The sequence below is a fragment of the Budorcas taxicolor genome, chromosome 6, assembly GCF_023091745.1.
Source record: "Budorcas taxicolor isolate Tak-1 chromosome 6, Takin1.1, whole genome shotgun sequence".
NCBI lineage: Eukaryota > Metazoa > Chordata > Mammalia > Artiodactyla > Bovidae > Budorcas > Budorcas taxicolor.
Genome location: NC_068915.1, coordinates 101826958 through 102115315, shown reverse-complemented (window position 1 = coordinate 102115315; position 288358 = coordinate 101826958). Strand labels below are relative to the sequence as shown.

General features: G+C 41.5%; 2 protein-coding genes and 2 non-coding genes across 7 annotated transcripts; 3 read left to right on the top strand and 1 right to left on the bottom strand.

Moving 5' to 3' along the window:
* Positions 1 to 3684: 3684 nt before the first annotated feature.
* Positions 3685 to 3791, top strand: LOC128050147 (U6 spliceosomal RNA). The gene has a single exon (XR_008199656.1). It is a non-coding gene; the product is annotated as a U6 spliceosomal RNA (small nuclear RNA).
* A 5717-nt stretch (positions 3792 to 9508) lies between these two features.
* On the top strand, positions 9509 to 9611 carry LOC128050155 (U6 spliceosomal RNA). The gene has a single exon (XR_008199662.1). It is a non-coding gene; the product is annotated as a U6 spliceosomal RNA (small nuclear RNA).
* Positions 9612 to 78806: 69195 nt separating this feature from the next.
* KLHL8 (kelch like family member 8) lies at positions 78807 to 109580 on the top strand. The gene is made up of 9 exons (XM_052642113.1): positions 78807 to 79102; positions 87237 to 87785; positions 88983 to 89169; positions 93380 to 93523; positions 94418 to 94529; positions 98410 to 98578; positions 98796 to 98955; positions 101668 to 101869; positions 108517 to 109580. Exons 1-9 carry the CDS (start codon positions 78896 to 78898, stop codon positions 108638 to 108640), a joined length of 1854 nt encoding a protein of 617 aa, XP_052498073.1. The 5' UTR covers positions 78807 to 78895; the 3' UTR covers positions 108641 to 109580.
* A 15768-nt stretch (positions 109581 to 125348) lies between these two features.
* AFF1 (ALF transcription elongation factor 1) lies at positions 125349 to 267364 on the bottom strand. Of its 4 annotated transcripts, none has more exons than XM_052641631.1 (20): positions 267239 to 267364; positions 226082 to 226202; positions 224766 to 225686; positions 184255 to 184299; positions 178963 to 179049; positions 178004 to 178040; positions 174595 to 174646; positions 162017 to 162074; positions 161861 to 161898; positions 158917 to 159073; positions 152920 to 153864; positions 143381 to 143484; positions 142501 to 142738; positions 140490 to 140581; positions 140271 to 140331; positions 137084 to 137220; positions 136414 to 136485; positions 135545 to 135685; positions 132907 to 133130; positions 125349 to 130697 (listed from the first exon to the last, which is right to left on the bottom strand). In XM_052641631.1, the coding sequence occupies exons 1-20, from the start codon at positions 267253 to 267255 to the stop codon at positions 130576 to 130578; spliced, it is 3669 nt and encodes a 1222-aa protein (XP_052497591.1). In that variant the 5' UTR covers positions 267256 to 267364; the 3' UTR covers positions 125349 to 130575. The 4 variants fall into 4 exon arrangements, with proteins under 4 accessions (XP_052497591.1, XP_052497592.1, XP_052497593.1 ...); XM_052641632.1 differs by having other exon boundaries at positions 184255 to 184296; XM_052641633.1 differs by lacking the exon at positions 178963 to 179049.
* Between the last annotated feature and the right edge of the window lie 20994 nt (positions 267365 to 288358).

Here is a 288358-nt window from a genome sequence, read left to right as displayed (position 1 = left end):
TGTTTCCCCGTCTATTTCCCATAAAGTGATGGGACTGGATGCCATGATCTTAGTTTTCTAAATGTTAAGCTTTAAGCCAACTTTTTCACTCTCCTCTTTCACTTTCATCAAGAGGCTCTTTAGTTCTTCTTCGCTTTCTGCCATGAGGGTGGTGTCATCTGCGTATCTGAGGTTATTGATATTTCTCCCGGCAATCTTGTTAGTATTAGAAACACTACATTTATTGTCATTTTCACAGTGTTCTCAAGGACAACAGATGTTCAAACATGAAAACCTAAGGTAAATTGTTTATGGTAAAATGCATTCATAACAGAATTAGAATAAATTTAAAGGAATTTAAAGGCAAATAAAATTATAAAATTAATTTTTAATACTTATGGAAGCTATCAGATTCACACGTTTTCTTTCCAGTAACCCTCTGGTCATATTTTGTGGGGTGTTCTTATTGGCTGTGTGCTTCTCTTCCCAACTCTTCATTCAGTGATATCACACCAATAGCATGAAATACATTGTGGGAGTATTTACAGAAGACAGGTATTTACAGTATGTACAGGATAAGGTGAAAATCAAAAAATCAGATTTTGGAATCCTCCCATTCTGGGAGAGCTAGCTGTTAAACATTTACCATCTCATGGCTGAGCTTAGCATTTGCTAAGTTTACTATGTGGAAATATATAGTAAGAGGTATTTTACAAACCTGTTAGGAATTGTGAGAAACTTGAGCCATAAGTTCAATAACTAAGCAAGTAGGAAAAAATGAAGCAATTGTTATCTCTGCTTCTGTTTAGTCTCTAAGTCATGTCTGACTCTTTTGCGACGCCATGGACTGTAGCCCACCAGGCTCTCTCTGTCCATGGGATTTCCCAGGCAGGAATACTAGAGTGGGTTGCCACTTTCTTCTCCAGGGGATATTCCCGACCCAGGGATCAAATCCAAGTCTCCTGCATTAGCAGGTGGATTCTTTACCACTGAGCCATGAGGGAGGCCTAATTATTATTTCTAGGAAAAGCAAAACATATAAATATACTATAACTATAATGCATTATCTGACTCAGCTAGGGGCAAAATCATATGTAATCATTATAATGAAAGCACTGAGGACTTCCCTGCTGGTCCAGTGACTAAGACTCTGTCTTCCCAATGCAGGGGGCCTGCATTCCATCCCTGGTCAGGGAACTAGATCCCACATGACACAACCAGGAGTTCAAATGCCGCTACTAAAGATCCCTCATGCCACAATAAAGACCCAGTGCAGCCAAATAAATAAATAAATATTTTTTAAAAAATGAAAGCCCTGTGTGCATGCTAAGTCACTTCAGTCACGTCCAACTCTGGGCACCCTATGAACTGCAGCCTACCAGGTTCCTCTGTCTATGGGATTTCCCAGGCAAGAATACTGAAGTGGGTTGCCCTGCCCTCCTCCAGGCGATCTTCCCATCCCAGGGATGGAACCCTCATCTGCCTGAGTCTCTTGCATTGCATTATTTACAACTAGCGCCACCTGGGAAGCTCCAGGTCTGCATTGCAGGCAGATTCTTTACCATCTAAGGCACCAGGGAAGCTAAAAGCGCTGAATATGGATTTAATCATAACTGGAATATAAATTTATTGGAGGGAAGAAAAGAGGGAAGGAGCTCTGTGTAAGGGAGCTAAGATCTTCACCTTTTGCATTGGAAGTGGTTGACAGGCATGGGACTGTCCCCCTCTCAGACCTCTAGATGAAGGGAGCATGTCTACCCAGTGGGTCTAGTCGCTGCACTTTGAAATTGACCACTATAGCTATGTGGAGGTCACTCTTCCCATGGGCTGCTCCCAGCCAATGACTGGGAGATAGGGCATCCCTCCAAAGGGTGACTGTGACTCGAGGACTCCTCATTGGGCTTGCTGGCCTTTCCTTAGGGCTGCTCTGTGATCTAAGGTGACTCTACCCCATCTTCTCCCCTTCCCTGTCTCTTGACTCAGTAAGATTTGCAGGCAGTCTAACAGCATTTCCCAAGCTTCTCCCAGGTCCCTTTGCATTTTTCCTCACAGGCATGTCCTGGAATAAAGTTTTCTCTTTTGTGTCTGCCTCTTGGAGAGTCTGGACTAACACAGAAGTCAATTAATAATACCTAAAAAGAATGAATCTAATGATTATATATATATATATTTCTTGAAATACACATGTAAATATCAGAAGAAGTAGCTAAGAACGGTATAAGTGCTGAAGGGCATATATTTTTAACTATTTAGCACTACTTGACTTTTTAATATGTGCTTATATTAACTAGTTTTTAACTTTATTTTATATTATAGTTGATTAACAATGTTGTGATAGTTTCAGGTGTGTAGCAGTGATTCAGTTATGGGTATATATGTATCTATTCTTTTTTCAAATTCTTTCCCCATTTAGGTTTATATTAATGATTTTTTGGCTCCCCTCGTGGCTCACATGATAAAGAATCTATCTGCAATGTAGGAGACCCAGATTCAATCCTTGGGTCAGGAAGATCCCCTGGAGAAGGAAATGGCAACCCACTCCAATATTCTGGCCTGGAGAATTCCATGGACAGAGGGGCCTGGCAGGCTGCAGTCCATAGGCTTGCAAAGCATCAGACACAACTGGGTAACAAAGCACACATAACTATTTTTAAGTAAGCTGTCTAAAAAGGTAAAGGCCACTGCTCTAGATATTGGTTGCTGTTGATTGTTAAGGGGAAACAAAATTTCATCTACACTTTATCATCTGTTTTTCTAGCCATGACTCCTTTCACTTTCTTTTTGAATTCAACAAACTCCTAGCAAACAGCTCCTCCCAGAAGGAGCAAAATGATCTGCCATCTGAGTGCCCACTCTGGGATGAACGTGCTAGTGACCATGCCCTTGAGTCATTTTTTCTACATTTAATATATATGAAAGGATAATTTTTAGAGATGTTTTGCTTTTCTTGGCTTCTCCTCACTTCAGGTAGACAAGCCCTCATTATGAGTTTGGCTTGGGGATTTTTTGCAAATGCCATCAAATTCCTATAAACCTACTAGAACTAGAATACCTTTTCACATAAAAAGGACAGTTTACTGAAACATTGTATTTTATTATCCCAACACAACAATAAGACCATTCACCATCTTCATGATTGGTTCAGTTATGTCTGACTCTTTTCGACCCTATGGACTGCAGTGCACCAGGCTGTCCCTCACCAGTTCCTGGAGTTTACTCAAACCCATGTCCATTGAGTTGGTGATGCCATCTAACCATCTCATCCTCTGTCATCCCCTTCTCCTCCTGCTGTATAGCAAAGTGAATCTGCCACATGTATACATATCTTCATGATCATTAAAGAGGATTTTCCCATGTTGTGCTCATCTTTATGAAAATGTCACCTAATCCTAAATCCTTTTCATTTTTCACTGAAAAATGTAGTGGGAAATTCTAGTTAAACTGATAAATTAAAACATAAATTTACCACCATTCCCTCTCATAACTCCTCTAAAATGGCAATGAAGGAAACTTTAAAAGATGTAAAGTCACAGGGTAAAAAAAGATTGCAACAGAGAAGAGAATACCCAAAGCAGGTGGGTGAGTGATAAGTAACAGCAGAACAGAGAATCCTGAAACCTAACCCTCAGAGGGCCAAACCTGAAAGAAACAAGCTGACATTTGCATCTAACTTTTGAGGAAATTAAAGTAAAACAAGCCAGCACAGGGCTCGCTTCACTAGCACATATACTAAAATTGGAATGATACAGAAAAAAATTGTATGGCCCCCGCACAAGGACGACACTCAAATTCGTGAAGCATTCCATATTTTTTGGATTGGAAGATTGGGACTGACCTATATACATTCAGTTCAATTCAATTGCTCAGTGGTGTCCGACTATTTGTGATCCCATGAACCGCAGCTACTATGTAAAAAGCAGACAACCTATAAGAACCGACTGTATAGCACAGGGAACTCTCCTCAATGCTCTGGGTGGCCTTCCTTCCTAAATGGGAAGGCAATCAAGGAAGAGGGGATGTATTCATGTGGCTGATTCACTTTGCTATACAGCAGAAACTAACACAACATTGTAAGAAAATTTTACTCCAATTTAAAAATTGTTTAAAATAAATCCTCTGTTAAATGCCTGATTTGCATATGCCACAAATTCTGTGGAATATTCTGATATGTGTTTGAACTGTCTTCATTAAAGTAATCTTTATGCAATCTGATTAAACCATTTTTAAGATCCCCTGGTGGTTCAGAGGGTGAAGTGTCTGACTGCAGTAAGGGAGACCTGGGTTCCATCCCTGGGTTGGGACGATCCCCTGGAGAAGGAAATGGCAACCCACTCCAGTACTCTTGCCTGGAAAATTCCATGGACTGAGGAGCCTGGTAGGCTACAGTCCATGGGGTCACAAAGAGTTGGACATGACTGAGCGACTTCACTTTCACAAGATCCCCTGGAGAAAGAAATGGCAACCCACTCTAGTAATCTTGCTTAGAAAAACCCATGGACAGAGGAGCCTAGTGGGCTACAGTCCATGGGGTCAGAAAGAATCTGACACCACTTAGTGATGAAACCACGGCTCATGAGCACTTAAAAAATGCAAATATAATGATATCCTCAAAGATTTAAGACATTGTGTAAGATTTAAGATATCCTTAGAACAAGAAAAATGTGCTAATGAACTTTTAGAAAACAAAAAGAGAAATCTTGGAAGTTAAGTGTAATATTACAGGTATTAGAAATGCAATAAAAGGTTTAGAAGATAAAGCCATCGAAATTACACAGAAATTAGAACAAAGAGTGAAAGTGAAGTGGCTCAGTTGTGTCCAACTCTTTGCGACCCCATGGACTGTAGCCTACCAGGCTCCTCCATCGGTCCATGGGATTTTCCTGACCCAGGAATGGAACTCGGGTCTCCTGAATTGTAGACAGACGCTTTTACCATCTGAGACACCAGGGAAGTCCAGAACAAAGAGACAAAGAGTTAAAATAGAAGGAGAGAAAAATTAGAAAACAGGAGAACCAGAGGAGTTCCAGAAGACAGAGCAGAAACAAAGAAGTATAACTTAAAAATCTCCTATTTATTAGTCATGAGTTCATTTGTTCTCTTTTCAGTGAGTGTCTTCTCTATACCAGACATTGTGACAGGTGTGAGAATTTGGCAGTGAACAAGAAAGCAGCAGAATTCCTTATCTCATGGAGCTTACTCACAAATGAAGGTTGTGACTTCTTAGCTAGAAAGAGCCCAGTGAATATTGTGAAATAAATAGAAAATGTTGACAGTAAGACACACCATCATGAAATTTAATAACACTAGAGATGATTCAAAGAAAAAAAAAAAAAACCTCCTAAAATCTCCCAGAAAGAGGAAATCTTTTATATACAAAAGATTATGAATGAAAAAAATAGGCTTCTCAACATTCACACTAGAAGCTAGAAGACAATAAAACAATGTCTTTAGGATCCCAGGGGAAATTTCCTACCTAGAATTAAATTCCCAACCTAACTATTAATCAATGTGAGGGTGGAATATAGTTATTTTCAGATATTCCCAATTTTCAAAGTGGCTCAGTGGTTAAAAAAAAAAAAAAAATCCACCTGCCAAAGCAGGAGACTCAGATGTGGGTTCAATTTCCGGGTCAGAAACATCCCCTGGGGTAGGAAATGGCAACCCCTTCCAGTATTCTTAACTGGAAAATTCCATAGACAGAAGAGCCAGGCTACAGTCCATGGGGCTGAAGAGCTGGACACAACTGAGCACACACAGGCAAACTTTCAAAACCTCTACCAATCACATGTCCTTTCTTGGAGAGCTACTAGAAGAGGTTCTTCACACAATGGAAAGTGAACCAAAAGAGACATACGATCTAGAAAATAGAAGCTTCAACACAGGAAGGCAAAGAAAATTCCAGGAGAGGAGTGTGTGTTAGACCTGATGATGGTGATGCATGTGTGCGCAGTCATGTCCGACTCTGGTGACTGACCCCATGGACTCTAGCCCACTATCCTCTGTCCATGGTTTCTAGGCAAGAACACTAAAGCTGTTTGCCATTTCCTACTCCAAGGGATCTTCCTGGATCAAACCTGCATCTCCTGTGTCTCCTGCGTGGGCAGGCAGATTCTTTACCACTGCGCCACCTGGGAAGTCCCTAGAGGGCAAGCAATCTCCATTAGAACAGAAGGTCAGAAAGCTCCATGGGACAGCTGTTGGCAGAAAGAGGAAGGGGAGGGGATGGTGGTGGGGGATGGGTAGGCAGAAAGAAAAGCAACCTGGTGCACACCAGGCCTCCCTGTCCATCACCATCTCCCGGAGTTCACTCAGACTCACATCCATCGAGTCCGTGATGCCATCCAGCCATCTCATCCTCCCCACTCCCTCCAAACATCAGAGTCTTTTCCAATGAGTCAACTCTTCGCATGAGGCGGCCAAAGTACTGATATATATGTATAACTGATATATATGTATAACTTAAGAGGAGATTTACCCTGCTCTCAAGAGTTATGAATGAATAAAGGGTGAATGGATAAATAAAAAGTATCAATTGACTTCATTGTTTTTTTTTTTTTTAAGAAAAGAATACGCTTTCTTTAAAAGGCAATTATTAACTCTTGTGGTGGGGTGACTGTACAGAAAAGGAAATGTACCACAGGCTCATTTGTGAATAATGCTTACACGCTCATAATAATGTAAACTCGGAATATTAATTTGACTAAAAGGATCAAGAAACCAACACAATATTGTAAAGCAATTACCCTCCAATTAAAAATAAATTTAAATTAAAACAAGAATCATATAACTATATTGAGAGGTTAGATGGTAGAAGATTGCTCAAGTTTAGAGAAGCTGTTGGAGGTGTAAGATAGTGACTTTGTAGAAAGCAGCTGGGAATGTGTAAAATGAGAAGGAAAAAAAACCTCAAGAAATAGTAGAGTGAGCATATTATATAGAAATGGAAATAAATTCCATGAATAGCTCAACATTTGTTTCTTCTGATGAAAAGAATGGTGGTGGGGTCCAGTTCAGTTCAGTTCAGTCGCTCAGTCATGTCGAACTCTTTGCGACCCCATGAATTGCAGCACACCAGGCCTCCCTGTCCATCACCATCTCCCGGAGTTCACTCAGACTCACATCCATCGAGTCCGTGATGCCATCCAGCCATCTCATCCTCCCCAATCCCTCCAAGCATCAGAGTCTTTTCCAATGAGTCAACTCTTCGCATGAGGCGGCCAAAGTACTGGAGCTTCAGCTTTAGCATCATTCCTTCCAAAGAAATCCCAGGGTTGATCTCCTTCAGAATGGACTGGTTGGATCTCCTTGCAGTCCAAGGGACTCTCAAGAGTCTTCTCCAACACCACACTTCAAAAGCATCAATTCTTCGGCGCTCAGCCTTCTTCACAGTCCAACTCTCACATCCATACATGACCACAGGAAAAACCATAGCCTCGACTAGACGGACCTTAATCGGCAAAGTAATGTCTCTACTTTTGAATATGCTATCTAGGTTGGTCATAACTTTTCTTCCAAGGAGTAAGCGTCTTTTAATTTCATGGCTGCAGTCACCATCTGCAGTGATTTTGGAGCCCAAAAACTAAAGTCTGACACTGTTTCCACTGTTTCCCCATCTATTTCCCATGAAGTGATGGGACTGGATGCCATGATCTCCGTTTTCTGAATGCTGAGCTTTAAGCCAACTTTTTCGCTCTCCTCTTTCACTTTCATCAGAGGCTTTTTAGCTCCTCTTCACTTTCTGCCATAAGGGTGGTGTCATCTGCATATCTGAGGTTATTGATATTTCTCCCGGCAATCTTGATTCCAGCTTGTGTTTCTTCCAGGCCAGCGTTTCTCATGATGTACTCTGTATAGAAGTTAAATAAGCAGGGTGACAATATACAGCCTTGATGTACTCCTTTTCCTATTTGGAACCAGTCTGTTGTTCCATGTCCAATTTTAACTGTTGCTTCCTGACCTGCATACAGATTTCTCAAGAGGCAGGTTAGGTGGTCTGGTATTCCCATCTCTTTCAGAATTTTCCACAGTTTATTGTGATCCACACCATCGAAGGCTTTGGCATAGTCAATAAAGCAGAAATAGATGTGTTTCTGGAACTCTCTTGCTTTTTCCATGATCCAGCAGATGTTGGCAATTTGATCTCTGGTTCCTCTGCCTTTTCTAAAACCAGCTTGAACATCAGGGAGTTCATGGTTCACGTATTGCTGAAGCCTGGCTTGAAGAATTTTGAGCATTAATTTACTAGCATGTGAGATGAGTGCAATTGTGCGGTAGTCTGAGCATTCTTTGGCATTGCCTTTCTTTGGGATTGGAATGAAAACTGACCTTTTGCAGTCCTGTGGCCACTGCTGAGTTTTCCAAATTTGCTGGCATATTGAGTGCAGCACTTTCACAGCATCATCTTTCAGGATTTGAAACAGCTCCACTGGAATTCCATCACCTCCACTAGCTTTGTTCGTAGTGATGCTTTCTAAGGCACGTGACTTCACATTCCAAGATGTCTGGCTCTAGATTAGTGATCACATCATCATGATTATCTGGGTCATGAAGACCTTTTTCGTACAGTTCTTCTGTGTATTCTTGCCACCTCTTCTTAATATCTTCTGCTTCTGTTAGGTCCAGACCATTTCTGTCCTCTATCAAGCCCATCTTTGCATGAAATGTTCCCTTGGTATCTCTAATTTTCTTAAAGAGATCTCTAGTCTTTCCCATTCTATTGTTTTCCTCTATTTCTTTGCATTGATCGCTGAAGAAGGCTTTCTTATCTCTTCTTGCTATTCTTTGGAACTCTGCATTCAGATGCTTATATCTTTCCTTTTCTCCGTTTCTTTTCACCTCTCTTCTTTTCACAGCAAGCCATGTTAAAATCTGAGTATATGTGTTTCTCTGATAAAAAATTTAAATTATAAAAAGGGAAATGGTTAAAAATTGATGCTGCGTAGAGCAGTTGTTAAAAAGTATGCAGTGAAATATAAAAATAATTGCTCAATAAAGTTATTTTAGTTAACAGCAAAAAAGCAGACTTCTCCAGTTAGTTCTGTCGGGGAGTGTGTGACTTCCTCGGTTCTGTCTTGCTGCAGCAAGAATCTGAAGCAGTGGACGGACTAGTGTTATAGCTTGGTTTTATTTAGAAAGTGAAGGAAAATACATCCTCCAGGTGTGAGGGCAGGCTGAACCAAAAGGCGCAGAAAGAAGAGAAGCCTCCGGCTCAATTTTGGCTTCTCTTTTTATACGTTTTTTTCTCCTCCCCTTGAGCCTGACCTATGTAAATTGGGCTAACCAGGAGGGCGGTTTGTTTTACCTGAGGTCCTCATTCCGGTCCTCGGACCTTCCTTTGTTCTACTTTTGAGGGCTTTTCCCCTTCTTTGTCTTTTAGCCACCGCCATTTTGGACTCTTTTTTCCTATTCTAACTACCTAACAGTTGAAACACTCATCTTTTGAATCTGAAGGCAGAGCAAAGGAGTAAGTCATCTAAGAAAATAAGTACTGGTCCATGACTGTGGATCAAAAACAAATCAGGAAGGATCCTCGCTTTGGCAGCTCATAAATTAAAATCGGAATGACACGGAGAAGATTAACATGGCTCCTGCACAAGGCTGACACAAAAATCTGTGAAGCATTTCATACCTGGGGGGAGTTTGGGTTTAGCAGAAGCAAACTGTTACATAGAGGATGGATACACAACAAGGTTCTACTGTAAAGCATGTATATCTGAGTCACTGCTGTACAAAAAAAGTTAGTACAACATTGTAAATCAATTATACTTCAGTGAAAAATTTTTTTAAAGAATGAAATCAGAAAAGGCCTCAAGCAATTTGGGCAGTGGGTCTACAGTATATCATTAAATAGGCATGAGGTTCTGATCTGCCTTCTCTTCACCATTTCTGTCATGGAAATCTTGTTTGCAAGGGAACTCAGAGTTATTTGGCAGAATTTGTACTCGTCATCTCTTGCTTCCTAAAAGGAAAGTGGTGTAAACTTGGTGGTGTCCAAAAAAGGGAGCAGAAACAATGTTAAATATCTCTAGAGCATTAAAAACAGAGAGAGATGGGAGTCGAGAGAGAAAGAGATAGAGCGAGAGAGAAAACATGTGCGTTAAACAGAATCTTCTGACTTAGCAATTTTTGTTTTATTATTATATAAACCTTGAGCAAAAAAAAAAAACAAAAAAACACCTCTTTAAAGCTCCATCTGGAATGAATCTACTACTGGGCCAGAAAAATGACTCAGTAAATTCTCAAAGTATTTGAAGTAAAAGAATATTATCTTTTAAATTCCTTCATCTAAATTTTGACAAAATAAGTAAAACACAAAGATTCCCCAAGAAAGAGAGATAATGGAATAAACAAAAAGGAGGAAACCTCCTTTCCTCCCACCAGGGATTAATGATACAAATGAAGGAAAAGACCGGATTTCCTTACAATCCATTCTTAGCCACATATCTCATTAATAGTTTGTCTTCCCTCTCACTTACCCAGTAGCATTGTGTTAGTCACTCAGTCATGTCCTACTCTTTGCGACCCCATGGACTGTAACCTACCAGGCTCCTCTGTCCATGGGATTCTCCAGGCAAGAATACTGGAGTGGGTTTCCTTCTCCAGGAGGAGAAGCTATTTCCTTCTCCAGGGGGATTTTCCCAATCTGGAGATCGAACCCAGATCGCCTGCATTGCAGGCAGATTCTTTACTGTCTGAGCTACAGGGAACTCAAACTTAATAATGTGCATCAAGTGGAGATTTTCTTTCAGAGACTATGTAACATCCTCTCCCAGAAGAGAAGAGCCTCGGGGCTTCAAATGGCCTTTTTAGCAAGAAGCAAATAACAACAATGATTAAGTAACCCTTCTGTTCCTGTTCTCTCTTCTTGTATTGAAGTATAATTGCTTTACAATGTTGTGTTAGTTTCTGCAGTACAATGACCAAGTGAATCAGCTTTATCTATTCATATATCCCGTCCCTCCTGGGCCTCCCTCCCCCTCACCCCTATCCCACCTCTCAAGGTCATCACAGGGCACTGAGCTGAGCTCGCGCAGGTTTCCACTAGCTATCTGTTTTACACATGGTAGGGTACATCCCTGCCTAATCTAATCCTAATCTTCCAGCTGGTCCTACCCTCCCTTTCCCCCGCTGTGTCCACAAGTCCGTTCTACACATCTGCATCTATATTCCTGCCCTGTAAATATTTTCATCTGTACCATTTTTCTAGATTCCACCTAGCTATCTGAAGCCAGTAGCATGTTTTCACATCCTGATCTCCCTATCCTCAGGGCTCACCTTAGGGAATGGCTGCAGTCTGATGGCTGCCAGATGGCACCTTTCTTTCCCTCCTGAGCTCATGGGGTGCTGCAGTTCATGGGGTCGCAAAGAGTCAGACATGACTGAGCAACTGAACAACAACAAATGGCCTTAGAGGCTCAAACAGCAACATTAAATAAACATAAGCAAGATGTGAGGTAAAACAAGTCGTTCTCCAAGGATAAAAATCCACCTAAAACAAGAATTGCAATACTTTTGGCCACCTGATGCAAAGAACTGACACATTGGAAAAGACCCTGAGGCTGGGAAAGATTGAAGGCAGGAGGAGAAGGGAACAACAGAGGATGAAATGGTTGGATGGCATCACTGACTTGATGGACATGAGCTTGAGCAAGCTCTTGGAGTTAGTGATGGACAGGGAAGCCTGGTGTGCTGCAGTCCACGGGGTCGCAAAGAGTCGGACACGACTGAGTGACTGAACTGAGCTGAAAATAAGAACACTGGATAAAAAGAATTCTAGAATAGTCTCAACTTCTGCCTAACAAATGTAATTATTCATGCTTGAACTCTAGCCTTATCTAGTCCTGTGGCCACTGCTAAGTTTCCCAAATTTGCTGACTGATGCTGAAGCTGAAGCTCAAATACTTTGGCCACCTGATGTGAAGTGCCAGCTCATTGGAAAAGACCCTGATGCTGGGAAAGATTGAATGCAAAAGAAGAAGAGGGTGGCAGAGGATGAGATGGGTAGACAGCATCACCGACTCAATGGACATGAATTTGAGCAAACTCTGGGAGATAGGATGTGCGTCCTAAGTCACTTCAGTTGTGTCTGACTCTTTGCGACCTCATGGACTCTAGCCTGCCAGGCTCTGCCCATGGCATTCTCCAGGCAAGAACACTGGAGTGGGTTGCTGTGCCCTCTTCCGGGAAATCTTCCCAACTCAGGGATTGAACCTGCGTGTCTTATGTCTCCTGCATTGGCAGGCGGGTTCTTTACCACTAGTGAAGCCTGGGAAGCAGGACAGGTGTCTGGCTGTGCTACTGTCCATGGGGTTGCCAAGAGACAGACATGACTTGGCAACTGAACAAAAGCAACCTCTTCTAACTTTTTTCTGTCCTCAAAACAGTTTCAGGATTATTTCTAGAGTCTCTGCTCTCACAGACGAGATGGAGAAAAAGAAAGGGTGCTGCTTTCATAGTGCAGTTTATAAAACTGCTGTATTTGAATCAGCTGAAAAGCAGTGATCCAAAAATTTTCAGACTTTGCTCAACAGTAGCATCATGTAAAGGAGGTGACTAGGGGAATTGCTACTCTGAGACAAACTCTAACCGATGGGGAGGAATAACTTGGTGAAATAGAAAAGACAAGAATCTTGGGAGAAAATTACATGTCAGTATTAGAAATAGAATGAAGAGGCAAGGACTCATGAGGCACACAATTGCTATCTTTACATATTTGAAGAGCATCCATGTGGAAGAGAGATTTAGACTGTTTTATGTATCCCTAAGAAGCAAAATTGGGTCCAATGAATAGAAACTGGAGGGTAATAGATTTCAGTTATTGTAAAGAAATAACTTTCAAAAACAGTGCTAATCAGTAAGATGTACCTACAATAAGTTGTATAGAACGACCACATAAATTACATTATCAGTAGTATAGACTGTCATAATTAGACCAGGAACATTATTTTGAATCTGATTAGGTTGATTTTTATAGTTTAATCAAAGAATAATCTCAAAGTCAGGCCCACAGCTCCATGTAGTGGAAATGTCTTGAATTTATTTTAAAATCACATTAACCCTAATATTAATATGGGGGTTATGCAACCCACCTATAATATGGCAAGAAAATGTTAATATAAATTAAATAATGGAGTATACCTTTTCTGCTTCAGCAAGTCTTATTTGAATATAAGACTGAATTGCTTGTTTTACAAATTTTTCTCTTGTTTCTTTTTGTTCACAAAGCTTAAGTGAAGGAAAGATATTTTAAAAAGAAAAAAATACTCAGCAATTATCAGCACCAACTATTTTTGGTTTGTTTTTATTTTCATCTCATATTACACAAAAGTAGAGAGAGTTACTATTACAGGTGGGAAATTCTGTTTGCTAGGGTTGTCCAAGTCATGACTGGGAGGCCTTGTGGTTAGAACTGATCCTATAAGCAAGGGGATATTTAGCTATGTATCTGTATGTAACAAACTACTCCAAAGCTTAATGACTTAAAAAAGAGATATAGCAAGTCCCCTATATGCAAACCTTCAAGCTGCAAACTTTCAAAGATCCGAATGTCCTTCCACATGTCCAATCATGTGAGTTAGTTCACCTGTCTGGCAGACATTGTCACATGCGTGAATCCTCTACAATGGCCTTGCTTTTGTGTACTTTACTGCACAGTACTATTATTTCAAGCTCAGGATGTCCGGAAGCAAGAGTCAAAGACCAGTGATGTAGCTGGTACTGCTAAGAAGCGCCAAGAAGTGACCATAGAAACAAAAGTGAAAATATTTGAGGCTGGAGCTTGCCCTCCATCTCTTTTGCTGACGATCCTTCAGCTCTGCCATCTCCCACCTCCTCTCCCTCCTCCAGTCAGTAAATCTTCTTGCCTGTTCGCTTGATGCCAGTTCTTGTATGCCAACTGTTGTACTGCACTACTGTAACTTTCAAAGTACTGTACTGTAAGATTAAAAACATTTTCTTTATTTTTATTCACTTTTTATGTTTTATTTATGTGAAAAGTATTATAAACCTATTGCAATGTAGTACTATATAGCCGATTGTACTACTTGGGTACCTAAGCTAATTTTGTTAGACTTACAAACGAATTGGACTAACTAATGAATGTGCTCTCAGAACAGAACTTGTTCATACATAGGGTAATTACTGTGTTTACTTAGCTCATAATTCTGTGTATGAGCACTTTGGTGTAAATTTAGTTGGACAGTCCTTTCCTGATTATGTTTGCCCATGTGTGTACACAGTAGAGAGGAGGATCTCAAGAGAGTGAGAGGAAATGTACAAATTACTAGCAGAACATTGCTGCAACTTATTGGCCAAAGCAAGTCACACGGTCACACAAGATTCAAGGAGAGGGGAAACAGATTTCACATCTTAATGGGAGGAGTTGAAAAGTCATACTGTAAAGGGCCTGGCTACAAGGAAGATGAAGGATTGTGGTCATTTTCACAATCTTGTACAAAAATCTCCCAGATGGCACTAGTGGTAAAGAACTCACCTACCAATGCAGGAGATGCAGGTTCAGTCCCTGGATCGGGAAGATCCCTGGAGAAGGAGGTGGCAACCCACTCCAGTATTCTTATCTGGGAAAACCCACGGACAGAGAAGCTTGGCAGGCTAAAGTCCATAGGGTCATGAAGAGTCAGACATGACTGAAGTAACTTAGCATGCACCCACATACAAAAAAGTCACTCAAGGATCTTCAGCAGTGGAATGTTGCAGTCAAATAAGTGTTCTAGAATTATCACTCGGGCAATATATTAAGAGCCATTTCTTTAATATCCCTCAACTTATACTACAGAAAACACACAAATTATACACAAGACAAGTTAGTCTTGTCTTTGCATGATTCTGATACTCACAAAATTCAGTTACCACAGGATAGCTAAATAACACCATCATCCAACAACATGGGTTCAAACTCTGTTACCCTCTACAGTTTGTTGTTGTTCAGTCACTAGTTGTGTCCAACTCTTTGTGATCCCATGGACAGTAGCATGCTCTTCTGTCCTCCTCTATGTCCAGAGTTTGTTCAAATTCATGTCCATTGAGTTAGTGATGGCTATCTTACCATCTCATCCTCTGCCACCCCCCCCCCTTCTCCTTTTGCCTTCAGTCTTTCCCAGCATCAGTATCTATCCCAATGAGTTGGCTTTTCGCAACAGGTGGCCAAAGTATTGGAGCTTAGGCTTCAGCAACAGTCCTTCCAATGAATATTCAGGGTTGATTTCCTTTAGAGCTGACTGCTTTAATCTCCTTGCAGTCCAAGGGAGTCTCAAGAGTCTTCTCCAGCAACCTGGTACAGTAATTGAGTATAATTACATAGAGTACCAACTTTACTGCTTGCTTTTTAATCGACAAATCACTGTTTAAGTAATTAATGTACACATGATCAGTAACCAATCACATCACTTCTTTTGAAGGTTGTCATTGCATACCTGCAATTTAGTTCACACTTATACAGCAAAAATGCAGCTATGTGGTCCTCTCATCTCCTAGTAATAAACCCCTGTGACATCTTTCAAAAATGAATCTTTGAAAGAAGGAATTGGCTAAGAAAGATGGTGGTGGTTTAGTCACTAAGTTGTGTCTGACTCTTGTGATCCCATGGATGGTAGCCTGCCGGGCTTCTCTGTCCATGGGATTCTCCGGGCAAGAATACTGAAGTGGGGAGCCATTTCCTTCTCCAGAGGATCTTCCCGACCCAGGAATCGAACCTGGGTCTCCTGCATTGCAGGCATATTCTTTACTGACTGAGCTATGAGGGAAGAAGAAAGATGAAAGTACAACAAATAAACAAAAAGTAATATTGCTAGATATAAAATTCAAATCGAACATAAATGGAGTTATAAAGAAAGTGCGGGCCATGGGAATGTTGACATTATATGTGCAGCCAGAAAGGAAATTTAGTGAAGGCAAACTTATTGACATAAATGAAGAAAGCAATTGTAATAAAAAGGATAAAGATGTTCCAAGGGAAAAGACAATAGCAAAAGAACCTTTATATTAACACAACTCTCAAAGATATTTGATAACACTGAAAGCACAAAGAATAAAATTTTGGAAGCTGATCCAAACTTACAAAAAAATATGAGAATAAGCCAAAGCACAGAAAAGTTGCTCATTCCATATTGTAAGTTCTACAATAAAAAAACAAGCACTATTCAAATGATTTGTGATGTTTTTTACAAACACTTAAATTCTCAATATGCTTAATGTTTTAAATCGTAATACACTAAATAAATATTAGTTTTACTATTTTTCAATTTTCTTAAACATTCATAACCAACAGTTAAACTTTTTAATGTTTTGACAGAAAGTCACAGAATATTTGCAGTTCTTCCTATTGAAGATTGCTGTGCATGGTTTCAGCCAATTTACTCATTTTATGGTCCCATAGTACTGGGCAGAGAGGATTCCCTGGTACAAGAAAGTTCCTTCTTAGTTCACAAGATTGTTCTTCATTTATAATTACCAGATTTGAAATTGTTTTGATCAGTAAACAAAAAATTAGATATTAGGGAAAACAAATTGAGTTTTAGTAAATAAAAGTATTTTTAATTAAAATTTATCCCACTGTTGCTGTTCAGTTTCTCAGTCGTGTCCAGCTCTTTGCAACCCCAGGGACTGCAGCATGCCAGGCTCCTCTGTCCTCCACTATCTCTAGAGTTTTCTCAAACTCATGCCCATTGATTCGGTGATGCCACCCAACCAGCTCATCCTCTGTCGTCCCCCAATCCTCTTGCCCCCAATCTTTTCCAGCACCAGGGTCTTTTCCATACTAGTCCCACAGCTTCAAAAAAATAAAAGATCAAACCACTATCCAATAAAATGTTCCCAGAAAAAGAACTGCTTTTCCCCAAACATGACTTCATAGCCTATGATAATGATGCATAAAGAGCAGCAAGCAGATCTTTATCAAGAATCAAAGCTTCCTGCTAAAAAGTAGAGATCAGTTATGGCCTCATCTAAAATGAAATGCTTCCAAGCTTAAAAGCAGGCCAGCTTTCGGTGGTAGAGGCTCGCTGACAATCTTGGTCCTAGCATACTCTGTTTGTATTGGTCCCTCTGGTCATCTGAGCTGGAGGAATAAATAAAAGCCCCTGAAAGACCACTTCTTCAATAACATTTCCATGCCCTTATTGTTCAGTCCAAAAGTACTGGTGAAAGCATTAAGGCTGAACAGCAAATTATGTATCCAGCAAAACAAGTTCATACACCAAAAAAAAAAAAAAAAAATGTGGAAGATAAATGGCTTAGCTTTCCTCTCCCACAACTAAATGGATCAAAATAAATATCCATTTAAAAAGAAAAAGAAAATAGGAGAAGTAGTGAAAATGCAAAAGTGAGCTTTGTTAATATTACAGGTATCTTCTGAGATTCTCTTCATACTGAAACTGAAGTCACTCAGTCATATCTGACTCTTTGTGGCCCCATGGACCTGCCAGGGTCCTCCATCCATGGGATTTCCCAGGCAAGATTACTGGAGTGGGTTGCCATTTCCTTCTCCAGAGGATCTTCCCAACCCAGGGATCGAACTCTGGTCTCCCATATTGCAGGCAGACGCTTTACCATCTGAACCACCAGGGAAGTCCCTCTCTTCATATGAAGTTACCCTTATAATCTAAATATGGAGTTGGGTTTTTTTCAATTTGTTTATTTTTTTCTCACTCTGGGTCGTTGCTGCTTTCTCTAGTTGCAATGCATGGGTTTCGCATTGCGGTGGCTTCTCTTGTTGCAGACCACAGGCTCTAGGCCCAAGTTCTTCAGTCGTTGCAGCACGCAGGCCTCAGTACTCATGGCATGCAGGCTCCAGAGGGTAGGCTCAATAGTTGTGGCTCACTGGTTTTAGTTGCTCCGAAGTATGTGGAATCTTCCCAGACTAGAGATCAAACTCAAGTCCTCTCTATTGGCAGGTAAATTCCTATCCACTGTACCACCGGGAAAGTCCATGGAGTTGTTTTAATGTAATAAGAAAACTATCACATTTATGTATTGAACAAACATCTACATAGATTTTACTATATGCCAGGCACCGTGCTGAGCATTTAATGGATATTCATTCTGGGAGTCATCTCAACAGCTCTTTTAGTTATTTTTATGTATCTCATCTTAGAAGAAACTGAGGACTGCAAGGAGATCTAACCAGTCCCTTCTGAAGATCAGTCCTGGGTGTTCATTGGAAGGACTGGTGCTAAAGCTGAAACTCCAATAATTTGGCCACTCCATGCGAAGAGTTGCCTCATTGGAAAAGACTCTGATGCTGGGAGGAATTGGGGGCTGGAGGAGAAGAGGACGACAGAGGATGAGATGTCTGGATGGCATCACCATCTCGATGGACATGAGTTTGGGTAAACTCCGGGAGTTGGTGATGGACAAGGAAACCTGGCGTGTTGCGATTCATGGGGTCACAGAGTCGGACACGACTGAGTGACTGAACTGAACTGAACTGAGGCACGGAGAGGTTAAGTAATTTGCCCCATATCACATTACTAATGTAGTAAAGCTGGAATTTGAACCCAAGTAGACTAGCAACAGAGGCTGTGCTCTTTTTTCACTGTGCTGTGAACTGTTATTTTTTCCATCCTATAGTCTAGTTTGGTATGTTTTTGTGTCTCTTTTCAGATCCCTCCCACTGAACTCTGTTCTGCTGAAACTTGGAAAGCATTATCTTCTTTACCCATCTGTAGTATCTTGAGTCTGATTTCTAATCTATGATTTTCACTCAGCCTAACAGTCTATGAACTTTCAATGAGATCACATTGTATATAAGAAAGAGATGTGTCTTTGTTTCCTAAAACGACAGAGATCTATCTTTATAAAGTGACAGTCTTTGAAGAAATAATTATAGTCATCCAATTCTAGTATCACTATGTACTAGGCAATGTGCTAAGCACTTTTATGTGCAGTTTTTCCTGTCTCCCATACAACAAGCCTAAGATGTAGGTATTATTATAATTCCCATTTTATAGATTGGAAAATTGAGGTTAAAAGAGGTTAAGTAACTTGTTCAAAACAAGACAGCCAGTATGTTATGGAGCCTAAATTCAAGGCTTTGTTTTATCTGGCTTTGAAGATCATTTGTTTTTGTCCATATTTCTATGCCATTTTACACCATTTTATTTCCTTACAAGGATATTCAAAGGAGTTTGAGGGACTATTGTGTGACAGAAACTGCTGTCACTTTCTAGATAAAATTCTTCCTCTATAAGATGATAAGCCACACAGATACCCAGTGGCTTCCAGTAGTAGTAGTAGAGAATCTGCCTGCCAAAGCAGGATACTTGCAGGAGACGCAGGTTTGATCCCTGGGTAGGGAATATCCTCTGAGCAGGAAATGGCAACCCACTCCAGTATCCTTACCTGGAAAAGTCCCACGAAAGCCCAGCAGGCTCCTCTGTCCATGGGTCACAAAAGAGTTGTGCACTACTGAGGGACAAAACAACAACAACCTTATAATAGTCAACAAGTCACTAATCTCTAACCAACCGTAATAAATACTGCATAATAAAATTAAAGGGAAGTTAAACTATAATGGAAACATACCTTCTAAGAAAAAGTGTCATTACTATTTCTTACCTAGTCTAGATCATGTCTCATAAAAACAAAAAATTCAGACACAGTACAAACATCTTACATAAGTCTTCCACAAAACACTGAACACTATGACATTTCCAAAATAATTACACTTTTCAGAACCTAGACATTCTTCAAAGTGCTCAAAAATCTCAGTCACAGTTTTCAAAACCACACATTTCTCATTATCAGTGAAGGAACACTTCAAAAAATGTGACATGTACCCTTTCAAGCATCACTTCCTTAGAAAAACAAATAAAAAGAGAATGCAAAAAGAAGCTGTTGAATCAATTTTAGATACTGTGTCTAATGTTTTTTCATAACAGAACTTGGAGTCTATACTATGTGTTTATTTATAATTTGACTATTTTATATTAAATGATTTAAGTAATAACTCTTCATATTCAGATCTTTTTTTCCTAAAGAATGTATTTATTTACTTATTTAAGGGTCCCAGTGGTTGCCAAGCATCTGCCATGGTCTCATGGTTGGGAAAGGAGGATAAGATTGCCATTGCATTTTACTGCCTACTCAGCAGTTACAAATGGATTCCCTTAGAAGAGTAGTAATTTTAAATATTTATTTATATATCTGGCTGCACTGGATCTTAGTTGTGGCCTGCAGGATCTTTAACTGCAGCATGTTAACTCTTAGTTGCAGCATGTGGAATCTAGTTCCCCGACCAGGGATGGAACCCAGGCCACCTTCGTTGGGAGCACAGAGTCTTAGCCACTAGGCCTCCAAGGAAATCCCATGAGTAATAGTTTTTGCAAAGTAAAAATTACATTAATTTTGGAAGAACTTTGGTTATGGTTTTTTTGCATGAATTTACCTATCCCACTGGGAATTTAACAAAGAAGGCTGAGTGCCAAAGCATTGATGTGTGGGAATTGTGATGCTGGAAAAGACACTTGAGAGTCCCTTGGACTGCAAGGAGATCAAGCCAGTCAGTGCTAAAGGAAATCAACTCTGAATATTTATTGGAAGGACTGATGATGAACCTGAATTTGGCCACCTGATGCAAAGAGCTGACTCATTGGAAAAGACTATGATAGTAGGAAAGATTGATGGCAAAAGAAGTGGGTGGCAGAAGATGAGATGGTTAGATATGAATAGCATCATTGACTCAATAGACACGAATTTGAGCAAACCCTGGGAGCTAGTGAAGGACAGAGAAGCCTGGAATACTACAGTCCATGTGGTTGCAGAGTAGGACACGACTTAGGAACTGAACAACAACAATATTTAAGAAAACACAAAAGAAACCTGTTTTTAAATGAGATGTTTCATTAACACTGCTGAATTAATCACTACTTCATCACGTCTTGATTCTCAAAATTTCCTGGCAAGAACTCCTTAGCATTTCTGTCCCACACCAAGGCCCCATATTTTATTTTTAAGTTTGAATTTTCAAGCACAAATATTTTTGTGTTGAAATTTTTTTCCCAAACTTTAAACTTTTTATTTTGTATTGGAGTATAGCCAATTAACAATGTTGTGGTGGTTTCAAGTGAACAGCGAAAGGACTCAGACATATACATATACACGTATCCATTCTCCCCCAAACCCCACTTCCAAATATTTTTAATAAACAATTTCTTCCATTTTTATAGGTGTTGGACAGAGGGGTGCAAGAGCTGGCCTTGTCGTTTTCCCTGCAAAGCCATGGATCCAGCCTGCCCTGGGAGAAAGAAAGGAGATTCATATAGAATTTGAGAATGAGGCATGAAATTAAGATGGGTCTGGTGAGAATGAGATACAGTAACAGAAGGATAATCTTTGCCCTCAAACAGTGGTGAGAAGATTAGCAGTTCATTCTCAACATTGTTGTTAAAGCAACTCTCAACATTCAATTACACAAATCCGCAAATAAAACATTCCGGGCTGATGCTTTTCCCTCAGTCTCTTCCCCAATGCAGGATGTCTAAATCAAGTGCTTTTTATTTGCATCATCTAAAACTTGAATAAAAGATTGATGAATTTTTCTATACTTCCCTGAAAAGCACATACAATGTGGTGACGTCTCTCTCAGAGCTCATTCCTGTAGTTAAATACTTAGGTGCCTAAAGTAACCATAGCTGCTGCACCGCCACCATCCATCTTTCCACATCACTTCCCCAAGCTCTAGCATTACAGAGAGTTACTAAGGCTAGATTGAAGGGTTTAATGAGTGGAAAGATTAAACAAAACAAAAACAAAAGAACCATCACAAACTGCAAATTAAGGGATCAGCAAACCCCCCGCTGGTTTAAAAATCCCATTCTACCTTGCCAAGGCACTAATTAATATAATAAAAAGCACAAAGATCTTACTTAAAATTAAACGAGCAGGCTGCCCACGCAGGGCTCGCTGCCCACTCCCTAAGCAAGCATCTGCTTAGAATGTAACCGATTGTCTCCTTGGGAGGTTAAAGGAAGGGAGGAAAAATTGCTTTGGCAGAGAGTCTAACAGTTAACTATGCCCCCTTTGAAAAGAGAATTCTTATCCTGTTTTTAATGCCAAGCACATACAATGTCAAGTAACTTGGTCTTAATACCAAACATGACAGAACTGCAGCAAAGGGATAAAACTGCTACTATTTGTAGTAACAAAAATAATGGAAGTATGGATATCATTTATCACAGTGTTAACCAGTAATTGAAATTTTTCTTCTTTCCAACTTTCACTCCTCTCTTGTACCTAGCACAGCACTTGGCACATATTGGGCACTCAATAAATATGTGTTTAATAATTATTCTAATTTAAAAGGACTTCCTTAGTGGCTCAGTTGGCAATGCAGGAGACCAAGGTTCAGTCCCTGGGTAGGGAAGATTCCCTGGAGAAGGAAATGACAAACCACTCCGGTAGTCTTGCCCGGAGAATTCCATGGAAAGAGGAGCCAGGCAGGCTACTGTCCCTGGAATTGCAAAGAGTTGGACACAACTGTGCAAGTAACTTTCACTTTTGCTAATTTAAAAACTATATATTCGTTGATGTCCCACAGACACTGTTAATGCTAGCAGTTCAATATTAGTTCTTTTTTTAAAATTTTATTTTATTGAAGTATAGTTGACAATACAATGTTGCATTAATTTCTGCTGTACAGCAAGGTGATTCAGCTATACATACATGTATGTTTTCATATTTTTTCATTATGATTTATCACAGGATATTGAATATAGTTCGGTGTGCTATGTAGCAGGACCTTGTGATAAATTCTAATGCCCAAACTCAGAGGCCAAGCATCTTGTTTTGCTTTATTCAATCAATAATGATTTATTATGTCCATCGCTGTTTTAGGCACAATAAATAATATAAAAAAATTAAAGCTTCCTTGAGCAGCAGGTCCTCAAGAGAAAAAAAATGCCCAGATAGGAAAATAGTACAGAGAAACAAGAACTCGTAGCAGGAATAAACTGCTCTCCTTCTATTACTATTTCTTAACAAATAGTAAAAGATGCCATTTATTAAGCATCTTCTATGTGCTAGACACTGAAGAAGCTGGTTTATGTACATGATTTCATTTAATTCTCACAACTTTGCTTCAGACTAGATTTTACAATCCCTGGGAATAAAGAAAAGAAAACAGATACTCAGAGTCACTCAAGATGATGCCAGTAAAGGACCAAGTCAAGGATTCCAGGGATCTCACTTCAGAGATTACATTCTTTCCAAGATGTCATTCTGTCTCCTGCTCTAAAACTTACGCCGTATTTCTGTGCCTCTCCTCAGAGTCACTGAGATGTGTAGGAGACGTAGCTTGGATACCGAAATCCTGGAATTTAGGACATTTTGAGAAGTTTGGGAAGAAAAATGGTCTAAGAATTTGAAAGCTGGATTATCTAGGAAAATTTGTGCTCTGTGTTCACTGTACATATATAAAGAGTGATAGATTACTTAAAGATCGTGACATGTCAGTCAGAGACATTTCAAGAAAGAGATGAGATCTGAGCTCTGCCTTCTTCTTGTTGTTTAATCGCTCAGTCATATAAAACTCTTTTACAACCCCATAGACTGTAGCCTGCCAGGCCCGTCTGTCCATGGGATTTCCCAGCTAAGAGTACTGGAATGGGTTACCATTTCCTTCTCCAGGAGATCTTCCTGATCGAGGGATCGAACTCACATCTCCCGCCTTTGGTAGGCGGACACTGAGCCACCTGGGAATCTCAAGCTATGTCTAGAGGAATTTAAAGTTGAGATTCACTCTGGCACTGAAGGAGTGAATGGTCAAAGGAGAAAGACATAAATCCATGGACATTTATACAGGATGAAGACACTTAGGAGTAAACTAACTTTTCCTCTACACAGTTAAAGCATGGGCTCTGCAGCTAATCATGTTTACTCTTGGGCAAGGTTCTTGCTGATGGCCATGACTCATGTAGAACACATCCTTCATTTTCCTATGATGTGAAAATTAGAGTTCTAGCTAGAAGGACCAATGATACTCTACTTTTCAAAACTAAGTACAGAATTTGTAATTCAGTTAAACATCATTTTAAATATATCTTAAAGGTAAAATATTTGTATAATCATAAAATATTCTAGCAATAAAAAATGTATAAAGCATAAAGTGCCCACAGTCCCCCTTTTCCTACTCCCCTGGAATCCTTCCTTTCATTGACTACTCAACAAATATTTATTGAGTGCCCCAGGGTTCCAGGGTGGCACTAGTGTTAAAGAAGCCGCCTGCCAACGCCGGAGACATAAGAGTCGTGGGTTCAATCCCTGGGTCAGGAAGATCCCCTGGAGAAGGGCATGGCAACCCATTCCGAGTACTCTTGCCTGGAGAATCCCATGGGCCAGAGGAGCCTGGCAGGATACTGTCCATGGGGTTGCAAAGAGTTGGACACAACTAAAGCAATTTAGCACGTACATGTGCCAGGCAATGCCCTAGCTAGATTCTTGGACATCCATGAGCAAAATAAACAAATACTTTTGTTCTCATAGATGTTACATTCCAGAGGGAGAAAGGCAACAAATATTTAAGTTATATGGTACATTAGAAGATGGTAAGGGCTAAGGAGGAAAAAAAAAGCAAGCAAAACAGGGCAAAGAAGGTTAGGAAGGCAAGATGGGTGGGTGCAATTTTAAAGAGGGAGCTCAGGTTAGGCTTTCCTGAGAAGCACCATTCTCCGTGCAAATCCTATTAAACACTGACTCATTATTATTTTCACAACATGAAGTCATATTTTGACATTGCCTTTTTCCATTCGAAAATAGATCGTGGGTACAATTCTGTGTCATTATGTATGGATCTCTTTCATTGTTTTTAATCGTGGCATGGTATTCCATCACATTTACGAGTGTGTGTGCTCTGTGCTTAGTCACTGTGTGTACCGTTACTCATTTAACCAACTTTATCTTGAAAGTTACTGAATCTGTTTTGAATTTTTCCTACTACCACAGATAATGCTGCAATGAACATCTTTTTATGTATATCTGTGTATTTATAGAATTATAATATTTGGGACTATTCATAAACTAGTTATTGATTTAAAGGGATTCAACCACATTAAAGACTAACGGGAAGAGATATACTTGCTTTTTATTTTATCTCTTCTTGCCACCTCTGGCATTTCTTTCACCCCTGACTTAAGTGTTAGATATGGTTAAGCATCCTGATCTCCCTCTCTAGGTCTCAGGTTCATCCTGAGATAAATATGATCATGTGAAATCAGAATGGGGTACAGATAAGTAAGGACGGTGCCTGAGTACTGGAGACAGCAAGAACGCTGACTGTTTCCACTCTTGTCCACTTACAACCCACGGTCTGCACAGTGGTAAGAATGAGAGTAAGGCTAGAAAAAAAAATCAGACCATAATATTTTGCTTTTCTGATGGCTTTCCATTGCTCTTCAAACATCATGTCCTTACAATGACCTATAAAGCCTCACAAGATTTGACCTCTGGTTACATATCTGACCCCCCTCTCCTACTTCTCTCCCAAAGTGTTGCCACATTCCAGACAAACTTCCTTGTTTCTGTTTCCCAGAACACCAAGTTTCTTCATATCTTCATGTATGCATATCCCTCCAGCTCCAGCTCTCAGTTGGTTAGACAGCATTGCCATCTCAATGGAGAAAACTCTGGGAGATAGTGGAGAACAGAGGTGCCAGGCGAGATGCAGTCCATGGGGTCACAAAGAGTTGGACATGACTTATTGACTGAAACACAACAACGAGCTCTTTCCCTGGGTGATCATGTGATAAGATCTTTCATAGCACATGGAAGGCTACTGATAAATATTAGTTAAATGAATAAAGAGAAAAGGTAAATATGTAAGCTGATCATATATTAATTAATTCAGCTAATACATTTTGATCATCTATGTGCTAAGCATGGGTGATACAAAGATGAACATAAGACAAGTTACAACCTTACTTTCTTTTCAGGAGGAAAAGGATTGTTTGTTTTAGATGCTTATAGAAATCTTAAAGTACCATCTCAAAAATACCAACCTTGAACCATGATTTCTTTTTAACAAAAGTGTTTATTTATTTATTGGCCTCTCTGCATAGTATGTAGGGCCCTAGTTCCCCAATCAGCAATTGAACCTCCATCCCCTGCACTGGAAACATGGCGTCTCAACCATCAAGGAAGTCCTGAAACATGATTTCTAAATCAAGAGGCAAATTAATATTGGAACCATATTAACAAAAAAGCTTAAATTCAAAGATCCTTCCCCCTTGTGCCAACTGGTTTTGTTCTCTTATTGAGGTTTTCCAGATGCAATTACCCAAATGTATTCACCTTTGGGGATTGTCTTGTGACCATCTCCACATCTGCTATAGAAGAGAAAGTTTTAAGACCTTTGATAAAAGTCTGCATATATGAGTATGAAGAGAGATTTTTGTAATGATATACACTTTCTATCACTGAATTCTGGATTTTGATCCCATCTGAATTATGTTTGAAATGGACAAATAGTACACATAGTAGATCAGTCAAATAATAACGATCCAGCATAAAATTTATCCAGGAATGAAGCATGGTAAATGTCAAGAAAATTCAGTGAAAGAAAGGCTTTCAGAAGGCAGAGAAAGTGAGAGATCTCACGCTGGGTGGCCTCGGTCTTCAAAGGTGAAATGGAAGACTGGTCTTCAGTTAGAGTAGAGAAGTCATAAGATCTAAGGGCCTGAGAATTCACCCACATAAATTTTGGAGAACCTCAGGGAAAAAGTTAAAGGATCAGGTAGAAATTTGCAGCAATCTCAATCAACAGGTTTGGGTGGTTTTTTTTTTTTAATTTTATTTATTTACTTCTTTGGCCACACTGGGCTTAGCCACAGCACATGGGATCTTTCATTGCAGCAGTGCGGACTCTCTAGCCGTGGCTCTCAGGCTCAGTAGTTGAGGTGCATGGGTTTAGTTGCTCCACAGCATATGGGATCTCAGTTTCAAACCCGAGTCCCTTGCATTGAGAGGCAGATTCTTAACCACCAGACCACCAGGGGAAGTCTCAACAGGGTTCCTTAGTTTCAGAATCAGTAAAGAGAACAATGATAGTGCCCTGGGTTTGGAGATAACTAATAGAAATGGCAAGTGGAGGGGCCTCTGCACTTTCATTGCAGGGGGCACGAAGCAAGGGTTCTACCTTTGGTGAGAGAACTAAGATCCTACAAGCCACATGGCAGAAAAAAAAAAAGGCAAGTGGACCGGAAAATCAAGGACTGTAGGAAAAGTAGAAAGAAATAGCTTAAAAATCCCATGTACTCAACATCCAACTTCAGCAATTATCTCCTCATAGAAATCTTGTTTTATTTTTATTGCCACACTCCTCAACTCATTAGATTATTTTGAAGACAATCACAGATATAGTAGTAAAGAGCTCTTTTAAAAAAAAACCCATAATCACAATACCATTATTGTAGTTGAAAAATGAACAATTCTTGATACAAGTATCCTATCCATGTTCAAGTCACTCCAACTGCCTCATAATTTGTTATAGTTTTATTCAATTCAGAGTCCAACCAGAATGCACACATTGCATGCGCTTTATAGGTTTCTTAAGTTTCTTCAAACTTAAGAGTTCTCCCTCCCACTCTTTCTTTGTAATTTATTGTTGAAGAATCTAGATGTAGGAGATGGACTCAGATATGCATCTAAGGCTAGACTTTGTAGGAATTTACAGGCCATTGTGAAAGCCACTAAGAAAGTAAAATATTTTTTATCTCAATTTTAGAAAGAAATTTATTTATTTGGCTGTGTTGAGTCTTAGTTGCAGCATGGAGGATCTAGTTCCCAACCAGGGATCGAACCCAGGCATTGGGAGCGTGGCGTCTTAGCCACTGGACCACCAGGAACTCCCTGATATCAATTTTTTTCCTAGCCTCATTCTCATTCTGGCTGCCGTGTGGACAATGGATGACAGTGGGCAAGAGTGGAAACAGTCACTCCATCTCCAGCACTTATGCACTGTCCTTATTCTGTGTCCTTCCGTTATGGCTTCACATAACGATTTTCCTGTTTTCAAGATAAACAATGACTACACTGGGTATTTGTGAATGCTTTCAATCAAATAGCTCTCTTTAGGACAAAAGACAACCTTCTTTTCAAGATTCTTGATCATGAACATGAGCGAATACACAGCAGATTAATCTTGGATGGCAGAGAATAAGCCCTCATTTGCTCTGAAGTGCTCCCCTCTGTGCAGAGACAAAATGGACGTTGGCCAGACTCGCCAGTATGAGCTGAATCCCACTGTTAACAGCAGCTTGCAGCACAAGCCTCACTGAGTCTGCTTGAGTTGGCAGCATTAAAAGAAACTTGGCCCTTGTTAACTATCAGAGGCAAATGCCCCATCCTGGTTTTTTTTTTTTTTTTCTCCAGCTGCCACTTCAAAATAAAGTGAATATTTCAAAGTCTGTTGAGTGCTACAAATAGAACTCAAAGATTTAATAAAAACACACATTTCAAGGAGAATTCATACGGAAGCTTTTGAGTGTGCCTGCTACCAATAACATCTGAAGTCTAAGTTCCAGGAAAGGGCGTTCCCTAACCCAGGATACTTAATAATCAAGAAAAACTGTTGTATTCCTCTGTTTAAAAAGATTAAAATTTCCAATAACCTCTAGAAGGTACAATAATATTTGTCACCATGAATTATTTTTTATGAAAGTATTTCCTGTTTACCAGTTCCTTTGGAACTTTGTTGCATAGTGACAATGACAAGTCGAATAATGTAAGCTGAGTGGATTCCATGACTACTGCTTGGGTTTGAACCCTAGCTCTGTCCCTTTCTTAACTGTGAAAACTTAGGCAAGTTACTTAACCTCTCTAAGTTCAGGTTTCCTCCTAGTAACAGGACAGGCATAGGCTTGTAATAAGGACTGAATGATTTAATAGCTACAGTGAACTTTGAACGTTAACAATAGTGTTAGAAAATGTTAGGTATTATTAGCTACCTTCAAAGTTTTAAAATGTTGTTGAGGCTGATTCTTATTTTAAATTTTTTAAGTGAACAATTTAGTGGGTTTTAGTATTTTCACATAGTTGTGCAATCGTCACGAAAAAATACTGCCCAGTCATTTTCCACTTCCTGATAATCACTAACCCTACTTATGGGCTCTATAGATTTGCCTGTTCTGGCCACCACATTTAAATAGAATCATAGGTTCAGTTCAGTCGCTCAGTCATGTCTGATTCTTTGCGACCCCATGGACTGCAGCACGCCAGGCTTCCCTGTCCATCACCAACTCCCAAAGGTTGCTCAAACTCATGTCCATTGAGTCGGTGATGCCATCCAACCATCTCATCCTCTGTCGTCCCCTTCTCCTCCTACCTTCAGTCTTTCCCAGCATCAGGGTCTTTTCCAATGAGTCAGTTCTTCGCATCACATAGTCAAAGTAAAGTGAAAGCGTTAGATGCTCAATTGTGTCCAACCCTTTGCAACTGCATGGTCTGTTCATGGGATTCTCCAAGCAAGAATACTGGAGTGGGTTGCCATTCCCTTCTCCAGGAAATCTCCCCTACCCAGGGATCGAACCTGGGTCTCCTGCATTGCAGGCAGATTCTTTACTGTCTGAGCTACCCGGGAAAGCTACATTTCTTTTTGTGGCTGCATAATATCAGTTGTATGTACATATTATATTGTGTTTATCTACTAATCAGTTGATGGACATTTGGGCTGTTGCCAGTTTGAGGCTGTTACAAATAATCCTTCTATGAATATTCATATACAAGTTTTTGTATGGACATACATTTTCAATTCTCTTCGGTAAACACCTGGAGAGGAATTCCTGTGTTATGTGATGAAGTGAAAGTCATTCAGTCGTGTCCAACTCTTTGAGACCTCATGAATTATACCGTCCTGGGAATTCTCAAGGCCAGAATACTGGAGTGGGTATAGCCTTTTCCTTCTCCAGGGGATCTTCCCAACCCAGGGATCAAACTGAGGTCTCCCACATTGCAGGCAGATTCTTTACCAGCTGAGCCACAAGGGAGGCCCTTGTTATGTGATAATCCTACTTTTAAAATTTTGAGGAAATGCCAAACTATTTTCCAAGGTGGTTGCAATATTTTAATATTCTCACTAGCAATGAATGAAGATTCCAGTTTCTCTATATTCTTGTTGACACTTATTATTCCTTGTTTGTTTTTATTATAGCCATTCTAAAGTTATGACCAACCTAGATAGCATATGAAAAAGCAGAGACATTACTTTGTCAACAAAGGTCCGTCGAGTCAAGGCTATGGTTTTTCCAGTGGTCATGTATGGATGTGAGAGTTGGACTGTGAAGAAAGCTGAGCACCGAAGAATTGATGCTTTTGAAGTGTGGTGTTGGAGAAGACTCTTGAGAGTCCCTTGGACTGCAAGGAGATCCAACTAGTCCATTCTAAAGGAAATCAGTCCTGGGTGTTCATTGGAAGGACTGATGCTGAAGCTGAAACTCCAGTACTTTGGCCACCTCATGCGAAGAGTTGACTCATTGGAAAAGACTCTGATGCTGGGAGGGATTGAGGGCAGGAGGAGAAGGGGACGACCGAGGATGAGACGGCTGGATAGCATCACTGACTTGATGGACTTGAGTCTGAGTGAACTCTGGGAGTTGGTGATGGACAGGGAGGCCTGGCATGCTGCGATTCATGGGGTCACAAAGAGTTGGACATGACTGAGCAACTGAGCTGAGCTGCGCTGAGTGGGTATGAAGTGGTATCTCACTGTGATTTTGATTTGCAACTTTGCTAATGACTAATAATAGTAAGCATTTCTCATATGCTAATTAGTTACTTATATATCTTTGTTAGAGAAATGTTTATTCAAGTCCTTTGCTAATTTTAAAATGAGATTGTCTTTTTAATTGTTGCATATACACATTTTTAATACATTCTGGATACAGATTCCTAATCAAATATATTATCTGCAAATATTTTCTCCCATTCTGTGAGTTTTCTTTTCACTTTCTTGATAGTGTCCTCCTTGAAGTACAAAGGTTTTTAGAGTTGAGGAAACCCAATTTAAAAAATTTTGTCTTTTATTGCTTGTGTTTTTGGTGTTATATGTTGCATCTAAAAACCATTGCCTAATCAAAAGCCACAAAGATTTATGTCTAAGTTTTCCTCTAAAAAAACTTTAGTTTTTACATTTAGATCTTCTATCCATTTTAAGTTAATTTTTGCATGTAGTACAATATAGGTATCCAAGTTCATTCTTCTACATGTGAATACCCAATATGTCTCTTCTTCCACCAGTACCACACTGTCTTGATTACCATAGCTTTGTAGTAAGGTTTAAAATTGGGAAATGTGAATTCTCCAACTTTGCTCTTTTTTAAAATATTCTTTGAGCCATTTTGTGTGCCCTGCATTTCCATATGAATTTTAGAATCAGCTTGTCACTTTTGCAAAAATGTAGCTGGGATTATGTTGAATTTCTAAATCAATTTGGAAAGTATTATCATCTTAATGATATTAAATCTTCCAACAGGAGATGTTTTTCCATTCATTTAGGTCTTCTTTCATTTCTTTCCACAAGGTTTTATAGTTTTCAATATACAAGTCTTGTATGTCTTTTGATGCTATTGTAAATGGAATTTTCTTAATTTCTTTTTTGGATTGTCTATTCTGGTCTATAGAAATACAGCTGACTTTTGTGTATTGGTTTTGTATCCTGCAAACTTGCTGAACTCATTTATTAGTGTAATAGTTTGTGTGTGCAGGTGTACTCCTTAAGATTTTTCTATATAGAAGATCATGTCATCTGTGCATGACATTTTACTTTTTTCTTTCCAGTTTGGATGTCTTTTATTCCTCTTTCTCAGCTAATTGTCCTAGGTAAACCTCCAGTACAATGTTGAACAAAAGTGACAAGAGGGAACATCCCTCTTCCTAACATTAGGGGAAATCTTTGTCTTTCACCATTAAGTACGATCTAAGCTGTGATTTTTCATAACTCTTTAGAATGAGGGAATTCTCTTTGGCTTCTAGTTGGCTGTACATTGTATAATGAAATGGTGTTGGCTCTTGTCAAGTACTTTTTTTGCAACCACGGAGGTGATCATGTAGTTTTGTTTCCCCTTTATTCTTTAATATGTTATATAAAAATGATTTACATTCATATATTGAATTATCCCTGCATTTCTGAGATAAAATCCCATTTGCTCAAGCTGTACAATGTTTTAATTATAATACTGGCTTTGGTTCACTAGTATTTTGTTGAGGATTTTTGCATCTATATCCATAAGGGATATTGGTCTAAAGACTTTTTTTTTTCTTATAATGTCTTTGTTGGTATTGGAGTAATACAAGCTTTATAGAATGAGTTGGGAAGTTGGGGCAAATCTAGAAATCTTCCCATTACACAGAGGTTATCTAGAGCTATAATTGGCATACAATTTTCACAGTATTACCTCATAATCTTTTTTAAAATTTCTGTAAGGTTCTTAATAATGTCTATGCTTTCACTTGTGATTTTAGAAATCTGAGTCTTTTCCTGGTCAGCCTTGCTAAAGTTTTGTCATTTTGTTTATCCTTTTCAAAAAGACAACTTTATTTTACTTTTATCCATCAATTTTTCTTTTTGTTGTACCACATGGCTTGTGAGATGTTAGTTCCTCAACCAAGGATTGAACCTGTGTCCCTTGTAGTAGAAGCATGGAGTCTTAACCACTGGACCACCAAGGAAGCCCAATCAAAAAGACAACTTAAGATTTCTTGGATTTTTTTTTCCCTTCATTCTTATATTCCCTATTTTATATAATTCCAATCAGTTATTTCCTTCCTTCTGCTTGTTTTCAGTTTAATTTTCTCTTCATTTTCTAGTTCCTTAATGTATACAAGTATGTTATTGATTTAAGACCTTTCTTCTTTTCTAATTTAGGCAGTTCAGTTCAGTTGCTCAGTCGTGTCCAACGCTTTGCACCCCCACGGACTGCAGCACGCCAGGCTTCTCTGTCCATCAACAATTCCAAGAGCTTACTCAAACCCATGTCCATCGAGTCAGTGATGCTATTCAATCATCTCATCCTCTATCATCCCCTTCTCCTCCCACCGTCAATCTTTCCCAACATCAGGGTCTTTTCCAAGGAGTCAGTTCTTCACATCAGGTGGCCAAAGTATTGGAGTTTCAGCTTCAGCATCAGTCCTTTCAATGAATATTCAGGACTGATTTCCTTTAGAATGGACTGGTTGTATCTCCTTGCAGTCCAAGGGACTCTCAAGAGTCTTCTCCACAGTTCAAAAGCATCAGTTCTTCAGGGTTCAGTTTTCTTTTCGGTCCAACTCTCACATCCATACATGACCGCTGGAAAAACCATAGCCTTGACTAAATGGACGTTTGTTGACAAAGTAATGTTTCTGCTTTTTAATATGCTGCCTAGGTTGGTCATAACTTTTCTTCCAAGGAGTAAGCGTCTTTTAATTTTATGGCTGCAGTCACCATCTGCAGTGATTTTAGAGCCCCCCCAAATAAAGTCAGCCACTGTTTCTATTGTTTTCCCATCTATTTACCATGAAGTGATGGGACCAGATGCCATGATCTTAGTTTTCTGAATGTGGAGCTTTAAGCCAACTTTTTCACTCTCCTCTTTCAAGGCTCTTTAGTTCTTCTTCACTTTCTGCCATAAAGGTGGTGTCATCTGGCATAAGGGTGGTGTCATCAGCCATAAGGGTTATTGATATTTCTCCAAGCAATCTTGATTCCAGCTTGTGCTTCATCCAGTCTGGCATTTCGCAAAAGCAGCTATAAAACTTTTGTTCCTGCTCTAAGACTATGCCTATCAAGAAATCATTAAAGGCTAAATGTATGAAATATAAAACATAGTGCTTAGCATCCAAGGATCTAAATGCATTAACGGTACACAAACATTTTTTTTGAAGGAAGAGCAAAAAGAGAATTTATCACTACTAATGTTAAATTTGTATTATTATATTTAAAATATGAACTGCTGCTGCTGCAAAGTCGCGTCAGTAGTGTCCAACTCTGTGCGATCCCACAGACGGCAGCCCACCAGGCTCCCTCATCCCTGGGATTCTCCAGGCAAGAACACTGGAGTGGGTTGCCATTTCCTTCTCCAATGCATGAAAGTGAAAAGTGAAAGTGAATTCACTCAGTCGTGTCCGACTCTTATCAAATCTAACATTATTTTCAGAAGTAGGTTATAAATGAAAAATATATGACTTACCATCTATCACTCTATTAATTTCTCCCTCTACATCAGCCAATATTTTCCTTATTCCCATGCTATTATATTTATCTCAGTCTAGTGATTTATTTATTTAATCAATGATTGTATCAGTATGTTGTTTATTAAGTCTTCCAATGAAATTAACTAGAACTAGGCTAACTTTGTGTTTCCCTAACCATCATGTTTTTAAATAACATTTCTGGATGAGAGCTCCTACTGAGAACAGCTAAATAAACAAAAATTTTAAGAAAAAAAAAAATGTACTGGCAAGTACCTCATCCATCAAGTCCCAACTCAAATATAACTTTTCTTTGAAATTTTTTCTGATCCTCTAGGAAACTATGTGTCCCTACCAACTTCCAATACATTCTTCTTTTATAGAATTTGCCATGTTTTGTTGTTACTGCTTGTGTTATTATAGAGTTTTCTTCAGTAGGCTGTTAAACTGTGAATTCTAGGATGATGAGGAGAATGTTTTAGTCATCACCATGTCACCAGGCCTTTACACAGTGCCAGGGACTTGATGCTAATCATCTGGGAGTATGGCTACTAACCAGTCATGGGATTTTAGCCACAGGGACATGTGACACCTTGGAAGTTTGTGTCACTTCTCTTGGCTTCTCATTTACTCTCCATTGTCAAAGAGTTTGGGGTTGTTATCGTCATCTTCACTTTAAAATTAGAGAGACACAGTACAGAGATAAGTGACTTTCCAGAAGTTACATAATGAGTAAAAGTCTACTCTATAGATATATTTTCAATCGTCAATGTTCTAAAATGATATTATGCTGTTCCCTGAAGCTGCTCCCCTAACGTGTCAGTTAATGAATCAAGTTGGGAAGCAACTTCCCTGGGGACTCAGTGGCTTCCCTGGTGTCTCAGAAGGTAAACTGCCTGTCTGCAACGCAGGAGACCTGGGGGAGCTCGGTGGTAAAAAATCTGCCTGCCAGTGCAGGAGATGCAGGTTCGATCCCTGGGTCAGGAAGATCCCCTGGAGAAGGAAACGGCAACCCACTCTGGTATTCTTGCCTGGAGAATCCCATGGACAAAGAAGCCTGGTGGGCTGCAGTCCATGGGTCACAAAGAGTTGGACACAACGGGGCGACTAAACAGCAACAACAATGAATCAAGTTAATGCTTTTTGTACCATAAGGCGAATATTCCTAACATATAAGGAAGAAGTGACAAATTTTACAAAATCAAAACCTTAGAAGAAAGTCTACTGTTGTTTTTAACTTTCCTTTTAACCTGGTGTCAATGCTAACTTTGAGATTGTTTCCTTTGTTTCCTGCCAGGGTCCAGCCCCGGTGGATCCAGGGTGTTTCGAAGGTGGGGGGACGGAGTCAGCGTCTTTGGAAAAATACATATTTAATCACAGATATAGAGAGATTAGAAATGGATAGTGTAGTAGGAAGATTAGTGGAGAAAAAGAGGCTGAATAACTTGGATTACGTGGAATAGCATCCATGCTCCAGATGGGAATTCAGCCAGAAAAACGGGAGCAAGAAAGAAGCGACATGGGGGAATCAGTCTTTCCGGAAACTGATCCGATTTCTTTATTTTTGGGTTTGCTTATATACCTTTTGTTACACATAGGGATGAATACAGAGTCACATGGGGGTCAGCAGTCCTGACCTTTATCAAAATCAGGTGCTTCACATAAATGTATAAAAAAAGGTCTTAGGGATATTACATCATCTTCTGGCCATGAGTGAGTCCTGCTGACATTTTATGATCCTTTCTTTCTGATAACCAAAAAACTTATTTTTCCCAAGTGTGTTTTTTCTTAAACCAGGCACCACCCTCCAAATAAAGTTACATTCCTATAGGGTGAGGGTGTAGTGAGTTACAATCAAGAAAGGAATTTATTTAACCCAAGGTTAACATGATTAATCTTAAAGGTTAATACTTATTTCTCCTATATGCTTAAAGGTTAATACTTATTTCTTCCTATATGCTAGTTATATTCATTATAAGTGTAGGGAACATGGAGATTTAGCAGCAAACATCAGCCCAACAAATGAAAATCCTTTCACCAATGCTCCCCTTAAGATCTATTTAGTCTTAAGATATGATAAAGTTACATTTTTACATAGCAAGGACACAGTGATTTATAACAAAGCACAGTGATCTATTACAAAAGAGAAAATCCATTAACTCAAAAAGTCTAGTATTGCTAACATCAAAAACTACTATATTTCCTTTGCTATATTCCAAATACATTGATTAATATATTCCCAAGTGCCTAAGGATATGGAGGCCTGGCGGCAATCATTGACTCAACAAGAAGAAAAAGCCCTATGCTAATTAAGACTCTCCAAATACTCCAAAACTCTGTGCTGTTTATGGTTGAGAGGTAGTAAACAATCATGTGGTAGTGGCAGCAGTATGGATAATCCTGTCACACAAGCTAGTCTGTCAGCAGAGAGGTTTGACCTGGGGCATCCTTGTCCCACCCAGAGCAGGGAATTAGCAGCAATTATTGACACAACAAATGAAAAAAACCCTTCACCAATATAATTCCTAACCAACACACTATACTAACAATTTCTAACTCCCCAAAAGATTTTGCCTTTAGTAAGTCTAAAACATCTCGTGCCTCTCAGGTTGGGAGGCTGTAAACAATCACATGTGGCCAGATGAACTTATACAGGTGGGCTAGATAACCTTCAGAGGAGTCCGTAAGCTGAAACACTCTTGTCACGCCCAAGAATTTTTATTGCCTTGGAGCTGCACGTTTACTCCTTCTCTGAGAGAAACAGCTATGGGGGAGAGCCCCCTGTAAAGTCAGAGGTGTAGGTGAGAGCATAAAACAGACTCTGGTTTTGGGGTTAGATGCTTGGGAACAGGGGGTTTCCTGAGGCTTGATCACGCCTTTGCGTATGCCAAGCCTCCTTCCTCATGACCTTTGCCATGGGCGGAGTTCCTCACGCTGGCCCCCGGCAGTTTCCATTTCTTCCACTTTGGAGGTAGAGCTCTTCCCTCACTATTGCTCCTTAACCAATCTATTCCAGCAGAGGGAGCTCCAAGTATTTTACAATTACTATTATGGCTTCTCACTTCCCTCCGTGCCTATCCCAAAGACAGTGAAGTCGCTCAGTCGTGTCTGACTCTTAGTGACCCCATGGACTGTGGCCTACCAGGCTCCTCTGTCCATGGGATTTTCCAGGCAATAGTACTGGAGTTGATTGCTATTTCCTTTTCCAGGGGATCTTCCCAATCCAGGGATCGAACCTGGGTCTCCTGCATTGTAGACAGACACTTTACCGTCTGAGCCACCAGTTTTAGCTTAATTCTGGTGCCAAGTTATTGAATGGGTCTGGCTTTCCCCTGAGGATGCATTACAAGCTGGTAGGGTTTGAAAAACCTGAAGAGAGAGACTCTGTGTTTTATAATACCTCTCCATATTCCATGAAGGAGGTCATATTTAAATATACAACGTGACATATAGAGCATAATTTTTAATGCTTGATTTGCTATAGTATAGAATCCATCTGCAATGCAGGAGACCTGGGTTTGATCCCTGGGTCAGGAAGATCCCCTGGAGAAGGGAACGGCTACCCACTCCAGTATCTTCTCTAGGAAATCCCATGCAGAGACAAGCCTGATGGGCTATGGTATGTGGGGTCGCAAAAGAGTTGGACACGACTGAGCAACTAAGATCTTCACTTTCATTTAGCAGATCAGATACTTTAAAATACCTCTATATCTACAATATGGACCCAGAACTCATTCCACTCTAAATCTAGTGATACATCCAAGAATCAAAAGCTGATTATAGTACATTGCTGGCTTGCCTGTATTTTCGTAGTTTATGCAATATCTAAACAATAACAAAGAGTACTTTGTGGGGTATTTCTAAAAGATTCATGTAGCTTGAAATAAGCACTCTAAAAAAACATTTATTTAAAATAATAAACTGAAGAATAAAAAAAGAAGTGGAAAAATATTGAGTATTCGGTAAGTTGTCCATAATGTAGGCATAAGTGGTAAATTAAAATTTAACTTACCAAAATCCATTTAAGAAGTCTAACAAATTAAATTTAACATGTAAAACTCAAAAGTTGTAAAAGAAAATTTTTTGTGTGTCAGGAACAGAAACAAGAAAATTTTTATGTGTCAGAAATTTTTATGTTTCTTAAAGAAGATATAAAAAGCTCAAGCCATTAGGGTAAATAAAGATTGATGAATTTACTTACATTCTAATTAAAAACTGGTAATCAAAAGATAACCATTAAAAAGTAAGAAGCCAAGCCACAAACTGGAAGGAGATGTTTAATACTCAGATAATAAACAGAAGATTAATATTAGTATTTAGAATATTAAAGGTTACTTCTAAAAACTAATCAGTAAAAAGAACAAAAATCCACAAGAAAAGGAAAAATTTGAGCAAGAATTTTACAGAAAAGAAAATCTGCATTGGCAATAAACATATGTTCATTAAAATCTCATTCATAGCTATATTAATTCTAATTAAAATCAGGAGGGACTACCCTGGTGGTCCAGTGGTTAAGACTTCGCCTTTCAAAGCAGAGGGTGAAGGTTCCATCCCTGGTGGGGTAGCTAAGATCCCACATGCCTCAAGGCCAAAAAACCAAAACATAAAACAGAAGCAATATTGTAATAAATTCAATAAAGATTTTTCAAATGGTCCACATCTAAAACAAAAGTCTAAAAAATAAAAAGCAACAAATTAAAACCAGGAGACACTATTTTATATTTAACAGACTGGCAGACGTTAAGAAATCTGGCAAAACTAAATGTGGACCAGAATGTGGGACAACTGAAATCCTCAGAAACTTTTCTTAAAAGTGTAAATTGATATGATTGTATTGGAATACAATTTGGCGTTACCTAGAAACATCAAGGGGCTTCCCAGGTGGCTCAGTGGTAATGAATCCACCTGCCAGTGCAGAAGACACAGGAGACTCGAGTTCAGTCCCTGGGTCGGGACCTCTGGAAGAGGAAATGGCAACCACTCCAGTGTTCTTGCCTGGGAAATCCCATGAACAGAGGAAGCTGGCAGGCTACAGTCCATAGGGTTGCAAAGAGTTGGAAAGCACTTAGTGACTGAGTACGTAGGCACAGTGACATCAAAGCCATGAACACTGTGAAATCAGCAATCCCACCTAACTCTTGCCTTTGCTACATAAGCTTGTACATACCACAAGTGTCATAGTCTGTAATAGGAAAAAAAAAACAAAACAGAAATAACTCAAAAGATATCAACAGAGGAGCCGAGTAAATTATGATACTCATAATTATGGTACACGTCCAATGCAGTATTACACAGTAGTAAAAAATGAATAAACCATCAATAAGAAAAAATCTTACATACAGTGTTGAGCAAGAAAAGCAAGTTTCAAAAAAAATATGTATAATATGATATTGCATATTTAAAGGTCAAAAGCATGCAAGCTAAATGCAAGGGTAAAACTGCAAAGCAATATATGGAAATGAAAAACATACATTTAAGATAGTATTTACCTCTGTGAGAGAGAGAAAGGAATGTGTTTTGAAAGGATCCCTCAGAGTAAGACTTTAATTATTCTTTATATCTCATGTATACACATATACTGTTATGTATAAGATAAATTTAATTATTTTAAAATTATGAAAATTGTGTGTGTAAAACTCTTTTACACACACAAGCCCTAAAGGGAGAAGTCCTCCTGACAGAATGCTGCTGCTAAGTCGCTTCAGTTGTTCCCAACTCTTTGCGACCCCATGGTCCATAGGATTCTCCAGGCGAGAATAGTGGAGTGGGTTGCCATTTCCTTCTCCACTTGACAGAATGTGGTGGGTCTAAATTAGAATCACGATTGTAGAAATAAAGTTTTAGGAGAAAACCTGTGAAATATTGCGAACAAAGAAACTGCATAGTCATGTTTGGTTGCATCTGAATACAAAAAAGAAAAAAGGTTAAAATGAAGTTCTGCTATTTCAAATTTTGGAGTCCAAGAGAGTTTAGATAGAACTGAGAAAGTTGGCAATGGTAACAGATTGGAAGTCAGGACTCAACATGCTGAAACTGAATATTGATAGGAAAGCCAATGGAGAGATGCAGAAAGACTGATGTGGAAAGGCACCGATACAGGGGTCGAGGTTAAACTTAAGTGTAAATTAGACACCTGAAGCAAGGAGTGGTCAGAGGCCGTTCTTAGACAGGTCTGTTCTTGAAGGTAGAATAACCAACCAATTAACAAAAAGCAGTGAGACCATAACCTCAGCTAGTATTAAGCAGGACTGTCTTCCTATAATTGTCTTTGTATACAGAAACAAGCCAGGTCATCAAAAAAAAGAATGACCAATGGGAATAGTAAAAAGTTCATCCTTGATATTAGGAGAGAAATAAAATTAATTATTGGCAAAGGCTTAAGGAAGAAAATAGAGATGATAGAACTGTCAGGAAGTAGTCTCATACTTTGCAGATAGGAGCCACTTATGTAAGATGTCAGAAATTTTTTGAATCTATGTGATCTCTGATGTAGCAGTTCCACTTTGGGAAAGTATCTTAATGATTTAGTTACATGTGTTATGACTTCCCTGGTGGCTCAGAGGTTAAAGCGTCTGCCTGGAATGCAGCAGACCAGGGTTCGATCCCTGGGTCAGGGAAGATCCCCTGGAGAAGGAAATGGCAACCACTCCACTACTCTTGCCTGGAGAATCCCATGGAGGGAGGAGCCTGGTAGGCTACAGTCCATGAGGTTGCAAAGAGTCGGACACGATTGAGCGACTTTACTTATACAACCTATAAACAATTTTTTTTGAAAGCTGGAAAACCCAAAATAATTAAAACTGAAAGCTTGATTAGAGGAATAGTAGTTACTAAGTCCATACAGTGAAACATCCTGAAATCATTTTTATTTTTTTGCAGGAAATTAGTTCCCTGACCAGGGATTGAACCTGTGCACCTTGTTAGTGGAAGGAAGTCTTAACCACTGCACTGGCAGGAAGTCCTGGCAGTCATTTTGAATGCTATTAAACATGAGTATATATTTTTTTTTGACTTGTCAAGTTATTCAACATATATTCTTCAGTGGGAAAAAAAAGCAATTAAAAAGACCGATATTAATTCATGTAAAGAAAATGTTCCAAAAGAGCACACAGCAAGATATTAACAGTCACTATTTTAGAACAGTGGTATCATTTTCCATAATAAAAGTATGCTGCTGTTATAAAAAGGTAAGACAACACTAACTTTATTTTTAGTATTTAAAAAATCTGTAATTTTCCTCAGGTGGATCAATAATAATATGTTTGCTGCTGCTGCTGCTAAGTCACTTCAGTCGTGTCAACTCTGTGTGACCCCATGGATGGCAGCCCACCAGGCTACCTCGTCCCTGGGATTCTGCAGGCAAGAACACTGGAGTGGGTTGCCATAATATGTTTAGATACCATGAAAGCCAAGAGGAAAATATCAGGACAGAGAAGCTGTATCAAGAAAAGTTCATCCTTGCATCTTCCTACCACAAGGGGGTTGAATATCATTGGTGATATCACATCATTCTATCTTAGAAGTAAACTTGAATTTAAGTGTTTCATATGGGAGGTGTTTCTAGGAAGCATTGGCAGCAGCAGAAAGAAGAAGAAAGGGAAGGAAGCTAATAAGGGTGAATTGTTATGCAGATCATCCTTGTGGGTCCCAGAGGATTCTGGGGAACCTTTCAGGAGCTACTTCAGAGTTGCCCCCATCTCCATCATTTCCATGAGGTTGTTTGATTTTTTAGTCACCAGCTCCCTTCAATCACTATTTGAGATCACTTGGGAGGAGACGAGGAGAAGGCAATGGCGACCCACTCCGGTACTCTTGCCTGGAAAATCCCATGGATGGAGGAGCCTGGTAGGCTGCAGTCCATGGGGTCGTGAAGAGTCGGACACGATTGCGCAACTTCACTTTCACTTTTCACTTTCGTGCACTGGAGAAGGAAATGGCAACCCAGTGTTCTTGCCTGGAGAATCCCAGGGATGGCGGAGCCCTGTAGGCTGCTGTCTATGGGGTTGCACAGAGTCGGACACGACTGAAGTGACTTAGCAGCTGCAGCAGGGAGGAGAGTGAGATAGCAAGCTTCCCCCACACTTTTAGCCTCCCCTGCCTTTGGACTAATGAGGCAGACAGAAAAAAAGGTAAAGAGTTGCAGGTGTCTGCTGATGGAAGCCTACCTTTGACCTGCATGCTCCACTATCCAACTTCAGAAACACCTCTAGGACACGTCCCCACTTCTTGTACTTTCTAATGCTGATTTTAAAAAATTTATTTTTTACTCCTTAGAGTGCCCACAAAATAATGTGACGGGATAAGCAGCTACTGGGGCAGGTTTCTGCTCAGTCCTTCAGTTGTGTCCAATTCTTTATCAACCCCATGGATACAGTCCGCCAGGCTTCTCTGTACACGGGACTTCCCAGGCGAGAATGTTGGAGTAGGTTGCCATTTTCTCCTCCAGGGAATCTTCCTGACCCAGGGATTGAACTCTCATCTCCTGCACTGGCAGGCAGATTTTTTTTTTTCCCCAACCACTGCACCCCTTGGGAAGCCCCTCTGGGGCAGGTAGGGAGTGGGGATAAAAAAAGGGAGAGAATTAAGAAAATTACAATGTTTCAACTGGTCTGTGCTGAACACTGTTAGGTGCTATGGAGATTGAAGAGGAGCATAACATAAATTGAGCTTACAATTTAATGGGATACTTACATATCTTTGAAACATTTAGTGGCAATAAAGGCTGTATATACTTGGCCTGGCGTGCTGTGATTCATGGGGCCACAAAGACTCGGACACGACTGAGTGACTGAACTGAACTGAACTGATACTTAAGTGTCAGTGGGAAAGATACAGTTGAAAATGCTAACCAGGAGAGAGGGATGTCTGTATTTAAAAGTAGGTCATATACTTGAATCCCAAACCATAGGAGAGGATTATATGACAATTGAGAATGAGGGTGTTCTAGGTGATAAGCCCAGCCTGAGCAAAAAATGTCAGAGCAGGTAGCTGAATATCTTCCAGTTGTTTCTCTAGATCCCTCTTTGCTCTTCTCTATCCAGCTTTGTGCCAGACAAGCTGTTGATGAACAAAATTAACAGATTTTCTTGTCCTCTGGCTTCCAGAAGCTGCCTTTGGCAGGCAGTGCCACTAGTAAATCAAAGAGAAGGAGAATGGGACTTCTTTGGTGGCCCAGTGGCTAAGACTCTGTATTTCCAATGCAGGAGACGCAGGTTTGATTCCTGGTTGAGGAACTGAGAGGGACCAAAAAGAAAGGAGAGGGAGATTAGGGTATTTCTATCCTAGCATCCTTCCTGCAGGGAGGGACTCATCAAGGCTTTATTATAGTCAGCAGGTCTCCACACACAGCTTTCTCTCCTCTCTGGGTTCTGGTAGTTTCTTTCTTATTAGCTCAGGAATACTGCATGGGTCCTTTTAGCTTTTCTTAGAACCTGTTCACAGCTTTATGGAATTTGCCTCAAATGGCTCATTAAATGTACTGGGAGTTCTCTGCCAGCAGCCTTCCTGAGAGGGTGAAAGCGGGCTGCTTGGGAGGAGAGAAAAGCTAAACTTTTGGCAGAACTCGAGGGAGATGGCTCATGTTGAGAAGTAGAGGCAGGTAAGCTGGACATTTCTTTTAAAATATGGTACTCCAGATTTAAGGATAATAATCTGGGTGAAGTCTTAAAATTCTTGACTAACAAGTAAATGACTGCTTGCCAATGCACCGCACAGCAAAGGTGATCACGTATCTTCTGTCCTGAGCCCTCTTTGGCCTCATTTGTTTTCTTCTCAACAGCTGTGAGCATACAGAAGCAACAGTCTTTTTTGTGGTACCCCCCTCCAGCCAGGTAAGCACAAATCCTGTGACCCTCTGTGCTTCTGCCTCAGGGCTCAGCTGAGATCAAGTAGCAACTGAAACTTCCCAGAGAGGCTGAACCACAGACTATTCAAATCTAATAATCCAGTTTGGCCTCTGAGGAAATTGGCTGAAAGGTTTTCTTTTGGTTCTGCTTCCTTGAAAAAGAAGTGCCATTATAACAATTTCCCTCTTTCAACTTTGGCTGATAAACTCCCAAAGAGACTCACTTAACAAAGAGGGTCTAAAAATGTGATTTTCATCTGAGCAAGAATTATGAGTGCATGAGTGTGGTAACAGGAGAGCCAGCAACCATTTAGGGGAAATAATTACATCATTGTTACAAGATTGCAACATGATAACCTCCACGTGTTTTCTTAAGGGTTCTATGCAAAATGGTCAAGGCCTGGTGAAGTAAATTCACGTGCCCTGTCAGGTTACTCAATCCTAGTTTACCTCTTCAGTCAGTGATTTTCATCTGCTCATCTCTTCGTGGCTCTTGACAGATGTACTTCCTTCTCCACTGGCCCAGTGAAAGAACAGTCCTAAATTGCTAATTCATATAGAAAGAAAAACTCTAAGCCTAGGCAGGCCACGGTGCCAGTTCTAACATTTAGAAGGAGCCATATTTTGTTTATCATATACAAATATTATCTTTTTCACAACTGGAACTTCCAACCCCAAAAGGCTTGGGGCAGGACTGACTGTTTTGGTGGCTCACTGGTCATTAAAGACCTAGGCTCTTTCTGTCATTTTCCACCATCCTGTACATGATTTTTCCTCAAATAACCTCATAGGCTAAAGTGGCTGCTAAAACTCCAGCCATTACTTCCAGTAAGAAGGAAAGAAGCATAAGAGAGGTATCTTCCAGCTGAATCAATTCCCTTTAAGCAGTCAACCCCCTCAAAGTCCCAAGAAACGCTTGTACTTACACTTTATGAATAGAACTTAGTCTGTCAAGGAGCCTGACAAATAATCTGTTAGCTAGGTACCTAATCATTCCTTAAAAACAACAACAGGCCTTTATTAATGAAGAAGGCAACAAGATACTGTTTAAGCAGCTAGCAGGATCTGTCATTCTGCAACATAATTTAAAAAAAAATAATAATAATAAAACCTTCCATAGATTTCTGTGGGAATGTGAAGATGATACCAGAAAGCTAATGTAATATAGATCTATAGCAGTTTTCATAGAGATCAGGCACTTGGAATAGTATTGGAACTGAAACACAATTATTACATTTGTAATATGTGCCACTTTCTACAATACATATGGATATAACTTGGCCCAGAGGCGTGTTCAGTTCAGTTCAGTCGCTCAGTCGTGTCCGACTCTTTGCGACCCCATGAATTGCAGCATGCCACGCCTCCCTGTCCATCACCAACTCCCAGAGTTCACTCAGATTCACGTCCATCAAGTCTGTGATGCCATCCAGGCATCTCATCCTCTGTTGGCCCCTTCTCCTCCTGCCCCCAATCCCTCTCAGCATCAGAGTCTTTTCCAATGAGTCAACTCTTCGCATGAGGTGGCCAAAGTCCTGGAGTTTCAGCTTTAGCATGATTCCTTCCAAAGAAATCCCAGGGCTGATCTCCTTCAGAATGGACTGGTTGGATCTCCTTGCAGTCCAAGGGACCCTGAAGAGTCTTCTCCAACACCACAGTTCAAAAGCATCATTTCTTCGGTACTCGGCTTTCTTCACAGTCCAACTCTCACATCCATACACGACCACTGGAAAAACCATAGCCTTGACTAGACGGACCTTTGTTGGCAAAGGAATGTCTCTGCTTTTTAAGTTTCTCTATATGTGTTTTTCTGATAAAGTCAGGAGGCTTTTGGAGTGTGGCAGTGTGTGCGCGCTTAGTTGCTCAGCCATGTCCCACTCTTTGTGACCCTTTGGGCTGTAGCCCACCAGGCTTCTCTGTCCATGAGATTTTACAGGCAAGAATACTGGAGTGGGTTGCCATTTCCTTCTCCAGGGAACCTTCCTGACTCAAGAGATTGAACCCACATCTTCTTTGTCTCCTGTATTGCAGGCAGATTCTTTACACGCTGAGCCATCAGGGAAGCTGGAGTGTGATAGGATGGAGGCGAACTGCTCTCATCCTATCATATTAAAGAAGATTCCACAGCTCCCCCCAAAGGCAGCTTGAAAGCTTGACCAGGTCTAGGCAGGTTTACGGGAAATAGAAAGTGATCTGACTTCAGCAGAATGGCACAGCCAGAGTGAAATGTTAAAAGTGTGTGTGTGGTGGGGGGCAGGAGGCAAACCCAAGTTTAAAAACTCACCAACACAGATAATTTTCAAAAGAAATTATTTCATTCGCAAACAAAACTGGCAGTGGCTTAGCAACAAAATGATGCTTTTTGTTTTAGCTCCATCTGTTGACCCATCCACAAACGACCCCAAAATAATCACTCTAAACAAGAACAAAGTAGCTGCTATGTAAACATATCCTCAAGTGATGCCCTCTAGCCGAAGCTGCACCCACTCCCTCACCCCAACTCCTTCCATTCAAATCATTCAAGGAACTCAGATTCCTTATTACATAGATATTATGGAACCACCAGTGAGGATTAGCCATCATGCTTTAAGAAGCAGAGTTGAGAAGTTGCAATGGAGACCTTAAGGTCCACAAGCTAAAATACTTGCTTTACAGAAAATACTTGCAGGATCCTTCTTTTAGCTCACCTGATAAAGAATCTGCCTATAATGCAGGAGACCCTGGTTTGATTCTTGGGTCAGGAAGATCCTCTGGAGAAGGAATAGACTACCCAACTCCAGTATTCTTGGGCTTCCCGGCTGGCTTCAGACGGTAAAGAATCTGCCTGCAATGCGGGATATCTGGGTTTGATTCCTGGATTGGGAAGATCCTCTGGAGGAGGGGATGGCAACCCACTGCACTATTCTGGCCTTGAGAATTCCATGGACAGAGGAGCCTGGTTAGGCTACAGTCCATGGGGTTGCAAAGAGATGGACCCAGCTGAGCGCGTTTCACTTCCACACTTTCTTTACTGCCCAAAGTTGATATGCATTCATTTATTTCCTAAGTATTTGTTAATCAGCCATCTTATACCCAGTACCATGTTCCTAATTTCTATTTAGGAAGCTATCAGACAAATGAAAGGATACCTAATTAAAATGCTCACTGAAAAGAGAGCTATTTGAGAAGCAAAAATAGGTTGTAATGTGAGCATATACAGAAAGCATTAACAGAACAAAGAGAAGGGGAACTGTAACCAGGATATGCTTCCTGATGAAAACAATATCTGGGTTGATACTGAAAGGCAAGCAGGAGTTTACCAGGCAAAGAGGGAGACAGAAGGCACAGAAATTTCAAAGGCCCAGAGAGAAATTAGGGAAACTTAAATATCTCAGAGATGAGGGTGGAAAAGATCAGCAAAGGCTTAGAGATACCTATGTCAGATTAATGGCAACGGTAATGGTTGAAAGGACTGTCATAAAGTAGTTAAAATAGGTTAAGTTAGGCCACTAGACTGAGGCCAGAAAATACAACCGTTGTGGGGCAGAATGCAGGATGTGATTGTTGTTAAGCAGAGCTGAAACCCCGGTCAAGATTGGATGAGGAATGGGTGAGAAAATATTAATAGGAGTGGAAGAGTAGGAAAAAAGGTCACTGTAAGCCAGTGACTGTGACCTGGACAGGAGGGTGTTGTCTTGCTTGTTCAGGATATTCAGGGAAGTTTTCATAGTCAGACAGTTGTCCAGGGAACTGCCCAGTGACTGAAAGCTTTGCCTCCACTGCAAATGAAAATTAAATGGTCCCCTTCATTAATCTTTCCAAATCGCTTGGCAGGCCACATTTGAAATTCTTTTGGATATTATAAAGCCTTTCATTCCAGATTAGAAATAAAGACTTAAAATGCAAATGTCAATTGAGGTCAAAACATTGTAATTTATTTGGACAAAAGTACAACAGACAGTGAATCAACAGAGGTCAGATCTTTTCCAGTTTTAATTCATGGAATCTTAGAAAAGGAAGGCGTCTCTAATGAATAAGCCTCTTATTAATTAGGTTATTAAGTAGTTTTGTTAATTCTGAAATGGAGCTAGGGAGGAATGAATAAAAGCTAAGAAGATATCTTGGTCACATTTAGGAAATGTGTGATCTTTTCATTCATTGAGGTTGTAGCAGAGGAAAAAGTTTTTCTTGACTCTCCTAGGGTCTCTGAAAATTAAGCAAATGAAGACAGATTAACAGGACAAAAACATAAAAATTTTATTGAATTTTTACATGTATATGGGAGGGCTTCCCTGTGACTCAGAGGTAAAGAATCTGCCTGCCAATGCAGGAGATGCAGGTTCCATCTTTGGATCTAGAAGATCCCCTGGAGAAGGAAATGGCAACCCACTTCAATAATTTTGCCTGGGAAGTCCCAGGCAAAACCTGGGGGGCTACAGTTCATGAGGCCTCAAAGAGTCAGATATGATTGAAGGACTAACACTTTCACTTTTCAGACAAAGAAATGATAAATTTGTGAAGAATTGACAAGACAGTGGGGTTTGGTCTAGAGTTAGCAAATGGTGAAGGAATTACTAGGAAGAAAAGGATTAGCTTAAGTATATTTATACAGATTTCTCAGCCCTAAATTCAATCTCTGGCAATATGAATGCCTATAATTTTCTCCTGGTTTAGGGAGGGTACCTTTCATATGGGAGTTTGAAGACCAGGGGAAGAAGGTTGGGGGTTGGAGAGACCTTCCCGCTTTTGCTGTTTTCTCAGATTCCTTCAGTTGAAGATATTCAGTATGTCAAGGTGCTATGTTTTGGGGTACCATGTTCTGAATCCCATCAAGATGTACCTTGTTTAGTAAGATATTTTTAAAAATAATTATTTGAGAGCATTGTTATGGATATATCACATTTAAGGGGAGGACTTTTCCCCGTTTATTGTTATTTGATTTGAAAATTTCATTGAATTTTTGCCTGACCTACCCTCTCCCAGTACAAAGTTCTAGATTAGTATACCTCGTATGCTCCCCACGCCCCTTGCCACCTTCTGCATGCGCATGCATATGTGCTAAGTTGCTTTAGTTGTGTCTGAGTCTTTGTGACCCTGTGGACCACAGCCCTCCAGGCTCCTCCATGGGATTCTCCAGGCAAGAATACTGGAGTAGGTTGTCATGCCTTCCTCCAGGGGATCTTCCCTACCCAGGGAGCCAACCCGGGCCTCTTAAATGTCTCCTGCATTGGCAAGCTGGTTCTTTACCACTAGTGCCATCTGGAAAGCCCAACCCTCGGCATACCTTTTTTTTTTTTTTTAAATTTTTGTTTGGCTGTGTGGGGGTTTTAGTTGCAGTATGCAGAATCTTTCAGTTGCAAGATGTGGGATCTAGTTTACTGACCAGGAATCGAACCTGGGCGCTCTGCATTGTGAATGCAGAGTCTTAGCCACTGGACCACCCGGGAAGTCCTTGTATACCTTTTTATTTCTCATTAGGTGTTTAGTTCTGTCTCTTCCACTAGCTCTTAAGTCTCCACAAGGGTAGGAACTACTAAGTTTTGTTCACTATTTCCCAGTTCTTAACTCAATGTATGCCATATACTAAGTGCTCACTAAATATTCTTGAAAAAATAAATGGAAACTATATTGAAATACTGTATGGATTTCTTTGATGTAGTTAGTAAGTACAAGCAGTTTTTTATGTCTATTAGTAGAGAAAAAAGAGCAGTTCTATAAGCATTTTTTAGGTGACACTGAACATGCAATTTAAAAGTTCAAATTATAAATAAATTCTATTAGAATATGGCCTTATTAAATACACAGTATTACATCATACTTCCAGACAAATTTTGCAATTTTTGTGTGTATGTGCACACTAAAACTGGTCTTGGTCCACTTTTCTTAGTTCGTTCATATTAAATTTTTGAAACATGATGTCCTGAAGAGAAATATTCTGAAGTACTAAGATTTATTACTATTTCTGCTATTTTAAAATGGAAAAGTGATTTTTTCCCCCCTAGAATTGAAATTTCACATAGTTGGACTTACCTTGGGGTTTTTACATAAGATGCAATTTTTTTTCCTAAAGGCTCTCTTCTAGCTAAATCAATCGAAACCTATGTATTAATATTTATAAATGTACCAGGATTGAATTTATTCTGAAATAGATTCCTAGGGTTGTGAAAGCTAGAGCTTGCTCTAACAAAAGATTTTAGCCTTCAAATTTTCTTTCTTTGCTCGCTCATCTATCCCCTCCAACATTTCATTGACTTTATAGAAAAATTAGTTGATTTCAACATCATTTTCACTTGCAATGGTTTTTAGCAGTGAGTGCTCAGGTCGACCAACTGCTTCCTTGATCTTACAAGCTATGGGTAAGTAGTTATATAAACACCAGATGTTTTGTATCAATATACCTCTTTTCAAGAGCCTGTGGAGAAATTGCCAAGAACAAAAGTAGACCCTTTTTTCCTTCTTTAAAGGACAGTAAACCCTAAGAACCTTCACCATTAGCGAGACGAGACTTATGGTACAGCCACAAAAGAGAAGAAACGGATAACTTCGGAGGTTAATCATGCGGTGGCCTATCTGAACCTGCGTTTTGAGGACGCCAGTCAGGTCCCGCCAGCTGTCCCCAGCATCAGGAAGGACAATACTCCTCAGCTGGGTGAAAACTCCCGCAGTCCGCGCCCGAGCGGGGCTCGGAGAGCACGCGGGGTGGGGGCGGTCCCCCGGGAGGAGGTAATTGGAAACCACACTACCCAGAGTGCTGTGCGCAGGCGCGGACGAGAGGACGCCCGGCGCCGGCTGGGCTCGGCGAGGCCGCGCACAGGGGCGCGCGTCCGTCGGGTGCTCGCGCGGGGCCGGAGCGGCGCCGTCCCGGGCTGCAGGAACCTGGCAGCGCGGCTGCATCCTTGGCGAGGCCGGGGACCGGGAAGGGGGCGGGGGCGGGGAACCGAGCGGAGGGAACCAGCCGAGGACTGAGGTAACCGGGCTCTCGCCCCCCCGCCCCCACTCCCTCTTTTCCTTGTGCGGTGCTGTCCGCTCGTGCGAAGTCCTCCGTCACCTCAGCCCCGAGCCCAAATCATAGCGCCGCCCGGGCTCGCGCATGTGGCGGAGAAACTCCCCGAGTCCTGCACGCAGGAACCAAACTCCCCTGCCCGGAGGGTTTGGGCCCCTTCAGCCGCGCGGTTTCTGTCGCCCCTTCCCCCGTTTGTGGCGAGAGGCAAGGCGCGGTGTGGGGGGTAGTCGCGTTCCTCGAAGGGAACCCCGGTCTCCGGCTCCCTCAGCCTGGCTCGTTCCTCAGGCTTTTTCGAAGAAGAGGGAGGCGGGCAGGTGCTTCGCGGGGTCCGGGCGAGGGCGGCATGTGGGGGCGGGGCGGGCCGGCGGTGGGGCCCTGGGCTGAGGGACGCGCCGCCCGCGAGGGTCGGGGAGGCGGGCGCGGGTATCGGGGTCAGCCGCCGTCCGGGATGCTGGCCCTGGGGACGTGCTGGCCGTGCGTCCGGAGGGTTAGTCTACCCTCCGGGACTGGCCTGCCGGCGAGATGTATGGCCCCGGGGGTCTGGCTGGCGGGTGCTGGGGACTTGCAGCTCGCCTTCGGCGGAGACTCTGCGGGGGGCCGGGGGTGGGTCGAAGAGTGCCTCTGAGTTTGAGAGCAGAAACTGCAGCCTCTTTCAAAACACGCCTCTGCTCAGTGGAGTTGTTTTACAGCCCGGGATGCCTGCTCTTTCCTCCTTTTCACGCACTTCTGGGCTTCGTTAGCCTGCTGGTTTCCCTGCGAGAGGCGATTTATCTACATCGTTCGCGCTTTCTAGCCCGGGGTTGGTCCTTGACTGGATTTGACAGTTCTAGCGTTTGGGGTTTTTTTTTTTTTTTTTTTTTTTTATGTTTTCCCGCCTGGCAGTGTTGGATCGGGTGATTTTAAGTAGGCTATAGAACTTTTTTGTCAGGATTCTTTTCCATCTGTATTAATACCGTAACTATGCTTGGCCCTTTTAGCTTATGCTTATGTTATACTGTTTCGGGAGGATTCTTTGGGAAAATGTTCTTGCAAGAAGCTAGGTTGACACAGGTGTTTTATCTGCTGGTTGAGCTTTTTCTTTCTTTGCATTCCCCCTCTCCCCCCATCCCGGTGAGGTTAATTAATTGTTGGACTGTTGGTGTTCTTCATTCTCGTAGACGGAGGAGATTCTTTTCCTCCGTCTCCCTCCAGTTTTGATCCTGTCAGAGGGTAGTCTTGGGTAAGCAGAGGACCTCAGCTAAGCGGTGGGTTATTTCATTGGCTGCAGCTTTTCCTCCTCCTCCCTACGAGCACCCATTCTTTTGACACTCATCCTGTGACCTACTTCAGACTTTTAGTCACTGTATATATCTCCTTTAAGATACAGAGCGTATGAACATAAATATCAAAAGAAATTTTAGGATACCATACTCAGCTATTGCATTTAACTTCATATCAACATTTCAAGCTGCCAATACTTTAAAAATCTTTTTAAAAACATTTATTTTTAATTGGAGTATAATTGCTTTGGGGCCTTCCTGGTGTCTCATTGGTAAAGAATCTGCCTGCAATGCAGGAGGCGTGGGTTCCATCCCTGAGTGGGGAAGATCTCTCGAGAAGGAAGTGGCAACCCACTTCAGTATTCTTCCCTGGGAAATCCCATGGACAAAGGAGCCTGGTGGGCTTCCTGGGGTCACAAAAGAGTCTGACACGACTTACTGACTAAAAAACAACAATAATTGCTTTACAGTGTTATGCTGGTTTCTGCTGTACAACAGTGTGAAATCAGCTGTAAGTAGCATATATCACCTGCCTCCCACTCCTGTAGGTCATCACAGAGCATTTAGCTGAGTTTCCTGTGCTATAAAGCAGCTTCCCACTAGCTAGCTATTTACACATGATAGTGTGTATTTTAATTCTTCCCGCCCCATTCTTCCCCCACCTTTGTCCACAAGTCTTTTCTCTATGTCTGTGTCTCTATTCCTGCCCTATAAATAGGATCATCAGTATCATTTTTCTAGATTCTTTATAAAGCTGCTAATTCTTTTAACATTTGATAAGATTAGTATTGTTTTCTAAGATGGTAATATATTCTGTAATAATTGCACATTCTGTTTCCTGGCAGGAAATTTAATTCGCAGCCACTGAGGATAATTTTTAAAAACACTATTTCCTCACTTGTTAAGAAGAAAGTGAGGTAGATATATTAAACCCCGTATCCTTTATCAAAGTAGTTTATATTTAGAGCAATTTTAGGTTCATAGCAAATTTAAGTGGGAGGAACAGAGATTTCTCATATACCCTCTGCCCTCAGGCTCCTGCCTTGCCCCGTGTAAGCACAGTCTCCCTCACTCTCAAAATCCCTACAACAAAAAGATAAATTTGTTACAGTCAGTAACCTGCATTGATATACCATTACCCAAAGTCCAGAGTTTACATTAAGGTTCACTCTTGCTGTCTATTGTATATTCCGTGGATTTAGACAAATGACCTTTTTTCAAAAAATCAAGAACTCTTAACAAATGTAGAGAACTGAAAATGGGTTTTGTCATTTTGAAAAGATTAAAGGGGCTATTTTGAATGTCCTAAAAATTAATTTCAAGAATTTTATGTTTTAAAACATTGGATATCTAAACTGGTTTTTTATATTTGAATTTTCAACAAAGGTTAATTATTTTTATATATTAAGAACTAAAGCGATGAGGAAAAAAATACTTTATAGAATTAACAAAATGTCATGTCTTTCAGTCCTAAAACTCATTAGCTTGACCATTTCTTCACTGTTCTGAAAAACATGTTTTATGTTAATCGATGAAGGAAGAAGAGATGGAACATTTAGAATAGACATCTGGGGATTTCCCTGGTAGTCCAATGGCCAGGACTCTGTGCTCCCAAGGCAGGGAGCCCAGGATTGATCCCTGGTCAGGGAATTAGATCCCACATGCTGCAACTGAGAGTTCCAGTGTTGCCTTTAAAGATACCACATATTGCAATTGAGACCCAGCATAGTTAAAGTATACTTTTTTTAAAAAAAAAAAGATGTCAGTATTCAGGATATAACTACACTGAAATGTGACCCATTAGGCTTTTTTGTTTTTTTTGATCTGTTTTCTTTGTTTGAAAGCCTTTTGTGGAAGCATCAAATAATAATGAGCTGGAACTAGACAGTTCTAGGTTAGAATACCAGCTCTTAATTTGTTGGCTGTGTGCCCACGGCAGGTTATTTTCTGAGCCTATTTCCTTAAATGTAAAAGGGGGTAAAATATTAATTTTTATAATAGGTGAAGTCATTTTAGAAACTGTAAGGCACTATCATTTATTGATATCATTAGTCACATGCTATATTTCAGAATGCTGTCAGTTTATTTTTTTGTTGAAAACTGCTTATGTAAGTACTATGAAACTTTTTTTAAAGGCTATACAAATAATTTAGTTGATTCTTGTGAGTTAGAGGTAAAATTATGGAAGAGGGTCAAAGGGAAGAGAAAATTTCTACTTTGTCTCTGGTTCTTAACCTGGGTCTATGGATGTACTCATAAATGGCCTTCCAAGATTCTGTGAATTCTGTTATATTTCTGTTTTTCTGGAGAGAAGACCCACAGCGTTCAACATATGTTTAAAAGGAGTTCACTACCCCTTTTAAAAATAAATGGCATTAAAACATGTATACTATCATGTAAGAAAGGAGTCGCCAGTCTAGGTTTGATACAGGGTACAGGATGCTTGGGGCTGGTGCACTGGGATGACCCAGAGAGATGATATGGGGAGGGAGGTGGGAAAGGAGTTCAGGATTGGGAACTCAGTGTACACCTGTGGCGAATTCATGTCAATTTGTGGCAAAACCAATACAGTATTGTAAAGTAAAATTTAAAAAAATTTTTTTGAATTAAAGAATGGACTAAGGTTAACATCCATGTATCAGTATTGGCTCACTAGTTATGACAAATGTACTATAGTAATATAAGATCTTAACATTAGGGGAAATGGGGTGAGGGAGATATTGGAAGTCTTTGTAGTATCTTTGCAGCTTTTTCATAAACCTAAAACTATTCTAAAATAAAAATAAAATAATGGGAGTGTAATAGCTTTACAATGTTGTGTTAGTTTCTGTTGTACAACAAAGTGAATCAGATATGTGTATACATATATCTCCTCCCTCTTAGACCTCCCATCCATCTAGATCATTGCTGAGCTTTCTGTGCTGTATAATAGCGTCCCACTAGCTATTGATACCTGTAGTGTGTGTGTATATATCCACTATATATATATATGTGTGTGTATATATATATATATATGCTACTCTTTCAATTCATCCCACCCTCCTCTTCCCCTCTGTGTGTCCATATGTCTGTTTCCTATGTTCTGTGTCTCTATTCCTGCCAGGCTAATAAGTTCATCTGTATCATTTTTTTGGATTCCACATACATGTGTTAATATACAATATTTGTTTTCTTTCTGAGTTGTCAGAATGAGAACACTGTATGACAGACTCTAGGTTCATCTACATCTTTACAAATGACCCAACTTTGTTCATTTATATGACTAATATTCCATTGTATATATGTATCACATCTTCTTTATCCGTTCATATGTCAGTGGACATTTAGGTTGCTTCCATGTCCTGGCTGTTGTAAATAGTGCTGCAGTGAGCATTGGGGTACATGTGTCTTTTTGAATGTTGGTTTTGTAATCTATTCTGTAATAATTGCACATTCTGTATCCTGGCAGGAAATTTAATTCATAGCCACTGAGGGTAATTTTTAAAAACACTATTTCCTCATTTCTTAAGAAGAAAGTGAAGTAGATATATTAGACCCCACACCCTTTATCAAAATACTTTGTTTAGAGCAGTTTTAGGTTTATAGCTAATTAAGTAGGGGAACAGATTTCATATACCCTTTGCCCCGTGTATGCAGTCTCCCCACTATCAAAATCCCCACACCAACCCACATTGTGGGTTACAGTCAGTGAACCCACAATGATATACCATTATCCAAAGTCTAGAGTTTTACGTTAAGGTTCACTCTTGGTGTCTGTTATATATTCTGTGGATTTAGACAAATGACCCTTTTTCAAAAGAACTCTTAAAAAGAGTTATAAAGAATTGAAAATGGGTTTGTCATTTTGAAAAGGTTAAAGGGACTATTTTGAATGTTGGGATTCTCCAGGAAGAATACTGGCGTGGGTTGCCATTTCCTTCTGCAGAGGATCTTACCAACCTAGGGATCGAACCTGAGTCTCCCGCACCGCAGGCAAACTCTTTACTGTCTGAGCCACTGTGGAAGCCCAAAAATTAATTTCAAATGGCTTTTGCGTATTAAAACATCAGATATTTAAACTGGTTTCTTATATTTGAATTTTCAACAAAGGTTAATTATTTTTATATATTGAGAACTAAAGAGATGAGGGAGAAGAAATGCCTCTTAGAATAACAAAATGCCCTATTTTTCAGTCCTAAAACTCCTTAGCTTGACCATTTCTGCACTTTTCTGAGAAATATGTTTTGTGTTAACCAGTGAAAGAATAAATGGAACATTTAAAATATACATTTTTTAAATAATGTCAATATACAAGATATAAGCATATAAAATGTGACCCATTAGGCTTTTTTTTTTAAAAAATTATTTGTCTGAAGGACTTTTGTGGAAGCATCAGGATATAATAATGTATTGAACTCAGTTCTGAAACTAGACAACTCTGGTTTAGAATATCAGCTTTTCACTTTGGACTGTGTGAACCAAAAATGGTCTTCCAAGAATCTGAATTCTGTGTGTGTTTGTGTTTTTTTTCTGGGGAGAAGACGCACAGTTTTCAACATAAGTTTAAAAGGAGTTCACAACCTTTTTTAACTGAACCACTTAGATAACAACCATTAGCTTTAGTTATCTGAGGAGGTTTCTGTACTAGATTTTTTGCATATTATTTTCAAAATTAGTGTTTTTGAGAAAAAGTGAACAGAATTTTGTGTGTATGTGTATACAGATGCTTTTTGAAGCACTGCAAATGCCTGTTTTTCTTCTAGAACTGGAGGTTGATATTTTTGATGTAGTATGTTGATAGCAGTAAAAGTGCTGCTGCTTACACCTGGAGTACACACCACTGATTGATCCGTCACTGTTACTGCGTTAATTTCCACAACCCCCACCCCCCCCACTCCTCTAGTGTTGATGGGCAGTAGACTGCGGGGCGAAGAATGCACCCTAGTACCATCCAGCACATTGGAATAGTATTTTGAAATGTTAAAAGATAACTTGGTTTGTTTATCCTAAAATCTGGATTTTTTTCCTTTTCTCAACAAAATACTAAAATGCTAATAAAAATTAAGTATTTTTTCTTCCAAGCTAGGTGATGATACTTCCATTGTATATTTATGGTGTGATATTTCATCCTATATAACACAGAGTATGAAGTTATATTGCATCCTAATTGATGATCATTTTAAGGTTCAGCACTGCTAGTTTGGAAAGAATATGAAATTTATAATCAGCTTATGTAGATTAGATGGTGATTTGTGATTTTAATTATGACGTTTAAAATTGATCTTATTTGCATTTTGTGAATTTTAGAAGTATGTTAGAATTCTAAGATTGAGTTCATTCTTGTAATAGAGTTTGGAAGTAAGATACATCAGACTGCGCTGTTTTCTTTGTTAGTGATAGGCTGCTGAAATATAGGGCTTCACAGTGTGAAGCCAACTTCTGTTTCTGGGTCAATTACCGGTAGCAGTCACAAGGTCTAAAGACTATGAGATGGATCAAGTGGTGGTATACCAACTTACGAATGAATCTATTCAGTGAAGTAATGGGTTTTTGTCTTTTTGAATTTCTTCCTTTTTCTTTGATATTGGTATTTTCATTTGATATCTGAATGCATTTTGCAGTTCAAGGTTTTAAATAAATAGCTGGGGATAAAAGGTTGCGAACTCCTTTTAAATTAAAATTAGTAGAGTAATTAGTCTATAAGTTAGTAGCAGAATTGTGTTCAACTCTCTAGACTTGCACTTTTTACAAAATCTGAGGTCTATATAGATCTCAAAGATCAGTTAGAGATGAATGTCAGCATTTGCGTAGTCCCACATATATCTATTTGTCACTATGCTGCATCTTTTGTTATTTTATTGCAGAGGATTGCTTATTTAATAATGAAAATGTGAGTTTAATTAGTTAGAAATGGAGAACAGAAGAATCATTTTAGCAAAAATTTTACCTGTGGAAATACTGTCACATTAAAAAGATCAGTGTTTTTATAAGGGAAAAGAATCTGAAAAAGAAAACGTGTAACTGAGTCACTACACAACATTATAAATTCACTATACTTCAAATGAAAAAGGTCAGTGATTTTATGTGTGTTTTCTTACTCTTAAAGTTTAAAAAAATGAAAAAACATTTTCTGTCTGGGGAGACTATTATATCCATATTGTGGTTCCATAATCTAAACATACCATGCAAAGATGTAGTTACACTCCTGGTGCAAAGACAGAATTAATGCCGTCTTCAGCCTCCTGTTAAGAGTTTGGGCTGTACAGTCATGCATGCCTGTGTTGAGACCTAGGCATTGCCACTTAATAGCTGTGTGATCTTGGGTAGGTTTCTTAACTTCTCCGAGCCTTATTATCAACAGCTATAAATATAGTAATAATACTGCTTTGAATTATCCTGAGGAACAGAATGAATAAATGTGAAATATCTAACTCAAATAATAGCGCTTGCTTATATAGCTTATGTGCCAGACAGTTTATTAACTCATTTAGTCCTTATAACAGTCTTAAGAAGTTTGTATTGCTACTTTCCTCATTTTTACAGGTGAAGAAATGGAGGCTAATAAAAGATTATGTAACTTAACGAGAGTCATACAGTCATACATGCAAAGCAGATAGTAAGTACTCAACTAATGCTGACTACTGTATCCAGGGGTCCCCAACCTCCAGGCCTCGGACCAGTACCTCCTGTCAGATCAGTGCCGGAATTAAATTAGAAATAAAGTGTACAATAAATGTAATGCAGTTGAGTCATCCTGAAACCACCGTTTCCAGTTCATGGAAAAATTGTCTTCCATGAAACTGGTTCCTGGTGCCAAAAATGGTTGGGGACCACTGGTTGTATCTATAGTTTTGTTTTTTTTTTTAAAGAAAGGCTTAGAGCAATATAACCAGTTCTCATCTTTTGCTATAGTGAAAAATGCTTCTGAATGTAGATCACTATATAGCCTATTGTATTTCTTTGCTGGGGAAAATGTTGATTGGAGGGTTGTGTTCTTCACCGAGGACTGAGGATCACATAATTTATAAAAGCAATAGTGTCAGTTTATTGAATGCTTACTGTGAACTAGATACAGGGCTAGGTATTAATACATTACATATATTACTTCATTTATTATTCACAGCAGTCTTAACAGTATGCTCAGAGTGGTTTTAAGTAACTTGCCTAAGGTTATACAGCTAATGGGACTCTCAAAACTGGCTCTTAAGTCTATTAACTGCTAGTTTTTGTGCCTTGTGTTAAATACGACTATAATTTTCTCTAAAAAGAAAGGCAACGAGTTAGTTTTAAATAGAAAAAAGTACTCTCATAGTTTAGAACCAGTAGTACACAGGGCTCTCTGTATCCGCAGATTCCATATATGTAAATTCGAGGAAACTCAGATGAAAACATTCAGGGAAAAAACAATCCAGAAAATTCCAAAAAGCAAAACTTGGATTAGCTGCACACTGGTGACTTATTTACATAGTATTTACATGGTATTGTTGTTTATTGTTCGGTTGCTAAATTGTGTTTGACTGTTTGTAATCCCAGAGAGGATTTAAAGTAAATGAGAGGAGGTTGTACAAGGTTATATGCAAATACCATGCATGCCATTTTATGTAAGGGACTTGAGCATCCTTGGATTTTGATATGATGGGCTGTGTCCTGGAACTAATCCACCAGGATACTAAGGGAAGGCTGTAAACAGTGATTACCCAAATCTGTGGTCTCTTGGGCCAAGCCTAACTTGCTGCTGGTTTTGTAAAGTTTTATCGGAACACGGCTACTCTCATTACTTTATGTTTATCTGTGGGTGCTTTCCTGCTGCACTGGCATAGTTGAGTAGTTGTGACAGAGTCTGGACGGTGCATAAAGCCTGAAATATTTACTGTCTGGCCCTTTACAGGAAAAGATGCTGACCCCTGACCTGGATCAACACTGTTCTTTCATAAATGAAGAAACTGAGATGTGAGAGATTAGGTAACTTCCCAGTAATGCAGCTAGTTAAAATCCAGTTCCCTTAATACCTACCTCACTGTTTTTCTCCTATACCATGCTACTTCTTAAGCCTTATAAAATCAATAAGTGTATCATATGATCATTATATAAGGGACTGTAAAGTACTCTGAAGTATTATTATATATAAGAATATTTAACCTAGTTAAAACAGACATGCTAGCTATAGTAAGAGGAAATATTCGGTCATGTTTTTTAGAATTTGAAGAGCTTTGGGAATATACTTTGTATGGCCCGTGCCTTAAAGGTCTGTGGCTAGTTTTAAACTTACGTTTTCTTATTTTCCTCCATAAATTTTTCTGTAACCGAAAAAAAGAGGCTGTAGAATTTATTCGTTAATTGGTTTGAAAATAACAGTTCAAGTTAGAAGCATATCACATATACATTTTTAAAAAGATCATATAATTTGTACCTAGTTTTTTCTGCTTATTATTACTTTATCCATGAGCATTTTTAAGCATTGAGGTGGGGTGATCAGATTTGAATTTGGGGATGATAACTTGCAGCAGTAACAAGGATGTGAGAGAAGAGGCTGTGGGGAGGCTGTGAGATGATGGGGCCTGTGAGTAAAGTGCTGTGGCTGGAGAAGCAAGGCCAACAGTATGAGGAGAAGTTAGGGAGTAGAGTGTATGAAACTAGGTTATAGTTGGATAAGTGGAATGGGAACTTTGAGTACATATAAGCTATTGCATTTTTAATGGGGAGCCCTCTTGATCACCAAGGCTAGTTTAGATTCTCCCATGTTACCCAGTATATCTCCCTACTGTTGCCTTAACCACAGTATTATGACCACTTGTTTGGGTCCCAAATGGATGACTCAAGCTCCTTAATAGTAGAAATTCTGTCTTATTCATCTTTTTTGGGGGGGGGGTGGTGGAGGGGACTTATTTTAGATAACTTAAAAAATTAGATTATGCTTGTGCATAAATTTTTTTTTCCCTCTGGAGGAGGGCATGGCAGCCCACTCCAGTATTCTTGCCTGGAGAATGCCATGGACAGAGGAGCCCGGGGGTCTACAGTCCATAGGGTCGCAGAGAGTCAGACATGACTGAAGTGACTTAGCAGGCATACATTTTTTTTTTTTTTTTTTTTTTTAAGGAAAATACAAGAGATAGACCGGATAAGGTATTCCTGAATTTCTTCACATTTAGGTCTGGCTCTTACAGCATTTTAAGGAGTCTTTTGTTTTTTCCATACATTATAACCTCCTAGTCCATCTGCAACATAGATGGTGCAGCCTTCCATTAGTGTGCTGTATCATCTGCTGAGGGATTTTCTTTTAGGCCACTAGCACCATCCTTCTGATTTTGGAGCAAGTACTTCTTGGTGTGTAATGCATGTTATTTTTGCATGTATCTTGGTAGCAAGCGTAATACAACCTCACCTACTCTGGCTGCTTTTCTTGAGCCCCTTTAAGTAATTTTCTTCAGATACTGTAGTGAAAACTAGTTTGTGAATCAGTACCTTGGTAAAGACAACAGCAATGAATGACTAGAAAAATGAAATTTAAAAAGATACACAAAATGCAAACTTCAATTTTTATGTAATTCAACAGACATAAAATTATTGTCAAATACAACTTTGTTCTAAGAGTTTCTAGGCACTCGATTTTTGTACCTACCTCATTGCAGTGTGTTTAAAAAAAAAAGTGGACCAGACCCACTTTGAATAGCACTGCTCTAAAGCCCTTTGTTGTTGCTTTGCATGTTCACCTGTGAATTTCCAGAACCTGCAATATAACATCTGATGACTGATTGAATGATTAAATATAAGGCAAGTGTTATTTATCCTTAACACTGACAGTATTTGGGTTTTTTTGTGAAATGTTATAAAACCACATGACCAGTATATATCATATCCTTTAGTGTATATATTTATGTGTGTGTTGGCTTATGTGTTTATCTTGTAAAGATAAAAGGAGTTCCCAAACTCCTAAGAGAAGACTGATTCTCATATAGCCATGGTAACAATTAGTCATCAGAACCAGTTTGAAATCGGCTTACTTAATAACTGACAGTTCTTTAGCCTTGGTTTTAAGTCTGTTTAATGAATCAGTAATAACGTAGTGAATAAGATTTTGCAAGCCTCTGGAAGTTCACCAGCCACTAAGCACCACACTCCCTTCCAAACTGAGATTAGCAGTGTGTTCTACTCAGAGAGTGTATGCCTGACCAGCAGGGCTCTCACTGGAGTATATAATAATTCTCAGCTTTGTGTTTTGTTTCATATATTGAATGGGAAATATCCCAATTTTGGACACTTGGAAACAAATTATTGGTAAATTAATTTTTTATTAGACTTTATGTTTTTATTCAGATAATTATTTGTTATTTGAGTACAACCCTGTGACTTCTCTGACATTAAGTAATAATAATAGAGACTCTTTAAGAGTTCACAAATGTGGTCATGAATTAGGTAAAATTCAAGTCCTTTTTAAAGCAAGTTATTTTATATTGGACTTTTAAACTATTATGATTGTAATAAATTCAGTGGTCTAATTCAAACAGGCAGTGATTATGGGTAGTGGAACTGGAGTAGAATGCCTTTTTAATAAAACAGACCCTAAAATAGAAACATCTTACAAATATTCAGTGTAGTGAAAATGTTTAGGGATCCTGGAAATGACAGATTGATAACAAATAACAATTGTATCTAATATATGCTAAGAAAAACATTTTTTGTAAGTCATAGTAGTAAAGTCTTGGAAGTTACGTGTATCTTTAATGAGTAGGAACTACTGAAACTTGTCAATTCAGTTTGTCAAAGAAGCAGATTCTCCTTTAATTATTGGCACAATATATTTTCTTCTGGATCATCTGATTCAAAATTTAAAATCTCAGTGCACAGCAACTAGAGAGTAGCTCCCGCTTCGCGCAACCAGAGAAAGCCCATGCACAGCAACAAAGACCCAGGGCAACCCATAAATAAATTAAAAAAATTTAAATTTCTATTTGCTTTTGTCTAAAAAAAAAAGGAAATAATGAGTGTAGCTTAATTTTTTCTGACTTAAAAGTTAAAAAATGACTTTAAGCAACATATTAATCTTTGTAATAATTGAAAAATATCTTTGCTAAGTGACATCCTTTGTGATTATGGTTAAAATAATACATCCAGAATTCAGTTTATTTTAAAGTAATTTAATTTAATTGTATGTTGATTTAGATAACAGAAAAATAGTCTCCAGGATTCATAACTATTCTGTTTGTTTGGAAAGTATTTTTAGTACCTCTGCTAACTGTATGCTATGCTCAATGTGGGCCTAGTAGGAGTGAGTAGAAAATGCCTATGTTTTGGGGACTCAGTGTTACTGGAAATACTAATAGTAATCAGGCAATTATTACAAGTATTATAAATTTGAATAACGGTTGAGTATGGTATAATCTGCTTTATAATTACAATGAAAAAGATATTAAATTGTTACAGGACCACAGAGGAAGTACACCCAGTCCAGGCTAAGAATAAGGGAGATATTTTAGGGCCTTTTTGAGCAAATAAACCTGAGTTGAGTCTTAAAAAAATGAGTTAAGAGTCAGCTGGTAAGAATGGATGTTGCTTTAAGGGCATTTTACAGTGAGAAGATAGCCTGAACAAAGGCAGAAAGATAGCATGAAGTGTGTAGAGAATTACACGCAGTCAGGTTTTTCTCTGCACAACATAAGGTAGGGTTTACCATCTTATTTCACAAATATACACGTTAATTTTGATAAATACACATTCTCTGTCAACTTTAAGATGTGGCTCTGAAATTAATCAGAAACCACTGTAAAATAAAATACTTTCTATCATTTAAAGTCTTCATCTAACTGAATTGTGAAGAGTACAAACCAAATTTATTTTACGGAAGCTTGAGTCTCCTAGCACTGTTGCTGCCTGTAGTAGGTACTGCATCAGTAACTGTATAGCTCTGAGTTGTTTTTAGAGGTGCTTTCAGTCGAAGTGCTTCTCTTGTCCTGGAGCACAGGCTCTGGAGTGCACAGGCTCAGTCGTTGACACGCGGGCTTAGTAGCCCTGTGGCATGTGGGGTCTTAGTTCCCAGACCAGGGATCAAACCTGTGTACCCTGCATTGGAAGGCAGATTCTTAACCACTGGACTACCAGAGAAGTCCTCAAAGTGCCATTTAGAATTCTTTCTACTAGTATAAATGCGAAGAAGTTTGAAAAACAGTATAAAGTGGACTTACTTATCATAGTTGTACCTTTATGCTTTTGCTATAAGTCCTCTTTTCTCTGATTTTTGCAAGTTGTTGTGTTTACATGTTAAAAAAATATATACTTTTGTTGTTTTCTGCAGCGAATCAGTAAAACCTATGTTCTTTTTGAAGTACTTTAGTCTTCAGCTGTTGGTTGTTACGACTTTATTGGCACTTAGAGGGACAAAAAAATGATCCTAACTTCCTACCTGTTTTAGTGCCATAATATACCAGGTGCTAAGTCATTTCAGTCGTACCTGACTCTTTGCCACTCTATGAACCATAGCCCACCAGTCTCCTCTGTCCATGGAATTCTCCAGACAAGAATACTGGAGTGGGTTGCCATGCCCTCCTCCAGGGATCTTCCCAGCCCAGGAAATTGAACCCGAGTCTCTTATGTCTCCTGCATTGGTAGGCGGGTTCTTTACCACTAGTGCTGCCTGGGAAGCCCCATAATGTACCAGAGTGTGATAGAAATAAACTTCTGTGGACCATCCCTCTTTTTTTCTGTTGTGTTTATAATCTCTTACATCACCGACTCAGTGGACATGAATTTGAGTAAACTCTGGGAGATAGTGAAGGACACTGAAGCCTTGGGTGCTACAGTCCATGGGGTCACAAAGAGTCAGACACGACTTAGTGACTGAACAACAAATATTTGGGGAAGGAGTATCTTTTTTTTTTCTTTCTAAGAGAATCTTAGGTACATTAAAAAGAATTCTGGGTTAGAGTTTAGGTGCAGTTACACTTTAACTCATTACAAATTTGCATTCTTTAAAGAACTTAGGTGATTGATGAGACTTAGAGAGTGACGTGTTTTAGAGTAAATATTCTTTTTGTGTTCCTGGCTTCCTGTTCTATTATATATAACATAATTTTTAAAAAATTGAAGACATTGAATTCTTTACACCATTAAAAAAAAATTTTTTTTTTTTGGCTACACCAGAGGTCTTGTGGGATCTTGGTTCTTCAACCAGGGATCGAACCCTCACCCCCTGCATTGGGAGCATGGAGTCTTAGCCACTAGACTTCCAAGGAAGTCCCTAAAAAGACCATTTTAAAAGAATTTGGTGTGAAAGTTTTTGAGCTCTTGTCTTTTGCCCAAATCTAACATCAAATGTAAAAGCAATTTTATAAAAATGAGTATTTGCTAATACCCTTTTCATAGAGCAGTCCTCTGAAAAAGGAAATTATTTTACGACCATAATAAAACTTTCTACTAGACAGAAGCTAGAGTAGTTTGATATAAGGGGGGAAATGTGTGATAGTTTTAAATTGAATGTATTAAAACCTAGTGAAGTTCAAATGAGATATTAATGATATCTACAGTCACACTACCCACTTAGGACATGAAATACAGTATGACAAAAGTTCTAGATGAAAGAAGACTCATCAGGCTAACCAGTAATGTAGAACTGACTCAGTTTTTTAAAATATTGGGGAAAAAACACCCAGCCCACAAGAATCAGGTTAATTCAGTCACATATGATGCAAGCTCATGTGGGTAAGATATATAGGTGTCTTTGAGACATAATCTCAGTTCACACTGTGTTAGATAAGTCTAAAACACAAGAAGAAGACAGTGAACAAACTAGAGAAGTACAGAGTACTGTCTGTGTTCATAGAAGGGAGATCACGTCTTATTGGGAGAATTAGAGACGTCGTGGAAGAAGCATTACTTAATAAACTAGGCCTTCACATACCTCCGCATGCGGAGAAGCTTTGAGGGCTTGTGTGTATACTTGAGGAAAGTGGAATAGTGACGTCTGTGAAATAGTAGAAGAATGAACTGAATCAGAACTGAACTGAAACCCTAGCTTCCACAGTTTTCTACCTGTGTGATAGGGCAAGTCAGGGATGTTTAGGCCATCTGTAATGTGGATGTGCGTGCCAAGTCGCTTCAGTCATGTCCAACTCTGCGACGCTATGGACTGCCACCCGCCAGACTCCTCTGTCCATGGGATTCTCCAGGCAAGAATCCTGGAGTAGGTTGCCATGCCCTCCTCCAGGAGATCCTCCTGACCCAGGGATGGAGCTCAGTGTCTCCTGCATTGGTAGGTCGGTTCTTTACCACTAGTGCTGCCACGTGATGCTTAAATGAAAGTATAGTCAGCCCTCTGTGGATTCTGTGTAAATGGAGGGCCAACTGTATTCTACCATGTTGTATAAGACACTTGAGCATCATCTGATTTTAGTATCTGAGGGAGGTCCTTGAACTAATCCTCTGTGGATACTGAAGGACAGCTGTATCAGTTAAGATTTCTGGAAAAATTCGTGACACTCAGTGGTTTAGTAAGTAGTGTTTCCCCTTCATTTTCCTATTTTATGTCAAAAATTAGTGGAGGAAAAGATTGGAAGATAGGCTGGAGTCAGAGCAAGAAGAGCCTTGAATGCCTGGATAAACTGCTGAAATGCATAATGTTAAGCAGCTTGGAAGTGACACAGCCACATAAGTCTGGCAGTCCTACGTAGATGTTTCGGGATGGGATGGAGAGGCATGGTGACTGGTTAATGAAAGATGCAGGAGTCTGAATTAGAGTGCAGTGAAGGAGAGGAGAGTTTAGGGAGAGTAGGAAGAAAGAGACAAATGGGAGACCGATTTTTCCCAAGTAGAAATCAGGAGAATTGAAATTGATGGGTTATGTAAATTAAAAAAAGCAGTCAGATATGGCTCAGGTTTTTGAATGAGGGCAGCTGAAAAAATGGCATTGCCACTTGCAAAAGCAGAGGAATTAGAAAAAATAGCTGATTTTAGAGGGGAGAGGATAGAGAATTTGATTTTTTGTGTATTTTTTTGTTCTGTGATTCTCTTTCACTTGCGATATGCTACGAATCATAATGCAGGGGTTAACAGCACAGACTTTTGGAAAGTGTCCTGCTAGCTAGGTTTGAGTCCTGACTCTACCACTTAAAATTATTATATCCTTAGGGAATTGGCCCTTTTGTCAGTATGTAGTGACACAACATAAAACTACCCATCTAAACCATTTTTAAGTGTACAGTACATTAGTCTGTGTGGATCACAATAAACTGTGGAGAATTCTGAAAGAGATGGGAATACCAGACCACCTGACCTGCCTCTTGAGAAACCTGTATGCAGGTCAGGAAGCAACAGTTAGAACTGGACATGGAACAACAGACTGGTTCCAAATAGGAAAAGGAGTACGTCAAGGCTGTATATTGTCACCCTGCTTATTTAACTTCTATGCAGAGTACATCGTGAGAAACGCTGGACTGGAGGAAGCACAGGCTGGAATCAAGATTGCCGGGAGAAATATCAATAACCTCAGATATGCAGATGATACCACCCTTATGGCAGAAACTGAAGAGAAACTAAAGAGCCTCTTGATGAAAGTGAAAGAGGAGAGTAAAAAGTTGGCTTAAAGCTCAACATTCAGAAAACGAAGATCATGGCATCCGGTCCCATCACTTCATGGCAAATAGATGGGGAGACAGTGGAAACAGTGTCAGACTTTATTTTTTGGGCTCCCAAATCACTGCAGATGGTGATTGCAGCCATGAAATTAAAAAATGCTTACTCCTTGCAAGGAAAGTTATGACCAACCTAGACAGCATATTAAAAACCAGAGACATTACTTTGCCCACAAAGGTCCGTCTAGTCAAGGCTATGGTTTTTCCTGTGGTCATGTATGGATGTGACAGTTGGACTGTGAAGAAGGCTGAGTGCTGAAGAATTGATGCTTTTGAACTGTGTTGTTGGAGAAGACTCTTGAGAGTCCCTTGGACTGCAGGGAGATTCAACCAGTCCATCCTAAAGGAGCTCAGTCCTGGGTGTTCATTGAACAGACTGATGTTGAAGCTGAAACTCCAATACTTTGGCCACCTGAAGAACTGACTCATTGGAAAAGACCCTGATGCTGAGAAAGATTGAGGGCAGGAGAAGGGAACGACAGAGGATGAGATGGTTGGATGGCATCACCGACTTGATGGACATGAGTTTGGGTGGACTCTGGGAGTTGGTGATGGACAGGGAGGCCCTGGCGTTCATGGGGTCACAAAGAGTCAGACGCGACTGAACTGACTGACTGACTGACATTAATCTTAGAACACTATGTACACACTGTTGCGCAACACATTTCTGGAACTTTACATCTTGCAAAACGGAAATGCGTATATCTATTGAACAATAACTCTTCTTTTTCCCCACCCCTTCGCCTCTAACAAACACCATTTTATTTTTTTCCTGAGCATATGACTACTTTAAATACCAAGGGGGAAGGTGGAGGAGGGTGGGATGAATTGGGAGATTGGAAACGACATGTGTACACTACTATGTATGAAACATAACTAAGGAGAACCTGCTGTATAGCACAGAGCACTACTCAGTGCTCTATGGTGACCTAAATGGGAGAGAAATCCAAAAAGAGGGGATCGGTATGTATATAGCTGTTTCATTTCGCTATGTAGTAGAAACTGACACAACATTGTAAAGCAACTAGACTGCAGTAAAAATTACATTAACTATTATCTTATGGTTTCTGGGAATGAGGAATCTGGACACAACTCATCTGGGTCCTCTGCTTAGGATTTCACAAGGCTGCAGTGAGGGTGCCGACCTGTGTTATCATGTGGAGGCTTAACTGTGGAACAGTCTCCTTCCACATTCATTTATTTATTATTTTTTTTGGAATTAAAAAGGTTTTATTGGAATATAGTTGTTTTACAATGTTGTGTTAGTTTCAGATATATAACAAAGTGAATTTGTTATATGTATACATATATCGTATCTGCTCTTTATAAGATTCTTTTCCCTTAGGTACCATTACAGAGGATTGAGTAGAGTCCCTTGTGCTATACAGACATTTGGATTTTGATAGGATTGCATTGAACGTATAGATCAGTTTGGGTGGTTAAGTGAAAGTGAAGATGCTTGGTCATGTCCGACTCTTTGTGACCCCATGGACTGCAGCCTACCAAGCTCCTCCGTCAGTGGGTTTCTCCAGGCAAGAGTACTGGAGTGGGTTGCCGTTTCCTTCTCCAGGAGATCTTCCCAACTCAGGGATCGAACTTGGGTCTCTCGCATTGCAGGCAGACTCTTTACCATCTGAGCCACCAGAGAAGCTCAAATTTCAAAGTGAAAGTGAAGTCGCTCAGTCGTGTCCGACTCTTTACAACCCCATGGACTGTAGCCTATCAGGTTACATGGAATTTTCCAGGCAAGAGTACTGGAGTGGGTTGCCATTTCCTTCTCCAGGGGACCCTCCTGACCCAGGGATCGAACCCAGGTCTCCTGCATAGTAGGCAGACGCTTTTACTGTCTGAGCCACCAGGAAGGGATATTTAAAGATGTATATAAGCTCTTTCAATCCATAGCCATGAGTGTCTTCTTTGGTTAGAGAAGGACTTCCCTGGTGGCTCAGATGGTAAAGTGCCTGTCTAGAATGTGGGAGACCTGAGTTCGATTCCCGGGCCAGGGAAGATCCCCTGGAGAAGGAAATGGCAATCCCCTCCAGCACTATTGCCTGGAAATTCTTTCATCAGCATCTTATAGATTTCTGCATACATATCTTTTACATTGTAGGTTAAGTTTAACCCTAAGTATTTTATTCTTGATACAATTGTAAATAAGATTGTTTTCTTAATTTATCTTTCTGATAGTTTATTACCAGTGTAACGAAATGTATGTCACTGATTTTTGTATGCTGAGAGTTTACTGAATTTTTTACTAGTTTTAGAAAGATGATAGACATCCTAACAGATGTGACGTGATTTCTCACATCTGTTGTGATTTTGATTTTCTTTTCTTTATTTTTTATTTATTTTTTTTTAATTTTAAAATCTTTAATTCTTACATGTGTTCCCAAACATGAACCCCCCTCCCACCTCCCTCCCCATAACATCTCTGTGGGTCATCCCCATGCACCAGCCCCAAGCATGCTGTATCCTGCGTCAGACATAGACTGGCGATTCAATTCTTACATGATAGTATACATGATAGAATGCCATTCTCCCAAATCATCCCACCCTCTCCCTCTCCCTCTGAGTCCAAAAGTCTGTTATACACAGCTGTGTCTTTTTTCCTGTCTTGCATACAGGGTCGTCATTGCCATCTTTCTAAATTCCATATATATATGTGTTAGTATACTGTATTAGTGTTTTTCTTTCTGGCTTACTTCACTCTGTATAATCGGCTCCAGTTTCATCCATCTCATCAGAACTGAATCAAATGAATTCTTTTTAATGGCTGAGTAATACTCCATTGTGTATATGTACCACAGCTTTCTTCTCCATTCATCTGCTGATGGACATCTAGGTTGTTTCCATGTCCTAGCTATTATAAACAGTGCTACGATGAACATTGGGGTACATGTGAATGGTGGGAGAATGTCTTTGCAGCAGCGTGACTGAGGGCCCTAACGTTTTACTGACAGGTGGAGAACTCCCTCAGATCCTGGGGATTGCCTGTAGTTTCTTGCTGCAGGGCTCTCTATCCGTGGCACTTGGCTCCTTAAAGGCTTGCAGGTGACCCTCTCACTTAGTCTGTTCACCCAATCTTATATAATGAGACATAATCAAGCGAGTGACACTTCATCACCTTTCCATATTCTATCGGTTAGAAGCAAGTCACAGGTGGTTCTTATCCTCAGGGGGATTATATGAAAGCACGACTCATTGGGGGGTCACCGTTCTGTGTCCACCACAGTAACTTTAAGAAGATATTAATAACTATAATCTGTAATCTTACATTGAACATTTTGTTTCCTGTCAAAAGCTAGAAACAGTTGTTGATGTAATTAATAATAAAGAGGCTAATATAGGAAAAGACTAGTTAAGGTATTTATTATTTTCAGAAACGACATAAGTGAATCTTCCATGCTAATACCAGTATTTCCAACATGGTTTATAATTTCATAAGTGCTTGTAAATCCATTATTGCATTTGATTTAATTTTTAGAATAGTCTTATGAAGTAGATAGATATACCTGTTTACAGATGAATAAGGTTAGCAGGGCCCTCAAAAAAAAAACCTCACACATAGCCAGTAAGTGTATAATCACATATTTTAACTTAAAATCTCTTTGTTTCTGTCACTAAAGTAGAATGTAGCATAGAACTGTTCGTGGTGTGAATACTCATCAAATATGCTTTGATAATGAGTAAATTTGACTTTATGTAAATATAGTAAATTTGATATGAAAATAAATGAGATTTTATAATGCAAGTGTCTGTGTTTAGCAGCACTGTATCTCTAATCCTCAGAATATTTCTTTAAGATAAGTGGCTTCTCTGTTTCACAGATGAGATAACTAAAGTTTTAGCGGGTTGTCATTTGCCCAAGGTTATTCATTTGGTAAATGGTGGAACCGTGAGCTGACTTCAAAATCTAGCATAAGCCTATTTCAGTCAAAATACCCTCTATTTTTGCTTTGCATCACTGGATAAAGTCCTTAAATTTTCCAGTTTATAGCTTCTCTTTTTGGAGGTAGTGCATTCCACGTCTTAAAAGTAATGTGCTGTTGAATTGTTCTCAGATTAGATATTTTAAATCATTTTATTTATTTATTTATGGCTGTGCTGGGTTTTTGTTGCTGTGCTGGCTTTTCTCCAGCTGTGGCGAGCAGGGGCCACTCTCTAGTTGTTATGTGTGGGCCTCTCATTGTGGTGGCTTCCCTTGTTGGGGAAAATAGGCTTCAGGCGTGTGGTCTCAGTAGTTGCCGCTCCCAGGCTTGAAAGCACAGGCTCAATAGTTGCAGTGCACAGATCTAGTTGCTCCGTGTCGTGTGGGATCTTCGTAGATCAGGGATCCAACCCACGTCTCCATCATTGGCCGGTGGATACTTTTACCACTGAGCCACCAGGGAAACCCCTAGATTTTTTTTATTGTGGTAAAATACACATAGCATAAAACTGCTTTTAAGTGCACGTTTCAGTGATATTAAATACATTCGCATTGTTATGCCATTGCCACTACCCTCCATCCCTGTAACTCTTTTCATCTTATAAAACTGGGACTCTATACCCAGTAAATAAGTCCCCATTCTCCTCTCCCCACAGCCCTTGGCAAGAGTCATTATACTTTCTGTCTTTATGATTTCACTATTTGTATCTCATATAAATTGAATCATACAGTCTGCCTTCTATTTGACTTCTCTCACCTATCTTTAATGTTCTTAAATGTTCATCAACATTGTAGCAGAATAATATATTTATACCACATTTTGCTTATCCATTTATTTGTTTATGGACACTTGGATTGGTATAGTGAATAGTGCTGCTCTGAACATGGGGTTGTAAATATCTGTTTAAGACCTTGCTTTCAGACTCACAAAAGGGAAAGGAGTAGGGAGGGATAAATTAGCAGGCTGGGATTAACATATAAGGTGAAGGTGAAGTCACTCAGTCGTGTCCGACTCTGCGACCCCGTGGACTGTAACCTACTAGGCTTCTCCGTCCATGGGATTCTCTAGGCAAGAGTACTGGAGTGGATTGCCATTTCCTTCTCCAGGGGATCTTCCCGACCCAGGGATCAAACCCGGGTCTTCCATATTGGAGGCAGACGCTTTAACCTCTGAGCCACCAGGGAAGCCCATATATGGGATTAACATATACACACTGCCATATATAAAATAGATAACCAACAAGACATACTGTATAGCACAGGGAACTCTGCCCAAGGATTTTGTGTTCTTCTGGATGTATGTCCAGAAGTGGGATTGCTGCATGATACAGTAATTCTATTTTAAACTTTTTGAGGAACTACCAGACTGTTTTCCGCAGTGGCAGTACCGTTTCACACTCCCATCAACTGCACACAATGTGAACACAAGGGTTTCAGTTTTCTGTTGATCTTTGCCAACACTTGTGGGCTTTGGTTTTAGGGTGATGCTGGCCTCGTAGAACAAATGGGGGAGTGTTTCTTCCTCTTCAGTTTTTTGGAAAAGCTTGAAAAGGAAGGTATTAGTTCTTCTTTAAATGTTTGGTAAAATGCACTGGTGAAGTCATAAGGTCCAGGGCTTTTATTTGTTGGGAGATTTTGATTACTGATCAGCCTCTTTACTAGTTATAGGCCATAGTTACAGAAATAGAAAACAGATTTTCTATTTCTTTGTGATTTAGTGTTGATAGGTTTTGTGTTTCTAGTGACTAGTCCTTTTCATCTAGGTTATTCAATTTGTACACCTCATAATTTTCTCTTACAGTGTTTTTTGATTCTTTAGAATCAGTAGACTCTATACAGACAACAAAAACAAGACCAGGAGCTGACTGTGGCTCAGATCATGAACTCCTTACTACCAAATTCAGACTCAAATTGAAGAAAGTAGGGAAAACCGCTAGATCATTCAGGTATGACTATATAGTGGAAGTGAGAAATAGATTTAAGGGCCTAGATCTGATAGAGTGCCTGATGAACTATGGAATGAGGTTTGTGACATTGTACGGGAGACAGGGATCAAGACCATCCCCATGGAAGAGAAATGCAAAAAAGCAAAATGGCTGTCTGGGGAGGCCTTACAAATAGCTGTGAAAAGAAGAGAGGTGAAAAGCAAAGGAGAAAAGGAAAGATATAAGCATCTGAATGCAGAGTTCCAAAGAATAGAATGAAGAGATAAGAAAGCCTTCTTCAGCGATCAATGCAAAGAAATAGAGGAAAACAACAGAATGGGAAAGACTAGAGATCTCTTTAAGAAAATTAGAGATACCAAGGGAACATTTCATGCAAAGATGGGCTCGATAAAGGACATAAATGGTATGGACCTAACAGAAGCAGAAGATATTAAGAAGAGGTTGTCAAGAATACACGGAAGAACTGTACGAAAAAGATAATCATGATGATGTGATCACTTATCTAGAGCCAGACATCTTGGAATGTGAAGTCAAGTGGGCCTTAGAAAGCATCCCTATGAACAAAGCTAGTGGAGGTGATGGAATTCCAGTTGAGCTGTTTCAAATCCTGAAAGATGATGCTGTGAAAGTGCTGCACTCAATATGCCAGCAAATTTGGAAAACTCAGCAGTGGCCACAGGACTGCAAAAGGTCAGTTTTCATTCCAATTCCAAAGAAAGGCAATGCAAAAGAATGCTCAAACTACCGCACAATTGCACTCATCTCACATGCTAGTAAAGTAATGCTCAAAATTCTCCAAGCCAGGCTTCAGCAATACGTGAACCGTGAACTCCCTGATGTTCAAGCTGGTTTTAGAAAAGGCAGAGGAACCAGAGATCAAGTTGCCAACATCCGCTGGATCATGGAAAAAGCAAAAGAGTTCCAGAAACGCATCTATTTCTGCTTTATTGACTATGCCAAAGCCTTCGACTGTGTGGATCACAATAAATTGTGGAAAATTCTGAAAGAGATGGGAATACCAGACCACCTGACCTGCCTCTTGAGAAATCTGTATGCAGGTCAGGAAGCAACAGTTAGAACTGGACATGGAACAACAGACTGGTTCCAAATAGGAAAAGGAGTACGTCAAGGCTGTATATTGTCACCCTGCTCATTTAACTTCTATGCAGAGTACATCATGAGAAACGCTGGACTGGAAGAAACACAAGCTGGAATCAAGATTGCCAGGAGAAATATCAATAACCTCAGATATGCAGATGACACCACGCTTATGGCAGAAAGTGAAGAGGAGCTAAAAAAAGCCTCTTGATGAAAGTGAAAGAGGAGAGTGAAAAAGTTGGCTTAAAGCTCAACATTCAGAAAATGAAGATCATGGCATCTGGTCCCATCACTTCATGGCAAATAGATGGGGAAACAGTAGAAACAGTGTCAGACTTTATTTTTTTGGGCTCCAAAATCTCTGCAGATGGTGACTGCAGCCATGAAATTAAAAGACGCTTACTCCTTGGAAGAAAAGTTATGACCAACCTAGATAGCATATTCAAAAGCAGAGACATTACTTTGCCGACTAAGGTCCATCTAGTCAAGGCTATGGTTTTTCCTGTGGTCATGTATGGATGTGAGAGTTGGACTGTGAAGAAGGCTGAGCGCCGAAGAATTGATGCTTTTGAACTGTGGTGTTGGAGAAGACTCTTGAGAGTCCCTTGGACTGCAAGGAGATCCAACCAGTCCATTCTGAAGGCGATCAACCCTGGGATTTCTTTGGAAGGAATGATGCTGAAGCTGAAGCTCCAGTACTTTGGCCACCTCATGCGAAGGGTTGACTCATTGGACTGTGATCCTGGGAGGGATTGGGGGCAGGAGGAGAAGGGGACGACCGAGGATGAGATGGCTGGATGGCATCACGGACTCGGTGGATGTGAGCCTGAGTGAACTCCGGGAGATGTTGATGGACAGGAAGGCCTGGCGTGCTGCGATTCATGGGGTCGCAAAGAGCTGGACACGACTGAGTGACTGAACTGAACTGAGAATCAGTAGTAATGTCCCCATTTTCATTTCTGGATATAGTGGTTTGAGCCTTCTCTTTTTTCTTAGTCTATCTAGCTGAAGTTTTGTCAATTTTGTTTATCTTTTCAGAGAACCAGCTTTTAGTTTGATCGATTTTCCTCCGTTTTTCTGTTCTCTATTTCATTTCTCTTTGCTCTAATCTTCATTATTTCCTTCCTTCTGCTAGGTTTGGGTTTAGTTTATTCCTCTTTTTCTAGTTCCTAAAGTTTTAAAATTAGGGTGTTCATTTGAGATGTCTTTTTTTTCTGCCAAGTGTTTTAAAATTGTAAATTTCCCCTTGAGTGCTACTTTTGCTGCATCTCATGAGTTTAGCATGTTGTTTTTGTTTTCATTTGTCTCTAAGTATTTTCTAATTTCCCTGTGATTTCATCTTTGATCCATTAGTTTACAATTATGTTAATTTCCACAATTTCATAAATTTGTCATTTTTCTGTTACTCATTTCTAAATTCATTGTGAAGTGATTAGAGAAGATACTTGGTGTGATACCTATCTTTTAAAATCTATTGAGTCTCAATTTATGGCCTAACATGTGGTCTCTTGTGGAAAATGTCCCATGTGCTTGCACTCGAGAAAAATGTGTATTCTGCTTTTGTTGAGTAGAGTATATGTTGAGTTCTGTATGTCTGTTAGATCTAGTTGGTTTATTTATGTTAAGTCTGTTGAAATCTTCAGCTATTAACTGTAGGACTGTCTATTTCTCCATTTCTTAGTTTTTATTCCATATATCTTCTTGCTGTATTGAATCTTTTATTAATATGTAATTTCCTTTTTTGTTTCTTGTAACATTTTTGATTCAGTCTTATTTTTGTTCAATACTAGTATAGCTGTTTTTGCTGTCTTTTGGTTACTATTTGCATGAAATCTTTCTTCAGTCTTCTCCATTTCAACTGCTTTGTGCTTTTGGATTGCAAACGAGGCTTGGATAGACAGCATAGAATTGGATCATGTGTTTTTATTTATTTTGCCAAAATTGGAGCAGTTAATCCATTGACATTTGGTGTTACAAACCAAAATTACAGTAATGGTAGCTTTTTACATTAATAACTTGTTAATTCATCTCTCAGATACAAAAAGTACAGTTATAAACTGCTGTTACAGTAATACTAGCTTTCATTATTATCCATGTATATTACTTTTATATTCATGTGGCTTTGAGTTACTGTCTAGTATTCCTTCATTTCTTTCATCTGTAGGACTTCCTTGAATTGCAGGCCAGGTCTAGTCATCTTGAACTCCATCAGCTTTTGCTTATCTGGGAATATCTTAACTTCTCTCTCACTTTTGAAGGACAGCTTTGCTAAATATAGATTCTTGGGTGACAGATTTTGTCTTTTAGTACTTTGAATATATCTGCCCATTATCTTTTGGCCTCCAAAGTTTCTGATGTGGAATCCACTGATAACTTACTGAGGATCACTTGTATGTGATGATTCATTTCTCTTGTTTTCAAGATTCTTCTTTATCTTTTTGGAAATTTGACTGTAATATGTCTCTTTGAGTTCATCTTTTTTGGAACTCGTTAGATGTTTATATCTTTCATAAAATTTGGGAAGTTTTCAGCCATTATTTCTATGCACTTTTCTTTGTCTCTTACTCATCCAGGACTCCCATGATGTGAATGTTGGTGTGTTTGATGTCCCACAGGTCCCTTAAGTGCTTTTTATGTTTCTTCAATCTTTCTGTTCCTCAGGCCTGGTAGTTTTCTTTGTTTTAATTTCAAGTTTGCTGAGTCTTTTCTACCTGTCCAGGTCTGCCTTCAAACCTCTCTAATGAATTCTCAGTTTCAGTTACTGTACTTTTAAGTCCCCGAATCTCTTTATGATTGCTTTTTAGGTTTTCTGTTGCCCTACTGATAGTTCCATTTTGTTAACATGAATGACTATACACACCTTCCTTTAGTTCTTTGAGTATCTTTAAGAAAGTGGTTTTAAAATCTTTGAAAGAGAGCTAATGGAATTTATCCCAGACAGAGACAGTTTCTGATGATTTATTTTTTCCCTTGAATAGCCCATACTTTCCTATTTCTTTGTATGCCATGTGATTTTTTTTTTTTTTTTTGGTTATTGAATACTAGACATTTGAATCTAATAATGTGATAACCCTAGAAACCAGATCTTCCCTATTCCTTAAGATTTGATGTTTTTTTGTTGTTGTTCGGCCTTTTGTTGTTGTAGGCTGTCTCTACACTGAAGATCACCCTGAGGTATAAACCTAAGGTCTTTTCAAGTTTTTTTCTGAGCCTTTTGCTGGGCATGCATGGTCACTTTATAATTTTCTGTGCATATGCAGTTGTTTCTTAGTGCCTTAGTCTTCAGTATTTTGCTTGTAAAGGGCGAAGAAGCAGAAAATGAAGGGGTGAAGGGCACCAGCCTTTAAAATCTGGAATTCACTTCAGATGAGAGGGAGGGACTTGAAACGATGGGAGAAGGTGGAATAGCAATGGTGGCCAACCCCTTGTTTGCACCTCTGTGGTCAGAAATAGCAGGCAATGATCAGAGGAGAGATTCCTCATTTTGGAGGACAGAGTCCTTTTTGCCTGCTGTGGCTCCTGCAAACTCTGCAAGCTGCTCTGGGACAGCTGCTACTGTACAAAGAGCTGAAATTGACCAAGATTAATTGTAACTTACTGACTTAGCCCTCTTCCTGGAAGTTGTAAGCCTTCAGCAGACTTCAGAGTTCCACAGTAGTTACATCAGGCGGATTCTGCTGGTGCAGTTGTTGTCCATGTGGGAGACAGATTCCTTGTGCTTCTGCTCTACCATCATCCCATAATTTTCCAATTAGATTTTAAAAGAGTCCCTTCACTGATACAATTAGCTGAGGTGGTTAACATAACATTTGGTGTAAAAATACAAAGTCACTTGCTGTTTTTTCAGCAGCGATTTATATGGTTATATTACATATATAGGTAAACTATAATTTCTAGTAATAATTTTTGAGAGGTTGTTTTTTAATGTGTATTCTGTTATTTATTTCAATCTCAGCAAACTGGACAGTGGCATTTGAGTATTGAAAACTGAAGTTTAGTGGACTGCATCTACCTTCTGCCTTCTCCCCATCCTTTACAAAAGAATAAATGGGATGTTTCAGAAGAGAGCTGTATTAAAAGAAGAGTGTTGCAAATGGCTTCAGAAGCTGTGAATGCAAAACAGGCTAGGAATCGCTTCACAAAGGGGAAAAGACAACAGCAAATAAAGAACAGATCTTCACTTGGTGATGGTGATGGAGAAGACTCCTTTCTCTTCGAAGCAAATGAAGCTTGGAAAGATTTTCATGGTTCTCTTCTTCAGTTTTATGAAAATGGAGAACTCTGTGATGTCACACTGAAGGTCAGACTGCCTTTTTTTCTTTATTTTTTCAATCTCTTCAGTTTATTGTGTAAAATCATGGTTTCTATAACCACACAAGGCAAATTTTTGGTGCTGTACTTAGAATCAGAATGGTTTTATTTTCAGTCCTTTATTCTGTTGAAGGGGAAGGGACATAAGTAACGGTAAGTAAAGGGAACTTAACCTAAGAAAAATTACTAGTTAAATGTTGATATTCATTGTTTCTTAGTTTTACTTCTGAAAGTTCTGGAGCCCTAAAACAAATAGTTACTATTTGTGAAATGAGTAAATTACTGCTGACCAGATAAGCTTTTAATTTAAAAATCTTAATGTATTCACTTACCCTTGATGTTGTTTAGAAGTCAGAATGTTTTTTTGTATATGTAGATGCACTAATGTTTTACTGCATGTTCCTATTCTGGTGCAAGCATACCTCTCTTTTTTTGCATTTTGCTTTATTGCATTTTACAGATAATGCATTTTTGTTTGGATTTTTGGTTTTTTTTTTTACAGATTCAAGGTTTGTGGCAACCCTGAGTTGTTAGATGATAGTTAGGATTTTTGAGTCTTTTAAACATGATTTCTCTATGCAGTGGCAAACAAAAAAAAAATCATTTGATATGCTTTATTTTGGTGGTCTGGAACTAAACCTGCAATATCTCCAAGATATGCCTGTAATTTAATCTGTTTGAATATTATCATTTTTAAGTGAGATTGTTTATTTTTACCTGATAGTGAACTAGACTTGGATGAAAAAGACTTCAGTAAGCTGTGTCAAAGGTTATGTTGCTCTGCTACCAAAAACAGTTTTAATAAAATTGGAAAATTGATAAAGCAGTGAGGAAGAGCCTGTATTCTGATTGTTTCTCATTGCTCATTTAAAGTACTTACTATTATTCTTATATCTCATTGTGATATTAAGCTTTTTTGAGGATTTATGTGCATCCATGCAGAATTTTTTAACATGAGATTTGCCCCTTTGGGATCTCTTAGATTCTGCTTTCTGCTCCTGATCAGTCAGGTCTTAGAGCTCAGAGTTGTGGGGATTGAGGACATCCTTGGAGAATCAGATCAGGGGACATTCAGCAAAAATCTATAAACTGAATGCATAAATTCTGAGTTTCAGGCTCAGAATGTCCAGGAGTATAGAGTTATACTGTAAATAAATGACCTATATTCTCTTTAATTCTTAAACTTTTGGTGTCTTTACATGTTTCTAGGTCCTAAGATATTGAGAAGAAGACCATTAAATAATTTTACTGACTTTATATGAAATTTACCCTTGTTTACATTTTAACGAAGGAACACCTAAACTCTTTGATTTGTACAGTATATTATGTTTAGTCTAATTGCTGTTGTTCTAAGTTTCAACCATACTGTGAAATTCAGTGACCCACACTAGCTTTGGCAAAAATAAAAATGTGAAATAATTTATTAAATTCAAATAATCTATCAGTTCAGTGTATCAGTATAAGCTGGAAAATAAATATTATTGACTGTATCAGTATATACTTTTTAATAACTACTGCATATAAACTTTCTTAAGTGAGAAGTATGGATACAGCCATTTTTAGGGCAAGCGATAATTAATCTCATAACTTTTCTTTGTTTTATTGTGTGACTTCAGCAATAGGTTGAAATGAAAACTTGAATCTATAGAGGAAGCCCCAAAATGCTACATTTGAAGCAGTGACAGAGGTCATGTAGGAATGAAAAACTTCATAACTTTATGATTTTAATTTTTCAACTGTAAAATTAAGATTAGATTTTTGTGAAGAATAAGTGAGTTAACATGTGAACCCTTAGAACAGTGTTTAACACATTAAATAATAAGTAATAAATTCTTAGGATCATTAAGTGTACTACTGTTATTGTTCCAAAGAGATCAGATAATGCTGCTATGGTATATTCTATTCCTGTCATTAGGAGGAATTACAGTCTTTTAGCAGGTCCGTTATTGGATTTATTTCTTAGTTCTAATTCAATATTTCTTAAACTTTCAGAGTTTAACTATCATATAATAAAACAACTAAACCCAGTAGGATTATGGGTAGTTTATAATGCTTTGCTCAATATAAACTTCACTTTTTACATTCATATAACCTTGAGGATTATACTTTGATATAGTCATCTCCTTTTTTCTGTTAGCATGCTTCCTTTGATCATTATTGCTTTTAGGACAAACATTTCAGAAAGGCAGTTATCAAAATTTGTTTTATTATTCATATGTAAGGCCATTAGTGTGTTTTTAAATTCCAAAGTGAGCACCTAAATTGGAAACAACAAGTAAGTTCATTTAACAGATTATTTACTAAGGTTTTAACACAGTACACAGAGAGTATAAATAAATCTGAATAATATGCTATACTTGCATTGAGGGAGTTTAAGGTTTAGCTGGAGATAGACACATATACAGCTAACTAAAAAACAATATAGTAACTGTCATTTTATGACATTTTTATGGAAGCAAAAGACAGGGTCTGTTAATTATGCCTGAGAGGTGATTGGAAAGGCTTCATATAGGAGATTATATATTATCTTAAGGTCATGCTAGGTTTACCAGAAAGGTAAAACTTATTTATATATTATGTTTATTAGTGAAAATAGTTTTAAACAACATATCTCTTGGTAACACTGAAATTATAAATGCAGGAAGATTCTTAAGGGCAACAGTTTGGTTGGGGAATAGTCAAAGGGAAATTGTCTCAGAAGGGGTATTGGATCAGTTCAGTTCAGTCGCTCAGTCGTGTCCGACTCTTTGCGACCCCATGAATCGCAGCACGCCAGGCCTTCTTGTCCATCAACATCTCCCGGAGTTCACTCAGACGCACGTCCATCGAGTCTGTGATGCCATCCAGCCATCTCATCCTCGGTCGTCCCCTTCTCCTCCTGCCCCCAGTCCCTCCCAGCATCAGAGTCTCTTCCAATGAGTCAACTCTTCGCATGAGGTGGCCAAAGTACTGGAGTTTCAGCTTCAGCATCATTCCTTCCAAAGAAATCCCAGGGCTGATCGCCTTGAGAATGGACTGGTTGGATCTCCTTGCAGTCCAAGGGACTCTCAAGAGTCTTCTCCAACACCACAGTTCAAAAGCATCAATTCTTCGGCGCTCAGTCTTCTTCACAGTCCAACTCTCACATCCATACATGACCACTGGAAAAACCATAGCCTTGACTAGACGGACCTTAGTCGGCAAAGTAATGTCTCTGCTTTTGAATATGCTATCTAGGTTGGTCATAACTTTTCTTCCAAGGAGTAAGCGTCTTTTAATTTTATGGCTGCAGTCACCATCTGCAGTGATTTTGGAGCCCCAAAAAATAAAGTCTGACACTGTTTCTACTGTTTCCCCATCTATTTCCCATGAAGTGATGGGACCGGATGCCATGATCTTCATTTTCTGAATGTCGAGCTTTAAGCCAACTTTTTCACTCTCCTCTTTCACTTTCATCAAGAGGTTTTTTAGTTCCTCTTCACTTTCTGCCATAAGGGTGGTGTCATCTGCATATCTGAGGTTATTGATATTTCTCCTGGCAATCTTGATTCCAGCTTGTGTTTCTTCCAGTCCAGCGTTTCTCATGATGTACTCTGCATATAAGTTAAATAAGCAGGGTGACAGTATACAGCCTTGATGTACTCCTTTTCCTATTTGGAACCAGTCTGTGGTTCCATGTCCAGTTCTAACTGTTGCTTCCTGACCTGCATACAGATTTCTCAAGAGGCAGGTCAGGTGGTCTGGTATTCCCATCTCTTTCAGAATTTCCCACAGTTTATTTTGATCCACACAGTCGAAGGCTTTGGCATAGTCAATAAAGCAGAAATAGATGTGTTTCTGGAACTCTCTTGCTTTTTCCATGATCCAGCGGATGTTGGCAACTTGATCTCTGGTTCCTCTGCCTTTTCTAAAACCAGCTTGAACATCAGGGAGTTCACGGTTCATGTATTTCTGAAGCCTGGCTTGGAGAATTTTGAGCATTACTTTACTAGCATGTGAGATGAGTGCAATTGTGTGGTAGTTTGAGCATTCTTTTGCATTGCCTTTCTTTGGGATTGGAATGAAAACTGACCTTTTCCAGTCCTGTGGCCACTGCTGAGTTTTCCAAATTTGCTGGCATATTGAGTGCAGCACTTTCACAGCATCATCTTTCAGGATTTGAAACAGCTCAACTGGAATTCCATCACCTTCACTGGCTTTGTTCGTAGTGATGCTTTCCAAGGCCCACCTGACTTCAGTTTCCAGGATGTCTGGCTCTAGACTAGTGATCACACCATCATGATTATCTGGGTCGTGAAGATCTTTTTTGTACAGTTCTTCTGTGTATTCTTGCCACCTCCTCTTAATATCTTCTGCTTCTGTTAGGTCCATACCATTTCTGTCCTCTTATCGAGCCCATCTTTGCATGAAATGTTCTCTTGGTGTCTCTAATTTTCTTCAAGAGATCTCTAGTCGTATTGCATAGCACTCATGATACTTAGATTGTGTGTCACAGATCAACAAGAATAGCATCTGCAAAGATGCTTTTATTTATGCTTTATTTAGTCTGAGGAAATGTCATTGTCCTTTTACATTTTTTTAATTGTCCTTTTTAAACATCATGGTTAATTTACCTGAAGAGGTTGATAGAGATTATTAAAGGAGGACAACCCCTTCCATCATCTCTTGATGCCACCACTGAGATATGTTTCATTCATATTATTTAGCTTCTTATTTTGAAACTGCATGTTTCTGTGATGTTTAAAATTTTTTAAAAAATATTTATTTGGCTTCACCGGGTCCTAGTTGTGGCATGGTGGAATCCAGTTCCCCAACCAGGACTGAACCCAGATCCTTGCATTGGGAGCACCAAGTCTTAGCCACTGGACCACCAGGAAAGTTCCTGTGATTTTTTTTTTTAATAAGTATTTATAGGATTCTAATGAACATGTTCAAGACTCTTAAGTGTTATAATTATTTGCCATCAAAACTTTCAGCTGATCAGGTAAGAATAGTGCTCTGAAAGATTGCAGAGAAACAAAATATTCGAGCTCCATTAGAGTAGTGTACTTCCTAGAGGTAAAAATGATAAAAGTTATTATCCTTATAAATGTAACAGTTCCTGACTAGAGAGCAGACATAACCTAATAAAAGAAATGATAAAGGAGAAAGTGATTTTATATTTAATACTTAAGTATTCTATGTTAACTCTAATAAAATGATGATCACTTCTACTTTTGTCCGTTCAACTAGTAAGTCAGTATTTTGATTTTTTTTTCATATTGCTCAGAAGGGATATTTGAGTGTTTATATCCATAGATCCTTGTTTATTTGATCACCAAAATGCCACCTAAAATTTATTATTTTCATTGTGCAAGTTTTTTAAGTAAATGTGAGATAACATGTGGCTGGACATTGTGATATGGTTATTCACTGCAAGTCAAGACATTTTCTTGAGTCTTAAACAGTTAACCCTTTCTTGACTTTGACAGTTAAACATGTTTTTGGCTACTCAGACTGATTAAAATTGGTGGATTATTGAAAAAACTAGGTAATTGAGCTAAAAAGGCAAAATTACTACATGGGATTAAACTGAAAAATTAAAATACAGCTTATAAATGGATGTAAAAGGATACTTGGGTATATAGGCTTTTCCCCTCTTGCTTTGTGTCTTAGGGACTTTTATTTCAGTGTAGTCCTCAGACATTTAGTTTGAGTTACTGTTAAGTGGCATAACTGTAAACATTTCAACTTAATGTATACTTTAGTTTTTGTTTTGATTTTTTTTTAAATTTAGTATGTTTTCAACAATTCATGTTAATGGGATTATACAATTAATACTTAGAAATGAAGTAAATCCACATAAGAACAACAGTTTGTAAAAGAATAGTTCACAGGATAGCCAAGTTTTTTAAAGTACTAAAAATGTAAAAATTAAATCGGTTGAAAAATTGTTCAGTTATTGGGGCTTCCTACATGGCTCGGTGGTAAAAAAACATGCCTGCCACTGCAAGAGACACAGATTAGATCCTGGTCAGGAAGATTCTCTGGAGGAGGAAATGGCAACCCACTCCAGTACTCTTCCCTGGAGAATCTCATGGACAGAGGAGCCTGGCAGACTACAGTCCATGGGGTCACAAATAGTTGGACGTGACTGAGCAACTCAAAGGGCATTTATAAGCAAAACCATTTTGTATCTTGTAACATTCCTTAGGCCTTTTCTTTTGAAGTTCTTATTTTAAAATCAGTTCCCAGATAATGAAACACAACTGTATTACATAATCACAGTGTTACATGGAAAAAGGATAATTGCTAAAACACCACTATCTTATTACTTATTGATTAATATACAGTGCTGGAAAAACTGAATACCTACTATGTTAAAAAGATAAATGTAAGAGGTACAAACTTACGTATGGAATAAGTACAAGGAAATGTTGTACAACATGGGGAATATAGCCAATATTTTATAATAACTGTAAGTAGAATATTACAGAGGATGAGATGGTTGGATGGTGTCACCAACTCAGTGGACATAAGTTTGCGCAAGCTCTGGGAGTTGGTGATGGACAGGAAAGCCTGGCATGCTGCAGTCCATGGGGTCGCAAAGAGTTGGACACAATTGAGTGACTTAACTGAAGTAGAATATAACCTTTAAAAATTGTGAATCATAATATAGCACACCTGTAACGTACAACAACTGTACTTCAGTAAAAAAGGTATGTCCTCTCAGTATCAAGAACTTTCAGATGGAAATAGATTTGTAAAAACATAAAGCTGTGAGTACTAAAAAGAATACCTGGAGTATGTATGGAATATTAGAATGATTCCCACTTAAGCATGTCACCTAATGCAGAAGTCATAAAGAGAAAGGTTGGTTGATTATAAAAATCCATGGAGGATGAATTTAAAGCACACTTAGAAAAGTTTTGAAATATATGACAAATGACTAACATTCCAAAAGTCGGAGGCATCCTTACAAATAAGAGTTCATAGAAGACATAAAAGTAGTCCAAAATTTATGAATGATTTAATCATATTAGTAAAAGATAAAACTAAAACAGTGAAAGACTTCATTCATTGAATTGGCAACTGTTTAACAAGTTAACACTTAGAATTTGGCACAAGTATTGTAAGATCAGAAATGGACAATTTAGCAATATGTATCCAAACTGTACTTGTCCTTTGAAGCAGCATTACTGTTTTATGTAGGAAATTATTAATAGAGAGTGGATACAAAGATTCTCTTACAACAAAGCTCACTACTGTGTTTATAATGGCAATTACAGGAAGCAGTCTAATTTTTCAGCAATTAAAGCAGTGATGTTTCAGTGTTTTTTATTACATTTCTATAAAATGTCATTTCAAAATGATTTAAATAGGAAATGAAAAAACTTCAATTAAGCTCATAATAGATACTACTAAATGATTTGTTTACTCTGCTTCAGTTTTCTCAGTGATAAATTGTGGATAATGATGGTATCTACTCATAGGACCACTGGGACAATTAAGCGAGTTAATATATGAAAAACAGAATGAATAGTGCCTGACACAATAACTGTAGTTAGCAATAATGTGTTGTATATTTGAAAATAGCTACGAGAGTAGATCTTAAAAGCTCTCATCAGAAAGAAAAAAAAATGTATAATTATATTAGGTGATAGTTACTAAAACTGTGGTAATCGTTTTACTGTGTGTATATATATATATATAAATATATAAATAAATATATCAAATCATAATGTTTGGTACCTTAAACTTATACCATCTTAGATGTCAGTAAAATTGGAAAAAAAAGTTTTAAAATAAGGGACTCACAGACCCTAAAGAAAACATGGTGCCTGATACATAGTAAGTCCTGGGTAATGTTTGCTGCTATTCATTAATACACAAAATGCTTCTGAAACGTGAGATAATAAATAAAAATCGTTTTATGATATGCACATTATAGATACATGTATAAAAGATTTGATTCTAATTTGGAAGAAGAAAATTGACTGACTTTTAAAAATTAGCCTAGGTTGACAGTAAGTGACCAAAGGATTACATTGTTAAATGCACTAAAATTGTCTGGAGGTTTTGCCCCTGCTACAGCATATCCTCTATGCCGATCTCCGGTTTATCTTGATATTAAACTAGTCTGCTTTTGTTTTTCGTTTGAACAGGTTGGCTCAAAGCTAATCTCCTGTCACAAACTGGCATTGGCTTGTGTTATTCCCTACTTCAAAGCCATGTTTCTCTCTGAAATGGCTGAAGCCAAGCAAACGCTGATTGAAATAAGAGATTTCGATGGTGATGCAATAGAAGACTTGGTAAAGTTTGTCTATTCTTCACGGCTCACTTTGACGGTGGACAATGTCCAGCCTCTCTTATATGCAGCCTGTATTCTACAGGTGGAACTGGTGGCTAGAGCTTGTTGTGAATACATGAAGTTACATTTTCATCCCTCCAACTGTCTGGCGGTAAGAGCCTTTGCAGAAAGTCACAATCGAATAGACCTAATGGACATGGCGGATCAGTATGCCTGTGAGCATTTTACTGAAGTGGTGGAGTGCGAAGACTTCGTCAGTGTGTCACCTCAGCATCTCCATAAGCTTTTGTCCTCCAGCGACCTAAACATTGAGAATGAAAAGCAGGTCTACAGTGCTGCCATCAAGTGGCTTCTTGCCAATCCTCAGCATCATCCCCAGTGGTTGGATGAAACACTTGCACAGGTGAGGACAAATAAGATTTTATATAGAAAGGAAATGATAGGGAAACAAATCAGCATGTCCCATTTCCCATAAAAGGTGGGGATTATCGATTGATGTAATATAATGTGAAAATAGCTTTGACTCTCACTTTCCTGTACCATTTACGGATAAGTCTGAGCGTGCTATATTTGAATTAGAAATGTCACTACCTACTTTTTAACTTGAAAATTTACAAAGCCCCTTGAGACAGTAGTAATGAATATTTATGCTGAAATGTTCTGAGGAAACAGCTCTAAATTAATTTATAACTATTGTTTTATAATATAAAGTTTCTAAACTTACTGAACTGCTTTGCTAATGAACGTTAATTTGTTCCTAATGCATATAGGTTTGTTCTCCAAAGAATTAGAAGACATCACTTTGTTTTCTTTCCTCACCATTTTGTAGCTTCAGAAATGTCTTTTTGTTTACTTTTCCTATCAATAGGAGTTTCTTAGATAGGGAGATGACAAATAGGCCTTAGAATTACCTTGACAATAAGTTGGTCTACAAAACCAAAAAGTTTTATTATCTTGCACCTGTATCATATATTTGTGTATGTGTGTATGCCTTTAACTCAAAATCACATTATGGGGTTTGATTGTCCCTTTACTAGACAGTCAATGCATCTTTAAGAGAAGAATGGTGAGTGCCTCTACTGAAAGAAGGGGATTATTCCTGAGTATAACCTTCCAAGTTGAAGAAAACAACACCCGTTTGCTTCATATATGAGCTTGGGGGTGTGTGTGTGTGTGTGTGTGTGTGTGTGTGTGTGTGTAAGAAATCACATTTCCATATGTTTGATCTTAGCATTAAAAGGCAAACAAACATAGCAGCACAATTGTGTTTTGATTGTACCTTTCCTTTAACAGCAAGGGGCCTTACGATTATGACAGTACCATCTTTGGAAGTGAGTAAGTAGCTTGAATAAAGACAAAAGAACTATTTTATCCAGTCTACTTAAATCTGTATTTAAAAGGGGAGGATATAGTTAACATATAATCTGATTTCATTAGTACAGACCAGTACTGGGAATTGCTTTAGAACTTGGCACAGTGAACTTCATTCACATATTAGAAAGTAAATGAGATTTGAAGAGAGCGTTGCTGCAGTGAAAGTAGAGAATGAGCTATCCAATTGCAACTTATATTTATATCTGCAACTATTCACGATCCTTAGGTTCGTTTGCCGCTGTTGCCAGTTGACTTTCTCATGGGTGTTGTGGCAAAAGAACAGATTGTCAAACAAAATCTAAAATGTAGAGATTTATTAGATGAAGCAAGAAATTACCACCTTCACTTGAGTAGCAGAGCAGTACCTGACTTCGAATACTCTATTCGGACTACCCCAAGGAAGCATACTGCTGGTAATTAAATTACTCATTTTATCAACTCTGCTGGAAGGAGTTTTGTTCTTTTTGAGGGTTGTTATATGAATGTCTAAACCTAATTGTAAGATTATTTAGTATCGATTGTCTTAAAGTAGTAATTGGCAAATAAGGTTATGAATTTTTACTGTACATACAGACTTCAGATAGTTTTATTAAGCCAATTTTATAAAAAGCTATAACAAGACATATACACTCTGAGGAGTCTGCTGATATATCTCTTTCTTGAGAGTCTTTTTGATTTCTTTTAAGCAGAATTAGTTCCTCTGTCATTTTTGCTTAAATGACACTTGCTTTGCACTTTTTTCACTGTGTTGCACTGAAATTTATTTGACGTTTTGAGCCTTTCAAAGACACGTAAGTATCTTAATAGGTTTGTATCACAAGTACCAGGCATGGAGCTTGATATGTGTTATATATTTAAATATTTGTTTTTTCATTTCAGCACAGCAAAAAAGGCACTAAACACATCTAATGTTAGTATAACAGACTATATTAGACTCTGAGAATATAAAGCTCTTATACTTGAGAGGCAAGTAGTTTTGCTTTCATTTGCCATAGTTTTCAGACTTTGTTTTCCTGAGAAAAGTTAAGTCTCTGTTCACTTATGTTACTCTTCATGAAGAATATGTTTGAGGGACAAGGGGAAATAAATGTGGCCTATGAATTTAGGAATCAGTAGTCTGAACAGAGACTTCCTGTACATCTGCTGTGACCTAATGGGGTTATTAAATAAAGAGATTTGTAAAATAACCTAAAAAAAAAGGCAATACATGATCATGAATAGTGGGATTTTATCTTAGTAGTATGAAGAAAGTTTGAATGTGGTAGATCTGACTATGAAGAAATTGTTGTTCAGTCACTCAATCGTGTCTGACTTTTTGTGACCCCATGGACTGCAGCACACCAGGCTTCCCTGTCCTTCACCATCTCTTGGAGCTTGCTCAGACTCAGTGTCCTTAGAGTCAGTGATGACATGCAACCATCTGATTCCAGCTTGTGCTTCATCCAGCCCGGCATTTCACATGATGTACTCTGCATATAAGTTAAATAAGCAGGGTGACAATATACAGCCTTGACATACTCCTTTTCCTATAGTTCTTCTAAATAATTAGTATAACATAAAAAGGATGGCTTATTTATTTTCCCTCTTTATAGGTTGAGATCAAGTATTACATTTTTGAAGTGTAATTTTTTTTCAGCTATGAATCCTGTTTCAGGAGTTAAGGTGTTTAATTCTTCAGATTCAGATGTGAATTCAAAGATCTATGGCAGTCTATGTTATATGCCAAACGTATATTAGACCCTCATATCCATGATCTCTTACATGATTGCAAGAACTTAGTGAAGGATTTGATCCTTATTATGAGAAAGATGGTGTTACTTCATCTTATGGATAAGAAAAAAAAAATCAGGGTGAAGAAATGCACAGGGCCACGTGGAACAATGGAGAAAGGATTTGTGTCCTAATCTTACTTCATTTTAATTTTTTCCATGTCATATTCCTGGATGACCTATATAGCTGAAATATTAGGGTCCACTTTAATAGAATCTAATTGGTAGTTGGGATTATATTCTTGGATTGTAATTCCAGCTGTGCCATTAAGCATCTGTAAATTGGGTCAGATTTCTTAATCTCTGAAGGCCTCAGTTTCTTTATAAATAATTTTGATTATATGATCTTTAAAGTCTCTTTCGACTTTAAATTTCTCCAACTTTTAACATATTGAATTAGTTGAAAAAGATGGCACAAGAAGTTCTGGTCACTCATTTTATGCAGTCATTTCAGCAAACATTTATTCAGTGTCTACTGTGTGCCACGTTCTCAGGCATTAGAAATGCAGACATAGGACTTCCCTGGTACTGTTCAGGGGTTGAGAGTCTGCCAGCCAATGCAAAGGACACTGGCTCTATCCTCAGGCTGGGAAGATCCCACATGCTGCAGGGCAGCTACGCCCAAGCACCACGACTTCTGAGGCCAAGCTCTAGAGCCCTTGAGACACAACTGCTGAAGCCTACACACCCTAGAGCCCTATATACATGCCCTGAGCTCCAGGACAAGACAAGCCACCCCAATGAGACGCCCAGGCACAGCACCTCACAAAAGCCGATGTGCACAGCAGCGAAGACCCAGTGCAGCCAAAAATAAATAAAAAATATTTTTAAAAATAGTATTAAGAAGAAGAAAATAAATGCAAACACAAATAGAACATAGCCATTCCTGTTTTGAGAGAACTTACAGTCTGATCTAGAGAAATAGACATATGAGTAAGTAAATGAAATAAAGTGTTACAGGTGCTTTGATATAACCAAAAAGTAGAGAAGCAAAAAGAGTAGTTATTTTTATTTTAGAAGGGCCATTAAAGGTTTTATAGAGAAAGTAACCCCTCATTTTGGTTTTCAGTAATAAATAGTTGTTTTTCTGGGTGCCAGTTAGAGACAAGGATATTCAGCTCACATTACATTTAGTGAATGTTCAGTACATGCCAGGCACTGTGCTTGTCTTTACTAGTGCATAGATCCTTAACACTATCTTAATCCAGCTTAGACTCTGATAGATGCCAGCATAATAGATCATTTCAACACTGTGTATTATATGAATGGTAGTTACCAAAAGTTGCTGTCAGAGCATTGAGGATGATCACTCTATGGGTTGATGCAGGAGCTTGAACATTAAGGTAAGAGAGAGAGAGAATCGGGTTATAGACCCTGCAGGGCCGTTATGCTGTACTAAAGCTTTATCTTGTAGAGCAGAGGTTCTCATAGAACGAGGCAAGTGGTGGCCTCTTGATCAACAGCATCAGCATTCACTTAGGAACTTTTTAGAAATTCAGAACTTTAGACCTATCCAAACCCACTGAATCAAACTGTTGGGAGTGGGGAAGGGTCAGGCCCAGCCATCTGTTTTATAAAGTTCTCCTGGTGATTCTGAATCAGAATAAGGTGTTGATTTTTTCCTTTTTTAACAATGTGGTAAAATGCATATAAAAATTGTCATTTTAACCTTCTAAAATTAATTTTTACTAGAGTATAATTGTTTTACAATACTGTGTTTGTTTCTGCTGTACAGTTCACCATTTTAAAACAGTTAAATAGTGGCATTCAGTAAAATTTTTAATGACTACTGATACAGGTATGACAGGCTGTTGAAAGAGCCTTTGAATTATTCTGTTGACAATCTGAAAGCAAAAAGAGTACTGAGTGGTAAAAGAGAACAGGATTTTGCGGTAATAGCTGATGAGGCTCTGAACTGAGGTGCGAATAACAGGGAGGTGAAAGAAATCTCAGGGAAGGAAGAGGATGTTTACATGGGTGAGGAAGGAAGATCCTTCTGTGTGGGGTAATGAGGTGCCTCTGGGACACCAAGTGGAAACATGACTTAGAAATGTAGTTTGGAAAGCATTATGATATGATGGAAATTTTAGTCAAAGGATTGAACTTTTCCCACTGTGAGTATGAAATATGTGAGAAGTAGGCTGAGAATGAAGCATAGAAAACATAAGAAAGAAAAATGATTGGAGACAAAAGGAGACTTTTTGACATTATGGAAATCAAGAGAGTTGAGGAGTTTCCAAAAAACAGGGTGATCAGTATATCAAATGTTGTATTCGGTCAGAAATTACGAGCTTGTTGAATTTTGTCATGACTTTATTAGCAGGAGCAGTTTTTCAGGGTGGGTGAGGATCTCAACCGTATTGTAGAGGGGCGTTAGCAAGCAGAGAAAACTGATGTTAATCCTTTTGTTCATTCACTCAGTCATGTTTGACTCTGTGACCCCATGGACTTCAGCACACCAGGCTTCCCTGACCTTCACTATCTCCCAGAGTTTGCTCAAACTCATGTCCATTGAGTCAGTGATCCTGTTCTTTGAGAAGTTCAAATCAGGGGGAAAATTAAAATTAGATTTTTAGTAGTATAGTGATATTAAATGCTACGCAAATAACTTTTTTTCTGTTAATCAAAATTTTGACTTCCTAAGTTTCTTTCTATACCTTAAAATTTTTTTTTAATTAGGGGGAATTCCCTGGTGATCTGTCACTGCCAAGGGCCTGGGTTCAGTCTCTGGTTGGGGAACTAACATCCCACAAGTTGTGTGGCAAGGTCAAAAATAAAAGAAAATAAAATTAACTGTAAGAAAAAAAATTAGGGAGCTGTGATTTTAACCTCTACCTTGTGGTTTTACCTTTAGGAGTGCTATTTTGTGTAGGTGGTCGAGGTGGATCAGGTGACCCCTTCCGCAGTATTGAATGCTATTCTATCAACAAAAACAGTTGGTTCTTTGGACCAGAAATGAACAGTCGAAGGCGACATGTGGGTGTAATCTCAGTGGAAGGTGGGTCTGCTCTTGTATGAAATCACATCACGTCATCACAATGCTCCTGTTAAATATTTGAACTTGGGGAATTTCTTTCTGAAGAAAATTCCTACATTGTAAAGTATGTTTCAATATATCAATAAATTATTTGGGTGGTGAATATTTACTTTTTGCCCAAAGATGCTCTGTGTACAGTCTCTTGCATATAGATGCTTAACAGGAGATGAGTATTAAGGAAAAGGGAGTTAAACTATTCTGAGTTTTCACAAAATAACCAAACTAAACAAAAATATTTATTGAACCCAAACAGTATATATCAGCTTTTTTCTGTACCCATCTATACCCACCCTATTATTATTGAAATGTTTTTTTAATTAATAAAAGTGGATTAATTGCAGAATCATGGATAAATTATTTGGAGACTTTAAAAATCACTTTTCTTATAATTATAAAAGTTATAAATACTTTGGGGGGAAATATGAAAACATAATAAAAATCATCTGTAACACCTAGTTGTGGCTAACATTTTGGTATGTAATATTTTCAATTTTTGTTTCATTTAGAAAAGGTTCAATGTATTAAGGGTTTTATATTTTATTTATATAAAAACATTTCATTTTATTGAATGTTTTTTGCAAGGATGATCAGTGATTTTTGTCTAATAATAAAAAGTTGAGAAACCTAGGGGTGGGATGCTGTTTGAGCATTTAAATAACTTCTTGTAAAACAGCATTTTTTGAACATTTTATTAGTAGAATCTTACATTTACTTTCATTTGACTACTGAAATGACATTTATAATGTTGAATAGAAGAATATTTGTTAAAAGTTAATTTATCATGCTATTTTAATTATGTGTTCAGTATATATAAATTTATTTGGAATCACATGAAAATACTTCTCTACTTGACAGGTAAAGTGTATGCAGTGGGTGGACATGATGGCAATGAACATTTAGGTAGCATGGAGATGTTTGATCCTCTCACTAATAAATGGATGATGAAGGCATCAATGAACACAAAGAGGTAGATCAGTGTGGACATTTCTTGTTATTTGTTGGTGGAAAATAAAGCTTCCTGTAATTGAAAGAGCTAATTTTTCACTCTTTTTAGAAACTTTAAATACCTTCTCAAACACATTTTGTTAAAGCATCCAATATAACTCTAATTTTAGAAATTTTCCTGAGAATCAAGAATAGAATCATGTCTTTGAGTGTGATAATGGTTGTCATCGTTTGACTTACACTTGAGCATTTGTTGTTTTAAGTTTTTATTTTGAAATAATTTTAGATTTTCAGAAAAGATTAAAAAATAGTTGAGTTCCTATGTAGTCAAGGTTCTCAACTGAAATGATTTTGTACATGGGGATCCACTGCCATTTAATTTTCTCTTCTTGATTAATTTAACATAGTGTTCTTAACTGAGTTTTCTTATATGGTAAAAATATGAAAAATTAGGGAAGGACAAGTTGAAAGAGTAACAGTGAAACCTAGACATTATTGTATATAAAATAGATAGCCAGTAGGAATTTGCTGTATGATGGAGGGAGTTCAAAACTTGTGCTCTGTGATAACCTAGAGGGGTGGGAGGGACGTTCAAGAGGGAGGGGACAATGTATACCTATGACTGATTCATGTTGACATATGGCAGAAGCTAAGACAATATTATAAAGCGAGTATCCTCCAATTAAAAATTTAAAAAATATGAAAAATTAGATGGAAATGTGAAAAGATTTTGGCCTTCTTTTCCCACTCATGAGGAGAAGGAATCTTACTAGGAAAAACCCTATTCTTAACATATGCTACTTATCTATAAATGACATTTTAATACTTTAGTAGGGCTTGATTTATGCTACATGGCAACTACAAATCAATAGTTTAAATTCCAACATGTGAATTAAAATGGGGGAGAAAATCCTAAAGTACATTTTTAATTTTTATATCCTTGCCTGTTTATCATGCTAAGCTTATTTTTAGCTGAGAATTGAGTGAAACTTGTCTAACAAAAAGCAGTTGAATTTCTTTAGTCTTAAATGCCCTGAACGTTGCCATAGTTTTCCAACTGTATACAGAATAATAGAACTGCAATTATTTCCTCACGTTATTTGCTTTTATAATTTGTATCTCCCAAATGATTGTTTCAGTGTGCGTTCCAAGATCATACTCACGTGTTAAATACTTGGTTTTCTGTCTTTTTTTCCCCTTTCTTTTTTATCTTTTTATCCACCAGTAGAATGGATACTGGTGTGTGTTCAAGTTATGGTTTTATTGAAACCCATCATCCTAACAGAGCATCTCTAGGGGTTGATTTACTTTTCAGTAAATATTTGTGTCCTTTGCAAGATAAATCAAGTGCTGAAGATACAGCAGTAAATAAGATAGCCAAGGTCTCTACCCCCATAGAGCTTACATTCTAAAAGGCGAGATACAAATAGACGTAATCACACAGGTAATAATGTTAGCACCACATAAGTAAAGGATGCTTGAGAGTGGAGATCGTAATGTCAGTTCCATAGGTGAGAAGTCCAGCAATTTTAACCGACTTTTCCACCTACAGTCTCAGAGGTCAAAATCAAGGTGTAGACTGTAGACTGTAATGGAGGTTCTGGGGAAGAAACTACTTTCAGGTCATTTAGGTTGTGGATAGAATTCAGCTCTTTGCGATTGAAGGACAGAGTTTGTTTTTACTGGCTGAAGGCCAGGGGTCACTCAGCTCCTAGAAGCCACTCTTACTTAGGTCTTTTCCAGGTGTTCCCCTCCATCTTCAAACAAGCAAATAACTTGCAGGATCCACCCCATTCTTTGAGTTTCTGACCTGTCTTCTGCTACCAGCTGAAGAAACTTCTCTGCTTTTACAGGGCTTATGTGTTTAGATCAGGCCCATTCACATAATCTCCATTTTGCCACATAATGTAGCATACTCAGGAGTAAAACTAGAGAGTGAATATTGTGGAGAGAGGCATCTTACAATCTGCCTAGCATAGGGAGGTGGACAGTAAGTGTCACTTTAGAGTAAAGTTAAGGCTGAAGATCGGAGAAGGCAATGGCACCCCACTCCAGTACTCTTGCCTGGAAAATCCCATGTACACAGGAGCCTGGTAGGCTGCAGTCCATGGGGTCGCTACTAGTCGGACACGACTGACTTCGCTTTCACTTTTCACTTTTATGCATTGGAGAAGGAAATGGCAACCCACTCCAGTGTTTTCTTGCCTGGAGAATCCCAGGGACGGGGAGCCTGGTGGGCTGCCATCTATGGGGTCACACAGAATCGGACATGACGGAAGCGACTTAGCAGCAGCAAGGATGAAGATCCAGACAGATTTGAAGTAGAAGTTGGATGTATGTCTGGAAATATATATTAGCGTTGTCATAAATCCATGGAAAGAATCCAGACTGTGTCTAGAGAGAGTGTGGGGTGATAAGAGGCTTTAGAGCACTTCACAATTCAGTGAAGCTGGACTAGAGAAGCAGGCACTGATGCAGGAAGCTGTAGGGAGCAATCAGTATTGTCTTACGCTCTTGTGGGTTAAGGGCTGAAGGGTCAGGGGAATTACACTCACTTATGACGCCTGTATGTTCTAGAGTGTACACACATGTTCACCCACACCTGGAAGTTTTTATAACAGTATTTTGTAAGTCACTGTTTTATACTCAAGGGAAAAGAGGTTGAGGAGATGAAGGATAATGTTATCCTTAAGAATTCTTTCCAGGGTACTATTTTGATAAACTGAGTTAGACTCTCAGTAGAGCAGCAGCTCTCTCCAGTAATAATGATAGCTAATACACAGCACTGACTATGGGTCAGTCACTGTTCTTAGTGCATTACTATATTGACTCCTTATATCAGCTGTGTCTACTCCTTTCTCAAATGGAAGATGAAAAAACATGGTAGTTACAGGTTTAAACAATATACCTTATCCAAAGTACACACCAAATTAGTGACAGATAAGTTTTAGAAAAGTTCAACTTTTGATTGATGTAATTTAAAAAAAAATTCATATATTTTTTTTTCCCAATCACCATTCTGATGAATTAGCTTTTCACATAGGCTAAGTCTTTTCTGTTCCAAGATAAATAGATGCCCTTCAGAAGTAAAGCAATGTGATATAAAGCTTGTAATATAAAATTGATAACACAGGAGACCCTGGTTCAATTCCTGCGTTGGGAACGTCCCCTGGAGAAGGCTACTCACTCCAGTGTTCTGGCCTGGAGAATTCCATGGATTATTCAGAACTGAGCGACTGTCACTCACTCACTGTATGTGATGTGATGAAATACTAGAACAAAATGTGCTCTGCAGTTACATGAATTTAGTAATGAGATTAACTTTTGACCTCTCTAGCAAACAGTTTTTGTCAGTTCATCAACCTCTCACTTCTGCAGCTGACTGTTGTACTAATTGAATCTTTCTGACTCCATTTATAGTGTTTTGTTGGATTTTCCTTTATTATTTAAGTTTAACCTGTATTTGTTGTTTAGTCACTAAGTTGTGTCTAACTCTTTTTGCAAACCTATGGACTGTACCCCACCAGGCTTCTCTTTCCATGGGATTTTCCAGGCAAGAATGCTGGAGTGGGTTGCCATTTCCTTTTCCAGGGCATCTTCCTGACCCACAGATCAAACCTGTGTCTCCTGCACTGCAGGGTTCTTTTACCACTGAGCCACCAGGGAAGCCCTTAATTGGTGTAGGCTATACAGTATAAAACTCCAGAGGGCACTGTCCACATAGACTTGCACAGTTTGACAACTCTAGAGCCATCTGTTCAGAAGCTTTGATAAATCTAAAAATAATGGGAGAAAAAGCCACATTGACATTTAACGTGATAAATGAGTGCATTAGCACACTTTTTTTTGCTGCCTTTTTTCTGGAAACAGAATGCAAAAGTGTGTTCTATTGTTTTTTGCAGGCGAGGAATTGCCCTGGCTTCCTTGGGAGGCCCAATTTATGCCATTGGAGGGTTAGATGACAACACTTGCTTCAACGATGTGGAGAGATATGACATAGAATCTGATCAGTGGAGTACAGTGGCACCAATGAATACTCCCCGTGGAGGCGTTGGCTCTGTGGCTCTCGTGGTGGGTTACATCACAGCTCGGTCACTGGATTGCATTGCATTACATCCCCATCCTAATAAGGAAGGGTCTGGTACATTCATATCTCCAGTATGCAGATTACACCCCAGATTATTTCATGAAATACTGCTCTCTTGCACATTTTGGTCTACCTTTAGGACAGCATATAAATCATTTCAAAATCTAATGACATGTTTTTATATTTTTTGTCTTTGTTTAGAACCATGTTTATGCAGTAGGTGGCAATGATGGAGTAGCTTCTCTGTCTAGTGTGGAGAGGTATGATCCACATCTCGATAAGTGGATAGAAGTTAAAGAGATGGGTCAGCGAAGAGCAGGCAATGGAGTTAGTGAGCTCCATGGTTGCTTATACGTTGTTGGTGAGTGGATGGTTTTCTCTAGTTTAATTTTTTACAGGACATATAATGATAGTGTCACAAAACAACACAGGAACATAACATTGCATTTAGGCTCAAGTGGAATCAGTCCTAAGGTCTGCTTTTGCATTCTTCAGGTTCATGGACTTGCTTCTCGATTTACATCTTCATCTTTCATGTTTAAAACTCTGCCTCCGTGTTTTTACTTAGGAGTGGCAAGTATGTCTAAAGTAGGAGATTACATTGAAATAAGACATATTTTTTTAATGTAAGGACACAGGTTGAATGTGCTTTGCTACAATAAATCTGTAAAGATCTAAGACATGTTTTATTCATGATGGTGGCTAGCATCTCTGTATTGCTCTTTGACTTTTTACTATATAGTAGAGTTGGAGGGAACCATAGGGCGGGCAGTACTTGTTCAGACTTTAACATGCATATGAATAATAATGAGATATTCTTAAATTGCAAGGGAGGGGGCCCAGATTCTGTAACAGCTCATAAGTGATAGTCAGTGTTATTTTTGTTGGTCCACTCAACACATTTCCAGTGTCAGGGCTTTTAAAGGGCTATGACATGGGAATAATAATGTCTATTTTTAAGAATTAAGAATCTGAGATTATGTTAAGCATCTCAGCTGTGTCTAGTACCTTATCAGTAAATGGGTAGCTATATTATGATTAGTATTCCCTTCCTTTATAGGAGGAGTTGTGTTTGGAGAGGTGGTCACTAGCGTATGTCATACTCTCTCATGTTAATATGAACTGCTGTTACAAAACTCAGAGTGCTGATAAGACAGTAGGATATTGTTAGCACTTAAACATCTGCAAGTAATAGAAGTCATACTGGATATCTCAGTGCTTACGTGTATTAAAGAGGGAAAATAACATAATTTACCCTTTTAGTCTTGCCTGATCATCACAGCAGCTCTTTGAGGTGGTCAGAAACTGGAGAGTGAATATTTACTCATAGTCACATGCCTAAGTAATCTGACAAAGCTGGAATTTAAAGAAGGGTCTGTGAGAACCCAGAGCTGTTACAGTACGCCAGTGCTCCTCTCACAGCTCCCTATCTAGCATAGGTCTTGGCATCTCAGTAGGAGCATTAGTGTTTCTGTTACTTGTTAAATTTCCTGAGCCCTTGTAGTTAGAACAGACATGGTAAAAATAAGACTGACTCAGGTTGAACCTTTCAAAAAAAAAAAAAAAAAAAAAAAACCCTCTTGTTCATCCAAGTCCTACTTAAAACATGTATAACTGACTTGAATAAGAAAACTCTGAAGGTAAACTGTATGTCCAGGAAGCTAATTGCATCCTGCCTTTTTTATTCCTCTGCTTTGAGCTTTTTGTTCAAGATTTATATGTATTACCTAGAAAGAGTATAGGGAGCCAAAGAAAAAGAATGCTATCAAAAATAGAACTACCCTGTCTTAAAAACTTAATCTCCTCCATTAACATTAGCAGTAATTAAAGCTAAAGCCTTGTTGTAGTGGAAGAACGTTTTATATCATAGTTGTGGTGGGGATGGCACTACTGCATTTGTTCAGTGAATTTTATCTCAGTTGATACAATGAAATTAAACCCATTAGAGAAGCTGACTTTGTTGATTTATTTTTTAACCTGACCTTCTTTCTAAAAGGACTGGTCATAATATCAACACTTCCTGTCTCGGGAAAATAGGCTTAGTCACCCAGGAGACCTGTTACTCACATAGACTGAGATGGAGCCTAAAAAGAGACATTTATTTTTTAAAGGAAAGAGCACTGTTAAAATAGTAGTCTCTGTGTTTAACACTCAGGAACATGATAAGTAACATTGTTCAGTTCAGTTCAGTCACTCAGTCGTGTCCGACTCTTTGCGACCCCATGGATCACGGCACGCCAGGCCTCCCTGTCCATCACCAACTCCCGGAGTTCACTTAGACTCACGTCCATCGAGTCTGTGATGCCATCCAGCCATCTCATCCTCGGTCGTCCCCTTCTCCTCCTGCCCCCAATCCCTCCCAGCGTCAAAGTCTTCTCCAATGAGTCAACACTTTGCATGAGGTGTCCAAAGTACTGGAGCTTCAGCTTTAGCATCATTCCTTCCAAAGAAATCCCAGGGCTGATCTCCTTCAGAATGGACTGGTTGGATCTTCTTTGTTAAGATAATCTATAGAGAGGACTGTCAGCATTGAGAAATGTAGCATGAAGATACAGTTTTGGCAAAAATTGCTAAGAATTCAATCATAGTCCACCATCTCTGCAATTATGATTGCAATTATAGTACTAAGGGAAACAGTTGGAAAATTTTGACTTACCTAAATGAGTCAAGTGATTTACTGTGATTTATTCTAGTCTCAAGCCTTACTGTTTAAAAATCTGATATATACACAGAAGGAATATATGCACAGAAGGAATCTCAGTATTTTCTGCTTGCCTCTAGGATGCTAAGGAAAAATTAAATCTCTGTGGGTTTTTTTCTTCCTAAATCATCTACTTAAATATAGAGACTCCAGTTTTTCTCACTTTAAGATTTTTAATCCTAGCACTGAGGAAAGTAATACTTAAATTATCTTGAATTGTAGAAAATGTGTAATAAGAGTTGGTAGTAGTGATAGATATTTGGGTTTTCTAAAATGTTTTGAAAAGATTGGCTTTCAAAAGCTTTTGAATTGAGATTTAATGGTTACTTTCTATGAAACATAATACTGTTTTAAAATTTTTCCTTTACATAGGTGGTTTTGATGATAATTCTCCTCTGAGTTCTGTTGAGCGGTATGACCCTCGAAGCAACAAATGGGATTATGTAGCAGCCCTTACCACTCCCAGAGGTGGAGTGGGGATCGCAACAGTGATGGGCAAAATCTTTGCAGTTGGTGGTCATAATGGCAATGCATATCTAAATACAGTGGAAGCATTTGATCCAGTGCTGAATAGGTAACTTTTATGTTTGCTCTATGTTTTAATGGGATCTTCCAGTAACAGATTATTTTAGAGTGCTAAGGTGTTGCTTTTTGTTTATTCAGTCACTGAGTTGTGTCTGACTCCCTGCGACCCCATGAACTATAGCACACCGGTCTCCCCTGACCTTCGCTATCTACCAGAGTTTGCTCAAACTCATGTCTATTGAGTTGGTGATACTATCTAATCATCTTGCCCTCTGCTGCCCCTTTGTCCTCTGGCCTTCAATCTTTCCCAGCATCAGGGTCTTTTGGAATGAGTCGGCTCTTTACATCAAGTGGCCAAAGTTTTGAAGTTTCAGCATCAGTCCTTCCAATGAATATCAGGACTGATTTCGTTTAGGATGGACTGGCTGGATCTTGCAATCCAAGGGACTCTCAAAGTCTTCTTTAACACCACAGAACAAAAGCATCAATTCTTCAGTGCTCAGTCTTGTTATGGTCCAACTCTCACATCCATACATGACTACTAGGAAAAACCATAGCTTTGAATAGATGGACCTTTGACTAGATGGCAAAGTAATGTGTCTGCTTTTTAATATGCTCCCTAGGTTTGTCATAGTTTTCCTTCCAAAGAGCAAGTGTCTTTTAATTTCATGGCTGCAGTCACTGTCTGCAGTGATTTTGGAGCCCAAGAAATTAAAATCTGTCACTGCTTCCACTTTTTCTTCTTTTGTTTGCCATGAATGACCTGATCCTAGTTTTTTGAAGGTTGAGTTTCAAGCGAGCTTTTTCACTATGAGCTTTCACAAAACCTCATCAGGAGTCTCTCTAGTTCTTCCTCACTTTCTGCCATTACAGTGGTATCATCTCCATATCTGAGGTTGTTGATACGTCTCCCCGCAATCTTGGCTCCAGCTTGTGCTTCATCCAGCCGAGCATTTCACATGATGTACTCTGCATAGAGGTTGAATAAGCGGGGTCAGTATACAGCCTTGTTGTACTTCTCTCCTAATTTTGAACCAGTCAGTTGTTTCATAAGGGATTTGATTTAGGTCATACCTGAATGGTCTAGCGGTTTTCCCTACTTTCTTCAATTTGAGTCTGAATTTGGCAATAAGGAGTTCATGATCTGAGCCACAGTGAGCTCCTGGTCTTGTTTTTGTTGACTGTATAGAGCTTCTCCATCTTTGCCTGCAAAGAATATAATCAATCTGATTTCGGTGTTGACCATCTGGTGATGTCCATGTGTAGAGTCTTCTCTTGTGTTGGAAGAGGGTGTTTGCTATGACCAGTGCATTTTCTTGGCAAAACTATATATTAGTCTTTGCCCTGCTTCATTCCACATTCCAAGGTCAAATTTGCCTGTTACTCCAGGTGTTTCTTGACTTCTACTTTTGCATTCCAGTCCCCTGTAATGAAAAAGACATCTTTTTTGGGTGTTAGTTCTCAAAGGTCTTGTAGGTCTTCATAAAACCGTTCAACTTCAGCTTCTTCAGCATTACTCGTTGGGGCATAGACTTGGATAACTGTGATATTGAATGGTTTGCCTTGGAGACGAACAGAGATCATTCTGTCGTTTTTGAGACTGCATCCAAGTACTGCATTTGGGACTCTCTTGTTGACCATGATGGCTACTCCATTTCTTCTGAGGGATTCCTGCCCGCAGTAGTAGATATAATGGTCATCTGAGTTAAATTCACCCAAAATGAGGTTCGTGACATTGTACAGGAGACAGGGATCAAGACCATCCCCATGGAAAAGAAATGCAAAAAAGCAAAATGGCTGTCTGGGGAGGCCTTACAAATAGCTGTGAAAAGAAGAGACGAAAAGCAAAGGAGAAAAGAAAAGATATAAGCATTTGAATGCAGAGTTCCAAAGAATAGCACGAAGAGATAAGAAAGCCTGCTTCAACAATCAGTGCAAAGAAATAGAGGAAAACAACAGAATGGGAAAGACTAGAGATCTCTTTAAGAAAATTAGAGATACCAAGGGAACATTTCATGCAAAGATGGGCTTGATAAAGGACAGAAATGGTATGGACCTAACAGAAGCAGAAGATATTAAGAAGAGGTGGCAACAATACACAGAAGAACTGTACGAAAAAGATCTTCATGACCCAGATAATCATGATGATGTGATCACTTATCTAGAGCCAGACATCTTGGAATGTGAAGTCAAGTGGGCCTTAGAAAGCATCACTATGAACAAAGCTAGTGGAGGTGATGGAATTCCAGTTGAGCTGTTTCAAATCCTGAAAGATGATGCTGTGAAAGTGCTGCACTCAATATGCCAGCAAATTTGGAAAACTCAGCAGTGGCCACAGGACTGGAAAAGGTCAGTTTTCATTCCAATCCCAAAGAAAGGCAATGCCAAAGAATGCTCAAACTACCGCACAATTGCACTCATCTCACATGCTAGTAAAGTAATACTCAAAATTCTTCAAGCCAGGCTTCAGCAATACGTGAACCGTGAACTCCCTGATGTTCAAGCTGGTTTTAGAAAAGGCAGAGGAACCAGAGATCAAATTGTCAACATCCGTTGGATCATGGAAAAAGCAAGAGAGTTCCAGAAAAACATCTATTTCTGCTTTATTGACTATGCCAAAGCCTTTGACTGTGTGGATCAAAATAAACTGTGGAAAATTCTGAGAGATGGGAATACCAGACCACCTGACCTGCCTCTTGAGAAATCTGTATGCAGGTCAGGAAGCAACAGTTAGAACTGGACATGGAACAACAGACTGGTTCCAGATAGGAAAAGGAGTACGTCAAGGCTGTATATTGTCACCCTGCTTATTTAACTTCTATGCAGAGTACATCATGAGAAATGCTGGACTGGAAGAAACACAAGCTGGAATCAAGATTGCCGGGAGAAATATCAATAACCTCAGATACGCAGATGACACCACGCTTATGGCAGAAAGTGAAGAGGAGCTAAAAAGCCTCTTGATGAAAGTGAAAGAGGAGAGCGAAAAAGTTGGCTTAAAGCTCAACATTCAGAAAACGAAGATCATGGCATCCGGTCTCATCACTTTATGGCAAGTATATGGAGAAACAGTAGAAACAGTGTCAGACTTTTTTGGGGGGGGGGGGCTCCAAAATCACTGCAGATGGTGGCTGCAGCCATGAAATTAAAAGACGCTTACTCCTTGGAAGAAAAGTTATGACCAACCTAGATAGCATATTCAAAAGCAGAGACATTATTTTGCTGACTAAGGTCGCATAGTCAAGGCTATGGTTTTTCCTGTGGTCATGTATGGATGTGAGAGTTGGACTGTGAAGAAGGCTGAGCACCGAAGAATTGATGCTTCTGAACTGTGGTGTTGGAGAAGACTCTTGAGAGTCCCTTGGACTGCAAGGAGATTCAACCAGTCCATTCTGAAGGAGATCAGCCCTGGGATTTCTTTGGAAGGAATGATGCTAAAGCTGAAGCTCCAGTACTTTGGCCACTTCATGTGAAGAGTTGACTCATTGGAAAAGACTCTGATGCTGGGAGGGATTGGGGGCAGGAGGAGAAGGGGACGACAGAGGATGAGATGGCTGGATGGCATCACAGACTCGATGGACGTGAGTCCGAGTGAACTCCAGGAGTTGGTGATGGACAGGGAGGCCTGGCGTGCTGCAATTCATGGGGTTGCAAAGATTCAGACACGACTGAGCGACTGAACTGAACTGAACAGTTGTTTCATGTCCATTTCTAATTGCTGTTTCTTGACCTGCATTTCTAATACCTGTTTCTTGGGAGACAGGTAAAGTGGTTTGATATTCCCATTTTTTTGAGAATTTTCCAGTTTATTGTGACCCACACAGTCAAAAACTGTAAGTCAATGAAGCATCAGTTCAGTTCAGTCGCTCAGTCGTGTCTGACTCTTTGCGACCCCATGAATCGCAGCACGCCAGGCCTCCCCATCCATCCCCAACTAGATACTTTTCTGGACTCCCCTGCTTTCTCCATGATCCAACAAATGTTGACAATTTGATCTCTGGTTCCTCTGCCTTTTCTAAACCCAGCTTGTACATCTGGAAGTTCTCAGTTTACTTACTGCTGAAGCTTAGCTTGAAGGATTTTGAGCATTAGTTTGCTAGCATTGAAATGAGCACAGTTGTGCAGTAGTTTGAAAATTTTTGGCATTGCCCTTCTTTGGGATTGGAATGAAAACTGACCTTTTGCAGTCCTGTGGCCACTGCTGAGTTTTCCAAATTTGCTGGCATATTGAATACAGCATTTCACAGCATCATCTTTTAGGTTCTGAAATAGCTCAACAGGAATTCCATTACCTCCACTAGCTTTGTTTGTAGTAATGCTTCCTAAGGCCCACTTTACTTCACACTCCAGGATATCTGACTCTAGCTGAGTGATTACAGCATCATGGTTATCTGAGTCATTAAGACCTTTTTTGTACAGTTTTTTTGTGCAGTTTCTGTTTTGTACAGTTTCTCTCCTGCTTCTGTTAGGTCCATACCATTTCTGTCCTTTATTGTGCCCATCTTTGTATGAAATATTCCCTTGGAATCTAATTTTCTTTAACAGATCTCTTAGTCTTTCCCATTCTGTTGTTCTCCTCTATTTCTTTGCATTGTTCATGGAGGAAAGCTTTCTTATCTCTCCTTGCTATTCTTTGGAACTCTGCAGTCAGATGGGTATATCTTTCCTTTTCTCCTTTGCCTTTTGCTTCTCTTCTTTCCTCAGCTATTTGTAAGGCCTCCTCAGACAATCATTTTGCCTTTTTGCATTTCTTTTTCTTGGGAATGGTTTTGGTCACTGTCTCCTATCCAGTGTTACAAACCTCTGTCCACAGTTCTTCAAGCACTCTGTCTACTAGATCTAGTCCATTGAATACTTTCAGTGTATAATCATAAGGGATTAGATTTAGGTCATACCTGAATAGCCTAGTGATTTTCCCTACTTTCTTCAGTTTAAGTCTGATGTTTGCCTTAAGGAGTTCATGACCTTAGCCACAGTCAGCTCCTGGTCTTGTTTTTGCTGACTGTATAGAGTTTCTTCATCTTCAGCTGCAAAGAATTTAATCAGTCTGATTTCAGTATTGACCGTCTGGTGATGTCCATGTGTAGAGTCATCTCTTGTGTTGTTGGAAGATAGTGTTTGCCATGACTGGTGTGTTCTCTTGGCAAAAATGTCAGTCTTTGCCCTGCTTCATTTTGTACTCCAAGGCCAAACTTGCCTGTTACTCCAGGTATATCTTGACTTCCTGCTTTTGCATGCCAGTCCTATATAATGAAAAGGACATCTTTTTGGGGGTGTTCTAGAAAGTCTTGTAAGTCTTCATAGAACCATTCAACTTCATCTTCTTTGGCATTAGTGGTTGGGGCATAGACATGGATTTCTGTGATTGAATGTTTTGCCTTCTAAACAAACTAAGATCATTCCGTCATTTTGAGATTGCACCCAAGTACTGCACTTTGGACTGTTTTGTTGATATGAAGGCTACTCCATTTCTTCTAAGGGATTCTTGTCCACAGTAGTAGATATAATGGTCATCTGAATTAAATTTGCCCATTCCAGTCCATTTTAGTTCACTGATTGCTAAAATGTCGATATTCACTCTTGCCATCTCCTGTTTGACCGCTTCCAATTTACCTTGATTCATGAACCTAACATTCCAGGTTCCTATGCAGTATCATTCTTTACCACATCAGACTTTACTTCCATCGCCAGTCGCATCCACAGCTGGGTGTCATTTCCACTTTGGCTCAGCCTCTTCATTCCTTCTGGAGCTATTTCCCTACTCTTCTCCAGGAGCATATTGGATGCCTGCTGACTTGGTGGGTTTGTCTTTCAGTGTCATATCTTTCTTCCTTTTCATACTGTTCTGTTGGTCTCAATTGGTTCATTCAAATTCTGACGGCCGGCCACTGTGCTCCTCATCTTCAAGGCTCTCATCATCTTTGCAAAACTTCTTGAACCACCCTCACTGTATGTTCGTTAGCAGTTCCTGGGCCAAATGCATTGTTGAAGTTGCAAGTTGTCTGTGCTGCTTTACAACCCATTTTGAACTCAAAAAATCACTTGAATTGGCATTTTGTCTAACATCATTTCTATAATCTAAAATAAATATAAATAGCAAATAATAAGTCACTAGCAAAAAAAACATAAAGCAAGAAATGCACATTAAAATGATGTATAACATAAAGCATTTATTTAAGAATGTATTCCAAAAAAAAAAAAAAGAATGTATTCCAATATCAAACAGCAGAGTTCCACAATGAGAAGCCACAGTTACTTTTGCACCAACCTAGTACTTCACTCCACTCTTCCCCAACAGCATATTGGACACCTCTGACCTGGGGGGCTCAAACTTCTGGTATCATATCTTTTTGCATTTTCATCCGTTCATGGGGTTCTTGCAGCAGGAATAACGGAGTAGATTGCCATTTCGTCCTCCAGTGGACCATGTTTTGTCAGAACTTTTCACTATGACCCATCCATCTAGAGTGCCCTGCGTGGCATGGCTCATAGCTTCATTGAATCCCACAAGCCCCTGCGCCATGACAAGGCTATGATCCATAAAAAGGAAAACGCTGCTAGATGTAGTTAATAGAAATGTTTGGGGATAGCTTACTGTCTTTCAAAACCAGTCTCTTAATAGGGAGGTTTTGTTTTGTCTTACGAGTGAAGCGAATCATGATTTAAGATAACATTCTTTCTTCTCTGTCTTTTCAGGTGGGAACTTGTTGGATCTGTGTCTCACTGCAGAGCTGGAGCAGGTGTAGCTGTGTGTGCCTGTTTAACTAGCCAAATCCGAGATGTAGGTCATGGATCCAGCAATGTGGTTGACTGTATGTGACTTGAGTTCCAGTCACCAACAGTTTAGTCATATCTGATAGGCAAGAAAGACAAGCAGGATTTTGTAATGGCCACCTTCGAGCAGTTTTAACTATTACTAGAGTGTCATGTAAATGTAAACTGTTGTATGTGACTGAGTGCAACTTTTGGAATAGTAGCCGAAGAATTACTAGTAATAAAGTTGATATTTCCCACTTTAACAAATAATGAAGTAGGGAAAGAAGACAGTCTAAGCTGAAACCTCCTCCTCCAAAAAAAAAAAAAAAAGGTTTAACAGAGTGGAGTGCCAGAACCTTGAAATTAACTTTTTTTTTTAAGTGTGGATGAATGAACATGCAGAATGAAGTCGCTTGCTGAGCTTTACCTTTTGCCTAAAGGCATTAACCTTAGGCATCGGATTTTTCCTCTGGGGAGATTAGAACCTGTTCATCAACACAGAGGTACCAGGACTCCTAACAGACCTGCTCCATTTGAAGATCATTTCTCCTTGGTGCTGATGAATTTATGCCTTGCTTTTTTCTAGGTGTTGACTTGTCAATTCCTTGGATATTTACAGAAGTAGGAAAAATGTTTCATCTTTCTGAGTGTCAGCCTATAGGATTATAGGCTTCATTTCAGTTTGACTTGTTAGGACACCAAAAGATCTAAATGAACGATTCCATCTGAATGAATCTACACTTATTTTTCCATGTGAAAGGGGTTTTGTTTCATAGTAATAAAAAACGGAACCAGATGAGATTAGAGGAGAAGGCTTTAGAGTCAGCATTATTCTAGTGCCCATTTGAGAGACCTTGAATGGGAGTAGTGTCCATTACATGACTCCCTAATGAGGCAACTCCAAAAATATGTTTAACACTCTTTGATTTAATTATTTCATTCTGAATGAGATTTATTATCTTTCTATTTTGCTGTCTGCCACCATCATAGTTTTGCTAACTGTACAGAATCTGGATTTATTTATTATGAGAAATTGAACTCAAAAACCCTTTACGGACTTTAGTTGAACTGTTTATTAGTTCATATCCCTCTTTACCAATAAAAGATATTGTAAAAGCAAAGGAAGATGAAACTAGTTTTTTTTCTGTTATATTCTCTCCAGTGTACTTTCTGAATTTTAATTGAAAATATTTCTTTCCATTGCTTTGAAGGCAGGCTATTTATACAGCTGTTGATCTAACAGCTCTTCGGTTTTACCAGCATTATAAAGTGGCTTATTCATTATATGTATATATTTTTATAAATACGTATGAAGAATATTAAATTATTCTATTTTGTATTTGCAGTGCAGTTTGGTACTTCTCTTCCAGACGTTCTTGAATCCTCCTTTAGTTATTATGCCTTAGAATTTGGTATAGTTTACTGCTGTCAGTCATCTGTGTTCGTGAGGAAGCTGGGGCGATGCAGAACCTGAAGTTAACTGCCTAGCAGCTGTGATGGGCCTTGTTAAATGACAGCCTAGGCTTTTTCAGTACAGAGAGGCAGAAAGCCACATTACAAAAGCTAGTGCTTTGTGTATATTCAAGCAAAAAAAAACAAGGTAAAGAAAATTTAAGAGAACTTAGCTAGCAGAAAAAGGTCTTTCATGAAGCCAACTTAAATGTTCTCAAATTATGGCAATTTTTGCTGTCAGCTTGTGAGCAAGTCCATAAGTCATTGCTGGATCGGAACTGATGTTCTCTTGTACAACTGTAACCGTATTTCAGTTAACCCCCAACGCAGTTCACTCTGTAGCACTTACTGGACTGGCTATAACTGGCTGTATATGGAGAATAAGGCTGAAAACCTGGCTTCAGCTCTTTCCCAGGTCTAATGGACTTCCTGTATTATAATGCTTGTCTAGGTATGGTTGCCTAATGTTATATTTATTTTGAGGGGGAGTGGATCTTTTATTCTTTCTAAGGTTATTAAAAAATTTTTTTTCTTTTATTTCTGCCTTTGTCATGAGTATAGCATTTGGGAGCATGAAGGTGTTATGTTTCCATTACTAGTTTTTTCAATACAGGAGTCATCTAACATTACTAAGTTGCTACTCTTGCTACCCATAAAATATGAACTACTGCTAAGGGAAGTAATGTGAAGTAAACAACACGTGGCTAACTGTTACATTATGTGCGGGCCATCAGAAGTATAGCCTTGAAGGACCTGACAATGGTATGAAAAGATTAAAGTGCTTTATGTAGAGTGACAAGTAGCAACAGAACTTCTCTATAATATTTTCTCAAAACCATATATAAATTTGTGTAATAATATTCCAGCAAATCAAAATAGTAAAACTCTCATATACTACCAAGTACAGAGATCAGAAAGTTGGATTCACATCAATGCTATTTATTGATTCAAAATATATTGCATGTGTCTATTATGAATAGGAATATGAGTATTATGTATCTATTATTATTTCTGTATAGTGTATGTAACTTTGCTTTTCTTTGTTTGATTGCTTTCATAGAATCTTTTCAAAATGATGTAATTGTTTATTCTCCATCCTTCAAATACAAAATTGATTTAGTCGGTTGGCTGAAATATTTTTTTCTCCAAAGAAAGGATCTTTATCTTTAACAGAAAATATGAAGATTTTTGTTAACCCTTAAAGAGGTTAAAGGCAACTGACTGAGCAATTGTCTGTTCAGCAGTTGTAGACTTATACTATTTAGAAATAAGATTGTTTATGCATTAAGATGTTGCCCTTCCGATTAGTAACCTCGTGAATCTTTAATTTTGTTTTCTGCCTGTCTTGCCATTGCTAAAAACTTTTCTGAAACTCTTCCTTGGAAACCACCTGAAGATCCATTTGTAAGTCATCCAAGAGAATTAGTCTCATCATAGTCATACAAGAACAAACATGTGTTTGCCAGAGGAGGTGGATGGGGAAAGGAGAGAGATAGGTGGAGAGATGAGGAAGTACAAGATAACCTGGTTGCAAAATAAATGTGTCATGGGTATGTTAGGATAGTTTCTTTGAAGGGAACTCTGGGGATTCTATTGTAGTGCAAAAATTCTGGTGATTTTTGTTGTTTTAACAAGTCATTTTCCCATTATTTTATTGGTTGAGGCTAAACTCAGCCTACTTCAACTATATAAGGGATTTCTTAAATTTGGGTAGTAATCATGGGGCGTACTGACAACTACAATTTGTTTATTAATAACTATAGTTTGTTTAATGTAATGCCTGCATCAGTCACTTTATAATAACATTTTAATCTTTACAGTAATTTTGCAATTGAGAGTTACTCAGATACAGGAAGTAACTTGTCCAAGATTTACAACTAGTCACTGGTTAACCAATATTCCTCTGACTGAAAAATTCTACTGTTCCACCTAAAAGTATGTATATTTAAGGAAGGATTTTCTTTTTCATAGCTGCTGCTTAGCAGTATAAAAGTATTTCTGGTCACTACTTCTCATCTTTTGGTCACTTATTTCCATTTATAAATATATTGGTATAAGTTTTATGTGTACAACATAATGATTCAGTATACATATACATTGTGAAATGGTCACCACAAGAATCCATCGTCATAGTTTTTTTCCTTGAGAAGTTTTAAGATCTATTCTCTCAGCTCCTTTCAGATATGCCACACAGCACTATTAACTATAGTCACAATGCCATACGTTACATCCCCAGGACTTATTTTTTTATATCTGGAATTTGTATTGATACCTTTTGACCCCCTTTACCTATTTCTCCCACCCCTTACACTGCCTCTGGTAACCACTGATGACTGTACTTCTATATTTAATATTTGATACATAAGTGTAATGTGTGTGACATGTAAGTTTTTAAGCATAGTGATGAAACACCTGTGCATTCAGTCCCTAATTATTAATAACATTCCTGGTAGTCCTGACTGTGCCTTTTGTTCCTTCTCAGTTCCAATCCCCAGCCAGCTGTTCTTGCTAGAGGTAAGTACTATCCTGAGTCATTGGTTTCTTTGCTGTTTTTTGTTTTCATACAAATATGAAAGCTACATGTTGTGTACTCTTACATTGGCGAGCTTTATAAAGAATAGTATCATTATGTAGTCTTAGTAGTTTGATCTTTTCATTCAGCAGGTTCACTTTTAAAATTTGTTGGGTATTTTCCCTATTTTTGCTTTGCAGTGCTAAAGTGAACATTTGAACAGTTTCCTGGCATGCATGCATGTGCAGGTTTTTTCTAAAGTACATATCCAGAAGTAGAGTTTGCTTGATCAGCTTTATAAATAGTGAAATTATTTTCCAAAATGGTTGTGCCAGTTTACACAACTCTTTTGGAAAGTGATTTATTATTTACTTGCTGTTGTAAGACATGATTCATTTGCCAATCTGTTAAGTGTAAGATGATATTTTATTATGGCTTTAGTTTGCATTTTCTTGATTGTTGAGTTGAAAATGTTCCCATGATTATTAGTCGACTGGTTTCTTCTGTGAAATGCTCCTTTTTTCCATTTTTTTCCTTGTTTACCTTAGAGTTCTTCATAATAGGATACTAATTTTTCCATTTAATTTTATTGTACATTATCTTCTCTCGGTTTGTGGCTTAGCTCTTCACTTTGTATTTTGGTACAGAAAACTTAACTTTAATGTATTTACATGTTCTTTTTTGTGTCTTAAGAAATCTATCATTTATTCTAATAAAGTTTCTCACATGTAGCCTTTAATCCACCTGGAATTGATTTGTGTATGTGTGTGAGAGAAAATTTTTTTTTTTTTAGTATTGGATATTTTTTATTATGTGATGACCAGTTTTCTTCATACTGGTTAGTAACATCCTTTCTTTGGGGCCTTTTCCTACATGGCCAGTTTCCTTGTAAGTAAATGCGTGGGGCTTTGTATTCTACTCCAGTGGTCAGTTTGTCTAACCAGGAGCTAAGTGACACACAGGATGAAGTATTCTTTCTCTTCTATTCTCTGAATTATTTAACACTGAAACAATCCATTTATTCAACATGTAATAGAACTTACGTATAAAACCACCTTGACCTCTTTTTTTTTTGAAGAAAAATTAATTATCAATTCAGTGTCTTAGTGGTTATATGACCATTTAGGATGTGTAAGTCATTTTAAGTACGATTTACTTTATAAAATATCATTTGCTGGATCCCACTTGGTTTTACTTGTATTGTTTTCATTAATGTTCACTTCTAAGTATTTTATAAATGTTCATTCCATGTTTTGCTTTGATCTGTGAGTTTAGAAGTATATTTTTAAATTCCAAATAATGTCTTTTTCTTAATCTCTTTCGGTTCTATCATGACTGTTGTGAATTCTTGAAAAGCCTTATGTTGCAGTAATGCAGTTTCTGTATGTGTATTATATCACTCTAGCTGATTGTGTTCTCAGTTGTCTGTTTATGGCTGTTTTTTTCTTTTGGTTCTTTGACCTATCACTGGAAGGAAGTATGTTGACATTCCACATTGTGATTAGTTTTCAGCAAGGGGGTGTGTGTGTGTGTGTTGAGGTTTTCTGATTTACATCTATGCTAATTTAAAGGAATAGTTTTTTAACTTTTATTCTCATTATTTGCGGCTGCACTGGGTCTTTGCCATGCTCAGGCTTGCTTTAGTTGCTCTCCAGTTGCTGTGTGCAGGCTTCTCATTCCGGTGACTTCTCTTGTTGCAGAGCGCGTGCTCTAGGGCTCAGTGGTTACAGCTCATGGGCTCCAGAGCCCAGGCTCAGTAGTTATGGCCTGTGAACTTAGTTGCCCCATGACATGTGGCATCTTCCTTGATCAGGGATTGAATCCACGTTCCCTGCCTTGGCAGATGGATTCTTAAACCACTGGACCACCAGAAAAGTCCTGAATTTTGTTTCTAAGTGGTGTATTTTCAGACGTGTATTTGATTCAATCTGTTCCTAGGGGCTTTATCAACCCTTCCCTCAGGGGCTTCCCTGGTAGTTCAGACAATGTAGGTGACTTGGGTTCGATTCCTAGATCTCAAAGATCCCCTGGAGAAGGGAATGGCTACCCACTCCAGTATTTTTGCTTGGAGAACTCCATGGACAGAGGAACCTGGTGGGCTACAGTCCATGGGATGGCAAAGAGTCGGACACAGCTGAGCAACTAACGCTTAACTTCAGGGGCTTTATCATCGATTTGAACTTTCACTGGTTAGTTTTGAACTTTCACTAGTTAGTTGATGAGGCCTAGAAAACCCCAGCCCTTTCAAAACCCCAACCCTTTCAGACCTGCCTCAGATCCTTTGTCCTGTTGGTATCAGAGAAGGCAAAGAACCTTCCATCGTCCAGTGCTGCTCTGGGGCTGGACCTCCGAAACTCTCAGTGAGTGCCTTTTGGCTGTCTTGTGGTTCACATACTGGTTGCTCATACACTTACATACCCTTTCAGTTGTTACTAACATTGCAGAGGTCTCATGCCTGCTTAAATTGTGGGGTTCCTGAAAAACCTATTTTGATTAGTATATTATGCACAGGTTAAAAATTTTTTTTATCCTACTTGCCCTGGCTGATTTATGCTTTTGGAAGGGTGAGAATTAAGTGGTCAGAACTTTTACCAGTGGTGGTGGTTTACTTGCTGAGTTGTCTCCAACTCTTGTGACCCCCATGGACAGTCGCCCACCAGGCTCTTCTGTCCATGGGATTTCCCAGGCAGGAATACTGGAGTGGGTTGCCATTCCCTTCTCCAGAGGATCTTCCTGACCTTAGGGACTGAACTGAGAGCTTGAACTCGAGTCCCCTGCATTGCACGTGGATTCTTTTACCGCTGAGCCACAGGTAAGCCCATATAGTACTACATCCCTCTGTGAAACTTAGCTGTTGAGTATCTTAGTAGACCTTAAGAAACTTTTTGGTCCCATATATTTGTCATGCCTAAAGTTTTTTCTCAAATTTAAATGGGGAGTTTTAAATTCATAAACTGTAAGTTTCCTTGGTATAGCTGTGTCTGTGCTTCTCTTCCCTGAATGTCTCAAGTATGTGATTTTATTATATACACCAGTACCTTTTAACAGCAGTGTGCTAAATCCCTTCAAAATATTGATGTAGATTCAGAAAATATTTGTGTTCCGCCTGAGACTTTGCAACTTCCCTTTGTTTAAAAAAAAAAAGTTTCTGCTTTGGCTTTTGGCCAAAAGTAATAAAGTTCGTACTTAACCATAAATTCCCTGATTTCCCCCTATTCATCTGCAAACAATTATCTTTTTTCCTGTCTGGAGACCAGAGCTCAGGACTGAACGACACAGTGGCTATTTGTACTACATTCTAACACAGTCCTCTAGGTTCCTCCTCCTCGCTTCATTTCTTCATTATGTATTTTAATGCAGTACTAAATCAGTGTGCTTTCTTAGGAGCCAGATTGATTGAATTGTAATTCATATGATAAAAAAACTGACCCACTAGGTTTACACTCTATGGTTTAGTAAATATAGAGTTGTGTCAAATCAGGGCTTCCCAGGTGGCAGTAGTGGTAAAGAACCCGCCTGCCAACGCAGGAGACGTAAGAGATGTGGATTCGATCCCTGGGTCGGGAAGATCCCCTGGAGGAGGGCATGGCAACCCACTCCACTATTTCTTGCCTGGAGAATCCCCATGGACAGAGGAGTCTGGTGGCCTACAGTCCGTGGTGTCTCAAAGAGTTGGACGCAACTGAGTTGACTATCACACACGTGCCAACATCACCATAACCCAGATTTAGTTCATTTTCATCATGTTCCCCAAATTTTCACGAACCCCTCTTGGGGTCAGTTTTCACTCCTTCCCTCTTTTCCTTCCTGCCTCTCAAGGCAACCACTAATATGGTTTCTGTCCATAAACTTGCCTTTTCTGAGTATTTCATGTAAGTGAAATCAAACTCATATTAAATATAGCATTTTGTACCTGTTTCACTTAGCATAATGTTTTGAGGTTCATTTCACCTGTACTGTCGTCATTTTAATACTGAACAGTCTGTCTTACATTGTTCAGCCATTTACCAGTTGATCAGTTTCCAGTTTGGGGCCATCACGCAGCATGCTGCCATGAATGTTCATAAATGTGTCCATGTGAACATGTTTTCATGTATCTTGGGTGAGTCTACACAAGTGGGATTGCTGGTTTTTATGCTTATCCACAGGGGCTGTACTATATTATATTCCCGTCAGTACAGTAGGAAGTTTCCGCTTTCTCATCAACCTCTCCAACACTTTGTCTCTGATTACAGCCATTCTCCTGGGTGTGAAGTGGTATCTCATTGTGATTAAACCAGTGTATTTAACAGCATTTTTTCCCTAAAGGAAATAGTTGTTGGTTGTTCAGTCACTTATTTGTGTCCGACTCTTTGAGACCCCATGGACTGCAGCACGCCAGGCTTCCCTGTCTTTGACTTTTCTTGGAGCTTGCTCAAACTTCTGTCCACTGAGTTGGTGATGCCATCCAGCCATCTCATCTCTGTTGCTCCCGTCACCTCCTGCCTTCAATCTTTCCCAGCATCAGGGTCTTCTCCAGTGAGCCAGTTCTTCGCATCAGGTAGCTGAAGTACTGGAGCTTCAGTCACTGCAGTGAATATTCAGGGTTAATTTCCTTTAGGATTGACTGATTTGATCTCACAGTTCAAGGGTTTTTCGAGAGTCTTCTCCAACACCCCAGTCAAAAGCATCAGTGCACTCGGCCTTCTTTATGGTCCAGGGAAGTGGCTGCTCTCTAGTGGTACATTCCTCACATTACACTTGGGAAAAGGGCATTAATGAGAAGCTTGAACATGCATTTCAGGTTGTGCCTGCATCGTTTAGCTCACTGAGTGCAATTTGAGGCCCAGGTCCAAAATGTTTTCCTAATTACCTTTTTTAATAATCTTCAGAACCTGGCTGTGGCTTTTACTTAATCCCTGGAGGTGCATTATAATCGAGCCAAGTTTTTGTGCTTCGGATCTCATCTTCTTTACATACTCAACATCTTGTGGCATAAAGGTTTACACCTGTGGAGTGGCTAATGCCTGTGAAGATGGGGGAGGAAAAGGCCAGAGACAGTTCTGTCGACTCGAACTTACCACATCCTTTCAAACGACAGCCAGAGGAGTAAACAATTCTTACCAGGGGAACGAATGTAAATTCTTTTTAATGAATTGCACACAAATGGAATGTCTGGAGGTTCCTGGTATTTTTAGGTACCACTTCGTAAATATGTCTGTAGAGAGCTGTAAAACTTGAGGAGAATGGGTCTCAGCTGCCCCAGGCTCTTGGAGCTCTCAAGCAATGAGAGCACTAGGCACATTAAAGATTGTGAAGAAATTGAGCTCAGGAAGGAACCTGGCCAGCCACTGGATTAAGGAATGTGTATTTGTGAAGTAAAGATGTGGCTTCAGGAAATTAGGGTAGAAGGAACTCTTTGGCCAACCCAGTACATATGTGAAATTTGAAATTTCCCTAACCTCTTAGGCCTTAGCACAGTGCATTTACCCAACAATGCATTTTGCTCTCTTGACATGTTTGTAAAATGATCATGTATGTGTGTGTATACACTCACACACGCACACACACACATGCCTGAGTACAAAGCAGTAGAAAGCATGATGGAGGGGCCGGCCCGCAGCTGATTTACTGCTTCAGCAAATGGAGGCGAGAGGAGAGGCCGGACCATCCACCTGTGACGCTTGACTACACAGTAATTCTACTCTACAGTAAATGAAATTATGTTATCAATTGAGTGGATAAGGGGGTATAAGATTTAGGGTAGGTGATACATAATTTATTTGACTTCAGGATACACACTAGATAGGGAAATTGATATTAGAGAATTAAAACAATTTTAAACATGCATCAGAACCTTAAAAATGTGGTATGAATGTCACCTTTCAAAGGGTCCATATGTGGAAATTTTTATTAATCTGATGTCCTCACTGCCAAAACAACTTATGGAGATACTATTAGTCTATGAGGACAGTTTTTATCCTCTGCCTTTGTTTTGGAACCAAGTCTGGTGATATATATGAAGAGTATTGTTTAAGTCTTCCCAGAAAAGCTATCATAAAGTAAGTAGGGTTGTGTGTATGCTTGCCTGTCTAGTTCTACAATTTTAAAGACGATTTTATAAACTTGTGATCAAGGGTGACAAGTGTGTAGAACCCCACTTTATCCACACCCACGCTGATGATGATCTTGGACAGTGGTCTTTTAACTCATGTTTAATAGGGAAATGTTTGATTATTAATATTTTTACTATGTAGACTTTAGGATACCATTTATTTTAACCCCTTTTTTTTTTGTTACAGATGAGGAAATAAATATAGTACACGACATTCAGGTAACTTGACAAGACAGAACGTGATAGTGGTTTTGCCTAGACACTGATGAAAGTGAGAGGAGTCCAGCTGGGGCCCAAGATGCTCAAAGCCCTCAAAGTCTTCAGTTTCTGAGTTAAAAGTTTTATTTGGTCCCTTTACTGTGAAACTTGGAGGACCCAAGGGGCATTCATGCTGCTGCCTGTTATAGCTATTTTATATTTGCTGGTACTTTAACCTTTATAGGTTACTTTACATTGTTCATGACCTTAAAAATTTTATGCTAATTTCTTTAAGGGTTTATCACATCAAATTTTATTTTTAATTTTTAATTTGGCTATGCCACTTAACTTATGAGATCTTAGTTCCCTGGCCGTGAAAGGGCAGAGTCCAAACCACTGGAGTACCAGTCCCTATTTCTCTTTATTAAGAAGAAAACCTGTCGATCTCAACAGTCACTGGAAGTATACTGCTATCTTGACTAGTTCTGGTAAATGGTGAAAATCCACAGGACAACACGTATAGCAACATCAGACAGGGTCCCTCCAGTCGTGCTCCTTAAGTTTCTATGACGGCAAGATTCTCAGGACTTCCTGGTTTATAAAACCTAATTCCTGCTCACAATCCAGTTTTCCTGATTGTCTCTAGCAAAATTCAAAAACAGTTAAATGTTAACAGTGTTAGGATACTGGTTGTGGATGACGTTTTAAAAGCTTATAAAAGTCATTTCCTTTAGTTCCTTCTAAGCAAAGTTTCTAACTTCAATCAAGATCTGTATCATAACCTGAGTTTCATCTATTACTAGGTGTTTGACCATGGACAGATGAGCCTAAATCTCATCATCTGTAAAGCATGATAATGAAATGACTAATTTGGGGCTTCTCTGCTGGACTAGTGGTAAAGAATCCACCTCCCAACCCAGGGGATACGGGTTTGATCCTGGAATATCCCACAGAGCAGCTCTGCCTGTGCACCACAGCCACTGAGCCACACGCCCTAGAGCCTGTGATGAGAGAAGCCACTGTAATGAGAAGCCTGCTCATTGCAACTAGTGAGAAGCCCCCTCTCGCTGTGTAACCAGAGAAAGCCTGGGGGCAGCAACGAAGACCCAACGCAGCCAAAAAACAAAAACGACTGTGGAAAGTACACAGCACACAAGGTTTAACACATTCTGACCATATTTCACTGTCCAGGTCTGCTGTGCAAAAGGGATGGGAAGGTATCATGGATGTAGTGAATGAAAGGAAAAAAGGTGGCTCTGCTTTGCTGTGGGGAATTCAGGACCAATACACAGGCATAAAAGGAGTGTTGTCCTCTGCCCAACAGATAAGCTATCTTATGCCATGCTCTCCAGCTTGAAATAATCTGATCAGTGTAGCCACAGTGGTTGGCTTTAAAATAGCATCTAGGTTAGCGAGTGCCACCGAGGGCCAGGAGTTAGATGTTTGAATGGAAAAATACCTGATTTGAAGTTACCTGTCATCCGCATGAAGAGACATGACATGCGGTTCAGAAGGACATACACTTTATGCCAATGTGCATTCTGAATGGGTGGGAGAAAAACAGGGATGAAAGATTGCAGTCTTCCCTTGTTGTTCACCTTTATTTAAAATCCAAAGAGCGACTTCCCTGGTGGCCCAGTGGCTAAGATGCCACACTTCCATTGCAACAAGACAGGCTCAGTCCCTGGTCCGGGAACATCCCGGGAAGATCGCACATGCTGAGGAGCAACTAAGCCCGTGGGCCACCTCTGCAACTTCTGAAGCCTGCTCACCTCGAGCCAATGCTTGAGAAGCCACCACAGTGAGAAGGCCACACACAACTAGAGAGTATATCCCACTTGCCACAACCAGGCAAAGCGTGTGCAGCAAAGAAGACCCAGTGAGGGAAGGAAAGAAAATAGGACTAGTCAACTAAGGCACGGGAGTGACACATCACAGTGAAATCTTAGACTAGGTCCATGTGGGCCACAGAGAAACCTATGGTGAAATTCATCCTGTACCTCCAGTGGGCTTCAAAACTTTGCCAGTATCTTACAGCTTCCAGTTCCATCCAGGATGAATGGCATTTGCTTGGACCAAGAAGTAAGTTTTAAAGATGAATGGAGCTTGAAACCCTAAGGACCCATGTCAGTGATGCGAATGGAGTCTCCCTCACTCAGGCATTGGCCCTGGCCTTCAGCGTTAGAAATGATGGGAAATGCTGTAAGTGGCCCATGATGTCTCCCGAGGTACAGGCAACAGGACAGACTTGGGAAGAGTCATGTAATCAAAAACCTAGTCCAAGTTTCTTAATTTACAAATGAGAAGGAAAAGATAATCTCACAGAAATGAACTAAATATAGGACTACACACTCCACAGAATCAAACACCAAGTGGCCAAATCAGTTTGTGGCACAGTGGTTAATTTCAGAGAATGCAAATTGAGGTAGTAAAGCCTTTTACTTTGCAATCGAAGCGGGCAAGAACATAAGCTCATCCACAGTTTGTATAAGAGCTTTTGGGGAGAAGTGGTCTGGTAACAAATTCTTTAATTGGTCTTTTGACCCAGACATTACCCCTTCCAGAAATTTATCCTGTAGTAACACTTGTGAGGGCTTCCCCGGTGGCTCAGATGGTAAAGCATCTGCCTGCAGTGTGGGAGACCCGGGTTCAATCCCTGGGTCGGGAAGATCCCCTGGAGAAGGGAATGGCTACCCACTCCAGCATTCTTGCTTGGAGAATTCCACGGACAGAGGAGCCTGGTGGGTTACTGTCCGTGGGATCACAGAGAGTCATGACTGAATGACGAACACACCGGGGTGGCTTGCATGCATAAAGGGATAATGTTTAAGTGCCTTAATGCAAGTACCTTTACTTGCACAATATTTTACAGCCAAATGGTTAACATAGAAGACATAAAGTGGGGAAAAGTCTGAATATAGTTCATCTAAATTTGTGTTTAAAAATAATGTTTTAAGTGCCCAAAGGTCCTGGAAGGAGATGCATCAGACTTGGTGGTGGTTTACTCTGGGGAGGAAGGGATAAAGTTGACTTGCTCTTAAGACATCTTTTGCTGTATGTGCTTCTGTGTCATCTGACTATTTGTAAATCAGATTGAAAACAATCTTTTAAAAACTTACAAAATGGGGCTTTCCTGGTGGCTCAGTGGTAGAGAATCTGCCCGCCAATGCAGGGGACACAGATTCGATCCCTGGTCTGGGAAGATCCCACATGCGGGAAGGAACTTAAGCCTGTGCACCGCAACTACTGAGGCTGTTCTGTAGAGCCACAGCCACGGCAGCCTTGGCGCCTAGAGCCCGTGCTCTGCAACGAGAGAAGCCACTGCAGTGAGAAGCCTGGGTACACAGCTAGAGAGGAGCCCCTGGTCGCCGCAACTACAGAAAAGCCCTCACACGGAAACGGAAACCCAGCACAGCCAAAAATACATTTAAAAATTCCAAAATGATACTTATAGATATGTAGGCTTTGGAGAGCTGCAAAACCACTCTTCCCTTATTCCCTTGAGATGCCTGTAAGTCCTCAGTTGTGACCTTGTGTACCAAGTCCTACCTGCAGGAGGAGGACTCTTCAGAGACTACAGAACAAAGATGAGAAAGCAGGGAGTTGAATAGTTAACTAAAGACGTTTTCCTAAAGCCCATGCAACTGAGTACAATTGGTTTTCCAATAGCAGTGTGTACATATGTAGAAATGTATGTGTGTGTGTGGGGGGGGGGGGTGATAATTTACAGGAATATTTAGCAGTGGAGAGATGCAAACCATAATTGTTCTGTCTCCTAGAGATGTTGGGGCTGGGCCCCTGTAGTAGAGAAGGGTGATATAAAGCACTTATTTGAAGCAGGCACATGGTCTTTTCAAGCTATAATAGAACTGTGTTTACAAAGTATTTCAAGGCCCACCCTCCAGTCTGTCCAAAGGGCACAGGTCTTTATTATCAGAGCCTAGATGTCTCGCTAGAGCTTTGGCTTTCAGCTGAGCATGGTCTGTGCAGAAACCACAAACACTGAAAGAAGCCTAAGACAAAATCCGCTAGATGGGTACAGTTATCTAATCACAACCGGAACAGCAGATAAACCTCCAATTATATTTGGGTAAAGACCCACTGGCCTTCAGAGCTGTTTAAAATGGATTCAAGAGTTTTGAACACCACTTAGGGGTCCTAATTTAAAGCTGCCTGGACTGTGACAATTCACATTCCCAACAACCATGGCAAATAGTGAACAAATATTCATTTAAATAAGAGGCTCCAAAAGTGCCTACATACATGAAAAGACAAAAAGACACACAGAGGTGTTTGTATCTTACCTTCAAGTTGCTGCCGGTGATCAGGAGTAGTAAAATTGTCTTCCAGTGTCTGGCAAACTGTCCTTACATACCGTGAAATACCAAAAGCAGAAACTGCAGAGATAGTAGAAGCTGGCCTGCTTAACACTCAACAAACTTTGTTTAAAAATGGACTCTGGGAGAGGGAGAGGGTGGGATGATTTGGGAGAATGGCATTGAAACATGTATACTATCATGTAAGAAATCGCTAGTCTAGGTTCAATACAGGATTCTTGGGGCTGGTGCACTGGGATGACCCAGAGAGATGATATAGGGAGGGGGGTTCAGGGTTGGGAACTCATGTACACCTGTGGTGGATTCATGTCAATGTATGCAAAACCAATACAGTATTGTAAAGTAAAAAAAAACAAAAAACAGTTCACTATTTTAAAAAATGCTATAATAAAAACTGCAAAGCAAAAGATAATTTGGAGAGAAGTATTAACAACATAGTAAGAGGTTAACATCCTGAATATAATAAAAGGAAAAAGATGAATATCCTGGAGGAATAATTTGTTCTTTTTCTTTTTTAAACTGCTCAGCATCCTCTTCATTAATGAAACCCTTCCTAGTGGTGAACTCATTCCATATGACTTAAAACTTACCCTGTATCTATCCAGCTAGGCTCTTGAACTGGGTCTAGAGTATTGGTCCCATAACCTCTGCACTACAAATGGCAACTTCATTTGTAACAAAAAACATACTCAGCACCATAAGAATGAAAATGTAAATGAAGATAGCAGATTCCCCACCGATCAAATTGGGTCACTTTTTCCTTTTCATGTTTTCCAAACATAATAGCCATGGTTAGTAAAGGACCAGATTATCAATGTCTGCTAAAACCTCTAAGTGAAACATGGTTGGTACAGAGAAAAGCCCATGTTTATGAGTTTTGGCTGTTGTATCCTCACCACAGACTTGAAATTAGCAACACTAATAGGAGGACACGTAGGGAAAAACAAATCCAAGATGTATGACACTGTGTTAGGAGATGCATGCTGATGTTTTTAGGGGTAAGGTATAAGATACATGCACCCATTTTACATAAAATATGGGGAAATACTGTTGAGTCTGCCCAACTAGCTTGCTTCAGGGATGGCTGTGGAAGCATCCTTTATACTCCAAATTAGAAATAATGTCAGTGTTTAGCAGGGTAGTTGGTATTAAATAAACTGGTTACGAACATACAATGAACAACTACGGAAAATACGTAATAGACAAGCTATGACATGGCAAGGTTTTGTGAAAATTCAGACCCATCTTTTAAGGCCTAGTTCTAGCTCCTGCCTGAGCTTGTCTTAATCAAGGCTACATCACCCCCCTTTGCCCCCACTTGCCACTGCACACTTACCACCGTCATTGCTGGCTGTCAACTCTACTGTAAGCTTGCCAAGGGTAGGTAGGTCCCTGTTTTTTCACGAGCACTGATAAAAGTAGAGGTCAGCCTAACGTAAGGAAGAACAAAATATCAAAGTAGGAGAGGTGGGTAGCAAGGTCTTTATCAGTGTTCAGTCACCTGTGGGAATACTGTGGTACAGAGGGGAAGGAGGACGTTTAAAGAAGCCACGAGTCTGAGTGTTTAGGCAGAAGCACTAGACTAAGCACTCTCTACACCATCTAATGTGTTCCTCCCTTGCTAAGTAGATACCAAATCGGTTTATGTTGATGAGAAAAGCCCAGACAGGTTAACTAACTTGCCCATGGTCACAAAGCAGACCAGAGAGCCAGGATTTGAATTAGCAGTCATATTTCAGCATGTAGAGTAGTATTCCTTTTGGAGTGGCACGGGGAAGGGAAACCAGATAGCCTTAAGAGTCTTTCCAATATCAATATTCTACAAGCATGTCCACCCACAGCCTGCAAACTGTAAAGAGGCCAGTTTGGTCACTTGCACCTGGCAGTTGATGTTAGGATAAGCGACCTAATACTGGTGGTATCAGGCTCGTTTGTGAATGAGATCTTGAAACTAAACTGAACAGAAGGATTCGCTGCCCTCTCCCCGCCCCTTTCCCATTTCAACAAAACATACTGTGAATAAGGGCAAGTTATTCCACATGAGACTTTCCTGGGCTGTGAGTGGTAACTACCTATAGCAATTTTAGGAATTCCTTTACAATTACAGGCAAAGTGAAAGCATGCATTCCACACCAATGATTTCTCTAAATTTTTATTAATTTTTTTTTTTTTTACAGCTCGATCATCTAATGAAAAGTAAAGAATCTGAAGACGAACAAGTCAATTACATGTTTTTTTTTAAACAATAACGAATCCTCATTACAGAGAACAATAAACAAAAGATCTGTGGCACATTATCTTTGGAAAGATCTTTTGCAAATTTTTTTTCTAAAAAAAAAAACTATAATTCTCACAGATCACTTATGTCTCTTTCAAAGGACTATACAAGGCAGCTAAATTTTATTCACAAAATCCCCATGTCGCAGTTCCATTGCTGAAGTAGATAAAACACATAGAGTCCTCCTTTTCTCTGTGTTGCACAACTTCCCATTGGGCACATCACTGCTTCCCTATCCTACGTACAAAATCACTGTGTGGACTAGATAGCTGGCACCTTATTACACAATAATTAAAGAAAAGTTCATATTATTTTAGAGATAGACCAGTGATCTTCATTGATCGACTGGACGATTTATTCTTTTTTAAACAATTTTAATAATACCAAGATTTGACTTTCCTCTAATGTTACAAGAAAGCAAAAAATATATAATATAATATATAATGGTAATAAATTAAAAAAAAAAAAGGCAACCCTGCTCAGGTATCATCCAAAACATGATCACATTCAGAAGAAAAACACACACACACGATTTGGGACACACGTGTACACACACACACACACCAACATTAACAGTGTACACTTGATATCTGAGGAGGGGGTGTGCCGTCTTAACAATACATGTCGATGGCCTGAACAAAAGGCGGATCCTGCCTTTTGTCATTAAACAAAAGTTAATTAACAAAAGGTAATACTGCCTGTATTAAGCATCGCTTCAACATCTACTTTTGAGCAAAGCAAGTTATCTTGCTTAGGTCAGCCACTGCCTGGTCTGACCAGCGCAGCATGGCCAGCCTCAGTGGTCTTACTCCCTTGTCCTTTCAGGCCGATAGAGTAATAATATCTTGGCTCCCAGGGGGCTCTAAGTTTCCTGCCTGTCCTCTTGGGCAGAGAAATACAGGAAACTTCTCAACCCATCACAGTACCCGTTGCTATCCAGCACACCAAGGAACAGAATATAATGTCTTTCCCTGGGACAGTGGGAAATTTACAGCCGCCTTAAGAGACGTGGTAGATGGTGCTTGTCAACTCCTCATAAATAAGAACTAATGAACATGGCCAGTGGCCACAATTCATTCCCAGATTTTCAGTGACTGACACAGGGGATTGAACAGTTGAAGTTTATATGGTAGAAATACCACTTGTCACGTTTGTTGGAAAATCCCCTACACCACTCTGCCACTCCACCTCCTCCCACCAACAAAATGACAAGACTATAGGGGGGAAAAAAATCCACAAATTCTAAGTAGAACCAAAAACAAAAGAGGCAACTCACTACAGAAAGGGAAAAAGGGACCAAGTACCGCTCTCGCCCTGACGCCCTCCCCGCCCTCACCACAATGAAGTATCTCTATGCTTGTGTTTCTAAAAGGCAGCCAAATAGTCCAGCAACATTTAAATACTGCTGATCGGCAGTAAAGAGTGTAATAGATGGAGTGACAATGTTTTTCACAGATTTTGTGTAGTGTCTGGGAAAATAAATCCTTGAGCAAAAAGTAGACTCTGGTGGGAGGTAAGGAATCAGAGCCTGATTTGATTCATTTACGTAAAAGATGCACAAATACACCTCCAACTTTACGAGAACAGAAGAGAAAAAGGTGCAAGTCCCACCTGATGTCTCTTAAAACCTTGGCAAAATGAATACAGCATTATTCCAAAATTTGGTTCGGTCAACAAAGGCACAATAAATATATCCAATTCAGCCAGCCTCTTATTCTCTGTATGCATGTCCACACGCACATTTCCTTTTGTATATTAGAGATAAAGAGTTCTGTTCATTTTGGAGGGCACAATGGTTTGGGTTTTTTTTTTTTTTTTTGCTTCTAAAAATTATTGAACAGGGATCACAAAATAGTAAGTTCTTGATCCTACTGACATTAATATTTGAGGTACCAATTAAGGCAAGTTTTTAGCCAGAAAGGGGTAGTTTGTTAGCTTCTAAACATCCCAAGATTGGGAATTAAAGGACATAGAATGAGGAAGATAAATGTGGTCCAATTTGTCTTGGGGAAATAGTTAAACATTTTGGTCAAAACAGATTGTAAAATAAAGGTCCTTTTGGTTTTTTTTTTTTTTTTAAAAGATGCTTTTTCCATTCAGTGTTGAGGTTAAATCGTAGCATCAGATGAGCCATCCTTCTGCTGTAGCTCTACTCCTGGTAATATGCCAGGTGGACCCTTCCATCTTCTACCATAGATGGCACACGGCCAACGTTTTCACATTCTTAACCCAGTGTAATTTGGTAAATTTCAGGGAAATGTCTTTCATTGTTTATCAGGGCCCTCAGTCTGGCTAAAACCTTAAATTCAGTGATTCACATTTTAATTATCTCCAGGAAGGACAGAAACATTGAACATTTTATAAGTAAAACAGTGTTCTTCCATTTCCTAGTAAAGATTGACAGACACACATACATACACACACATACAAACATGAAACTGTAGTGCCAAAGGCAAAATTTTTACACTATTTTCACGCAAGATGTTCTGCATTTGCCTCACTGTGAAGTGTGTACTATTATGGTTGTTATGAGAACTTCATATATTCAAAGGCTTAATTTTATAATCTTCAATTATCTACTGCAGTACAAATTTTGCCTTTGGGAAATTAAGCATGCAATGAAAAAGTGCATATGACTTAAAAATCCTTTAGGTTTCTATATACAACTGTAACAGTGAAAAGACATTATGAACATTAAGGATTCATCGGCCACAACCCTTTTACATACTCTATTTTAAAAGTTGCCATTAAGAATTCTTTTGGGTACAATGCATGTTGCAGTTAAGAATCAGAAATACTCCATGATCAAAATAGTACAAACTGATCTCTGCAAGGGACAAATAAAACCTTCATATAAAGGTCAGGGTGGAAAAGACACACACAGAATAAGGCCGCTGAAAAAGCAATCGCCTCTTCTAGAAATGGCTGGGAAATTGACTTAGAAATGTCTTCAGTTCGGGGGCACTCGGCTCCTGATGAGACACACACACACTCGGCACTATCTGCATAGATCAGAGCCTCTCTTTAGGAACACACCCTTCCATACTGACAGGTGGCTTGTCCTGGGAAGTGATGGGGTGAAGGGGCCGGGAATGACCAAGGGAGTAAGAGGGAAAGAAGGTGTTCAGTAGCCGCAGAAGCCTGATTCTGGTGTCTCGTCTCCTGCACAGAAGAGATGGACACTCAGTGACGCACGCACACGACCTCCCAGGCCTTTACTGTTCATGTAACAGGCTGCTTTTGAAACGAGCTCAAAAAGGACCATGGCTCTGCCTCACAGCAGCAACAGATGACATCGGTCCATCAAGATCACACGTCAGTTATTACTGCCGCTGTAATTCTCTCGCTCTAACCTAAGCTGGCCATAACCAAAGAACAGGCTGGATAATAAACGACATGGAAGGAACAGCTTCACACAAACAATTTATATTGTGAAAAATAAGCATCACTCCCATCTTCTGTACATCCCTTTTACATAGTTATCAAATGACCAAGAAAATTCTTACATTCATCGTATGGACTTTAGAACTCTTCATTATAAATAAAGATGGCATGCCTTTCTTCACTAATAAATAAATACGACGATGTCCAACACGCTTGGGAGGAAACAACACGCAGGGGAGTGGAATGGGATGAAGGAAGAAAAAAAAACCAATTGTAGCGGGAACACTCCTCAATTGTAATACATGCGCAAATTCTACTTCTAAAAGGGATAAAAAGAATTAGCTTCTAAAAATACTACATTCATAATAATGCTTCCAATAATAACCTCAAAGTTTCAATGAAAAAAAATCTGTGCTTATGGATATGTGGGAATTCTGGGGTTTATTTTTGTTCTTTTTTTCCCCCCACTTTTAGGTCATTCAAAATAAACTTGGCTTAATGTATAGAATCTGGCAAAAACAACTGATAGGAAGGCCACAGATCCTCTTCAATCTAATCAAATCCAGTTGACAGTGTGCACTCTGGAGTGAAGGCATGCGGTGACTTTATTATTATTTTTTTTAAGTCTAATTAACTACCCCAAATCTCCACAGCCTCTCAGGGAGTTAATTTCCCCTAGACAAAGACAATCAAGGGCTCTCAAAGTCTAGTTTTGCTATAAATATAAAGTAATTCGTAGCAGAAAAATATAGCCTTTCTAAGAAGTAGATTTCCTTTTTCTTCGTTCGTTGACAAAACTCTGAGTCGGTTAGACAACGTAAGTTTCCACATAACTAGGCCACAGAGCAGCACCTCAAAATTCAGCTCTACTTCACAAAAATTAAGAAGCATTTCAACCCTCTGGCCATGGGTAAGTGCTGGTTCCCTTCTTCCCCCAAGTAGAAAATGCAGAAGACAGTCAATGTGACTGCCTTTCGCTGGAGCAGGGGACAGGAACGGCGGCACCAGGCCCTCCGCAGCACACGGCACACGGAGATGCGGGCGGTGATGCGGGCGGAGATGCAGACGCCGTAGCTCCCTCAGGGCCGCCTTCCAGCGCAGCAGCGGAGAACTCGGAGCCGGGCCGCACGGGCAGTGTCCAGGCAACTTCGTATATTAGGACAATACCTGGTATTATCAGAGCCACTGTTCACTGGCAGAAAGGGGGGTATAGCGGAGTCCTCCACAACTCATGTTTTATAGATGACCATTAGAGTTTACTAAACAAATACTCCCCCCACAACTTAAAAAAGGCAAATTACCCACAAAGCCCTACACCACAACTCACTGGTTTAAAAAAAAAATTTCCTTCTGGGAATGAACTAATGTGGCTACTGAGATGATGTGAATTTGATTTCAGAGTTGAAATTGCTTCTCATTTCATTCGCATCCTGCTGGTTAAAAAAAAAATGGAAATGTTTCTAGACCAAGAATACGCCCACTCAGGCTACATTGCACTTCCATCCTTTAGTTAGGAAAGGCAAGATCATCTCTCAGGCCAGCCTCCTTCCTCTCTGCTTCTGCAAAACCATCCTGTCCAACCAACGATTCCATAGTTCTCGAGTTTCAGTGAACAAAGGTCCTGGCCATCTCATGGTGCTTCTCTTCTTGAGTTTGGTATTCTAAAGAGACAAATGTCTGGACTGTTTTGAGGCTTCCAATGTGCAAAATAGTTCCCAAGGCATCGAATCCACCTGGGCCTCCGTTAAGGTGTTTTGGTTACTTGTTTTAGCCGCTGGAAACCCTGTCTTGTATAGTGCACCAGATCCATCAAACTGCTGTTGAGGGCCAGCGCGCACACACTTGTGCTGAGCTGAGCAAAGAATTCTGCGAACAAAGCAAACCCAAAACCACGTAAACACACTCGCACAGGCAAAAATAAAAACATAAAAAGTCAAAGAAGTCAAGGTTCCAGAAACTTGATCCCCACAATCAAGTTTGCTGTACTTCTCTAGCACAGCAAAAAAAATTTAAAAATCACAATCTACTGAAATGGTTTGCTAATTCTCCACATCTCTCCAGTAGTTCTAAAAGGGGAGGAACTACGTTTGTTTCAGCGTTGACTCTATAATGCCTGGCACAGTGGCTGACATCATACTTTTGGGATCAGTGGTGGATGCATGAAGGAAAACTAACAAAAGTACCCAATATGTTAAAAAAAAAAAAAAAAGCATCATTAGTTTGCTAAGAAAGAGAATGAAGTTTCAAGAGGCTGTGAGGAAATCAAATGGCCACAGCCAGTTGGCTTACTGTTTCTGTATAGCCAGGCAAGAATACATCCAGGCTTTCATCTGGTATTTACATATATGCTTTTACTTAATGGTCACAGCCACCAAACAGTTCCTCTGATAGGATGATCAATCATCTCCTGAACCTTGGATTTCTCCAAGGGCCTTCTTCTCAAACAAGACTCAAGACTGTTCACTAAGCTGTATTTTCCTATACTGTTGCTAACCATCTTTCTTAACATACAGTGAAAACAAACAATAAGCTCAGTATTTCAGGCAATGCCACTTCCCATGTCAAATGTGTTGTTCCTGGCAAGAGCTGATGCCTTTCCTTCTGCACTTGCTTTGCCCTTTTGCCAGCACTTCAGTTCAGGGGGAAATAATGATAACAAATGCTTCCCTCGTAGCTCAGTTGGTAAAGAATCGGCCTATAGTACAGGAGCCCCTGGGTTCGATTCCCAGGTCGGGAAGATCCCCTGGAGAAGAAAAGGGCAACCCACTCCAGTATTCTTGCCTGGAAAACCCAATGGACAGACCAGCCAGGCAGAGACCCTAGTCCATGGGGCTGCAAGGGTCGGACATGATTTAGCTACTAAACCACCACCAGTGATACCAAAACTCCCTAAGAGGCACGGTGCAGAAGCCACTTCTAATTTAATTTTGCTACGATCAAGTCACAGAAATCCATCTCAAGGAAGAACTGTCACAGAATGGAGAAAATGTGAGAAGAATAAATAGCTACAACTTCCTCTTCTTGAAAACACTGACAGTTGGTGGGACTGTGTTGGGGCAGTCACTGTGGCAAACAGTATGGAGGTTCCTCAAAAAGCTAAAAACAGAATTCCCATATGATCTAGCAACTCCACACCCTTGAGCATATATCCGGACAAAACTCTAACTCAAAAAGATATATGCACCCAGATGGTCATGATGATGCATGACAGAAATCAAACCAATACTGTAAAGCAATCATCAATCAATTAAAAATAAATATTTTTCGTAAAAAAAAAAAAAAGATATATGCACCTAGACATTCACAGCTGCACTATTCATAAAAGCCAAAATATGGAAAGAAACTAAATGTCCCCCCACAGACGAGTGGATAAAGATGTGGTATATATTTACAATGGACTACTATGCAGCCATAAAAAAGGAAATAATGCCAAGTGCAGCAACACGGGGGATTATCATACTGAGTGAGGTAAGTCAGCCAGAGAAAGACAAGCAGCATATGCTATAACTCGCACACGGAGTCTAAAGTCTGCCAGATGAACCTACCCATGAGACAGAAACAGACTCAGACATAGAGAGCAGGCTTACGGTTGCCAAGGGGGAGGCGAGGGGAAGGAGGGTGGAGTAGGAGTTTGCAGTTAGCAGACACAAACCATGCGCGCAGGCATGGAGAAGGCAACGGCAGCCCACCCCAGTGTTCTTGCCTGGAGAATCCCAGGGACGGGGGAGCCTGGTGGGCTGCCGTCTGTGGGGTCGCAGAGAGTCGGACACGACTGAAGCGACTTAGCAGCAGCAGCAGCAGACACATAGCACAGAATGGATAAACAACCAGGTCCTACTCTATAGCACAGGTAACTACATTCAACAACCTGTGACGAGCCATAATGGGAAAGAATAAAATAAAGAATATATATACGGGTAATTGGATCACTTTGCTCTACAGTAGAAATTAATGCAGCACTGTAAATCACCTATAATTTAAAACAACAAAAAGGCCAAAACACTGAAGGGAACACGCAACGTTATTCCCTGCCCAATCCCCTTGGCCCAGTAACCACCACCACAGAACCATTTACCTTTGTTCTTCCTGGTGAGGACCTCAGCCTGTTCCCACAGGTCAAAGGCGGTAAGGACGTGGGAAGTAATGCTGACATAGGAGGATGTCATGTTTTGGATGGTGACAGGGGTGCTGATGGTGGCGGGCAGCGCCCCGCTCCCCACGCTGCCAGCACTTGACTGGGACCCTATGGAGCTGGCCGGAGAAGGGATCGGAGAGAGGGGGGACGGTGTGCCTGTGCTTCTGGGAAGCGGGAGAAAAGAGGACTGGTTAATCACCTGAACTCCTGCTTCTGGAACTGCAATCCCAGTCACCTGGTCTCTGTGTATCTGCCAAGATGCCAGTCACTTCTATGAAGTCAAAGAGGGGCCCTTCCCCTTCAGGGTAATGGAAATTTATTTCCTAAAACACAGTGGCATAGGACCCTCCAAACGGAAAAAGGAACTGGGGAAGGTGGCCTTCCCTGGACACAGAACTGGGTGGGCCGATCCGTATTCCCGGTGCATGCCTGGGCCCTCTGCATCTGCTACGCCCATGGAATCTCTTCTCTCCCCACCCTCTACTCCAGCTTCTCCTGGCAAGACAACACTTTCCCTGAGAAGATGGGCCTCATCTCTGATATATTCCTTCTTTCGTCCACTCAAGAAACATCCCTGAGCTCCTACTCTGTACCTGGCGCTCTCCCAGACCCTGGGGCACATCACAGCTTCCTTCCGGTCGCCTGACCTTGCCTCTCACGTTTATCACATCTCCTCCTATTCTTCTATTCCTCCCCCTGCCTCACAGGCACCATGAAGACAGGGACTGTGTCTGACTCGTCTCTGCGTGTCTAGCACTTAGCACAGCGGGGGCTCTGGGTAAACACCTGCTGAACGTGTGACTGGCTGACCAGGGCACAGTCCCGGAGGAGACTGGGCCCCAGAGACTCACAGCACGCCCTTTGCTCTCCTAGGGATTGTCCACCCACACCTGCAATTGCACCTTGACACGGATCAAATGAGAAAGCAGGTGCAGTCACTCAGACCTAAGGACTGAGGCATATGAACGGAGAGACGGCCAGCGGCCGTGACCTGGTGACGTGGTGACATCCGCCCTCGGGCTCTGTGGGTCCTCAGGGATCCTAAGTGTCCCCGGCAGAATGCACACTTGGAAGGACTAGAGTAGGAGCCCCCCGAAGGCAGCAATTCCTGTCTGCTTTGTTTACTGAGGCTTTCCTGCACCTACAACAAGGTCTGGTACAGGAAGGTGCTCACAGTGAAGGAGTAATCTCAAATTATGTGACTGATACAGAGCAAGAAACAAAGAAATAGCGTATGATATCCCTTATACGTGGAGTCTAAAAAGAAATGATACAAATAAACTTACGTACAAAACAGACTCACAGACTCAGAGAACAAACGTATGGCAGCTAGGGGAAGGAGGGTGGGAAGGGATAGTTAGGGAGTCTGAGATGGATGTGTACACACTGCTATACTGAAAACGGACGACCAACAAGGGCCTGCTGCGCAGCCCAGGGAACTCCGCTCACTGACGCGGCAGCCTGGATGCGAGGGGAGTCTGGGGGAGAATGGACGCATGTCTATGTATGGCTGAGTCCCTTTGCTGTCCACCTGAAACTACCACAACATTGTTAATCGGCTACACTCCAATATAAAATAAAAACTTTAAAAAAACAAAGTAACTGACAACCTATTATTTGAGAAGACTACCTCAGAGGTGGGAGTCATTTTCAGAGGTAAGAAGTTCATTCTCAATCAGGACTGTCTTTTTTTAAGAGAAGCCATGTGGGAATCTCCTCTTTTGAACCTGCTGGAAATGGGGCAGGCTTCTAGGTGATGCTCTTAAAATAGCAAAACCCATCAGAACTGGGAGCTTTTCAAGGAGGATGACCAAATTAAAAAAAAACAAACTAGATACGTACTAAAGGGCAGGAAATTCTATATCTGCATCTCAAAAACACCTGCACAAGGACTCTGCTTTTCGACAGTTCATGGGATAGACGAGCAGTTCACCAAGTGGGGGAAGGAATTTAGCTTGAATTGTTTTCTTTCTTCGTCTCTGTTCCAGATCCTGAAAAGGTGGCAGGCAACTGGTTCTGCAAACTTCTTGTTTAGTGAAACGCCAAGATGGCATGCTGTACAGAACAGTGGTCCCCAGCCTTTTCGGCACCAGGGACCAGTTTTGAGGAAGACAATTTTTCCATGGACTTTGGGGGGGAGTGCATGCGGGCAGGATGGTTTCAGGATGATTCAAGCATGTTATGTTTATTGTGCATTTTATTTCTACTACTATTACATCAGCTCCACCTCCGATCATTGGGCATTAGATCCCGAAGGTTGGGGACCCCTGGTCTAGAAGGATAAAGGACTTTGTCTCTGGTTCCGCTGGCTTTGCCTGTTGCATCGTTGGGCATATCTAAACATCCTCAAAGGTCTGAGATATGGACCTTGTATTCTTTTACAATTATCTCTTTATGTTGCCCAGCCAGCAAATATCGTGATTTCTAATGACTCCTCAAAAAGGTAGAGATGTGCAGGTGATTTCAGTTGAAGGGGCAAGACCGCACATGGAAGTATTCTGACATGCTGAAAGCATACAAGAGGCACATAAAGAGAGCATTTAACACCGGGAGTTATTTCAGTTAGGCTGGTCATTACCTTGCGATGCATGGAGAAGGTGCCTGAGCAACCTTGGAAGAAGTCTTGAAGAAGTGTTCGTTAAGCGTGCGGGAATACTTTATTGCCATATCTTTTTTACAACGAAACATTGCCATGTTCAAAATGGACTGGCAACGCATGCTGTGAACAAAAAGGTAAGTGGAAATGAAGCACTGCCTTGGAGACACGAGTATCACCACTACAGACAGCGAGCCACCAAACCTTTTCTACCACTGGATTTTCCTCAATTAACAAGAGGAAGAACATCAAGAACCTCCCTGTACTAGCGTCAGAAGTAAACACAGGTGAAACAGTACCAATATATCTGTTGTGCTTCAGTCACTAAGCTGTGTGTGTCCATCTCTTTACAACCCCATGGACTACAGCCCACCAGGCTTCCCTATCCTTCACTATCTCCCAGAGTTTGCTCAAACTCATGTCCATTGAGTCGGTGATGCCATCCAACCATCTCATCCTCTGTCGCCCCCTTCTCCTCCTGCCCTCACTCTTTCCCAGTGTCAGGCTTTTCCAATGAATTGGTTCTTTTCCAATGAATGGGCTTCCTTCGGGGCTCAGATGGTAAAGAATCTGCCTGCATTCTAATGGTCAAACACAGATACACAAGGATATAATTTAAGTCACAAGACCAAAGAATCTGAGTCGTCAGTAAAATGGCAGTAGATGACATCTCATAATAATTAATCACCAGTGAGATTAACCCCTTGACACACAAACTCCCACTTTCTGGTACTGATTCACCTTTCATTATTATTTTCATTTTAAGAAAACAAGCTATCAAACTCTCTTGGTAACATCAAGAGATGAAAAAGCAAATGTAATACTTTCCAGACAAAGGGAAAAATACACACCATAAAACAGCAAATATCTTCTCCTGTGTTGGCGTTGTGGCATCCGAGAAGGATTTTAATGACAATATGAACCTACAGGAAAATATACATGTACATCAAGTCAAAACAGGCAGTCAGAAAACTCCAGGCACAAAGACACCTTATTATGTTTGTCTTGGTTTCATATTGATTTTTCCTAAAGATGTGACCACAAGACAGCAGCAGAGAAGACAAACAAGGCTTTAGCGCAACAATTCAAGCCATCCAGAAGACAAGGCGAGGACACGCCTGCTCTCTCACCTACCCACCTGCTTGAAACCAAGCAGACCTGTGTTCTTACCGAGTCCCCTGCTGAAACGCAGGTGATAAAGATGAGAGGGCCGCAGCAGAAACAAGAGGGCATCTGATAAGAAAGTCAAGCTGGAAGAAACCAACCCCCTCCCTAAAGGGACTGGCATTTCACCGTTCACTTGGCCAGACCGAGTTATTCTGGTTTAGCACTTCATCTGGGACACAATTTCAGTTTATGACAAAAAAAAAAAAAACAGAAAACCAACCAACTTCCTGGATCAGTGACTTCTTAAAGGCTCCCCTTTGTTAAGTTGTCCTCACACCGAAGTTCACATGGATTAAAGCCGTAAAGGTGAGGACAGGAAGTGCTAAGAGGAAGACAACACGGGCAGGCACTCACTTAATGAGGTCCACGGTCTCCGAGTAGATGGAGTACGCCGACTTGGACGCGGGGCTCTCCGACTCCAGGGCGACACCACACTCGATAAAGGACAAGGCAGCCTCCAGGTATTTAAAGGCCTTCCCTACCTTGTCCGTCTGTGGGCGAAGAACACGGTCCTTGTCAAGCCTAACACGGACTTTACTCAGCTTCTCACACATATTCTCTACAGAAACCAGCCCCCACCGTCTGAGCTGAACTACGGCTGGAGAGAAGTCAGGGACAGACTAACTCAACCATGATAACCAAAGCCCATCCGCTCTGACTTACTGAGAACTTTCTTCCAGCAAAAATTCAGTAGGAAAGAGAAGACAATCGTAATAACATTCACTTCTCAAAATCTACCGAAGTACACACTCAAGCTACGGCACCAAGTACATGGTCCCCTCGTTACTAGTGTGCAGTTACCCATTATATGAGGGTTATTCTATACATCTAGAATGATGCATTCATGGTTTCTTTGTATGTGCTGAACTTTATCTTGCAACAAGTAAAAAAATGTTATGGTTTACAAGCATCTCAGGTATCATGTCGAACAATAATCTTTTGATGTATTTTACAGCCCAACAGATCCCCTCTTTGGAAGCCTGGGTTAAGGGCACAAGGCAGTCCTCTGGGTCAGCAGGGATAACATTTTAGAGTCCCTCAACGGGAATGCAGACGTATGGATGCAACCAGATACTGGCGGTCACTTAAGCCTGAATACGCATTTTGTCACTTAACACTCTTCTCACTTGGTGGAACTCAGCCAACTCGACAGAGACTGGGGCAAGAGCCTCCACTTTCCTCTCCACACACATAAGCGGCACACGAGGTAAGAGCAACTGGTCAACATGACATGGGCAAGGCTGTAGCGTCTGCTAACGCCTCTAATGCGGTATGTTCAAAGAGAAAGACTGAAAACCATAAAGACGCACGTGGAATGTAAGGAGATGGTGACGAATCGGCAAAGAAACATGGTCTGGCAAAGAAAGATGGCTGCTACCTTTCATTTTAAAAAATAACTTCATTTTAAGACATTTCTTCTAGAGAACCCAGGCTCAGAAAATCAGTGACAGAAAGAATAAAAATCCAATCAGCATGCCCCAAATAATCAATAGTAAAGGGCCTTATTGGTTTGCTTCACTGGTGGGAATTTAACTCTTCCAATTTACTTATCCAATACCATCTCTTTCATGGAATTTTCAAAATTTATATTGGCCTCAGGGTAGAAACAAAAATAACCATACTAAGGCAATTTGCCAATTCCCACTTCTTTGAGGATTCTGTAAGGTTACTAGTGAGAATATTCCTGTGATAACTCTATGGGCCTCCTGGGACAGTGTTAAAGGTGATACGTGCTGTGCTCATGTGCTTAGTCGTGTCAGACTCTTTACAACCCCACGGACTGTAGCCTGCCAGGCTCTTCTGTCCCCGGGATTTTCCGGGCAAGAATACTGGAGTGGGTTGCCGAGTTCTAATTTCCTTAGCCAACAATAAGTAAAAGAAGAATAGAGATGAAATACACTCCTCTATACTCAGTTATTGGAGAAGGCAATGGCACCCCACTCCAGTACTCTTGCCTGAAAAATCCCATGGACAGAGGACCCTGGCAGGCTGCAGTCCATGGGGTCGCTAAGAGTCGGGCACGACTGAGCGACTTCACTTTCACGTTATGCACTTAACTATTTGCTGTGAAAGATGGACATGTTTAAGACATCGTGTGATTAAAGGAAAACATAACAGAGAGGCTGGTCATTCAGGTTTCCATCCAAACCAGCATTATTTTGTGAGTAGAATGAGTTAATATTGTTTATTAAAACAGATGCAATAGCCATAGGAAAGGAGAAAGAAGATGTGCATATGTACAGATGAAATACGACACACACAAAAGTTCGCTGGAGTAGGAATCTTGTTTGAATAATGAGGGACTCAGTGCTGAAAGTGCCCAATGTCAAGATAAGCTGTCAATGAGTGGCAGACAGGGTACCTAATATTTATTTTATTTCGAAAACCCAAAGATTCGTACAGTTCTCACAACAGCCTCAGAGAAGTAAAAGGAAGAGGCTGAGGACACAGTGTTGTCTGGTGCAGCTTGAGGCATCTCAATCTGACTCAGGCCATCCCAGTACAGAGTCACTTTGCAGATAGCGCCTAACTTTGCCTGTGACCCTCTCACAGCAGCCAAAGTGGGAAGGAGCCTACCCTGATGAACAGGGACCTGATAAAAAGGACTTGGCCCAGCCCTCCCAAGCCTGAGAACAGGTGCCAGTCCACAGACGGGGGATGCAGAACACCGAGCAAGTGGGGTGGGTGTGGATTCTGCGGCCACCACGGATGGATCCCATTCAATCCCCGTGGACCACCGGAGTTTGTGGTTATGTCTGCACATGGCAGAATCAAAGCAACTGACGCTGTTGTGGTACAAAGTTCAACATATGCTCTCTGCAGGGGTTTGGGTGTGGGGAATACACCAAGTAAATAAAACCCCATAGTCTTAGATGTTTAACTATGACAAAGGGCAAGCCTTATCTGACTATACTGCAGTGGAGAATTAAAAGCATATTTAATTATGTATGTAACTAACAAAAACTGCCACCTTCCAGAAGGTCCAAGAGCCACCAGGGAAAGAGTTCCTTGCTTGTTTACCAACAGAACCATCGTCAGCCTCACTGTAAAATTTCCTCTGATGGCACTGGTCCACTGTTCACTGTTAGTCTCTCTGGGGTTTTAAAATAATTTTGGAGTGCAAACAGGCTACCTTACTTTTTGAAATGTTTTGGGGTGAACAAAAACTGACCAGCTTTCAAAAAGCAAGAGCTGTTTTTCACATCCAAAGAACGGATTCAGTGGGACGCAAGGAAGCACTTGTGTGTATTACATGAAACACTTTCAGGTAGATCAACTTTCACCCACGCAGACAGAAAACACACGCTGGTACCCTATCTGCCCACGATCACACTGAGTCAATGAAGCCACAGTCATGTTACTCCACTAGGACCCCTCACCCCTCACTGATTCTGACCCTGCTGACGCTCTTACGCCCCATGCTGCCCTGCCTTCCCCCACCAGCCCCCTCCCTGGTTAGCGATGTGCAATACAGCAGAATGAGATGGCAAGTAGTTTATCAGAAAACATTCCACCCAAGGGAGAAAGAGCCAAGACGGACCACTAATTCTGCTTTGTCCTTCAACCTTTTGGCTTCCTTCAGGTGAAAATCGGCTTGTTGTCTGAAAGAGAGGAAAAAGACCAGGAGTGGGTCACAGGAAGCTACAGGCACTGGACTGGAGTGAAAGGACTAGAAAGGACGGGGGGCCGGGCGGTGTGAAGGGGAGGCAGGAGGGCAGGAGGTGGGCAAAGATGCCGGGAGCAGCACCCAAGGTCTTACTTGTCAAACTTCACGTGAGGCTTCCCTGGTTTGGAGTTACCATTTGGCAAAGAAGGCACTGGAAAACGGTTTGCAGTATCTCCAGAAGATCCCTTGAAAAAAATCATCACATCGATCACCCTCTCACATTTAAGATCACTGACATAAACCTATTCGGTTGGTGCAAACTTAACTGCGGCTTTGGACCGTGAATTTTAAATCATTATAACTAGGCTCGAACACATCTTTATTAATCAAAATAGGAACTACTACAATCAACACATTTTTGCCCCTGAGAAATAAGTTTATTTATTCACATAGTGTAAAAGTCCGTGCTGTGGGATTCAATGAACTCTTGGAAAGCATTTTCCGACTCCTGCTGGTTGTAGAAGCATTTTCCCTGCAAAAAGTTGTTGACATGCTTGAAGAAATGGTAGTCGACTGGCAAAAAGGTCAGGTGAATATGGCAAAACTTCGTAGCTCAATTCGTTCAACTTTCGAAGTGTTGGTTGTGTTGACGTACAGTTGGGTGTTGGTGTGGAGAACTGGGCCCTTTCTGTTGACCAATGCCGGCTGCAGGCGTTGCAGTTTTTGGTGCATCTCATCGATTCGCTGAGCACACTTCTCAGATGTAATGGTTTCACTGGGATTCAGAAAGCTGTAGTGGACCAGAAGGGCAGGAGACCACCAAAATGACTGTGACTTCTTCCTGGTGCAAGTTTGGCTTTGGGAAGTGCATTAGAGCTTCTTCTTGGTCCAACCACTGACATCGCCAGTTGTCACATACAATCCACTTTTTGTCGTATGTCACAATCTTATCAAGAAATGGTTCACTTTTGTTTTACAGGATGACACTTCAAAACAATGATTTTTTTGATTTCTGATCAACTCATGAGGCACCCGCTTACCAAGCTTTTTCACCTTTCCAGTTTGTTTCAAATGCCAAATGACTGTAGAATAGTCGATGCTGAGTTCTCCAGCAGCTTCTCGTATAGCTGTAAGCGGACCAGCTTCAATGACTGCTCTCAATTGGTCGTTGTCAACTTCCGATGGCCGGCCATTGTGCTCCTTATCTTCAAGGTTCTTGTCTCCTTTGCAAAACTTTTGGAACCACCACTGCGTTGTACCTTCATTAGCAGTTCTTGGGTCAAATGAGTTGTTGATGTTACAAGTTGTCTCCACTACTTTACCACTCATTTTGAACTCAAATAAGAAAATCGCTCGGATTTGCTTTTTGTCTAACATCATTTCCATAGTCTAAAACAAATATAAACAGCAAGTAATAAGCCATTAGCAAAAAACACAAAGTGAGAAATATGCATTAAAATAATGTATAACGTAATCACATTTAAGAATATATTTCAATACCAAACGGCAAATTTCAACAATGCAAAACCACAATTACTTTTGCACCAACCTAATACTATTTCTCTAAATTAGCCCAAAAGGAGCTCAAAAGAGAAGAACTCAAACACAGCACACTTAGGCTTAGTCAAGCATTTTCTCAGCTAGATTCAACTGAAACTGTAGATTTTGATTGTATTGGGGACACAGAAAAGCCACAAGACAAGAATGTTCAAGGGAACAGATTATCAACAAACAAAATTTAACACTTACTCTTAGGCAACACACACTCTCTCTCTCTCTCTATCACCCGTTCCAGGTTAACAGGAAGAAAGGAGTTTGTATTTGAGAAAGTAACTTTTTCCCATTATCACTAATAATGGAAGTATTTACATCCAAGCCAAGAACCAACCAGAGTAACCATGTTTTACTGCAAAACATTGGATAGAAAATTAACCCAAGCATCTATTCTGTATTTTCACATCTGAACCATTTTAAGAATAAACTGCCAACTAAATTTTCATGTAACAGGAACTGTTTCTTACTCTCCCTCTGGAAAGTGGAGATTTAAGCACAAATTATTCATTCTGGCTTTTAAAAGTGATGAAATAGCTCTGAAATACCATCAGTCAAGACTTATTTGAGCATTTAAAGATACATTTAAAGACACGACTGTGTCCCTCCTTACTTTGTGCTCTGTGGAGCTTCCAAAGACCTTCCCCTCTGCTTTTCTGTGTTTGGAGGTGGAAGGGTCTCTGTGGCTGCCCTTGGTACTACTGGCACTTTTGGGGGGGTCCTGGCCACCGGGGTCTTCCTGTCGTGGCCTTTTCTGTGCAGGTTTGGCTGGCTTCTGGGAGGACGAGGACGACACGAGTGAAGGGGGAAGCATTTCCTTCTTTGAGGGCTCAGAGGAGGGCCTGGACATTCTGGAATGAAACACAAGGCAAAACTAAGTCAAGGCAGAACACGAACCACACAGCTTTGTTGTTTGGCTTAAAAGGACAAAGTAGCTGTTGACATGAAAGATTAAGATATTACAGAGCATGAAATCCATTTTTGTGGAAAGGCCAAATTTCAGAGCTTTTTTCTTTTCTTTTTTTAAACCTTTGAAAAATTGAGTCCTACCTATGAGTAGTAAATGAGGTTGATAAATGTGGTTGCGTAACTTGTCACGAAGCTTGCAGTGTCTGCCAGTGGTCTTAACCCTTTACCCTAACAACTCTATCTGCAGCAGCTCCGCACAACCGGTACCTCCTCTCTGCCCCCTTCACATCAGACCCCCTCCCCTTTTTATCTCAAATCTCTGTTGGTTTACATGGTGACACGACTCAGTCACTCTTGCCAAGGCTTTTCATGCTTTTGATAAATCTAAGTTTGCTGCCAAACCAACTGTTCCCTCCTCTAAGGTCCTCGTGGAGGAAAACAAAACAAATTTAGCGTACTGTCAAAATGAACCCCAAAGAGTTGACTATTCTCTCATTCTACTGCAGAAGGAAAATGTTTGTCAGGGCACATGATCCAGGAAGCTGTGATCGCCTTTGCAGACTGTTCCCGGCCTCTATACTCACTTTGATTTGGAAGATTCCTTGTGGGAAGAGGAAGATGACGACTGTGACTTGACTTCCTTCTCCAGCCTGACTTTCTTGCTATCGTGGTCTTTTTCTGCTTCACCCTATTATTGTATAACATTAAACTGTTACGAACACAACTGTACAGACAAAATAGAGGGAAAAAATACACAGCAAAGGCAATGAGAACAATGAGACTTGCGGGAACATCTAAACGCACATGGCAACCTTTAAGCATTGACACTGTGTTCGGGGAGAGGGCGGGCGGCAGGCCATATAGATTTGATGTGATTTATCCTGAGACAGATTTGTGCAGCAGGAAGGACTATTCCTCAAACCCAGGAAAAGAAGGATATCCAAAAAGGAAAGAACCAGGTTTTTCTCTTCCCAGGAAGCAAAACAGTTGTATTATTCCATGACAACATGTACATCCAATTTATAGAGGGTCCTTCCCACAGGCCTAAGCTCACATGACGGCCTGTGGGGAAGAGTCACTAGCTTCTAACAAGGACAAGGAAGTGATCAGCAGGAGTCCTTCAATCAGCTCAGGTGCCATCAGAACTAAACTCCTCCTACAGCTCACCAGGAAAGAAATCTGGGACACCATCAGCCAATCTAGGCCAGTCCCTAAACAACTGAAATCCTCTCTTAGAGCCTTAAAGGGAAAAACATTTTTCACGTGATCCGATTGTGGGAGGCCCTGGTTTTCACCACAGTCTCTCCCTTGTTCTCTGAATGTCTCCAAGAAAAATGAATAAATTAAGATGTGTGGGCTCAAGTTCTGCTAATAAGCAGCCTGGCCTTGCTCAAAAGTAGGGAAAAGGAAGAGACATATCCTACCCTACCCCCTCCGACCCCTGCATTCCCCAAACACAGGTGCTCGGGAGTGCGTCTTAATCCAGCCCTTCGCAAACTCTGCCGAAAACATTTATCTCTTGTTTCAAAAGATAAGGTGGCTTATAAGGATATTTGGTTTTCATCTCTTGGTGTGCGCACAGAAGAGGGGAAAATATGGGGGGAGAAAGAAACTCTAAGCCAAAGCTGGTCCCCCTGGAGACAATCCTGCACTGTCTCACACTCCGTCCCAGAGCCAGACAGGCAAGTCCAGAGCGACAAGTGAAGTCAGGGACTTTGTACAAAAACGGAGAATGCAATCATTTTTCTACTGATGAAATGCTGAAGTGCCAATACTTTAGATACGCTGGATTAAACTACTTAAATTGCTTTCACTGTTTTTTTTTCCTTTTAATATTTTTTAACGTGGCTACTAGAGAATGTAAAATTATGAAAATGTAAAATTAGGTCGCATGATATTGCTACTGTTCTTTACACTTTTCTAGAGGTGACGTGCAAAATGGACCTTGAACTTCCAATGAGCTGAGGCAAATGAAGAACTATTCAATGTACAGGATAAGTAAAAGAAAAACAAATCAGTTGCTCGTGATGAAAGACTGGGGGATAAACAGATCTTGAGCAAGGAGCGAACATATACTGCAAATAAAATAAGCACATCCCACGGGCACAACTGAAACACAGCAAGTGATGTCACATGGCTGTTTGTTTCTCATGTGGCAGCAGCACAAGCCCGGGGCACAGGTCAGGAGAGATGAGAGGGGGGCCCTGGCAGTGGCCGGGGGCGCCTGCTGGGGCTCAGCATGTAACTCACCCTCCATTCAACAATTCACAATGGGAACACTTTAGAGGTACTCGATGTTGGCAGAGAAAAACAGAATAAACCGGAAATGACTGGTTAAAACAGAACTCTACTCCTAGTGGGTACCCTCATCACTACAACCTCTGTGCCCAGGAGGCTCTGCTACCAACGGCCCCGGTGAATTTCTCTTGAGTTTTAGATTAAAGGCCACACAGCTGGCGCAGCAAACACTGCAAGAGGTGGGAAATTTATCTTTGGGAAAAGTCACAGAATGTGCTAAAATACCCAGACAGATAATTAACTTGCACACGAAGTTAATTACTACTACACTGTGGCTTAGCTGGTAAAGAATCCGCCTGCAGTGCGGGAGACCTGGGTTCAATCCCTGCATTGGGAAGATCCCCTGGAGAAGGGTAAGGCTACCCACTTCAGTATTCTGGCCTGGAGAATTCCATGGACTGTATAGTCCATGGGGTCGCGAAGAGTTGTACATGACTGAGCGACTTTCACTTCACTTTTTTTATAGGGTTGTTTTGTTGTTTTCCCAGCCACAGTGCATGGCATGTAGCTTCTTAGTTTCCTGGCCGAGGATTGAACCCTCATCCCCTACAGCGGAAGAGCAGAGTACCAATCATAGTTTGTTTTTTTTTTAATTTGTTTTTTTGGCTGTGCCAGGACTTCATTGCCACTCAGGCTTTCTTTAGTTGTGGCAAGCCGGGGGGCCACTCTTCATTGCAGAGATCAGGCTTCTCATCTTGCAGAGCATAGGACCCAGGGCACTTGGGCTTTAGAAGTTTCAGCTCATGGGCCCTGGAGCTTGGGCTCAGCAGCTGTGGTGCATGAGCTTACTGGCCCAGCAGGAATATGGAATCTTCCTGGACCAGCGATTAAACCCATGTTCCCCGCACTGGCAGGTGGATTCTCAGCCCACTGCACTACAAGGGAAGTCCTCATACTGTTTTAAATAGAAGGCATCTCCAGGCAGTTAACAACACAAAGGATAAGTCCTGAAGATAAAGTTAAGTATAAATGGCCCACAAGGTTACTTTCTAAAGAAAACAGCAAACTCTAGAGGCAGAAGAAGAGTTAATTTTTGTTTGTATACCTTCATGCTGCTTGGGACGTGCTAGTTACGACTAGAAACCAAAGTGGCAGGTCTTACAAACCACACATGAAAATATGATTCCTAGTGAGTCAATCCTCACAAACTGGTTTAACTCTGGCTTGTGCCAACTGGTGAGTCAAGAGAACAGCCCAGAACCAAGGATCAACTTTGACACTAGCTTTAACAACTGTGCTGGCACTTACTGGAATAATATGCTTCATACTGACATGCAACAACTTAGAAGCCGGGCTAGTAAAAAGTGTTAGGTGCTCAGCCGTGTCCAGCTCTTTGTGACCCCATGGACCGTAGCCCGCTAGGTTCCTCTGTCCATGGGATTCTCCAGGTACGAATACTGCAGTGGGTGGCCATTCCCTCCTCCAGGGGATCTTCCCGACCCAGGGATTGAACATGGCTCTGCTGCATTGCAGGCAGATTCTTTACCATCTGAACTACCAGGGAAGCCATAGAGCCATTTCACCAATTAAGCAAAATTCCCTTCTGCTGACTGTGTCTGCTTTGATGGAGTGCACTCCTATGAGCCTGGGGTTGGTATTTTCGTACTTGGAACCTTCTCATCCTCGGCAGGAACAGTCCCAGAGGCATCCCTGGAGCAGGCACTCTGTGAACTTTCTCCATTGGCATGGGAGCCAGCCTACACTACCTCTTGAAGTGAATCTAAGATTAGGCAAAGGGCCGTTGGAGAGGGAGCTGTCTCATCCGGGGGCGTAAGGGAACGCAGACTTGATCCAAGACTGGAAAACAGAAGGTGAGGAGTTCCTAAGATGTTTCTGGGTCAAGAGACCATCTGAAAGAGAGGTAAGCATGATGCTTTTTTCAGGAGGAAAAAAAGTCTCCTCTGCCCAGGGGCTTATCCATAGATCGAGTCTCAGGTCTGGGTCTTGGAGGCTCCCTGTTTTCAGAAAAACAGTGTCTCCGTGGTGCCCACATCTCCACCAGGAGGAGGCTGCTCTTGATTGACTTGTTGACTTTTCTTAACCTGTTGGCTCAGGAAGCTTCATATTACCTGCCAAAGGCTGCTTCACCTGTGGAGTGGAGCCAAAGGGCGAGAATGATGACCATAAAAGGAAGCGCTGGGGCTGTGCTCTGCTGAGCCGGTTTCTGGAGAGGAGGCCTCCAGGGCACTCAACTCACCAGCCAGGTACTGCAAGTAAAAGGGGAGTTTGCTGTCGCTAAGTTGTGTCCGACTGTCCATGGGATCTCCCAGGCAAGAATACTAGAGTGGGTTGCCATTTCCTCCTCCAGGGGATCTTCCCAACCCAAGAACGGAACTCGCATCTCCCACTTTGCAGGTGGATTCTTTACTGCCAAGCCATCAGGGGGAAGCCCTGTAGCCTTTTTGGATCCCATCTGCGAAAGGCGGCGGCTGAACGAGAGACGTCCAGTCCTAAACTCCATCACCCTCTCCCGCGGGGAAGCAAATCGACTTGGTAGCACGTGGAGCAGAGCAAAAGTGGAGAAGCAGCCTTTGGGGAAGTTCAGGTACTTGGCCAAGATCTGCCTCTGCCGGAAACTCAGTGAGACAACAAGGCAGACAAGTCCAAGCTGACCCCAAGAATGAGGGTGGAGACTGACTGAGAAGGCGGGTTATGTTCACTGGGCTAAGCACCGCGGAAGAGCAAAATGTATCCACTTTCCCCCTTCTTTCTCATCAGGGAAACATAGGCATTAGACTGGCCCTAAAACAGCTTCTCCATATGACGTTTTTAGGGTAACTAACAGGCACGAAGAAATTAGATGTAAGTGGTTTTAGGAAATTATAGGGATGACTTCAAACCCTTGATTTTGAAGGATAATAACCGGGAATGTCTATCTGGAGAAACAACCCAAGAGAAAACAGGCAGATCTTGGATAGAAGGGAAGGTCTGAACCAACCATCAAGCAATAAAAATGCACATTTTCCCACCAGATCCCATAATTTCCCTCCCCCTTCTTCAAAACACATATAAACCATGCACTGTAATGTGCTTCCGAAAGTGTCCACGCTTCTTGGTCAGTAAAGCAATTATTTAGAAAAAGGGAAAGCCCTGAACGAATGTAACCTCCCTGTTCTGGTATTTGTCTAAACAACTGCTGAGACTGTCTAGAGTTTTACTTGGAAGACTTCTGTAAGGTGACTGAATTAAATGAGATTATCTATGAGAGGTAACGAAGGGCAGAGTCACACTTGCAACTGAACAACAACATCTAGAAAAGCGCCTGGAGCAAAGCTTAGCTCTCTGAATGTTCGGTGTGCTTTTAGAATCCTTTCCTTTGTACCGCCTTGATTATATACTGTGTTGTGCCTCTACACTTCAACTGCTCTTCCAAGTCTGGAAAACAGGAAGCTTAAAAATTACATAAAAGAAAATATAAGTTCTAGTTTAAATTCTAAACTGTAATCAAGTGGAAGAAATTCTGTAGTTTATGTAAGGAGGACCATGCAAGTTCATGCCCATTTACCCTCGTGATTTTCTCTACTTTTTCTCATGAACTGTCCCCGAGCCACTCCTTTACAAAGTAAAGAAGAAAAAAATACAGGTACACCTCTATAGGCACCACATTCAATGGGATCATCACAGCTGTTAACCACCATTAACTTTTTACAATCATCTTCTCACACTTTTGAGTCTAAAGTGGCTTCAAGGATCTGTTGCGGTCATGTCCCACTCTTTGCATCTCTTGCATTGCAGGCAGATTCTTTTCTGGTGAGCCACTGGGAAAGTCCCCTCAAGAATCTGTTAACACTGAAAATACCTGTTAAATTTCGCGGCAAGAAAGGGATGGGAAGGAGCAGGTACATTATTCAATTGCTCTCACTACTTCTTCATGGAGCTTTTTCTAGTGTTCACACTCGATATGAAGAAGATGAAAGTGAAAAGTGAAAATGAAGTCGCTCAGTCATGTCCGACTCTTTGCGACCCCATGGACAGTAGCCTACCAGGTTTCTAAGTCCATGGGATTTTCCAGGCAAGAGTACTGGAGTGGGTTTCCATTTCCTCCTCCAGGGGATCTTCCTGACCCAGGGATCGAACCTGGGTCTCCCACATTGTGGGCAGATGCTTTACCCTCTGAGCCACGAGGGAAGCCCTGAAGAACATGAACACTATCCAAATATGGAGGAAAGCACCCAACCTTAAAAAGAGACCTGGGTGGGACTTCCCTGGTGGTCTGTGCTTCCAATGCAGAGGGCCTGGGTTCAATCCCTAGTCGGGGAACGAGACCCCACATGCTGAAACTAAAGATTCCACACACTGAAACTAACACCTAGTGCAGCCAAATAAATTTAAAGAGAGAGAGAGACCTGGGCTGCCTATGGAGCAGCCCCACTCATAAGCAGAGTCAGGGTCTTGGCAAGAAAGTGGGGAGCCTGGCCCTCACAGAGAACCTGAGGGTGCGGTGTTCAGTCTTAACACCTGCTGGAATCCAGCAGGAAGCAAAACCAATGACACATGGTTCTCTGATCAGGAAGTAACTACACAGTCGGCTGCTGTTTATATTTGTCTAAAGGCTCCTAAGCAATGTTTCTAACTAGTGACATACTTCAGACCAGGAATTCCTAGATCGATGATGTCTAAAAGCACCACTCTGGAGAGATTTCTCGGTCCAAACCACTAGCTCTGTACAATCCTGCCCTGGTAACAAAGCTTCTGCTCCAGAGCCTTAGGCATTAGAGAATCTGAGGAGTTATCTGCCTACATTGCAGGAGACCCAGGTTCGATTCCCAGGTCGGGAAGATGCCCTGGAGAAGGAAATGGCAACCCACTCCAGTACTATTGCCTAGAGAATCCCATGGATGGAGGAGCCTGGCAGGCTACAGTCCACGAGGTCACAACAGTCGGACACGACTTGGTGACTAAACCAGCACCACCAATCTGAGGAGTTAGAAGACACGAGGGGAGTGGGAGGGAGGTTTAAGAGGAAGGGGCCATATGTATATTTTGGCTGAAACCAACCCAACATTGTAAAGCTTATCCTCTAATTTAAAATAAAATTTAAAAATGGGGCGGGGGGAGGGGAGAATAGTAAGTAAAACAAAAGAGAAAAAAGAAAACCACCAATGGGGAGCATGCAGGGTGGTGCTCATCCCTCCACCAGTACCCAGGGCTTTCCCCAAGCAGACAGGGACGTGCAGCCAGGGTTTGGAATGACCGGTTCAGACCCTGATCCTGTCACTCCCACAGCAAACAGGCAGGCTGTTCCCAAGGCCAGACTGCTCAGCTGTGTGCCAGAGGTTTAAAGCAAGCATGTACTTGCCTAAGATGAGAGGGTCATTACTTTTCCATCCTTTGAACAGGAAGATGAATGAGCTGCCCTAGCAGAGCTCAGCCAAGGGCTGTGATAGCTGGCTTCCCTTGGTGGAGCTACAGACAGCTTCTAGATTTGTGCTGGAGGGTGGACTGAGCTGACAACCATCCAGGGAGACTCCAGTTCCCACCTGGTTAGTAAGCTCTTTAGAAGCTAATACTTCTCCCCACTCGAGTTGACGCAGAAGGTCAGCCGTGGAGACTAGATAATATTGGAGCTGGCCAAAAAGTTCGTTTGGGTTTTTCCAAAAGCTGTAATGGAAAAAAACTGAATGACCTTTTTGGCCAACCCAAGGTTATGGTAGCTGGAAGACAGGTGATAAAAGACTTCCCAGGAGGAGGTAAAAAGAGTGTATTTTTGAGGCTTTCTCGGGCATGTTAGGTGTAGGCACCATTTCCCTAGCCTGGTCCATCACAATTTTCTCCATAAAGTTTCACACCTCTTACATACACACATTGTTTCAGAAGTTATCAGGGGACTTCCCTGGTGGACCAGTGGTTAAGAATTTTCCTTCTGATGCAGGAGATATGGGCTGGATCCCTGGTCAAGAAACCAAGATAAGATTCCACATGCCTTGGGGCAACTAAGCTACAACCATAAAGAAACCCCGTCTGCCGCAGCAAAGACCCAGCACAGCCAAAAAGAACGGGCAAAAAAAAAAGTTACTAGGCATGTGAAAATGTCTGCTTCTAGCTGAAACAGCACTGCCAGTTAGCACACTTGATCCCAACCCCACTGGGCTCACCCGCTGCAGTTATGGTAGTAATACACACCCTCACGGCTCATTGGACAAGGTGCTGGAGAAACCACCCCCTTTACTATTTGGTAAAGTCATGTTGTATTTTTAACCTCGTGGAGTAATCAGTCAAATCAGACAGGACAGCAGGCTTCATGATCTTTCTGTCCTTGTTATTCTTAGCTCAACTTCCGTAACTGAGAAGTTTTTTATGTATCTGCAGGAGTGTTAAACTTTTTATTCCTTCTCGGCAGGAAAGAGTTGGCCCTTCTTGTGTCCTTCATTCTGAATGTCGGATAGGTTGGTTTGGGAATGTCACTGGAGCAGGTGGGAATTCACTAATCTCTCATCACCCAGAAGCAGTGAAAAAATACATCGAGAAATGAAATACATCTCAGTAATTCAGAATAAAAGCTGAAAGGACAATGTTCAAAATACCGTATGTCCAAGTAAAGAGGATCTTAAATAACACAGGGGTTACTGTTTCTATTATTATTATGTTTATTCCTGAAGTGAAGCTTCCAAACACTATGCTAAATGACAGACTACTTCACAATGCACCAAAGAGCCTATATTATTCAAAAAGATGCCCTAACCACTCTGTAATAGCTCTAAAACTTTTTCCCACAATGCCCTGCTTATTATTAAAAGTCATTAACAGAGGTCATAAATTCTTAAATATGGTGGTTTCAAATTAACGAGGTGTTGTGGTGCCATGAGTTAAAATATGGACATAATATCAGTCTTAAAAAGATCAAACCACGGGAGTAACATTTAGTGTATATTACTGCTGTCAGTAAATCAGAATTAACATTTCATTTCATATACGGTTTTAATTTCTAAAGGAAAACTTAATGGGCCAGCACCTCCCTGGTGGTACAGAGGAAAAGAAGCGGCCTGTCAATGACAAGGAACACAGGTTTGATTCCTGCTCTGGGAAGATTCCACACGTCACGGAGCAGCTAAGCCCATGTGTCACAACTATTGAGCCAAGAGCCTGGGACCTGCAACTGCCGAGCCAGTGCTGCAGAGCCTGGGACCTGCAACCACTGAGCCAGTGCTTCACAGCCTGGAACCTGCAATGACTGAGCCAGTGCTTCAGAGCCCGGAACCTGCAACCACTGAGCCAGTGCTTCAGAGCCTGGAACCTACAACTGCCGAGCCAGTGCTTCAGAGCCTGGGACCTGCAACCACTGAGCCAGTGCTTCAGAGCCTGGGACCTGCAACTGCTGAGCCAGTGCACCTACTGCTCCTGTTCTCCAATAAGAGAAGCCACCACAGTGAGAAGCCCCCACACCACAACTAGAGAGTAGACCCCCACTCTCCATAACTAGAGAAAAACCCATGCAGCAACAAAGACCCAGTATATCCAAAAAACCATAAATAAAAATAATAAAAGAAAAAACCTAGTGGGTCAGGTGGTAAATACCAATGTTATCCAAATAGATAAAACACACACCCTTAATGCTATATTATTCTAAAGCAGTATGTCCTTCTCAATGACTGCCTCATCTTTATTTCAGCGGAAGTAATCTGGCATTTATTAGCACTTATCTGCATGAAAGACTAACTGGTACTAGGCACTAAAGCAACGTGGAATCCGAAGATTTCCAGCCTCTTCTAAGACAGTTCACGGTTATGTGAACATCATCTTCTAAGACAATCGAGCACCAAACACAGCCCTGGTGTGCCGCAGGCACGGTCCACGCTGGAGGGAAGGTGATTTCTCGCACACTCACCTTTCTCTTTTTGGCCAACTTGCTGGCGTTTTCTGAGCTTCTCTTCTCAGGATCTGGCTTCTTCCCTGCTGGTGGCTGTTTGTCTTCTGGTTTCTTGGGGCGGCTGCCCTTCCCTGGCGGCTGGGGTATCCGAGACAGGAGGTCGAGCGTGATCTTCACCACCAAGCTTTGTGGTGGCGGAGCGTCCCTGAGCGGGGAGAGCAGCTTGGTGTCTCTCGAAGGCACCGGGGGTTTGTCTTTGCGGCGGTCCTCCTGGACCACCACGGCCAGCCTGCAGCCACTAGTCCTGGCGCCGGCGCCGCCGCCGCCACCGCGGACAGGGCCCTGGCTCTGGGTCAGGGGAACGAGCGCAAAGTGTTCGGGGCTCCGGTCCTCTGCCGCTGCGTCTTTCGGGGGCGCCTTCGGGGGGCCGCTGCGGTGCTTCTTCCGGTCGCTGGGGGTGGGCACCGCCGGCTTGGGCTCCCGGCTGTCTGCGGCGCGGGGCCGCCCTTTCGTCTTCACCTTGGGCTTGTCTTTGGAGGGCTGGTCCTTGGAGGGCGGGGGAGGAAGTCCGGGCTCGCTCTCCACCTGCAGGCAGGCGCGCGCATCTGCAGGCGCATCGGTGTGCCCGGGGGCGGAAGCCTTGTTGGGCTTTTTGGGCTGTTTGCTTCCCACGGTTTGCCGCTGGGGGGGCTCCTGCTGGGCAGGGGACTTCTGACAGCTCCTCTTGCCTGAGTGAGGGCCTTCGGAAGGGACCCGGGGGGCTTTGCTGGAGCCTTTGGGGGGAAGCTCTTTGGACTCCGGGCGCTCGTGACCCGCGGTGGCGCTGTCGCCGCCCTTGCCCTTAGTGTCCGAGTGTCCGGCCGGGGGCTCCGTGCTACCCGGGGCCTCGGTGGGCACCGCGGGCTGGCTGACTTTGGTCAGCCAGTTGTCCAGCTGCCATTTGTTGGTTGTCGGAGGCTCGGGCTACAAACATGGAAAAAGAAGACAGGGTTAACTGAGCAGTAATGAGTCTGCTCCTCTGGGTAGCCACCCAGTGCTACAGGACTGTCCCAGGGAGATGCACTCACTCCAAACCTAACAATTCAGGCCCTTTTGATCCCCCTCTAATTACAGAGTAAATCCTATAACAATTAACTCTTAAAACAATCTTCCCATTGTTCATGCTGCAGGAATTCCAGCTGTAGCAGACATTGACTAGTAATAAACCATTAGATACTGACCCGTGCTGACCACTGTCAACTGCTGAGAAATCTGTGTAAGCAAGCTTTTGTTTCATTGATAATTACAGTATAATTTAAACAGATTTTTCATTCTGACTTGTGAACTATCCTATCAGGAAATGATAGGAAAGAATGAAGAGCAAAAAGAATCCTTTTATCAAGGATTTTCAGAAGAAGGTCAATGAACAAACTAAGTCTTAGTGGTTATGGATGGGTTTTGTAGTTTATCCCTTTTTTTTTTTTGACATACTCATCAATCAAAAATGACTTTCTTCAAAACTTGATTTCATTTCTCAATGTACTTAAAAACACTAATACACGAGAGTTTATCACAGATATACTGTCTTCTGAATTTCAAATTTTTCTTCTGGGTAAAAAGAACTAAATGAATTCACATTAGTCACCCATGAGTTCCCCCTTGAATTCTTTAAAAATCAAACACGAAGCCTCTTGTTACAGGTAGTCTGGTCTGAATGAGCACCTGTTTTTCTAAGAAACACAGGGAGGCCCCAGAGCACACAACTGAGAGCAGTGAGATTATACTGATTATCTGTGCAACTCACTAGGAGAATAAACAAAAGTCCCGGGCTTCTCCTGTTTTCCTAACAGCAGATATCGTGCTGAAATCTTTGCTGCTGACTACTGGTACATCACATTCTCTCTCTCCCCAACTGGGCTACTAGATCTCATTAAAGGAATGATAAGGACGTCTTTATCTCCAAATTCTACTTTTATGTCTTGCACACGGTGGTGTACGTGAGATATTTATTTCGGCACTTCTATTGGTATCTTGGGGCTTCCTGGGTAGCTCAAATGGCAAAGAATTGGCCTGCAATGAGGGAGACCTGGGTTTGATCCCTGGGTTAGGAAGATCCCCTAGAGAAGGGAATGGCAACCCATCCAGTATTCTTGCCTGGAGAATTCCATGGACATTGGTATATTACTCTACCTATAAATTGTATGTTCTTTGGGAAAATATTCATGTGTTAGCAGAGTAATTAATGATTACTTTCTTTTTAAAGGGCAGCGTATCACTGGCATGCTGCATGTTTTTCTTAAGATCCATTCTGACAGGTGGTTTGTATGATTAAATTATTTCCACAACACTCCGGGAAGCTAACTGAAAGATATCTCATGCAGAATTTAACTGATTAGATTATGGATAAGGCAATCACTCCAGTAAATGGATGATATTTTATAGGGAAGACTGCTGCTAACGGTTTTCCCAAGTGGGATAGCCCAAACAATTCAACTCAAAAAAAAAAAAAAAAAATTTTCAAACGTAACATGTCTAAGATATGTAGATATAATGTAAAGGCTTTGGGGCCAGGAAAAAATTTTAGGGACTAAACTGGTCAGGTAGCTAGTTTGGGCTTAGTATAACAGTAGTAAAACAGAACTTAGAGGAACTCTAAGGAAAGAGGGCAACAGAATTTTGTTGTTGTTTTCCTGCTTAAGACAATGTATCTTCTTTGTATCTCCCTCCACTTATACCAACTGTATCCCCCACGCTCTCTCATTTGAATTTCAGAGCAAGGAGGGAGGGAAGAAGGAAGAGCTACCCTAACAAAGTCCCACAGGATTTAAAACTGCACTCAACACTCTACCGAGACAGGATGGTTGTTCAGGGTAGAGAAAAGATTCATACCCAGCTTCTACTTGTCAGACACTGTTTCTTGCAAAGACTTGAGGGGGTGGTAGTTCTAACCCCCTAGGAAGGAGCCAAATCCTTCAAACTGTTTCTCAGAAAAGGTACAGGGACCCCTCATCAGGGCTATGCTGACAACCTCACCACAGCCACCAATCCTCTTGCTCTCTAGAGGAGTGCTTATGCATGAACCAAAAGGGGAGGTCATTCCTGGTATAAATAACCTCTGCTCCCCTCCCCCAACCCCAAACAGGGCAGTTTAAGATACATTTAGTAGTCCCTAAAGGAATGTCCTGGATACAGAAATAAAACACATTTTCTTCCACTGTGGTCCTAAAAATGGCCAGAAGGGAGGCCGATGGCCCAATTGCAGGGCAGAACGTCCAGACAAGGCGAAAGGGTAGGGGTGATCCTTTTTGTATACTTACTATGACCACGTAAAATGGACAAAATTCCTTTAAGGCTAGGTATTATCTGAGTGCTGAGACGAGGGAAAGTTATAAGGGACTGATGAAAACTAGACAGGATCAAGGTTTGGACTTTTGTTTTTCCTCAGCCTTTCCTCATGCCCCACCCCCAATCTCCTAGGGCTGGATCAACCCAAACACTGCACAGAGGAGGTGCAAAAACATATGAGCCTTTTAATAAACATTTGACTGTATGTCTCTTTACTTCTCACTTCTCAAGATACAAAATCCATTTATTTTAGGATGAATTATCCTGAAAGAAAAGCTCTGAGCTATGCACAATACACATCCACTGTTTTTGTAAAACAACATAGTTGTTGTGAGGGAGTACAACTCCAAGACTTAGAAGGAAAAAATAAAAAACACAACAGAGAGAAGTGGCATGGTGCTGTAAGAATAAAAGGCTTCCTAGTTAAACGACTATGGGTTTCAATCTTAGTGTTAATACTTCCTTACAGGTGAAAAGAAAACTCCCAACCTTCTAGGGTTCACGGTCATATCGCATAATTTATGAAGAAAGTATCAAGAGCTTAGCAGATAATCAACCATGGTAGTTTACTACCAAAGCACTGGATTAGAGAGAATTAGATTAGAAAACTAAGCAGATGCTTGAATAACTGAGAATAGAAGTCATTTTTCTCTGAACTTTACTTAAGCAGTAAAAGGTCGATGCGTCCCATATATTCTGAAAAGCTGAGGTTTACATGCTGACTCACTATAAAGCTGAGACCCAAAGTGGCTTTCCCCCAAGTTCACCACCAGCCTGTTGGCACACATATAACATTTCCTATCTCATAAGATCACTGGACTACTTTGTCAAATGAATTTTAAATGGAGACTTTTAAGAAGCGAACTTCTCAGCATTAAAAATAAAACATAGAGTGAAAAAGTTAAAACTAGCAACTCCGGGCTATTACGGAACTCATGTAGTGCTCGACTAACTCAGTGTTACAATAATGCAGGTATTTATTTTAAAAGGAAAGAAAGGTTGTTAAATAACTTTGGGGAAAATTAAAGGTTTAAAACCTAGACAAAGACAAAACCAGGTCTGAGGAAGCCAAGCCTTGGTATGTAACCAACAAACCATACTGAAGTCTAAGTTTGCATAGTAAGAGAAATGTAAAATATGAGCCTATTTAGGAAAGCGATTTTTAAAAAGTAGAGTAGAGTGGGAACATCATTTTCCAGCGAAGAGTCTCTAAATCTATTCTATTCAATAACCTCTTGAGCAGCAAGATACAACCAATGAGTTGGCTGGAAAGTTTGTTCAGATTTTTCCATCAGATGCTACAGAAAAACTCAACCAAACTTTTAAGCCAATCCAATGTTTCATTAATACAAATGCCAGATTAATTTTTTCTTCTGAGTTTCAATTATTCAGCCAAATCTGTGCCATTTCCATTTTATTTGAGTCAAATTTTATTATTTAATTGGATTCTCTTGCTTATCACAGTAACCAAACAAGCATGCAGATTTTCCTTCATGAATAAGGTGAGACCTAAAGCAAAGACCTTATGAACAACCACATAGTTTCTCTGTAGAGAATATTCAGTATTTTTCCCCCTGGGGCATAGGAGAATTACTTCAACAGCAGCTAGTGTCTCATGAGAGATCAGCCCCCAGAAATACAGACAGTAGCTTCTAAAATCTGAAAGGCACTTCAAGTGCAACTAATGCTGATCTATGTTTATTCACTCCGAAACTATTTACTGAGCACTTACCCCTATGCCAGACATTAACTCATATCTAACAACAACAGCAAGATGACACTCAGCCCCGTCCTCATCCTCCCTTGCCCTGGGACAGCGCTCTTCAGTCAGACGTATTTGGCTAATGCGCTAACGCAGTGGCCTTGTTTTCTTAACAGCAGAGACAAATACTGAAAACTTCAACACTGTTTTAATCAGCAAGTCTCATTTCCTGGGATTCCTACCTGAAATACACAGAATACTTTTCTCTATACACGTGGGTCTGGGTCACTAACAATGCCTTCCCGGTGCAAACATTTTTCACTGCTCCACTAAGTTTAGAAGAGACTGGGCAACTCTGTTAATTGTTACTACATTTCTTGTACTCAGCAATCCAATAAATAGCATATATCCTCCAGAAAGATTTAGTGCCTGAGATGTTCAGTCTCCTCTGTTTATCTTTACAATACCTCTGGAGGGTGGTGGATAGGCAACTTGGGGCAGAGGGACCAAGAGAGAGGCTCTGGCAAAACTACTCTGCCATCCATTTAATGCACAGGCTTTTAGTGATTCAAAAATAGAACCTCTGATGGCTTCTTTCTAGTTCACTCTTCCTGCCCTTTGCTAAAACAGGCTGCCTCCTTTTGATTGGATTCATGCATTCCTGAAATTTCAAAACGCTTTCTCATTAATATGAAAATAGCTGCCTACTGAAAACAGAGTCTTCGGTTCTCAAAAGAAGGGAAAAGAAAAGGGGGTGTACACGTTCTCAATGAGTTGCTTTTCAGAACGGCTCTGGCAGCCACAGGGAAGGACTCATCCTTTTCAACAGGAGGGATAAGACCTCGCCCCCCAAGCTCCACCACCAGATGCCCGGTGAGCAAGTAAACACAAACAGGAAAGCGAGGCAGGAAAGCGCCGCCCCGGGATGGGACAGGGCGGCACCCGGGCTGAGGTCGGCACCGGGCTGAGGTCGATGGCGCCCCCGGTACCTCGGGAGCCGGGGCTTCTCGGGGCTCGTTCTCCTCGCTGTCACTGGAGCTGCTCTCGCTCTCCGAGTCCGAGGAGCTGTCGGAGTCGCTGGTGCTCTCCGATTCGGCGCTGCTGGAATGTGCTGAGGCCTCGGCTGCTGGCAGCGCCGGCGGAGCGCTGCGGGGAAGCGACAGAGGCAATCAGAGACCCAGGCGAGGCGGATTCCTTCCCTCTTTACTCACTCCGCTCTTTGCCCGCTCTTCTGCTACTCGAAAGAACATGAGAACCTTGCAGGGACTCCTCCTGTGTAGCGCACGGAACAATGCTCCATGTTATGCGGCAGCCTGGGTGGCAGAGGAGTCTGGGGGAGAATGGATACATGTATATGTATGGCTGGGTCCCTTTGCTGCCCACCTGAAACTATCACAACATTTATTGGCTATATCCCAATACAACATAAAAAGTTTTTTAAAAAATTTTTAAGTTAAAAAATAATATATATTATTTTTATATAATAAAAACTAAGAGAAACTCTCTCAGTCCTATCGGACTCTTTACAACCACACGGACCATACAATCCATGGAATTCTCCAGGCCAGAATACTGGAGTGGATAGCCTTTCCCTTCTCCAGGGGATCTTCCCAACCCAGGGATCAAACCCAGGTCTCCCGCATTGCCAGCAGATTCTTTATCAGCTGAGTCACAAGGGAAGCCCAAGAATACTGGAGTGGCTAGCCTATCCCTTCTCCAGCGGATCTTCCTGATCCAGAGTGAGCTATCAGGGAAGCCTTAACAAAACCTAATGCTCTATCAAAAAAAAAAAAAAAAAAAACACCCTACTGTGTAGCACATGGAAATCTGCTCAATGTTATGTGGCAGCCTGGATGGGAGCAGATTTTGGGGGAGAATGGATACACAAACATGAATGGTTGAGTCCCTCTGAGGTCCACCTGAAACTATCACAACTGTTAATCAGCTATACCCCAATACAAAGTAAGTTTTTGTTTTGTTTTTTTTAAAAGATTACCTTGCAGTACTACAATGCATGACCATGATATCCAATTGAGACCAAGGCCTATTCATGGTGGCTCAAAAATCAGTGAAAACCCTTGAAACAGCTCACCAGATAATTGCCTAACAAATGCCTGGGGGATTTTCCTGAAGAACACTGTGAGCTATGTAAACTGCAAGATGCCAGCTACTCCAGATCAGGCATTGACAAACCATAGCCTAAGCTGGCTGCCTGCTTTTCTAAATAAAGTTTTATTGGAATACATCCACACCCCTTTATTTTCTGCATCATCCGGGCCTGCTTCTGTATTACAAAAGCAGAGCTGAACAGTTGCAGCACAGGCTTTATGGCCTACAAAGCCTAAAACCTTGACTTTCTGACCTTTTAAGTTTGCTGAGGCCTGCAATATAAAACCCAAAGAAGTTGGCTTATAAAAGAACAGCCAATCCATTGAAGTGCCCCTGCATTCTTCATATGAGAACCAACTGCGGAGTAGCCAGAGGCTGCTGAATACAAATGGGGTTCCTTTGGAAAGTGATAATCCACTCACACTTCTTGGGGAGATGATAAAATGGACTTTCTTTATGAGAGATCATCCCCAAATATCAGCTGAATATCAGAGAGAATAACAACTGTTAAGTTTTCAAAACAGGGCAAAAACTCTAGGCCTCTGAGAAAACACAGTGATCATACTGCTGGACACACAAAGAATGGCAACGCATATCTTCAAGCTTTGCCCCGGATGGAATTAGCCAAAGCAGTTAATAACTACAATTGTGAAAGCCTCCAAATCTACCCAAAACATTTTCAAAATAACCAATGTATTAAATAACTAAATTAGAATAATGAAAAATTATTAGACAGTAATAAAAGCACTAGATGAGGCGATTTTTAAACAAACACTACATAAAAACAGAATTTTCTCATTTCAAATTTGTAGTAGCTAAAAAGCTTAAGCCAGTGAGAGTCAGAAAGAGATACACTTTCAATATTATTCCTGCCTCTAATGTATCCTCCACTTTGCAGGGATTTTTTTTTTTTTCCCTCTTTTTTCCCCCTCCTCCACTCCCATTACAAAGTTAGGTTACTTTGCCATATTTTCTAAGTTGTTAGAAGTCATGAAAAATGACTGAACAAAATGAGCTATAAATAAGCAGAGTTTATGAATCCTTAAGATCTCACATAATTGAGTGACCTTCCCCCACATTTACAGGAAACTCAGTTGGATGAGAGGTTTTCAGCAGTGAGCTTGTCTCAAAATGGATGACCATCTCTCAAGGGACTAAAACAGCTACAGGGTAACTGAACTCTCTGTCCATGGAGGTCAGGTACTGGCATATTAAATCATTAAATTCAGTATCAGAGGATATGGTAAATAAAGGTAGTTCAGAAAATTTCCATTTTCAGCAATGAAAGCATTACATTTTCTAAAATATGGTTAGCTGTTTACAAAGTGAAAAGAGTACCATTTTCTGTCATACTAGAATGTATTGCAGTTCATTTTTAAAAAGCACCTAAAGCAATTGGAATATTGACACAACTGTGAAGACAGGGACTATGGAAAACAACTTCTAGAACTAATTCGGCTTCAGTTTTGAAGACATAGTAAACCTGTCTCTTTCATAAAAACACTGGGCTCTTCAATATAACTTCTCAAATGCTGGTTACATAATACTGATGAAAGTGATTGAAGCTTATTTCAAAGGCTCCAATTTTAAACATACAAAGCCAACTAAAGATTCAGGTGGACACAGGGACTCTTTCTCTTTTATAAACAACCTGTCCAGGGCTGACTTTAGCTTCCGCAATATTAAACAGGTCCTTTCTTTTACCTGTGATCTTCCATCTCCTCCCATGAAGACGCTATGAAAGTACTGAATAAGACTAATTTCCCCATTTGGCAGAAACAAGCAAACATTCTGTACAGATGCGGAGAAATCAGAACACGGTACCTTGGAGGTGCAGGTGCGAAAGGTGGCTTCTCTGAGGTCTAGACATTCATAGTAAGGGGAAGAAGGACAGGAAAAGAACAAAAAAAAACAGGGTAAGTGGCTCGGAAATACTGAGGATTCAAGGAGTCTTGGTATTATGGGGTGTACAGAACTTACTTGATCACTGTCACTGTCCTCCTCACTGTCACTGAGCTGAAGGTCATCTTTGAGCATGCTGGAACAGGCAGGGGCAGAGACATTGCAGAATTTAAAGTAATGTCTAAAAACCTTTTTTCACATATAAACAGGAAAAAGTGCTTAATGAAACAAGAGAGGGTGGGACAGGTATAACTTCTCTTTATTCACCAAATGCTTCATTTTCCTGGAAATGTTAAGTTTTACAATTTAAACACAGAAACTTGTCCAGTCCAAGCTCTTTATCATTTCAAAGCTGAATGTTTCACACATTCAGAGCATTAAAAGCGGAACAAGGGGTTTGTTGCCAGCCCTGAGACTTAAGTTCCCAGGTCCACACAAAGAAAACAAACAACAACAAAAACAGTGCCAGACACTTAAAAAGCACTATTATTAATTTAATACTTCTGTATTACATTAGTTTAATAATACTTATTATTAAATAAATTATTAAAATATTATTAAAAGTACTATATTAATTTAATAAATACAGAATAAGATGTATGAAGCTTATTGAGGCAACTGTCACCAAACAGCTACGTTACATCTTTGTCCAAAAGACATTATTAACATTGAACTTTTTCACACACACAAACCTCTTCTTCTGTCTGCTTGAACACCAATCAGTGGACAAAGCAGTAGTAATTCAAACAGTACTGTTGTCTAAAAAAAACAATTAACCTTACTGCTATCATTCAGATAGAAATATGAAAGAAACTCAGTTCATGTCCTCAAAGTTATACTAAGACTTATCTCTAGGCATTCAGGTTTATGATGAACCTAAATATTAAAAGCAAACATTTTCCAATCTGTACTTGTTTACTCTGATCTTAGCCCCTTCCCTACCCATCCTCTTCTTTACCTTCTTCCATGGAGATATCCAACATCAAAGGAATAAATCAGTAATTGTTCCCTCCCACTTCCCCCAAAATTTACAAGCATGACTATTTGAGGAAATGTTGTAAGTGAAACTGGGGGAAAAAAATAGGGAGTATTAGTGATGTTCCAAAAAGCAAATTATATAGAAGCTACAATCCTTCAGTACTTCTAGAAATACCTCTTCAATATTCTTACCAACAATTTTTATTGCAAACTCATTGTTCAGTCACTAACCTGCCACTGAAGTAAGCAGGCATTATTTTGGGGGGAATCTATGGTTAAAAAAAAAAATCCCTTTATTTTCTAATGAAAGTAAAGGATAAAACTTGGCTCTTTCAAAATGACCCCCATGTGCAATGTCATAATTCTGCCGAGGACTTATTTTCACCAACAAATGCACTGAAAAACATCTTGTGATAAGTTTTCAAAAATGAAAACTGTTAGCCACTTGTAAATGTAGACCTTGCTCAATATTCATCTATGTGTTTTCAGTCGTGTCAGACTCGTTGCAATCCTTCAGACTGTAGCCCACTAGGTTCCTCTGTCCATGGGTTTCTCCAGGCAAGAATATTGAAGTGGGTTGCCATTTCCTCCTCCAGGGGATCTTTCCAACCCAGGGATCGAACCCGAGTCTTCTGCATCTCCTGCCACCTGGGAAGCCCAATATTTACCAAGTAGAAGCTAAAATCCTATTTTAGCAAGGCTAGAAGACACAGCCTTCAGATGCAGAACTTGGCAGCAGCAATCATAATGATGTACAAGAAAAAGTCACTCAACAGGTTTACTGCTTTAAGAACAGCCTGGCTGGGATATACACAAGCAGAAGATAAAAGATATATCTTTGTGTAAAGCAATTATCCTTCAATAAAAAAAATAAATTAAAAAAAGATATATCTTTGGAAGAAATGTTAGATATAATATAACTAGGGGGAAAAAAAACCCTGGCAAAGTATATTCAATATAAACCAGCAACAACAAAACCACAGTAAATGGACCTCTTTGTTTCCCACTCATTGGGTTTGTTTTGTATAAAGCTGATTTGCCTTAATTTCCTGAAACATCAATGATCATGTAATCCAACCACACTTCCTGTTGCAAGCAGAGGACTAGCTAAAAACTTTGTTCGCTTAGCTACTGAATGCCGAGCTTCTGTGCATATATACTCTCAAGTCAGAAAGTATATAAGATACTGTATGTTCAGTAACTCAGAAGGTACTTGTTCTGACTTTTACTCTACTTCCTCTGAGGGAATGAAAAGGGACTGTAAAAATGCTCCTAGATCCTTCTCCCCTTCAGAGTATTAGGTAGGCAGATGATAACAAAACAGGCCTGCAGGTTATTCAAGACCGAAAGGGCTGACCAATAGTGACCTGTGAAAGAGACTGCTAAAGATATCTCCAAGGAAGCATTAACTCAGAAAAACAAAAGAGAGAGAGAGAGAAGAAACCAATAAGGTCAAACAAAACCAAACACTTATGTAGGATGTACTAAGGATTTACACGTGGTATTAGGTTGGCCAAGAAGTTCCTTTGGGTTGTCCATGCCATCTTACAGGAAAGCATGAATCAACTTAATGGCCAATCCAACATTTCACTTGATCGAAATTCACGGGCATCATTTATTTGACACAAGAGTCAGCAGACATAGTGTATGTCTTGCAACTCAGCCAAGAGTAGCCACAGAATCTTCCAGAAACCAAGGTTTATTCTATCATTAGCAATGGTTAGCTCAATATAAATCAGTAGTGGGGAAAGAAATATTTTCTCAAGTTTCGGATAACAAACATGTACTGTATCTCTAAAAAGAATAAACTTTACTTAAAAAACATGACTAAGTTTTGTTAATAAAGAAAATTAAACATCAATGCCATTATAATTTTTTTAAAACAGAATCTATATAGTTGGGAAAAAATGTAACTTGAAGACAGGTAGAGGTGTTATGCTTAAAGGGATCAGTTGCTAAACTCCCCTACTTGTGCCGCAACTATCTGAATTTGAGGCCATGCATATCACTAAATTACCATACCAATTATGTTTTAGGATCTTCATATAAGATAGATTAATGGCACCCCACTCCAGTACTCTTGCCTGGAAAATCCCATGGATGGAGGAGCCTGATGGGCTGCAGTCCATGGGGTCGCTAAGAGTCGGACACGACTGAGCGACTTCACTTTCACTTTTCACTTTCATGTACTGGAGGAAATGGCAACCCACTAAAGTGTTCTTGCCTGGAGAATCCCAGGGACGGGGGAGCCTGGAGGGCTGCCATCGATGGGGTCGCACAGAGTCGGACACGACTGAAGCGACTTAGCAGCAGCAGCAGCATGCTATTCTTCATATACTACACTCTACTGATATGTGCAATAGACTGGTCTCTTACTGTCAAGATGACAAATTGCAGCACATTTGGGTGAGCACCTCTGCACCGACTAAACGAGACGCAAACCTCCTAGATCTAGTCTCCTTCATACTAATAAAACCTAAGTTAAGAAACATAAGACCCAAGGGCCAGACTGAACTGTAAGTTTTTCTGAGGTAGGATCAAGTCATTTTCGCCTTCATATTTTATCTAGAACTTGGCAGGCAGCCTAAGAAACTGGTTGAATAAACAGCATCCCTTTTGCTGATTAAGTAACAGTACCACATAGCTGTGCCCTTTCTGTGATCTGAACTTGCACTGATTTTATGCACAACCCCATGGGCTGGCTCTGATCACCCCCTCACATCCTAAGGGATGAAGAAACAGCTCAGAATAGCCGCCTAACTTGCCTAAAATCATGAAGTTGGTTATATGCTGGAGCTGGCATGCAAAAGCCGTTTCATTGGATACCATCTCCTAGCTGTGGCCAATATAGGACAGTGGTGAAAAAACCTAACAGAGCATGAAAACTAAGTGCCAGAAGCCACTGAGAGAAAGACTCTGGTTTAAAAGAAAGTAAGAACTATACTGCTGGAGTAAAATGAATACCCTATTCTCCTCCTGCCTTCCATCTTTTCCAGCATCAGGGTCTTTTCAAATGAGTCAGTTCTTTGCATCAGGTGGCCAAAGTATGGGAGTTTCAGCTTCAGCATCAGTCCTTTCAATGAATATTCAGGACTGACTTCCTTTAGGATGGACTAGTTTACATACTATTTAAACTGATCAAGTAACGAATTTCATTTCCAAACTCTAAGGGGAAAAAAAAAAATTATTTCAAAGCATAGGGAACCATATGGCCAGGCCTGGCACTGTTCAAAAGAAAGCAAATGCTCAGGTAAAGCGACTCTTTGAACTACCATGTAGGTTTAACCACATTTTACGTGATCGGTTAAGTAAACTTCTTACTGAAGGGTTACAAACAATCCTCAAACCTCTTTGAAACAAATGCATTCTTCAGACAGCTGTTCTGCAAAGCTGAAAGAGCTGCATACAGGTTCCAGCAGGCATGCTTCAGCAGCTCAGAGCCTGATGATACTGTGTGAAGACACACCAGACAAGCCTTTATTCTTTTACTATCCCTTAGTACTAGGCTTACCCAAAGCTTCAACTGCCAATATGTTGTAACATCTCAATTCAGAACCCAAAACTCTTTCAATACACTGATTTCTTAGCTTAACATTTCCTATGATCGGGCCATACCTTTGATTTGGAAAAGAGCAAGTGGAGGCAAGCTCAAAGTAGTTGCTTGCGATTAATAAGTCACCACCCTGGCATTAGGTGTGCCCATAATGGCAAATGAAGTGATATGTACTTTTCAAAAACCACTAATGAGCATGTGAGAACGTGTAAACCTGCACAATTCTCATATTTCCCAGATGTTTAAATTATATCAGGATTTGATTTCTTTTTTGGAAGGGCAGAAATAAGGACTGCAAATGCTTTGTGCAGGAGGTGATGGGAGGTGACAAGTTACTTAGAGGGCTCCACATATCATAAATTTTTAAAAATGAAAAAGCAGAGCCCCTAAGACACTGTGACACAACATAAAACTGGAGACTCTCCAAATGGTGACGGTAATTGGCAGAATTCAAGTTTAGGAGAGACCGTCTATGGGAGATGGTGGGCTAATAGGGCAGAGGGAAAAGTGACTGGATACATGATTCACTACAGTATGTGACCTTAAGGTAAATAAGGCAAAACAAAACAAAACAAAACAAAACAAAACCTAGAGGTGTGAAAGATTATTTAAACTCCATGGATGAAGTGAAGATTTCTGAAGTCAAACAAGGACATGAGAAAAATCACAAGGGTATAAATGAGTGAAAAGCTGAAGTCTGTGTGTGTTAAAAGCTCCATCATGTCCAGTTCTTTGTGACCCTATGGACCATAGCCAGATATGTTCTTCCATCCATAGGATTCTCCAGGCAAGAATACTGGAGTGGATAGCCATTCCCAACCCAGGGATCAAACCCAGGTCTGCACTGCAAGCAGATTCTTTACCGTCTGAGCCACCAGGGAAGCCCACTGAAGTTAATAAATAAGATTAAGTCATTAAGTATGATAAACAAGATACTAGTACCAGATGACATTCTAGACAACTGGAAACAAAATCTAGAAAAATGATTACTGAAAATGATATTCTATTAAACATTGCTTATAGGTATTTAATTAAGTTCATGCACAATGTTTTCTCCTTCTTTATTTATTCTGAGTATTTACTATGTGCCAGGCCCTGCTCTGGACTTTAGGGATACAACCCTAAGCAGACAGAAATCCCTGTCTTGTGCACTCAGAGCCCAGGGAAGGCAGATAAGTAACCAAACTACATTCTTTCTCAATGTGTAACAAGCCTGCAGAGGGGAGAAAAGCATAAGAGAAAAAGATGGCTATAGGCTGTTGTTCTACATCAGGTTAGTTAGGGAAGACTGGACAGATGAAGGGATGACATCCAAGGAGGGGACTGAGAGGAGAAGGGAACACAGTGCAAGAAATGGGGGAGGGTGATTAGGGCACAGGAGAAAGGCCAGTGTGGCCAGAGTGGAAGAGTGTGTGTGTGTTCGGGGTGCTGGGGGAGCATAAAGAAGGAGGTGAAGAGGTAGGCTATAGGCCTCGGAGGCCTCTGCAAGGTGGCTGAGTGGGCAAACTCTGGGGTCACTTACTCAAGTAAATTACCAGTATGATTAAAAATAAGACTTAAATAGACCCTAAGGACACCCTAGAAGCCATGTCTTCCATATGCAAATTATTATTTCAAAGTAGTCACTTTCACTAGACCCTAGATAGCATATTAAAAAAGCAGAGACATTACTTTGCCGACAAAGGACCATCTAGTCAAAGCTATGGTTTTTTCAGTAGTCATGTGTGGATGTTCGAGTTGGACTATAAAGAAAGCTGAGCGCTGAAGAATTGATGCTTTTGGACTGTGGTGTTGGAGAAGACTCTTGAGAGTCCCTTCGAGATCCAACCAATCAATCCTAAAGGAAATCAATCCTGAATGTTCATTGGAAGGACTGATGATGAAGCTGAAACTCCAATACTTTGGCCACCTGATGCGAAGAGCTGAGTCATTGAAAAAGACCCTGATGCTGGGAAAGACTGAAGGCAGGAGGAGAAGGGGATGACAGAGGATGAGGTGGTTGGATGGCATCACTGACTCGATGAACATGAGTTTTGAGCAAGCTCTGGGAGTTGGTGATGGACAGGGAAGCCTGGTGTGCTGCAGTCCAGGTGGTTGCAAAGAGTCAGACACGACTGAGTGACTAAACTGAACTGAGTCACTTCCAATAAGAATTGTTGCTGCTCAGTCGCTCAGTCATGTTTGACTCTTTGCAACTCCATGGACTGCAGCACACCTGGCTCCTCTGTCCTCCGTTCTCTTCCAGAGTTTGCTCAAACTCATGTCCATTGAGTCAATGATGCTATCTAGCAATCTCATGCTCTGCTGGCCCCTTCTCCTTCTGCCATCAATCTTACCCAGCATCAGGGTCTTTTCCAATGAATCAGCTCTTTGCATCACATGGCCAAAGTATACTGGAGCTCCAGCATCATCCCTTCAGTGAACATTCAGGGTTGATTTCCTTGGTTTTCAAATGCCTTCAGAGCCTGCAGCCCATCAAGCCCCTTTTAAGGTGGCAAGTATTATCTGCCTCCCTCTCACCATTCAGGTTCCAGATCAAATGCCACCTTCTCTGAGAGACTTTCCTGAGCCTCCCAGAAGTATCAACACCACCACCACCCCAAATGCCTCCTCAAGAGTGTCCCTATCACATCACCTAGTTTGTATTCTATGCCACCTGCATAGACATGGAAGACAAGGACTTTATCTTGTTGGCTACTGTTTTCCCAAGCACCAGCCACACAGCATGTGTTTAAGAATTAAGTACTGAATGGATGAATGGAGGCAACTTTTGGAAGCACCTCCAAATTGCCTGGCATCAAGCCCAGAGAATAATATTTATATGATTAGGGTCAAAGCATGTTAGAGAATGAGAATGATTTTTCTTATGCAGAACATAAACAAACTCATTTATGTAACACCTACTGTACAACAGGCACTTGATAAACTTATTCTCCTTGTCTATTTTATTTGACCTTTGGTCTAAGACCAAGTATATATTATCCTAAAGGGGTACTCCCAGAATAGTTCAAGCCATCATTTGGGAAATATATATAGATCCAAGGGGAATAATTTGGAGAAGACAACTGTCCAGCACTTTAGGAGTATTTTTCATAATTACTTAAAATATGCTCTGCAGGTCCAGTGGTTAAGAATCCATCTGCCAAATCAGGGGACACAGGTTCAATAACTGGTCCAAGAGACGTCCACATGCCTTGGGGCAACTACTGGCCCACATGCCGCAACTCCGGAAGCCCGTGTGCCCGGAGCCTGTGCGCTGAGACAAGAGACGTCATCGCAATGAGAAGCCTAAGCATTATAACTAGAGAAAGCCCACGTGCAGCAATGAAGACCCAGCACCACCAAAAAGTTAATATAAAAATATATATAGGCTCCACTTCATAGCTTCACCAGAAAATCCCTTCAATATTATGCAAGTCCCTAGCATAAAAAATACAATGTTAAGTTAAATATTGTCCTGCAAGAGATCCTAGAATATGGTCTACTAAAGCCAGAAATCCAAGAATTAAATTGACTATTCCAAAAGACTGTAATTCTACCATGAAAGGAGGTGCTTCTGCATTTGGGAATTTTACCATTTTCCGAATATTGGTTTATGTGTTGCAGTAACTATAATTCTGAAATAAGCAAATTTTTCAAACACTGTTCAGAATGACCATTTGTTTGCTTTCACTCAAGCATGGAAATTTTTCAGTACCCAGTATTATAATTTCTGACATCTCCATAGCATGGCTAATAGTAACTCATTAAAAAAAAAAAAAAAAAGCTATATTCCTTATTCTCTTTCATTTAATACCTCTACTTTTTTTTCTCTTGAGAAACAGAACATTTTCTTCTGTATCTACGTCACTAAAATAATTATGAATACCAGTAACTTTGGATTCACAATTACTTATTCAGTTGGGAATAAAAGCAAAGTGCATCTTCTTCCAGCAATGCCAGATATTTGAGAACCAAGAATTATGATTAGTAATGAAAAGCTCTTTATTTACATTCTGAGAAGCTGAAGGTTTACTGTAGATGTACAAATGTATCACTGACCAGCACAAATATATGTTCCTTGTTTACAAAAGAGCTGAAGAACTGTGAATAAGGGACAGGGGTATACTCTCAAGGACAAATAATTTATAAGTTTATCCCCTTAGGGTAACTTCTACTGTTAATACTTCTTCCAAACATTTATCAGCAAATAGCCCTTTAAGTCAGAGCTGTCAAGTGATATAAAGATCTCAGGTAAGACACGTTCATAACACACAACCTTTTTTGTTAATTGAAGTTCAGCTGACTTATAATGTTGTGTTAATTTGTGACTTTATGGATAGCAGCATGCCAGGCTCCTCCGTCCATGGAATTCTCCAGGCCAGAATACTGGGATAGGTTGCCATTCCCTTCTCCAGGGGATCTTCGAAACCCAGGGATTGAACCCTGGGTCTCCTGCATTGGCAGATGGATACTTTACCATCTGAGCCACCAGTGAAGCCCAATCGAACTTCCGGGACAATCCCAACCCCAGTCTTCAGGTTCAAATGCTTGCCCTCATGTGGAAAGAAATGTTCCAAGTAAGTAATAAAAATTTCAAATTGCTGGGCTTCCCTGGTGACTCAGTGGTAAAGAATTTACCTGCCAATGCAGGAGACATGGGTCTGATCCCTGGATCCAGGAAGATTCCACATGCTGTGCAGCAATAAAGACCCAGCACAGTTGTAAATAAATAAATTTTAAAAATTTTTTTCAAATTGCTGTAATTGCTCATTTCTCTAACTGATGATTTCTGAAGCAAAAACAAACAGAAAGGAGGGCACCATCTAGTTAGGACTTGGCAATGTGGGGGGAGGTAGCAGGTGGGAAGGAGAAGCAAGTCGGTCACAACAACGCCCATCAACTGCTGTACAGTTTCTCAAACATTAGCACGTTATCCCTTTTGAGAGGCTGGCGAAAGCACTGATATTAGGAAACTGTCTGAATGTACTAACCACAATCACACACGTGAAGGAAATAATGTTGCTGTTGTCAGTAAGTCATAGTCAACTCTTTGCGACCCCATGGACTGTAGCCCACCAGGCTCCTCCGTCCATGGGATTCTCCAGGCAAGAATACTGGAGTGGGTTGCCATGCCCTCCTCCACGGGATCTTCCCGACCCAGGGACTGAACCCATCTCTCCTGCGTGGCAGGCAGATTCTTTATCACTGAGCCACCTGGGAAGCCCAAAGGGCATAACAGCAGAAAAAGGAAATACTTTGTACTGGGCCCTGAGAACTCAACAGACCTAAGTCTTGGAAAGGCAGAGAATTCCAAAGCTAGGAGCCCTTAAATCAACATCCCCTCCCCTAAACTTGGGGGCAAATAGCATTGGATTCCTTGCTAATCCCTTCCTTGTGGTGCGTGGTAGAACAAACTCATCACTTGACAGCTAACTAGAGTTTCACCTACAGAGATTAAACGTAACGGATTCAAGACATTTCTTTCACACCTACATTCTTCTACCACCTGGCTACTGCACACCCGCGCCCAAGTCTGGACAGATGTTAAAAGGTAACACAGACCCTCCACAGCTTATTCTCCAGTGCCAGGTCTTTTCTCGCTTCTATAAGCACCACTCCACTTTTGTAAGGAGTCCCAAGTACTAGGAACTCTGAAAGAAAAAGTATTAAGACCTAGATTGATTTTTAAAACCAAAGTACAAATGACCCTGAAATTAACATCTTCTTTCCTGACATCCGAAGTGCATTAGATGGTCTCCCTGCCAGGCTCTGTGTCACTCAGACAGTTTAACTGCTTGTCAAGAACCCTCAGGCTGACCCGAGATCAAACGAACCTATGAGTGCTAAGGGATCTACCATACTAACTCTGAAACAACACTGGCACTCGACAGAATTAACTGGGACTCTGCTGTCATCCAATCTCCATAAAAGTGATTCTTTTCCCCATAGGGACATTTCATTTTGGCGCTAATCAATACTGCCAACCCCCTGGGCATACAACCCACTGTATTCATCCAGCCTCAAGATTTCTCTCTCCTATATCACTCTTGTCCTCTCTGCCTGCACCAGGCCCTGCTTTCCTCCCTTCTCCAAATCTATTAGGATCAAAACAAATGTTCTTCTCTAGGTTAATTTTATACATGGCAAAGCAATAGCTTTTATCCAGAAAACACTACAGGGACTTCCCCACTGGTACAGTGGTTAAGAATCCGCCTGCCAACGCAGGGGACACAGGTTCGATCCCTGGTCCGGGAAGATTCCACATGCCACGGGGCAGCTAAGCCGGCGCACCACAACATTTGAGCCCGAGTGCCATAGAGAAGCAGTAAGAGAAGCCACGGCAGTGAGAAGCCCAGGTACTACAACTAGAGAGTAGTCCCTGCTCGCTGCAACTAGAGAAAGCCCTTGCACAGCTACAATGACCCAGCATAGCCAAAAAATAAATACACGTATAAATTATTTAAAATTTTTCAAATTAAAAAATAAAACACTACACGTGTCCCAGGATATGAGCATATCTGTGATAAACTTGCAGGAACCTCTGATTTCTGTGGTTTAACTCACTTCATCAGGAAAGCAACCCCAAGTAGCAAAATGGTCACAGAAAACGCTCTGAGTCCCTACGAATGACCTCAGTCTGAAAGCTGATGGAAAACGAAGTGGGCAGGGGCAGCTCGGACCAGGTCAGATCCAGGGGCCTTTCTCCCTCTATACACCAGCCCAGGACACGCCTCTTCCTTCCTTAGGTGCAGCTGCCCCCACTCGCTCTGCTGCTCAGGGAGCTCCTTGTCTCTGTTCTTATTGCCAAGTTCTTGAAGGGCTGCAAGCACTTCAACTTGCCTTCCCTCGCTGCCCCCAGTAAAGACATTAGTTGGGTCCTCTTATGGTCTATGTGGCTTTACTACCAACCATCACACCAAGAGCACAAGGTGTACAACCTGAGGGAAGTCACAAAGCATCCACAGGGTTATTGCAAGTGTGGTCCCTGGAGGTGTCCTGTCAATCCTTCACCAGCCACCAACTGGCTTAACCAATCACCTGCACCTCTAAATGCAATCTAAGGCAGTGATTCTTGATCTTCAGAACACAGGAGGAAGAAAACTTTTTGTTTTTTAAGCAAAAAGAAAGAGAAAAAGAAAAGGCAACAACAACAAAAGGCAAAGAATAACTAACATAGGGTTAATTTTTTTTTCCAGTAAAGTAAAATAGAGCAAAAATTAATCAACAGATTTTTATTATACACCTAAATCCAACCTGGAAACTATAATAAATTTATCTTTTCAACAACAACAACAAATTTTTTTTTTCTTACTTTACCATCAAGAAGTGAAAGTAACTACATCGAGGACCTGGCTCTGGAAATAGTTATTTTACCCAGTCTCATATTCAGTCATGGTGAAGAGAGAAAACAACCTCTTTGCCTCAACTATGTAGTTTCCAAAATATTCAATCCAGCACAGCACCACCTTCCAAAAATGCATGGACAAATACTAGGCCTTAAAATGAGAAGAAAGTTGTAGTAACTGATCAAATATCTGAGGCGAGAAAGATCTCCTCACTAACTAGCTGAACCACTGCTAGTCATGGAAAGAATTATTAGTTCAATACCACCAAGAAATGACAAATTAGGTCAAAACGCTGGTTTAAAAATCTCTACTATGTAGTTTCAACTGTTTCAAAAACCCCAAACATATCTGGACTTACTTGGCCTTAATAAAGAACAGCTGGGCAGCAAGACATTCTTTAGTAGTTAAAACGAGGCCAAAAAAGTGGCAGAAAGTCTGAAACTGTGTACATCCCCCCCCCCAATTTGCTTCCAAAAGCTAAAGCTATTTAAGACTGAAATTTATAAAGCTAAAACCTTCTATTTTCCAGAATTAACATGTAAATAATGGCTCAAACGCCTTTCTTTTTGGGAAAACCCCCTTAGCAAATGCTTAAGGTGCCTCAACTTTCAACAGGAGAACTTAACCCCAATAGAAATGTAGGTCATTTCTTCCCTTCACAACTCAGCAGTGTTTTATGAGTCATCTTTTAAAAGCAAGGGGGGGGGGGGGGGGGGGGGGAGGGGAATCTAAGCAACAGATTTACATGGGAAATTATAACATTATAAACTTTTAATAAACAAAAGCATGTTACTTACGATGTTCCCTGCTGAGAATTACTGTGAGTTTTGGAAGATGTATCATATTGTTCTGTGGAGGAGGGAAAAATGATCAGATGAGCACAATGACAAATTCATGAGACTGTTAGTTATAAACCCCACCCTTTTTTTCCCTGCTATTTCCCACCACCTTTTCACCTAAAAACACTTAGTACACTTAAATTTTGTCAACAGAGAGCTATTATAAAATAACATTTATGTTACATCTTGAGAGAAGGCTTACTCAGAACTGAAAAACCCTGAGAGTGCTGCCTGGCCAGCCGACCCCACAGAAGACTCTCTTGGGGTCCGCTGACGGGGGCTCCTGTAAGCACCGTGACGCCACCCCACCTGGTTTGATGTCACACATCCATCAGCGATTTGCTAGCACTCTCTTTCATGTGCTCCCACCTGTCCCCCCATCATTCAACACCCCCGATTCATTCATTCAACTGCTGGTCACAAACTGCCTCTTATAGACACCTAGCTGCTCCAGACATTTGCCCCCGTCCTCGATGAGTGTACAGCTGACGGTGGGACAGCAACCGGGAACAAGAGATCCGCACACAAACCCATCGTCTAAATGAAACGTCCTGGGAATCTAGAGATGCATCACACCACTGGTCATGACGAAAGAAGGCAAATCAGAAAAGAAACAAAATTAAGTGTGTCTGTTGCAAAGGATGGGTGAGATTTTTGACAGAAATGACTGCGGGCAAGCGGGAGATGAGGGCGAAGAAGGCCCTCAGGCAGAAGAGACGATGTGAAGGAAGGCAGGAAACGTGGGAGCAATTGAAATGGTGCAGGTGAGAAAGGCGAAGGTTGGGGTGCAGAGTGTGTGGAGGGCAACGTGAAGGGCTCTGGGGAGGTCAGAGGGCTCCGAGTGCCATAATGGGATGTTAATACTTTGAGACGCCACTAGGCACGATACAACAATTTCTCAGAAAGAGGAACCTGCTGGTGTTACCTGACATAACCCAGAAAGGAACAGGAAGTGTTAAGTGTAGAGGCTGAAGAGCAGCTGGGAGATCGTGTCTGTGTCTGGACCTGACGCAGAAGCTGAATGGCAATGTGGGTGCCTTTCAGACAGCGGGGAGTAGAGTAACCGCAAATGACCCAGAAGACCCTTAAATAACTGCAGTTCAGGGCTTCATCCTCATGGGGGCAGCAGCTCTTACCCAGTATTTTCAGTTCGTTTCCCCTTCTGGCTAGCAAATTAGGGCTGGGATTACAAATTAAAGGAGCTAAAGTCCATGCACAGGGGCTTCCACACAGACATCCTGACCAGGTCCTAAGCTCCATGAGGCTCTGGTAATCCTCAAGCAGCTGTGCTTTTCTGCACATGTGGACATAAATCCTGGGACATACAGGGATGTATATATGGGATATACTTCATTTTCTGTGTGCATGCATCCTAAGTCGCTTCAGTCATCTCTGAATCTTTGCAACCCCATGGACTGTAGTCCGCCAGGCTCCTCTGTTCATGGGATTCTCCAGGCAAGAATACTGGAGTGGGTTGCTGTGCCTACCTCCAGGGGATCTTCACGACCCAGGGATCGAACTCGCATCTCTTTTGTCTCTTGCATTGGCAAGCGGGTTCTTTACCACTTCATTCTCTACAGACTCCAAAAGCCTAATTTTTCATGAAATTTGAATTTGCTTGTTGGGCATACTTTGAGAAACAGATGTCACACTTCACCTCTCTGAAAGCTATTATCTGCACATACTCCACTCCGTCTTCAACCAGCACACAACCAGACCCCTCTTGGGTCCGACTAGCACCCCTCTCTCACTCCCGCCCACATTCTCACAGGGGTAAACCAGCTTTCCCAGAACCAACAGACAGAACGGCAGCAGCATAAAAGACCCCAAGGTAATAAGCATCTGCTGAGCCCAGACCTATGGATGACCTGCCAGCATCTGAAAACTTCATCAGGGCAACGAGGACTCAGCCTACACTGTTCCACAGGCCTGGAGGGCCTCCACCCCCGGCAAAGTTCAACTGTATTGTGCTAAAAGGAGAAATCACACAGTTTGAAGGATCACAGGGTCTTTTTAAACCAGGAGGTAGCAATCATGCAAACTGTGAGTGACTCAGTGGAAGGCATATAATATGCGTGACTGGCAGCCCTAGAAGGTGGGGGGAATTGAGGGGTGGAGGAGCAAGAAGGAGAAGGGTGCATAGCAGTCCTGTCCACAGCTGAGCTGTGCCACTTCACTTGTTATCTGTCTTTGGATGGGCTGCCAAGAGGTTGAGAAACAAAGATTTCCCAGTCTCCCCAATACCATGCAAGATGGTCAGGTCCATATCTCTGCATTTGGGAGAAATTTAGTTAGGAGTTACTCACAAGGTCTTACTCAGTATCTGTAGAGCAGGGAGAAGCACACTTTTTCTGTAAAGGTCCGATGGAACTATTTTAAACTTTGCTTGCTATATAGTGTGAGACATGATGATAAATGAATGAGCATGGGTGTGTCCTAATAAAACCTTCTTTATGAAAACTAGCTGGACAACAGATTTGACTCTTAGGCTATAGGCTTCCCCTATTCTAGAGAAAGACTAATTCCATTTTTTATTTTTCCTCATCTCTTTTGTTCTCCTCAAATCCTTGCAATTGAAATAACTGGATAATCAAGGGAAAAATATAAGTGAGGGAAAAGAATGAGATGGAGAGATCTGAAGAAGAGTTACCTTCATGGAATATCTATGAGCAACCTTCTCCCACACATATGAACACACCACGCACCTTACTTTGGTCTCCCTAAGCCCTGTGAAGACCAATACATCGTAACTTGGGCACTCACCATATGTTGATGAACTAAATGACTAGAAGTACATCAGTCATTTTTGTAAGGCTTGAAATGCCTTGCATATAGTTGGGAAACAAAGAATTTAGTGAACCAAAGGGTTACAGATGAAGAGAGAGGCTAGATCCAGTGAAGGTTCTGTTTCCTCCTGAATTCTCCAGTCTTTACAATCCATTTAAAAAAACCAAAAACGAATTATATGGCCAATATATACAGGTCTAAAGAAGCTGTGTGTTCTCTTCCTTGTAGAAATTTCTTTTGTTTAAAATAAATGCAAGAAACACAGAAAATACTCCAATTTGTTTTTTCATACAATTCCTGGGTAATTGTATATGCTTTTAGAGTCACTCTCGAGATATTTATCATATGTCAGGTAATGCCAAATTATATTTGTTAGGTACTTAAGTAAGACACTTTCATTAACTCTTTGCATTAATCTGAAACTCCACCTAGAGAACAGCTTTATGTTTGCCCTTCCTAGCTTTAACCTCATCTCTGCTAAAGTTAACCTCATCATTTTCCATGAATATTTTCTATATTAAAACAGTAAAAAACATGCTTTATTCTCCAGTGCAATAATCAGTTCCACATATTTACTTACTTTGGTTTGGGACTGCAGAACTGATATGCTGAGAATCCTAGAAAGAAAAATGAAAATCTCTAGTTAATAAAATATTAAGGTTTGTAAATCCAAGGTTGTGCCACTGCTAAATCTCATAAATACTGATAAATCTAATTTTTACATAAAATGGGTTTTATTTCTTCTGCTGTTCCCTACAGTTCATTTTTCCTTCCAAAGTGTAATGTTTTACCTTAAAATCAATAATGAATTACATTTTTTTAAGAAAAAATTATCATTAGAAAATATGTTTAGTATATAACATGGCAAATTCTGGTTTGGGTAGATTAAAATCTCAATGACATTATGGAAAGGAATAGTGATAATATGTTAACAATATGCATGTATACCAGGCTGGACTGAACACAGATCTGAGGTTAGATTTCTATATTCTGAAGGTTATCCAAAAGTACAAAAACCAAAACCAAAAAAAAGGGGAATGTTTTAAAGATATTGTTCACAAATACTTCAACAGAATCTTCTAAGTCGGCAATTTACCTTGCTATTAAAACCACCACAAATGTAGCTGATCACATTAAACTTTTAAACAATACAGGAGGTATGACAAGTGTCAATGTGTGTCTATATGTGCCTAAATTCTGAATTAGGAAGCAGAAATGCCGCCTCACTTTCCCCCCTGTAGCTGTTGTTCCCCCCTAAGGAAAAGATTAAAAAAAAAAAAAAGAATTTATTATAAAGTCTTGATTACTTTCATACCCTACAAAATCCTACACACATGTAAGACATTCTTATTGACATAACTGAAGAGTGAAGAAGCATTTGAAAGCATTAGGAAGCACTTTAGGAGCTAAATTAATTGCAGTGTTAACCTATTCTCTAAAGAGTTCAACAAACAGTACTTGATTAATCCAGCACACAGCAATACTTCAGACCTTGTCACTGGTGTGGATGCAGTGCCTACTAGACTTGTAAGGAATTACCTTTGTGGGAAAAGGAAATTTGGAGGGCTCAGCTGTACTAGGCGTGTGTATTGCTGTCAAAGGAGGAGGCCATGAGTGGGTCATTTCCTGGAAAGAGATTTGGAACGGGAAGAAAAAGTAAATTATAAATAGAACATTTATTGCTACTTAAGTCAACTTTTTAACGGAATGCACAGTGGAGTGATGGTATATGGAAAGTAAAATCTTAAAAGTTATTTCAGTGACTTAAAAAAAAAACAATCTCCTACTAGGTGGGCTCTGTTCAAAAGCTGAAGCTCTCCAACAAACAAAACTGAAAAGAGATCAGTTTGAAGAAGAAAAACAAGAGCATAGAACATGAATGGTCTGAACATTCTGAACAGCATGAAGCATAAAAAACGGTAGTAGGTGTTACCAGCTTATGTAACTATGAACACTCAGTCCTGTCTCAATGCTTTCTTTCTCCCTCAGCGTCTTTATTGCATTTCCTGGAATTATTTAAGTTCAAAGGAAGAAGAACTTTCCTGTTTGACTTAAGCAAACAAGTAATTCAGGTCACTTGTTCCACTTGGGAGAGTTTTAATGGATTTGACCCTTCCCTGGTACACATTATTAGGACATAAGAACTTTTGCAGACAAGGCCTTAAAAAGCCACTGGCCCTTTCCATTAACAGAAGTTTCATTTCTATTCACTTTTTACATGGAAGCAAGATTTCTTTTACAAATTAATATGTTTCTCTTGACATGAGTCCTGTTTTTCTAAGCTCATTCCCTTATTAAAACACCAGTGGGTCTGTGACAACCTAGAGGCATGGGATGGGGTGGGTGGGAGGCAGGTTAAGGAGGGAGGGGACATATGTACGCCGGTGGCTGATTCACGCTGTTGCACGAGAGAAACCAGCACAACACTGTAAAGCAATTATCCTCCAATTAAAAATAATTTTTTAAAAGTGAGAAACAAAGTGTCAGATGAAAGGTGTCTAATTGCAAATATGCACACACAGCACACATGGATGCACACACTTTGCCCAAGAGTTCAAATGGCCACGGAGATTATCACCAGACCCTTCCCGCTGAGAAAAACGAGGTCTACAATGGCAGGGGCAGGTCCCCCAGGAAGCTGAGAGCTGCGAGTGCAGAGAACAGCCCCTCTGTGTTCGAGTCTGAGTCTAAGAGAAAGAATTCCACCCCTGCACGGGTCAGACTGCTGGGGAAACTGGCTGAAGGCCCGGCAGGCAACCCTCCACTAGTAGGCTGGGGCCCCCAGATGACACTGTGTTGCCTCACTGTACAAGGCACTGTGATTTTACCCCAGTGCGGACCAACCCCTCCATCTCCCCCAGAAATGCCATCCGATCCTTGTGACACTTGGAGATGGAGCTGGAGGCAAATACACCCCCATTGCCCACCTCCACTCATATCCTCCCCACCAGTTCCTGCAGCCGCCCTCAGGCTGCAGAGGCCCAGAACAGACATAAAGGAGCTGGCAGAGTGACAAGCAAAGTAACCGATGCTGGCTTGAGTAATTTTTGTTAAAGGTGATATCATGCCCTTACTCACTTGACTAACCATTGTTCAGTACAAAAGAGGCAATCTATATGAAAATAGAACGGAAAGTGTAACAGCTTCTGCAGTCAGAGTCCCAGAATGGATCTTAACTCTTGACTCTGCTGCTCAGGTTAGCCTGAGGGGTTTGCATGCTCCAAGACTCAGTTCGCAGGAAGAGGCAGGTGAAGATCATTTATTTTCTTTTTCCAAAGTATAAAGTGCTGGACGGACGGACTTTCCTGGTGGTTCAGACTCCATGCTCTCATGAAACTCTGCTCAATGTCATGTGGCAGTCTGGATGAATGGGGAGTTTAAGGGAGAATGGATCCATGTATATGTATGGTTGTGTCCCTTTGCTGTCCAACTAAAACTATCACAACATTGATAACTGACTATACCCCAACACTAAATAAAAAAGTTAAAATAAAAAAAGTACCATAAAAAGAAAAAGAAGACTCTGCTTTCACAGTAGGGGGCACAGGTTTGATCCCTGGTTGGGAAACTAAGATCCCATGAGCTATGTGGCCAGAGACAAACAAGAAAACCATAAACCAAAGAAACAAAAATAAAGTGCTGGAATATATGATCAGAGAAAGCAATTAAAAGCCTTTTAATCTTTTAATTAAAAGCCTAGATTTTAAAGAATTTCAATACTGCATCAAAGAGTTTCCTGCTGTTTTATTTATCCGACTATACTCTAAGGTGTGGGACCATAACAATGGTTACAATGTAAGAACATGTAATAACTGAGGCCTCTGAAAGTATCACCCTTCGGTCTTCCAAGAATTTCTTTAGAACGCCAACAGTGTCTGTGACTTTTAGTCACCAGTGATTCCCAAGAAACATCCATTGTCTTCTCAGTGCCTAAGGCTGCTCCCAACTATTAAATTAGGCAGTTGGAAAAGTGCATAAACTCTTTCAGGCTCTAAATGGTTTGCTGGGAGTGTGAAAAGAATTTATATAGTTCCCTAAACGCTGAGCTTACGAAAAGTTAGGCCTTGGGAGGATTGGGGCCATAAGGAGAGGAGGCTGCCCAGAATCACCGGCCCGAATTAACCCCCTACTTCAGCAATTGCTTATCACATGAATGGGGGTAAATCACTGAGCACCTGCTTCACTCCTGACCTTCCAGGTGCCCTTGCTGCTATCTCCCCCCACCCTCCACCCTGTTCATTTTGCTCCAGACTCACCGCTCCTCTAATTTGCCAACCTGCTCCCACCTCAAGGCTTCTGCCCTCTTTCCTCTGCTTTCTCGTCCATTCGCTTGCCTGCTATAAGACTCACAGCACTTACCAACAGCTGACACTTACATATTTATCTTCCCCCACCATGATCTTCAAGAGAGGAAAGGACTCCTATTCCTATAGCATTTATTCCAGTGCTGAGAAAAGAATGTGTGTCTTCACGGATACTTGCTGAATAAACGAATGAGTGAACAAATCATGGTGCTACCACTCACTGGACCAGTGTCCCTGGAAGGCTGCACTGAGGTAATGTGAAAAAACATTGCAGAAACTTCCCCAAAGGGCTCTCCAGGCTGTGGCACTGGAAGTGGAAAACCTGAGCTGTTTCACATGCCCACTGAGTGCACCATCCCCGTCTGGACCCTTGTTGATAACCAATCCCTGGTTTCTGATAGAGTCTGTCTGCTATTTTCTCACCCTGCCAGTCTGCTTGAGTCATAGGCCACCACTGCCCCTTCAGTAAAAGGCTTCCACTCTTAGTATTTCCACCAGAGAGCCCAACAATATTGGGGACTAGTCTCTATCACCCGTCAGGAAGATCTTTGTTAGGATTCCTGGCAGTCTTCGTAAATTACTGGTAGGAGATAAGAACAGGAACCACAAGGCAGGGGGAAGTTATCTGGATGGACAACAAAGAGGGAGGGCTGCATTTGGCCCTGGAGTCATCTACTATCTGCCAGCCTGGGGCCTCCACTTTTCTCATGAGGAAACTCAAGTCCAGGAGGAGTTCACGAGTGACTTAACGGAGGCCACAACATAGGAGAAGAGACCAGCCCATCCATGCCCCTCTTCAACCAGCAGATCCTGTGATTTGCTTTCTCTATTATGATCTCCAAATGAACACACTCAGCCATGGCTTGCATTAACCATCTACTTTCAAGGATTTCCAGGTAAGCAGGAACCCATTAATGTGATGTTGGCAGAGAGGCAAAGGAGGATGGACGAGTTTATTAAATTAAAAGTGCTTGCCTGATGGTCTAATAGCATCACCTTACATAAAGGACTCGACAAGTCATATAGCGCATCAAAACACAAGAGAAGCATCTGACACGTGCAGGAGACGAATCATCAGTATTGTTGCATTTACTTTGGAACAACCGTGGAACAAATCACACACAATTTCAGAGAAATTGCTAAGGTCATATTTTACAACTATGACATTTATTACTTTTATGACTCATCTTACCAAAGGATTTCAAAAATACCAGAGGGAAAGGATAAAACAAAAGCCCAGTCAAGAGTACTTATTAGTACTTATCTGCTGATTGGCAAAAAATTCTCATTTTCAGACAGTACAAAGTATGTTTCCTTAGAGGTATTTCTTAGAAAATTCTAACTATTAAAGTAGGGGACCAAAGATGGTAAAACAAAACTAATGGAACTGTCTCCCAAACATTTCGCTAGATACCACGTTTGTCAAAAACTGTACAAGTGACAAGGTAACCAATATACTTAATTACTGGTTTCAGCACCAACTCACTTAATACTTTACAATGAAAAATCAAGCCAAAAATAACTGGGTAAACATATATTTTGAGGAAAAAAAGTGTACTGTGGAGATAAAAATGAATAGGTACAAGTGTCACTTTTCTTCTATTTAAAAAAGAAACCAACCAAAAATCAGTAAAAGATAAAGTGAGAGTCTCACTAAAAGTTACATGGAAGAAAATTAAAAGCCCGGAGAGGAGGAATGAGAAATAAACAGAGCTCTCAGTTATTACAGCTACTGTATTTGAGCATTAAATTTAGCTCTAAATGTCCTGGAAATTAAAGCCAAAATGGGAAACATAACAGTTTATATAATTCTCTGATAAAAAGAATGCATGCTGGTTCATGAGGAGAATTTTTTTTTTTTTCCTGGAGCTGAATTCTAGAAGGAATTTGTCATTCGTGTGCAAGGAAAACTGAACAAATGGATAATGGCTTCAATGATGTATTTGTGGAGGCGGCACAAATGTTCCTGGCATGGTCCCCATCAACAAGAGCAAAGAAAATAACCCTTCCAAGGGCGGTCTAAAGATGTCCATATACTTTCTGTTTTTCTTTTTATCCCTTTAAAAAATTCATGGTTGCATTGAAGATGGGCCCACACCCATGAGGTGTCTCCTATAAAACACCAAGAGGTGAAAATCAAGCACTCCTTAATCCGGGGTGCCTCCCAGTGCAGCAACACAGGGAGTCTCCTCTCTGGGGGGTGGGGGTAGCGGTGGGGGGGTGTTGGTGAGTGCCTCTCCTGAGTCTTTTATCAGAAAAGACTGAGAGAGAGGTCATAAAACTCTGGTCCAATGTCATGGAGTTTGCAGAGTTCATTTCAATTAAAATCTGTCAGAGATTCTGATGGTTTCCTAAGACTTCCTTTGTTATTATTCTGGTTAATTTGCTTTGGGAGGTATGATAGGGAGGAGGCAAACTGTTTAAAGGAGTTCAGAATATCAACTGTTCACTCAAGTCAAAGAAAATGAATATACGTCTGCCTACTTAAGTGTGTCTTCAAGCGAGAAATAATTATCGATCAACTCACCTTCAGAATCTCTTCAACACAATGGACTTCATTGGAGTAGGTCTGCTGTAAGGGAAAAGCAAGAAAAAGGTTAGCAAACAAAACAAAGATTAGCACACAAACAAAAAACCATTAGAGTGCTGGTATTAGTGAATGCTATTAGTACTTATAGCAACACTTCTTAAGGAGAATCACCCCCAGGACCCCCTTTTATTACTACTAATAGCTAAGTATGAGAAACTTCACATTCTAGATGAAATAAAACCAGAGAGATAAACCTCAGCTAATTGTGAAAGAAAGGGTTCTGCTGGAGACAATGACAGATGAATTGTGACCCGCAGGTCAAGAGCTTCTGATGGAACATGTATATATTAAAGAAAATGAGTACATTAGTGAATCTAGGGGAATAATAGATATAACAAGAGTGGAGGCAGAAAGGGAAAACCTGTAATCTTCCTGCTTTGCAACAACATCTGTCCAGTGAAGCAAGTTACATGAACACAAAGATGCGATCATCCTGAACGTCTTACTGAGCCCACGGTAAGGAAGTCAGACTCCAACCAAGCATAGATTTTAGGGTGAGAGTCTAACCTGCCAAAAATAAGTCTTAAAGTTGAATGTCTCTAGCTCTACTTGAAGTCAGTATTTTCAACTGTACACACACACACACACACACACACACACACACACACACACACAATATTGCCCCAGAGATAGACCCTAAGAAGAGAGATTACCTAGCTTCTTAGAGGAAAGACCCTCTTGCTTATTCCCAGGTAAACAAATGACAGCTGCTGTTGCTAGTATCACGAACGCAGTGTTTATAAAGTGCAAGACAATGGAAAAGTAAAATCTTTTAAAAAGAAAAAAAAATACTTTTTCCTTAACTAGAGATATGGAACAAATTCCCTGACTTCATGGTTTTCAAACGGAATAGCAACTTTCTGTGTCAACCGATGAGCCAAGTGCCCTGGGCAAATCCTCCTATACAACCCCCTGCACCCCCACCCAACAATACACACACTTTTTACTGCCCCTGTGGTGCAGAAAGTGCTGCTCTTCCCAGTCAGTTGGTCCAAGGTTTGCCTCACAGCCAGAGTGTAGATGGAAAATGGTTCTTTTCAGGGCTCTCGTTTCTCATTCAAGTGTAATTTAATACGGCACTGGTTGATAATTCCTGATCTGGGGTTTACTAACCCACCATCTTCCTCATTTCTGTCTCCTTAAGGAAAAGGAAAAGTGCGTACAGCATTCACACTGCCCTGGAATTGAATCTAGTGGACATGTCAAATTTCAAACGCAATTTGACCTGCCTGGGTCTGGTTTTAAAACATGTAAATTTCACAGAGACAGTTTTATTGAAACGTTTACAATTTGCTGTTTTTGAGGTAGGGGTCTGAAAGTTAAGAGAGACAGTCAAAGAGTCAAGCCTATCGCCTTTCTCTGCTGGCCCAATTGGACCTGCCCTTAGGCACTGTGCATGTTAACAAGAGGACCTGCTTGTCAAGTTTTCATTTTTCAAGACTATTAAGGAATGTCTAAAAACTGGACCAAATATTACAGCACAAACGTCAGAAACAAATGAATGCTGTTGTGACCTGAGGGTAACATGCAATTATATCCTATGGTTTTAATTTTTCACATGTGTCATTAGGAACAATAACAATTAGGAATTGAAGTGAAATCAACAGAACAAAGCAGAGGACTACTGACTCTGGTTAAATAGTCCTTTCTGTCGCTGGAATGAGAATTCAATTAAAATATCTGGCAGGACTTTGCTGGCAGTCCAGTGGTTAAGAATCTGCCTGAAAATGCAGGGGACACGGGCTTGATCCCTGCTCTGGGAATATCCCACATGCTGTGGGGCAACTGAGTCCATGTACCACAGCTACTGAGCCCACTTGCCCTAGAGCCCACGCTCTGCAACAAGAGAATCCTGGGCATTTCAACTAGAGAGGCGCCCCTGCTCACAGGGGCCAGAGAAACTAGCAAAAATCCACTCGCAGCAACAGAGACTGAGCACATCCCAAAATAAGAAAGGAAAATAAATAAAATATCTGGCAATCAGGGGGGAGGCAGCTGGTGGAAGGATGGGGTGGGAGGTTGGAGTTAGCAGGTGCAAACTATTATATACAGAATGGATAAGCAACAAGGTCCTACTATATAGCAGAGAGAACTATATTCAATATCCTATGATGAACCATAAGGGAAAAGAATTTTAAAAAGAAAACATGTGCGTGTATATATATATATAACTGAGTCACTTTGCTGTACAGCAGAAATTAACACAACACTGTAAATCAACTATATTTCAATTTTTAAAATATTAATTAAAAAATCCAGCAATCAATGAAATAGTGAAGCACAGTTGGAATGAGGGCAGAAAACCATTGCCCACTGCTTCGAACAGAATGGGGTCAGGAAGCGACCATGTCTGAAGACTAAAAGACTTTCTGATCTTTGTAATATTACTCAAGCCATCAACCCTTAGCCAAGATGTTTGATGTCACTAAAAGATTTATTTTCCCTAAAAATTGTATTACGTGAGATGAGCCAGAATTGAAGAAATTTTTTCTGTAGATTATTGTTTATTGGTATCAGAGTAAGATAAACAGTGCTAAACAGTCACCATTTAACCTGCTTAAAATTCTAACTAAAGCCTAAGATTCAAGCATGAATTGGTTGGTTAATTCTCATATCAGGTCCATTATGAAAGTGGGGTTATATTAAAAGGGTGCCAGAATTCTATTCCAAACACATGAGGATATATCATATTTAAATACCTCCAAGCAGCACTGTTTATAATGGCAAATAACTGGAAATGATCAAATGCCCAAGAACAGGAGTCTAACTAATGATTTTCACAGGGCTCCCATATAGCAGTATGTTATAAATAAAATGGACATCAACATATATAAAATGATGTAAATGCATGTGCTGGCATGGAAAGATGCTCAAGATATTTTCAACTTTTTCTTTAGAAAAAATTTCACACTCATAGAGAAAATAACAAAGACAGTAGAGGAAATTCCCACAAACCCTTCACGTGGATTCTCCAAATGCTGGCATTCTACCGCACTCGCTTTATATTTTTCTCTCCCCCCTTCCCCACATCTACACTGAGCCATTCAAGAGTGTGAGAGAGTTGAGAGTTAATGCCCTTTCATCTCTACATACTGTTGTGTATACCAAGGCGCGCTTTAAAGCTTTATTTAAAGAGGGTTGGTTACAAGATTGTCTGTATAGTGTGAGCCCATTTTTTTAATATGCTCCATCTACCTGAGATGGTATCATCACTCTTCCCTGACCCAAATTAAAGTCTCTTAAACTAGATTACAGTAGGTATTTCAGCTGCGCTTGCAAAGAAAGATCCATACAGACAGGCTGCCTTGTTGTTAAAAAGCACAATTTGGCACCTCCAAGTCTGCCACTGGAAGGAGAATTTCCAAAAAGGGAGGGGTGCTTCAACAAAGCGTTATAGCTTAATCCCCTTCCTTTAAATCCCCTTTGCCCACAGCGTATCCAGCTGAGTCCTGCCACCCCTGCTCAGAGAAGCCAGGCTCTCCCTTTAACACTGGGGCCAAAGAGTAAACAAGCAACCTCTCTGAAGGCAAGGCCAAGTTCAGGCTGGACATCTTTAGGTAAGATTTCCTCAAAGAACAAGAGGTGATTAAAAAGCAGCAACAGCAAAAATGGATGCTAACTGCATGAATGCAGAAGCTCTAGTCTGGGGGTTCTTTCCTGTCTACTAGTACCTTCTGTGGCAAGAACACTGACTTTAGCATTTACACCCCAAATCACACGGCAGTCTCCCACCCTCAATATCTAGGTTCCTAGAGGAGACCAGCTTAGCTACTCTGTACATCTGTGTGTGTTTGCGTGTGTTAAGTTGCTTCAGTCGGGTCTGACTCTTTGTGACTCTATGGACTGTAGCCCGCCAGGCTCCTCTGTCCACGGGATTCTCCAGACAAGAATACTGGAGTGGGTTGCCATGCTCTCCTCCATGGGATCTTCCTGACTCAGGGGTAGAACCTGGGTTCTTAAGTCTCCCCACTCCAGCAGGTGGGTTATTTATCACTAGCACCACTTGGAAAGCCCTCACACATTCAGGGGTCCTGTATATAGACAGACCTCCCGATGGAGCCCTCACTTTCCCAGGGAGTGCGGCCTTAACACAGGAACCAAAATCCTACTCAACTTAAAAAACAGTAGCTACTTGCTGAATACACATTGTACTTGTTACTGCATTAAACTCATATTATATTATTGCATAACATGTTATAGAAATATGGAAAAAAAAAAAAACCAAACAAACTTTTTGGCCAACCCAATATTATTTCCTCCATTTGATACCATCTATTACAAGATGTACCATCATTAGCTTGGCAGGGGAAAACGTTAAAACACAAAATGTACTCATCAACTGTAGATACGTCCCTTATTACAGATGCTGAAAAATGAAATAAAAATCTGAGGGAATTCTGTATTCCCTCACGAAGAGTCAGACCCGACTGAAGCAATTTAACACACACACAAACACACACAGATGTAGAGAGTAGCTAAAGCTGGTCTCCTCTAGGAACCTAGATATTGAGGGTGGGAGACTGCCGTGTGATTTGGGGGGTAAGTGCTAAAGTCAGTGTTCCTGCCACAGAAGGACAATTAGACAGGAAAGAACCCCCAGACTAGAGCCTCTGCATTCATGCAGTTAGCATCAATTTTTCTTGTTGCTGCTGTTTAATCACCTCTTAATTCTTACATCAATCTTGTGGTATTACCCCACTTTTAAAAATGAACACTAAATTCTAAAGAAACTAACTTACATGTCCAGGGCCACACAGGCTCAAGCGACTAAGCCCGCCTTCCTAATATTGCTACAATACTGTCCCCAAAACCTCAACTTCAGGCCAGACACAAACATATCAGTATTTAAGGAGAGGGGGATCTGATCCCAATTGTTGTATGCAAAACCAAAACCATTTTTCAAAGAGTACTGTTTCCCTTGGGCTTATGCAAAGAAGTGGGTAATCAGCGTTAACTGCCTGTTCCTACTTTAGGTACTTTAGACTAGCAAAAGCAGTGATGCTGGCCTCGGTCTGATTTCTCACTCCTCCTGGAATGACATTGTGTAATCCTAAGGAAATGCACTGATACCAAAATAAAAGATGTCAGTAAATGTCCCCTAAGCATGACACAGTTTGTTTTAATAAGCTAAGAAGAGGCGGATGGAAGAAATATACCTCACCGCTGAGACCACAGGGCTCTGGCAATATTGTGTTTTAAGTCTCTCAAGTTTCAACAGAGCAGCACTTTTTTAAACAATGCTGTTCTCAAAAAAGGCTTAGTTATCACTAACCAGAACTGCAGGGAGCACAGAGGCAGCATGCTGATGAAGGCGGCCAAGAGATCTTGGATCCTAGTTCTGGCTCCGCTGAGGATCGGGTCTTGCGATGCTGGCTAAGGTTCAACTTCTCTGGGAATATCTCCTCGTGGCAATGAAGGGATAATATTACCAATCCTAACCACTTTGCAGGGTTGGTATGAAGGTTAAATGTGAAACTTTAAAAACTCTCAGGAGGCACTGATATGCGAAATCAACACACAGGGCCAACATTATCAAGACGGTCTTCACTGGCAGGACAGCTTTTAAAGAAACCCCAATGGTTCTCTGTCAGCATATGTTTTAGAAGATTAAACAAAAGCTCACACTATTTTTCTTCAGACACAGTGGGTTGACCAAAAAGTTCATTCGGGTTTTCCCTAAGAGCTTACGGAAAACTCGGATGAGCTCTTTGGCCAGCTCAGCCACCCTCTCAGCCTGTGGTTCAATCTACGGCATCTACCACGCTGCTCATGCACGCGCGTGTGTGCTCAGTCGTGTCCGACTCTTTCCTTCCCTGTGGATTTGTACCCCGCCAGGCTCCTCTGCCCATGGGATCCTCCAGGGAAGAAGACTGGAGAATCTCCACTTCCTCCTGCAGGCGATCTTCCCAACCCAGGGATAGAACCCACGTCTCCTGTGTCTGCTGCATTGGCAGGCGGATTCTTCACCACTGGAGTTCACCTAGCTCCATCTAACTAGCTAAGCCACACTCCTCCTGCCCCTGTGGAACCCCTTTCCCTCTCCCACCTGTGTTGAGATGAGTCCTACTCAGTCTTGAGTTGCAGATTAAAAACCACCTTTTGGGAAGCACTTCTTAATTCCCTCACTCCTGAAACAGAGCGAGTGTGCCCATGGCTGTGTGTACTTTTCCTGCCAAAGCTCCTCCCATGCCACCATCCCTGCTTCTTCTAGATCACCAGTTCCAGGACTGCAGGGGCCAGGTCTGCCTTCTGAATCACCAGTCACACACTGCCTGCCGCACAGAGGCCACCAATCAACATTTGCCATTGTGGTTTTCAGCCTCTGAACTCAGAATATGAAAATAGATGTCCAATTTGGAGAGCTTTAGAGACTTTCTAAATACTGTAGCTTCTCTGAATAATAAGCCAACATCTTAATGAACAAACTACACAGAGGTAAACATACCAGAGACAGAATGGAAACTGTTTTTCATTGTTTTCTCCTTCCACACATTAAGATTACTCTTAGAAACTATTTTTCACATATCAGATTGGCAAAGCAAAAAACGAAAGAACTGACAATACTCTGTCTATGAGAGAGACGTAAGGAAACAGGCACTCAAATTCCGGGGCTGGTGGGAGGGCAACACCGCACAATCTCTGAAGACAGCAGTTTGGCAAGAGTCACCAAATTGTAATTTCCCATACTCTGACCCAGCAACTTGAGCTCGAGCACTAACTCCTAACTGCACAAAAAGATATGTGCACAAAGTTATTCATTTCAGCCTAATTTTCAAATAGTAAGGTACTAACAACAAAAAAATCTAAAGGCCCATCTCTAGGTAGCTGGCTAAGAAAACTGTGTTACAGGCCCCTACACAGAAATACTATGCAACCACGACAAAGAATCAGGGTGCTCTTCATGCACTGAGCTGGGTAATCTCTAAGATGTATTGTTAAGGGGGAAGGGGAAGGCGCACATGCAGCATATGCCAGGATTTGAATAAATGAAAAGGTGATGTCAGAAGAGAACATGTATGTCAAGTTACTTATGATCCATTAAATACCACTGGGAATAACACAGAATAAATAATAGATAACATAATAAAGAAGCCGTTAACATCAACTACTTCTAGAAAGGAAAATTAACTTGCGAGAGGGCTAGCGTAATGGGAAGATTTTCATCGTATACCTTTTTAGTGTCTTAAAATTAATTTATTTTTATTTTTGGCCATGCAGCATATGGAATCTTAGTTCCCCAAACAGGAATCAAACTTTAGCCCCCTGCCTTGGAAGCACAGAGTCTTAACCACTGGACCACAGGGGAAGTCTGTTTTTTTTTTAAATTTTCAATTCTGCATTAAGATATATATCATGTATTCAGGAATAAAAATACAAAAATAAGATTGAGATTTTTAAAAATATAGGAATAAACATTTTTTCTCAAAAGTACAGCTCAAGGTCTCTGACTCTCTCTTAGCCTTCCTCTATGTACCGAATAACTTGCATTCTCCCAAACACACATCTCTGAATCTATTCACAGCTTCCTCCCTGGTGCTCAAGGTTGCCCCATGTAACACTCAACACACAGAACTGTTTCTAGATTTACTTCCAGCCTTCCTGTGACGTGCTCCTACCAGCCTTCCTGTGACGTGCTCCTAGGGAAACCTAGGGCTTGGTGTCTCGCCCAGTATTTGCTGGCTACTACACTCTTGCTTCCCAAATGAGACTATTGCAAAGTCCTTCAAAGAGATGTATTTGGGGGATGGGGGTGGCCTCTCTTAATCAGTCATGCTTATTACATACCGGGCAGATACACATGACATAAACAAAGCCTTACCGGATTGTTGTGGGGACAAAATAAGACAATGCACGTTAAAGCTGATGCCACACAAATAAACCTAAGCATTTATCACAAAGATGCCATGATCTGCATTTCCCAGAGATGGATCAGAAGAGGAAACCAAAAGGCCTGCCTGAGCAAGGTTCTGACATAAAATTCATTTTATTCTGTAAATACAAAGTAAATTACCTACATAGCTAGGCCAATTCCAAGAACTTGCTCATACCACTGGGGTGTGCCTGCTCGGGCTGGAAAAAGCACAAGGCTGAGCACTATTGTTTCTTCAGAAGTGTCATGCCCTTCGGGGATCTATCTAAACGTCGATTTCCACACCCAGTATTCTAGCTAAGAATTTTTTTCAGTCCCTGGACAGATTTATGGAAACACTTACAGTACAAAGATGGAGAAGGAAATGGCAACCCACTCTAGTGTTCTTGCCTGGGAAATCCCATGGGCAGAGGAGCCTGCAGTCCATGGTGTCATTAAGAGCTGACATGACGGAGCATCAGCAATAGCACAAAGAGGAAAAAAAGGAAAACTGTGGACTGTTAATATGGAAGGAAGGATAAAGGATTAGAAAACAGAAAACAAGACACCCTTCACAGTTTTCCTAAAGATGAATAGTTCAGTTCAGTTCAGTTCAGTCACTCAGTCGTGTCCAACTCTTTGCGACCCCATCAATTGCAGCACGCCAGGCCTCCCTGTCCATCACCAACTCCCAGAGTTCACTAAAACTCACATCCATCGAGTCGGTGATGCCATTCAGCCATCTCATCCTCTGTCGGCCCCTTCTCCTCCTGCCCTCAATCCCTCCCAGCATTAGAGTCTTTTCCAATGAGTCAACTATTCACATGAGATGGCCAAAGAACTGGAGTTTCAGCTTTAGCATTATTCCTTCCAACGAACACCCAGGAACGATCTCCCCTAGAATGGACTGGGTGGATCTCCTTGCAGTCCAAGGGACTCTCAAGAGTCTTCTCCAACACCACACTTCAAAAGCATCAATTCTTCGGCGATCAGCTTTCTTCATAGCCCAACTCTCACATCCATACATCACTACTGGAAAAACCACAGCCTTGACTAGATGGACCTTTGTTGGCAAAGTAATGTCTCTGCTTCTCAATATGCCATCTAAGTTGGTCATAACTTTCCTTCCAAGGAGTAAGCATCTTTTAATTTCATGGCTGCAATCACCATCTGCAGTGATTTTGGAGCCCCAAAAAATAAAGTCTGACACTGTTTCCACTGGTTCCCCATCTATTTCCCATGAAGTGATGGGACCAGATGCCATGATCTTAGTTTTCTGAATGCTGAGCTCTAAGCCAACTTTTTCACTCTCCTCTTTCACTTTCATCAAGATGAATAGTAGTATAATGCAAACTAATTTTGATGTCAAACTCTTCCTTTAAAAAATGAAACACCCTCCATCTCTACCCAAATATTTTCAAACAGCAGCAAGGGTCAGAGTAATATTTTTCTTAAAAAGGTGATTAAGCAGCAATATTTAGCAAAGAATTACTCACATGTTCCCTGGAAGCCTACTCTGTAATGGCAAACTGGTCTGCCAGGTGTGGAGGGCACCACAATTAATGTTACGCTGACTGCAGATATCGCTATAGTTCTCCAAGTAAATGTTTCAAGGAGAAAAGGAAAGACTGATGAAGGACAAGATTATTTTCAATGATGAGGAATCTATAGGTCACCTACAGCTCTCATCCAACAAAAATTTACTGTGGAAAGCCCAAGCAATCCTACTCACATTGGAAGATCTAGGAAGGGGGAAGCAGTGTGGAAACAGGGGTGTCACAAACACTGGTTGCCCATTCCTGGAAGTTCCTTCACCTTGACTCGGCATCTACCTTCAACTCCAAATGGTAACCCAAGCTGTTCTGTCTCCCCCGAACTGGTTTCCTACAGGCAGTGGATGCATACTCAGTCACATCTAACTCTTTGTAACCCCATGGACTGTAGCCCACCATGCTCCTCTGTCCAAGGGATTTCCCAGGCAAGAGTACCAGAGTGGGTTGCCATTTCCTACAGGTAGGGTCTGGATTTATTCATCCCAGTATCTCCTAGGGCCTTGGCATAATTCTGGAATAGCACAGATACGTTAAGTTATATTTGTCCAATGAATAAATTTGATTTTGTCATCTCATGGCATCTTCAACAGAATTCTCAAACATGTTCAGTTCAGTCAGTCAGTCGTATCTGACTCTTTGCAATTTTGGGAGTTTCTCAGACAGCCAAGTTTCTGATGTTGCAGTAACATCAGAACATGATTGTTGTTGGAGGAAGGCTACACTGGGCAGGCTTGAGTAGGGTAAAGGAGTCTGGAGATCAAGAAACAGTCTAGGATAGAGACTCCTCTGGTAGCCCAGTTGCTGAGACTTCTCCCTTCCAATGCAGGGGGCCTGGGTTTGATCCCTGGTCAGGGAACTAGATCCCACGTGCCACAACTAAAGATCCCACATGCTGCAATTAGAACTCAGCACAGCCATATAAATAAATAAATATTTATTTAAAGAAAAAAACCGTTCAGGGTAAATGCAGAAAGAGGATGCTGGAAGCTTGGGAGAGGCACTAGTACCCCAACTCACTTTATATTAAATGACAGCTAATATCTGCAAGTGTCCATAAAGTTCACTTTAGGTAAACTGCTCCTTTATAAGCTCCTATATTATCTATCTGTATTTCGCCAGCTAAAGCAAAAACAGGCTAAAAAAATGAAAAAAATAAAAAAAAAAAAGATCCTAAATATCATCATTGAAACTTATAATCCCTTACAGGAAGGAGTATTTTGAACTATATGTAGTTAAAAGATCAACTTGAGTAATTAGAGCCTTCTATTTCTTTCCAGGCACTTTGATTGTTACCTGTGAAGCAATTTGCTTTAATTAGTGTCATAAAGAATTTATTTTTCTAAAGTATATAAAATTTATAAAAGCTCATAATTTATATTAACTGAACTACTTAAAATATTCTGGAAATTCTGTTTTGATCTCTATTAAAAGAGGGCATCTTTTTGTTATGAAACCTAGGGTATAGTTGTTAAGATCTGGTTTAAGTAAATAAAACAGGAACTGTGAATAGCTGTTTCCCATATACATGTTATAACACTTACTTTATATAAACATACAAATGAATATGAAGGGACTAATAAAAGTTCTAGTTTCATTTATTTTATTACTATTAAATTTCCTGAGATCACACAAGTATAAATTTTCATATATTTGTAAGGCTTCCACAGAGTCACATGAAAGTTTTTATTTTAAAAACACTACTTATGTTGCGGCAATATATGCAGAAATGTTTTCAGTAAACATTCTTTATGACCACAGGTCAGCTAGCTTCTTGGTGTTAAAGTTACGAGGGGTGGGGTGTCCCCAAGGTGGGTTTAAACAGGCTTAAAACCAAAGCAAATGTAGAGAACTTACCGTTGTTTGACAGTAAATATGTCTAATCCCTGTTACTCGCCAACTTTCTAACTTTTTGACTGTGAACCATTACCATTCGCCATGTAATAAGGAATCAGAAAGCCCCGATGGTCTAGGACTTAAAAACACTGCGCCTTTGATGGAAGATCACACGAGACCCCACGAAGCCCATTGTGGACACAGCAGCCATGAATGATTAAGACTGGCTAAAAGGCACTGCTTTAAAAAAAGGGGAAAAGGCCTCACAAAGAACAAGTCTAGACACTGGTTCCATTCCAGTGAAAATAAACGGACAAGTTCTTTCAAACGGTCCCAACTCTATGACCTATTCTACTCACTAAAACAACATTTAGAGTTGGTTTTTGTTTTTAAGAGGAGTTTCATTTTCATTTATGGGTGGGTACATGAATTTGCAAAGCATGAGCCGTCTTCACCCCTTTCAGGGAGGATGTTAAACTGAAGTGTGATGGTGTTTTGTGACCACGCTCACTCCATTCCCATCCTGCTCGGCTCCTTCCCCACTCTCGCACAGACAGACACACACACACAGACACACGCGTACACACTCACTCTCTCACAAATCATATTAAGTAATGGTGCTGAGTCTAAAACAATGCTACGAAATTACTCGGTCAACCATGATAGGATTTATAGACGCATAAACCTGTGTTACTGCTCCTTTTTGAGTTTATGTGCCCACTGAGTTTAAGTGACGAACAATGTTCAGGAACCATGTCTAATTCTGTGTTTCATAGCGTGCCTGGACATTTTTTTTAATCGCTGGGCAGTAGTGAAGACTACAGAGGCACCAGGGAAAAAAAAACAAAAAGCCTTTCCATCAGTTTCTGGATGAGGTTGAAAGAAACTGAAGTCATAAGAATAAGATAAGTCATTTAATCCACTCTTTGTCTAAAAGGACATAAAGATTTTTATCCTGGGCTTTTTCCAGCAATAATCTCAACAGTCCCCCCTGGGCTAGGTGTTGGTTGTCTGTCTCCTGGCATCATGATTTTTAAAAACAAAAAAACAGAACTGGGGTGGGGCGGGGGCGGGGTGGGAGGAAGGAGAGAAAATTACTGAAGCGGTATACCAGAGGCAATATATACTCCGAGGAAACAATCTGAGCTTCAAACTATCTTGGGGATTACTGGTACTATAATAAACACAGAGGAGAGAAGGCAAGTAAAGATGGCCTTCCCCTTTATACCTTAATCCTGAATTAGAAAATTCTTTTTTTCTTTTTTTTTTTTTCTTTGTGGAGCAGGGGAAGTTTTTAATATTGGGTGGTAACAAACAGGTTACTTACCAGGGCCTAGAAAAAGGGCCAAAGATCATTCCAGAGAGTACAATTATTTAATACAACATTATGATGGTTATAAATCCCATACTTAATCATGTTAAAGAGCACCAAAATTTAAGAGACTATTGCTTCTCTGTCCGTGTAATTCTCCAGGCAAGAATGCTAGATGGGTTGCCATTTCCTTTCCCAGGGGATATTCACCACCCAGGATCGAGAACCTGAGCCTCCGGCACTGTAGGCGGATTCTTCACTGTCTTTACCAGGGAAGCCCATTTTCTTTTCTACAATTTATTAAAAACCAGATACATTTTAGAGGGGGGGGGCGGGGAAAGCTTCTAATTCCACTGACTCTCAGGTAGGTTTAATAATCTTTTCCTTTTCATGGACTATCTTGGTATGTAAGTACAGACAAACTGTATGAGACTTCCAGAACGTTCATTTCATAAAGTGACTGAGTGAACTGGCAAAAGGGAACAGATTTAATAACAAAGTTTTGAATAACCGTCACTCAGCAAGTGCCAGTTTGTTTTTAAATAAATACAAGGGACAGGCTAGATAAATATATATAAAAGAATTATTCTTGAATTTATTTTAAACAGGTATTTAATATGTGCCAAGGAGAAATTTTCCTTTGCTTGTAAAATAAATGTGCTCTAATACCCGCTGAATTTGAAAGCATTAACCATTTGTACATCTACCACAATTCTACCATATCTAAGACCACAATTCTAAAAGTTATCATAGGAGACAATAGGTTTATGCTCATTTTGAAAACAAACAGCAGTGAGCGACTCTGCCCATCTGTTTCCATCTCAATAAACTTCTCTCAATCCTTCTGACTCTCATCCCCTCACACTAACACAAATGCAATGAAGTTTTAAAAGTATTCTTTTGACTTTGACTTGGAAAAGGAAATGGCAACCCACTCCAATATTCTTGCCTGGAGAATCCCATGGACAGAGGAGCCTAGCAGGCTTCAGTCCATGGGGTCACAAAGAGTCGGACACGACTGTGTGACTACCACTACCACTGACTTTAATCCAGAGCCCTTGACCCAAGACTCCAGCTGGCTTCCCTAGTGGCTCATACAATAAAGAATCTGCCTGCAATGGGGGAGACCCAGGTTGGATTCCTGGGTTGGGAAGATCCCCTGGAGAAGGGAATGGCAATCCATTCCAGTACTCTTGCCTGGAAAATCCCATGGACAGAGGAGTCAGGCAGGTCACAGTCCACGGGGTCTCAGAGTCAGACACAACTGAGCGACTAACATTTTCCAGGCACTCAACCACATCTGTCCTAACTCCCAATATTCCTGCCTTTACTGTCATCCTGTGTTCTCCTTTTTCTTCTACACATTCTAGAATGCAGGTGCCACAGAAGAGAGACTATGAAAAATAGGCCGTCATTCTAACAGGAACAACAAAAGCAACTCCGCTCGAAAACTGCCGTTAGGAGATGGGAGGGCCAATCCACCAGAGATAAATTAAGCTTCAGTTGTGCACCAATCCAGCTGTGGCCCCCGGAACTATTCCACACACCTGGGCCAAGCCCCAGCGGGGAAAAGGCTCCTGGAACCTGCTTCACTTTTTCCCTGATATTATCATAATCACACTGCCAGTTTGGGGGAGGGCCACAGGCCCTTGGGGGCTGGGGCAGTGTGTGTGTTGGGGGCGGGTCCTTTCAATCCGTTCTTTAATTGGTATAAAAAAAGTGAAAGTGTTAGTTGCTCAGTTGTGTTCGACTCTTTGCAACCCCATAGACTATAGCCCGCCAGGCTCCTCTGTCCATGGAACTCTCCATTCAAGAATACTGGAATGGGTTGTCATGCCCTCCTCCAGGGAATCTCCCCAACCCAGGGATTGAACTGCATTGCAGGCAGATTCTTTTATTGTCTGAGCCATCAGCCAGCCAAATCCTCTGTAAAAAATAAGCAGTGTTATTAATATTGTCACGATAATGCTGTCTACCAAATAGCATTAAATGAACCTGAAAAGCTTTAGACTGGCTCCCGATCAGGTAAGACTTATTGGTTAGTGAAACTTCTCTTTCAGTGAAACGTTTAAGAAGCATCTCAATGTCAAAAAGTTGATTTCTTAGTAGATTCTCTCAAAAGCTTTTTGTAAGACAAAGAAACCAGTTTTTTTCTGGACTTAACTAGAACAGAACGTTGAAAAACAAAAACTTGTGAGGAACACAAAGCTGCCTAAGTCTGAGGGTCAACACGCCTCCAACTCGGCTTCATGACATGGCTCCTACTTTGAAAAGCCAAAAGGCATAATCTAAATTTAAATCAATCAATAAAGAGTTTGCACGGTAACAACTTGCGGGTTCTGCCTGCTTTCTCATTATTTCTGCCCAATTTCTGAGCTCTCTCACTGAGAGAAGATTCTCTACTGTTTAACCTTAAAGTAAACAAATTTTAATTTTTGAGGGGAAAAAGTGGAAACACCGTCATGTTCTCTAGTCAGCCTTTCATCAGATAAACTTATACCCCAGAAAGATACAGCCTATGTGACTGTACAGACTATGCTGATCAAGTTCAGCTCAGTCGCTCCGACTCTTTGGGACCCCGTGGGCTGCAGCAGGCCAGGCTTCCCTGTCCATCACCAACTCCTGGAGCTTGCTCAGACCCATGTCCACCGAGTCCGTGATGCATGCTAATCAATGAAACCCACAAAACTACTAGAACATTAAAATGTATCTACTAGGGCTTCCCCTGGTGGCTCAGTAGTAAAGAATCTGCCTGCCAATGCAGGAGACAAGAGTTTGATTCCCTGATCTGAGAAGGTACCACATGCCGAGGAGCAACTAAGCCTGAGTACCACCACTACTGACCCCCCGGCTACATGAAGCCCACGCGCCTAGAGCCTGTGCTCCACCAGAGAAGCCACTGCAATGAGGAACCCACACACTGCATCCAGAGAAAAGTCACGGAGCAACGAGGACCCAGCACAGCCAAATATAAATAAACAGAATTTTTAAAATGTATCTAGTACACCCGCTTGCACTAAAGTTAGATTGCTTCTAAATATTCCTAGACTAGTAGAAATCAATATGACACATGTTAAAACTTGGGTAGGATGCCCACAATCTTTTATTATATTTGACTTAAATTCCGTTTGTCTGCTGAAAAACCAAGCGATAAAAGTCAAAAGGGAGTGGAGGGGTGGGAAGTGTACACGTGTATAGACAAATATTCAAGCTTTTATGACGCCAGTATCTTCGATCTGTACCTTTACTCTGGGAAGACAAAAATAAAAAAATCTAATTTTTTGCCAAGTTTGGTTTGCCAAGTGATCCAGAAGTTCAAGATCAGAGTTTGAAAGTTGGACAAAATATCTGACTAGTAAGTAACCTCTTATTTTAAAATGTTTTTCATTTCTTTCAAATGCACTGCTTTAAACATGCTGTGATTCAGCAGAGACGGAAAACACGACCATGATACTTTCTCCGCTCTTGCCCCATTATGTCATTAGACAGAGACGTAGAGAGAACGGAAAATCCATAATCCAAACCAACAACCATGCAAATCTCAGGAGGTAAAACAAGTCTCCAGGGGCAGCCAAAATGAAAAAAAAAAAAAAGCCACAGCGCACCACCTGTCTGTTACCTATCAAGTGTACACCAAGGGAGGGGGCAAGGGGAGGGACTGGATGCCTGAGTCTTGAAGGCTTAATTTACACCTTGTTTGTGAGGTCACGCACACAGCAGCGTTCAACCACACAGTTTATTTGGATCCTTCACTCCTTTGATGTCAGCCCCTAACAGAGGCGAAGAGAAGAAAAGGAGGGAAGGAGGAAAGAAGCCAAGTGGGGAACGGAGGAAGCAGGAGGAGGGGACCCAGAAGGGGAGAGAGAAGGCGGTTGTCCTTGGAGGGCTCGGTCTTCCCACCTGAACCTCAGTCTCGCGCTCACTGGTACTTACTGCGGGGCAGCTGTGCACGGGGGCACTTACCTCCGTGAACATGTCTTACTGCCTTCCTACATGGCCAAGAGGCTTTCCTGTCTCCATACAGCCCCTGGCCAGCCCTAATCGGTGCCACTGGGTCACTGTCCTTTGCGCTGGCAGCTGCAATGGCGGCCTTGAGAGGAAAGAACTTTTCATCTCTTCCCTTGGACCGAGCCATAGGCAGCAAGCAGTGAGCGCTCCCAGGCACAACTCCCCTGGCTCTGCTCCGAAAAATGCTCTCTCAAGTACACCGTTGCTTAGCAATATTTGCCTTCCCCCTGTACGTCTGAAATTGGCAACATCTGTCCCTTTGGCAGTTTTGACTTGTGCACAGCGCCATGCTCCTAGTTTAAAAACACATTCCGCTTGATGACACGGGCAATCCTCCACTCTTCCCATCTCCATGCAAAACCACGAATGTGGAAACCTCCCCCACAACAAGGTTTAATCTTCACTCGGTTTTAAAGATTGCCGATCGAAACGTCCACAGGTTTCAAAATACTGAAGCTCAGTAGGAGTTCCTATTACACCCCACGTACATAGTGCTGTCTGCACAATTACACCTGAGGGTGTGTCTGAACTAAAAATCTCCTTTACTCTGAAATTTTTTTTTTATGTAACATTTTCTATCATAAGGTATTATGTGTAAATACTTATTAGTAAAATAAAATATAAAGGCAATTCATTCATGGTGTAGGGTAGATTTCATGCTCACACTATAGCCCAACCTTACAAACAAAGACACCAAGACATACACACACACACACACACACACACTGACACAGATCAATGGCAGAGGAACCTAAGAAGTCTAGAGAACAAAAGTTCATTTAAGCAATTACAACGTGATGAATTTCAAAACAAATGACCTTAAGTTTCCTAAGTTTTTTATGCATCCCTCAACACAGCCATCTTAGTGATTTACTGAGGTTACTCATTAACACTATAAAAGTTCAGAATACTGTAATTTTATACATGGGGGAAAAAACTAATAAAAATAAAACTTTATGGGTAGTATATATGTTCTGCATGTAATTTTACTTTTTATCTAGCACATCAAAGAGCAATAAAAGTAATAATATTAAAAAGCATAAAAATCCACTAAGAATTGAACCATCATGCTATGTGCCTTCAAACTTGGGCATGTAGACATTTTTGTTCACTTAAACAAATCAGGCTTCAATTTTCTTTTTCCCCAGACTAATCTTAACATATTACAAACACATGTTCTCAAAAACATTTTATAGGAACTGAGTTCCAGCTACAAAGGGCAGGCTGACCTAACGCTCTCATCAAGTCTCTGCCCAGAACTGACAGAAGCACAAAAGCCTGGGTGATACCAACGGCCACTAAAAATACATCCAAAAGTTCCTTGACGAGGTTTAACAATAGCCCTAAAATTCCATAACGTGCTTAGATTCATAATTCTGCTTCCGCCCCGAATGTGAAGTCAACACCAAAGAACACACTTCTCACCAAGGCTCATCACTCACTACTTGCCCAGGTTCATACAATAATTCCTGTGAAGTCAGGCTTTTTTTTTAACTGTGGTTTATGGGAGAAATTTGTGCAGACTTAGCAAACAGGAATTCTCAAAAATCTCAGATATTCCTCCACTTCATCCTCAGTGGTTCTGGCCTTGCAGGGTAGTGTTTATGAGCAAAGTTCCGAGTTGGACATACCAGTTTCGAAACATGACCCTGCCAGGGACCAGCTATTTAAGTTCTCTGCATGGAAAGAGCTTAAGCACAGTGCTTGGTACACAGTACATTCTCAATAAAACACAGACATCATTTTCACTCAGATATTAATCTTACCATGATACAAAGGGCTCAGTCTTTCTGGTCCCCCTCGTTCAATCTACTAACCTTTCCAGCTTCTCCACCCCACCACCCAAACACAACGTTTATTTAACGAACATCCATGAAAACTTCCTCTGGAAAGGGGACATGAATGCTGAAGGAATGAAAAAGTCAAAGTGAAAGTCACTCAGTCATGTTCGACTCTTCGCAACCCCACGGACTGTAGCCCACCAGGCTCCTCTGTCCATGGACTTCTCCAGGCCAGAACACCAGAGTGGGTTGCCACTGATTCTCCAGGTGGTCTTCCCAACCCAGGAATCAAGCCCAGGTTTCCCGCACTGCAGGCAGATTCTTACAGATTCTCCCACATTGCAGGCAGATAGCAACTGAGCCACCAGAGAAGCCCACGAAAGGAAAGAACAACAAATCTGTATCTTTCAGTAACTGTTTAGTACAATCCTTGTTGGCACCTCTCTGTGATTTCTCTTTAAACAGCCAGTCTCTTTAGCTCTGAGGGAGCCATCACCTACTAGACACCTGTGCCTGCAATAGGTTTCTAATAAATTCTGAAGTAATTAATGTGGGGAAAACAGGATGATTCGTAGAGGCTGGGAGACCCGGCCCTGAGGACTAGGAGAGTGGTGAGAACCAGGGCAGGGCTATGGTGCTGTCCATCTGGCAAGTGCTGATAAGCCTTGGGGGTTTGGTTGAGACTGTCTTCAGGAGACCCTCACATCAAGCCGTTTATGGGACAAGAAGAAAGTGCAGAACACACATTCCCTGAGATGAGTTCCAGGCCCAACAGGGAAAAGCAAGAACTGGCCATTTAGCACTGCCCTTCTACATGACTGTCCCTTTATGAGGCCACAGTGGGCCACTAGAAAGCCAAATCCTGGGGTTTACTTAACGAACTACTAGAGCATTATTAAGAATGTCTCCACTCTGAGGCTTCTGGCGTGAGACCTGCTCTCAAGAGTGAATGCCACAATCTACCCCATGTTGTCAATCAATCAATAAAATATCACGTCTGCAAGCAAGGGGACTAAAACACAGACTATAATGCTCTAATCAAAATCAGCTCTACCTTCATTACCATCCAGTGATGGTTCTACCCTATTCTGATATTCTGAATAAAATCGATGGCCCCTCTACTGTTTTCACTCCTGAAAAAACTCAATATTCAAATAGTCCAGCTCCATTCTTCTTCAAATCCTACCCACCCAATAAGTTGCATGACAACCTGCTGGCATAATCAGAAATACATTTCACACAGTAATATCATAAAAGCCTTCTGAAAGATACTCCTCACTCAAAAATGCCGACCATATGGCATTAGCAGCAGGAAGAGCAGTAACAGCTGTCAGTAGTAGAAACATTTATTAAGCACCAGTTGGATGGAAAAGCAGAAGAACAGGAGAAAGAAAACTGATGAATAAAATCTGGTTCTGAACTGACGAAAGTTTTTCGAGCAAGAAAATTCCCTCACTGATGAAGGCAAAGAGGTGTCTTAAGTCACACTGAGGCATCAAGCTTATTCTGGACACTGCCCCATCTCTAACTGAACTTCCTAATTCTCCATGACTCAAAGGCTAGTCTGAAACAGTTTTACCCAAACTTCGGTCAATTTCACACTGTCCTGACAGTGATACCATATTATAATACTACCTGTACTGTTGTTGTTGTTTTTTTAAATCAACTTATGATCAATCCACTTTTTTACTTGGCTTCATCTTAAGTAATATTTATGAAATTCTGGGTTTGATGTGCTGGAGTAAATATATTTTTTGAACTCACATTAAGATACATAAAAATTGGTGCCCATAAAAAGAATACATAAAAATTGTTTTGGAAGTTCATGCTCTAATCAATACTATTTAAACCAAATGCTGAATGAACATCTTGGGACATGTTGATGATTTTGGCACCCCACTCCAGTACTCTTGCCCGGAAAATCCCATGGATGGAGGAGCCTGGTAGGCTGCAGTCCATGGGGTCGCGAAGAATCGGACACGACTGAGCAACTTCACTTTCAATTTTCACTTTCACGCGTTTGAGAAGGAAATGGCAACCCACTCCAGTGTTCTTGCCTGGAGAACCCCAGGGACAGGGGAGCCTGGTGGGCTGCCGTCTATGGGGTCACACAGAGTCGGACACGACTGAAGTGACTTAGCAGCAGCAGTGATTCCCTACCTTGTAAAATCATCCTATTTTATTCGTGTACCCAAGTGTTGCCTGTCCCTCACAAATTACATGAAAACAAGGGCCAACTCATGCCTTTCCTACCTGAACCCAGACCACTAGTTAACACCATATGATGTATAGCTCCGTCATCTTTTTTCCATATGTTCCATGATGCCCAAATATCAACACAACTGAAAGCCCTGACAAGTTCTCACAACCACCAATAAAACCCTGGAACCCTGAAAATGCAGCAGGACTCAATACTTAATTAGCAGCACAAAGTATTTATTCAAGCCTCTTATTTTAAAAAGCACACTTTAAAACACGAGTAAAATTAAACCCATGGTATAGAATTTCATTACATCACCAAAACAACTAAGAAGAATACCATCAAATCAACCCCAAACATTAGGATGGCTCTTAAGACCCCGGTGACTACTAAATATCATCACAGTGTCAATGGAGACAACCTGAAGATGCGTAGTGGACACTTCACCCACAGCGTGAATTTGCTTTTACTCTCAAGGGAAGGTGGGATATCCCAGTTACTATATGCTAGGCTAATATATTCTATTTCATCTTTGTAACACCCCTGTGGTCCAGGTAGAATTGTCCCACTTGTAAGTAAAGGAAAATGAGCCCAGGCAGTCTGACTCTACAATGTTATACATTAGAAACATTCAGTACAGTTCAGTTAGTCATGTCCAACTCTGCGACCCCATGAATTGCAGCACACCAGGCCTCCCTGTCCATCACCAACTCCCTGAGTTCACCCAAACTCATGTCTACCGAGTCGGTGATGCCATCCAGCCACTATCGTCCCCTTCTCCTCCTGCCCCCAATCCCTCCCAGCATCAGAGTCTTTTCCAATGAGTCAACTCTTCACATGAGGTGGCCAAAGTATTGGAGTTAGAAACATTACATCCCATTTAATATTTCCTTTGTTGTTGTTCATTAGGTCACTAAATCGTGTCTGACTCTTTGCAACCCCACAGACAGCAGCATGCCAGGGTTCCCTGTCCTTCCCTATCTTCACTTCACAACTATCCTTCACTTCAGTATTCACATCAAATATTCCTTAAATATTTTCTTAAGGCCTTAATATTCAAAACTTTTCAACTACCTTAATTTCAGATTATAAGCCAAGACAAATAGATAGTGTTAAAATAAACATGATAATGGTGTGATACACAAGCTATTTATTAAATAATTACTATATGCCAATCACACATCTAAGGGTTTCACAAACATTTTCTTGTTTAAGCCTAAAAACTAAGACATATTCTATTACTGCTTCTGTTTTATAGATTAGAAACTGAGGCTTGATCAGTATTTTTTAGTAGTCAAATAATTTGCCTGTAGTCTAACTGCTAATTCAAGGTACAAATAAGATTCAAACCCAAATCTGCCTTAATCCAAAACCCACGCTCTTAACCACTACCTATAATGCCTGAAAGTTCTATTGGATTAGTGCCTCAGCTCATTCCACCCCTTCTCCCAAAAAAAAATCTTCAGGTGTATCTTCCTACCCTCCAACAATATCCAGAGTGCTTAGCATTCCATGGATTACATGTCCTATTATATATTTATTATTCATCCCTAGTTATAAAATTATTAAGACGTCAAAATGCTCAGCAAGGATATTGCTAGGAGTAAAAAAGATGACATCTAAGAAGAAAGAATAGTTTGGAAATTCTCCCCGAAACAGTCACAGCCCAGTTCTTCAACAGTATGCTGCTGCTGCTGCTAAGTCATTTCAATCGTGTCCGACTCTGTGCGACCCCAAAGATGGCAGCCCACCAGGCTCCCCTGTCCCTGGGATTCTCCAGGCAAAAACACTGGAGTGGGTTGCCATTTCCTTCCCCAATGCATGAAAGTAAAAAGTGAAAGTGAAGTCTCTCAGTCATGTCTGATGCTTTGCAACCCCATGGGCTGCAGCCCACCAGGCTCCTCCGTCCATGGGATTCTCCAGGCAAGAGCACTGGAGTGGGGTGCCATCGCCTTCTCCCCAACAGTATGCTAGCTATCTTAATTACGGCTTCCCTGGTGGCTCACCTGGTAAAGAATCTGCTTGCAATGAGAGAGACCTCGGTTCAATCCCTGGGTTGGGAAGATACCCTGGGGAAGGGAATGGATACCCACTCCAGTATTCTGGCCTGGAGAATCCCAAGGACTGTCTAGTCCATGGCGTCACAAAGAGTCAGACATAACTGAGCGACTTTGACTCACTTATACTAATTAAGGATACTTATACAAGTATAGAATATTCTACTCTACAGACCCTGGGCTGTAGAGGTGGGCTTCCCAGGTGTCGCAGTAGTAAAGAATCCACCTGCTAATGCAGGTTCAATCCCTGGGTCGGGAAGATCTCCTGGAGGAGGAAATGGCAACCAGAATTCTTGCCTGGAGAATTCCATGGACAGAGGAGGCGGGCTATATATAGTCCATGGGGTCGCAGAGTCAGACATGACCAAATGACTGAGCATGCACAGACCCTGTACACTATAGAAACTTAAATGTGAGCTATCTATGTAATTCCAGGATCAAAATTAATAAGACCAGCTCTGGGGGGGGGGGGGGGGGGGGGCTCGGGATGGTGGTGATGGAGTCTCTGGAGCCCCCCATCCCCCACGTCAAAAGTCAGAGCTTTATATCTTCCCCCTCTGATGCAACCAATAAAGGCTGTTCACAAGATGAAAACAAAAACACACACACGTTGCTAAGATCAAAGGAAGGAAAGCAGTTCTTGTTTGCTGAATGGGTGTTGAAAACCAGCTTCCGATCATTCACTGTAAAAACAAGAAAAGTAATTTAGAATAAAAGCTACTAAAGAGTATGCTAATAGACTTGATATAGAAAATAGCATCACAGTTCAATTGTGAGAATTCAAACTCTTTTTTAAAAAGAACCATAATATTTTGGAGCAGAAAAGAGCATAATGATTATCCACCCCCTCATCACACACAGAAAAAAAACTAAGCAAAGTGCATTTCTAGTTGGTGATAAGGAGGGTAAGAATCTATATTCCATTGTTTATGGTAATAGCGAAAACTCTGGGGAAAAAGGGGGGGGGGGTGGGAATTCTCAAGTAGGCTAACTTGTGGAAGTTTTTCTTCAACTAAAATACGAACAAGTGTCTAAAGTACACACTTAGCAGTTTATAGGAAAACATCTTCACATTTGGACACAAGGGCAAAAAGATAAAGAAGACATGTAGGACCTAGTTTATGATGTTTCATTTAAAAGTTTGCAACTCAACCCCTTTTCAGTTTCACTGTGTGTGTGTGTGTGTGTGTGTGTGTGTGTATGTGTGCTCACACATGCACTCAGTGGCTGGCATTGTGTCCAATTCCTTATGGCCCCATAGACTACAGCCCACCAGGCTCCTCGGCGCATGGGATTTCTCAGCCAAGAATACTGGAGTAGGTTGCCATGTCCTCCTCTAATGGATCTTCCCAACCCAGGGACTGAACAGGCATCTCACACATCACAGGTGGACTCTTTACCCACTCAGCCACCTGGGAAGCCCCTTTTAGTTTCACCAAGGGGCTTCCTGGTAGTCTAGTGGCTAAGCCTCTGGACTCCCAATGCAGGGGGCCTGGGTTCAATCGTTGATCAGGGAACTAGATCCCACATACCACAACTAAGACCCAGTGCAGCCAAATAAATAATAAGTATTAAATCTTTCTGAAAAGATGTGTCTTTTGCACGTCTGGGTTCTCATCTCTCATCTCCCTCTGCCCAGAGGGAGGCACAATCACACGACAGAGAGATGCTGTACTTCAGCGAGAAGACACCCACACTCCCAGGGCTGGGGCAGATGGCAGGTGGGGCACAGGAGCGCTGGGGCAAGCCGGAGCATGCTCCCTAAAGGGCTGGCCAACTGCTGTTCTGCAGAAATGCCAGTCTTATGTTGCCAATGCTTCCAGTACTTTAAGGGAAAAAAAAATCCAAATCTAGATTTCAGTGTGATACCTACCAATTTTCAGATGCTGTAATGAAATTAACACACCAGACAAGATGTGCCCCTCTGGGTGAGTGTCCTCACTGAGCTCCAGGCTTCCTTCTCTCCCCACAGAGGGAACTGGTAACTGGGAAACATGCCCATTTTGACGAGAAGGATCTCTTTTATCCCGAAGATAGCCCCATATAGGGCTTTGAGGTGATGCTAGTGATAAGGAATCTGTCTGCCAATGCATGAGACCTAAGAGACTTGGGTTCGATCCCTAGGTCAGGAAGATCCCCTGGAGGAGTGCACAGCAACCCATACCAGTATTCTTGCCTGGAGAATTCCAAGGACAGAGGAGCCTGGTGGGCTATAGCCCATAGGGTCGCAAAGAGTTGGACACGACTGAAGCAACTTAGCACACACAGCCCCATACACAGAACGGACATCTCACCTCCAAGAGATGGTGAGAAGCATGAGGCAGGCTCACTGCTGACCTGGGATGGTCTCCTGCCAGAGCCTTGGGCTCACAGCGGCAGCCTGACAGATTGCGAGAAACATGAACCAAGGAAGCGAAAAACAAGCCGCCATGCTGTTATTTTATATGACTTGCACGAAATAAATCTCTGAACTATAGGTGAGTCATAAGACAATAAAGGACTCAATTAGGTTCAGAACAACACACCAGTGTTTTCCCTCATCTTAGCAACTAGTTCACTGGAATCCTGAGAGAACATAAGGGACATAAAGGACCCTGGTGTCTGTTTTACCCTTTACTGCAAGTTAATTAATCTTACTAGAAAATTAAACCCAGACTGCCAGTCGGGCATTTTCAGGGTCAATAATTCTTAAGTTACTAGGATACCCATTAATGATACCCAAGTGGTATAGAGGAGTTACTGTCTCTACCCAAAACGGCTGGCTCATTCCCCAAAATGTGATTCATTCAGGGCAAAATATTTAAATCTGCAAGTCCTTGGAGATTAACAGCAATTTTATTGTAAGTACCACTTTGATATTTTAAATACACACACACACGCACACAAAAGGAAGGGCTTCCCTGGTGGTTCAGACAGTTAAAGAATCCTCCCGCAATGCAGGAGACCTGGGTTCGATCCCTGAGTCGGGAAGATCCCCTGGAGAAGGGAATGGCAACCCACTCTTGCCTGGAGAATCCACATGGGCAGTGGGAGCCTGGCGGGTTACAGTCCATAGGGTCTCAAAGAGTCAGACACGACACATTTTCACTAAAGGAAATCTGGCATCTTAATTAAACTAGTGCAAAGCACTTACATACACAGCAGATACATAAAAATCATTACTTTTCAATTTTCCTAGCACCTAAACCACCTGATTAATCTCTAAATTCAATACTGAAAAGCACAGCAATTTAAGGCTGGCACTCTACTAAGAACACCTACTAATCGGATTACGCTGCTTACTTTCAAATCCACACCCAACAATGCCTAGAGTGACCTGGGAAATAAACAGGCTGGAAATGGTAATTCGAACAATTCCTCTAAAAAAATTATTGAACTTAGTGCCTGCTGCCTGTCTAAGTGTCCTAAAACAGGAAATTCGGGGCCACAGCGAACTGTTTTCCCCTTCTCCTCCAACAAACACTAGAGGTGATCTTTCAGACTCCAGATCAAAGTAAACTGGATAAGAATTCTCAAGCTGAGCATAGGGCAGGAAATTGCCCTGTTTGGCTCCAGTCCTCACCTGTGCTAAACACAAAGGACAAACAAGCATATGAGACCAGTGACCCAACCCTCAAAAACAAGGCCAAGGAGAAGTGCTGAGGCTGGAGGTGTGGGCTCTAGGAGCAGAAGGGGAAATCCTAGCTCAAGAGCCTGGGTAACAGTCTCCCTGGGTTGGGAGGGCCCCAGTCCACACTTGGAAAGACAGGTAAGAAGGAAACTGGAGGTTCTTTTTCTGGAGGCAATGGAGAGGTTCCAAGGGATATTAAACTAGGACAACCTTGATCCAGCTTTCCTATAATAATTATCATGCGGAACAGTGTGGCAGATGGTTTGAACAAAAAACGCAGGAAGACAGGTTAGAAGGAAGCTGCAAGAGCTTAAGTAAGTGACAAGAAGCTCAACCACAGGATGTCCCTGGTGGTTCCATGGCAAAGACTCTGTGCTCCCAATGCAAGGGGCCTGCATTCAATCCCTGGTCAGGGAACTAGATCCCACATGCCGCAACTAAGAGTTAACATGCTGTAACTAACTAAAGAAAGAAAGAACCCACATGTAGCAATGAAGATCAAAGACCCCAAGTGCCACAACGAAGACCCAGTGCAGCCAAACAAACAAATTATTTTAAAAAAAGAAAAGCTAAACTATAAAGGGGTGCTGAGGAATGCAGAAAAGGAAAAACTATCAACAGACATTTAGAAAGTAATCCCCATACAACTGGGTTGCCAGGGGGATAAAGAAGAAGATACAGAAAGGAACTGAGACGGACAACCCAGGAAGGAGGAGAAAGCTCAGTGTGTGTGTGTGAAGAGGTCCAGGGGAGGCAGATGTGAAACCTGCCACGCTCAGGTTCTCTGTGAGATGCCGCTGCAACATTCACAAGAACCGCCTAGTGAGCAGTGGACATAAAAGGAGGCAGAGCTCAGAAAACTTTGGGGAATTTCAGGCTGGAAAAATCAACCTGGTGGTCATCAGTGGTTCAAGAGCTGAAGCCCTGAGTGGAGATGAGACTAACCAGAGAAAGGCTGAAGAAGGAGAAAAGATGGTTGAGGGCAGAACCTGAAGAAGGGGCAGGGCAGGCAGCTTCTGGAGGAGATTGGAGCATGCCCGAAGAGGGGTGGGGTGGCAGAGGATGAGATGGTTAGAGGGCATCACCGACTCAATGGGCATGAATCTGAGCAAATTCCAAGAGACAGTGGTGGACAGGGGAGCCTGGCGTGCTGCGGTCCACGGGGCTGCAAAGAATTGGACACCACTTAGCGATTGAGCAACAACTGAAGAGGTAGAAGAAAGAGTCGACAACACAAACGGGCAGTGCGTGCGGCGCTGGCGGCCAGTAGTGTCAGACGTCACAAAGAGGTCACGCAGGCTATGCTCAAGCGCACTCCTGGACCTGGGCATCTCGGAGGCCATCACCGGGGACCCAGGCATGGAGGGTAGAGGGTGGAGGCGCACAGCCTGCAGTGGGTTCAGAAAGTGGATGGGAGGAGAGCAAGCATGCACAGAGTCTTTACCTACTTCTGTCTCCAGCGCTTGAGCTGCGAAGGGAACAAGAAAGAAGCAGTCGGAGTAAGACACTGCAGTGAGGAAGGTTTTGTTTTGCCTTTTCAGCTAGGAAAGGTCTGGATGGAACTACAGATTGTTAGGAAAGAGCCAGGTGACGGGAGAAAGATGTAAGGCAATCAGAAAGGGTGTGCAGGTGGCCGGGCAAGAGGAAGAACACCTCCTTCTCAGAGATCAAAAGGAAAGAGCGAACTGGTGGGTGTGGATGTGGAATTTTTTTTTTTTTGAGTCATCGTAGGTGGAAGGGACTGAGATTTATACCTGGTGACTGCCTCCTCTAAACAGTAGAAGCAAACTGAAAGGCCTCAGAGCAAGCCACATGGCTGCCACCGTGTGAGCTGGAATCACCTTGTCATTTGAATCATCTGTGCCACCCAGCACGTGCACCTGTCAGGTGCCGACATGAATGCGAGGCCAGGCAAAAAAAAACAGAGCGCTCCTAATGCACTGTTAGAGGTGCTGCACAAAGGGGCACGACTCCGGAGAAGACACGCTGTGTGGCAGAGAGAGTATGAGAACCAGAGGGCAAGGGTCCTGGTTTCATGGCCCCCGGCTCTGCCACTTACGAGCTTAGATCATTAAACTCAGAGACTCGGTTCCATGGCATGTTAGATGGTGGTTCCTGCCAACTGCCCTGCCCAGCTCACAAGGTTGCTGTGACAATCGAGAGGAAACAAATAAACAAGGGCTTGGGAAATTAAAATGGGGGTGGGGTGGGAGAGGGGGAGGCAGTCAGTATTTCCGAGTACATAAGCTTTGTAAGGGCTTCCCTGATAGCTCAGCAGTAAGGAATCTCCCCGCTAATGCAGGAGACGGAGGTTTGATTCCAGAGTTGGGAAGAACCCCTGGAGGAGGGTATGGTAACCCACTCTGGTATCCTTGCCTGGAGAATCCCCATGGACAGAGGAGCCTGGTGGGCTACAGTCCATGGGGTCACAAAGAGTCAGACACGACTGACGTGACTACGCGCACAAACACACGCACACGCGCACACACACACACACACACGCTTTGTAAAGTGAAATATTTACACCAGGTGTTGCCAAACTCTGGGAAAGGTAGCTGCTCAGGGGTGAGCAGGATGCTCACCTTGGCAAAAAAAGCCGGTTGGCTTTTAAAAGCTCGAAAATCCCCAAACAAATGCTTTCTCTCCCCAGGCTCTTCATCTGCTTAACACTAGAACATCAAATATATAGGGCTTTATTCACCTTGGAACACCGTACCTGGGCATTTCTGGTCCCTCTGATCTGATCCCACCTACACACTCAAGTTACACTCCAATACCCAGGAACATATTCTGAGTCTTCATGCCTCCAAAAACACTAACTTCTCACCTTGCTCCTGAAAGTACAGCTCAAATTTCAACTCTAATCACACCTACCACCACTTACTGAGCTCTTACTATGTATCTAGTACTGGTTTAAGCACGTCATAAGGACGGCCATCCGTCCACTGGCCCCACTGTCCCGAAGAATAAACGGACAACACAGCAAGGTTGAGTTCCTTTGCCTCCAACCAATCTCCTTGAATCAGCTACTTCTATTAGATTTCACACCCTTTCCTGTCTTTATGTCTTCTCTCTCCTTAATCCTTGAGCTTGGAATATATTTTCGCCAATACCCAAAGTGCTCTAGAAGTCAACTCAAAAATAATAATAATAATAATAATAATGTGCAGCTTCCTCTTTTCAAAGTCAGTATAACATAGGTGTCACAGTTAAGGGTGTCGACTCGAGCTAACCTATTAGGATCTGGATTCCAGATCCAGCACTCACAGCCCGGGTGAACATGGATCAAGTGAATCTTTCCGCATCTCTGTAAATCTCTCAGTAAAAAGGCAGTGCTCATACCTAGAAAGCGTTTGGAGCAATTCCTATCATGAAGTGTGCAAGACTACAGCGCACATCACGTGACGGTAATTAGTAATTCCATATTCTCCTTTCATACTGGTGATTCTTTGTATGTTTTATGGCATGGAATCAACGGACTGTCTTTTATTTTTTATAAATAAAAAAAACCTAAAAAGTCTTTCTTAGCAGCTCCCCTTTGTATCTAGAGGGTGTTCAAACATGGTTGACTAAAATGACAGAAACCTAGAATGTAAGAAGTGAATCCTTCTATGACTACATTGTTCCTGACAGAAAAGGTTTTTTAACATTTTGCAAGAATGTCCAGATTATTTGGCAATAGGAGAAAGAATTTTTTTTTATATAAGTTAACATGTTCTCAGGCATGTGAAGGAAAAAAAATGTTGGAAGTAACATAAGAAACTTTAATTATAGCATAAGATTCTACTAAATGTTTTCTCTCTCTAAAACGCAATAGCAAACATTTGCTTTGGGGTGGAGTGCTTTAAAAACTGGGCTGTAAGGGGAAAGAAGAATCCACGAAGGGACTCTGAAGGGCACAGCATGCTTTTCTTTCTTAATTCATGCAATTCAAAGCTTTAGTCTCACCCAATATGAACTTTCAGAGTTCTTTTTTTTTATAAATTGGAACAACAAAAAAAAACTCTAGGGTGATTTATCTAAAGGACAGAGCTAGAAGTAGGACCTCTAATTACTTAAATACTGAGGCCTCTAGATTAAAACATTAAACCTCAAAAGCTTTCAGCCGAAGGGATTAAGGAGATTAGAATGGGCTTGACAAATTACCACAGGGTTAGGGGGTTGGAAAAAAGCAGAGAAAAAGTAGGCCAAGCTTAAACAGGGAATAAAATGAGGCTCAAGAAAAATCTAATGATGTGTGTGGACCCTGAGCATCTGTGTGGGGCATGGGGGTAGGGAGTGGTGGGTGTGCGGGGAGGAGAGGAGAATGGTCGACCTCAGGATTTCCACAATTAAAAAGGAACAACATTTGTGTAGAACTGCTTAGAAAGTTCTTGGAAAATGTGAACGTGCCGCAAAGTTAACCTTGGAAAATGATTTTCAAAGAGATCTTGGCAACTAGAGAGGAGGAATCCAAGGCTAAAAACTAAACTTGTTATGATAACATGAAGCAAGATCTTCTCTTTAAAGGCATGCTGCTTAAATATCTCATGCATATCGGCCACTCCCTCCAAAACAGCCTCAGTTAAGATCGCTAACTGGGTCATCAACAGGACTCCCTTTGGAATATCTAGTTTTCTGTCCCTGAAGATTATCAGCTGGCTGAGAATAAAACACAATTAATCTAGAGAAGAGCTGCAATGACTCGGGTGGCTATGTGAGAGCCTGGGAGAGCACACAGCCTGGAAAGATTCTAAAGCAGTGAACGTCTCCACCTTGGCACAGGCACAGCGTGAGGGACCCAGGGGGGATCCAATAACCCTCCACAAACATTTCAAGTGTGAAAACAACAAAGAGGAACAGGAATTTCTTATCCTGGTACCAAATGTACTTCTGGCATCATGAGAAGGAAAGTAAAACCTACGAAGAAAACAACCCCAGTTAATACCACCCAAAAAGATGTTCCAGGTTCAATCGCAGGCTTTCTTCTTGCTCTGTAAGCAATTCTATTCTTTACACCAACTCACTTCTAGCAATTTTAGAGTTCTTTTTTCAAAAATATTTTGCTTCTGTTATTTAAAATGTTTCCTTCAGAGTTTAAAGAGTTTCTTCAAACAAACAAACAAAAAAAAACCTGCCAGGATCAGGAAATTAAAGGTGGCAGCATCTACTGAGTTCTAGCTGGCGAAACAGAAAATCTGATTTTTCACCAGATTTCTCCATTTTGTAAACATTGGCTCAAAGGGGAGGAAAAAAAGAAAAAACATTATATAGGCAAAACAAAACAGTCTGCAGGTCCAGTCTAGCCCTTGGGCTGTTTGCAGCTTCAACTCAAACTTGTCAGTCATTTGCCACTATTTTTAAACATCTATATTTAGATATTTGGGGATCTAAAATTTAGCCAAGCAGATACAGGTTACTCACTATTCATTATTTCTCATAAACAGAAAGTACTCTGCCTCAGACTCTCAACATCCTCGAAGAACTGTGCACACAGACAACCTTTTTCGCTCTGCCATCATTTTCCTCACAAACATGTAAGTCACATAGGTCTGCCCAAGTTAACTGAGTTCCAGCTCATGGAATCTAATCTAAATTTACAATAAAAGAGCTACTGTAATACATATATTTTTAGGAAACTGAAGGGGGCTAAATAAGTTTGTATCAGAATCTTACTTTCCCCCATGAACTTGAAAATGTTGAAGAGTCGAGGAAAAAGGGGCTTCCCAGGTGGTGTTACCTGCCCAAAAAAAAACAGGAGACAGGAAAGACATGGGGTTCAATCCCTGGGCAGGGAAGATCCTCTGGAAGAGGGCATGGCAAACCGCTTCAGTATTTCTTACTGGGAGAATCCCCATGGAAAGAGGAGACTGGTGGGCTTATAGTCCATAGGGTCACAAAGAGTCGGACAAGACTGAAGTAACTTAGCACGCAAGGAAAAAAAGAAAACACACACATACATGAGTTGTAGAGGAAACGTGTATGTAGGCTTGGGGGCCCTAGTCCCATATTTCTTCCCCGTGGTTCCTCTCATGTCCTGCTCAGCACAAGCAGACTCATCAATTCAGCAGATCTTTCACTCTCAGGGTCCACATGGGAGACCCCAAAACCAGGGGGCCCTTCTTGAACTTCTTGCGGCTTGTTGTCAGTCCTTCTGAAACAGTTTCATTTCCAGGCTCTAGAAGAAACCTCATGAGAATCAGCTACAAACACTTGAGTCCACCTGTACACTTGCTGAATTTTCTATGATGGGGCCCAGGAATTTTTATTTTTAGACATTTGTATTTTTAACCAGCTTCCCCCAGGTGATTCAAACCTGCCACTGAGTTTCAGAATGAACGCATAAAATGAATGCACAAATTCCCCTTGATCTACAGCCCAGGGTTTATAACCCAAGAAAACTTCTAACAGGCTCTGTACATCACGCAACATAAACCATTGGCACATACGTGCCTTCTGCTTGGAATACTGATATGGTTTAACTCCTAACACACCTACTGCATAGCCTGGATGCCGATGTACTCAGAAGTCAGGCTGAGATCCTGTCTCCCAGAGGTCATGACAGTAAGAGGTGGGAGCCTCAGGGAGATGCTTAAGTTGTAAGGGTAGAGTCCTCAGAAATGGAACTGATGCCTTTGAAAAGAAGTTTCAGAGAAAGTCCTAGTCCCTCCCACCATGTAAGGACGCAGCAAGAAGGCATCGGCTGGGAACCCACAAGAAAGCCCTCATGAGAACTTGACCGTGTTGATGGCCTGATCTTGGACTTTTAGCCTCCAGAACTGTGAGAAATGAATGTCTACGGTTTACAAGCCATTCAGTCTGTGGCATATTGTTATAGCAGGTCACATGGTCTAAGGTAACTTCTTACTTTTTTCAGTTCCACTCACCATTCAGATCTCACTCAGCACTTCCCCTGAGGATTCTCCCCTAAGCACCTACATTCTAAGCCACAATCCCCCTTTATGGATCTCGTAACAGTTTTTGTGTTGTGTTAAGTCACTTCAGTTGTGTCCCATTCTTTGCAACGCCATGGACTGCAGCCCTCCAGGCTCCTGCTATCCATGGGAGTCTCCAGGCAAGAATACTGGAGGGGGTTGCCATTTCTTTCTCCAGGGGATCTTCCCAACCCAGGGATCTCGTATATCTCCTGCATTGGCAGGTGGGTTCTTGACCACTAACGCCACAGGGAAGTCCCAATAATAATAGTTTGCAAATTCCCTTATATTATAGAATTGGATTAGATTCCCTTCTATCATGGGGTTACTGGAACCTGCCAAAGTTATCACACATCGATCTGAGTGGTTATTTGAATAGTGTCAGTTTCTAACTAGATAGTTAAGGTCCAAGAGGACAGAAATCACCTGGGGTTTGCCCACCACTGTAACCCCGTCCTCAGCACCAGGCTTGCCATACACTAGGTGCTGAAGATATATTAAAGTACGGAACTAATGATGGGACATGGGAGGAGGGGAACTTAATACGATGAGTGATGCATCAGCAGGGTATACACCATCGACATAGCAGAAGTGAACCTCTTAAGGGGTTAGATCATTTCATAATGGGGAAGTTCCTCTTTTCAGGGTTTAAGATAGTAAGAGAGCTAAACATGGAAGTAGGGAAGACTGTATGCCCGAACGCAAAGTGAATCATTATTACAGTTTTCCACTATGGATTACTCCACACTACAAGGCCGGCAGTTTACTTAAAATGGAAGGTGTAATTTAAGAATCGCATACATTAAGGTAGTCCAACAATGAATTCACAGCTGCAGGTGACACCTGAGTCTTGAAAGGAGGTTGAAGGATTCGGTATCAAAAAACGTTCCCAAATGATGTCATGAGAGGCCACAGCGAAGAGCAATTGCTTTGCAGAAATGAGAAACTCATCAGATTTGAAAGCCAGATTTCTCTGGAGGGGAATGACGTAGGACCATATGAGGAGGTAGAAGCAGAAGCAAATTTAAACTGACAGTAAACCTTGCTGGGTTCCAGGGACTTCTTTTGCACAAATTAAGATACTTGAAATATTTACACATACACATCAAACCTTGAGTGAAAAAAAAAAAGAAACCTATCATTTCCCCTCATCTATAAGCAGATTCTCACATTTCCAAGATGATCTTTGATTTTTTGTTTCCAAAGACCCAGTAGGACCCCATTTCCTCCCACCCCTGAGCTTGCCACAGGTTGCAGAACTGACCCAGGGAGGGCCTGGTTGTGCGCCTCTTCAGCTGCACCTGCCTGGTGCAGACTGCACCAGACTTCAAACCCTCACTACACATAAACACAGCCCAAATTGATTTCCAGTGCTAAGATGAGATTTCTTTTGTGTTATGATTTCCATTCACCTTGTGTGAAACTTCCAGGATTTAAGCTATGTATGTCAAGTGGTTCAAAATGGAGTTCCAGTGTCCAATGTGAACTTCTGTATTAGTTGTTTTGAAAAGTCTACCATAGAGTCATGAATGTCTTAAGAGCAAGACAATGACACCCACAGATAAATTCCTTAAAATGAGCCCACTGAGCCAAGCAACTGAAGGCTCTCCCCGGGAGGGCCTGACTCCCCTCCTGAGAGCTGGTCCCTGGCTGCTGGAGGCTCTGTCCCAGCAGATGGCAAATTCTGCTCATGCTTGTCCCGAGACCCAGGGCTGAACCAGAGGCCACTGCTCACACTAAGATGCTGCCTTTCTGGACTTCCTGGACTGGTTTGTCATCCCCTTTCCTGTTTTCCCCATGTGGCTGACCTGTGCCATGTGCTATTGAACACTGGCTCCATTTCATTTATTTCCAATCCTGTGATTCTTACCCCTCCACAAACACCCAGTCTTAACATTTTCTCTGGGCTGGTCTACTACTGACCATGGTCAACGTGTCCTGTCTACCTAGATTCTGAACAGTATCTCAAACATAATGTACGATCTACCCAGAGCTCCTGGTTTTCTCTCCAAACCTGTTCGGCCCAGGGCAACTCCATCTCTGGAGCAGGTATCATCTCACCATCCAAACCCTTCTAATAGGCCTTCCTCAGGACTTCCCTCAGAGAAGGCAATGGCAAGCCACTCCAGTACTCTTGCCTAGAAAATCCCATGGACAGAGGAGCCTGGTAGGCTGCAGTCCATGGGGTTGCTACGAGTCGGACACGACTGAGCGACTTCACTTTCACTTTTCACTTTCACACATTGGAGAAGGAAATGGCAACCCACTCCAGTGTTCTTGCCTGGAGAATCCCAGGGACGGGGAAGCCTGGTGGGCTGCTGTCTATGGGGTCGCACAGAGTCAGACACAACTGAAGTGACTTAGCAGCAGCAGCAGCAGGACTTCCCTGGTGATCCAGTGGTTGAGACTCCAAGCTTTCAATGCAAGGGACAAGGGTTCAATTCCTGGTCGCAGAACTCTAAGATCCCATTTTGTTGCAAGGCACTGCCCCCACTCATCCCCCCCAAAAATAGATTCTTCCTGATGTCTCACTTTCACTCACATCTCACTTTCACTCAAGCCCACTCACATCTCCATTCAATCACAAAGCCCTGCCCAATATATCTGGAATCTCTCACCACACCCACTACCATTATCCTCCTCCAAGCCACCGGCATTTCCTAGCCCCACAGTCTGACCTCCCTACTTTGGTCACCTTTGTTCCTCCAAGCCGTTCTCCACCCAGAAGCCAGAGCGATCCTTTTCAAAAATAAAGAAAGTAGATATATCATTCTTCTGCTCAAGACCCTCTCCAGTGGTCTCCAAGAATATTTTTTTTGTGAGGAAGTATAATTGCTTTGCAATATTGTGCTCGTTTCTGCCGTACTATTAAGTGAATCAGCTATATGTGTGTGTGCTCCACTCCCTCTTGACCTTCCCTCCCACCCCAACCCACCCATGTAGGTCACCAGAGAGCACCAAGCGAAGCTCCCTGTGCTACACAGCTGCTTCCCACTAGCTATGTTTCACAGGATAGTGTGAATATATGTCAATCTTAATCTCCCAGTTCACCCCACCCCTCTTCCCCTCACACATCCATTCTCTGTCTGCATCTCTATTCCTGCCCTGCAAACAGGTTCATCTGTACCATTTTTTCTAGATTTCATATATATGTGTTAATACACGATATTTGTTTTTCTCTTTCTGATTTACTTCTCATTCTGACTTGGTGGCTCAGATGGTAAAGAATCTGCCTGCAATGTGAAAGACCGGGGTTCTATCCCTGGGCCGGGAAGATCCCCTGGAGAAGGAAATGGCAATCCACTCCAGTATTCTTGCCTGGAGAATCCCATGGACAGAGGAGCCTGGTAGGCTACAGTCCATGGGTTGAAAAGAGTCAGAAACACTGAGAGATATCTTCTTTGATTTTCTTACTTTGCTCCATGCAGATTTAAAACACAGAAGTAGAAAGATGGTAGAACTGAGAGTTCAAGCTCTGGCTCTGCTACTAACTAAACTGTAGCAAAATTAAGTGCCTTCACCCTTCTATGCTTTATTTGCAAAAGGCTGTAGGTTTAGTCATAAAATTCTAATATTCTGAATCCAGTATACAATGTAACATGCCTACCTCCGCTTACTCCAATTCTCCCTTTCAGTAAAATGTCTGTTTCATAAGTCCTGCTCCAGCCCAAGGTCCACGCTTAGGAACATTCACACAGAAATGCCTTGGTTTTTCTCTCACTCTCATTTGTTCACTTCAGATAAAAAAGCACTAGAAAGGAATCTCAGCCTTCCATCTGGGCAGTTCCATCTCTGAAGTGGCAACTCTACAGCTGGAAGGCATCCACATGCAACGGCAGAGTTCTGGCTGTACCCTCAGATGGGTCATTTCAAGCCACTATACATCTTCCAGTTGACACAAAACTAAAACCAATATGCCCAGAGAAAAACCCAGCACAGACTGTGTGCTCTGGCCTCTGTTTAGTCAGAATATTGACCCTGTGATAATTTTTTTTCCCTGTAGGACTTTAGGAAAGACTAAATTTTAACTGTGAGCATGTCTTATCCCAGAAAGGAATACCATCTTCTAGGAGAACCAACTAAAATATACAAACTCAGTGTTTCCCATGAAATAGAAGGACAGAAATTAGTAAGAAACTCATATGTATGTACGTGGTTTGAGAATAAAGGATTCTAAGCAGACAAGATGACTTTCCCATTTAGGTCCATTTTTAACAACACGGTTTGATGGAAGCAGTAGGGAAAGGGGAACAAAGAAACAAACTGCAAAACCCTCACGCTCAGAAAGCCAGGAAAGGAAACCTCCTCCGACATGCCTTAGGACAAATTCAGCAAATAAAGGAAAACCACTTAGCCATGCCCATGTCCCTTCCCGAAGCTCTATCAACAGCCAACTTCCCCTTCCACCCTGGTATTCTCTTGTGCTTCTGCACCAAGGCCACAAACAGCCCAAGAGGTTGCTTATTTTCTTGTTCTACATTCAGAATTTACCTGCTCTGGGGTTAGCTCTCTGCTTTTATTTTTTCCTGTCCCCCATCCTCTATGCTTTTCTTTGATTCACCAGAATACTAAAATTTGAGATTTTTAAATCCAATCTATATGTCTTAAAAACCATAAAGAATTGTCATCTTATTGGGTCTATGAACAGAAAATAAATGGTAAGTCTGTGAAATGCAAGATCTTACTTAAAAGAGCTAAAAACAAATCTAAAATCTAGCCAGAGAGCACCAGTATTCCTGCTCCCCAGATTGTTCCCTTCATTACAAGTTCTTTGCCCAGAGCCCTCCATCTGCCCAAGCCTCAGTTCCATCCTCCCATGCCACCACACCACCCAGGGGCTCCAAGACAGTTGGCACCACAGCTGCCACTGGCCTGAAAGCGCTGCTCAGAGGCCAGACAGAGCTACTACGTTAAAATGGAGGCTGACTACAAACACAGGCTGAATTTACATCTACTCATTTGTTGATAGCAGATCAAAAAAAAAAAACAAAGAAAATCTCATTCTCTTATCACCAAACCTATGGAGGATTTTGTTCATTCCAAACGTCTACTCAGAAAATATGCAAGAATATGTACACTTATGGCTGATTCGTTTTGTTTTAAGGCAGAAAACAATACAACCCTGTAAAGCAATTACCCAATTAAAAACAAGTTAAAAAGAAAATATGCAAGGGCTATCTAATGTGCTCCTATGTTTGAAATATGTATTAAGTCCAAGGAGCTTTAAGACCCTGGAGACATCTCAACTGGCCTTATCATTTTTTTTTTTTAAACCAATAAAGCAAAACGTTATCTGCCATCCTCTCACCTAAAAAGTCCACAGGAAAGCCTGCTGGCTGAATTTACATGGGCTCACAATCTTAAGGCTGAAGTTTGAGACTTTCTCTCTGTACCTAGTAGCAGACAGTTCTTGAATTATGTCATGTGTGCAGGCCGACCTTCACACTAGCCTGCCTTCTCTCTGAGGCAGGGACCCACCCTGGGCTTACCCATGACTGGGCATTTGGTAGACAATGCAAATATTTGTTAATTTGCCTTAAAACTGTTTTAAAGAAAATTTAGTTGCTTAGTTTTCTTCTGGAAGGAAAAAAAAAAGTCAAATTGTCCCCTTAACTTTTTTTTAAAAAACTAGGAAAATATAACAGACATTTGATAAAAAAGCGAAGAGAACTCCAATGCGTTCTTTCTGAATTATAAGGAGGGCTGACTGACCACAGGGGTTTCCCCGGTGGCCCAATGGTTAAAGATCTGCCTGCAGTGGAGGAGATGCAGGAGACATGCGTTCAATCCCTGGGTCGGGAAGATCCCCTGGAGGAGGAAATGGTAACCCACTCCAGTATTCTTGCCTGGATAATCCCATGGACAGAAGAGCTTGGCGGGCTATCGTCCACAGGATCACCATGAGTCAGACATGACTGATCATAGGAGAGAAGACCTCTCTTCTTCTCCACCTTCATTCTCTGCTCTTCCCCACCACTCATCCCAGCACAAAATGTTCAGTAAATGCCTCACAGCAGTGAATGTGTGTAACTCGTCAGGTTAAAGGGAAAGTTCTGCCATCTTGGTCATTTCTACCATCCCCTCCGCCCACCCCCGACCCCCGCCATTTCTAATTTTTCTTCAACCCGAAAACCAGTCACATTTCAAAGATATCCAGAGACACTCCACCTCAAGAGTTAACTGTGGCCAGAACCCTAACCTCTTCTAAACCAAAAGCTGAAGTCACAAAGAAACAGATTTTCCTCCTTCAAGATAAGGGTTATCTTTCTAGCTGAGGATCCTGGAGTCTTTTTCTCTTTTTTTTTAACCTTCTAACACTACGTAATACTGGTATGTGGATGTGCACACCCACACACCCACACGTCTTTGGGCAATGGATATGCAAATTAGAATGTTTATACATGCAACTGAACCACAGGTTTTACCTTAACAGATAAGTGCTAAAATAAATTCACTTCAAACATTTCACTTTGAACTTGAATAACTGGTGCTAATTTGGAACTGCAGTGCTAGAGCGGGTGCTCTGATTCTCCTCATTCAAGCACCACACTGCCATTTGTCAAAAGAGCAGAAAAAGGAATTTTTTTCTTTGTTGAAAAAGATTGAGTGTTTTGCTTTCGTCAAAAAGCCATCGTTGAATAACATTCTGTATTATATCTGTGACTCACTCTCAAACGAGATGTCACCACACCCCCACTCTTCTTTTGTAGGTGATAAATAAAATAGAACAGAAATTTAGTTTCAAAGTTTCTTACAATTTACAGGGAACAAATCTTGAAAAATTAATACTTAGCCTTCAACATTTTGACCTCTTGTTTTCCCTTTTTTATGGTTTGGATCTGAGGAAAAACGAACTGGGGCAGAGGATCTATCAACCAGAACAATTTTTTTCTTTATATTTTCTTTAATGAAGTCAGTGCCACACCCCCGCACCACAAAGTCAAAAATATCAAATACAGCTCAAAACCTTTCTGAAACTTTCATGATACAACTGTCCTCTGCCTTGACTGGGTTGTGGGTTGTACGAGCATATACACTTGTGAGATGTACACATTTTTCAAAGCAGAGTAAACGGTCCTCTAACCATCTCTATGTTTTACTGTGTGTAAATCACAGCTCAATAAAAGGATTTTTCAAAACCTCCTACAAATCACATTTCAATATCTGTCATCAGTAATCCACCTCGGACCTGAGTTTCCTGTGTGCCAGCAAGATCCTAAAGCCAGGAAGGAATCTCCCTCTACAAAGGCCACAGACACCCCTGCCCTGAAAACTACCCCCTCAAATCTTCCTTCCTGCAGGAATCGCCCCAGATATGAACTTCCACTCACCTCAACTGACTGAGAAGGCATTTTCAGCTTCGTGAGCTTGGCTTTGGCAGGCACTTTTAAGTCTGATTTCTCAAAGGTCTGCTGCCGGTACTCCTCCGGCAGGGGTTTCAGTTCAGGAGACTCGCTAGGAGCCTGGTCTTGACCGTCCATGGGCCGGACATAAGCCGTGGGCTTTTGCTGCATCGCAAGGCTTTTTGAGGGGAGGGAGGGCGGGGGGAAGGTCTGAGAAGGTGGCTGAGGAGGGGCTACCCCAAGGCTGGCCACTGCCACTGTGCTGTCTTGAGGGGTCTCTTTATCATGCACCTTTACGGCTAGGTCCTTGGGAGACTTGGCCAGGCAGTAGCCTTTATTGCTACTGCTACTGCTGGGAACTTTGCCGCTTCCTTGCGTCCTGGGAGCAGTCTGCTGGTTGGAATGTACAGGTGACAAAGGGGGGACTGGGGAAGGCAAAGAGAGCAGAGGCGAAAGCTCCCTCTCCGGAGCGGAGTCTGTTGTCAAAGCACAGTGGTCTCCATCAGCCCTGCGGTCACCCTTTTTGTGATGACTAGAGCCATACCCCTCCTGACCGAGGCGCTCTTGGGTCAGGTGCTGGCTGTCTGGTGGGCCATAGCTTTTGGCGTGGAGACTTGGCATTGGTTCCATTCTTGGCTGTGCCATCCTTGGGTGGTGGCTGATGTTACCATCAGGAAGTGGTCCACAGGCAGGAGTGTTAACGGGCTGGTGGTGGACACTGGTGTGGAAGGAGTGGGGTGGAATGTTGCTCCCCTTCTCAGGAAATAAAGGGTATCTCGGCTTCCCCAGCCTATTTTCAGAAGCATCCAAGCGCTGGGGGTGGGACTTGCTACTAAGGAACTCCTTCATCTCTTCATAGTCTCCCAGCATGTTCTGTATCCGACTGGATAGCTCATCACCTTTCTCTGTCTGAAAAAAAAGAAGACGGCAGAGTTAGATACTAAGGGACAAAGGGAGAAGGGAAATCACCACTTAGTAAACCACATTACAAAATGCCGTTAGAAAAGAAACATCTCAATATAATGTGTAACACAGAATTTAACATGCAACTTTAACTCAATTCCCCTGTTGAGAAGCCTGCCATGGACAAATATTACTAAATACAGGAGACGAACATTACAAAAGAAAACCACAAACTTTGATCATTTTGATTAATGAGGTTCAGAGGACTTTTATATTTTGTCTTCAAAAACAACCTTCAGGATAACTGTCTTATTTCCACAGTTGCAACACTTGTTCAGACTCACTTTCAACACAAAGTCAAACATGCTGATAAATCAGACTTTCCCGTATTCAAGAAATACCTTGTATGGCTCTCCAAAAAGGGGGATCTTTTCAGAAAATGCCTCTTTATCTTGGTGAGCTTCCTGGTTGCGTCTTTCCTTCTCTCTAATTCGAAGTAGGTTTCTGTCTTCATTGTACAAGCTGCTTCAGACGCCACAAAAGAACACAAACAAAGTTTATCAGTATCCAAGCTTTGCTGCGTACGCACGTTTGTGAGGGAGGCAAGGACAGCTCAAAAAGCTGTGACAACAGAGAGCGGATTTAAAGAACGCCCAAGGGACCTCCCCGGAGGTCCAGTGGCTAAGACTCCAAGTTCCCAATGCAGGGGGCCTGGTTCGATTCCTGGTCAGGGAACCAGATCCCGCATGCTGAAACAAAGAGCCCGCATGCCAAATAAACAAATAAAAACAAATCCTAAAAAAAGAAAGAAAGAAAGCCCAAGTGTTTCATCCTGCTCCTTGATTCAGGCCACAGTCAACTAACTGGCTATGACCCCCCAGCTCTGGTCCTGGCTCTGGAAACCTAAGCATTCATTTTGCCCGCCTGCCTTTGTGGCTCAGGACTGACTCCAAACGGAACAGTCTTTTATAGTCAGTGGGGGAACTGAGACAAGATTAATGATATTTTTGCTTCCAGTCTGCAAAATAGCAGGTAGAGGTGGAAGCTTTTCATCTGAAGAAGTCAGCAGGATGTGAACTTTAAAAAGGCTGTTTTCCTGGATCAGTATTATACATTTTGGAAGATTAAAATCAAAGGGCTTATTTCATAATTAAAAGATTACCAGGCACCCAAAACAGCATTTACTTTCTTTTCAGCCCACTCTCCTGGAAGTGTCTTAGCATGTAAACCTGAAAAGATAATTTTTATTTCTCATTTCAAGTGTCAAGGATGGGAAAATCCGATTTTAGATGTCAGCTCTACCACGGAGAAACCTATAATCTGATGGCCCAACTTTAACCACATAAAAATGTATCCTGAATCATCAGCCCTGGCACCAAAGGGGTTAAGATCTGTCAAACAAATCACAAAAAAACGGAAACCTACAAGACTGCAGTTTTAGCGTATAAACCAGAAGTGGGCTTGCCTTAGGTCGGAACTGAGGTCAGGCCATCCCAACCCCACATGTGATATGTAAGAATAATGAACATACGAACTGTCAAGGAGGGGCTTTCCCTGGTGGCCCAGTGGTGAAGAATCCACCTGTCAGGTGCAGGTGACATGGGTTCGATCCCTGACCCAGGAAGATCCCTCGTGCCTCGGAGCAAGGAAGCCCGTCGACCACAACTACTGAGGCTATGCTCTAGGGCCTGGGAGCCACAACTCCTGGAGCCCAAATGCCCTACAGCCCGTGCTGCACAACAAGAGAAGCTACTGCAATGAGAAGCTCACGCACCACAGCTAGAGAAAAGACCATGCAACAAGGGAGACCCCGCACAGACAAAAGCAAAAAATCCAGGGGAAAAAAAAAAAACTATTGGAAGACTTCTGCCCTCACAGCCGTGTTTTAGCATATCTACTGAAACCCCAGTTTATTATCTGAATAAATCAAAAAATATTCAGCTATCTCTCCAAGGCACTATGTGCCTTACGAATTCCAGCCTTGCTGTTGGACACCCTCCCCTCCACCCCCTTCTCGGCCTCTCTCAGGACTTCTCTGATTTCCCTGACCTGAGCCTACTTACTGGTCTCCCTGCCTCCCCTACACTGCACCCCTCTAATTTAGCCTTCTTGCAGAAAGAAATCAGACCTAAAGCTCTGGTTCTCATGTCACTACCCATATTTTAAAATAACAAGCGTTCAATGGCTCTTTGCTGCTACAGAATCAACTCTCAACCCTTGCTTTGGCATTAAAAACTTCCCCGTGATCTAGATCGACCCCAAAAATGGCCTCGCTGCCTGCCAGCTGGCCCACCATGTGCATTCTACCTGACAGCCTTGTCCATTTCCCAAATACATCTGGTCAAGGGCACCCTTCTGTTCTAATCCACCCACCCCCAGAACCCTCTTTCACTGAAGGATAACAATTCTCCCAGGACCAATGTACCCACAAAGTATGATTCTCCTGCAAATTACCTCTATATTCCAGGCACACCAGACTACTCCCTGCTCCTCAGTGATACTGTGGACTTTGATGCTTTCATTTTCATTACATGAATTTCTTCTGCTTCTCTCTCAACCACATACACTAGCCCCGATTTCCAACTACCAGCAACTATCTGGAGTGACTCCAATTTCACCCACCCTCGAGGCTTCCTCCAATCCACCTGACAATATAGCATGTGGTTCTCCCTTTCTTTTCCCCTTCCCCCTTAAAAAGAGGAAGACCCATCCTAATAGAACCTCCCATATTTTTCTGTCTCCTGGTGCTAATGCAGAGCACTCTGCATAAAAGCTAAACACTCAATGTTTTTTAATTTAAAAATAGTCACTATGCTTACAGTGTATTACTTGTAACTTTTAAAATATAACTCTGATAGACATATGTAAGAACAGTGTTTAAAAAATTATAATCACTAAAAAGTGACTCTGCTGTTTCTATAGGCTTTCAATCTATAGGCTGGGGCGGGGGGTGGAGGGGGTGGCATGGCAGGAGCTAACCTACCTGGTTGAATTCACTGGGATATAGTAAAGAATTACCTGCTTGGACCACGATAGCACCAACTTTTCCTAGATGATGGGGTATTTTGATATCAGATTTTAAGAGAACAACAATGTGAATATTTATGTGAGTCAATGTATGGAAAACTAAACCAGAAACTGGTTTCTGGAGTCTTCTTTAATAAGAGTTTAAACCTCACACACGTCAGACAGACGTATTTCTGGGTGACGGCGGCATAATGGACCTTTGGGCCACTCAAGAATTTCTGCAATTGTTTTATGATTTTGGTGATCCTTGTTGCTGAAAAACAACAAGAAAAAGAACCATGTAGCATCAACATCCAACTATGGGAGCCAAGTTTAAGAGGGTTGATGAGGAAGCAGCTTTTCCTTCAAACTTGCTTCACGGCCACTTTGTTTGCAGGGACGATTGGGGCATATCACAAGTCCTCGGTACAACCTGAATTCCCAAGCTTCTCTTTTGCAAAGCTACCTGATACAGACACCCTACACGGGTGCACAGAGAAGGGGAAGCAGCTCTGCAAGGCTGTCTGCTTTGCTATTCTCCTCACAGAGGGAGTTCTCCCTTGTCTGATTCTGCTGGTTACATCAGTGGAGTTTCTAGAGCCTGATTTGCTTATGCGTGTTCACAGCCCGTGGCTCTGTTATAAGAGTTCTGCCCACTTCTGAGTAATTGCTACCTTTGTCTTAAAAAAGGGAACCCTAAATGACAAAATTCTCGGTCCTGGATTGAACACTGAGCATGGGTAATCGCAGTGCCTTAACAATGTAGGCTGCTCAGGGTCCTTGCTTACGTTTCCTGTCAATTGCATGCACGTGAAGGCAAGCTACACTGGTTTACAGTTACAAAGGCATTTTAAATCGATTATCTCAGTCTTATCTCAGCAGTTAAGTGTTTTTACCATGCTTCTAGATTTTTATTCCAAAATAATACAAGCTGCTACATAAATAATAAGAAGAACCCAATTTTACAAAATTCCAAACACTGGCTCGTGATTCAAAAACTGAGGTGCACACCTCCTACTGGGAAGAAATTCTACTAAAGATTCTGCTTAAAGGTTTTACTTCATTAATTAAAAAAAAAAAGGTTCAAAAGACACACCCAAATTTCATTGGCAGACATATGTAATATTATAGCAATTTTTTTTCTTTAGGCTTTTAAAAGACTTTATTGGGCGCTTTTTTCCCCCTTACGTCAGTTTTGAGATGAACTTTGAATGTTTTTTTTTTTCTTATTCACCATCACCCTTCAACTAAGAAACCCCAAAATAGTGAGGTGAGGAAAAGCCATCCCAGGTGTCACCGGTAGGATGAGTTTTATGAAGTCTAAACTTGGTGAGAGAAAACTCACTCTCACCCACACTGTCTGCTGGGCAACTCCCTCTTGGGTCTTGCTCACCAAGGCCCCTGGGCAGGGCAGAGGAAGGCAGAAAAGACAGGAAGTGACCAGCCAAGACAACACAGGGCAAACTGCGAGCCCTCATTTTTCTAGAATGTCTAGTTTCTTGTAACTAACAGGACTTTGTCAGTCATACCGGTGGGTTTCTGGTTTACTCGGCTTTTACTTATTAAGTTTGCAGCTGGAAAAGACCCTGATGCTGGGAAAGATGGAAGGCAAAAGAAGAGGGGGCTGCAGAGGATGAGATGGTTGGATGGCATCACTGAGTCAATGGATGTGAACTTGAGCAAACTCCAGGAGACAGTGGAGGACAGAGGAGGCTGGAATGCTGCAGTCCATGGAGGCACAGAGTCAGACAAGACTTAGTAACTAAACAACAACGAAGTTTCCAGTGGCTTAAGGAATGATTTGTTAAAGTCATCGGACACATTTTCTCATGAATATCTTCTTTTTCTTGGTTTCCTGTTGAAATCGGGAGAAGTTTACATTTTAAAAACATTAACTCAGTAAGTAACATGAGTAAACCATTGTTCAGCATCTTACACATCACTGGTTTTAAACCAAGGTGCAAACAAGGAGGGGGTGGATGGAAGAATTTTAAATGAGGGGATTTTAGGAAGCAGTAAATGTCCTACGTGATTCATAAACTCTGTAATTACCTTTGAATAATTACAAGTTGACTACCATTTCTCTTAATTAAAGGTGGCAGTTATTCCTCTGGCATGAAGTGGGGGGAGGGATGCATTCTTGCTCTCACAGGATCACTTTATCCCTACATCAGTCTTGTTAGACTTGATCACTGTTCACATCAACTGCCTTACAGCTGGTCCTTCGTGTCTGGAGATGAGAAACTCTCAGACTTGGAGGGACCATAGGAGGCCATTTCCTATGTGGGACTTGAGCATCCGGGGAATTTGACGTCAAAGGGGGTCCTGGCACCACGCCCAGCAGACACCAAGGGACAAGTTCCCCTTCACTGATTTCTTCACAGCTCTCTGCATTAGACAAGAGGTACTCAAACTTCAGTGAGCATCAGAAGCACCCGGAGGACTTGTTCAAACCCAGACCTCAGAGACCTGCCCCCAGAGTTTCTGATTGAGTCAATCTGATGCGGCACCTGAAGCCTGCACGTTGAACAAGTTTCTACGTGGCTCTGGAGAGTATGAGAGAGCACACTCTTCAGGGGCTCTATAACTGCTTCAGGCTCACCCAGAGAAATAACAGTGAGGCTGAGAGGGGCAGAGCCAAGGACGGCCCTCACTTAGCACAGGCCAATCGTTGGGTACTGCTTTAGGGACACTGCGTCAGTCTATTTAATATTCACAACTGCTCTGTGAGAAGGAGACATTAACTCTGTTCCCCAGGTAGAAAAAAAAAGGGGGGGTGGTTCAGAGATGATCTTGCTATCATTAATATTAATATTAAAATTTAAGTACAGGTCACCTGACACCAAAGCCTGTGCTCTGAATTACTGTTTAGCTAGCAAAGTTTCCGGAGAAGGCAATGGCACCCCACTCCAGTTCTCTTGCCTGGAAAATCCCATGGACAGAGGAATCTGGTGGGCTGCAGTCCATGGGGTCACTAAGAGTCGGACACGACTGAGCGACTTCCCTTTCACTTTTCACTTTCATGCACTGGAGAAGGAAATGGCAACCCACTCCAGTGTTCTTGCCTGGAGAATCCCAGGAACAGCGGAGCCTGGTGGGCTGCCCTCTATGGGGTCGCACAGAGTCGGACACGACCGAAGCGACTTAGCAGCAGCAGCAGCAGTAAAGCCTTCAGGCTGCTTTCATCTTCGCAGAACAAGAAGGCATGCTAAAGTGTGCTAATTTACAAGCACTCATAACTCCTTACCGGGCTTCCCAGGTGGCTCATTGGTAAAGAATCCACCTGCCAATGCAGGAGACACAGGTTCAATCCCTAGGTTGGAAAGATTCCCTGGAGAAGGAAATTACTACCCACCTTCAGGATTCTTGCCTGGGAAATCCCATGGACAGAGGAGCCTGGCGGGTTGCAAAGAGCTGGACACCCCTGAGCACAACTCACTGGAAGAGACCCTGATGCTGGGAAAGACTGAAGGCAGGTGGAGAAGGGGAGGCAAAGGATGAGATGGTTGGATGGCATCACTGACTCGATGGACATGAGTTTGAGTGAGCTCTGGGAGTTGGTGATGGACAGGGAAGCCCTGGGAGTTGGTGATAGACAGGGAAGGCTGGTGTGCTGCAGTCCATGGGGTCGCAAAGAGTCAGATACGACTGAGCGACTGAATTGAATTTAGCACGCATGCATCACACATAATTTCTTATAATCCCTTAGTCTCAGAGGTACAAATCAACACTTTGGGTATTATGCCTGCCGGTGGAGCATCTTGGAACCATAAAACACATATGTTCATTCAGTTAAACGTATTCACATACGTCTGTCCCTGCCTAAGGACCCAATAAGTGGGCCCTGGGAATGGGAGGAGAAGGGAGGGAGGGAAAGGGGAAAAAAGAGATGGTGGAAGGGGGAATGACAGCATGAAGTGGCTCTTCAAATTATAAAATCTGTGCTACAATGCTTATGTTAGAGCCTTTTTTAATTTACAGAGTTAAGGTCACTGACCCCACAATAACCTCTGGATTCTCAAATCATCTCTAATGTGTTCAGGGGCTCTTTACGTTAATTTCTTTCAAGAACAGGCTTACTGTAAATAAACTTGCACTAAAGTAGCCATTATATGCCCAATCCTGGGCTCCGTCCCATTAACTTCTGGTCGGCTGACCTAGGCCATGTTCCTAGGGCCTCAGTGCCAGCTTTCCGGTCAGCCCAGGAGTCCTCACCTGGGGGGCGAGAAACAAGTCACAAGGTGATTAGAAGCGGTTGACTGCATTCGAAAACAAGCCCATGTGCTGAAGTGCCCCTGAGATGGGGGGTGCAAAGTCTGACCATCCAGCAGATATTCATGAGTTCCACCAAAAGCGTGTAAAAACATTCCTAGATAGGGAATTACTTAGCAGTAGCCAAGTTCTTGGGGCTTCCCTGATGGCTCAGTGGAAAAGAAGCTGCCTGCTGATATAGTAGACGCCGGTTTGATTCATGGGTCGGGAAGATCCCCTGGAGAAGGAAATGGCAACGCACTCCAGGATTCTTGCTTGAGAAATCCCACGGACAGAGGAGCCTAGGGGGCTACAGTCCGTGGGGGTCCCAAAGAGTTGGACACGACTGAGCGACAACAAGCACCCGGTTCTTGGGTCACGCACCACTGTCCACTGTCTGAAAAGGTTCAACGCGGATGTCTCAGAAAGATTTCTGCAAAATGCATTAAACCACCTCCTCTACCGCATTTTTTTTTTTAATTAAATGAAATAGAAAGACTGCCAGAGGAAGAAACCACAGGCTTTAATTTCCAGTGCCTGGCGAGAGAACAGTGACATATGAGATCCACAAGCCATTGCTAAGGTGGGCTGCATCCCCGCTGCGCTGACAGAATTCCAGCCCTCTCCATCAGGAAGGAGCCCAGGAACCCGAAGGAAGCTGGGAGAGCCAAAAGCTGCCAGGGTGCACTCACTTCCAGAGAGGTTGGGGAGACCCCTGAGGAAGTCAGAGCTGCCCAGTCAGCACCCAAAAGCAGCCACTCGGTCAACCCCACACTGAGGCCTGTCAGGGCCCACTGACTCCCACTTTTCAAATGCTTCTCCTTGGGGGTCTGGGCCCCTGTGTTAGAACATGAAGACGGAAAAAAGAAACCACAGCTCCTGAAGGACTGGCGAGAAGTGAGCCCCCTCCTTCTCTCTCCCTGGCACTAAAAGAGGAAAAGAGCCTGCTTAGGTGGAAGAAGGGGATGGAAGACCTGGGCTGGGCCTGGGGTGCCAGGCGCACTGCCGTCGTCTGGCTGGAGGCACCTTCCCCAGCTGAGCCCACGGGCCCTGCTGCTAATCTAGGTTAGGCACGCAGGGGGCCGAATGCCACCAGGCGCTGCCATGGCAACTCGGCCCATGGGGCAGGCCGTGCACAGCTGACTACCCATTTATCACCCTTGACTGGTCACTTCGCACAGACCTCCCTGTGATGGATGTGACCAACTCAGGTTGAAAGGTTTAATTCTCCCTCGGAGGACAGAGCGCTGTTTCTCCTGTGTATTTATCTTCCTGGGTGTCGAAGAGGGAAATCCGGAAATCGACAGGGTGCGTTCATTCTCGAAAGGAACGAGCCTCCTCACTGTTTTGCGAAGCTCTATGCCGTTCTGATTCTAACAGACAAAGGACAGAGCAAAACGCACAGAAGACAGCCGACTCTGGTTTAGAGAGCAGAGACCTCTGTCACCGACGATGGGCAAAAAAGACAGCAGGCTTGGGTGCTCATGCGTTGTGTGAGTGACTTTTGGGGGTTGCCCAAAAAGGTCGTTCCGATTTCTAACATCTTACACAAATATCCAAATTTTTTGGCCAATTCCATTGTTTGAAAGTCACCCCTACTGACTTTTCCAGTCCATCTTCTGACCCTCTTGTTTCCATGTCCTCTATTCCTACAATCCGGGGATCAGAGAACAGTTTGAATATCTCGCTTTACAAACCAAATGTCCAATCTTTTCCTTGTCCTTAAACCACACCATAAAGACCTTTTTTTTCCCCCATAAAGACATTTTAAAGTGAGAAATCAAAGTGGCTCCACGTGTTAAGGTAGAAGAAATCTGGCCTCAAAGAAAGAAGCACGTTTTCATCGCCCTCTCTGCACACGTGGAAGAATTCACAACAGGCTTTCTCATAATAAAAATCACTCAGCTAAACTTTGCAAGGATTTCCCCTTCGTTACCTCTCCTACCACTCAATACACACAATAAATATAAAAAAAAAAAACCCAGAGACTTAATCCTAAAAGAAAATCTGTTTTTATATTTTAAAAAATCAGTATCAGCCAAAGTGAAATGACAAAATAGTACGATGTCATAGTTGTTTTCCTAGAAAAGCTCCCAGGGGATCATCTCAAGCTAACTGCTCACCACAAAACACTTAGCCTCATTAAAATACTGAAAGAGCTGCATGTATTTCCATTTTGCAAAATTCAATCAACCTTTAAGATACTTTATATACCTTAAAGGCACACTCTTTGAGTTTTAGATTGAGACAGCCTCGGATGGGCAAACTTGGAGGGAAACAAAAGACTCAATCCACTTCTCTGATAAGAGACATGCTAATTTACTTTTCAAAATGAATCTGCTGAGAAAAAAAAAAAGAAAAAGGAATCTGCCAGGTGCTTCTGCAGGCATGTTAATGTGGAGCTAAGGTCTGAAAAGATACACTTTACAAAATTCTATCCAGAAGGAACACCAGATCAGGGTTGGGAGGGGAGGGGAAGGGGGGTAGTGTTTAGGAGGTAGTGGGATAGGGTTTAGGGAGTATCTTGCTTCAAAATTCTGTTTTAACATGCTTTTCACAAGGCAGTATTCATTAATCACTGTATAACTAAAAGTTCTAATTAAAACCAAAAGAACCGCATAACCATATAAGAAATCAAGATCAACAGTAAAGAAATACTGGGGTGGTGACCTTTTTGGCAATAACCCCTCCCTTTGCGTGAATGCTAAGTCGCTTCAGTTGCGTCCGACTCTGTGACCCTGTGGACTGTAGCCCACCAGGCTCCTCTGTCCATGGCATACTCCAGGCAAGAACACGAGTGGGTTGCCATGCCCTTCTCCAATAACTCTCCCTGGAACCTCTGAAAACTCACTTTGGATCCTTGGTTAAGTATCAGATAATGCTAAATAAGCATTATAGACGCCTCCTCATAAAACTGCATTGAAGACTGTTTCAAAGTTCAAACACCAGCAGCTGCTATTTTTGACTTGGAGTACTGTCAACTATAACCCATTTTGTGCTTAATAAGTCATAGAGGGAATTCCCTGGTGGTCCAGTGGTTAGGACTCCAAGCTTTCATTGCTGAAGGCCCAGGTTCAACCCCTGGTCGGGGAACTAAGATCCTGCAAGCCCTGCAGCACAGCCAAAAAATAAAAAGTAAATAAATCATATAAACATATTTTGAGGGGCATTGTTTTACCCTGTAGATGGGAAAGAGTAGGAGGCTGCCTTTCTCACTAAACTGTCTTAAAAGGGGTGTGGGGGAAAAAAAGGGGGGTGGGGGAAGCCGTATGGGAAGGGAGGCACTGCCCCAACCAAAGTGGGATGAGGGGCGAAGAGATGGAGGGGCTAAGGCACCCCATGATATAGTGCACCAAGCCCGTACCTTCCAAACACATTTTAAAAACAAAAAATAGTACTGACCGAGGAAGGCCATCATTGTCAATGACACAGTTACACAAACCATACCACGGAAAAGAAATCACTCCCAAGCTCGAAGATTTTAACGATGCATATCATCCAGCCATTAAACGTTTTTAGTGTTACTTGAAACGAGAACAAATCTTCCTGTTACTGAAAAATTTCAGTAAGCTCAGTCTCTAAGAAGCGTTCCCTAATATGCCGGCAGTACTTTGTCGCTGCTGACTTGCTAAGTCGTGTCCAACTCTTTAGTAATCCCGTGGACTGTAGCCCACCAGGCTCCTCTGTCCATGGGATTTCCCAGGCAGGAATCACTGGAATGGGCTCCCATTTCCTTCTCCAGGGGGTATTCCTGACCCAGGGATTGAACCCCGTGTCTCTTGCATTAGCAGGAGGATTCTTTACCACTGAGCCACCAGGGAAGCCCAATAAAGTATCTGTTTTTAATGTTACTTGAGAACATGTTTCCCTGGTAGCTCAGACGGTAAAGCATCCTGCCTACCCAGGAGACCTGGGTTCGATCCCTGGGTCGGGAAGATCCCCTGGAGAAGGAAATGGCAACCTACTCCAGTATTCTTGCCTGGAAAATCCCATGGACTGAGGAGCCTGGTGGGCTACAGTCCACGGGGTCGCAAAGAGTCGGACACAACTGAGCGACTTCAGTTTCACTTTCTGAGAACATGTTACTAACAAATTTCAGAAAACTTTGTCTCTGAGCAGGGTTCCCTAAAATGCTGACTGAGAGAGAGAGAGAGAGAGAGAGAGAGAGAGAGAGAGAGAGAGAGAGAGAGAGAGAGAGAGAGAGAGAGAGTGAGTGTGTGTGTGTGTGTGTGTGTGTGTGTGTGTGCTCGCGCGCGCGCGCGCGTGCTCAGTCATGTTCGATTCTTTTGTGACCCCATGGACTGTAGCTCGCCAGGCTCCTCTGTCCATGGAATTCTCCAGGCAGGAATACTAGAGTGGGTAGCCATTCCCTTCTCCAGGGGATCTTCCCAACCCAGGGATCAAATCCAGGTCTCCTGCAATGCAGGCAGATTCTTTACCAGCTGAGTCACCTGGGAGGCCCTCGACAGAACTTAGCTGAAGTCAATTGGAAGGACACACAGAAAGTACTCCTGGCTCCAGGCTCACTAGAGAAAAATCTGCCAGCTGACTAGTTATTTACGTCTCTCTCTTTTGTTATAAAGACCACTGATCTGACCACAGATCAGAGCCCCTCTGACAGCCTGCTGGCAGGCCCTGTACATTTGGCACCCATCAGACACACGGGTAGAAGCTGCCGGCGGTTCCACTGCAAGTCTGGTCTGTACTAGGACCAACCAGAGCTCTGGCCTCATTCCCAGGCCATTCTTCTTACACACTCAACTGACCATGAAGGACCACATCACATACCTATAAAATAATGAGGCTGGTCAACGTCTGTATCATTACAGCCACAAATTAAAAGAATGCTGTGGTCACAGCCTAGGAAAGAATGCAGACAAGCAAGCTTAAAAAGTTCTGTTTTGTTTTTAATGCTTGCCTCATTTAATTCATACTCAACTTAAAAAAAAATGTCTGGGACATTAAATCAATTAAGCATTCAAAATTCAAAAGAAGTGTTGTGTGGACTTCCTCACTTCTCATCCTGGGCTACCCAGCTCCACAAAGCTGCCTCTTTCTTAAAAATCATGAATCTGATCTCGTTCTTCACCCCTTTGATAAGCCTTCTGAGCCTACAGGATTAAAGCTGATAGGTGGGTGTGCCAAGCAACTCTTCACTACTTGGCCTCTACTGGTAAGCCTCAACTCTCATGGACCAGAAAAAAAAACCCTTTCCGCCTCCTGCCTCACTTCTCAACCCTCTGGGCACAAGGAACTGGGAGAAAGCACAGCCCTCCTCTCTCTGCCAGTTCCCTAATGAACTCCTAACCTGACTTTTAAAGCCTTCCAAAATATCACCACCTCTTGTCTCAACCTCCACTCTCAACCTCCGGCTGTGAATGACTTCTTTCTCTGGGGTACCTCTGTTACTGCCAGCCTGCCCATGTTTACGTTTACAAAACCAAGAAGAACTGTATATGTCTGACAGGTGTCCCCGATTCGACTGTGAGCTCCTTAAGGACAAGAACTATACATGAGAGCTGAGCAAAAAGTGATGCTTAATACACATCTTTGGACTTCTCTGGTGGTCCAGTGGCTAAGACACCACAGCCCCAATGCTAGGGGCCCAGTTTTGATCCCTAGTCAGGGGGCTAGATCCCACATGCCTGCATTCGCCTGGCACAGCCAAATAAATAAATAATTTTAAAAATAATGCATCTTTAACTAAAGTGATTCTCTCCCAGGCATTACTCAGTTGCAAACAACCCAGAATTCTGTGGAATTCTGCCAATCTTCCTTATTATTTGATGACAAAATATGATTCATGGTCTGATACCTAAAACCAATTCTACCAGACTGTTGTACCCATCAAATGACTCAACCTAGAAGGAAACTGACATCATTCTTTCCTAGACCAGCCATGAAAGCTGCCTGGGCGAACACCGTATGTTTATCAGCTAATGTTACAGGTTTTATGCTTTAATTAGTCATAAAAGTATACTACACCAAAGAGGGGGAAAAAAAAACTTGAGTAACATTTATAGCAAATACACATTTAATTTTAAATCAACAAGAGTCAGAATAAGCTGTCTCTAGGAGTAAAACAACAGCAACAAAAATCCCACAAGGAGAAACCTCTCAATGTAGCTATAAATTAATCATGGGGAAAACAAAGAAAATACAAGATCTAGAAAAGATCATTTTAAAACACCAATCAGAGTCTGTGACTTCTTCTACTGCTAAAGCCCCCCTCTTTAGGCTTAGCATTCAAGACTGAAATCCTGAAGCCTGGCCTGGATGGCTCCATCCCCACTTTCTCTCAACTGCTACCTCCCAGACCTACTCCCTTCCTCAAGTTGCTCAGCCTTGTCCGTCTCTTTGCAACCCCCTGGACTGCAGCCTGCCAGGCTCCTCTGACCACAGAATTCGCCAGGCAAGAATACTGGAGTGGGTTGCCATTTCCTTCTTCAGGGGATCTTCCCGACCCAGGGATTGAACCTGGGTCTCCCACACTGTGGGCAGATTCTTCACCATCTGAGCCAGAAGGAAAGCCCCCTTCCCCTCCCCAGGCCCTTCCTTAACTACCAGCCATACCAATCTTTCTCCACGCCCAGGAACAGGTCAAGCTGTGTGTTGCTGATCCCAGTCTGGGTGATGGTCCCTAGGGCTGAGGACAATGTTGTCAACCTTCCAGCGTTTGTCAGCTCCTCATAGAGGTCCCAGGCCTGAAAGGCTGCTGTCCCAGCCCAGCAGGAATTCTCTAGCACTTCACTCTGCTTTGTCTCTTTTTATCACTAAAACTGTCTTGTCTCTTCATTTTATCAGTTTAACTCTGGCGCCCCATCCTCACCTCCATGAAGAATGTAAGCTGTAGAAGGCTAGTCATCTTGTCCCTCTTGAGCCTCCCTCGGTACACCCAGCTCTAACCCATTAAGCTGAATAGATACTGGTTGAGAGGAGGGAAGTCTGTGTACAGATGCAGAAGCAGTAGTGGATTCTTTTTATTTTTAACTTAAAATCACAGAACTTGAACTTAACAGAAGCATTTCACAAGATATTCATTTTTAAAAACTAGGCAGTTATGAACAGCAACTTCTAAATGACTGATTAATACATCAAATTTTCAAGTACCATATACTATAATATTAATAGAAAATGATATAATTAATTTCCAAATTCATCTTGTGTTCCATGACATGGCTAAAACGTCCCTGAAAGGGATTTTAAAGAAGCAACTCTTCTTTCAGATTATTCAGGAGCAAGTTATTTTTTGTTCCTTTTTTTTAAAGAAGAGACTACTGTCATAGGAAATCAAGCATACTAAATAGATACCTTTTGTCAGAACAGCTTGAGCACCAGGTAATTCCTAACACACAACCAAACTGGACAAATCACCTCCTATAGAACAGCCTGGAAAATGGTACAGGATCTACCATTCCAAGAGGAAGAATCCCTCCAATGACTGAACTTCTAACACACATTCCAGAAAACCAATTGCACCGCATGCGATAAGAAGAACCGTTTGAAACTGGGCCAGTGTACCAAATACAGCTCAGCCAGAACAAATGCTCAGGGTTGAGACTTGCTAACCAACAGCAAAAAGCAACAGGAAAAGGCTTACACTTGGAAAATGAAAGGAAAAGCAATGTCTGGGTATTGATAAGAACTGTGGAGCACAATGGGATAGTAAGAGAACCAGCAAGATGCAATTTATTACTCTAAAGAAGAAAGTATTAAGAAACATTTACTCTTTAAATGAGTACACAGAGATCCAATACGTTTTTCAGTTACTGAACCAACCTCCCCACGCCCTCAACTGTAGGGGGTCTTCCTCCATCCATTTAATGAAGCCCATTCCATAAAGGGAGAGGATCTCCAACACTAAATTCAAGGCCTCTCCATCCCCTCATCAACATACAAATTCTAGTAGAAGAAATCACTGCCAATTATATTGTGCTGGCCAAAAAGTTTTTTGGGTTTTTCCATACCATCGTTTGGGAAAACCTGAACAAACTTTTTGGCCAGCCCAATTATTTTTAACTAAGCCTAGTTTAAAAGGCTGTTGTGGGCACGTATACGAAGAACGCGATTTTCTGAAAAAGACTTAAGAAAGTTTTCAGGCTCTAGCAATCACATGGAATAAAAAACACACATGGCTGTCTAATCTTACTTGCACATCACCAGATGACAAAAAGTGTAAGAATAAAGTGTTCTATCCATGTTTTCACAGAACCATCAGCATTTTTTTTCTCATTTACCTCTTGACTTAGAATTCTCTCTCCTTTTGGTTAACTGCACATATCACGCTTGTTTTCACAGAAAGAAAGCTTAATGTCATAAAAGCTAGAGGCAGTCTCATTATTCCATTTCGTTCCCCAGACATTTTAAGAAGGAAGAACAGGGCAATCATTATAGGAGGAGCAAGCTGGAGACATGTGTTGGTATTTTATACGGCAGCAAGCAACAATTACATGTTTCTAAATATTCTCGTTTTCACCCTCACCCCGGCTCACCTCCTTCCACCCGCTATAATTGGCATCACCTTAAAACTAAACAGTCAGTCATTGTTTTTCTGGAGAAGTCTCCCTTCATTTTGACCTCTGCTGAGCAGTGTTATGAGCCTCACAAAGCTTGTTAGGATTCTCTGGGCTGGACTATGGCCCAGCCATGAACATTTATATTCAGACTAGATCATCGCTACCAATGGGCAGCTCACGAGCATAAAACAAAGAATACTTTTCCAACTTAATAAAGTCTCCGGCCACCTTCTTCAATGCTAATAAATGAGGATTTGAGAGCTCAATTATTTAAAAAAGAAAATTCCACTTCAGGATTTTTAGAGTCGATGTCCTTTATAAGGCTTTAACATTTTCATTTTTAGTCTTTTCATTTTTGAAAAGCAGAGGTTAATATATCTCCTGGGGCTTCCTAGGTGGCTCAGTGGTAAAAAAGAATCTGCCGGCCAATGCAGGAGACTCAAGAGATGTGGGTTTGATTTCTGAGTCCGGAAGATCCCCTGGAGTAGGAAATGGCAATATATCTACTAGAAGGAAATAACAAGTCAACATTCAAAATGACCAGATACACTGAATACACATTAAAGACCTCTGATCATAAAATATTTCCTTCAAACAGAACTGCATGTAAAATATATGCCACCTGAAGTTATCTAAGAGCACGAATGCACTTATCTGTCTATGGGTTTCTGCAGTCTGATTTTAAGATCTTAATCCTCACAGACTGGTAACAGAAGACCTCTTTGTTTCCAGCAAATATTGACTCCTCTGTGCTAGATGTAGGGACAAAAGAAGTAAGGAGGCCACAATTTATTTAGGAGGAGAAATACAAAAGGGGGAACCACTGAGAGGCTGGTTACAAGTGCCAAAGAACAGGGAAGAAAAACACCAGTCTAAACGCAGGGGCCTTGGATGATTTAATTAGAGAGCACTGACATCTAGGACTTCCCCGGGGGTCCAGTGGCTAAGACTCCGCACTCCCGACGCAGAGGGCCAGGTTCGAGCCTTGATCAGGGAACTAGATCCCTCATGCTGCAATTAACAGTTTGCCTGCTGCAACCGAGATCGAAGATCCTGAGGGCTGCAGCAAAGACCTGGTGCAACCACATTCCCCCCCCCCCCCCCCCCAAAAGCAGTGACATCTGAGCTCGAAGGATGAGCAGAAGTGTACAAGAGGAGATGGAACCCTCTCCACCTCCCTACTGAGAAAGGGGACCACTGGCCATGGGGTGTTTGCACCCACCTCACCTCATTCCCCAACTCCAAATTTCTCACAGGAAGAGGTCAGGGAACACTGCGTTATTCCTGGGGGGCGAGAGTTTTCTGCAACCATCCTCCCACTGGGAAGGCCTAGGCCTCGGCGACCTTTCTTAGGGCAACAATCCCCTGCGGGAGAATATGGCCTGCTGGCCTTCCTCACTATGAAACAAACCATCTCAAATGCCACACACACTCAGTGTCTGGAGAAGGACAGAGTTTAGAACGTCAAAGTTTAGAATGTCCATGGACTTAACTGCGGCCGCAGAGGATCAGAGAAACAATAGGGATCACTCTTTCCACACCCTTTTTCCTCCTCGAGACCCCAAAGAGAGCAGTTAGAGCACCAGCCCCTGTTACAGAGCCTCCTCTGCCAAGTCTGGTCCAATTTCCTGAGGCAAATGATTTTACTCTATTTCCATGACCTCCAATGTATCCTTCTGTTTGCCGAGCCAGCAGTCACAATTCCAGGGCTGAAAAAGCTCCCTAGTAAATTTAAAAGAAAAATTAATTGAACATCCCCACCCCAAACTTTTCTTTGGTTTCTTAACATGATTAGCCCAGAAATTTCCGAGTGGTATGTAAAATTAATGAAAGGAAACTAGGGTTACCAGTGGCAAGGGAAAGACTTTTTTTCAAACATTCCTGTTCAATATTAATCAACATTTAAATCCCAATTCATAAATGTACAATGAGCAAAGTTAGCAGGAACAAAAAGATGAATTAGACAAAGGGTTGGCAAACTGTGGCCTGTGGGCCAGTGTGGCCCAGGTGCCTGTTGTTGTAAACATTTACTGGAACCCAGCTCATCGGTTTACATATTGTCTATGTTGCAGAGGTCCTGAAACAGCAGAGGTGAGTGGCTGCAGAGGCGGGTAGAGGCAGCCAAGAATGCATGAGCAGTAAAGCCTAAAATGTTTGCCATCTGGGTCTTTACAGAAGAGGTTTGTCAACACCTGAATCATAAGAGAGAAAAATAAAGGGTGAATTTTATAAGTTCATTTTGGGGACTTTCCTGGTTGGGAAGATCCCCTAGAGAAGGGAAAGACTACCCACTCCAGTATTCTGGCCTGCAGAATTCCATGGACTATATAGTGCATGCGGTTGCAAAGAGTCGGACATGACTGAGAGACTTTCACCTTTCATGTACCAGTTGTCCAGGGGTAAGACTCTATGCTCCTGATGCAGGGGACACAGGTCTGATCCCTGTTCAGGGAACTAGATCCCACATGCCACAACTCATAAAGTTGCAGAGTTCACGTGCGGAAACTAAAAAAAAAGAAAATTAAAAAATCCCGAGTGTTGCAACTAACACCTGGAGCAGCCAAATAAATACATAAATAAATACTTTTGAAAGTAAAGTGCATTTTTGGAGTGTTTCATTTAAAGGCGTGCCTCTGAAATAATTTCTGCTGGAATATTCAAGTCTTTCAGTAACACCAAATGTCTCTCTCATTGCCTTTCCTGTCTTGAGAGAAAAGGTAGAAAATCTCTTTTCTTATCTCTAATTAGCTCATGTTAACACCTCACTCTCTTATTTCAAAAGATTTAACATAAGGTCGTGGGTGGTGAGAAGTGTCCCAAGGGGGTAGCCTGCAATCTCCAGCACCACCCACTCTACAAGGAGGATGTTATACACTGTCTCCAGGACTCAGGTCCCCATCAGCAATACTAGGCCTGGCTGAATGGTCAACAGCCTCCAAAAAAGTGTATGCTGGCACTGCTGTATTCAAAATGCATAATCAACAAGGATAACCACCAGTGCTACTGTGTAGCCTGTTAATTCTGCTCAGTGTTAGGTGGCAGCCTGGATGAGAGCAGAGTTTCAGGGAGAATGGATACATGTATATACATGGCTGGGTCCCTTTGCTGTCCATCTGAAACTATTACAACATTGTTAATTGGCTATCTTAGAATATAAAATTAAAAGTTAACAAAAAGCAGGTGTTGGTGGACATTCAAGAGCAGTTATGAGGCATAAAAACCATGCCAGCACTGGTTCCAGCTGCATCTTCAATGAAATAATGGCCTTCATGCTACAATTCTTTATAATTTTAGGAGGAAATAAATGGAAAAGGACAGGATGTGAGGGGGATGGCAGGGCAGAAGAAAACATTAGGAGAAGCTCTGGGATTAAAAACTCCCAAGGCACAGTGAGTCCATCCAACTTCCCTGAGCTATCTACTCTAGCAGGCGGGTGTGGTTTCTGGAAAATATGAAGAATTAAGCCTGTGGCTGCTATAAAAGGTCAGAACTTACTGTTCCTCAAATGTCCTGGTTCTTTAGAAGTCTGGAGAAGTGAGAGAGTGCGCCACTAGATTTGAGTACCTCTCTTTAAAAATAAAAGGACATCTGTGAGGTTGGCCACGGAAGAAAACTGGTTGACAGCCTTGATGAAATTAAACTGATCTTCAAATGGAGGTAAAGTAAACCTCTTGTTTGAGGTCTTCTTCCTTTTTATTTAAAACCTCTCAGGGGATCTCCCACCAATTAAGGCTGCTACACCTCCTCTGCCCTCAGGGGGATGTTGCCTCCTTTACAACTTTGGGCCAATCATACATTCAACTACAACCTTACAATAAAGTAGCTGAAAAATGCTGGGAACATGGACAAAAGAGTCTACTGAAAGCTGGAAGATAACAGAAGAGAAAAAAGTAGGTACCATGCACCCAGGCTGTTTGATTGACAGGTTACAACTTGTCTCACTTTAGGTAGCTGTCCCTGAAAGTGAAAGTGAAGTTGCTCAGTCATGTCCGACTCTTTGTGACCCTGTGGACTGTAGCGTAGCAGGTTCCTTCGTCCACGGCATTTTCCAGGCAAGAGTACTGGAATGAGTTGCCATTTCCTTCTGCAGTGGATCTTCCCAACCCAGGCATCGAAGCCGGGTCTCCCACATTGTAGGCAGATGCTTTACCATCTGAGCCACCAGGGAAGTTGCTGTCCCTGATTATCTACAAATCCACTGCCCAGGAAGACTTGCCGTCAATCAACCCCAGACTGCTCTCGGCCTCCCCAAGAGGGAGGCTTCTCTCAGCCGGCTCAAGAGGGCCCACCCCTGCAAGATGAGGAACATCCCCATCTCCCGCCCTGTGACTTCCCAGCACAACCCTGAAAGAACGCAACCTAACCATCCTCTAACACATTGCACATACGTGTGTATGTATGTGCATGTGTGTACGTGTGTCTTGTCTGTCTTAGTTCCCCAACCAGGGAATGAACCCAGGCCCTCAGCAGTGAAAGCGTGGAATCCTAACCTGGACCACCAGAGCATTCTTGAAAACATGCACTTTAAAGTAATGGGGAAGGTGATGGCACCCCACTCCAATACTCTTGCCTGGAAAATCCCATGGACGGAGGAGCCTGGTGGGCTGCAGTCCATGGGGTCACAAAGAGTCAGACACGACTGAGCAACTCCCCTTTCACTTTTCACTTTCAGGCATCGGAGAAGGAAATGGCAACCCAGTGTTCTTGCCTGGAGAATCCCAGGGATAGGGGAGCCTGGTGGGCTGCCGTCTATGGGGTCACACAGAGTCAGACAAGACTGAAGTGACTTAGCAAAGTAATGGGGGTCAGGGGCGGGAGGGGGGGTGTTGTTTACTTGCATTCTTTCATAGGCATTTTACTGTTACTCAGAAGCAGGAAAATTTAAAAGAATGGACAGGGTCTCACAAAGTGTCTTCACTGGTTGGAGGGCTGATGCCAAAAAATAGTGTCTTTAATAATTTTGGAGTCAGATTTAAAAGCTCAAAGAACTCTGTAAAGAAGGATTTGCTTATTTTCAGGAAAGCAGTCACTATATCCCCAACCACAGACACAGAATAAATTTTAGTTTGTAACAGTCATGGGAGAAGTCATTTTCAAAACAATACTCAACATATCTTGGATCAAAATCCCAGAACAATCCAGGAGAACTGTTAGAGAAAATCTGGGTAATGAAAAACCTGTTGTAAGGTTTTGGTCTGAGACCTCAAGAAGCTACCTAAAGAATCTCAAAATGAGATATTATCAAGCACATATAGCTCATCTTACAATTAAAAACAAAACAAGACAAAACAAAAAAACAGGAATGACATCCTGAAAGAAGGAAAAGATAAAACGGAAGTGTGCCTATTTACACATCTTCCCATCATTTTCCCACATCCACACCAAAACTAACCCTAAGATTAATTCTGTAACTTAATAGGGGTCTGGGTTACAGAGACACACACACTGTCAAAACACACCAGGACAGTAAAGATTTGTCCATCTTGTGGCACATAAGTTTTGCAGCAGAAGGGAAAAAAAAAACGACTGTAAATAAATACTTGAATTAATCATATAACAGCCGAAGTATTTACAGGAAACTATGTTGATACCTGCAATTAATATAAAAAGCACAAAAGCCATGTGACTGGATGGATACAGCAATGAAGAAATGAGTAGACACATGGTAACGCAAGTAAAGTGAAAGTCACTCAGTCGTGTCTGACTCTTCATGATCCCGTAGACTATACAGTCCACGGAATTCTCCAGGCCAGAATACTGGAGTGGGTAGCTGTTCCCTTCTCCAGGAGATCTTCCCAACCTAGGGATCGAACCCAGGTCTCCTGCAATGCAGGGGGATTCTTTACCAGCTGAGACACCAGGGAGTCGCTTGGACTGCAAGATCAAACGAGTCAATCCTAAAGGAAATCAACGCTGATTATTCATTGGAAGGACTGATGCTGAAGCTGAAGCTCCAATACTTTGGCCACCTGATGTGAAGAATTGACTCACTGGAAAAGACCCTGATGCTGGGAAATATTGAAAGCAGGAGGAAAACGGGACAACAGCGGATGAGATGGTTGGATGGCACCACCTACTCAATGGACATGAGTCTGAGCAAGCTCTGGGAGTTGGTGACGGATAGGGAAGCCGGGAGTGCTGTAGTCCATGGGGTTGCAAAGAGTCAGACATGACTGTGCAACTGAACTGAATGCAAGTAGAACTGTTAATAACAAAACCTGGGAATAAGGCTTTTTACTGTAGAATTCTTTAAACTTTTCTGAATGTTTGAAGATGCCCCTGTTATAATATTAAGAAAAACCACCCCAAGAGTGAGTAAACATGATAAGGATCCGAAAGACCAGCCACGCGCGACATGTTTCATCAGACACATTCAGAGACATATGGGGCAATCTGAAGTTTTGTCAGAAAGGAATACCTGGGCAGCATAACATTCATCTAAAAAATAGCATGGTGGACTTTGGAAGGAAAAGAACTAAAGCGTGGCCCTGAGCTTGTGAGACACAGGGCTCTCTCTGCTGTGAACGGAGCTGAAACAGCTTGGGCATCTGCGCATGCTGCTGTCCTCACAAGCACACTGAGTGCAGCCTTCCTTCTCTCCTTTGGAGGCAAGCCCTGGCCTCTGCCTCTACTGAGAAACTATAAGCGATCCAGCAGAGATACACATGCCATTTGCAGGAGGAAGTTTTGGCTCGGATCTGCAAAGCTTTCAGGGTGGTCTCCCAGGAACCAGGGTATAGACAATCACCTTTCCCGCCTCCCTCCTCCTAACTCCAACTTTAAAAGAAAAAAAAAAAAAAAAACACGTTGATTTTCCTGACTTGAGAACTAGGTTGTTTGGAGGTTTTGGAAAGTTAATCTTTGATTCTTGTCCTATTTCTTCATGTACTGATGTAGTACCTATAAAGGAAACCCCAGAATCACATTTCCTTCTTCATATTTCAAAGTGTTTCTCTTGCAAGTCCTTCCCTACAAAATTACCAAGCCAGAAAGCTCTGGATTTTAAAGAGGTCTTGATTCTATGGTTCTATTTTACCCAGTTTGAGTTGATTCTATGGTTCTATTTTACCTAGTTAGAGTTATGTTTGATATCTAAGGTACAAAAGGCCCAGATTTTAGAAATGCATTTTACACAACTGAATCTGTAATACAATAGGTGGTTGGTTACCTTATACCTACCTATCTCCCTTTCTGTATATTTTTCCCCTGTGAACTAATTCAAAACGCTGCTGCAATCAACCACTTCTCTGCCAGATATACTGAGGCTGAAGTCACTTGGAACTTTTTCCTTGCTCCTTTAAAAGGCTCACCTTAGTTCTCTGCTAATGGGCCCTAGGCACCTCTGACTTCTCTACCACTTCCAGCTATGGAGCAACTCAAAGTCTGGCCACTCAAGGATTCCAAACAGGGACCACAGCTTTGCTGAATTGGGGGAAGGCAAAGAGGAGGCTGAGCAATACAGGACCAGATGGAATATTCTGGTGACTGGTATAGTAAGCTGGTTAAGAGCATGGTCTCTGGAGTTCATGGGGGTTCAGACTGGGCTCTGCCACTTCCTAGCTGTGCTCCTTTGGGGAAGTCATTGAACCTCTCTGAGTCTCAGCTCCATCGGTTGTTAAAAGGGATGGTGCTAATGATAACGCCAGTTCCCTAAGATTAATATGAGGATTCAGTGGACTAATGACCCCTAAACTGCAGAGTAAACAGAGCACTCAAGTGGATAAGGAAAAGCCTGAAAACATCTCCCAGGTGTACCTCCAGCCTAAGAAGACTGTGTTCTTTATCCACTCGGGGTGGACACCTCCCTAATTCGCAACCTGGAGCCACCCAAGTCCTTGCTGGCACCATAGCCCGTTTCAACAAATCTTCTCCTTACCACACTCACAAGTGTTTCTTCCGTTTTCTGAATTTCTGTAAGAAGCCTGACCATTTCTCCCTCTTCCACAGGATGGTGTAATCCATACAGTACTCAGCAGGGTCTTACGCACTGTGTCCCAAACAGGCCAAATAACTCCCATTTGGGGCCAGCATCGAATGAGCTGGAGTCTGATTATAGCGTAGGGTGCTCTCTGAATCACAAGCACCCCCAGATCTATGCACTAAGGGGGCCCTGCAGGGGAGGGATCCTCCACCACGGCACTATCGACATTCTGAGCCGAGTTATTCTTTGTCGTGGTGGCTGTCCTGTGCATTGTAGGAAGGTTAGCAGGATCCTCTAACCTGCTAGAAGGAGGTAGCACACCCTCCTTCCTGTTTCGAGGATCAAATACCCCTGGGGCAGCGAGGGGTGGTAAAAGACGCTCAATACCCTTCTTTTCCTTTCTCCCTTACGTTGAGACCCACTGCTGGAGAGAATGAAAAGAGACCCCAAGTTACTGTCTTACTTTTCTACTGAGAAAGCACACCGAAAACAAACAGATCTTTCCTAACAGCTAGTTTAGGACTGGCACCTTCGAGACTGTCATGACTAGCTACTGTCAACAGAGAAAGTCACAATCGCTAAGCTCCGGTTCCTCTTAAGATGGAGATAACTATACAAAGGTTTAGGACTGTTTTAGGCATGCGATTACCTAATGCGTACATAAAAAGCAAGGTGGCCCACTGTTAAAGAATCAGCCTCCCAACCAGGCCAGTCGCGTTCAATCCCTGGGTCTGGAAGATCCCCCTGGAGAAAGAAATGGAATCCACTCCAGTATTCTTGCCTGGAAAATTCCTTGGACAGGGGAACCTGGCAGGCTACAGTTCATGGGGTGCCAAAGAGTCGGACATGACTTTGTGACTAAACAACAGTGCATACCTGATGCTTAGCCCAGTGCCTGGCACACAGCTAAGTATTCAATAATTTTGAGCTATTAATAATAAATACATTTGGAGTCCAACAACACGAACACTGGTGCCCCCCGCCCAGTTCCCATTCTTCCTATGCCCCTTCCACTCCTCTCATCCCCAAGAAGAAAGTAAAATCATTCAATTAAACATGATACAATGGTCCCTAGAGCTGAAAACATCCCCCAGAACAGGTAGAAACAGGAGAAAACAAGGCAACTCAAGGATGGCGCGAGAAGCAGGAGCAAGCAGGTCCACGCATTTCATACTAAAAAGAGACAGAAGGGTGTCTGTTTCACTCACAGTGAGTTTCTTATAAGGCTTCACATTTTATCCACGAAGGTTCCACCCACTTGTATCTCCCCTCCCAAATCCTACAGGAGTTCCCTGAGTTACACATACCCCACAACTTCAAATGGTTGCATCGTCTCTGCCTAAATCCCCCACGGGGCAAGACCAAGCTGTAGGGAAAACGGTGCTGGGTATTAGGGCAGACTGACCTCAAATTTCTTTTGCACGTTTCATCACCCTGATAGGAATTTTACAAATACCGTGTTTCCCTATTCTCCCTCCCTTTTCCTGTTTCAGAGTCACAGTTCATTTAAAAAAAAAAAAAAAAAGACACATACAATTGTGTTCCACTTTTTCCATCCATCCTTTGTTCCATTAGTAAACCAAGGAACACTGGCCGTGTGGATAAGTGTGTGAAGATAAAGACAGTTATCCTGAAAGTCTGGAGGAGCTCTGTAGAGGCAGTCACTTGCTGGGTAACCAGGGTCAGTCAATGAATGAATCTCCACTAGCCTCAGTTTTTCTTTTCATCTGTGCAACAGGAGTGATCATCTCTGCCGTACAGATGCAATGATTTCAAATATGCAAAATTCCTGGCTCAGACCATGTACATACATGTCTTAGTCGCTCAGTCATGTCGAATTCTTCGCAACCTTATAGACTGTAGCCCACCAGGCTCCTCTGTCCATGAGATTATCCAGGCAAGAAATACTGGAGTGGGTTGCCCTGCCCTCCCCCAGGGGATCTACCTGACCCAGGGATTGAACCTGCATCTTTCCCATCTCCTGCACTGGCAGGTGGGTTCTTAACCACTAGCATAACCTGGGAAGCCCCAGAACATAACAGAATAAATGACTGTTATTATCATACACCAAAACTATACATAAAGCCTCTATCCTTCAAAGTGTTCAAGTTTACCAACAGGAATGCTCCCAAGACAATTTATTTTTTTCCACATTCTCCCCCTGCCTCGGACATTCAACTCAAAGATCCCTTATACTGCTCCTCCCTCCTGCCAAAACAGACAGACAAAAACCTAACTGGAGTCTAGGATAAACCACCCTATTCAAGCATGGTTTGTATGTCTCGTTTCATCAGCTGCCCTGTTTTCCATGATTGTTCCAAATGTTTGACATTTTGGCAGCATGAATGAAGAAACACTGGGTTCAGCCAGGGGGCTTAACCTTCATCACATGAGTTTCATCGCTGTTCCTGCTGCTTTTTCTGTTCCAAACCCATTTTGGGGAGAAAAGCAGTTAATAATGAGGAAACTATCTACGCTTTAAAAAAAAAAAAAAAAATCCCAATACCTACTGAAATAACCACCCACTCTTATCAGTTCAACTATGAAAATACAGTGGAAAAAAGTCATTTCTGAAATATATCAGAAATGTTTTCCTCAAGTAAATGAGTAATTACAGTGACTCTTACTGTCCTATGGTTTGAGCACAGTTTTAAAAGGAATTCCATAAAAATATATCTGAGTTTTCCATTCCTATATATTTAAATGAATTTGTTTAAGACTTACAAAGTTAAAGACAATTGTCAAAAATCTGTTTTTCTTATTGATTTTAAAATGAGATTGATTAAAAAAAAAAACAAAAAAGGCAATTTTTCAAACCAATATTTAAAAGCATGCTTAGAACTAATGATTTCAGCCTGCATGTATGATTCCAACTTCTACTGACGTGATATTTGGATTCTGTGTGAGCATGCATGAACAGTATCTGCAAATGTGAATTGAAAAAAAAAAATCCCACAAGGGGTCATCAATTATTACAAGTTTGTGGGCTATACTAGCTCTTCAACTATGACAGTCTGGTAAGCAAACACAAATGAGTGAAGTTCATAAACATGGTGTTCAGGGTAATTTCCATAACCAGAACCATGAATAGGCTGTAACAGCCATTAAACCAAAGTGGCAGTGTGTTAATACCTCCATTCCTACCTCGGCTCCTAGCACAGTGTATAAAATAAAACCTTGTTGTAGTCAATGTTAACTGGGCTATCTTCAGCTTTTAAAAATGTATTCTTAGCATGACATTTCTAAGCATAGACGATCTGAAAGTCTTTATCTGTTCCTTCTCAAATTTAAGAGAAAAATGACAATCTCAAAAATCACAACAGCCTAAAGGAACCCCAATCTCACCTTCTTTGCCACTGTATGTTGAATAAATCACTTATTAGATGTATACAAAGAATAATTCGATTATGTGACAACATTTAAGGCGTAAAGAAAAAGCTGAAAAGGAACACAAAAAAGATATTTGGTCAAGCTCTTGAGATTTAAGAAAGATATTTCTCTCATCTTAATTATAGTTAACTTTAAAAAAATGTTGCTTTTACTTTACTGAACTTCAAAAAGATTTTAAAGTGCCTAAATTATATCTATTATGGACAAAGAAAAGGGAAAGACCAAAAACTCTGCCAGAAAGTGAGATGCTGTCCACAGCAAAACAGATGGCAGATACCCTTCTGCCCAGAGCCAGATGTGAATCACCTAACAGAAATAAGATTCCACTGAGAGTTACACCAACAATACATTCATTCCTGACAGAAACAAACGCATATTTTCACTTCTTTCTGGAGAAACTGAGGCTTTCAGGATTTCCCAAATGTCTCCCAGATGAATGAGTGGTGTCTGGCTGGTGATTCATGAGTCCCTGGCACTCAAACCTACCATTTTTTTTCCATTCCATGAAAATCTACAAGGAACACAGAAATCCTGTTTAAAACTTTAATCCTTCTGAAAAACAGGATGAGGCTTTATAAGTCTGCTAGGAAGTCTTCCTATTAAACACTACCAGATTTCGACAAACTACTCGAGTTGATCTTGAAAAACAGACATGAGAAAATATTCATGAAAATTCTGAAAGCATGAACAGGTATAGAAAGCAGACCAGCTCCATCACATATCAAAACACATTATAAAGGTACGGTCATTGAGTTGATGGTGGTTCTTGAACAGAGAACAAAATGTTTAGTCTGACGGCAGGAAGGTGGAGGGGGAGTGGGCTGGACCACCCCTCCCATTCCTTAAACCAAAATAAAATACACAGGAATGAAAAATGTAAATAAACATACATCTTTTATTTTCAAAAAATGTCACTGATACTCAAACTTTCTGGAAGTATCTATAAAAAACTATTACCTTCAAGCGGAGTGATCTAAAATGAAACAGAGCAACTGTGAATATTTATGCATCGAAAGCACTGCACCCACATTTGTAAAGCTGAAACTTAAGAAGATGGTAGGAGAAACAGAAACTCTCTGATTGTATGAGGCTTTATTCATCTCTCAGTCCACAGCAGAATAAATGGACAAAGAGTATAAACATAACGTAAAATAGACGTAATGTGCAAACCCACATATAACTCTGGACCCTGAAAACAAGAATATACCTTCTTTTCACATGCTCACAATACAGTCATAAAATTACCATATATTACGCCACAGAAGGTCTACAGCTAAATACATGAAATGAATGCATGTATGAAAGTTATATGAAAGTAACTCTAAAATGGAGGTACAAGAGAGATGAGGTGATGATGAACATAGAATCCTTGAAGTAACTTTATATAATTAAATAGAGCCCTGATGCATGAAGAGGGTAAGAACTTTCAGTTCCTCTAGTAGTTTGTTGTGATCACTTTTTTTTTTTTAAGAAGCCACAGAATCCCTTGAGAAAAAGGTACTTAAAACCATCTGGTACTTCCTAAAATATCCAGGGTAGAGGATTATCTATTTCTATATATAAATTAAAAGAACACCACCTCCTACTGTATTTTCATGTTTAATTAACTTCAATGACAAGCTCATTCCTAGGCTTTGCTTAAACTTAATATATACAAATTACTTCTTCAAGATCTGTTTTTGACAGATATGGAGGCCATCTTTCACCCCACTCCCCATAACAGCCTTTCACATGTATAGAAAGATGCTTTGTAGATTGACCTTTTAAAAATAGCCAGCCTTAAAAACCCTTCTCACAGTCTACATCTTCATTCCCTGATGACTGTCCTCACTGAGCTGGGCCTACATCCTTTGTTTGATGGCTTCCAAACTAAGAAAATGTCCTCGAAGGTTTCTTTTTCTGTATGTTTGTTTATATGTATGCACTAACAAACGCAAAGTCTTAAAAAACATAATCTGTTTTTAAAGTTCAAGTTACATTGTTATGGAACTCATTTTGCCTTCACTAAAATAAAATTTTAAAAAAAATCAGGGCTGAGTTTTGATAGAATTAATTCACAACCAAATTTTATTTTAAGAAAACTGCTCCATGATGGTTATTTCCTAAAACCATACTTGCCCTGTTTTAAAAATGCCATCCTTCTCACCAGCGTCACTTATTTCCACGCACATTCTGAAAGGACAATTAATTCTAACTTGTCATGATTTGCATTTTCTCCATTTCAGGTTAACTTCCTTGAAGGTCTTCACAGCCCATGTGGGACCAAGTTCCCCACACTCCCTTATTCTCCAGCCTGGCTCAGTTTCTGTCATAGCACCTAACGCAGTTTGCTGTTGCTCTGCAGCCAGTTTGCTGATCTGTCTTCCTATGGGAAGGGAGATCCTGATCTGTCTGAAGCAACACAGAGCCCTGCTCACACAGTGTCGGCTCAGAGTGAACAGTGAGGCTCCATCAATCCAGGATACAGAGAACCAACGTTAAAAGCGCTGTCCATGCATGGGAATTGGCTACAGTCACTAAGCTATTAATACTGACAGAAAATCTTTAAGTGGGCTTTCCAGGTGGCGCAGTGGTAAAGAATCCACATGCCAGTGCAGGAAATACAAGAGTTGAGGGCTCAATCCCTTCAGGAAGATTCCCCTGGAGAAGGAAATGGCAACTCATTCCAGTATTCTTGCCTGGGAAATCCCATGGACAGAGGAACCTGGAGGGCTGCAGCCCACAGGGTCACAAAAGAGTCAGAGGCTACTGAGCGTGCACACACACACACACAATCTTTAAGCAGATTATTAATAAATTAATACCCAGAAGTAGGGAATTCTGATAACATCCCATAATGCATTGATGCCTCCAAAGCAGAAAAACACACCAGGCAAATTCATTCAGTCAAGGCAGCCATACAGCAGACAACGAAGCAGGGCCTCACAGCTTTTTTTGTTTTTGTTTTGTTTTTGTTTTCCCAGAACAGCTGTCACTACCATCACACATGCACGTACAGACAACTTTGGAGCATGTCGTGAAATCTTTCTGTTTGTAAAATAGGTCTATCTTTTCTGGAAGGTTGGAGCACACCATCAACTGAAGGCAAGCGGTCACCACCTTTCCTGGCAGGAACCCAATTCTAATAATTTCCAGAAGCTTCATTTCATTCACGTATCTTTGCATGCAAGGGTATACTAAATGAGACAAGCTAATTTCTGCCTGATGTGTTTTTTTTTACTAAGTGCACTGAAGTAACAATTTCTAGGGCCATTTTGTAGTTATGAAAGAAAGGGTACATATTTATCCTTTATTACATATTTGATATATATATTTATATATAACATATATCCTATATTACATATGTGTGATATTTGAGTTGTGGGTTGTAACTTTATTCTGCGATTTTAGCAACAGCTGATGCTTTAAATTTGGTTTTCTTTCAACATTCCTATTCATACTGGAAGATTAAAAAAGGAATGTTGAGCACTAAAGAATTGATGCTTTTGAACTGTGGTGTTGGAGAAGACTCTGAGAGTCCCTTGAACTGCAAGAAGATCCAACCAGTCCATCCTAAAGGAAATCAGTCCTGAATATTCATAGGAAGGACTGATGCTGAAGCTGAAACTCTAATACTTTGGCCATCTGATGTGAAGAGCTGACTCACTGGAAAAGACCCTGATGCTGGGAAAGATTGAAGGCAGGAGGAGAAGAGGATGACAGAGGATGAGATGGTTGGATGGCATCAATGGACATGAGTGTGACCAAACTCCAGGAGTTGGTGATGGACAGGGAAGTCTGGCGTGCTGCAGTCCCTGGGGTCACAAAGAGTCGGACACGACTGAGCGACTGAACTGAATCGGTCCTTGGTAAATTTCTTTAACAAATAGCCCAATCAATTTAAGAAATACCAAAGGGTTTTCCTTTACAGAAAAAAAAAAAGTTGTGTTTTTAAGTCATATATAAATTTAAAACATTTCCTAATAATCAAATGCAAAACTGCTTGCATCTCAGAACCACTAGTTTCACAGCCACAACCACAACAGAACGTGAAGATGTACATAACTCACAAGAAATTGAATGAATGGGCCATGGGTGAGCATATATTTTGAAAATCAGTTTGGTGGTTTCTCCAAAAAGTTAAGCACAACACTGTCATAAGACCCAACAATTCTACTCCTAAACAAGAAAAGCAATCTACACAAAGGACCTGCAAATATTCAGAGCAGCATTATTCAAATACCCCTCCCCCGCCAAAAAAACAACAAAAAAAGGCAAAACGCTGCAAACAAGTCTATCCTATCCACACAATGGAATGAATCATGCAGCAATTAAAAAGGACAGAACTACTGACACCGGCTTTGCCACAGAGAAACTTCAAAATCTTCCGTGAGTGAAAAAAAGCCAGGTGCAAAAAAAAGACAAGGTCCCATGCACATGAAGCACCCACAAAAGGCAAATGTATACCCAGACAAAAAGTAGATTAATGGTTGGATGGGGCAGGAGGGGAGATAAAATGTTCTAAAATTGATTAATGGAGATAACTGCATTATTCAGTAGAGGAACTAAAAATCACTTGAAAAGGCCAACTTTTAAGATCTGCATTATATGCCTCAAAGTTGTAAAGAGAGAGGGGGAAACAACCTTGGGCTGGGGAGATGCATCCATAAAATGAAAAGTAACATGGGAGATAAAAGATCTGGGTGATAGTGAACATGCCTTGATTAAAGCTAACCCCTATCTATTTGCAAAAAAAAAAAAAAAAGTCACTCACCACGATACCCAAAAGACCAAAAGGAGTGGAGAAGCTTCTACTTTGGTCTTTAAAATAAGAGATAATACCATTAGCTTACGAGTTTCGCCACAGAATTATGAGTAACCTCAAATAGAAACCAAGCTTCATTCTAGGCTAATCATGACAACTGTCAAGACTTTTAAAAGCCCACAAATTAAACTCACATGAAGTAAATCTAATGATTTTCATTTTATCCTCAGAAAAACAGGACTGTTAAAATACGTTTGTAAGATGTTTGTAAGAACAGGTCCCTGTCACGAGGGTTAAAACAAAACTCCTACATTATCAGCAATATGACAGAAATTATCAAATTCAATCTTTTATGACTTCCCATCTAGGGTTTTTTGTCTTCCGGGCAGTTTCGACTCAAAAACAAAAATTAAGTTTAATTGGTTTACTCTGACGTTTACTGAAACCAAGAGACACAGACCACACTGTTTCGTCTCTACATCTTCAGGTAGCAGAGCCTCTTTGTGAAACAAACATAACATACTGGGTTTCCTTCTACCCTTTATCCTGTTAGTAAATGTTGTTGCCTGATTTTTCCCATGTGGTACAAAGTTTGTACTCACACAGCTTTCTTTCTTTCTTTTTTAAATGCAGCACTAGCACAAGTATGCCTGAACTCTAAGAGGGAGTTGAGAGAGAAAGGCAGATATACAGACTATGAAAGAATAGCAGAAAAATGTAGTTACTAAAAATGTAAAGGCTATGTCAAAATTACTCGGGAAAAAAATGAGAGTTTTAGCTCCTGTTTTACAGTCTAGAACTTTGAACCAGTAAGTGTTTTTAATTAAAAAAAAAATCAAAATCCTATTTTCAAATGGTCTATTAACTCAGCAAGAAGCTATTTTCCTTTTAAAAAAATAAAAACCATAAAATCCTAAAATCATGAACTCAAATTTTTATCAGTGTTTTAGTAGCTAAAGTTACCACCTTACTAGGTAGGTCATCTCACTTAGAAATACTGAAGGTAAAAAAATATATATATTATTTTGTCAATCATGAGACAAAAATATGTAATGCCTACAAAGCTGGATAGGAAACAGGTTTCATACTTTCACACAAAACAATGGGAACTGGTTAATTTTATACCACTTTCCATAAATTCACATCCCAAGCAAATCAGGTACACCTGTATTTTTAAAGCAAAGAGAATGGGGAGAGGAAAACCATTTAAAAAGTTACCCAGATGCACAGCTACCCAGGATGAAAGCCACAGGACAGTCTCAGCTCTTGCACCACCACCAAAACACATGCCCCACATCAAAATTTAATTACACTGCACAACACTTTGAGAATTGAGCTTCATATTTTATCAACTGCTCTGCTTTTGACAGGACAGTTTCCTGAAGGAAAGTTCCAAGAATTGAAAAGTTCCAACACCCACATACCAGAAAGCGTTTCCTGAATTTTGTTACAGGAACTGACTTCTGCTGTAATTTTAACATTTACTTTCCAGAGGAGTTCCATTTAAAATTTTTTGTTGCAGATTCTTTGCTCAACGACAGAACACCTAGACAATGCTCTTGCTTAAAAGGTGGGGGAGAAAAAACAAATTTTTATTTCAGATTCAAAAGTTGGGATGTGATTGACTGACTCACTTGTACAACTGGCTCAGTTGTAACTTTTCCCCTGGGAACAAAAACAACTGCCACCTGACAGGGGACGGGGGCTGGGGGTGAGGAGGGTGGGGGTGTGGAGTTAGCAGTTTTGGGAGAGAGCCCAGAGTAGACACGAAAGGGTCGATTAGGTAACCAGGTCCTTAAGAAGTAGTTCTTGGGAAAGCTCAGCTTGAGCAAACATTGGAGGTTGCTTCTTGGTTATCTCCCTTTTCATGTTTTAAATATAGGTGCATTTGGACATTTCAACTAATAGAGTTTGTAATTGATATGTAAATTTATAAAAGTAGACATCTTCCTTCTGTACCAACCTCTTGTCTATTTCATTGCGGGGGAGGAGGGACATGTGTACCGATGAATATATATTAAATCAGAATGTAACGGCATTACATGATACAGTTTATATGACACTGTATCTCTCTCACACACACCCGATTTCACCAAGAGACGTAGGTGGGCCTCTGGCCTCAGACCCAGCAGGGCTCCTCTACCCAAGCTCAACCCTGAACCTACCCACTAGGAATCTCTGGGTGGGGTTGGGGGAAGTGTAGAATCTGCCTGTTAAGAAGCTCTCGTGGTGTTTCTTGTGTCTAGTTCGGTTTGAGAAACTTGAGCTTAATATAACCACCCTGCCCCTTAAATATTCCTTCCTTCACTTTTATTTGTTTCATTGCCCAATCGAGCAGTAAGCAATACTGGAAAAAAAGGCAAGATCCTATGTGGGTAAAACACCGGCAAGCCAGGGACTCAAGAGTCGCCTGAACTCTCCCGGGCCCACCCAAACAAAGGATCAAGTGGCCCACAGGCCTCCAGGCGTTCACCGTCACATGAGCCAAGGGGGAAGAAGGAAAATCCTTGGTACTTTTAGGACGTGGGGGAACTGTGGGTGTCCCTCTGGAAACACGATACCTAATCCCCAAATCAAGACAATTTAGCTGTCAATAGAAACAATCTATTTCCCCCTTCTGTTTGCTGCAGTTCCTTTTGACAAGATGTCACTACTGGGATTTCCTCTTAATATATTAAATCTGACATCAAATTACTGCTTTGAGTAACAGCCTTAAGAACCTGACAGGAGTCCCACTCTGGTTAAATTAAAAAAGAAGCCAATAAACCAATGCAAGAAAACAACAGACTTTCACTAGAGAAAAAGACTCGCAGGATATTAAGTCGGCTGGCTTGGTGGCCCTCAGGTTAAGCTTTAACTCGCTGTGGGTAGATAGGAAAAGGGGAAAGTTTGCACAGGGGCGGGATTCTCAACACTGATCGCTGCCAAGACACAAAAAGTCAGCGCTGGGATGGTTATTAAAGTTAATTTTTACTTTTGGGTCTCCAAGGGCATTAACACCAAAAGTTATAAATCTTATCCATCCCCCTCCCCTAGGGCCTGAAGCTAAAACATCATTTGCTACAGACATACTTGAGCAACAGATTTTGCATTCTAGTTGCTGTTTTATTTCGAGCAAAGGAACACATTTACATTCGTACAAAAATGAATGAAGGGGGATTTTCCCCATGGCATGGTGGATTAGAATATGCCTGCCAAAGCAGGGGACATGGGTTCAATACCTGCCAAGGGAAGATCCCACATGTTGCGGAGCAACTAAGCTCGTGTGCAACAAGTACTGAGTCTGCATGCTGCAACTACTGAAGCCCGCTGGCCTAGAGCCTGTGCTCAGCAACTAGCAAGTAGCCCCTACTTGCTGCCAAGTAGAGAAAGCCTGCACACAGCAATGAAGACCCAGCACAGCCAGAAAGAAATAACTTTTTAAAAATAAAATGAAGAACAATCTGAAGCAAAGCTAAAATACTACAATCTGGTTCCCCCTAATTTTTTTTTTCACTGAAGGAAAAAGGATAGGTAACCATTTAAGCTGTAAAAGTTATGCACCCAACCTGTATCAATAAAATGAACCACAAGAGAGAGGTAATGACACCCAGGCTTGGTATGTTTGTACTTCTGAGCCAGAAAACGTTGTTCTCAAGGTGCCGACTGTATTTCCAACTGGTAGGGAAGGTAAAGTCAGAATACACTGTAGCCAGTAGGCCTTTCTCACCACCATGTCACGTACAGGACTTCCCCTTTCAGAGGACAGATTTTGGAAATACATTTATCGTCCTATCTTGGGAAGAAAACGAAATGGAGAACTTTGCTAATGAAAAACTAAGTTTAGATATTTAGAAGCAATCAAGGTATGTGTTACAACTTGAAGCAGTTATGAAACTAACCAGCTTTATAATTCCTCCCTCCATTTTACAACTATTAAGTAAATACATAGATTAGCATGCTCAAAACAAGGGACAGTACCCAGATAAGGGTGATCTCTCTTATCGATGATTAAGATAGTGAATATATTTGACATTTAAGTTGCTTAAATGAAACATTCACTGAGTTCCATTTTCAAAAGAGTATAGAACCAGTTAGTGAACACCTTATCATGGTACAGTATGGAATCCCCTAACTCTCGTGAGACCGCTTGAGTCCATTTTGCCAAAGAAGATCCCCATAAATCAGCTGATTAAAAAAAAAAAAGACTCTATTCTACCACCTTCATCATGGTAGAACCTGTCATCTGAGTCAGGAAGCTCAGCTGGGCTCTCAGGATGAACTAGAAGGAAATCATTTAAGGGACCTGTCTGTTTCTCTTCTGTCCAGGACACAGTTTACAATGGTGTCATGAGGGAAAAAATGAGGACATTCACTGGGTCAAAATACTGCATAAATTATTTCCCTCTTGAAATCACTTCCTTGAACTGCACTTTCCAAAACACCAAACATTCTTCTTTGATATTTGCTCATATTTAATCAGACCTTTTTTGCTTTCATGAATTTTCTTCCAAGGCAATCTTTACAAAGCTCATAAATCAGGGGTGGGGGCAGAGGATGGGGCAAAACTGGTTCCATACCAGTTTAAGGGCCCTGCCTTTTGCAGTGGAAAACTTTCCCCACCAGAGTCAGAGATCCACCAAAAACTAGCTCCATAATAATCTTGGGAACAATCTGACTTTCCTCTGTTATTTTTTTTAAACGTCATTAACTTTAGGCAAATTCAAACAAAAAAACCTGTGGGAGAGTTCACTAAACCTAATTTCCTTTTGCAGTTTGTCTGAAAACTTTTTTCTTTTTTTTTTGAGACGCTGTCAGCCACTAGAGGCTACTCTACTAAAGAAGCAAGTTCAACTCCCCCAATCTCTTTGGAGCACCCCACCCTACCCTACCCTGGAGGCGGGGGCGGGGAGGACAGACCAGAGCTTCTCAGGTAGCACAAGGTGCATTTAAAACCAGTTAATCCCCACTGGTAGCTGAAGATACATATATATTCCTTTCTAATATTCAGGGACTGCTTCAGTGAAAGGGTTAGCTGAGATGAAGAATCAGACAAAGCCCTCTTTTCTCTTTTATCCATCAACACATTCCTCAAAATAAGGCAAGCTAATCCTCATAGAAAAGGATAGATCTAAAAACTGATAGGATTTTATACCCTCCCCTACCCATCATAGGGTTTACCAGTCCACAAAAGTTGGTGGGCCACGCTATATAGGTCTATGAAAACAGTTTCCAAGAGCTTTAGGTCAGAATTTGGAAACAAAAGCCATGGTCTGTAACTATTTCACATTAAAGGAAGCAAGTTTGTTGCCAATTCTCACAGGAAGTATCATCAATGTATCTGTTCTGCTTATATATTCTCAAGAACTGCACACACTGATCTGAGAGAGGAGGCATAGAGTACGCTCTGCTTTAACAACCTTGTACTTTTAAGTAACTGCCTTTCTCCACAATTCCGAAAAGGCAAACCATACATTTGACGTTTTCAAAATACTGACCCAAAGTCTAATTTTCAAAACTTAGGCAATTGACCTTTCATTCAGTAAACGTCTTCCATATCTAGCAGAAGAAATAACACAAAGCAAAACAAAACAATCAATTTGGTACTTTCTGCTTTAAAGTGAAGGCGAGGATTATGCAACCTCAACTGATGAAAGTTCACAAGCCAGAAGATACTTAAGTAGTCCCTCCTTCGTTCAAAGTACTTCTAGCTTATGCAGGGGACACTAAAAATATGAGACAGTATCTTAAGGAGCTGACTACAGAGAAGAAATACACATGAAAAATTAGTCATACACCATCCAGCGCTACAAAAGGCAACTTCATCTAGGTGTCCATCTACCTCTTCTACTCAAAAATCAACAGAAAACAGATTATTTAAGCAGTGCACAATGAAACTATTGTGGTTAGAACAAGCTGAGCTATTAATATTTAGATCCAGTGAGTCCAAGAATCTAAATTAATTGTTTCAAAAGCCAACGGGTGTGGCAAGTGGCACATGGACAAGATGTCACTGTCCCAGACTGTACATCACAGGTAACGGTTCCTTTTCTATTAGCACTGCTTGGGCAGTGGGGACCAGCTCAAGGGTTTCTGGAAATCCAAAAAGACCTGCAATCTTCTCCATCTGTTCTCTCTCTGGATGTCGGAGAGACACTGTCCCACAAACACAATGTCTAAGTGAGCTTGAACCACATTCCAGCTATAAGTGAAGAAAATGTGTGTTCTCCACTTGTAAAACATGATCCGAAAAGATACACGCACCCCGATGTTCATAGCAGCACTGTTTACAGTAGTCAAGACATAGAAGCAACTTTAAAATCCATCAACAGGGGAATGGATGAAGAAGATGAGGTGTGTGCATACGTATGTGCGTGCGTGCATGCATGTGTGCTAAGTCGCTTCAGTTGTGTCTGACCCTTTTCGACCCTGTGGACCGAAGCCTGCTAGTTCTTCTGTCCATCGGATTCTCATGGCAGGAATACTGGAGTGGGTTGCCATGCCCTTCTCCAGGGGCTCTTTCCAACCCAGGGATCAAACTCATGTCTCTTACATCTCCTGCACTAGAAGCAGGTTCTCTACCACTAGCACCACCTGGGAAGCCCCTATGTCTGTATGTATAATATGTGTGTGTGTGTGTGTGTGTGTGTAAAGGAATATTGCTGCTGCTGCTGCTAAGTCGCTTCAGTCGTGTCCGACTCTGTGCGACCCCATAGATGACAGCCCACCAGGCTCCCCCATCCCTGGGATTCTCCAGGCAAGAACACTGGAGTGGGTTGCCATTTCCTTCTCCAGTGCATAAAAGTGAAAAGTGAAAGTGAAGTCGCTCAGAAAGTGTCCAACTCTTTGTGACCCCATGGACTGCAGCCTACCAGGCTCCTCCGTCCATGGGGTTTTCCAGACAAGAGTACTGGAGTGGGTTGCCATTGCCTTCACCTTTAAAAAGAATGAAATAATGTTATTCACAGTAATATGGATGGAGTCAGACACAACTGAGCGACTGAACTGAACTGATACTGAGTGAAGTCAAACAGAAAAAGAAATGATATTGCTAACATGTAGAATCTTTTAAAAAATACAAATGAACATAAAACAGAAACGGACAACAAATGAACTTATGGATGGGGTGGGGAAGAAGTCAGGGAGTTTGGGACTGACATGCACACACTGCTATATTTAAAATGGATAACCAACAAGGACCTACTGTATAGCACAGGGAACTCTGCTCAAAGTTATAAAACAACCTAAATGGGAAAATAATTTGAAAAGAACAGATACATGTATATGCATAACTGAATCACTCTGCTGTACACCTGAAACACAACATTGTTGATCAACTGAACGCCAATATAAAGTTTATAAAGCAATAAACTACAGGAAAGTTAAATAAATTCTGATGTTTCAGTGTACTGGAACACTGGGAGTTAGACAAAACAGTAATTTTAAAGAGTAAGTAGCAGTTTAGAACAATGCTTATCATATAATATTGCGTGAAAACAAAATTCAGATTATATCTGTGATGAATGTAACTAAAATGATTTCTGGACCCTCTGCAGAAGAAATACAAAATAAATAAAACACAGTTATTGATGTGGTAAAAAAGAAAGAAGGCTTCCCAGCTGGGAGCTAGTGGTAAAAAACCTGCCTGCCAGTCCAGGAGACCAAGAGATGTGGGTTGAGTCAGAAAGATCCCCTGGGGGAGAGCATTGCACCCCCACTCCAGTATTCCTGCCTGGAAAACTTCAGGGTCAGAGGAGCCTGGCAGGTTACAGTCTATGGGGGTTGCAAAGAGTTGGGACACAACTGAGCATGTGAGTGCATGCTGGCACACACACTTAGAAAAGAAAAGAAAATGCACATTTACTGCTTGTGAGAGACACTCCATAAGGTAGACATAATGCAAACAAGACATCATGGCCTTGTGGCTTTGTTCCTCGTTCAAGGGCACATCTGAAGGCCAGGGAGAAGAGCGAAATGTGTATAGTCTTCCTATTTCAATCACCAGCAAATTGAACGACCATGCTGATAACTCGGATTTCTACATCTTACAGCAGATTATTTCTGGCAGAAACTGCTTTTTTGTGCCTTTAGATTGAGGCTCTGCAGCTCCCCTTTGACACCTCATCTCAGCATTAAAGAGGCAGCCTGAAAGTGAGGAAACGCTGCAGGCCTCTCAGGAGTTGGGCACTGCTCCACCTGGGTAACCTCAAGCAAGAAAAGACTGACTGGGCCTCAGTTTCCTGAACAAATGTGAAAAAGAAAAAGTACTTACCTACTTAAGTGACTGCAAAGAGTCAACCAGGTAATCCAATTACAGCCGCTGTGCCTGGCACACAGCCATGTCCAATTTAGCTATTACCTCATTTTACTCTTCATTAGTTTCAGGGCGCAGACACTGAAATCACTCACACCTGAGTTCAAATCTCTGCTTTCTAGCTTTGAGCACTGTTACATACTATTCAATTTCTTAATCACAATGTCTTAATCCAAGGTTTTGATGCCCTGGACCCTTCAGGCAGTTTACATTTCAGTCAAGGCTAGTAAAAATAAAGATGCAACTGCAGTTTCTCAGCAAAGTTTTCCTACAACACGGCCCCAAGAACCTCCTTCTTAGAAAAACCAATAAAATGGGGGCAGGGGATAAACCACTCAGAGGAGAGGATTAATTATGCACAGAGCACATAGGAGATGCTCTATAGAGTGAAGTTCTCTTCCTAGAAAGTTCTCTCTCTTAGGAAAAGAATTTAAACTCATCAAGCCTACACTTCAACAGGAAAGCATCTATTTCTCTGACATATCTGGGTCTTCAGACCCGACTTGTGTTGAGCCTCGTAAGGTTCCCCCAAATGACTCTACAACCTCAAAAAGCAACTTGAGCAGCCCTCCAATCATTTTAAACGTGACACCAAAGGACTTTTTAATAAAACTGCAAGTTAAAAAAGAAGGCATATCTAAGTTCTTAAGCCTCCTTTAGCCCCAACTGCTGTCACAACTAAAATGACAGCACACACAGCAGTCTGAACCTCATAATCACTGATGCCTTGTCATCACTCTTAAAGGCTCATTTACCAAAAGGAAAAAAAAAGAGGTAACAAACCAGGGAAAGTCAGGGTTGGAGGTTCTTACTATAGCGTTCCTCTGACAGCAACTGCTGTTCATTATCCTCTCCCTTCACCAACCCCGGTACATTCCTGGTCTTTGCCTACTCAGCAGATTCACGAAAGCTGTGCCGTTTTATGTGCGATCCTACATTTTGGCAGTAAAATTTCCAGTCACTTACCAGGCAAATTCTCAACCATCAACCCCCAAGGCGAACTGTTTCGCGTTAATTGATTTTCAAAGTGCTGCTCAAGGCATTACCAGAGGGAGGAGAAAAAAAATCAGGAGAACCTAAGTGAGGTGCACAAAGATACTAAAGGACGATTTGGGCAAAGGCAGACAGGTTAAGCCAACTTGATCTCCCTGAAAATAATTATGGGGGTTGTGGGGCGGCCAGAGAAGAGAAATCTAACTTGAACCTTAACTTTAACTCGACCCCTCTTCCTGTCCTCTGCAGAAATGGTCTAGTACGTCCTCCAGACTTTTTTTTTTTTTTACTTTTTAAAATCTGACATACATAACGATGAGAAAGCAATGACAAAGCTGCTTCCTGCCGGTCTTCTGCACAGCACCCCAACCCTTCCCCTGCAACCTTCCATCCCCCTCGCCACTCACACACATTTGGAAAAGTTTCTCTCGGCGCCTGCCTTACCTTGACTGGGCTGCCATAATTCAGTCTGTAGAGCTCAAGGTCTGCCGTCCATCAGCGCCTCCAAGCCGCGGCCCTACTGCCGGCGCCGCGCTCACCATTTGCCGGGGCCGGGCGGGGACGATTCCCCAGCGCGACTCCCCGAGGTGACGGGACTACCTGCTCCGGCAGCCCGGGCGTCCTCAGCGCAGCCTCCGGCTCCGAGCGTATTGGCTCGCGCTAATCCTGATAGACATCCGGGCACTGGGGCCTCTGCAGGCGCGCTCCACTCCGGACCGGCCGGGGGAGCGTCGCGTCCGAAGCCGACAGCGACCGCGATCCCTGCGGGCGACTCCGGAGGAAGGGACGCCGCCAGGGCTCCCTCGGCGCCGAGCCCACCAAAGCGCAGCTCCCGCTGAGCGGCGCTGGCACGCCGGCCCGCATTAGCAGGGGAAAGAAAACCGTCCTTGGGCTCACCTCGAGGTGTCCGAGTTCGCCCGGACACCCCCGCCCACAGAGTTCTGGTGGTACGGCCCGACTCCTTAAAAGGGCAGGGCGCTCGGCGGGGCAAGCCCGAGGCTGTGCCGGGCGGGGGCGCCGAGCCCCGAGCGCCGACGCAGCCCAGCTGGCCCGCTCGCAGCCGAGCCCCGCCTGCAGGCTTCTGGCGACCGCTCTCCTGCCAAGGTTTTAGCAATGTACACACACGGCCGGAACACGCAGTACCCCGACGCTCCGAACTCCAGCCCCGGTTTGAATCGGTGCTGAATACTGGGGCCCAGAACCTGAAGTGAACTAGGAATTAAAAAAAAAAAACAACACACACACCACAGCAGCAGATCAAGTTCTCTACTTTTGATCGTGCCAACGCTTGCAGTCAGGAAATGTGCGACTACCGCACACTTGTTAGACTTTGTTGGCTTTCAGTTTTGATTTGAAACAAATGTTTACAAAACGCCCTCTCTGTTACTGGACAACATGCAGACACGAAAAGGCAACAGCCACTCGTTTGGCACTGACAGACGTCATTAAGGAACTGACCAGTTTTTAGAAAATAACTTAGGATGCAAGCCGACAATATATTAAACGCTATAAGTACAAACGAAACCGTGTCCTACTAGGGGGACCACGAAAGGCATTTAAATTCTGCCTAGAGCTAAGCAGGAGACAACGACGCTAAACGGGAGGAAAGGTGGGCTTCAGCATCTCACTGGGGACCAGCAGCACGCTGTAGGGGGCTGAAAACTTAGATGCATGTCCCCCTGCCGCCTAGAATCATGACGATGTCACCAAACTCGCAGAGCTACTCCAGACTGTATTACTAAGGAGCCATGCACAGAGAAATGTTGACATCTGCCTGAAAACTGCAAGGCTGTGGGGTGGGGGCTGATGGGGTAGGAGGAAGGCACAAAAGCATCTTTATAGTGGTTCTCAAAGTGTGATTAGTGGTCTCCCGGGAGTCCCTGAGACCTTCTCAAAGGTCACAGCTATTTTTAGAATAACACAAAGACATTGTCGTTTTCACTGTGCTGGTGCAAAAGCAATTGTGGGGAAACTGCTGGAGCCTTATCACTCAACAAGGCAGTGGCTCTTCACCACACATTAGCAGTTAAAACAAAAAAAAGTGTTTACATATATCCTTAATGAAACGACCAGTAGGGATTACTACTTTTAGTAAATCGTGACCCTTGCATACAGGTCATTTTAGTGTTCTTTGTGACAAAATGGGAAAGTAGTCATGTATGGATGTAAGGGATGGACCATAAAGAAGGCTAATCACCAAAGAACTGATGCTTTTGAACTGTGGTGCTGGAGAAGACTCTTGAGGGTTCCTTGGACTGCAAGGACATCAAACCAGTCAATCCTGAAGGAAATCAGTCCTGAATATTCACTGGAAGGACTGAGGCTGAAGCTGGAGCTCCAGTACTTTGGCCCCCTGATTTGAAGAGTCGACTCATTAGAAAAGACCCTGATGCTGGAAAAGATTGAAAGCAGGAAGAGAAGGGGACAATAGAGGACAAGATGACTGGATGGCATCATCAACTCAATAGACATTGAGTTTGAGCAAACTCCTGGAGATGGTGAAGGATAGGGAAGCCTGGCATGCCACAGTCAGACATGACTGAGCAACTGAACTGACTGATTTGTTACCTGGCCGTCATTTTCACAAAAATGAACAAAGTGAGTCTGTTTCTTCCGGGGAAACAACTGACAGTATTTACTGCCAATGATAAAATTTGAGTTTTGAAGCATTTTGGAAAACTTGACACCTGTCATGGTGAGCTTGATAGCTTCCCAGTACTTCAAGACGTCCCTGATGAAGTAAGGATGGTGAGGAACGTGGCTTTAGAAGACCTGCCTAACCTAGTGACCAGAATTTTCTAAATAGTACAAAATCGTGCATAGGTTAAGGGTCCACTGAAAGTGCAGGAAAGACCAATGGATTTTAATATATGAAAGATTAAAAACAGTTCAATGAAATGACTCCAGATTCTACACTGCAACTAACTTTTAGGAAACTATGATTGTAGACTTTTGATATAATATCAAAAAAGGTATTAAAGTACTCCTCCTTTTCCTGTGTGAGGCTACATTTTCTCATTTTCATAGATTTCAACCAAAATAACACTGCAACACACTGAATTCAGAACAGATATGAGAATCCAGCTGTCTTCTACTAAGCTAGACAGTAAAGAGATTTGCATAACGCTGTTTTTCTTACTTAAGTTTTTAACTTTGGAAATAGTTTTGTTTTTCTCAAAATAAAAACATTATTTAAGTTAACAGGTAATGGGTTAGCTGTTAGCCCATCTTTCTCACAGTTATTCTAAATATCAAGCATGATCATGATCATTTATGCTTTAAGTTGGTATCAGACATATAAAAGCAGCAGAAACAATACTGCATAATGGCATTTACTCACAAAATTTCCACTTATCATTGGCTAGTAATGTAAAATCACTTATATTAAAATTACATTTTCCCCTGTGAACTGTGTTGTTCTATTCCACTAAAGAGGAGGAGATGAAAGAATACGGCAAATATTAACACGCAAGGAAATACGAAGTCAACAGATCATCAGTACACCTGACATTCCCAGAGCTCTCAAGATCATTTGTAATGTAACTTACTGAGGGTAATTTGAAACTGAATTGGGATTACACTCGATTTGTAATAGATCTACCAAAACTATAGGAAAGCACGGGAGAAATGATTCTGGAATTGGATACTGCCTGTGGCTGAAGAAGTAGTGCAGTACACACGTGGGCGTGATTTTCTCCAAGTGTTTTGAAAACACCATTGTATCCAACCTACAGTCTTGTTCAGCAGTGAAAATGAACAAAAGACATTCCTAACCTTTTGAGGGCACAGAATTCCTTGGCTTCCTGATGAGACTTGAGGATACAGATCCTTACACATAATATTTGCTATACTTTGATGTTTAAGGTCCCCGTGCAGCCCACTTAGGGAGGATTGGAGGCTCCATAGACTTCAGGTGAAGAATCCTTGGCCCTTAAGGTTCACTCAGCTAATGAACCCAATTTACCTTACAAATAAGGAGTATGTTGTTGTTGCTCAGTTGCTAAGCAAAAAGTGTTAGTCATTCAGTCCTGCTGGACTCTTTGCAACCCCATGAACTGTAGCCCTCCAGGCTCCTCTGTCCAAAGGATTTCCCAGGCAAGAATACTGGAGTGGGTAGCCATTCCCTTCTCCAGGGGATCTTCCCAACCCAGGGATCAAACTTGAGTCTCCTACATTACAGACAGATTCTTTACAGTCTGAGCCACCAGGGAAGCCCCAGTATAGTATATACTCATAGATACTTACTTCATCCTTCGGGCTTTAACCCAGTACTCCACAATGGGTTTTACTGCTCAGATTGTTCTGGCTCTGGCCACTGGAAGCCCTTTCCCATCAGCTCCTGATCCCTTTGACTTGCTTCTATCTGTTTGCCTTTTAAGCACTTCCTTACTTCCTGGTACTATGAGGCTCCAGGCTCACCTTCTATTTTCTCTGCCATGGCTTTCTGTAGAATCGGCTATTTCCCCCACATATCAGTCTCTTCTCCTTACACACTACTGCCCAATCCCCTGCCACCACAGCCAAGCTTCCTAAACAAACAGTGGTCAGTTTGCTTTGTGATCCAAGCTTCCTCAAAACTCCTCTGTGGACTTACATGATACCTCTCTATTTGGGGGGAACTCATTGTGTTTTATAATTCTTTCTGCTCATACATCCAGGAACCAATATAAGATGCTAGAAAATGTCCCTTATCTCTCAGTCTGTATGCTATCTTGGGCAAAAACATCAGTGACCCTCCAGAACTGTAACTCCAGCACAAACCTCTTCCCACAAAACCAAGTTCATGCTTCCCAGCTGCCCCAAAAACACTTTCCTGGGTATTAAAAAAGGCACTTTGGGAGGCTGTCCCCAAAGGATTATTCACTTAGTGATACGTATCACCTCAGAAATGCCAAGAGCCACCCATCATTCAAACTGAGCCACTGCTTGGACCTGCAAAGGGTGGTTTCTCTAGACAGGGAGGGGACAGTCTCACCTTCCCCGGAGAAGGGATGGGCGGGGTGGGGGTGGGGGCGGCGGTGGTATGGTTGTCCAGTCTCTAAGTCTTGCCGGATTCTTTGCAACTCCAGGGACTGCAGCATGGGAGGCTTCCCTGACCTTCCCTATCTACCAGAGTTTGCTCAAACTTAGGTCCATTGAATCGGTGATGCTATTTAACCATCTCATCCTCTGCTGCCCCCCTTTCCTCCTGCCTTCAATCTTTCCCAGCATCAGGGTCTTTTCCAATGAGTCAGCTTTTTGCATCAGGTGGCCAAAGTATAAAGAGTTTCAGCATCAGGATCAGTCCTTCCAATGAATATTTAGGGTTGATTTCCTTTGGGATTGATGGGTTTGATCTCCTTGCAGGCCAAGGGACTCTCAAGAATCTTCTCTAGCACCAGAGTTCAAAAGCAAAAGTTCTTTGGCGCTCTGCCTTCTTTATGGTTAGCTGCTTCCATTCTTGGGAATAAAAGCAGAAGGCAGAATTCAGAGGACCTTCAATTAGCAGACTGGGGGGAGGCAGAAGCATATTCAACCCAGGAAGAGAAAAAGCATTTTGAGACTAGTTGTATGGATTTAATCAGTCTCAAAATGCTTTTTCTCCTCCTGGGTTGAAAATGCTTCATCCTTCTGTTTTACAAAAATATTTTATGACATGAAAAGATATAAGGTTAAAGAAAAGTTATACAGTGTACTTGTTATGAACCCACTTCTTCAAAATTGTAAATAAATTTGTGTATTCAAAAGACTGAGTGGGTCTCTGTACCAAAGGCTAGCTACAGGTATGCCTGGCTGGGAAGGATGGAATGACTTGTCTTATTCTGGGCATTTAAAAATATTCTAAGTATAAAATGAACATTTATCTGTATTGTTATTTATAACTTATCATTTTTGCAATATAATAATTTATCATTATTGTAGAAAATAAACTATGACCAAATCTTAAATCCAGAAAGGAGACCAAAGTAGATCCTCTAATCCACTTCTTCGTGCAAGAATGCAATTTCTCTTCCTAAACTGGCCTGTTTGCATATCTCCAGGGAAAACGTCTTTAAAGAAGGCTGAGGGCCAAAAAAAAAAAAAAAAAATGATGCTTTTGAATTGTGGTGCTGGAGAAGACTCTTGAGAATCCCTTGGACTGCACAGAGACCAAACCAGTCAATCCTAAAGGAAATCAACCCTGAATATTCATTGGAAGGACATGCTGAAGCTGAAGCTCCAAGACTTTGGCCACCTGATGAAAAGGGCTGACTTATTGGAAAAGACCCTGATGCTGGCAAAGGCTGAAGGCAAAAGGAGAAGGGGGGTGGCAGAGGCTGAGATGGCTAGAGAGCAACACCAACTCAATGGACATGAATCTGAGCAAACTCCAGGAGCTGGTGATGGACAGGGAAACCTGGTGAACTGCAGTCCATGGGGTCGCAAAGAGTCGGACACAGCTGAGCAACGGAAATGAAAACCCAGTCTACTGTATCTTTGCCTTGTACCTGATATATTTATTCATTTATCTTAATTATGGATATGGTTGGGCTGAAGTGCTACCAGCTTGTTCGTCTTCCATTTGTTTCACTGGGTTCCTCTGCTACTCCAGGCCTGCATTCCTTTGCTAACTTTCAGGCCCCACCCAAACCTACAGAAGCAGAAACTCAGTGGGTGTGGTCCAACAAGCCCTTGTGGTGATTCTGTTTCACACTCAAGTTTAGATGCCACTGCTCGGTCACCAACAGTATGCATCCTTAACTTACCAACTTATATTTAATGAGTCAATATTGTACCAATTCGCTGAGTCTTCCATCACCGGATTCCTATTGGAAATCTGAAATAACCATAATGCCTTTCATTCTTTGTAGAACATCTACCATTCTCTGCGTTCAGGTTCTGCATACATCATGCTTTTTCAACAGCTTCAGGTAAGAAGTCTTTCCTTAGACAAGTCTCTCTCCCCACTTAGCCTTCAGTCCCACAAGAATACATTGTTCCTAAAATACAAATCAGATGTTACTCTCTCACCAAAAAAAAGAAAGAAAGGAAAAACAACAACAACAATGTATTTTCCCTGCCTCAGAGCTGAAGACTAAACTTGTTACAGGTACATCTAATACCCTTCCCAATTTGGCCCAACATCAGTAGCTTTCTTTCTCATCCACCAACCAACCTCAGTCCCCTCCCCACCCTATTACCACAAGAGCCCTCCAGCCAGATACTTTTCCTGTGCACAGAGTATTTCCTCTTCATTGGAATGCCCCTTCCCCCCTTCCCCAGCTGGAGACACCCTGTGCTGGTGGTTTAGGCACTAAGTCGTGTTCGACTCTTGCGACTCCCCAAGGAGTGTAGGCTGCCAGGCTCCTCTGTCCATGGCATTTTCCAGGCAAGAATACTGGAGTGGGTCGCCATTTCCTCCTCCACGGGAATATCCTGACCCAGGGATCAAACCCAGGTCTCCTGCACTGCAGGCAGATTCTTTACTGACTGGGCCACCAGGGAACAAATCCCAACCAAGGCAGTTCTTCTCAGAAGACTTCTCTGATATCTTAGTCACACCCTCTACCTACTAAAACCTCTTAACTCTCATGTCTATCAAGTCATGAGGCTGGATGGGATTAAAGGGAGTGTCTGTTTATGGGAAAGGCAGACAGAAGATAATGCAGATAATTAAGGAACAAAACTGCGAAGAACTCTGCTGGAGGGGTAGAAGGCAAGAATTCCTCCTGCCTCTGCATGCCCCCCACACAGCCAACCTGAGGCACTCTCTCATCATTCAGCCACTGGACACTGACCTGGGTCCACCAATAAAGCAACTAGAGACCAATGAATTATTTTCAACATTTCTGAAAGTCCTAAGGAAATCACATATTTGCCATGGAAAGTGTGTGAATGACTACTCTGCTCTGGGCTTTTCTGGAGCTCACGCCAACTGAGTGTGGCAACACCAATTGTTAGCTCATGCTGATCCGGAAGTCCAGCTGACAACTGTACGTGGTTGGATTGATTTAAAAATAGAAACACAAACAAAATTGTTTTAAATGGAGTTTGCTTGGTGGAGGGACTCTTTCAAAACATGAGATTCAAAGGAAAAGGGGACAAATTGAAAACAAAACAAAAAACTCCCACACAGAGGACATCACTTTGAAGGCAGGTACTTCCCCTTGGGGAACGAGAACAACTTCCCCTTGGATATGAAATATGTGCTGTGTTGCTTTATTGCTAAGTGGTGTCCGGCTCCTTGTGGCCTCATGAACTGTAGCCTGCCAGTCTCCTCTATCCATGGGATTTCCCAGGCAAGAACACTGGAGTATTGAACAGGCATCTCCTGCACTGGCAAGTGGTTTCTTTTCCACTGAACCAGTGGGGAACTAATGAAATCAAATCTCCAGACTGGACGGTGGTTTAAAACCTTGGCTACACATCTGAGAATTACCTGGGGGAGACTGATCAGTTCCTGACACTCAGGCCACATCGCAGGTCAGTTAATCTCTGGAGGGGGACCCATGCATCTATATTTGTTAAAATGTGCAGTCATATTTGAGAATCTCTGCTTCTGAGCCTTGATCCTCCAAGGGAGGGTCACAGAGTCAAGACTTGCAGCGCCCTGCATGGGATACTTGTTAGAAATGCAAGCTCTTAGGTTCCATCCCAGATCTACCAAATCAGCATCTGCATTTTAGTAAAATCCCTAGTGACCTGTATGCCCATTAAGGTCTGAGAAACATTACCTTATAAAATACAGAATATTTAAGACTTGCCTAACCCAGCATTTGCCAACAAAGGTCCGTCTAGTCAAGGCTATGGTTTTTCCTGTGGTCATGTATGGATGTGAGAGTTGGACTGTGAAGAAGGCTGAGCGCCGAAGAAGTGATGCTTTTGAACTGTGGTGTTGGAGAAGGCTCTTGAGAGTCCCTTGGACTGTAAGGAGATCCAACCAGTCCATTCTGAAGGAGATCAAACCTGGGATTTCTTTGGAAGGAATGATGCTAAAGCTGAAATTCCAGTACTTTGGCCACCTCATGCAAAGAGTTGACTCATTGGAAAAGACTCTGATGCTGGGAGGGATTGGGGGCAGGAGGAGAAGGGGATGACCGAGGATGAGATGGCTGGATGGCATCACTGACTGGATGGACATGAGTCTGAGTGAACTCCGGGAGTTGATGATGGACAGGGAGGCCTGGCGTGCTGCGATTCATAAGGTCGCAAAGAGTCAGACACGACTGAATGACTGAACTGAACTGAACCCAGCATTATTTACAGTTGCCAAGATATGGGAGCAACCTAAGTGTCAATCAACAGCTAACTAGATAAAGAACATGTCTAGTACACATATACAGTGGAATACTACTGAGCCATCAAAAATGAAATTTTGCCACTTGCAACAACATGGGTGGACTTGGGGGCATTATGCTAAGTGAAGTAAGTCAGAGAAAGACAAATACTGTATAAGAGCACTTATACAGAGAATCTAAAAATTACAACAAACCAGTGAATAGAACCAAAAAAAACAGACTCCCAGATGCAGAGAACAAACTAGTGGTTACTAATGAGGAGAAGGTGGAGGAGAGGGGCAATTAGGAGTAGAGGATTAAGAAGTACAAATTATTATGTGTAAAATAAGCTACAAGGGGGACTTCCCTGGTAGCCCAGTGGCTAAGACTTCACGCAAAAGGCCCAGGTTCAATCCCTGGTCAGGGAACTAGATCCTATATGTTGTAACAAAGAATTCACATGTTGCAACAAAGATCCTTCGTGCTGCAACTAAGACCTTGTAGAGCCAAAAAATTATAACTATTTTTTTTAAAAGCTACAAGGATATATCATAAAACACAAGAAGAACAGCCAATATGTTACGATAACCATAAGCTCAAATGTTGAGTATAACCTTTAAAAATTGTGAATCACTTTACTGTACACCTGTAAGATATAATACTGTACATTAGCTACACTTTAAAATATATTTGTATTCATTTAAACCATGTTAAAGTATTAAGGTATCATCAAATTAGAATATCTTCCTTAAAGTAATCGACTAGTTGGATTTACAAATAAAATAAATAAATGGAAAACTCGACAACAACAAAATGAATTGCTTAACCTCTCAAAGACAAGTGACTGATATTCCCTTGACCTTTGGTCTAAAACATTAATCTCTAAACAATGTTTTGCAACAGTCCTCTTTGTTGCTGGAGCCTTTACCACCCCTTCAAACTACTCTCAAATTTTCCTGATTACATGTAAGAAAAGGGGAAGATGTAAGAACTGGAAGAAAGAGGCTATTTCCCAGTCTTTCTTTGCGGGGCTGTTTTTTCCTTTAGTGAGGGGGAAAAAAATTACATACACAGACAAGCCACAACGATCAGTAAATTGCAGCTTTTAAGTTGCAGTAAGATCTGATCTCTCCATACATAAAAGAGATTACGTCAACTGATGACATTTCTTATGATACCCAGGCCTGTTCTAAATGCACTCTTTTTATCCCCAGCAAATGTTTAAATTCCACCAACTCAAAATCTAATTTGGGGTACCAATTTTACTTTCCATTTGAGGATGGAGGATTTCCTCCCCAAAGTCAGGGAAGTTTTATGTGAGGTTTATTTACCATGAGCTCTGTCTCCTACCTGGGCTTCCCTGGTGGCTCAGACAGTAAAGAATCTGCCTGCAATGCAGACCATCCGGGTTTGATCCCTGGGTCAGGAAGATCCCCTGGAGAAGGGAATGGCAACCCACTCCAGTATTCCTGCCTGGAGAATTCCATGAACGGAGGGGCCAGGTGGGCTACAGTCCCTGGGGTGACAAAGAGTCAGACATGACTGAATGACTACTAGGTCACAGGCAAAACGGAAAAATTAAGATGAAATCAAATCAACATTTATTAAGCACATGTAACATCCAAAGTCCTATGCAACCCTATAAAAGAGGTTTTAGGGATTTTAATACTTCTCTTTTAAGAGCTTACTGTAACCAACAGAAAGAGCTGCTCCATTTTCTAAGTTCCACATATCTTGAAAATCCAGTTGACTCTTGAACAACTCAGGGATTAGAGGCACCCTTCCCCCTTTGCAGAAATACCATGTACCACTTAATAGTGTGCCCTCCATACCTGAGGTTCCTCCTTATTTGAGATTCCGCATCTGCAGATTCAACCAACCTGGGATTCTGCAGTGCTACAGTACACACTTATTGTCAATAATCCCAGTACAAGTGGACTTGAACAGTCCAAACCCATATATTCAAGGGTCAACTGTAAAACACGTCTAAAGAACAAAAAGTTGATTCATAACCAATTAAACCTTTTCCTAATCAAGGACCTATAAGTTATTGAGCTAATTCAATAGTTTTAAGCATAAGGATGGACTCATTAAAGAGAAAACCACAGCAGTGGGAGTTTCCTAACTATCCAGTAGTTAGGACTCAGCATTTTAACTGCCAGGTCCCAGGTTCAATGGCTGATCAGGGAACTAAGATCCCACAGGCTGGGCAGTATGCTGCTGCTGCTGCTGCTAAGCTGCTTCAGTCGTGTCCAACTCTGTGTGACCCCATAGACGGCAGCCCACCAGAATCCTCCATCCCTGGGATTCTCCAGGCAAGAACACTGGAGTGGGCTGCCATCTCCTTCTCCAGGGCAGTATAGCTAAATTTAAAAAAAAGAAGAAGAAGAAAGAAAATTACAGTAATTTTAGTTTACAGTATTGCCTATGTTCTCAGAAAGGAAGGGTCAAGTTGAGAGTTGTGAGCTGGGAAGTTGTGAGTGTCCTGGACACCTCAAAGCCACTGGCTTCATGCCTTCAAATGCTTAACAACTTAACAGGTTTAACACTTTTGACTTGGAAATTCACAGAAAAATGACTTTCACCCAAATATAAAAGTATTTCTCAGTACGTGTATTTGAGACACTTGCTTGGCCACAGTGAAAAGCAAGATACTGGGAATCATTTTGCTAGTGATATGAATGGCCAGTGTTTGCTGATTGCCCACAGTATGTCTGGCCCTGCTCTAAGTGCTCTGCTGATATTAAATTAATTCCCACCACAAGCTGTTAAGCCAAGTACAGTATTACCATCCTGCTCTGCTGCTGCTGCTAAGTCACGACAGTCGTGTCTGACTCTGTGAGACCCCATAGACGGCAGCCCACCAGGCTCCCCCGTCTTTGGGATTCTCCAGGCAAGAACAATGGAGTGGGTTGCCATTTCCTTCTCCAATGCATGAAAGTGAAAAGTGAAAGTGAAGTTGCCCAGTCGTGTCTGACTCTTCATGACCCCATGGACTGCAGCCTACCAGGCTCCTCCATCTATGGGATTTCCCAGGCAAGAGTACTGGAGTGGGGTGCCATTGCCTGCTCTACAGGTAAAGAAAGTGAAGTCCAAGAAGTCAGGTAATTTTCTCTAAGTCATGCAGCTGTAAGTGGTGGGACTGAGCTGTGACTCTAGCATCCTGGGCCAGGGTCCCATTCTCAATCACCGTGCCCTGCAGCCTCTCCAGAGAAGCTACCATTACCCTCTCGAGGAAACAGTCATAGGATGACTTTTGCAGTCTTTAAGGAAATCATTTTTCCTGCCATCTAGCTGTGTTTCATCACACTCACTCCCAAATTTTACTTCTGAGCCCAGCTGGACAGCTTCTGCAAAAGGCAAATGGTCATTTATTATCACGGTTGGTTGGTCTGGTTTCCTCTAGGAGTATTTGGGGTTGAAATGCAATGTCTGGGACCACAGCATCTGCCAATTTTCTATGACTATTTACAAAAAGCAATTAGAAGTAAACATGGAACTCCAGTTCCCTTTTTTTTACTTGATATTTCAGGTACCATGAACACTAAAGTCCTCTACCAGAACTCACAAGTCACACTGAAGATGTCATTTTCACCCTTCAGAAAAAGAAGGTGGTGGAAAGTCTGCAGAGCTGCAAGTTAATATGACCAAGTCTGGGGGATAATAGTTACTCATCCAGGCTCACATGCGACCCCAAGGACTGTAACCCACCCAATTCCTCTGTGCATTGGATTCTCCAGGCAAGAATACTGGAATGGGTTGCCTTTCCCTTCTCCAGGGGATCTTCCCAACCCAGGGACTGAAACTTCGTCTCCTGAGACTCTTGCATTGGCAGTTCAATTCTTTACCACTGAGCCACCTGGAAAGCCCAGTGTCATCTAGGACAACATTTTCTGAACAGAAATTGGTTTTAAAATAAGAGCTAACTTGGCTGAAATAATTTCAACTAACAGCAATTCTCTCCCTCCCTTTAACAAATATATTATTGCAAGGGGCCATACAGGTAGGCTGGAGCTTTCCAAGAACCTCATATAGGTCGATCACAGCTGAGAGACCAAGATAAAATAATAAACAAAAAACTATTTTCTACCCAAACAATTTTTCTAATACTCATACATTTATTTATCAGAGTTGAATCAAGTTCCTGGGAAATACTCTTTCTGGCCAGACTTTTACTGCATATGTGCAGTGTAATACTTAAGCCCAAGTTTTTCAATAAACTTTGATGACATCTATAGCATGTTACCCAAGATATCTTTGGCAAGCACTTCCCTGGCCTAGGCACTGTTGGTACCTGCCAGTTGGTGGCTAGTTGTTCCTGGAGGCACCCTCTGTGTGGGCAGTCTGAAACTGCTCTTGGGGAACCTGGGGTTTCCAGAACTTGTGTTGTAAGCTCTGGCACACAGCTCTTGGGAGGTGAATTCCCTGGCCCAGTGTTTTCTTCACATCTCTTTGATGTTGACAGTCAACCAAGGCTTTTTGGGTATTACCAAAGCAAGGGTTGGAGAGGGAAATGGCAACCCACTCCAGTATTCTTGCCAGGAGAATTCCATGGATGGAGGAGCCTGGCAGGCTGCAATCCATGGGATCGAAAAGAGTCAAACACGACTGAGTCACTTCAAAGCAAGGGTGCCATGCCTCCCTATCCTGAAGGGATCCTTGACCAGGAGAAAAGCTCAGAGCAGCTTTCTAGGGTCGATTAGATAATTCAGTCCAAGCCCTGGAGTTCCTGCTCCAGCCCATTCCCCCCACACACTCCTCTCCCCCGCCCCGGCCCCCCACAAGAGGTACACTGATTAAATAAAGTTTTGAGTACAAGCAACACCACGGCTTGCACATAATAGTAAAAGATTTGGGGAAGAAAAATCAGCGGGAGTGGCTATTACGTAAGGAACAGAGAGAAAACAGAAAAGACATTCAATCCTCTTCCTTATTTCATGGGTAAGAAATTCAAGCACCAGGGTTTTCCAGGCTTAAATAGACTTCAATTTGAAGACTTAAACACACACACACACACACACACACACGTGCGTGATACTATTACCCCACCTAAAATGTTTCCTTTAATCTTAATTAATATTTATAAGTTTTCTTTTGCTAACCTCAAATATCCAGTTAGTATTCAAGTTTAATTGGTGTGCCCAGATCTAAACAGGATCCTTTTTTTTTTTTTTTAAGTTGCTGAGTTGTGTCCGACTCTTTGACACCCATGGACTATATAGCCCATGGAATTCTCCAGGCCAGAATACTGGGGTGGGTAGCCTTTTCCTTCTCCAGGGGATCTTCCCAAACCAGGGATCAAACCCAGATCTCCCACACTACAGGTGGATTCTTTACCAGCTGAGCCACCAGGGAAGCCCCATATGCAACATAGGTATACATAAATAACATATATAAAAAAGTAAGTAACTTATATGGTTATGGGTTTATAAGGAAATGAACAAAATAGTAACACTAATATTTAGTTACTACACTACGATTTGAAACAGACACATTTGAGAACTGAATGATTTGACTGGGTTGGCCAAAAAGTTGGTTCAGGTGACTGACCCAAATGGACTTTTTGGCCAACCCAGTATTTGTTTTTAAAAAAACCTTTCTAAGAGTTCTTTAAGTGGTGCTTGACTTCTTCTTGCCACATTAACTCACAACACAAAGCAAACATCTTTTCTATACTTTGGCAAACCGCTATATTCATTTCTAAGTATGGCTCAACTTCCAACATTTCATCCTTTGCTCTTGAGGGTGGTGAAACATCTCCAGGACTTCTTTTAACATGAGTGCTTTTGAGGCACTGCTTCCCCTGGGACATCTTCATCCTTTCCAAGTCAACCTCTTTCCTTCTTTATGTCGGTAAGTTACTGTCACTCTGCTCATTCAGGACTGCACACGCCCAGTCAGCTATTTCATCTTTAAGTTCATTTATGCTCGATCAGAACTTCACTTCCAGCTTCGTCACTTTTTGGTTCTTTCCTGCATTTCCTGCATTGGCCAGTTCTCCCTTTCGATTATCCATTTATGGGAAATGTCATATTGGTTTATCACTAGGACACATGGAGGCAACAAACTAAGATACGTTTTGCTATCTCTGCATGAACTAAATGAGCAACTCAGAGACCAATCACCAAAAGGCTTTAAAAAAAGTGATATGATTGGCTATGGATCCGGAGGCCATTTGTTATTTATACAGTCATGTGTGGAGTAATGAGCTAGCAGCAAAGTTTATACTTTGTGAAGTTGCTGTGCTAATTGAAATCTGAACCACTGTCTTGGGGGACCGGTGTCACTTAAACCACGAACTGAAGTTTGTGCATACTGGAACTGTGCAAAGTAAGGACTATGATTCCTCTCAATAAACATAAACCACCTTCAGACACTATTAAATCCATCTGTTCATTGTTGCTTTCCTTTTTTTAAAGCAACTCCTCCCTCCAATTTTGATTCAAGTTTTGATTTATAACTATGTGTAGCATCTGATAGTTCCAAAGTGAGCCACAAAGCAAGGTACCTTCAGGGGAGTTTAGCATCTATTTTTGTCCCACCATCAATGTTTGGTTTATATTATTAATATTCTCTAATATAAGCAAATACATATACATTTTCATGTTCTTCCTCCCTTCCTAGGTAAAAAATAGCATAATTATACATGCTATTCTACATCTTACTTTTTCAAATAATATATCAGAGATCAGTTCAGTTCAGTCGCTCAGTCCTGTCCAACTCTTTGCGACCCCATGAATCGCAGCACGCCAAGCTTCCCTGTCCATCACCAACTCCCGGAGTTCACTCAGACTCACGTCCATCGAGTCAGTGATGCCATCCAGCCATTTCATCCTCTGTCATCCCCTTCTCCTCCTGCCCCCAATCCCTCCCAGCATCAGAGTCTTTTCCAATGAGTCAGCTCTTCGCATGAGGTGGCCAAAGTACTGGAGTTTCAGCTTTAGCATCATAGAGATCAAACACCAGTTGAAAAAAAAAGAAAGAAAGAGACAGTCCTCATTTCTTTTTTATAGTTGTATAATCCTCCATTGTGTTGAAGGACCAGATTTTTTATTTTTAGTATTTATTTATTTGGGTGCACTGGTCTTAGTTGCAGCGTGTGGGATCTTCAGTTCTGGAATGCAAACTCTTAGTTGTGTCATATGGACCTAGTTCCCTGACAAGGGACTGAGCCTGGGCTCCCCCTGCATTAGGAGGGTAGGATTTTAGCTACTGGATCACCAGGTTAGTCCCAAAGAACCAGAGTTCTTTACTTTTTAAAACCAACTCCCTACTGACATGTGGATTGCTTCCAGTCTTTTGCTATCACATAGAGTCTGTAATGAATAAACTTGTAGATATCTTTTTCTTTTTTTCACCAGTATATCTTGGGGATAAATTCCTAGAAGTGAGCTGGCTAGATCAGAGGTAAGTGCCACTGTAATTTTGCAGCCTACTGCCAAATTCTCCTCATAGGGTTATTCGTTTTGCATTCCCATCAGCTATGAGCGAGAGCACAGCACTTTCCCTCCTACAGTCTTATCAACAAAACATGCTGTCAAAAACTTGTGCTTTTTACCACCCTGACAGACGAGATATGATGGAGTAGTGTCCTTTCATTTGCATCTCCCCTTTCATGCGTGAATGAGCATCTTTTCATCGTAAAGGGACATTTGAAAATGTAACTGCTTTGACAGGTTTGATATTTTATAATAAGAGTTTTCAAAGACACTTTACTGTTAAACATAATCCTTAATTCTGAGTCATCTAAATACACCCTTCCATACTCACACACACACACACAAGCTTTATTCATGGCAGTTTATCTAATCAACACACATTTGAGGGGTCTGGTGCCTTGGGACCTGGTCCTGCTACGCTAACACACGTGGGCAGAGGGTATGGGAAGGCCAAGGATGAAGAGTTTATCTGGCACCCCAGTGGTCTCCACAGCACTGGAGTTGAGAGCATCTGATACAACTTTCAATATGGAGTAGTTCATTGGGCTAAAAGAGAAAGGGTTTTCTAGGCTTTAGAGGTAGTTTAAGGAAAGAGTAATAAACGGTCACAGCAGAGCAAGCCTGCCTTTTCCATTAAAAAAAAAAAAGTGGTGGAATAGCCTACAAGGGCTTCCCTGGTGGCTCAGATGGTAAAGCATCTGCCTGCAATGTGGGAGACCCGGGTTCGATTTCTGGGTCGGGAAGATCCCCTGGAGAAGGAAATGGCAATCCACTCCATCACTCTTGCCTGGAAAATCCCATGGACGGAGGAGCCTGACAGGCTACAGTCTATGGGGTCGCAGAGTCGGACACGACTGAGCAACTTCACTTCACTTCACTTCACCAGAGAATTTCAGTGACAAAAGCAGAGACAGATACAAGCAGAAGCCTGCAGGCACGCTAAGTCACTTCAGTCTCCAAAACTGCAACCTGACAGGCTGTAGCCCTCCAGGCTCCTCTGTCCATGGGATTCTCCAGGCAAAAATACTAGAGTGGGTTGCCATGCCCTCCTCCAGGGGATCTTCCCAACCCAGGGATCGACCCCACGTCTCATTATGTTTCCTGCATTTGCAGGCAGGTTCTTTGCCACTAGCACCACCTGGGAAGCTCAGCAAAAGCCCAAGTGAAAGTGAAAGTGTTAGTCACTCAGTGGTGTCTGACTGTTTGGAATCCATGGACTGTAGCCCAGAGTCTCCTCAGTGGGATTTTCTAGGCAAGAATACTGGAGTGGGTTGCCATTTCCTTCCCCAGGGGAGGATCAAACATGGCAAAAGCCTAAAACTACTGTAATAAAAACCTGTGACTAAGTGCCTCTAATCTAATGTAATACCAAAGACTGATTAAGGAGTCCAAGAAAAAGTCGTTCAAAAATAAAGAATCCAGGAAGGTATTTTGTCCAAGGCCAAGGATATAGCCCCCAACCCACATGGGTGGAATCCTTTCTATTTAGGATTACAATCTGAGAAAGGAGCAGGCTTCCTGTGAAACTTTACACTATGCAATTCACTAGACAGAGTCTGTCATGATATAAACATGAAATGTAACAATGAGAAATGAGCTACCACCACCAATGAGACAGCATTAAAAAAAAACAAAAACAAATCACTCAGAGATTCTTTGATCGAAGTAATTAGACATCTAAACAAAAACCCCAATACAACTAAACCACTTCATAGCTTAGTTCTCATTAAACCTATCAGCAACCATTCACCTTTTCCCTCACACCCACAATTAAGATTGTAAGAGTCAACACAACCCAGGGCAGAATAGACGACTGATTCATCTTCGTACCCCCACAGCACCATGTGCGGTAGGCACTCAATAAATATTTGGTGTATGAAAGAATGAAAACACCCTGCCATAGCAACATGCCCAGACTTTTCATGGGAGGCTCTTTCTCCTGAAATTATAAGTTGGGGCAACTCCCTAATAAACCTTTCAAATAAATGCAACAAACCCTCCTGAAGCACCCAGTATGCCCAATGTTAGGCACTATTCTTGGCACTGGCATGTAAAGATGAGTAACCCATAGTCCTTAACACCCTGAGGGAACTCAGTCTACTGTGAGAAATTCAAACTATAAAACACAATGGGAAAAGGCCACCGAGGAGAAGAAACATTGTGGGAACACAGGTGGAGGAACAAGTAATTATGCTGGGAATGAGGGGGAAAGGTAAGCTCAGGGAACCCACAACAATTCAGCTCCAGCCCCTTCCTCCCCAATATACACGCTCACACACGCTCACACTCCCTCTAAAACGGCACTTGAAAGAGAGACCCACGAGCGAGTCACTCCACTGCAAATAACCCTCCAAGGGTCTACAGTAAGTCAATACAAATTCATGCCCACCACCACCCTGTGTGCTAGACAGGGTTCTGAGCATTTTATTATAAGTACTTAACCCTTACAATGACCTGATGAGGTCGCTGCTACCATCATCTCAGTTTTACAGATGAAGAAACTGTTACAGACTTTAAAAAAAACCAAAAAACAAAACCCTTGTCCTAGATAGTGGGCATGGGCTGAGCTCTGAGCCAGCTCTGGCACTCAGGGTTCCTTTTGTAACCACCTATTTCTCTGCCTCAAGTCCTGCCTCTGGGCTTTTTTGCACTATAAAGCTTCAATAATACCAAACTACTTTAAATTCTGTAAACACAACTCAAATTGCTTCAAACCTTTGCACTTCTGCATGGGAAGCCCTTCAGCCACCCCTCACCAAATGCTTCCACTGCATCGAGATAAAAACTGCGGGTGCCCCTCCCATGATCAAAGTATCTTTTGTTACATCCTTGCATCACTGAGTGTATCACAATGGATTATAACTAGTCAACTGGATTTACATTCTATCAATAGGTTTTCTCTACTTCAGTTCAGTTCAGTCACTCAGTCGTGTCTCTTTGCAACCCCATGGACTGCAGCACACCAGGCCTCCCTGTGCATCACCAACTCCCCGTTTACTCAAACTCATGTCCACTGAGTCAGTGATGCCATCCAACCATCTCATCCTCTGTCTTCCCCTTCCTGTGATAACAACCTTTGCTATGCTTTACTGGAATTATTTCTTTAAATGTCTTTTTAAACATGCCACCTCCTTAAAGAAGCCAATCCTGTCTCTATTTTATCTAAAACTGATTTTCCAGGAGACTTTCCTGATGGTCCAATGGTTAAGACTCCGAGCTTCCACTGCAGGGGGCACAGGTTCTATCTCTGGTTGGGCAACTAAGATCCCACACACCCAGCAGCGCAGCCACTTCAATTCTTCAAAAAGAATTGATTTTCCTACTCACCCAGGTTGCTTGCTTTCTCAGATCAATGGCTGTCCCTTGCTCATAGTATGTCTCACAGATCCACTTTTAAAATTTCATGTGTCTCCCCCTAGAATATATGCTTCACGAGGGACAGGAAGTATAACTCTTTTGTCAGTATATTTTCAACATCTAACCCTAGGACATAGGAAATACTAACAAATACTTGTCTATCTGCCTCCTTACACTATTAAATCCTTTGAAAAGAAAGACTGTCTTAATGAGTTCTGTATCCCTAGCACACAGCGCACAGGAAGCCCTCAATAAACTTTTGTTGAACTGAAACAAACTAAAGGTTGCTGCTGCTGCTGCTGCTGCTAAGTCACTTCAGTCGTGTCTGACTCTGTGCGACCCAGTAGACAGTAGCCCCCCAGGCTCCATCCCTGGGATTCTCCAGGCAAGAACACTGGAGTGGGTTGCCATTTCCTTCTCCAATGCATGAAAGTGAAAAGTCAAAGTGAAGTCGCTCAGTCGTGCCCGACTCTTAGCGACCCCATGGACTGCAGCCTACCAGGCTCCTCTGTCCATGGGATTTTTCATGGACATACTGGAGTGGGGTGCCATTGCCTTCTCTGAAATAAAGGTTCAGTTCAGTTCAGTTGCTCAGTCGTGCCTGACTCTTTGCAACCCCATGAATCGCAGCACGCCAGGCCTCCCTGTCTATCACCAACTCCCGGAGTTCACTCAGACTCACGTCCATTGAGTCAGTGATGCATTCCGGCCATCTCATCCTCTGTCGTCCCCTTCTTCTTCTGCCCCCAATCCCTCCCAGCATCAGAGTCTTTTCCAATGAGTCAACTCTTCGCGTGAGGTGGCCAAAGTACTGGAGTTTCACCTTTAGCATCATTCCTTCCAAAGAAATCCCAGGGTTGATCTCCTTCAGAATGGACTGGTTGGATCTCCTTGCAGTCCAAGGGACTCTCTCAAGAGCTTTCTCCAACACCACAGTTCAAATAAAGGTTAAGGTAGGATAAATAGAATTTCCCTAGGAAAACAAAATAGCGTTGGAAGATGACTCCGGGCCTGGGACCAACATGGTCAGAAACATAGGAGGCGTGGCTTTTAGGGAAAAACACTGAAAAGTCACGCTGCACTAGAAGCAGCTCAGGAGAGAAGCAGAGAAAGCATGAAAGAGGGGGTTGCCCAGCAGGCTGCAGATGCCTGCAGTATTTTTCTTTAGGCAGCAATGAGCGAGTAGAGTTTTTAAAGCAGTAATGGTTTTAGAAAGATCCTTCCAGTAGCCGAAGGGGGTGGAGGCAACAGGAGTCAGCTGGAGGTATAAGAACTGCAGCCGACTGGGAAAAATCCAGGAAGGACTGTCTTTATATATATATATAAATTTGACCATGGCATACAGGATCTTAGTTCCCCGACCAGGGATGGTACACATGGCCCTTCCATGGGAAGCATGGAGTCTTAACCATTGGACTACCAGTGAAGTCTCCCAGGTGGGACTGTCAATAGCATTCATAACACTGGGAAAGAAAGGGGGCCTGGAATCTGAGACCAGAAAGGATGGCAGAATCCCCACACCACAACCTGAT

Bases quoted from the DNA above. Each gene is read 5' to 3' on its own strand.
- KLHL8 (XM_052642113.1), top strand. From the start codon at position 78,896: ATGGCTTCAGAAGCTGTGAATGCAAAACAGGCTAGGAATCGCTTCACA. The intron at 98,579-98,795 runs GTGGGTTACATC...GTCTTTGTTTAG, and splicing joins TTGGCTCTGTGGCTCTCGTG to AACCATGTTTATGCAGTAGG. The intron at 101,870-108,516 runs GTAACTTTTATG...CTGTCTTTTCAG, and splicing joins TTTGATCCAGTGCTGAATAG to GTGGGAACTTGTTGGATCTG.
- AFF1 (XM_052641631.1), bottom strand. The intron at 225,687-226,081 runs GTATTTCTTGAA...CTTTTTTTTCAG, and splicing joins TTTTTGGAGAGCCATACAAG to ACAGAGAAAGGTGATGAGCT. The intron at 184,300-224,765 runs GTGAGTGGAAGT...TTTCCCTTACAG, and splicing joins TGCCTTCTCAGTCAGTTGAG to CAGACCTACTCCAATGAAGT.